Here is a 288,358-nt window from a genome sequence, read left to right as displayed (position 1 = left end):
CCCCGGCGTAGTCTTCATAGCGACGGTAGACCAGGTAACATTTGTAGCCCACCCTGTGTCCCTTCTGGCAACCTTGGGTAAGTGAAAACAAAAGGAGGTTATTTCAGCTGTCTTGTTTCTAACCTGTGAGGCTCGGAGCTCTGAAAGGTGGTGAACCTGTGACAGACTTGGGCAGTTACTGGTGCTTTAACCTTGGATTTTTCCTTTTCTTGGACAACAGCTATTTTTTTTTATGTTCGACGTCCTGCCCCTTGGCAAGGCTCAAACCAGTGAAATGTGTTACCCCCTCTGCCACCAAGGCAGTTGGAGGGCTGGTTGGGATATCTAATCTCGAACCAGTGCTGAGCGTTTCGACAGCCCCAGAACCGGTGTACTGACGATGTATGCTGCCTTGTCGAAAAATGCTGGCACGACTAGCAGTCCTAACCCTGCGCACCACCGCCACGTAGCACATGGTGACAGAACGCTGGCTCTCGGCCAGGGGAACCGGTTCCACGGCAGCACCAAGTCCTCGCAGGGCTAGAAGAAAGAACCGCTTAGGCCAGGGGCTGGGCTGGGCTGGGGCGGGATTACCGTGACCAACAAGAGAAACAACCAGTTCTGCCAAATGACGCATGCAGCAGTCGGCGCTGTGCATAACTGTAGTCCGCTGACTTCCGGTTTCTACTGCAGCGGTCATACCAGTTTCCGGTTTACTGGCGCGTGCTATTGACGACGGCATGTTTTTCGCGATGCCTGCAAGATTTACCGTGGGGAAATGTCGACCACGTGCACAGAACTGTCGACCAACGTCCACCTGCGCCTGCCAGCAAACGGCTGAAACGTTTCAAGTTGTACATGTCGAGTTACGTCCACCATTAGGAGGATGAGGATGGGCGTTTGTCGACAGTTGTGTGCACGTGGTCGACATTTATCCACGGTAAATCTGGCAGGCATCGCGAAAAACATGCCGTCGTCAATAGCACGCGCCAGTAAACAGGAAACCGGTATGACCGCTGCAGTAGAAACCGGAAGTCAGTGGAATACAATTGTGCACAGAGCCCATTACGCTTCAAATGAAAGTTGGATAGGAATCACATGTTGTTGTTTTTTTCCAGTACATACTTTATTTAATCGACGTTGACGTAGTTGAGATTAATTGAGATTAATCAAGGAACCCTTGTAAACTGCAGACCGATCACTCCACAGGAGAACAAGGCAGATCATCGCAGGTTATGTTAATTTTATAATGGACATTTGTGTGATGGTATCTAAACAAACCATCCGTCAACAGGGAAATGAAAGCCTCTCGTCTAAGGGACCAGTCTCTTGAAAGAGCACCAGCTGGCTGGCCGGCTGGTCACCAGATCTTGGAGCTTCTCAACTCCGAAAACGTTGGAGCAAATTTTTTCATTCGCCATCAATTTTCGTAAAACTGCCAATGTTCGAAATGCACGCGGCTGATTTCTCAGACGTTAATTTGATGACGAAATAGCAATATGCAAAATGCAAAATCCGAAAGCTACAAAGCTGATTTCTCGCCTCAAACCTGCTGGGAAAGCAGAGACGTGCACAGACGTGTATACTACAGTGACTTAAGTAAAGGTGGGTGAGGTGGCTCTCTAGCCTATGGAAGCATAATGCAAATGAGGCTGCCTTTTCGTGCTCCACTTTTGCATGTATTATTTCAGCCGATATGAAAATTCAAATGCAAGCATGAGATTTGCAGTTGAATTTCCATCCACGTTGTACGACTAATAATAATAACTTCACAAAGCACTTTAAAAAAAAAAAATCTTACAAAGAAATAAAACCAGACAAGGCAAAACTAAGAGTAAGACCAAATAAGATTACAAATTAAAAACAGTATAAATAAATAAAAACAAATATCAAACATTTGTTAAAGCTTTCATAAAAAGAAAAGCTTAAAGACGAGATCTAAAAGAAGCGAGAGACTTGGTTAGTCTTAGTTCGGGAGGAAGAGAGGTCCATAGTGTGGGGGCTCTAACAGCCAAAGCCTGATCACCCTTTGTAACAACCTGAGACTTTGGAATAACCAGCAGGGCGCCGTCTGCGGCTCTTAATGGTCGAGTGGGCATATACGAGGTCAATAAATCAGAAATGTATGTAGGAGCAAGACCATTTAAAGCATTAGAAGTGATCAATAACATTTTAAAATCAATTTGAAACAGGCTGTCAGTGTAGGGAGGGAGGCACAGGAGTGATAAGGCCTTGCCTCCTTGTTCCGGTAATGAGCCGAGCAGCGGTGTGTTGTACCAACTGCAGACAGTGGAGGGAGCTCTTGCTGTTACCAGGATAAAGTATGTTACAATAGTCAAGCCGAGAATAGATAAAAGCATGTACAACTTTTTGCAGATCGGCAGTTGATGAAAATGACCTAATTTTGGAGGTCAGTGAGCTGGAGAAAGCATGACTCAACAACATGTTTGATCAAAGCCAAGGTTAGCTTCAGATATCACCCCAAGATTCACAGCAGCCTGCTTAAGACTACCTGACAGACCACCAAGATTAGTAATGTAAACTACTAATAAGACACGTTAGCCCCTAGCTAACGGGTCTGACCCTTTAGCCGAGCGGTTAGTGATGTCGCCTTGTGGTGCAGTACACCCCGTATCGAATCCCGCACCGGGCAAGAAAATAACCGGTTACAATAACAAAAGGGCTGATGGAATTTTCGGGACAAAACAGAATGACCTCGGACTTCTCATTAAATTTGAGAAAAATTTCGAACATCCGGGATTTAATGTGAGGGAGGCAAGTTGTGAGATTTGCTAGGGCGCTAGGATCTGTGGGTTTTAGTGGCATGTATAACTGAGTGTCGTCGGCATAAAAATGGTGAGCACGTTGTGATTTTGAATGACCTGGCCAAGGGGAAGCATGTATATAGAAAAGAGAAGGGCGGCATCCGGGTAGCGTAGCGGTCTATTCCGTTGCCTACCAACACGGGGATCACCGGTGCGAATCCCCGTGTTACTTCCGGCTTGGTCGGACGTCCCTACAGACACAATTGGCCGTGTCTGCCGGTGGGAAGCCGGATGTGGTTATGTGTCCTTGTCGCTGCACTAGTGCCACCTCTGGTCGGTCGGGGGACCTGTGCAGGGGGGAGGGGGAACTGAGGGGAATAGCGTGATCCTCCCATGTGCTACATCCCCCGGGGGAAACTCCTCATTGTCAGGTGAAAAGAAGTGGCTGGTGACTCCACATGTGTCGGAGGAGGCATGTGGTAGTCTGCAGTCCTCCCTGGCTCAGTAGAGGGGGTGGAGCAGCAACCGGGACAGCTTGGAAGAGTAGGATAATTGGCCAAGTACAATTTGAGAGAAAAAAAGGGGGGGGGTCAAAAAAAGAAAAAAGAAAAAAGAGAAGGGGGTCAAGAACTGAGCCTTGAGGGACACCACCACTCAACTGAGCCATTGAGGAGGTAGAATTACCCAGAACAACAGAAAAAGTTCTGCTGGTGAGGTAAGAGTGTAATAAGCTAAGAGTTGAGCCCTTGATGCCAACCCAAGTCTCTAAGCGATGTAAGAGGATGTTGTGATCGACTGTGTCAAAGGCAGCACTTAAGTCTAAAAGACCTAAAATCAAGCAGTCGCCTCTGTCTGCAGTCAGCAGTAGGTCATTAGTGACCGTAACTAGAGCTGTCTCAGTACTATGAAGTGCTCTAAAACCAGACTGGAAACTTTTAAAAACACAAAATCAATTGAGATGAAATTACTCTCTCCAGAACCTTAGATAGAAAAGACAATTTGGACATTGGTTTGTAGTTACATCAGGACAGGGGATCTAAATTAGGTTTCTTCAGCAATGGGTGAATGATGGCATGCTTAAAACTCTGTAAAAGAACCAGAGGCCAGAGAATTATTAAGAATTTGCAGAATAACGGGGCTGATAGTTGAAAATATCTCCTTGAGCAGCTGAAGTGGAAATGATATCTAAGATGCAGGAGGAGGACTTCATATTGGAGACTATAGTCTCCAACACTGAATTTGTAACTGGGTGAAACTGGGGAAAAGAGACAGAATTAACACACGGAATGGAACGAATGCAGGAGCCTGGCTGGATCTATGACCTGATAGTCTTAACCTTAGTTGCAAGATATTTAGTATATATGCACATTCGCTGTTAAGGAAAAGCCATTTGACATTTCATTTTCAAAGTCATGTCCCGCTTTGTGATTAACTTAATTCAAACGTTAATGCAAATGTGAAATTGAAAATGCAATCCCACAATAGTATTTTTCCACTTTTGCATGCATTATTCGAGTCAATATGAAAATTCAAATGCAATAGTGCGATTTGCATTTGAATTTGCATGTACTGGTATGCACATCTGCTTTGTGGTTAACAAAATGTTAATTCAAATGTGAAACAGCCTGAGAAACCCTTTGCAATTGAATTCCCTACCTTAATGAAAATGCAATGCGATTTTCATGGTCTGCCGGCCTGTCAATCATTCTTTGAAGGCGGGACAATGTTTAATGCATCAACAGGAAATAGGTACAATGCATGTAATTTTGGATTTCCATCCTGTTCTCAGGGTCACGGGGACGCTGGAGCCTATCCCAGCAGTCATTGGGCAGCAGGCGGGGTGACACCCTGGACAGCCTGCCAGTCCATCACAGGGCCATTTTGGATTTTCCAGATCAAATTGAAAAAAAGCCTTTGATTCCATTTGGCATGAAGGACTTTTCTTCAAGTGGAAGAAGGTACATGACCTTACCAAATGGATGTACAAGCCCGTCCAGTGTGCTGTGAAAATAAGCAAATATTTCCCCTCCCTTTATTTTTGGTGGACATGTTTATCAATGGGCGGCACAGTGGCACAGTGGTTAGTGCGGTCGCCTCACAGCAAGAAGGTCCTGGGTTCGAGCCCCGGGGTAGTCCAGCCTTGGGGGTCGTCCTCTGTGTGGAGTTTGCATGTTCTCCCCGTGTCTGCGTGGATTTCCTCCAGGGGCTCCGGTTTCCTCCCACAGTCCGAAGACATGTAGGTGAGGTGGATCAGCCGAACTAAGTTGTCCCTAGGCGTGAATGTGTGGGCCCTGTGATGGCCTGGCGGCCTGTCCAGGGTGCCTCCCCGCCTGCCGCCCAGTGACTGCTGGGATAGACTCCAGCATCCCCGTGACCCTGAGTAGGATAAGCGGTTTGGATAACGGATGGAAATAGAAAACAATTTTACTTCCTCATCAGATGCTCATGACAGAACGGAGCTCGTCATGGAACATTCAGCTGAAAGTGACCCGCTAGTGTCGGCACGCTGAAGGGAAGCTCTTGACAGACTATCATGTGTGTGTTGCCGGGGGAAGACCAGCTGTGGAAATCCCCTTTCAGGCCATGGTCATGTAAGGGTGCAGGAGGGAAAGATGTAGCGGGGCTTTTTGGGGTACGCCAGCATACAGCCCACCGGAGAACGCCATGAGCCTAGCCTATCAGGTTTTGTTTGCTGTTATTATGTTTACCGGGTTTATGTGTGTGTGTGTTAGTTTGAGTGTATGTGCGTTTGTGTTTCTGATCTGATTCTTCCTCTCAGAAATAAACATTGATTCATATTTTGCAAGCAAAACATTGCCTCCGGCTTCACCGACTTGACCCTCATCCACCCCCGGAAGGCGGGGGGTGGACGCTGGCGGGTGCTGCTGGGAAACGGGGCTTGTTTTCGTTGAGCCGTGTTACGAAAGGAAGAGAAAAGAACCAAAACCACAACAGAATACGGCCCGTTTCTGCCGTCACGCTTCTCTGGACATGCTGAAAGCCGCTCACAGAGCACTGTGGTACCCGCCTACGTAGCCTCGACCGCACACACCACCCATCAACACCCCCACATGCACGAGCGCTTATGCACACCCAACGCGTTGACACTCACACTCTCACACGCACACACATTCATATACCAAGACACACACAGACACACACACACTACACACACATGTGCACACAAACAAGCACTATGTGCATGTGTGCGTGAGAGGGTTTGATAGTGTGTGTAAGTGTAGCTGGGAAGTATGTGGTGTAGCTGAGAATTATGGCCTCTCTTCAGGCCGTGTAGGCCATAACTCTCCTCGTGGGCTACACTGCCTGATGAAAGGCCGTGCATTATGAATTACGGCCTACACGGCCTCTCTTAAGGCCGTGTAGGCCGTAATTCTCAGCTACATTCTCTCACACATGGCGGCACGGTGGCGCAGTGGTTAGCGCGGTCGCCTCCCAGCACGAAGGTCTTGGGTTCGAGCCCCGGGGTAGTCCAACCTTGGTGGGTCGTCCCGGGTCGTCCTCTGTGTGGAGTTTGCATGTTCTCCCCGTCTCTGTGTGGGTTTCCTCCGGGGGCTCCGGTTTCCTCCCACAGTCCAAAGAGATGTAGGTCAGGTGGATCGGCCGTACTACATTGTCCCTAGGTGTGAATGTGTGTGTGTGTGTCGGGCCTGTGTGATGGTCTGGCGGCCTGTCCTGGGAGTCTCCCCGCCTGCTGGGACAGACTCCAGCATCCCCGCGACCCTGAGAGCAGGATCAGTGGTTCGGATAAAGGATGTATGGAGTCTCTCAACCATTGTTTAGCCCTGTGATGGCCTGGCGGCCTGTCCTGGGAGTCTCCCCGCCTGCTGCCCCTTGACTGCTGGGCTAGGCTCCCGCGACCCGGAGTAAGGATAAGCGGTTGGGATAGTGGATGGATGGATGTTTGCCGGGGTTTGGCAGTAGCGGCGTTATTCTAGTTTAACTACAGTTCTCAGCAGCGTGGCGGTGGTGTCGCCGTTGTCCGAACCGAACAGCTTTTCAGTCGCGACGCTCCTTTGTCGACCGAGTAGTTTAGTAGAGTCCACACACGCTAGGATTTCCCCGACATCTCAGAAGCTCGAGCGCAGCGGAGCTTTCTGCTGCGGTCTGAAGCAAAGCTGCCAAGGATCAGTAAGTGACGCCACTGCCATACATGGAAGGACCTGTATGTGTGGCTGACAGAAGCACTTCCATATGACCGTGACATCACGTACCGAACCTTGGGCTGATGCCTGCGGCTTGTCTGCTGTAGGGGAATGCTCACACACACACACACACACACACACACACACACACACACACACACAGACACACACTCCACACACTCCACATCTGCTTTTTGTTATTATGTGGAGCACATGTTCTTTAATTTGCTTCTTTGTTTCTGTTGCCAGACTGGTGTTGGTGCTGGGAGAGCAGCACACGGCTTTACTTTTAATAAACAACTGAACCGAACCGAAGACAGGAAGTTGAATCAGTTCATCTGGACACGAGGTTTACCGAGAGAAACCTTTCATCACTCATCTAGCGCCCCTTTTCCACTGCACGGTACCGGCTCAACCCCACGCCACTCCACTCTACTCGAGTAGAGTCCACTACTCTAGTCGACTAGAGTAGAGTGGGGTAGTAGTAGAGTCTACTACTCTACTCTAGTCGACTAGAGTAGAGTTCACTCTACTCGACTAGAGTGGAGTGGGGTAGAGTATCTAGTCGACTAGAGTAGAGTAGTAGACTCTACTCTACCCCACTCTAGTCGACTAGAGTAGACTCCACTCTACTCTAGTCGACTAGAGTGGGGATCTGTGCTGATTCTGCCCACCCGTTTCCGGGCTCTAGAGGTGTACAAGTCCTGCAGGGCAGGCAGGGGAGCGTCAACAGTTTCTTTTCCTGCTGTCCGTACTGTTGGCTGCAGTCTGTTCCTATCCTGTTGGGTTGCTGCTCTGGACCAGACCGTGGTGGTTGTGCACAGGACAGATTCAATGACTGCGGTGTAGAACTGGCTCAACAGCTCCTGTGGCATACCAAATTTCCTCAGTTACTGCACAAAGAACATCCTCTCCTGGGCCTTTTTGAGGATGGAGTTGATGTTGGTCCACTTCAGGTCTTTGGATATGGTAGTTCCCAGAAACTTGAAGGTCTCCACGGTTGACACAGGACTGTTGGATATTGTGAGGGGGAGCAGTGCTGAGGGTATCTCCTAAAGTCGAATCTCATCTCCAGTCTTGAGCACGTTCAGCTCCAAGTTGTTCTGACTTCACCAGAGCACCAGCCGCTCAACCTCTCCCCCGATACGCAGACTCGAGGCCAGCTTCAATCAGGCCAAAGAGGAAGCCTACAGGAGTGGAGCTAGGATCCTGTACAACCAAGCCAGAAATACACTCATGAAGGAGATCTGAGTGGCAAAAAGGTGCTCCTCTTAAAAGTTAAAAAACAGGTTTTCTGCCAATGACCCAGCATCAGTGTGGCGAGGTTTGAGGGATATTACCAACTCAGGAGACCATCCCCCCCACACTGCAGGGAACCATCAACCGGCTGACGATCTAAATGGGTTTTACTACAGGTTTGATAAGCACACTTTCACACCCCTCCCCCTCGCCAGCCACAACACACAACCAACTGCACCCCCTGCCAGCCCCTCTCCCCTCCCCACTGAAACCCCACTTGCACTCAGCATCAACAATTCTGTGTTTGAGGCCAACAAGTAAAACTAATTGCTAGACTGTTGGGTGGACTGTTCCTTTAATGCATTTAAAAGCTCGCTTTGCAAAGGTCAAACTATGGAAAACATTTTAAATGGCTGACATGTGAAATGCAAAGATGGAGAGTCATCTGTGTCTTGTTTGCGTACATGCCTGTGAGCATGCATGCATGCATGTGTGCATGCGTCCCCCTTCCAAAATCCTGTCCCTGTATTCAAATCAGGCCAAACCCATACTTGGCTGATTTCACAGCTTCTTTCGTGCTCTGCCTGGGGTGTTCTGCACTTTCAGGGCAGTTCTGAGTGTTGTGAGGCAGGTTGAGGCCACTGGCACTGACAGATCTGGAGAGACTTAAGACACACAGGTGCTCAGGGAGGACTGTCCGACCGGTCCAAAACTGCAGTAGTTCACATAGTTCCACAGAAGAACCTACAACAGTGTGATTCACACAAGAAAAAACACATCGTTTCATCCGCACTCATCTAAACACAGAGACAGAAAACACTTGGAGAAGAAATGCAAGGAGCGGGGAGTCAGCCCCTTATAGATATCTAAGATCTATATTAAATCATTTTGTGTGGTACAGCTTCGTAACGGAAGTAAAAAAAACTTACTGGGCTCTTGACTATAAGTCTTGACTCTGTTGATACGATTGAAAGGGTCCAGTTGTGACTGTTGACAGGATTCGCTTGTCTGATGCCCAGACCTTATGTTTACACGTTAACATTTAATATTCTTTAGCATATTACACAGGCCACCGCTGCGTCTGTAGAGTTGTCAGTTTACGTAAAAACACAGAAGTGAGTATTTGCCTTACCCCGTTCAAGAAAGCCGGTGACCTGGCGTGTTCCAAGTTATAATCGTCCTCCTCCTCATCAAACCGTGGAGCTTGTGGCGTCCAGGTGGTGTAGCGGTTTATTCTGTTGCCTACCAACACGGGGATCGTTGGTTCAAATCCCCCGTGTTGCCTCCAACTTGGTCGGGTGTCTCTACAGACACAATTGGCTGTGTCTGCAGGTGGGAAGCCGGATGTGGGTATGTGTCCTGTTCCCTACACTAGCGCCTCCTCTGGTCGGTCGGTGTGACTGTTTTTGTTTGCAAAATACGAGTTTGCCCACGGTCGTTTTAGGTAGGAGTGAGATGCCGGTCGTTCTAGTGTTGGGCAGTTTATGAGTGATCAATGTGTTTGTGTGGGTGTGTTGTGCGTTAAAAGTCCCAGTGCTATGGGGGGGGGGGCACAAACACCAACCTGATTATTCTGGGGGGAGGGTCGTGACTCGAAAAGGTTGAGAACCACTGACTAAGACATAATAATAATAATGTCAGAATAATGAATGTCCAATAATCCGCCCTGCCACAACAAATAAGTCACTCTCAGCCAACACGGGGGTATTTGTGCTGCCTGAGGAGGGCTAGAATGTGAAGAATCCAGATGGCCAATGGAACTACCCCTTTTCCCCCGACACTTCACTATCACCAGAAGTGAAGCGTCCTTGGAGGACACCAATTTGTGTTAGCTTGCCCGTCCCCTGACCATAGGGCTGCCCTGCAGACTGGGAGGTTGAGGTGAAATAAGTTCCCCTAGAGGGATTCTGACCAGAGATCAGATTGCCAGACTGTCCAGTATGTGTCATGCTGGACCCAGACTTGTGTGAACCACTGAGGTTGGGCTGACTTTGCCTCACCCTTGGACTGATAGCATTTCCACTGGCAATCTCTGAGAGGCCAAAGACACGCTTTGGCTTTTGAGGCTTAGATTCCTTTACCAGAGATGAGCTTGTGTGCCAGCTAGGCTTCTGCGCTGTAGCAGAGTTGTAGCTGCTCTGAGCAAAGATGGAGAAAGGTGGCAGGAAGGAGGTGGTCTAGTTGTCCTTCAAAAAGAAGTGTGATGTTCATCACACCTGTGAGTAAGACAAAGACATGGGGTAAGGGAATAGACATTAAGATAATGTATATCAAAGTTTCAAAAACCACATAATTCATATTTTTGTTTAGAAAAATACCATTACTGATGTTTAAGCCGTGCTGCAGCTTGAACGTAGACTGGGAACGTGTTTTCGTGCTCCTTCACCAACAGCTGCCTCACCTGTGCAAGGCAGCATGTATAAACAGATGAAATGCATGTCTACAGTCACCTTACACAAGTCGATGCTTTCGTCCTCCTACCCAAACATTCAGACCCCAGTGTTTAGACATACACTGGTTAAGTTTTGACACAGTAATTAACATTCATCACTAACTTCTCATAGGCTCTGAGCCTTGTTGATGCTTCCTTAACTGAATGTTTATGTGTTAAGACGGTACTTAAGCCTGGCATGGAAAAGTTCCCGCACAAATGAATTTAAAATGATTATAAAACACATCCAGAACAGAAGAGTTATAACCTGATAAAATGCGGCACAAGGGTCTTGCCCAGTCCACAGCTAGTCTCTTGTAGAAGGCAACAACAACCCTGCTCTGACATTCTCCATCCTGGTGGATGTCAGCTGTTACCCTGGAAGGAGGATCCAACTCTTTCTTGCGTAGAAGGTGCCTGGTGAACAGGGCAGCTGGTGCTCTTGGGTCGACAACACTTTTCCCGGCTAGAAACGGATTAGAATGATCGAATATTAAAAACCCCAAAAGGACTAAACATGCTGAGTCTGAACGATTGTAGGTGCATTCATAAGGATGCAAATATCAATACACCCCCCCCTTTAATTTTCTCCCCAATTGTACTTGGCCAATTACCCCGCACTTCCAAGCCGTTCTGGTCTCTGCTCCACCCCCTCTGCCGATCCGGGGAGGGCTGCAGACTACCACATGTCTCCTCCCATACATGTGGAGTCACCGGCCGCTTCTTTTCACCTGACAGTGAGGAGTTTCACCAGGGGGACATAGCGCGTGGGAGGATCACGCTATTCCCCCCAGTCCCCCCCCCAAACAGGCACCCAGACCGACCAGAGGAGGCGCTAGTGCAGCGACCAGAACACATACCCACATCCGGCTTCCCGCCCATACACACGGCCAATTGTGTCTCTAGGGACGAATCGACCAAGCCGGAGGTAACACATGGATTCGAACCGACGATCCCCGTGTTGGTAGGCAATGGAATAGACTGCCACGCCACCCAGATGCCCATCAATACATATTTTAATGTAAGTACCTACCGATATCATCTGCATTAAGATTTGCTCTTGTGCTGCCAACTGTGTCTTCATTCGCCAGTGGTCCAACAAAAGATGAGCTGTGTGACGCACTGCGGTAGCTCCCATAGGCTGGTCTCCAAAACTAAGTGTTTACAAGTTAGAAAATCTCCATTTGATGCATCTGTAATGCGGACAACATCAGGTTCACCAGGCTGCCATGACGACCTCCTGTTCAACCTCCTCCTCCCCGGAGCCGTTGTTCTGTATTGTCGTGGATAATGTGAAGTGAGTGATGGAATTATTACAGTACAAACTAATAAATCATTAGTTGGAGATTCTTACATTATCACAACTTTCCATGTGCATAACTAATAACTGAAGGGGCATAATGACACCACAGGTTTTGCCCTCTGACTAGGGCATTTTGCCGAACTCTGCTGTTATCTCAATTAGAACGGTAATGTTACAGTACGACAAGTAAATAAATTGTGAGCACTAGTAATTACATACCAATTGCTTCATAAAAAAATAGCCAGCCTCCACTGAGTGAATTTATCTTGGGAAACTCCTGGGGAAGAACTCCTGTAATCTATATTTGAAAGAGGTTTGGTTACTGCAAATAATTAGAATTCAAATAAATTGTTCTCTCAATGAGTTTTATATATATTGAGTAGAACTACCCTGGAATCTCCAACGTGTGTAAAAGAGGTTAAATGAGGTATTAATCAGGGTGTTGCAAGAGTCTGTCTTGAAACACAACTACCTACCTCTTCGTAGTTACTGTTGTCCGCAGTGAACACAGCTCTTCCAAGGCCTGCTTGCAAGAGTTGAACTGCATCCTTGGGTGTTTTATAAGTGTTCTCAGGCAATACGCACATTGTAAATTCCTGTTGTTTAACTGCAGGTATCACAACAGTCGACAATGGCCTTTTGCCTCTGTTGGGTCTCCCCCCGGAATAAAGCAGCAAATGACCTGTGATCCAGGAATCAATGACATCCATGTGTTCAAGTCATAACAATACATATGTTGAAATTAAATTCGTCATCTAATTTGAAAGTGACTTAAGTGTCTTTAAGTTCACAAACATTTAAATTTGAATAAGGTGTCAATTATAACTGGATAATTATGATACCATTCCATCAAAAGTCAATAAGCAACTATAATGTATCAATAAATTGGTTGTAAAACTTGCCCAACATTTGTTAAGCACTTCAAGTCTGCTTCTTAACTTAACTGAATAAACACAAAAGTCACCACATAGAGAATCAAATAACAAGGCAGTTATCTCTACATTTGCCTAAGCCCTGCACCTGACAGCGCACTCCATGGCGGTCTTTGCATTTCAAATAAAAACTCTAGCTAGCTAGCTAGCTAAGCACTCAAGCCTTGTAGGCGGTAGCCACCACCTAGCTTGCACTTATTGAAATCTACCTAATTTTGAGGGGCTCTAGGTACCCCTTTAGACATGTTTTAATGCTTAAACATACTCTGAGATTATTACTATATTGTTTAACATGGTTTACCCGTATATATATATATATATATATATATATATATATATATATATACACTACCGTTCAAAAGTTTGGGATCACCCAAACAATTTCGTGTTTTCCATGAAAAGTCACACTTATTCACCACCATATGTTGTGAAATGAATAGAAAATAGAGTCAAGACATTGACAAGGTTAGAAATAATGATTTGTATTTGAAATAAGATTTTTTTTACATCAAACTTTGCTTTCGTCAAAGAATCCTCCATTTGCAGCAATTACAGCATTGCAGACCTTTGGCATTCTAGCTGTTAATTTGTTGAGGTAATCTGGAGAAATTGCACCCCACGCTTCCAGAAGCAGCTCCCACAAGTTGGATTGGTTGGATGGGCACTTCTTTGAGCAGATTGAGTTTCTGGAGCATCACATTTGTGGGGTCAATTAAACGCTCAAAATGGCCAGAAAAAGAGAACTTTCATCTGAAACTCGACAGTCTATTCTTGTTCTTAGAAATGAAGGCTATTCCATGCGAGAAATTGCTAAGAAATTGAAGATTTCCTACACCGGTGTGTACTACTCCCTTCAGAGGACAGCACAAACAGGCTCTAACAGGTACTATTTAATGAAGATGCCAGTTGGGGACCTGTGAGGCGTCTGTTTCTCAAACTAGAGACTAATGTACTTATCTTCTTGCTCAGTTGTGCAACGCGGCCTCCCACTTCTTTTTCTACTCTGGTTAGAGCCTGTTTGTGCTGTCCTCTGAAGGGAGTAGTACACACCGGTGTAGGAAATCTTCAATTTCTTAGCAATTTCTCGCATGGAATAGCCTTCATTTCTAAGAACAAGAATAGACTGTCGAGTTTCAGATGAAAGTTCTCTTTTTCTGGCCATTTTGAGCGTTTAATTGACCCCACAAATGTGATGCTCCAGAAACTCAATCTGCTCAAAGAAGTGCCCATCCAACCAATCCAACTTGTGGGAGCTGCTTCTGGAAGCGTGGGGTGCAATTTCTCCAGATTACCTCAACAAATTAACAGCTAGAATGCCAAAGGTCTGCAATGCTGTAATTGCTGCAAATGGAGGATTCTTTGACGAAAGCAAAGTTTGATGTAAAAAAAATCTTATTTCAAATACAAATCATTAGTTCTAACCTTGTCAATGTCTTGACTCTATTTTCTATTCATTTCACAACATATGGTGGTGAATAAGTGTGACTTTTCATGGAAAACACAAAATTGTTTGGGTGATCCCAAACTTTTGAACGGTAGTGTATATATATATATATATATATATATATATATATATATATATATATATATATATATATATATATATATATAACTCTGAACAGGGGCTGGAAGCACATCTGTTCGTTCTCCCTCATTGAGGAATTCAGGATCTATGAATATGCAGATATCACAGGCCTCTCACCCCGCCCACCACTGCTGCTTGCTCTGGGTTGATTGGTGTACGAGCGGTGCGCATCACTGTAGCTAGCCAAACATCTGAGCGATTCAGCCATACATGTTTGAGCCTCAGTCAAACCCAGACTCAGATTCTGTTGTGCACCAAAATCGGCGACTAGAGCACATATCAGAATGGTAAGTGTATTTAGCATCTTTTATTTGTTTATGTTGTTTGTTAGCGTTGGCTGACACAGCACTGGTTGTGAAACATACAATAACATCTGCTACGATGAAAGTGTGTTCACAGTGTCACATTGTTGTTACATAATTAGAGGTCTAATCAAAGTTTGCAGAAAGATATATTCCATCTAGCTAACATTTTTATATTATGTGTAATATCTTTATCTCCATAGCCAACTAAGTTTGCCTGAGAACATACTCATTTGCAGAAGTCTAAAATTCAAAACACCCAGGATGTCAGGGCAAGGCGACCTGCACCGCACTTAAGTTTATGGTTCCAAGAGTTATGTTTGGGACCAATCCCGGGTAGCGAATTCAGGGGACAGCCGGGAACTGCCGCAGCCGGGACACGAACCCGAGACTCCCACACCACGGGCGACTACATTAACCAGTCGACTAAAGGGTCCGACCCGTTAGCCAAGGGCTAGCGAGTCTCGTCATCTATGGTTATTACACTACCCCCCTCTTTCGGGAAGTGCGTCAGCATATCAGCTCCCTCAAGCCTCTGGGCGCATGTGCTTCCAATGGCCTCACGGTCTCACCACTCCCACTTCTGACACCAATGTAGGAATTCAGGGGGCAGCCGGTAACCGCCGCAGCCGGGACGCGAACCTGGGACTCCCACACCACGGGAAACTACGTTAACCAGTCGACTAAAGGGTTCGACCCGTTAGCCAAGGGCTAGCGAGTCTAGTCATCCCTGGTCGTTACACCCGGAAAGCACCGGAGGAAGAAACTTCCTGCTACCAACTGCTCCCGACACCTTTAGTGGCACCGCTGGAGCAGGGGGGACCCATGTGAGCCCTGTCAGGATTAAGGTCCAGACTCGAAAAGAGGTTTACATTGCACACCCCATCATCGTTTGATATGGCTGAACTTTTAAACGTTAGCTAAATACACAGTTTACAGTTTTACTATTACCAAACAACTAGCAGCAGCTAGCAAAAATGCTAACATAGTCAATGCTATCTATAAGTCAACAAGGAATTATGTTACATGCAGAAAGCTTTCATTTGACTGTTGGTTGAGTAAAAGAAATATAACATACATACTGACTCCCACTCGCTGTCGCAGTCCCAGGATAAATAGTCGGCACAGCAACCCAGTGACTTTTGCATTAGGTTATGGAACCACTCCTCACTCAGATGAGCATTGCAGATACAGTCCCTCCAGGTTTGTAGGCATGTGAGCCTGATGTGAGCATAAATAAATTCCAACCATTTCAGCAGCATTGTGGGCTTTTTTCTTTTTTTTTTGGTAGTGGAAGGAAGCTCCAGGGTCCAGTTTACATCAAAAAACTGCAAACACTACCATGTTTGTGTCAAAACTGTAACAATGCTAGTGCAAACTCGCTCTCTGCACTGAGAAGTCGGCTCTGCGCAGGAGATTTCAGGTTTCTTTGGCTGCCCTGCATTTGCATGTTAGACAACGATTGGCTTTCGGATTTGTGACATACCAAATCTGGTTTGCCTTGGCTACGTTTGAATCTCAGATTTTAGGTAAGTGCACAGACAGCTCCTCCTCCAGTAGAAGAATCCCAGATAGCATCCGGATGTGGGCCACTTCAGGCAATGATGCGGCACTGATGGCCTTCTTCTGGCCCTGACAAAATGGATGTGAGCCTGAAGTGGCCCACATGTATAATAGCAAATATGACCCAGATATACCAAATCAAATGTGGGCCTTTTTTTTGGCAAGGATGCGGTGCTCTCTGCAACATGTAATCTGGATGTGACCCTGAAGTGGCCCGTGTGGTAAATGGTGAATATGGCCCAAATATCACAAAGCAAATATGGGCCACCTTTGGGAAATGTTCAGATTCAGATTCAGACAACTTTGTTTATCCCAGAAGGGCAATTCAGTTTTTACAATCTACCCAGACCATTCACAAACTCACAGACAAGGGACAATCATCATTATGTCAGAGACAATAGACAGATCAGTATATGGACAAGAGATGCAGACTGTCACCCTCGTGTGGCCCTGCATGCAGACTCACACGAGGACCAGGCGAAGGGCAAAAATTCATATAAGTGAAAAGAATAGAATAATAAATAAATAAATAAATGACACATTCTAAGATGCATTGCACGTTACATTCCCCCACTACAGTCAGTGAATGCACAGGCCCACAAGCCATGCGAAAAACAAACAAGGTATATACCAACTATTGTGGTTTAAAACGATATAAAACATTTATTTAAAATGACTAATCTCAGCATTTAACAGCCTGCTAGCAGAAGGAATGAAAGATCTAGAGTAGCGATTCGTTTTCCTAGGGGGCGCTTTATAGCGCCGGCCTGAGGGCATTACAGTGAATTCACTGGGCAGGACGTGGTCATATTGGCTAATAATTTCTTTTGCTTTCTGGGCCACACGTTTTTCCCAGAGGGAGCACAAGTCTCTCTGCTGGACTCTGATTATTTTGGAGCAGACCTTAACGATACTGTTTAGGCTATTCCTGTCCTTCACAGTCAACCCGTTAAGTCAACAAATGGAGGGAAAAGTTAAAAGACTTTCAGTAAATGACTGGTAAAAAAAACCCCAAGATGGTGTTATAGACATTAAAGGAGTCAAGCTTCCGCATTACGTAAATTCTTTGTTGTCCACGCTTGATAATTAAATCTATGTTCACATCGAACTTGAGTTGGGAGTCGAACACGGTTCCCAAGTACTTATAAGTGTCAACAATTAGAACATCCTCGCCATGTATAGTGCTAGCTTTGGGTATATCACTGTTCTTCCTAAAATCAATGATAAGTTCCTTAGTTTTTGACAAATTAAGGTCATGGAAGTTATCATCGCACGATTCGCACCAATCAACAAAGGCAGGTAGGGCACAACCATGATCTGACTCCAAGCCCTGAAGAAGAGACAAAAGTGCGGTATCGTCAAAGAATTTCACCAGGTAGCCACCCTCTTTAGAGGACTTGCAGCTGTCTGTATACAAAAATAAAAAGCAGGGGGGAAAGAACGCAACCCTGCGGTGAGCCCCTATTTGAGACCAGGACATTGGACATAACTCCATTAACTAAACACTGCTGGGTTCTGTCTGTTAAAAAGTTTAAAAGCAACATTAAAAGCTGACCAGGCAAATTAAAATAAGAAGCAAGCCGCTCGATCAAAATGTGAAGTTGCATCTTGTTAAGAGCCGAAGTCAGCAAATAAAAGTCTCACATGAGAATTGGATTTCTGACACATCCCACTCTGTGCCCTAGGTTTTGTTTTCTTTATGTCATGTCTGGCTATTGTCTGGTCTTATTTTGAAAGTCTCACCTCTCCTCTCTTTTCAGAAACTTCACTTCCTGCCCCAGTGTCTGTGTCCTCCTGTATGATTACTTTCCCCGCCCTGATTGGATTCATCTGTGCCTTGTGCTCCCTTTTCTCTGTGCCAGTTTGTTTTGTGCCTAGTGTCAACTCGTGCCAGCTTTTCTCTAGTGTTGGATTTCTTGTGTATATCTTTGCTCTGCCCCCAGACCTCGCTTTTGCCTAACCCTCTGTTTGGACTATTGTATTTGATTACCTTGCTTTGTCCCTGGACCTCGCCTTCGCCTACTCCTTTGGTATTGTTTGTTTGGATTACTGGACTGCCTTTTCTGTGTACCGAACCCTGCTTTTCAGTAAAGACTACTTTTGAACTCTGATCTCGTCTCTTGTGTCATGCTATTGAGTCCTCTGCCTAGTGTGTGTTACAATTTCTCCAGGTGCATATATACTTTGTCAAGGATAAAGAGTTTTGCATCCTCCACACCCTTGCCAGCTTGATAAGCAAACTGCAAGGGGTCTATTTGCCATCAACTAGGGAGACAACCTCATCTTTTAAAAATGTCTCAAAGTTTTTCATTGGAAGTGATGTAAGTGCAACAGGTCTGAATTCATTAAGTTCTCTGGAATTTTTTGATTTCGGAATAGGGATTATAGTGGAGGTTTTCCAGATTGAAGGTAACTGGCAACAGTTGGCACACATCTGAAAGAGTTTAGTGAAGACCTCACTGAGTTGGTCAGCACAGTCGTGCAGAGTGCGCCCACAGATGGCATCGGAGCCAGCAGCCTTCCTTATGTTAATTTCCTTACATATGGCCGTGACATGTTGAGATATCACTATTATTCTGAGGTACAAGGGCCTCCCTCAACATGGAAACATTGTGAGTAAAATCAGACCATTCAAAGTGAGAGAAAAAAGAATTAAAAGTGTTTGACAGATCAGCATCCTCCACTCCATTAACACTGATAAGCTGCTTGGTCTCACTTGCATATTGGTTAATGGAGGCCATTGATTTGATCTCTTGCCAGGCTGCTCTAAGGTCACCACTGCTATATCGCATTTCTAATTTTTTCCTATACTTCATTTTGGCCTTAGCTATTTCATTCCCCACTCCTCTGGAGACAGCCCTTTTCTCGAGAGGATCACTGGTGTAAAAGATCCTTTTCTTTTTATTAATAACCGATTTGAGCTCTTTAGTTATCCAAGGTTTGTTATTTGGGTAAGTGACAATCTTTTTAGTTGGGATAACTGAGTCAACACAGAATGTGATGTGAGACGAGATAGTGTCAGAAAGTTCATCAACATCACCACAAGCATCGTAAAAACATTGCCAGTCAGTGCAACCAAAACACCCCTGAAGAGAGGAGACGCTGTCCTCTGACCAAGTCCTTACTTGTTTCTCCCCACACTCAAGCCGCCTGAAGGAGGGTTTGTACATGGGCATGAGATACACACTGTCATGGTACGACGCACCAAAGGAAGGCGTGGGCAAGGACTTGTAAACGCCGCACGCTGAACCATTACACAGGTCTATCGTAGTGTTCTTCTGTGTGGTGGCACAAGTCACACCAGCTCCGCCGGTCTACTCCCCGGCACGTCAACTTCCGTCGAGGTCAAGAAAGCAGGCGCTCGCGGCTCTCGGAGCCGCCATGATATCCTTCCGCGCCATGACAGAAGACGCCCAGGGATGGCGTCATCACGCATACACGTGCGAAGAACCGCGTAAACGACCCCGGAGCCCACATACCGAGTCTCCGGCATAACCTTCACACACATGAGACGTTAAAGAATAAATTAAAACCATAGAAACAGCTGAAAACGGTTTGCTAGACTGCTTTCGGGTCGCACACTGACAGGCGCCCCGCAGCTCTTTCCCGACATTTTCACAAATATGTGGCACATGCGGCGTTGCTATGGCTGGGTTCTGGCCCAGATCTGGCAAACAGGAGCGGACCGCCCAGGCGCCATCGTTGCAGGCGGTGTGTGGGCCGGATGAAGTGTCGGTGTGGGACGGGTCCGGGCAAGGGCAGTTTTGCTATCTGGGATGTGAAAACGCCCTCTAGTGACAAACTTTGCGTATAGGTTCAAGCCAGCATAGTGAATTAAAGCCAATATTGATTAAGTTGTTGTTCTGTCAGTGGGAAAAGTAGAAGTAATGGTCTTCCCGTGAGTTTGGCAGCGTCCATGAGGTATAATACAATAATATAATACAACATAATATAATATAATACAATATATACAATATAATACAATAATATTGTAGCGAATTCGGGGGGACAACGCAACCACAGGAAGTGCCGCGGCCGGGAAGTGAACCTGTACCGCCCGCACCGCAGGAGACATCGCTAACCGCTCGACTAAAGGGTCAGACCCGCGGGCCAGCGTGTCTACTAATCCATGGACGGTACACTACCCCCCTCCTTCGGGAAGCGCGTCCCCGCGCTTAAGCATATCAGCTCCTTCACGCCTCAGGGCGCATACGCTTCCGATGGCCTTACGGTCGCTCCATCCCACTTCTGACACCAATGTAGCGAATTCGGGGGGACAACGCAACCACAGGAACTGCCGCGGCCGGGAAGCGAACCCGTATCGCCCGCACCGCAGGAGACATCGCTAACCGGAAGCGTATGCGCCCTGAGGCGTGAAGGAGCTGATATGCTTAAGCGCGGGGACGCGCTTCCCGAAGGAGGGGGGGGGTAGTGTACCGTGCATGGATAAGTAGACACGCTGGCCGCTGGCTTGCGGGTCTGACCCTTTAGTCGAGCAGTTAGCGATGCCTCCTGCGGTGCGGGCGATACAGGTTCGCTTCCCGGCCGCGGCAGCTCCTGTGGTTGCGCTGTCCCCCGAACTCGCTACAATATAATACAGTAATCCCTGGACATTCTCGCGCAGACAGCGACCAATGTGTTTGTATCGGGGTGTCGTGAATTAAATGTCCTAGTTTTATTGGGGGGGGGGGTCGCGAACACCAACCTGATTATTCTGTGGGGGTCGCAACTCGAAAATGTTGAGAACACTGGATTGGCTGACATAAAAAAGAGGTCTTGAAGTCAACTGTACCATGAACACGCACAGCACGCGCGTGGCAAATGTGCCCGGTAAAACATTCTTCTTGCTCACCTCACCGCTACAGGTTATTCTTACTTATATAGCAATTACCCCCCCTCCCCCTTTTCTCCCAGTTGTACTTGGCCAATTACTCCACTCTCCCGAGCCGTCCCGGTCTCTGCTCCACCACCTCTGCCGATCCGGGGAGGGCTGCAGACTACCACGTGCCTCCTCCGATACATGTGGAGTCGCCAGCCACTTCTTTTCACCTGACAGTGAGGAGTTTCACCAGGGGGACGTAGCGTGCGGGAGGATCACGCTGTTCCCCCCAGTCCCCCCCTCCCCCCGCGAACAGGCGCCCGACTGACCAGGGGAGGCGCTAGTGCAGCGACCAGGACACATACCCACTGTAACAGCCAGAGTCTGGTAAATGTGGTATTACTGCAATACTGAATAGCGCCGCAAGGCGGTGCCTCCTTTCAGTTTTGGTGTGTTGTACTAAGAGCTGAGAGTTGTACACACGGAGCCGCCATGTTACTTGCTCCGACCGACATCCAGAAAGAGGACTCTCACCAGTAACGAGTTGGTGCAGGTCACGCTACTATGTCCCACTGCTCAGGTATGGTTAGTGAATGTAGTGCCGTGGAGACCTGGCATGGTATGGTCGATGTTAAGTACGGTAGAATAAAGTTGCCGTCGTCGGGGGTCACCAGTGTAGAGGAGCTCAAGCACTTTCTCTTTCGGCTACACAACGTGCACCATTTATTCCTTCCACCATTACAACAACAAAAAACCCGCGCAGCGGAAGTGTGTCACTGCAAACCCGAACCGAGGAAACAGCAGCTGTAAACTAACGTTCCTACCAGCTCAATAAGGGGGATTATGTAGCCCCATAACCACTACACCGTGTGGAAATCCCACTTCGTTGTCTGTCGACCCTCTGAGCTGACCAGCTATCCCGGAGGCCCTGCTAATGCTGCCGGCCTTCTCCACCTACACCAGCTTCACCTTACACCACATCCGGCTTCCCACCCGCAGACACGGCCAGTTGTGTCTGTAGAGACGCCCGACCAAGCCGGAGGTAACACGGGGATTCGAACCTGCGATCCCCGTGTTGGTAGCCAACGGAATAGACCGCCACGCTACCCGGATGCCCACAGATCAATTACTTTTACTTGAGACGTCACATAACCCACCTGCTGGGCGGTCATCTCTGGGCGGTCCATCGTTCGCGACCTGCCTCACCCGGATAGGGAGGTACAGAAGGACCGCCCACTTGCACTCTGATTGGATAATGCTAATTATGTCAAACCTGTCAACTGACAGTGCCAAAATGCCAAATGCCAGTGTGTGTGTGTGTGTGTGTGTGTGTGTGTGTGTGTGTGTGTGTGTGTGTGTGTGTGTGTGTGTGTGTGTGTGTGTGTTTTTCAAAGGTGCACATTTTGCACAATTGAAGGCTCCCATTGCGTATGCGTGACAGTTTATTACAAGCTGAACCATTTTGTATGAATACAAAACTTAAAGCTTCAAACTCAAATTGTAAATTGTTCGGAAATTACAAAACTTTTAACTTCGACACATTTCTACAGCTACAATTTTTTGTTGTTGTATTTCTCCCCCCCCCCCTCCCCTCCATCCTTTCCCCCCCCCCCTCCTCCCCTCCATCCTTTTTCTCCCCAATCGTACCTGGCCAATCACCCCGCTCTCTGAGCCGTCCAGGTCGCTGCTCCACCCCCTCTGCCGATCCGGGGAGGGGGTGGAGCCTATGGATCCAGGCAACGGAATAGACCGCTACGCTGCCCAGACGCCCCGGACTTACAACCAAAACCCTTTCTACATGCTCAAAAACTCATGGCACTGATTTGACTCCACATTTAGAGCTCCGTTTCAAAACTACTGTAAACTACTAATAAGACACGTTAGCCTGTAGCTAGCTAACGGATCTGACCCTTTAGCCGAGCGGTTAGTGACGTCGCCTTGTGGTGCGGTACACCCCGTATCGAATCCCGCACCGGGCAAGAAAATAACCGGTTACACTACGCACAACATGAACAACACAGACCCCTAGAAAGAGAGTTACGTCAACTCCGTAGACGTCAGTGGGCCAATTATTTAACAGCAATGGCGGATCGTGGGAGCCCCGGATAGTTCCAAAACAGTGCGCATAGAATATGTGTCACGTTGGAATATATCTATATCTATATATGAATGTACAAATCTGAAAATGTTGGTTAGTAGTTACCAGAAATGGCGGCTAAGCAGTTCATTTAAACGACCCGCCAAGCTTCGTTTGGAACTATTCGGCGGCTACATGAACCACGTGGCCCTCTTGCGTTCTGACCCCTCAGTGACGCAACTCTCTCTTTCTAGGGCTCTGGAATAACGAACGGTAGAGGCTGGTTCCCATCGATGCAGAGAACGGTCAACTGAGCATGCGCAAGTACTCGTTGCCTCCGTTGTTTGGGTAGGTTAAGGTTAGGGTTAGGGCGGGGTTAGGGTTAAAGTTAGCCAATCAGACGCAGAGTAGGGCTGGGTCTTCCTAGAATCCTAGCGCCTGGAGGCTACGCGGGGCGTGTGGAGGCATGGTAGAGGCATTTCGCGCATGCTCAGCTGACCGTTCTCTACTCCATTTCTGTTCTCTGCGTCGTTGGGAAGTAGCCTCTACCAATAACAAACTCACACCAGGAAGTGACGTGGGGAAGACGACACCAGGAAGTGACGTGAGGAAGACGAGCGACTTGGTGATCTGCCGAAAGGCTGACGAGACTCGTGAGTCGACCTTTGAACACCAAACTATCAGCCTGCTGTTCAGCAACAACTTTGTTTAAAGTTATATTCTGTATTATGGAGTTTATTTCTGTCAGCACAGGCAGTAGTGAATCTGCAGTCCACAATGAACACCGAGTAGGAAACGGAGCAATCATTTGCCAATGTTATTTTGTCATCCTGAAATGTATTGCTGCTGCACAAACTGTCGAATGTTTTTTCCATTATGAAAATGGAGAGAAATGAGTGGAACAGACTTTTTTTTTAAAAAGTTATGTGCTGTAATAGGCGTTACTTTTCATTTAAAAACACTAAGTGAGGAAAGAACACGTCATGTCATGTTATTGCAGTTCCCTTGATGGCCGAATTCTGCTAATGTGGCGCCCTTACAAAAACTAGTGACTACCAGGCTCGAACAGGCAATCTGGCAGCTCTGGCAAAAGCCAGATGGGCCGAATCACTAGTGGGCCGCAAGGCCAGAAATGTGGGGAGACAAGTTTGACCTGCCGGCCGCGGCTCACTTGTTGGAACAGCCCATCTGGCTGGGGGTTACATGGTCCCTGTCATTCCCCGATCCGTCACGGAAATCCGATTGGTTCAACGCGCGCGCGAAAATGCGTCTACTTCCTGTCGGCAGTATGTTGAAGCAATTTACGGCTCGGTAGTATGTCGAAGCAATTTACGGCTCGGTAGTATGTCGAAACAATTTACGGCTCGGTAGTATGTCGAAGCAATTTACGGAACTTTCCGACAACAACAACGTTGTTCACAACGACAGCGGTGACCGGAAGTAGACGCATTTTCGCGCATGCGTTGAACAAATCGGGTTTCCGCAACGAATCGGGCAATGACGGTCCCTGTTGTCAGTGTACTGTAAGGCAAGTGCAGGAAGTGCACCTCGTCGGGGAGGACGAGGTCAAGGTGCACGAGGTCAAGCCGGAAATGGTCAAATCAAGAGAGAACGAGTGGAAACTAAAAGCTGGAAGTTCGAATGGAAAATAAAGCTAGCCTGACATGGATAATGGTCCCCAAAAAAAGTGAAAAGGTGGGGCGGAAAAAGCCAGAGGGAAGAAGAAGAAGACGAAGAAGAAGAAGAAAACAACAACTCGAGCCTGATGGAATAATCGACAGGGTTGGCAGAGAAGAGTGCCCTGACGAGTCGTCTTCTCGCTGCCCAAGGTAGGGCATGCTATGCTGTTGTATTCATTGCGTAAGGCCGCTCGCTGTGCTGTTTTTAAACGACGTCAAGGTGAGAGGGTTATTAAGGCTCAGCTGATTAGTCACTCTGGATCTGCTCCAATAGGGTGCAGGCATGCTGCCTGTCCCAGCCTGACAACAGCGCTGAATGAAACCCATTTAAATAGTGCCGGTAGCATGAAATCCTTACTGTTAAACCTGATGTGGGAATTACATCAGATCAGCTGCGAACACCATGTAGAATGATTGATTATAAATTATTGACCACAAAACAAAAAAAAAGACTACAAATTCCACCGGCCTTGGTCGTGTGACTAATAAAACAATCTAGTCTAATAAATACAGCGCTGTGCCAGATCACCATAAGGCTGGACCTACATTAAGGAAAGCTTTTGTCCGGTGTGAAAATTGCGTTTGGCTGTTTTGTTTCATGATGACAGCATTGTATTTTGTCATAGACGACATTCATGACATATTTGATTATGTCATATTTGTTTAATATAAGTCACGGATTGTAGCATACGTAATGCCGAGAGTTGACTAAAATCCTGAGTGTGCCACTTGGGACATTGACGTTTCCTCTAGATTATTTCTTGGTTATTTATTTATTATATTATTATATGAAATCCTGCAAGTACACCTGTTGTTAGGGTGCCAACTTGACATCTATTGCTTAGCCTATATGTTGTAAATAGCTTGATATTGCTTTATGTACCTCATAAGTGCGTATGTTGGGAGAGAAAGGGGGCCGGTCCTGATGAAAATTGCCAAGGCTGAATTTTGTTCCCAGTTAGACCCTGATGACTACCACTGTTTTATGTGTTATTTCTGCTTTCCTGAATATGACCAGCAAGGACTGCTGAGTGGTGCTTTTTGAGTGAGCGTTTTTGTTGTTTAAAATCCCTCCTGAGGAGGCACAAAGCCAAATGTCTTTTTTCAATTTGTACCCGTTATTTACATCCCTGAATGATAAATGGTCAGATTTCAGGCAGCAATTACACGTTGCACCTTTAAGGACAATGTTTACCTTTTATCTTTCTATGTCATTATCACATTATGACTAAAAGTCAAATTTATGAGTTTTTCCCCCCACAACTGTCCTTACTGGAATAAAAGAAGATTAAATGGTGTTTTGGTACCTTCTAGTCTTCCTATCTCCTTGCGGTTGTCCTTGCTGTACTGGTCCACCTCGTGGATGCTGTCCTCCAGCTCCCCGACTTTAACTTTGGTGTTGGTGAGGAGTTGTGGAGGAAAAACAAATAAAAATGAAGGTGAAGTTTTAACGGATAATTGTCAAAACTTATTTGATCTCTCCTGTCGAGTCTTTGAGACACGAGCTAGAGGGCCATGTCTGAGTTTAACGTAGACAGTCATTCCATATTTTTGCAATGTGCCGATAAAAACATAATGCTTTTGGCAGGAGCACTAAGGCCAGAGAATGTAAGGGTGTAGGGTGTACTGTTGCTGTACACACAGGACAAAGAGACACTGTCACAGGCCTGTGAGAGAGAACATCTACCGTTAAATCGAAAGGACGATTCCAAGGCCAAAAGAGAAATTTGCATGTAATAAAATGCTGTGTTACAAGGGGCCATCTCACCATCCAGCCGAGACAGACGGTCCAGCAACTGGCTGACTTTCACATCCAGGGTGTAGTGACCGACGTTCAGCTTGTGAATTGCCTGGTCCATGTTTCCTAGTCTGGATACTGGAGAAGAGAATCGAATGAGAGAAGAGAATATAAATCTTTTACCAAAATGCTACCTTGGATAAAAGATAACATCCACAGCTGTAAAAGCGAATGTAATATAGCAGAATTGAAGTCTAGGGTTCAGGTACACTATTTGTCTATGGAAGATCAACTAGTTTCCTACATTAATGAAGTTTATGATGACAGAACCAAATATTTCTCTGAACTAATATTCACCCATCGTCGCAACCGTAGATTTTTGTTTCAGACCATTGAGTGACTTACAAACTGAGTGACAGTCCTGTTTGAGTCTGACATAAAGTTTGATCCTAACAAAAGCACATCGCAAGGCTAGCCCGGTCCTGTTTTGATCAACTTAGGATTGTTCCTAGAAGATATGTTTTTAAGCTTTAACGACACTGAGGCTATCATACAGTACATGGTTTTATCCTTCTATGCCTAAACTACTGTAATGCCCTTTATACACGTCTCAATCAAAAATGTCAAGATCGGCTAAAGAGTGTCCAAAATTAGGGTACGAGATCATGTAACTCCTGTCTTATGCATTTTATCTTATCTTATACTCTGTGGCATTTTGAGCCACAGAGCCTTTTGCACCAAAGGCGATATCAGTAAAAACCCAGGACTTCAGTTCTGTGTGAAAGGAGTTTGTATTTAAGAATACTGAATGAGTCTGTTGTAGGGTTGTGGTAGTACCCAATAAGCCGCCGGTTCAGATGGGATCCCAGCTGAGATCTTAAAGGAAGGTGGACCAGAGCTCCTGTACCACATCCACGCCCTCCTCCTCAAGGTCTGGGAAAAAGAAGAACTTCCATCAGAGCTCAGGGATGCTCTAATAGTGACCAAATTCAAGAAAGGACAAGGTGGAATGTGGAAACTACAGGGGCATCTCACTCCTGTCAACTACAAGCAAAGTCCTCGCTCGCATCCTCACAAACTGACTGCTACCACTGACTGAGAAAGTATTCCCAGAATCTCAGTGTGGCTTCCGCCCACCCAGAGGTACAGCAGAAATGATATTTACAGCACGCCAACTCCAGGAAAAATGCCGTGAACAAAGGCAGCCTTTGTACATTCCTTTCATAGACCTGACAAAGGCCGTTGACCCAGAACACTGCCATGCTCTGTGGAGCATACTATCAAGATATGGCTGCCCTGACAAATACATCAGAATATTCAGGGTTCTACATGATGGCATGTCAGTCACAGTGCTCAGCAACAGCAGCTCTGAGTCACAGCCCTTCACTGTCGAAACAGGGGTCAAATAGGGATGCATCATTGCACCTATCCTGTTTGCCATCTTTATTGCTGCCATATGCCACATCATTGGTGAAGAGCTCCCATGGGGGATCCCAATCCTATACAGAACTGACGGCAGGCTCTTCAACCTTAATAGGTTCAAGGCCAAGAGCAAAGTCTGCAACACCACCATCATAGAGCTTCAGTATGCAGACGACAACACCATTGTAGCACACTCCGCAGGAGACCTCCAGGACATTCTGAATGCCTTTGCCAAAGTATTCAGAGCTCTGGGTCTAGCATTAAACATAAAGAAGACCCAGGTCCTACATCAACCTCCACCCACCAGCCATCTACCCAGCCCACCATAAAAGTGGACAACAAAATTCTTGAAAACGCTGATCACTTCCCCTACCTCGGCAGCATTCTCACCTCAAAAGCTGACATTGACTTTGAGGTCAAGCATCACCTGAGTTGTGCAAGTTGTGCTTACGCAAGACTCAGGAAAAGAGTCTTTGAAGATTGAGACCTAAAGGCCCAAACAAAACTCCTGGTCTACAGAGCTGTTGTTCTACCCACACTGCTGTATGGAGCAGAGTCACTGACCACCTAAAGCAGCCGCCTGAGAGCCCTGGAACAATACCACCAAAGATCCTCACGAAAGATCCTGAGGATCAGCTGGAAGGACAGATGCACCAACATCAGTGCTCTGGAAGAAGCCAATATGACAAGCATCACCACCGCAATAATACAGCACCAACTCCAATGGACAGGCCACATCATCCACATGTCCAACACACATCTCCCAAAACAGATCCTGTACCCCCAGCTGACAGAAGGTCTTCGAGCTCCTGGCGGGCAAAAGAAACAATTCAAGGACAATATCAAGACCAGTCTGAAGAAATTCAACATCACATCAAGCAACTGGGAACACACTGCACTGGATAGGCACCCCTGGAAGAAATCCGTGCAGGAAGGAGCTGCATGTCATGAAATGGAGCTCCACTGTGCTGCAGAGAAAAAGCGACGGCACGGCAAGCAGAGAGAGAAAAAGGCTCAACCACTGCCGCTTTCCCCTGTCCACACTGCACCAAAGTATGTGTAACGCGGATCGGCCTCTACAGCCATCTGAGGACCCACAAGAAGACAACCCTACTGAGAAGACAGTCATACTCACTTCAGGGACTGATGATGATGATATTGATGATGTGGTAGCACCCAATAAGTTGTATCATGTATCATTGGTGGTATCATGTATACGTAAGACTTACAGATGTAGTTGTACGTGTTCTCAAAGTCAGATATAGGACTGGTGGGCTCTGGTTCTGGCTCTGGGAGCTCATCTGGAACATCTCCTCTCACCTTCTTCACTTCCACTAAGGATCCCTTCCACAAACATATACACACACAAACACACACACACACACACACACACACACATGGAACAAAACACAATACCTTTATAATTCTCGGATATTATAACTGTCACGTTTAATTGAAGTGTCTTTAATCTCGGCTGTTCACAAATGATGACTTAGAGAAATCAAACCCGTGTCGACTTGGCATCCCAATAGGGGCTCCTGCTTTTCATGCTTAGTGTCTGTAATGTTAAAACTTGCAACATCCATTAACCTACATCTGTTTTTTGAAAAATCTGAAACGCACATTAAGGATGGGGAACTATGCAAGGAATTCAATTTTGTCTGGTTGGACCGTCATCCTGAGCCCAGCTACCGTTGCAGTTATACCCTTGTTATTCATAACACAGCTGCCTGTATATGTCATCAAGGATAATGGGTCAGTGCACACACACACACACACACACACACACACACACACACACACACACGCACACAAAGACTGACTGTAAGAGGATTATGAATTGGTTTAATGTCTCATCTAAGGACACAACAGTTTCTTGTCTTTCTCCAATAACTATCATCATTACTGGATGACAGCATCCGTCATGAAAGACAACGTAATGCATTCCATGCATTCCGGAGGAAACCAGTATCCTGCAAAACTAACAGAGCAGCTTTTCTGGTATTTTGATTTTACGGGCCTTCAGATGAATAAGCCAGAGCGTGGATCTGCTGCAGCCTTTACTGCTGCAGCCTATGGTGCTCACATACAAAGGCATGCACACATGCGTCCATGGACATAAACAAACAGAGAAAATGCGGACGTTAAAAACATTCGGTCCCAACCTGTGTCGGAGCAGCGCCGGCGAACCCTGCGGGAAGAGCCAGGCTCAGAGGAGACAGGCACCAAACGGAGACGAAGACGACTGCAAGTTCCATTTTCTCTTTCACTACTGACTCTCCTCAGTAGCAGACTCCTCTTCTGCTCCTGCTCTCTCTCTCTCTCTCCCTCCCTCCCTCCCTCTCCCTCTCTCTCCCTCTCTCTCTCCCCCCTTCGGTCGTCCTCTTTCTCTGACTTAACTTTTCCCCTCCACACAACTCGTCCTTCTCCCAGTCTCCAGGATCCAGATCACAGCGCAGAGCAATACACAGGAAAGAAGCAGAAGAGGGAAACACGATCAGTCATCTTCCACTAGAAATGAATGGAGGCCATTTGGCCGAGCTGGAAACACTTGGAATCCTGGAAAAGGGAAAAGAGAGAAGCCCGAAAACACTCACGGTGCCTTGTTGGGGAAAGATTGCCCTCCGGCCAAACAACAGGAAAGCTCTTTATCTCTGCTCCCACCTCTGACTTCCACTCTTTGTGTGAACACTGCAGTTTTACACAGGGGCCACCCACACACACACACACACACACACATATATACACACACACACACACACACGTACTCACGTGAACACATACACAAGTGCATACTGTAACCACACAAATCTTCATAAACATAAATCCATTCACTGGGTATGTTGGCTGGATGCGCCAGCCTCCTCCCGGGGACATAAATAGATGCCTGTTCGGCGAGGCATGGTCTATGGGGAACGTGCAACCAGGGGAAATATGAATGCTTAAGCCTGTTATGTGTCTGCAAGTGCAGCTGGACAGCCAGTAACAGGACGCAGACAGGACAGGAGGTATGCCAGTTAAAATGCCACAAGAATCCAGCAGTTTTTCCAGAGGAGGTGATTTAGGCAGGGCCCTGGGCTCTGGACACAGCTTAGCAACAGACTGGGTGGGGCTGGGGCTGGGGTTGGGGCTGGGGCCTGGGGCCTGGAGCCTTGAGCCGAGCCACCCCATTCAATAAATAACATTCAACAGTTTAGTATGTGGGCCTGGTTCACCAGCTGGGGTTTAAATACAGCTTGCACTTCTTTTCCCACACATGGGTTTCTTTAGTGTTTGGATTATGGTTCGTATTAACACTGACATGTACCGATAGAGCGAATGTGAATATCAACAGGGCTGCACTAATGCTATAACCTGAAAGTATTTTCACACCATTACATTGTGTGAGATGAGAGGAGCAGTCCCCCCCCCCCAAACTGTACCTGAATTTTCATTAAATATCCATGTTTTTACTGCCCTGGACCTGATCAAACAATGTTTTCATACATTTCTATACTTCCAACATACATAAAATACTGTGGACATGGACACTCTAAAATAATTTTAGCACAAGACAGGTCATTGTCTGGTAAGCCTATTTTCATTGTGAAGATAACATACTGCTTAATTTTCAATTTTAAGTGATGACACTGAGGCAAGGCACACTTATTTGTATGGCACATTTCAAAGGCAATGAAATTGCCTTACATAAGGCAACAAGAAATAAAGAATAAAATAAAGAGCTCAAACATAAATTAAAAGATTAAATTATAGAGGATTAAATTAGCCAGAACTGGTTAAAATATTAAAAAGCTGTTGTAAGGATGGACTGGCTGGGATGACAAGGAGCTCCGTCTTAGATAGGTTAAGCTGAAGGTGGTGTTCTTTCATCCATGCAGAGATATCAGCAAGGCATGGCGATATCCATGCCGAGACTGTGAGGTCATCTGGCGGGAATGATAGGAAGAGCTGGGTATCGTTAGCATAGCAACAGTATGAGAAATCATGAGAGTGGATGATTGCACCAAGTGAGGAGGCGTTTATTTAGAAGAGAAGGGGACCAAGCACTGACCCGTGAGTCACCCCTGTGGATAAGCTGATGAATAAGCTGTGTGGTTTGGACACTTCTTCCTTTCATTATTCATTGTGTTTGAGAAGTATAAATCACATTGCTTCTTTTCACGTTCCTGTTGCATACTAACACTTTCTCTAAAATTATGGCCATCCTAAATTTTTCCACCTTTTTCTGTTCAGTTCTGCATAAGTTTCACTCTTTTTATTTTGAATAGGGAAATCGAATTAATAGTGGTTTTTAACTTTGTATAAAAGCTGTCAGCAAGGTCATTTGTTGTAGATGGTGGCATTGAATGTGAGTTTTATAAAATGCTATAAAGTTTTCAGTGGTTGTTGAGTCAAAGCACTTTTTCTTAAAGTCTTTGATACATTATGTGGTGTAAACTGGACACATCGAAGCAACTTGATTGATTGGTTCATCAGGTGTTTCGGGTCTTAACGTCAGACACCCTCACCCAAACAGCCCAGCCGGGGGTGATCAAGCCCTGACTTGTGTCCAGGTAGCTCATTATGCCACGTGTCACCCCTCTTTACCCAGAACCACCGGGAAGCGGTGGCATCAAAGGTGTTCCTAATGGCTCTTTTTCTTTGCAGCCCACAAATCCCGAAGAGTCCCAGGACCCGGTGTAGAGACTGGCCTGCAAAGCTGCTGCAGCTCACTTCAACTGCCTCACAGTGGGCCTTCCACCCATTCATCTGACACTCACCTACCAGATGTGCATACCTGGCTCCCTTCCTTTCTTACGCCTCCTCCAGCCGGTCTTCCCAGGGGACAGTTGGCTCTAGCAAAACCACCTGCTTGGTTTCCATGGACATCAGGACCATGTCTGGCCTAAGTGTGGTAGTTGTGATGGTGTCTCGGAACCTCAGTTGTCTCCCTAGGTTGACCAGGAATTGCCAGTCCCTTGCTGTTGCAAGCAGTCCACCCTGGGCCTTTGGCTTGGGCCGAGGCTTCTCCCCTGCTCGAACAAAGGCAATGGTATGTTTTGTTGGGTGTTGCTGCTTGCTGTAGCTGATCCCAGTGCAAATGGTGTCTGTTACTGCCTGCAGAATTTGGTCATGGCGCCAATGATACCGCCCCTCTCCCAAGGCCTTTGGACAGCAGCTCAGGATGTGGCAGAGTTGGCAAGCAGGTGAGTCCGCCAGGCTGCAGCTGAACAGGTTGGAAGGGCTCAGGAGGACATCATATACTGACTAGACCAAAAATTTGAATCAGTGTGATTCCGCCTTCCAAAGTTCTGCCCAGGTTACCATTCAGCCGGTTATATGCTCCCACTTGATCCAAGGCCCCTTGCTTGCACATACCCACCATTCTGCTTCAGCAAGTTTCCCCCATCTCTGCGCGTTCCACCTCCTGAATCAGCTTTTGCCTGTCCTTTCCCCGGGCTTTACCGTAGCAAGGTCTTGAGTTGCTCCTGAGCCCAGCCTAACCAGTTGCAACAGTGCCCATCAAGATGCCGTGCCACAACCTTGCCTTAGCATATTCAACTGCCTCCAGTGCATGCCACTTCCTTCCTGTTCTGACCTCAATACCCGCAGAGGAGACCTTGGTGTCAACGGAATCTCAGTAGAGCAGGACTTTTCTGGCTGGGTTACCTTGAACTCTTCTGTCAGACTGCTGAGAGGACGCTGTAGCTTGGTGTTATGCCTGTAAAGGGTGATGCTGCTAAGGCTCTGTGGCAGGCTCAGCCACCTGCGCAGGAACTGGCTGATCTTCCTTTCAAAGCCCTCCACGGTGGTGATTGGGATTGGCCAGAGGAGTCAAGGCAGGATTTCATGTTGATATATCCAGGCATTGAATTTTCCAGGAAGCCCTGACTTGTCCACTGTGGAGGGCCAAGTGCTGAGGTCATCACTGGTTGCTTGGCACGCCACTGTGTCCTTCAGATTGCTGGTAAAGATCTTACCCAGGCTCTTATCTGGATTTTCAGTCACAGATGGAATTTGGGTGTCTCCCAAAGAGAAGCTGAACTGGTCGGTTGCTCTTCCTTTCCTGAGGAACAGAGACCTGGATTTTGTGGGCTTGAAGCTTATTCTTGTCCATGTAATGAACCGTTCAAGTCCTTGAAGGAGCCTCCTGCATCCAGGCACTGATGTTGTTGTTACTGTTAGGTTATCCATGAACGCTCTGGTTGGGGGTTGTCGGGTGCCAGATTTGGACCTCTGCACTCCACTTCCGCAGACTTCACAAGCATATTCATGGCCAGCGCAAACAGGGGCACAGCAATTGTGCAACCAGTGAGGATACCCTTTTCTAGCCAATACCACGCCGATGTTGAAGTCCCAGAGTACACCCTCAGGCTAAAGTTGTTGTAATAGTCCAGGATGAGGTTTTGGATATTCTCTTGGACCTGGTGTCTGATCAGGGCTAATTCTACCAGCTTGTGTGGGATCGATCTGTAGGCAAGGTCCATCCACAGCACTGCCAGGTCTCCCCTGCTTTCTTGCGCCTTTCTGATCATTTGGGTTACCACACGTGTGTGCTCTGTGCATCCTGGAACACCAGAGACTCCTCCCTTCTGCACCGAGGTGTCTATGTAGGAGTTCTTCGGGAGAAATCACGTGAGCCAATTGGCAACAATCTTGAAGCTCTTACATTCCACAATTTGCTTAGCATTAAAATGCGCATTGCACATTCACAATAAAATGCACAAAACAGGGACCAGCAATAGCTGTCTATAATCGACATAATCTCTGCTATGAGTCCACAAGTTCTTAACAAAGTCCAATGTATGCCCATGTTTGTAAAGCCATGAAGGTAAAAACATTGTTAAAATCTGTCATCAAAATATCTGAAGAATTATCAATATGTGGGCTGAAGTCTCCCACTGTAATTATTATATCATACTGTATCCGTTTTTTTCCCGTTATCCGAACCGCTTATCCTGCTCTCATGTTTGCGGGGATGCTGGAGCCTATTCCAGCAGTCACTGGACGGCAGGCGGGGAGACACCCTGGACAGGTCGCCAGGCCATCACAAAAGGCCAAATATCATACTGTAATTAAGAGTAAATAATAGATAAAAGCTCTGAGAACTCATCTAAAAACAAAGCTCTCCTTTTGGGAGGGGTTTAAACTACGACAACTAACACTGTGAGTACGCTGGCAGCACCTCCCCTTATCTGCCTCTTCTGGTCTCATGTGCAAAGGTAAAATTTGGTGGGGATGCTTTGGTTAACACAGCTTTGCCATTCCATTTGGAACAAGGTTCCAGTTAAAAACAGTCTAATTTGGCACATCCAGGTAGCGTAGTGATCTATTCCATTGCCTACCAACACGGGCACGAGGATCGGCGGTTCGAAACCCCGTGTTACCTCCGGCTTAGTCGGGCGTCCCAACAGACAATTGGCCGTGACTGCGAGTGGGAAGCCGGATGTGGGTATGTGTCCTGGTCGCTGCACTAGCGCCTCCTCTGGTCGGTCAGGGCGCCTGTTCGGGGCGGAGGGGGAACTGGGGGGGATAAACTCCTGTCAGGTGAAAAGAAACGGCTGGCGACTCCACATGTATGGGAGGAGGCGTGGTAGTCCGCAGCCCTCCACGGATCGGCAGAGGGGGTGGAGCAGCAACCGGGACAGCTCAGAGAGCGGGATGATTGGCCAGATACAATTGGGGAGAAAAAGGGGAAACCCCCTTCCCCCCCTACAAAAAAAAATCTAAATTCTTCCTCGCATATAAGATAATTTCCTGACAAATTAAAAATATGTCAATGATTGAATGTTTAAAAATGCCATGTTTACGTTTAAAGTGTAGCTGACTGATTCTTTCTAAAATTACAAAGGAATGTGAATTAAATTTCTGTGGTTTGATCTCCTTTTCTTTTTTTGTATTTGAGGGCAGAGGGTTACAATCTGGTCAGTCGAAAATGGTTTAGGAAACTAGTGTAAAGAAGACAAGGACAAAAGATACTGGTTGTCGTCATTCTGGACATTTGGTTGGTTCTCTTTCACCGTGAAGCCTCGACTTTAGGAGAGGGAGAACCCAGGGGGCGTCCTTTCGTCTCTTGAGATAATATCAATTTTTCTTCATAGCTCGTTTGTGATGTTCTTGAGAGGTGAGGTGGCAGTAGGTTGCAGAGACTGCTGAATGTTGTCAGCAAGGGGATAATACTGCCTTGTTAGGTTAACACCAGATGTAGGATGCTCTCATGCAAAAGTACAGCTCATTGAATTCCTTGAGTAACAACTTCAGCAGCGTGGAGATCTTTTCGATAACTCCAGCATCTGTTGCCCAAAAAAGGTTGGAACGGGAACACTGGAAGTGCTGCTCTTTAGTACTGGGACAGGCAGTAGCCAACAGGGCTAGGCAGGGGTATGGAGACAGCTGAAAGGCACAGCGGAGCCTCAGTTGCGCTTGGGGCTGATGAACATTGAGCTCTTTGTAGCATGGAGGTAGGTCTCAAGCTGGGGTTAAAGTCTAGCCCAGGTCTTCCACTTTCAAACCTGGCTGTGTGATAATATGAGGAAGGTAGGGTTTATCTAAGTGGCCTGAAGGGTTGTATAACTTCACAACAGTTTCCTTTGGGCTCCACAGCTGTTGTGCTGTGGCCCCAAACTGGCACAGCACATCCTTCCTTCTTCCTTTCCAATAGATATTTTGGGTTCAACAGAAGTGCCATGTGCCATTGTTGGGACTGATGTCATAGAAACCACCATAAAAACAATTCATGGGGAAAAAAAGAAAGCAGCTAGCGGAAAAACACTAATCTGGCTTTACAGAATGATGTAAATTGTAAATTGTTTCAAAAACAAGTAAAACTAAATCGTTGGAAAATTCAACTAAAGATGAAAAGCTTTGGATAAGCAATGAAACTTGTTGATGTGGTCAAACATTTTTGTCAAATAATACACTGTCAACATCTCAACATTAGATCTCGATAACATTACATTTATTACGTTGATATTAAGTACCGCTCATCCTGACTTCTTGCAAGTATCACCGGTATGTTGTTTCAGCTGCGGGCGGCACGGTGGCGCAGTGGTTAGTGTGGTCGCCTCACAGCAAGAAGGTCCTGGGTTCGAGCCCCGGGGTAGTCCAACCTTGGGGGTCGTCCTGGGTCGTCCTCTGTGTTGTTTGCATGTTCTCCCCATGTCTGTGTGGGTTTCCTCCGGGTGCTCGGGTTTCCTCCCACAGTCCAAAGACATGTAGGTCAGGTGAATCAGCCGTACTAAATTGTCCCTAGGTGTGATTGTTTGTGTGTGTTTGTGTTTGTGTGTTGGCCCTGTGATAGACCGGTGGCCTCTCCTGGGTGTCTCCCTGTTTGCCACCCATTGACTGCTGGGATAGGCTCCAGCATCCCGTGACCCTAATTGGGATAAGTAGCTTGGATAACGAAGTGATGGATATTTCAGTTGCACCAACAGGACATTTCAAGACCTTCATCAAAGCAGTCCTGCAGAATTAAAAATTCATGGTCCCGATCAGGAACACAACCGCATGATTCAGTTTGTATTTTATAGACTATTGTCTTTCATGTCACAAAAATTCAATCCATCCATCCATTATCCAAAGCGCTTATCCTGCTCCCAGGGTCGCGGGGATGCTGGAGTCTATCCCAGCAGTCATCGGGCGGCAGGTGGGGAGACACCCTGGACAGGCCGCCAGGCCATCACAGGGCCGACAGACCCACACACACACATTCATACCAAGGGACAATTGAGTACGGCTGATTCACCTGACCTACATGTCTTTGGACTGTGGGAGGAAACTGGAGCCCCCGCAGGAAACCCACACAGACACGGGGAGAACATGCAAACTCCACACAGAGGACGACCCGGGACGATCCCCAAGGTTGGACTACCCCGGGGCTCGAACCCAGGACCTTCTTGCTGTGAGGCGACCGCGCTAACCACTGCGCCACCCTGTTGTGTACAAGCTGGAACCCCACAGCCGTAAAAGATTCCGTCCTAAATACAAAAATGGCTTCGTGAAACCTTTGTTGTCCTCTCTCTCGGACATAGTGTGGCTTGTAATTTCTTAAATAATAAAAAAAAAAAAGCATTGAAAGGATTTTTAAAATTTATTTATTTACTCACTTCTAATCCGTGACCTCAAAATGCATGAGTTCGGTATATAGCATATGATACAATCAATGGATATACTTCTTACAAAAGTCAGTAAAATAGTAATCTTACGTGGGTATTTGCTCTACATAGCAAGTGGTACAAAGCACTTCATGCTTGTTTAAGAAAGACACGTTTTGTTCCAAGCTCTAAAGTTCCATTACAAACCTACACCGGCTTTACTCTAGCGCGAGGTCTACGATATAAAGGTAAGCGAAGGGTTGGGAGCGGCGAGGACGAGAGTTGAATCCTCAAACGATCTCCACAGACCTCTCGTCCCCCTTCAGCCAATCTGGATGGACCAGGACGGGCGGTAAGTGGACTACTCCCTATGCTCCGTGACATCACACAACCCTAATGTCAAAGCTTTACAGAACACAGTCAAGTACAAAGTAAACAACATCATTACGCCAGCTCTTCAAACTGGAGAAAACCGGACGAGGGCGTCTGTGAAGAACAAGGGTGGAAATTCTACGTACCTACTAGCCGAGGGGGTTTATTTCTAAGATCGGCACTTGTGCAACGTCAGTCTCACTAACAAGTAGTAGCATCTGGGGAAAACCCAGGCATTGCTGTATTTGAAGATAAAATTCTTACTTTGAAGCTGTGGTTATTTTTTGCATTTTATAAGGACAGGTTGTTAAGAAAGAAGTTTATGGGTTTAAAGATTCAACTCTGGTCAAATAAATAGGGGGAGGTTTTTCGGGGGGGAAACACAGGTGGTAGTACAGGATCTCCCTTAAAAAGCCACAGATGATAAATAACGGAAGTGTTCAACACAGCTATTCGCAGTTCTTCAAACTAAACACGGCGTTGTGAAGTTGTGACATCATGGTCCATTTAGAGTGATGACGGGGCTGAGTCACCCGCGGTGGAGATGGGACGTCATTTTGGTTACCAGTTGTCCAGGAAGTCGAATCCGGTCTTCAGAATGCTGCTGCTTGTGTTAAACTAACAGTAGTAAAGGGAGAAGGAAAGAGAAAGTGTTACATGTGGTTAGGCTGACATAAGATATTCACTACATATCTTAAACCACGTTCAACCATCACTCCTGCATTTGACAACATCCAACACATTACTAAGGGGACTAACCTAGAAAGAAAACCGTGTTTGTGTGCTTTCACTTACTTGGGAGAAGGCGGGGCTGGAGGAGTCCTCTTCATCCTTCTCCTTCTCCAAGCTAGCGGGGAGGGTGGAGGATTTGGACATCAAATTGGAAGAGAACATTTCATCCAACGTATTGCTAACTGACGGTAGGGTACTCTGCGCTCGCTCCCAGCCCCCCACTGCAGGCGAGACCACAGGGGCTGGGCTGGGTGTGATGGAGATGGCTGCCGGAGTGGCCGTCACTGCAACAGGGATCGGGGGTGGCGGTGCAGGGGGTTTTGGGGCTCGCAGCTTGGTGGACCTGCAAGGAGCTGGAGGATTGGGCTCTGTGGCCTCGGCCTCCTTGGTAGTGGTGGTGATTGATATATCCTGTTGGTGACAATTATCATTAACTGGTGAGAGAGTGAGAGAGAGAGGGGGAGAGAGAGAGAGAGAGAGAGAGAGAGAGAGAGAGAGAGAGAGAGAGAGCAAATGTTGACAGTGTTTACAGTGGCGAAATGTAAAAACACTGGAGCTTACCTGTCGGAGGTAGGAGGGGAGGGTCTTCTCTCCTTTCTCTAGCGACTTGATCTGGCTGGGGGTCAGGGACTGGAAGTCCGCCTTCTCTCCCTCCAGCCTGGACCTCTCGGCGCTAATCTTCCAGAAGGAGGAGGACTCCTCTACCCTACGACCCAGGCTGTCCCCGCCGGAAGCCTTCACAATCAAAGTCAGTCTTAGAGCTCGATTTAAGACGGCACAGTGTGCTTCCAACATCCAGTCCTGCATTCTGATCATTACCTGTTCCGTTTAAATCTATTTTAACAAACGATCAGCATCTGCGAGGCTTTTCCTACATTACTTCATACGATACTCAAAGCTATGTGCAACATTTTTGTAACGCAACAGCAAAATTTAGTACGGGAGGGTGGAGAAAACGGCAGTCTGCAGATTTGATACCCAACAGATTGCTGATGAACCACTCATTTGTTTACCCAACGAAACACGCTGACTACCAACCAAGTGCAGCGATACTTTGTAAATCCACATCAAACTAAAGGGACAGGAACTCTCCAGAATAAACAAAACAACGTGTGCGTCTTCATGCCCCGACCATACATTCAGCCCCCCTGCTGGGGGAGGCCCGGAGCATTGGATCTGACCGAAGCTTGCTTGGTACGGTTACCAAATGGCAGACGCTTTTGGGATGCCTTATTTGTGGGCGTCCCAGCTACACGCCAGTACAGATGTGTATGTGTAGGCACACTGTGTGTATCTGTGGTATTAATGAGTGAAACGTAGAAACGCTGGTTGCTGACAAGTGCAGCACGCCTCATCAGCAGAACTATACAGACTTCATTAAGCAGCAGCTTGACTGACGCAGCCGCACACCAAACGAAACGGGTTTAACCGGGAGGAGCGTGAGGAGCACCTTGGTGCCTGCTGGGTTCTTGCTAAACTGGCTGGCCTGAAGCGCCTTCGTGGTCTTGGAGTCAGCCTGGGCGGAGGAGGAGGAGGTGGAGGAGGAGGAGACGCCCTGGTCTGCAGGGCCCGACGCTACACTGAACTCCAGCTGGCTCTGAAAAGCACAAACACGTCGAGCTGCTAAAAGGGGGGAGGGGGAGGGGGGGTTTGGTTTTTTTAGCAAGCGTCAGCCTGCCCCACACCAGTTACCCCCCACCCCACCCCCCCAACCGGCTCGTTCAGATTCTGACTGACAGCTTGAATTTACATCTCACAAGCGGCCAGGAGGCCAGTTTCTTTCCACTTCCTGAGGTGGGGGGGGGAAGGGGTCCCGCAGCTCTGAGGTCAAAGGTTATGCGGAAAGGGGTTTACTTTGTCGCAGGTTACGTGTGTATTTAAAGGGGAAAGCTCGTTACCTTGGTCTCCCACGAGAAGGGGGCAGAATGTTCGTCTTGCCAGGTGATATCCTACACAGGGGGGGGCAAACACATACTGAGCAAGGCAGCCATGACGCTCAGCAACGCCTCTGTATATCAACGGTCCAACACACACACACACACACACACACACACACACACACACACACAACAACAACTACCTCGTCTCCGAAGTGCACCACTTTCTGGCCCGTCTGGAGCAGCAGCTTGGGGTAACACACCACCTCGTCCCGCTCCACCCTGTGCATGGCGTAGCGGGCTCGGATGTGCGGGTCCATCATCCAGCTGTCGATGGCGCTGTCCTGCTCGCCCGGCGTCATCTTCTCCCAGCCCGGCCCGTGCTTGGCCTTGATCTTCTCCCGCTCCAGCATGATTTTTTTCGCCATGGAGTTGATGGAGGAGAAATACTCCAGCTTCTTCTCCTCCAGCCTGTGGGCGTCGGGCCCCGCCATGGTCGCGGCGGCCATCTTTAGCTCGGCTCGGCTAAACAGCTGGAGGGGGGACGTCTCCGTTGTGTGTGTGTGGGGGGGGCGGGAGCGGAGGGGGCGGGGTGTGATAGGCCCGCAGTCGGAATGACGTCAGCATGTAAACACGGCAGGTTTAGTCGGTGCCTGTGTCGACAGCGACATCTACCGGTGGGGGGAATTATTACCACAGTCGCCAGCAAGGCTTTATGGAATGCTATTTTTGTCGATATTAGATAAATAAATAATACAGATACGAAATAAATCCTGAAGTTAATGAGACATATTTATTTTTTATATAAATATGACTCATATATCTATATTTACATCCATTGATATATCCATCCATCCATTTTCTCAACCACCTATCCTGCTCTCAGGGTTTCATTTAAAATACAGATATGAAATAAATCCTGAAGTTAATGAGGCATATTTATTTTTTATATAAATATAACTCAAAAATCTACATTTACATTTATTGATATATCCATCCATCCATTTTCTGAACCACTTATCCTACTCTCAGGATTTCATTTAAAATACAGATATGAAATAAATCCTGAAGTTAATGAGGCATATTTATTTTTTATATAAATATGACTCATATATCTACATTTACATTTATTGCTATATCCATCCATCCATTTTCTCAACCACTTATCCTGCTCTCAGGGTTTCATTTAGAATACAGATATGAAATAAATCCTGAAGTTAATGAGGCATATTTATTTTTTATATAAGTATGACTCATATATCTACATTTACATTTATTGATATATCCATCCATCCATTTTCTCAACCACTTATCCTGCTCTCAGGGTTTCATTTAAAATACAGATATGAAATAAATCCTGAAATAAACGAGTGAGGTAGTAAATGTAGAAATATATTTATATAAATATGACTCACTTATATATCTATATTTACATTTATGTATATATTTCCACATTTATTACCATCCATCCGTTGTCTTAAGCGCTTATCCTGCTCTCAGGGTGGCGAGGATGCTCGGGCCTATTCCAGCAGTCGTTGGGTGGCAGGCGGGGAGACACCCTGGAGAGACATTTATTACCTCTTTAATTCATTTCAGGATTTATTTCATATCTATATTTATGTATGTATGTATTTATTTATTTATTTAATATTGACAAAACCCTGTGATGGCCTGGTTGGCCTTCCAGGGAGTCTCCCCTCCTGCTGCCCAGTGACTGCTGGGATAGGCTCCAGCACCCCCGCCACCCTGAGAGCAGGATAAGCGGTTCAGATAATGGATGGATGGATAGCATCCCATACTATGGATTGTTTTAATCATTCAAAAGTCTCCGGACATAAATAAATGTGGAATTACAAAATAAAAGTCCCATGAAATAGATAAAAAGTGTAATTTTTGAAAATAAAAAAGTTATATTTCTTTATGTATTTGTTGACTCACTTATATATTTATATTTATATTTCAGGAAAAGGTGGCTTTAGATGGCTTTTCATCAGATCTGGCTCTAAGCACAGGAGTTTAATAAGTTTTACTCAAGATTTGATGTGCATGATTTTAGTAATGAAACTGCTATTTTAAAACACAGCCTACTGACCTCTAGTCAACCTGTCTCTTTCTTTTCTGTACAGAGTGTTGAGAATACTTTTGAACACTGTAAAGGTCGAACAAGCCCTGGCCCTGATAACACTGGTAGCCATCTGCTGTCCCACTGTGCTGTTCAAATAGGCCCTATTTTCAATTATGTATATTTAATATGTCACTCTGTCATCAAAAGGTCCCAATCTATGGAAACAATCTACAGTAGTTCCCATTGCAAAAAAGAGCCATCCTCAGACATTGAATGACTATAGGCCTGTAGTTTTAACCACTCTTGTTATATAGAGTCATTTGAAAAACTGATTAAAAGGAACTTCTGGGCAGGACGGAGCATCTTCTCAACCTGTTGCAGTTTGCATATCAAACCAACGGGGGGGGGGGGGTTCAGGTTGCAACCATAACTCTGCTTAACTTCATTCAGTCACTTAGAGGACAGTAAGAACCATGACAGACTTGTTCGTAGACTCCTCGTCATCCTTCAATACCATACGGCCTCACCTGCTTGCTTGTGCAGAAGCTTGTGGAACGTTTTGGATTGGGCACCAACATGGTTGGATGGATTTTGGTCCTCCTCACCAACAGATCTCAGAGAGTGAGAGTGAATGGGCACTTTTCTGGCTTGACTTCCACATCAGCTGGCTCCCCTCAGAGCTGTGTCCTCTCGCCTCTCCAATACGTCCTGTACACTAATGACTGCCGCAGTGAGTGCCACAATCATTCATTGTGATATTTGCAGTCATTGTGAGCCTGCTGAAGGAGAATGAAATGTCCCATGCTCCTGGCATAGACTATTTCTCCAAATGGTGTCAGGAAGCCTTTCTGGAATTAAACGTGACTAAGACCACAGACATGTGTATTGACTTTAGACATAATCCCTCCAACCCGGTCAGCACTAAGATTAATGGTCATGAGGTTGAAATTGTTGAGTCATACAAGTACTTGGGTACTATAAATGATAACAAGCTGAACTTTGATTGTAATACCAGTCTGCTATGCAACAAAAGCCAGCAGCGCCTTTTTTATGTGAGGAGGCTGGCTAAGTTGGGTGTCGACAGGTCCCTGATGACTTTGTTCTACAGATCTCTCATTGAGTCGGTAATTACCTCTTCTTTTATCGGCTGGTATGCCTCGCTCAACTTTAAAGAGAAAAACGGATTAACAGAGGTGATCAGGGTCTGCAGTAGTATCACAGGTACCCAACAGAAAAGTCTGTCTGGTTTATACCACAAGCGGATGTTAAGGAAAGCAGAACCCATCCTGTCTCACAGCACCCACCCCCGGCACCTAGAGTTTCAGACCGAGAGTTTCAGATCTAGAGTTTCAGATCTAGAGTTTCAGGTCTAGAGTTTCACACAAAGTTTCAGCTCTAGAATTTCAGCTCTAGAATCTCAGACCTAGAGGTTCAGACCTATAGTTTCAGCTCTAGAGTTTCAGACCTAGAATTTCAGCTCTAGAATTTCAGACCTAGAGTTTCAGACCGACAGTTTCAGACCGAGGGTTTCAGATCTAGAGTTTCACACCTTGCTTTCTGGTTTCTGCTTCAAATACCCAGTAGTCAAAACCAATAGATACCAACACTCCTTCATTCCCTCAGCCATGTCACTGCTAAACTCCACCAGTAAAAGGTAACACCAGCTCCACCTGGATAAACACTGTTAACACTGTTTACTGCTGCATTGCTTCTCGTTGGCTTTGTTCTTCTCAGTACATGTGGTATTTATTTGTATGCATTTGCCTCATGTGTTCTGTGGAGTGTTTGTGTGTTTGAATGTTGCCACTGATACACAATTGCCCCTCCAGGGACAAATAAAAACCTACTTTGACTTATATTTACATTTATTTATATATTTCTACATTTATTACCTCATTAATTTAGACAGATATGAAATAAATCCTGATGTTCATATATATATATATATAAAAATAAATACAGATATGAAATAAATCCTGATGTGTAGAGCGCGTTTTTTTCCGAAACCGTCAATGGTGTTGAGTTTTCGACTAATGAGGAGCGGAATATCAACATGGATACAGGAAAAAATATTTTAATGCATAGCAGTACAGGCCTGTTTCTCGCACGAAACAAGCCTGTACTGCTATGCATTAAAATATTTTTTCCTGTATCCGTGTTGATATATATATATATATATATATATATATATATACACATACACTATATATATTTATGTTCCCCGTTAAAAGGTCCAGGGGATGAGGGGAAGTAACAAAGAAAATAAAAGTGTCCCAGGGGAATAAGAAAGGAGGGGGGCGGAACCAGGTGTAAAAAAACAAACAAACAGATTCATTAACAAAAATTAACCCTAAGTCAAAATATAGACTAAAAAGGGCAACTAAGGAAGCTGGCTCTTAACTAGCAAAACAAACTCAGATCAGACCAAAATGAAAGAAACAAGAACACTAACATAGGTTTCACCCTACTTCTCAAGGAGTATAGAGTATTGACACAAGCGCTCGCTCTCTGGTCGACAACAATGACCCACTGGCACTGTTGGGTGTCTCGCTCCAAGGTATATACCCAGCTGATGAGGAATCGGGGTCACCTGGGCTCAATCAGCAGCTCCACAGGAGGCAGGGCATTACCTGGAGAGGGAAGATTACAGACACACGGCACTAGGGCCGTAACACCCCTTCCCATAAAAACAAACCTTAGGTTTGGATACAAGAGGGTAATTGTAAACAACACAGCACTGGGGCCGTAACACCCCCCCCCCCATAAATACAAACCGTAGGTTGGTATTCAAGACGGTAGTCCTCTTCGCTCAGTTTGAAGTTGGCTTCGTCCTTCTCCCTGAGCTGCTGCATCAGTCGGATGTTTTGCTCTTGCATGTCCTCAAATGCCTGATCCATCTCGCTGAGCAAGGCATCCTCCTCCTCCTCCTGCTTCACTATTGAAAGCGTCTTGTTTAGGATGTCGATCTGCTCCTCTACAAAGCGAATCTTCCTCAGGGCCTCTTCGTCAGCCATTTTCTTGCCTGCCCTTCGCTCCCTCTCTTCCAGGTCCTTCAGCCTCTGCCTCAGCTCCTCTGCCTCTGCCTTGGTCTTCTCAGCCGCCATGACCTGGACTTTGTCCCTCTGCTCCTTGGGTGCTGAGTGGTACATGTCAAGCAGCAGCTTCATTTCCCGCTGGGACTTCTGGGCTTCTTTGAGTTCTGTGCGGACAATCTTCAGCTGCTCCATCTCTTTCCTCTTTTGATTCCCCAGTTCCAAATGACGCTTCTCCACCTCAACCTGCATTGCATGGCACTGGCGTGTGAGGTCAGCGACGGCAGACTCGAGGTGTACAATTCTCACCCCCTGCTTCTGGGGCTGGTTTAGGTCCTCCCTATTCTCTCTCACCTGGGACACGACTGCCTGCCGACTGCGGTTCTGCCGCTTACGTTTTAAGGCCTCACAATTGGCAACCAAATGTCCAGACCTATGGCAGAAAAAAACACTGCTTCTCCACTTTAGGTTTTGGAGGAGGAGTACTGATGAAGCCTGGGTAACATGCAGGTTAGCATTTCGTGAGTCGCCACCACAGTGGGAGGAAATATTACGTGGCACAAGGATGTTTGTGTGAGAGCACGAATTCATCCGCCAACACCGCAGCCTGATGCGGCGTGGACACCTTCTGTTCATACTGCACCTCTAGCTGTTGCATTTTAATAGCCGTCTCTGACTCCCACTACTACTACTTTCGGCTGCTCCCGTTAGGGGGCGCCACAGCGGATCATCCGTTTCCATTTCTTCCTGTCTTCTGCGTCTTCTTCTGTCACCCCAGCCACCTGCATGTCCTCCCTCACCACATCCATAAACCTCCTCTTTGGCCTTCCTCTTCTCCTCTTCCCTGGCAGCTCCATATTCAGCATCCTTCTCCCAGTATACCCAGCATCTCTCCTCCACACATGTCCAAACCATCTCAATCTTACCTCTCTTGCTTTGTCTCCAAACCGTCCAACCTGAGCTGTCCCTCTAATATACTCGTTCCTAATCCTGTCCTTCTTCATCACTCCCAGTGAAAATCTTAGCATCTTCATCTCTGCCACCTCCACCTCCACCTCCTGTCTTTTCATCAGTACCACTGTCTCCAAACCATACAACATAGCTGGTCTCACAACCATCCTGTAAACCTTCCCTTTAACTCTTGCTGGTACCCTTGTGTTGCAAATAATTCCTGACGCTCATCTCCACCAACCCCATCCTGCCTGCACTCTCTTCTTCACCTCTCTACTGCACTCCCCGTTACTTTGGACAGTTGACCCCAAGTATTTAAACTCAAATGCCTTTGTCACCTCCACTCCTTGCATCTTCACCATTCCGCTGTCCTCCCTCTCATTCAGCATAGGTATTCTGTCTTGCTCCTACTCACTTTCATTCCTCTTCTTTCCAGTGCATACCTCCACCTCTCCAACTCTCCTCAACCTGCACCCTACTCTCGCTACAGATCACAATGTCATCCGCAAACATCATCGTCCATGGAGACTCCTGTCTGATCTTGTCCGTCAACCTGTCCATCACCATTGCAAACAAGAAAGGGCTCAGAGCCGATCCTTGATGTAATCCCACCTCCACCTTGAACCCATCTGTCATTCCAACCGCACACCTCACCATTGTCACACTTCCCTCATACGTATCCTGCACCACTCCTACATACTTCTCTGCAACTCCTGACTTCCTCATACAATACCACACCTCCTCTCTCGGCACCCTGTCATAAGCTTTCTCTAAATCTACAAAGACACAGTGCAACTCTTTCTGACCTTCTCTATACTTCTCAATCAACATTCTCAAAGCAAACATCGCATCTGTGGTGCTCTTTCGTGGCATGAAACCATACTGCTGCTCCTCAGTAATCGTCACCTCTCCTCTTAACCTAGCTTCTATTACTCTTTCCCAAATCTTCATGCTGTGGCTGATCAACTTTATACCTCTGTAGTTGCTACAGTTCTGCACATCGCCCTTGTTCTTGAAAATCGGTACCAATATGCTTCTTCTCCACTTCTCAGGTGTCCTCTCACTTTTCAAGATTGTGTTAAACAATCTAGTTAAAAACCCCACTGCCATCTCTCCTAAACATCTCCATGCCTCCACAGGTATGTCATCAGGACCAACTGCCTTTCCACTCTTCATCCTCTTCATAGCTGCCCTCACTTCCTCCTTGCTAATCCGCTGAACTTCCTGATTCACTATCCCCACATCATCCAACCTTCTCTCTCTCTCATTTTCTTCATTCATCAGCCCCTCACAGTACTCCTTCCACCTTCTTAGCACACTCTCATCGCTTGTCAGCCCATTTCCATCTCTATCCTTGATCGCCCTAACTTGCTGCACATCCTTTGCAGCTTGGTCCCTCTGTCTAGCCAATCGGTACTAGTCCTTTTCTCCTTCCTTAGTGTCTAATCTGTCATACAACTCACCATACGCCTTTTCCTTTGCCTTTGCCACCTCTCTCTTTGCTTTACGCTGCATCTCCTTGTACTCCTGTCTACTTTCTTCATCTCTCTGACTATCCCACTTCTTCTTTGCCAACCCTTTCCTCTGTATAATTTGCTGTACTTCCTCATTCCACCACCAAGTCTCCTTGTCTTCCTTCCTCTGTCCTGATGACACACCAAGTACCTTCCTAGCTGTCTCCCTCACTATTTCTGCAGTGGTTGTCCAGCCATCTGGCAACTCTTCACTTCCACCCAGTGCCTGTCTTAACTCCTGCCTGAACTCCACACAACAGTCTTCCTTCTTCAACTTCCACCATTTGATCTTCGGCTGTGTCTTCACTCGCTTCCTCTTCTTGGTCTCCAAAGTCATCCTACAGACCACCATCCGATGCTGCCTAGCTATGTTCTCCCCTGTCACCACCTTGCAGTCTTCAATCCCTTTTAGATGGCGCCTTCTACATAAGATGTAGTCCACCTGTGTGCACTTTCCTCCACTCTTGTACGTCACCCTGTTTTCCTCCCTCTTCTTGAAATATGTATTCACCACAGCCATTTCCATCCTTTTCGCAAAATCGACCACCATCTGTCCTTTCACATTTCTCCCCTTGACTCCATACCTTCCCATCACCTCCTCATCACCCCTGCCATCTCTTGGAACAGCTCAGTAACATTTTTATCTTTTATATGGGAGCGGAGAAACCGCTTCAAACCATCCACTGTGAGGTCATCTTTGTTGGTTAACATCTCCCTGAATACACCAGGTTTAGTTATCTTAAGTATGGTTCTTATGACCTCTGTCTCACTAAACCCTTCTTGCAACCCCTCATCGATCTGTTTACCCAGACTGCTATATGAGATGTCAGAACCTGCATCAGAGATCTGACCACCATGCACCTTAAACTCTCTGCGTGGAAACAGGGCAGTTATATCAGCCAACCTTACTGTTGTATCTCTACTTTACTACTGAAGTAAGCAGCTTATACAGAATTTAATCTGAATGACTTGGACGAAACATCGAATTTGCGGTCTCTTGCTGGGCACGCTTTATTAGAGAACGAACTCGCACGAGCGTAGCCACAATGCCCTCCCTCCCTGAGGGGCGTGGTAACCATCGACATGACATCCCCCCTTTTCTTGGCATTAAACTCTCATTAACCAAAAAGTACAGCTGGTGATTATACTCACATTAATATAGCTATTGCATGTTAAACCATATTACAGTAATTATCAGAACATCATTTGACACCTCGTAACAGTTAGCTGTTATAACAGATAACTTTTTTTTTATTTTAAGAAATCAAATCAGTGTATCTTCAAATTATTACCTGTAAATTATAAATCAGTGTATCCTTACAGTATTTTCAAATCAGAAACATTGTAGAAACTCTTGTTTTTCCAAACACATTAACTAGTGAGAATCACTCATCACTTTAAAACAGCCAGACAGTCTACTGGGTGTTGGCTTGATCCTTTGCGGCCTGTCTGGCACACCTGCCTGTACCTGTATGTCACAGTCATGCTCGGTTTGTGGACTCTGAGTATCAGTGGCGTGTGTGTGTTCTTCTGTTGCCTTTCTGATTTCTGTGTCCTCGGCTTCCTGTATTTCCCCCTTTTCTTGAAATGTCCCTTGTTTCAGTCTATTTCCTTCGTATCTCTTAACGAAGGTGGTGTTTCTCGAATATCGTGCTCCTGTTGGTGATTCCACTACCACTTTGTTTCCGGTCCTGCTGATGATCTTGTGCAGTGTTGCGTTGAATGTGGTGGAGAACTTGTCAGTTGTGTCCTGTCTCGGGGGAGAACAGTACCACCGACACTGACCTCTGACTGCTGTGCTCCTCTGAGTGTGTCTGCATGCAGCTGACCCTTACCCTTTTGCTCAGTGTCACGGTCACACACTTCCTGATCTGTGGTCACTTCCGTCAGTTCAGCTAGCTTTCCTCTCATCTTTCGGTTGAAAAGCAATTCAGCAGGGCTTTTACCTGTTGATGGATGGAGGATGCTCCTGTAGATTGTCACATATTTTCTCAGTTCTTTCTTCCAATCCAGTCCCTCTGATTGAGCAATCCGAATCCTCTTCAGCAGTGACGCGTTCTGACGCTCAACTTCTCCGTTGGCCTGAGCGAATGTCGGTGTGGTTTTGATGAGTGATGCCGTTTTCCTCGCAGTACAGTCTAAATTGATCAGATCTGAACTGAGGTCCATTGTCAGACTTGATTGTGACTGGCAGTCCATGTCGACTGAATATTGACTCCAGACTGTCTATGACCCTCTCTGATGTGGTGGTGGTGGTCATGACGTCATATTCGTAATACCGGCTGAAATAGTCTACTACCACTAACATGGAGTGGTTAGACGGGAGAGGCCCCAGTAGGTCAACTGCGACATCCCGCCAGGGTCCATCAGGTAGCGGTGTGGGTCTCAGCGGTTCAGGTGGGTCAGGTCTAGCCACTATCTGACATCTGTGGCAGGCTTTACAGTGTCTCTCCGCTGCCCTATCCATGCCAGGCCGCCACACTTTTGTCCTGAGATGCTGCTTTGTTCCCACGATACCCAGATGTCCTTCATGGGCTAGTGCAAGTGCCCGCAAGGCCTGTGGCAACACTATGCGTGTGCCTCTCAGAACAAGAGATCCCACTGTGCATAGCTCACTTGCAATGACAGCATACAGTTTGCACTTTTCAAAGTGTCCAGTCGCTATGGCTTCGCATACCTCCTGAAGTTCTGGGTCAGCGGCAGATGCTTCCCCCACTTCTCGGGTGGTGAGTGCTCTCGGCGTTGCGTTCACCGCCACAAACCTCACATACTCATCAGCTCCATGCTCATCCACAGTGGGGATTGGGAAGCGTTCCCTCACTATGGCCTCGTTGGCCCGTCTCATATCCAAGCAAAGTCGAACATAATTTCCGGGTTTTGGGACAATCACGACCGGATTCACCCATGGGGTGGGCCCATTCACTAGTTCAATAATGTCCAAATCCTCCATTTCCTTTATTCTGGACTCTACTGCCACCCGGAGGTTAAATGGAATTCGCCTGAGTGGCTGGGCGACTGGTTTGACCTCTGGGTTAATGTGTAGACTGACCTGTCTCGTTTTCAGTTTCCACTGAAACTCCACTGAATACTTCCGGGTACTGCTGCTGGAGTGTTTGCTTCATCTCTGTGACGGCAGCAATGTCGGCACCTATTCTCAGGACGCCCAGTCGCATCGCTGTTTCTTTTCCCTGCAGTGGTTCACCTTTTCCCCTGATTACAATGAACTCTGCACATTCAGTTTTGTTACCTATCGACACATCACATGTAAATGCACCCTTGACAGTTAACGGCTCACTGGAACAATATGAGTACAATTTCCTCACTGTCTTAGGGACATAGGAATGACACTTAATGCGTTCTGCTTTCAATTTTTCCCACACTTTCTCCCATCACATTGCTTGTTGCGCCAGAGTCAATGAGCATTTTCATATTCACTCCCCCCTCACAGAAGTTCAGTCGCTCTGACATGTGATTGTCATTAATGGCAAATGCAAAAACCTGTTCGTCAACATTGTTCACGTTTTGTTTCACTTTCTCTTTCTCGCCTTTAGTGCGGCATACCTTTGCAAAGTGATCCTTACCCTGACACTTGTAGCATGTCTGGCCGCGTGCTGGGCATTTTGGATCTCGGCCAATGTGATCAGAATTTCCACATCTATAGCACTTTCCGTCATTTTTATTGTCTCTGTTCGGTTTACCTTTTGTTCCGTGCTTTCCCTTTATGGTCAACTCTTGTGTACAGTCTCTGGGGTAGCTCCGGTCGATGTGCACGACCTGTTAGCCATTTGCTCCTCGATGCTCTCACAATGAGCAGCTAGTATGTCCAGTATTACTGCTAGCGTCAGCCCACGACCCTCTTCCAACAGCTTCCTGCGCACAAACTCCCATGTTCCCTTACTTAGAATAGCACCCCTTATTCGGTTACCAGAATCTCCCCCGTATCCACAGTCTCTCACAGCCTGTCTCAGGCGTGTAGCAAATTGCTGCACTGTCTCACCTGGGTTCTGGTGCATTTTTTGAAATGCGTGCCTTGCTAGCGCTGTGTTGACTTGGGCCACGAAGTATGCAGTCAAAGCCTCGACCGCCTTCTTGTAGTCCGTTGCATCACCAGTGTCTGGTAACGTTGAAAAAACGTGCTGAACGTCTGGTCCAGCTAGATGTAGTAACAGTGCACGTCTCCTTTGCTTTGTAGCTTCAGGTGAATCGTCATCCAAGATGAGCCCTTTTCCGTCAGCATATAGTAGCTCGAACGATGTTAGCCACCGCTTCCATCTGGAAGCTAACGTGGCTGGCTCTGTGTAGCATGCGAAATGTTGAATCCCGGATTTCTCCATACTAACTAGCTAAACTCGACTCTTTTAACTACCTAATGCATGTTAATCCTCGTCGCCAATGTTGTATCTATACTTTACTACTGAATTAAGCAGTTTATATAGAATTTAATCTCAATAACTTGGCCGACACATCCAATTTGCGGTCTCTTGCTGGGCGCCCTTTATTAGAGAACGAACTCGCACGAGCGTACCCACAATGCCCTTGCCACCCCGAGGGGCGTGGTAACCATAGACATGACACTTACCACCTGATCCGTGAAAGTGGAGGATGAGTTCACACGACCCAGGGGAGCACTCCCGGCACCGTTGAGGCTGGACTTGGCTGGCATCAGCATGGCGGGACCTCTGGCTGGTGCGGATTGGTGGGAATGTCTCTGTCCGTGGTGGTTGAATGCGTGTGGATGTCTCCGTCCATGGAGGATGGTGTGTGTGACTGTCTCTGTCCGTCGAGGATGGGTCTGTGTATGGTTCAGTTTCCATCAGGAGGGGTGTGGCCTGGCTAGCTTCAGCCACTCCGGTGTCGGGCTAGTATCGCCCCATTGATCATGTCCTCAAGGAGGAGGAGGTTAGCCATACCTTCATCTTCCATAGCGCCCAGCTTCTCACTTCTCACATAATTAACAATTAAGTCAGAGTTCTGGTTCAAATAGGTCTTTAACATCACAAGTCCCTTTGCCATCATCAAACGTGCTTGCAACGGCCTATAGCTGACTGGTTCTCAAACCTGAGAGTTTCTTCTGGATCTGGAATATCAGCATCCGCCGGGGGGTTACAGTTGACATCATGACTTCACACCTGTGGCTATGGCTCTCTGGATGACGCGTGTTGTAGCAGTCTTCCCTGAAGCTTTGGGCGCAGGATCTCGTCGTCACAGTTACTGCTTCCTCACCTGGGTGGTGCTAAATCCCTGACGGGCCCCCAATTGTTACCGGCTCCAGACCTAGGGGATATCCGGAGCGGCAGCAAATGATACACAGGCTAAATAGCACCGTGGATCTGTGAATCAAAAAGAGAGGCACGATGAAAATACTTTGTCACTCAAGCTCGCGCCAGTTCGTACTGATCCCCAGAAGCGCTGCAGCGCCACCTACTGACTTGGTGATGTAAACCCACATTGTATTTAATCTATAAAATAGGGGGGGGGGGTTATTCTAAACTTTTAATGAAGACGATTTCTCAATCCCTTACAAGAACAAACCATAAACACGTGTGGGCTGAGTGTTAATTAGCCTCCGCTACAGTCACTCGACCTCACAATTTCAAAAATCATGTCCACCGGTGACAAATTAGGGCAAGCTGGAAATAAAACACAATTAGCCTAACAAACAAACTTCCTCGGTTTCTGCCTGGTTGAAACTTCACCTATCTGTCTTCTCGGGCTCGGGGCGGCTTTGAAGGCTGAATTTCGGCGGCCTTGCAATTGTTTATACTAGGGCATGTTTTTTTGAAAAGCACAAGAAAGCGTACTTTTAGGCGACAACTCATCTACTGGTTGATCACCTTGTTAGCTAGCTAACAAACTAGCTAGCTAATGCTATGTAGCGTGGATGAGATTTTCAATAAAGTTGTTCTATAAACCTATTTCCATTAAAATGAAACGTCCCATGTTTGCTATTATATGTTTGATATGATGTTATCTGTATGCTGGGACATAAAGCTAGGGCAGGTAGCAAGTAGAAGCCATATTACAAAGCAATGGGTTTTTACATAGTGTAGCTTGCTGTGGGAGGGTTTAAATCCCAGCAGCAGTATTTTGCAGTGATAGGCTGGGAGGCTGTCCAGCTAATGGGTTCCTGTTTTTAGCCTTCTCAGTTCATGAAAAGTCCGCTTGATTAAAATAACAATATGTGACCCTTTTTTGGGGTCGCTAGCTACCTAGCTAACTTGTCATTGACGTCCAAAAACAAAACAAAACATAAAATAGCAAATACTGGACTTTTCATTTTCCATACTACATAAAGTGCTACTAACTAACACTTGTGGTGACCCACATCTATATAACAAGAGACATTCACCTAAGAGGACGGTGTACCTTTAAGGGAAGAGGCGAGGGGTCAAATAATGCACTTCCGCTTCCGGTTGACAGTTGAGTTCAGTGTCGTTGTCGAATGTATGACATGCTAAGTTGGAGCTAGTAAACTACCTCGACTACGTCTACTCTCACGTCTCCTGTCTCGTTGTTTTCTAACTCCACACACTATTATTTGTATAGCCCAATGTCACAAATTTGTCTCTGGGGGCTTTACAAGCAACACAACATCTTGTCCTAAGTAGGCAAAGAAACAGAATTTTTAGAGAATAAAAAAAGACATTCGCTACAGACTATTAAGACTACAAGAAGGCCCAAACAGTAGTAAGTAAAACAATCAAAAGCACAAAAAGTCATACTGGGGAAGAAACTGCTTGCTGAGCTATGGAGAAGGCAGAAATGTTAGCCAGGAATTTTGTTAAAATCCGCAGTTCAGATAATTTCAGCATATCAGCTCCCTCATGCTTCTGGGCGCACGCGCTTCCGATGGCCTCACGGTCTCACCATCCCGCTTCTGACACCAATGTAGCGAATTCAGGGTAGTCGCCTGTGGCGCGGGAGACCCGAGTTCGCGTCCCGGCTGCGACGGTTCCTGGCTGCCCCCTCCCCCCCCCACCAATTCGCTACAATACAGTAGAAGTTTGACTCGAAACCTATGTGCAGTGGGCAAACACAAATAGTTCAACAAACTATAAAAAACACGCTAAATAAAATTAAACCGTTTTGCACTTAGGTCAATATAAGAATCGAACAATCAACTTGTTAGTAAAAGACGTGATTTCGGGTGGATTACGCGTGAATTCAACTTATTTAACGCCCATTAGCAACTTTAATATCATCTGACACGATCATAAAACTTATGGTTTGGTATTTATTTTTAACACATTACTTAATATGGCTGCGTGGGGACCCTCCATATGAGATCAGTTGTGTAACCACGACTGTATGAGGGAACCAGCTTAACGGCACTTACTGACCACCTACATTCAGCCGGGCTCATGCACACATTCATATTTAGCATCGCAGTTTTATAAATACATTTTGTAGTCCTGGCTAAGCAAAACTTTTTTTTTTCATTCTTTATAGAACACATTTTCATATACAGCGGTTCAAACAAAGACACAGACAACAACAACAATAATAATAACTTAAACTAATATAGTGCTTTTCTAATACTCAAAGTCGCTTTACAATAAACGGGGTAAAACAAGACGACAGATAAACATAACACAGACATACAGGGGTGGACGGGAAGGGGGGGGGGTACGAGAGGGAGAAGCAGCAGCCACACATGACGCCAGCAGTACTCCCCAAATTGGACAGATACAAAAGGGCAAGAAAAACAAACATCATAAATCACATGAACCACAGATGAAGTCTGAAGAGGTGAGTCCCGACCAATGACCTGAATGTGGGCAGACCGCAGCAGTGTCCGATGCGTTTGCGGAGGGAGTTGGGGAGGGAGTTGAGGGAGGGGGCAGGTCAAGCATTCAGTCCTCAGCCTGCCCCAGACCAGGGGTGGGCGAGAGGACGGGAGGGGGGAGGGGCACGAGAAGGCAATGGAGAAAAGGTGTGTCTTGAGATGGGATTGGAAGAGTGGGAGGGATTCTGAGTCTCTAATGATTTGGGGGAGTGAGTTCCAGAGCCTGGGAGCTGCTCTGGAGAAGGCTCGGTCACCAAAGCCACGGAGGTTGGACCTGGGGGTAGAGAGAAGGGAGGCTGAGGTGGATCTGAGGAACTGAGAGGGTTGGTAGGGGGAGAGGAGGTCGGTGAGGTATGGGGGAGCCAGTTTGTGAAGGGCTTTATAAGTAAGAACCAGGATTTTGTAATTGGTCCAGTGGGAGATGGGTAGCCAGTGGAGGTCTTTAGGACTGGGGTGATGTGGTGCCAGGATTTGGTGAAAGTTAAAAGTTGAGCGGATGCGTTCTGGACCAATTGGAGTCTCTTGATAGAGCTCGCACTGATGCCATAGAGGAGTGAGTTGCAGTAATCAAGGCGGGAGGAGATGAAGGCATGGATCAGTATCTCAGCAGCAGGGCGTGTGAGAGAGGATCTTATTTTGGCAATGTTGTGAAGGTGGTAGAAGGAGGATTTGATCATTTGGCAGATATGTGGCTCAAGGGAGAGGGTGGGATCAAGGATCACACCAAGGTTGCGTTCCTGGGAGGAAGGGGAGACAGTAGTGCCATCAATTGTGAGTGCAATGCTGTTGATTTGGCTGAGAGTGGACTTGGAGCCAGTGAAGAGGAGTTCAGCTTTGTCACTTTTGAGTTTGAGAAGGTTTTGCTGCATCCAGACTTTAATTGCAGACAGACAGGAGTTGATGTGAGAGAGGGGTGGATTGTGAGGGGATTTGGTGCTGAGGTATATCTGGGTGTCATCAGCATAACAGTGAAAGTCCAAGTTGAAATGGCGGAGAAACTGACCAAGAGGGAGGATGTAGATGATGAAAACGAGTGGGCCGAGTGCAGTGTGACTGTGGATGAAACAGAGGAGTGGTTGTGAAGTGAGATGAAGTGTGACCTGTTGGAGAGGTAGGACTGGAGCCAGCTGAGTACGATGCTTCAATACCGACGTCTTTCAATCTGGTGAGCAGGATGTTGTGGCTCACAGTATCAAAGGCTGCACTCAGGTCGAGGAGGACGAGGATGTTCTTTAAGGAGTGCAGTTTCAGTGCTGTGGAGTGGGTGAAAACCGGACTGGAGGGGTTCGAGTAGGTTGTTGGACTGTAGGTAGGTTTGGAGTTGTGTGGCGACAATGCATTCCAGGGTTTTTGGGAGGAAGGGGAGGTTGGAGATTGGCCGGTAGTGGTTGAGGCAGGATGGATCAACACCGGGTTTCTTGAGAATTGGGGTGACAGCGGCAGTTTTTTAGGCAGAGGAGACAATTCCATGGGACAGTGAGGAATTGAAAAGGTTGGTGAAGTAGGGGCATAGGGCAGGGAGGCATTTCTTCAGTAGGGGGGTGACGAGGGGATTAAGGGAGCAGGTTGTGGATTTTGATGAGCTGATGAGTTCAGAGATAGTGGTAGGGGCAACTGCAACAAACCGGGGGAGGCGGCGATCAGGGGGAGGGGTAGGGAGGTCAAGAGGAATGGGGAGAAGAGGGGCCGGGGTAGGTGCTGCCGAGTCAGATGCAGGGGACAGTGATTTGTTGATAGCGGCGATTTTGTCTGCAAAAAATTTGAGAAATTAGTTGCATTGTTCAGAAGTAGAGTTGGAGAGGGCATTGGCATGGGGCTTGAGGACATTGTTCACGGTGGAGAAGAGGGTGTGGGGGTTACGTTTGGAATCATTAATGATGGTGGAAAAAATAGGCAGACTTGGTGGCAGTGAGGGCATCTTTGTAGGCAGAGAGGTGGAGGTTGTGGGCTTCTTGATGTACAGTGAGAGATGTTTTCTTGACGAGTTGTTCCAGTTGGCGGGCAATCTGTTTCATTGTGCGGAGCTCAGGTGTGAACCAGGGTGCAGAGGTGTTGAAGGAGACTGTTTTTGTTTTGAGAGGGGCAAGTGTGTTGAGGGAGGCAGACAGGGTGGCGTTGAGGTGATTGGTGAGATCATCAGGTGAGGTAGAGGCTGGTTCCAGGGGGAGAGCAGAGAAGAGCAGATCGGAGAGTTGGAGGGGGTCAATAGATTTAGTATTGCGGAATGTTATTTCTCTGAGGAGGTGTGGCCGAGGAGTTGGGGATGGAATAGTGAACTGGATGAGATTATGGTCTGACAGAGGAAATGGGGATGAATGGATGTTGTGTACTGGTAGATTGACCGAGCAGACCAGGTCAAGGATATGGCCTTTGACATGGGTGGGGAAAGTGACGTGCTGGGTGAGGTTGAAATTGTCCAATAGAGTGGTGAATTCTGGTGCAAACTTACAGGAGGGTAAATCAGTGTGGATGCTAAAATCACCAAGCAGTAGTAGGTGTGAGGAGAGAGATGAGGCTATTGTGAGGAGTTCAGAGAGGTCAGACAGGAAAGATGGATTTGGTGTGGGTGGCCGGTAGATTAGAATGACAGCCATTGAGCAGGTTTTAAAGGCAAGGAATTCAAATGATGAGACGGTGAGGGGTGAGAGCTCAGTGGTCCTGAAATTCCGACTGAATAAAATAGTAAGACCACCTCCACGACAGGAGGGACGGGGTCTGCAGATGTAGCCAAAACCAGGGGGGGATGCTTCGTTGAGGGAGAAAAAGTCGCCAGGTTGTTGCCAGGTTTCAGTGAGCAGGAGAAAGTCAATGAATTATCAGTGATTGTTTCATGTAGGATAAGGGCTTTGTTATTTAGTGATCGGGTGCTAAGGAGGGCAAGGTTGATGGAATGAGAGGGCAACGTAGTGGGGGCATGCTGGAGAGGTCTGAGGTTGTCCAGGTTAGCAGTGCGGGGAGGTCCAGTGGAAGGGGGTTGGTGGGAACATAGGGTTTGGATGTGGGCTATCGTATTGGGGTTAGTGGAAGGATGTAGATGGCGGATGTAGATTTTTTCTCATGAATATGGAATTTTCCAAGAATAATAACTAGTTGTGTGATACACAGCATGTTATTCCCAATCGTATCCTTACTAAAATATAGCATTACGTCAAGCATATCTATTTCAATATTCATCTTAAGTCTCTGTTTTAGAAAGTTGGCTACATAAATCCAGAACATTCTTGTATATATAAATAGATGGGTAATACTCTCTTTTTCTAGTCCACAAAAATCACACTTATAATCAATATCTAGTTTGAATCTTTCTAACACAAGCTTTACCGGATACATTTTACGCAATATCTTGAAAGACACTTCCTTAAACTCGTTGTTGATACAGTATTTATCACGAGCTGTCCATGCTTTCTGCCACCGTATGTCATTAAATAATGAGGGCCAAAAACATCTACAGTGGTGCTTGAAAGTTTGTGAAGCCTTTAGAATTGTCTACATTTCTGCATAAATATGACCTAAAACATCATCAGATTTTCACACAAGTCCTAAAAGTAGATAAAGAGAACCCAATTAAACAAACGAGACAAAAATATTATACTTGGTCATTTATTTATTGAGGAAAATGATCCAATATTACATATCAGTGAGTGGCAAAAGTATGTGAACCTTTGCTTTCAGTATCTGGTGTGACCCCCCCCCCCTCCTTGTGCAGCAATGACTGCAGCTAAACGTTTCTGGTAACTGTTGATCAGTCCTGCACGTCGGCTTGGAGGAATTTTAGCCCATTCCTCCGTACAGAACAGCTTCAACTCTGGTATGTTGGTGGGCTTCCTCACATGAACTGCTCGCTTCAGGTCCTTCCACAACATTTCGATTGGATTAAGGTCAGGAGTTTGACTTGGCCATTCCAAATCATTACCTTTATGCTTCTTTAACCATTCTTTGGTAGAAGGACTTGTGTGCTCAGGGTCGTTGTCTTGTTGCATGACCCACGTTCTCTTGAGATTCAGTTCATGGAGAGATGTCCTGACATGTTCCTTAAAAATTCGCTGGTATGAGCTTGCTTTTTTCCGATTAACCACACTGATGGAGACTACTCTAGCCTTCCATTTAAACTTGTACATAACGTATTTACATATTTAGGAATCAAAGTCACTCATACAATGGGGAGGTTATATAACCATAACTTTAAAACACTAATATAACGAACAAAACAAGCTTTTAAAAAGTGGTCAACGCTACCAATTTCATTAACAGGCCGCGTTAATATAGTTAAAATGGCAGTCTTACCCAGATTTCTCTATCTTTTTCAAATGATTCCCATATTCATACCTAAGACAACTTTTCAACAATTAGATAGATTAATTTCATCATTCATCTGGAACAATTCAAACCCCAGGGTGAAGAAAATATACTTGGAGGTCCCTAAGGAGACAGGGGGATTAGGTTTGCCTAACTTTATTTGTTACTACTGGGCTGCGAACATTGTAAAACTTTTCCATTGGGCATTTACATATGAGAATCAACAGGGTACAGATTGGGTTCACATGGAGCTCTTATCCAATCCTTTACCGATATTCACCTCTCCACTACCACATAATCCTAACATACAAATAACAAAGCCGGTGGTTAAAGCTTCACTTAGGATAGGGCTCCAGTTTAGGAGGCATTTTGGGTTAAAGCATGCTAGCGGTCTTTTTCCAGTAGCAAATAATCAATTCTTCTCGTCATCTGTGTTAGATAAGGCATTTCAACATTGGCACAGAAATAGACTGGTGTTTTCCTGTGATCTATTTAAAGATGGAACATTCGCCTCATTTGAAACACTTACCAAAGACCATCACATACCCACATCCCATTTTTTTAGATACCTTCAAATCCGTAGTTTTGCCAAGAAAGTGTTTCCCTCATTTCCGTATCTGCCACCCAGGAGCCAATTAGATGTTATTCTAGAGATGGATCCCTTTGGGGGAAAACGGGTCTCTATAATTTACACACTGATCCAGGGATTGAAACAGATATCCTGGGACAAAACAAAGACTGCATGGGGGAGAGAGCTGGGTGTAGAGCTTTCTGAGGAGGCATGGCGGGACAGCTTCACTCGTATACATACGTCCTCATTGTGTATACCACATGGCTTCATTCAGTTTCAGGTGCTTCACCGTCTTCACTACTCGGGGGACAAGCTTGCCAGAATCTTTCCCACCACACACCCTGGCTGTCCGAGGTGCAGCCATAGTCCAGCCTCGGTGGGACACATGTTCTGGGCATGCCCCTCCCTCAACAGTTATTGGGGACAGATATTTAATGTATTCTCACATATCTGTAAACAGACCATAAACCCCGATTTTCACACAGCCATCTTTGGCATACCGCCCCCTAACTGTAAGGTCACAACTTTGCAGGCAAATGCTAGTAATGCTAGTAATGAGGCAAATGCTCTAGCATTTGCCTCATTACTAGCATTACTAGCATGATATTTTAGGTCATATTTATGCAGAAATATAGAAAATTCTAAAGGCTTCACAAACTTTCAAGCACCACTAGCATTACTAGCACGCAGACTTATGCTATTTAACCGGAAGTGGAATAAAGCGCCATCGTTTTTGCAGTGGTTGAAGGAGGTGCTGTCCTTTCTACCTTTAGAAAAGCCCCGATATAAACTATGTAAAACCCACAAAAACTTCACTTTGCCCTGGAGTCCTTTCACAGACTTTATTGAAGGTTTTCCCTTTTATTGAATGTACTTTTTATGTACCTGGTTGTAACGACAATACTTATAGATATATGTGTACAACTTTATATTATCTTCAAAAATATGGTTATTATGTGGAATTGGAATAAGACATCCCTGCATAGTCCTTTTTTTTCTTTTTTTCTTTTTTGAGCCTTAGGGGGGAGGGGGGATTGCTACATGTTTCCTTTTGTTGTTGTTGTTGTTGTTGTTGGTGTGCTTTGTATACCTGTTCCAAAAAAACTTGAAAATTGGAAAATAAAGTGTTCAAAAAAATAAATTCGCTGGTATAATTCAGAATTCATTGTTCCATCAATGATGGCAAGCCGTCCTGGCCCAGATGCAGCGAAACAGCCCCAAACCATGACACCACCACCACCACCACCATGTTTCACAGATGGGATACGGTTCTTATGCTGGAATGCAGTGTTTTCCTTTCTCCAAACATAACGCTTCTCATTTAAACCAAAAAGTTATATTTTGGTCTCATCCGTCCACAAAACATGTTCCCAACAGCCTTCTGGCTTGTCCACGTGATCTTTAGCAAACTGCAGACGGGCACCACAGTTCTGGTTGGAGAGCAGTGGCTTTCTCCTTGCAGCCCTGCCATGCACACCATTTTTGTTCAGTGTTCTCCTGGTGGTGGACTCACGAACATTAACATTAGCCGATGTGAGAGAGGTCTTTAGTTGCTTAGAAGCTACCCTGGGCTCCTTTGTGACCTGGCCGACTATTACACGCCTTGCTCTTGGAGTGATCTTGATGGTCGACCACTCCTGGGGAGGGTGACAATGGTCTTGGATTTCCTCCATTTGTACACAGTCTGTCTGACTGGGGATTGGTGGAGTCCAGACTCTTTAGAGATGGTTTTGTAATTTTTTCCAGCCTGATGAGCATCAACAAGGCTTTTTCTGAGGTCCTCAGAAATCTCCTTTGTTCTTCCCATGATGCACTTCCACAAACATGTGTTGTGAAGACCAGACTTGGATAGACCCCTGTTCTTTAAATAAAACAGGTGCCCACTCACCCCTGATTGTCACCCCATTGGCTGAAAACGCCTGACTCTAACTTCACCTTCAAATTAACTGCTAATCCTGGAGGTTCACATACTTTTGCCACTCACAGATATGTAATTTGGGATCATTTTCCTCAATAAATAAATGACCAAGTATAATATTTTTTGTCTCATTTGTTTAACTGGGTTCTCTTTATCAACTTTTAGGACTTGTGTGACAATCTGATGAAGTTTTATGTCATGTTTATGCAGAAATATAGAAAATTCGGTAACACTTTAGTATGGGGAACATATTCTAAGTAAAAAAACTTAATTACTAGTGAATTAGTAATGATCAAGATGTCACTTTAGTATGGGGAACATATTCTAAGTAACAACAACTTAATTTACAGTAATTTAACAGTATGAACACTTGTAGTTTTGTGTGTTGTTATGTAAGAACAGAGCATATTCATTAAGTGTCAGTAAGGGAGAATAACTCTTCTTGTGGTACTACCACCTTATAAAGGCCACACTAAGCAAAGCATATTGAGATGGTACTACTAATAAGCAATAATTCTGAGGTTATAGAGGGAAAACTCATAGTTAATGGCTTACTGGTGGTATAATAAGGCCATGCAGAATAAGGCATTAATGAGTACGTCATAATGACCAATTGAGAGCCAATATGTTGCTAATTTGCATGCTAATAAGCACCTAATTAATGGTGACTATGTTCCCCATACTAAAGTGTTACCGATGATTCTAAAGGGTTCACAAACGTCCAAGCGCGGCTGTAGATGACGGGCCAGTGACGTCACTAAGCGTGTCCCTCTTGTTAAGAGCGCTTCTCGTTCAGTATGTTGGCTTCACCAATACGCATATCTTCCACACGATCTTCGAAATGAAAAGGCGGGTCTACCGCGCCGGAGTTTCGCTGACGTATAAGGACACTTCTGGTACAGCATCGAAAACAACAGTATTGAAGCGAATTCGGGGGGGGGGGGCAGTCTGGGAGACCGTCGCCACAGCCGAGACGCGAACCCGTGTCTCCCACTCCGCAAGCGACTACGTTAACCAGTCGACTAAAGCAGTGGTTCTCAACCTTCTTGGGGTCCTGGACCCCCCCTGCGTATTTTTGATCTACCCTGAGGACCCCTCCACCTGATCTTGGGGGAGGGGGGTTGCAATTTGATAGAAACAGTAGAAGCTGCATTTTAAATTGCATTATAGCATTTATTCACTCTTTGGGGCAAAAATAAGAGCTTTCAGTTGTAACTTAGATATAGTTAACACAACAGAGTTCTTATGCAGTAACTTTCAGATATATGTAACAAAACAGAATCTGTATTCAGTAACTTTCAGATATATGTAACAAAACAGAATATGTATTCAGTAACTTTCAGATATATGTAACAACACAGAATATGTATTCAGTAACTTTCAGATATATGTAACAAAACAGAATATGTATTCAGTAACTTTTAACAATGCAAACGGGAGCGAGATCTCTTATTAAAATACAATAAATTACACTTGTGAAACAGATGTAATTAGAGAAAAAAGTCCTGTTACCCTTTATAGTTTAGGTAGATAAAGGTCTCAGTCACATCTGAGTAAAATAATCCTATTTCTATAAATGTCATAGGATCTTTTTTTTAAAGATATTTTATTTTCACGGACCCCTTGCAATTACACCACGGACCACTAGGGGTCCGCGGACCCCCGGTTGAGAAACACTGGACTAAAGGGTCCGACCCGTCAATCAGCGGCCATCCATGCGCATTACAGTATACCCCTTTGGTTTTATAGGTATTTTGAATTCATCAGGAAATTCCCCATAAGACAGTAAATAACACATGTGATCAAGTGACTGGTCAGTGTTCCAACACCAAACCACGTGTGAGAGAAAGTAGTCCTGTTTTTATACTGGACGTCAGCGAGACATCGTTCCGTCCTCGCCCGCCCGTCTCTGAGTCACACCACGTGACGCGCCCGTCACGTGCTGGCGTGTCACGTGACTCGGCCAGTTCCTGCTAGCTAGCCCCGCCGCACACCGTCGGGCTCTTTGCTGTATCATGTAGCGACCCACCTCCGGACTCCGACGACAGATTGCGCAGGGGACAACATGGGATTTCCGCGCCAACCCGACCGCTCCGCGTCGCCCAGAACCCGCGTGAGCTCGAGCGTGTGGCTCGCCGCGTCATTGCTGCTGCTGTGCGCGCTGGCGTCCCGCGGACAGGGCTCGGACCTGTGGTATCGGGACCTCTGCAGGTAAGAACCGATCCCCGGGTAGGTTGTGCGCGCCTCGTCCGCGGTACCGTGTGTGTGTGTGTTGGGTTTTTTTTTTTTTACGCGGAACGGCACCCGAACAACGTGCTACGTTAAGGATAGCGGTGCCGGAATTGTTTGGTTCGGTTCCCCGGGTCTCCTCTCCCCTCCCCTCCGGTGTTGTTGACTAGCGCAGCGGCGGACGGCAGCAGCTAGCAAGCTGCCGTCCATCCAACCTGTCTGCCGTCCAGACGGTGACTGCTGACCAGTCAGCAAGCAGGAGGCTGCCAGGCTGCCAGGCTCAGCTTGAGCAAGCGCGTCAGTGTTGTGACTCATTTCCTTGTGTGGCCAACGGATGGTCGGACGGGTTGGTTGGCGTGTGGCGGGGATGCACACATGCAGCCAAGACTCGCAGGAAACTGGAAGTGGGCGACTCGTCAATTAAGGGGGGGGGGTGTTTCTGTCCCCAGAGCAGATTTTCAAGAAAAAAACAAACAAAATATTGTATTTAATATGTTTGCGGCACGGTGGCGCAGCGGTTAGCGCGGTCGCCTCCCAGCAAGAAGGTCCCGGGTTCGAGCCCTGGGGTAGTCCAACCTTGGGGGGTCGTCCCGGGTCGTCCCCTGTGTGGAGTTTGTTCCCCCCGTGTCTTGCGTGGGTTTCCTCCAGGTGCTCCCGTTTCCTCCCACAGTCCAAACACGTGCAGGTCAGGTGACTCGGCCCTACTCTAAACCAGTGTTTCTCAACCCAGTCCTCAAGGACCCCCTATCCTGCAGATTTTCATTGTAACCCTGCATAGGTAGCCCTGCTTGTACTTACTCGACCAATCATCTCGCAGCACTTAATTATGCAAGGTGTGCAACGTCTGACAAAATTCATTGCTGATTGGTTGAATAACTACGAACAGGTACACCTATTCAGGGTTGCAAAGAAAATCTGCAGGATAGGGGTTCCTTGAGGACTGGGTTGAGAAACACTGCTAAACTGGCCCTAGGTCTGTGTGGCGCTTTGGATAATGGATGGATGCAGGGGCGGATCTACAGGGTGGCAACAGGGGTGGCAGCTGCCACCTCTGGGACACAGTCTTGCCACCCCTTTGCCACCCCAGGAAAAAATCTCTAGATCCACCACTGGATGGATGGAGTGATTGTATTTGTTGGAGATGTGTTAGCTATGAAAAACCAAACCAGATTTGTGTCTCAGTGATGACATTTTAGTATGTCTGTGAATGTTCTCACTCATCCAGGTCATGGTTCCTCTGGACATTTTAATACTTTTTCAGTATGTTGAAAATCCAAAATGTGCCAGAATTTCACTGTATTGGGCTTGCCCCCAACCCAGACTTTTTAACTTCCCCCTCTATAATACAGTAATAAAAATGGTTAAACGCATTAAAGCTTTACTTTGACCGGGCAGTGTGTTTATTAGGCGTCGTCACCAAACATGTCACTAACTGAGTGTTTTATTTCAGAAATAAGAAACTTCACTTTACTCAACGTACATTCACTGTACATTGTATGCTAGCTAACAAGTTAGCTTAGCAAGTCTTAGACTGGGCCAACTTTTTCTCCAAAAGGGGAAAATTGTCATGACCATCACGTGTCATTGCATCACATTTTGCTGTTACAACGTTGAAAAAAAGCACCATAACATCACACTTACTTTGGAGGACGATCAAAGCTAAGATATTTGTTCCACACCACTCAATCGAGCTTTTGGAAGAAAAGAAGAAAATAAAACCAGATTTTAAAGAAATTTATTTTTTCCAAAGCCCCAAAGTGGCCCGAATTGAAGGATCACCCATATCTGGTGGGAGATGCACACATCCGGTAAAGACTCACAGGAAACTGTAAATCAAGAACTCCACAGCCCTGAAACACATTTCTCGTTTCGTATTGAAGACTTGCTACACATTTTCTCATGTTCTACTCCAACTGTGTCAGTGTAGTTATGCTCCGATGACTGTTGTGCCACATGGCCTTCTGCAGATGACGTGCCTTTAGCTGAATCTAAGCAACAGCACTGCTAACTCTGAACGCCTGTGAATATGCTAGCACTTTTCCCTAGCAAACAGCCTCCAAACGACGGCAACGCCAAGGGAGGGTGAAGGGGGGGGGCACTTAAAATTCAACTTGGGGTAGTAGTTCTTCAGTTTGGCTGGAGTCTTAAAGTATTCTCTTCTACTTTTTGTTGATTTATGTCAGTAATGTAACCTGCAAAGTTCTACCAGTTTCTAACCCCCCCTCCCCCCGTCTTCTATTTACTGACTTACCTATGTTTCTTTCTTTTCTAAATCCTAAACCCGACTTCCAGCCCTTTCCTGTTTCACTCGCTCTTACGGAGTGCGTCCCAGCTTTTAGATGGGGCTAGTGGGGTGGGGTGAGGGGGTGGGGTGAGTGAGGATAAGATCATATGTCACGTTCCTCTTATCATTTTTATATCATGTAAATCTGACACATATCATGCACTTGTTTTAAAATCTTTGTGTAAGTGTTGCTTTTTGTTTAAAATCCAGTGAAAATCCTTTTTGAGAGGAAACTGCATCTCGGTGATAACCGCCATTGTGCTACATTTGTCGTCTTGCAGTTTTAAATGGGAGGCCATTGACCAGGACAACAATGTAAAGTATACTCTGAAGCTCTGCGACTCTTCGCCGGAAACTAGCTGTGGGCCCAGCACTGCTGTCTGCGCCCGGAACCTGACGACACAGAAAGTCCGGTCTGTCGGTAAGTGCGGAAGAATTGTGCGTGTCGGGACAGAACAGAATACGGTCGCTGTCTTGCAGACTCGGCGGTAGAGGTTGGAAATCCCACAAAATTGACTGAAAAATTGAATCTACTGCCCAGGTCTCATCTTCCAGTGGGGCTGATAGGAAAGCATAGACTAGTGCCCGTCTCACCTCACAGAATAGCTGGGTACGTAGAGGACAATCCGACACACAGGACAAGAGAGCAGGGATCGAGCGCAACAACGACATGAATGAAGACGTGATGGAGCCCGTCGGTGCTATTTTAAAGGGTAAACCACGTTTGGTGGAGCTTGCAGTGTTGAAGGCAGTCGAGAACCCAGCAGGTGCAAGTAAACGCTTTCCGTCAGAAATGGCAGCCACATTTTGGCAGCGCAATAAACATCTTGCTGATATAGGGACAACTTCATAGTTGACAGGTATACGTTGTGCGGTGCTGAAAACCACTCTAGACTAGGTGGACTGTGTCCTCGCTTTTCTCTTCACTGTTTAAAAAAAAGTTGTCTTTATTTTCCATCACTGCTAGAAGTGAACCAGAATCACTGCGTTAGTGCCAAGATTAACTTCACACACACACACACACACATATATATATATATATATATATATATATATATATATATATATATATATATATACATATATATATATATATGTATAGTTTTTTTCTGGTTAGTTTCTTAGAAGTCTTGGCACCGTTAGCAGCCTGAAATGAAAGGATTAAACTTGGCTAACTAATCTTGTGCCCTATAAGAAAAAGGGGTTTGCACAAGGTGAAGCATCGTGATAAAGGAACTTTTAATATTTTTTTTAGCAGACACTAAGTAAGATGAAGATTTATTTTGCATGGCGTCTTAATTAATTTTATTTCACAGAATTTAGTTAAAAGCATCGGTTATTGGGCGTCCAGGTAGTGTAGTGGTCTATTCCGTTGCCTACCAACGGGTCGTTGGTTTGAATCCCCGTGTTACCCTCCGGCTTGGTCGGGCGTCCCTACAGACACAATTGGCCGTGTCTGCGGGTGGGAAGCCGGATGTGGGTGTGTGTCCTGGTCGCTGTACTAGCGCCTCCTCTGGTCGGTCGGGGCACCTGTCCGGGGGGGAGGGGAAACTGGGGGGAATAGCATGATCCTCCCACGCGCTACGTCCCCCTGGTGAAACTCCTCACTGTCAGGTGAAAAGAAATGGCTGGTGACTCCACATGTATGGGAGGAGGCATGTGGTAGTCTGCAGCCCTCCCCGGATCAGCAGAGGGGGGTGGAGCAGAGACCGGGACGGCTCGGAAGAGTGGGGTAATTGGCCAAGTTCAATTCGGTTTCTGATCAGTCTTGTTGCTAGTATGGTCTTGGTACTGTGTACGTGGTCTCTGATCAGTCTTGGTGTTAGTATGGTCTTGGTACTGTGTACGTGGTCTCTGATCAGTCTTGGTGTTAGTATGGTCTTGGTACTGTGTATGTGGTGTCTGATCAGTCTTGGTGTTAGTATGGTCTTGGTACTGTGTACGTGGTCTCTGATCAGTCTTGGTGTTAGTATGGTCTTGGTACTGTGTATGTGGTCTCTGATCAGTCTTGGTGTTAGTATGGTCTTGGTACTGTGTATGTGGTCTCTGATCAGTCTTGTTGCTAGTATGGTCTTGATACTGTGTATGTGGTCTCTGATCAGTCTTGTTGCTAGTATGGTCTTGGTACTGTGTATGTGGTGTCTGATCAGTCTTGGTGTTAGTATGGTCTTGGTACTGTGTATGTGGTCTCTGATCAGTCTTGTTGCTAGTATGGTCTTGGTACTGTGTATGTGGTCTCTGATCAGTCTTGGTGTTAGTATGGTCTTGGTACTCTGTACGTGGTCTCTGATCAGTCTTGGTGTTAGTATGGTCTTGGTACTGTGTACGTGGTCTCTGATCAGTCTTGGTGTTAGTATGGTCTTGGTACTCTGTATGTGGTCTCTGATCAGTCTTGGTGTTAGTATGGTCTTGGTACTGTGTATGTGGTCTCGGTGTTCACCTCAGTCTTTGACTAGAGGGGGTTCTGATCACCGGTTTACCGTACCGTTACTGTAAAAACTAATACCTAGCTAAAAAACGGGGCCATGAGTCAGCGCTTCTGTGGAGGAAGTGGTGGTACATGGAGCATTCTGGCAGGGCAGCAGCTGGCGTGACAAGTTGGCGCAGGCCAGACGTTGTTCGAGCCCCGGTCACTGATGACACCAAGTGTAGCTTTCGGTGTGATTTAACAGAAGGGCGCTCTGCTCGGTGCGGCGCGAGGCTGTTTCCCCCCGGCTCTGTTAATCCACTGGCCTCCGGGCTTCCCGTGGCCTCAGAGGGAGGGAGACTGACAGTCAGTCAGTCAGTTATTTCAGAACAACGCCACAAACTTGTCCCGCTGCCCGAGGTTGCGACCTTCCCTCAGAGACAAGCTAGTGAGAGGTGGCACCCCGTGTCATCTGACCCGGCAGTCCGCGTCTGCATGTCACAAATGCCTGATGGGCCTCAGCTGACTGGACTGGCTCCCTCACACCACGGCAGGGCCAGAATACTTAGTGGTGCATTATGGGAGGTTACTTTTAAGACTTTTCTGTGTTTTGCTGTTCAAAACCTTTATGAGAGCTTTAGTAAAACACTCGCGTCCCTATTTTGAGTGGCATGGAATATATTATTTTTTTGGATTTCCCCTCCCCCCCCTTTCTCTCCCCAATTGTACCCGTCCAATTACCCCACTCTTCCGAGCCGTCCCGGTCTCTGCTCCACCCCCTCTGCTGATCCAGGGAGGGCTGCAGACTACCACATGCCTCCTCCCATACATGTGGAGTCGCCAGCTGCTTCTTTTCACCTGATAGTGAGGAGTTTCACCAGGGGGACGTAGCACATGGAAGGCTCACGCAACCCCCCCCCCCCAGTTCCCCCCCTCCCCCCAAACAGGCGCCCCGAATGATCAGAGGAGGCGCTAGTGCAGCGAGCAGGACACGTACCCACATCCAGCTTCCCACCTGCAGACACGGCCAATTGTGTCTCTAGGGAGGCCCGACCAAGCCGGGGGTAACATGGGGATTTGAACCTGTGATCCCCATGTTGGTAGGCAACGGGCTAGGCCGCTATGCCACCCGGACGCCCAACATCTTTTTTTTTTTTTTACATTTTTTTGAATAATAACAAGAGAGTAGGTTCAGTAAACCAGTCTTGCAACTTCTAACACCCTCCTACACATTATAATTAAGTTCAGTCGTCCCATCTTCAGTTACAGGTGCCACAGCAAGGGGCTTATAATAATAAAAATAATAATAATAATAATGATAGTAATAATAATAATGATTGTAATAATAATATTGATAGTAATGATAGTAATAATAATAATGATTGTAATAATAATATTGATAGTAATAATAATGATAGTAATAATAATGATTGTAATAATAATATTGATAGTAATGATAGTAATAATAATAATGATAGTAATAATAATAATGATTGTAATAATAATATTGATAGTAATGATAGTAATAATAATAATGATAGTAATAACAACAACAACAACAATAATACATTTTATTTGTGGGCGTCTTTCAGAGCACTCAAGGACACCTTACAGAACACAGTGAAAACAAGCAGCACTGTACAAAACAAAGCAGGGTAGACAACAAAAAGTTAACACAACAGATAAGTATAAAATCATCATCTGCACAAAACTCAGTGCAGCGTGGATCAGACTGAGTATGCCAGTTTGAAAAGATGTGTTTTGAGATGGGGTGTGAAGGTTGAAAGAGAGTCAGTGTTGTGAAGGTCTTGTGGGAGAGAGGTCCATAGGTGGGGGGCAGAATGACTGAAGGCTCTAGACCCCATGGTAGTCAAGCGGGCCGATGGTGTCGTGAGTTGGAGAGCAGAAGAGCCTTCAGTCATTCTGGTGTTGTGAGTTGGAGAATGACTGAAGGCTCTAGACCCCATGGTAGTCAAGCGGGCCGATGGTGTCGTGAGTTGGAGAGCAGAAGAGCCTTCAGTTATTCTGGTGTTGTGAGTTGGAGAATGACTGAAGGCTCTAGACCCCATGGTAGTCAAGCGGGCCGATGGTGTGGTGAGTTGGAGAGCAGAAGAGCCTTCAGTTATTCTGGTGTTGTGAGTTGGAGAATGACTGAAGGCTCTAGACCCCATGGTAGTCAAGCGGGCCGATGGTGTGGTGAGTTGGAGAGCAGAAGAGCCTTCAGTCATTCTGGTGTTGTGAGTTGGAGAATGACTGAAGGCTCTAGTCCCCATGGTAGTCAAGCGGGCCGATGGTGTCGTGAGTTTGAGAGCAGAAGAGCCTTCAGTCATTCTGGTGTTGTGAGTTGGAGAATGACTGAAGGCTCTAGTCCCCATGGTAGTCAAGCGGGCCGATGGTGTCGTGAGTTGGAGAGCAGAAGAGGATCTGAGCGTGCGGGGAGGGCGTGTGGACATGAAGGAGTTCAGAAAGATATGAAGGAGCTAGGTTATTAAGGGCCTTAAAGGTGAGGAGCAGGATCTTGAAGTCAGTACGGTATTTAACAGGGAGCCAGAGGAGCTGCTGAAGAACAGGGGGATGTGATCTATGGAAGGATCAGTAAAGCCAGCTGTTAGTGGTTTTCTACTCATGACCCCTCACCTCCATTACCCACAATCTCTTAAGGTAGAACGGCTAGGATGTGTCGGTTGCGGTTTGTAAACACAACATTCAAAGTTGGCCCCTCCCCCCCGCCCCAGTGGCACCAGGAGGACACGCTCCCTGACTACAGTTGCCAGTCAAGTCCGTTTTATTTGTATAACCCAATTTCACAAACTACAAGTGTGCCTCAGGGGGCTTTACAGCAACACAGCATCCTGTCTTTAGACGTTCACATCGGATAAGGAACACCTCCCTAAAACCCTTTAACAGGGAGAACCCTCAGGGAGAGCCACAGAGGAGGGTCTCTCTCCCAGGATTTACATCATAAGTAAATCAGTAGAACACAAGCCAACAATACAGCCAGGACAACCAGAACACACCTCAGTGTACAGGCCAACTCCACGTCGCTCTTCATCGCCATCCTCTCCTTCAGTGCTCACCAGCAGGTGAAAGCCAACCCCAGATTCACTCTCACTTTGGAACGAGCTTCGTCTGCTCGGTGTGCCGCCTCGCTGTATCTGCGTCTTTTCGGCGCCGTGTCCGCCGTTGCTGTAGCTTCCTCTCGGATGCGCGCCTACAATCTCGTATCTGGCACCTGGTCACTACGTTTTTATAGAGTCCCGCTGCCCAAAGGTTAACGCCCAGACAGGGTCTCTGCAGACACAGACCCCGCCACACACCTCTAGCGGGTTACCAGTGGTGATTGAGAGGGATTATTTTTGTGTGAGGCTATATATTGAATTTTAGGAAGTTGTACTTTTAAGCATTAGTCCGCATGTCTTTATGCAGGCTCAATTTATTTATTTTTTCCCCCAATTGTACTTGGCCAACTACCCCACTCTTCTGAGCCGTCCCAGTCACTGCTCCACCCCCTCTGCCGATCCAGGGAGGGCTGCAGACTACCACATGCCTCCTCCCATACATGTGGAGTCACCAGCTGCTTCTTTTCACCTGACAGTGAGGAGTTTCACCAGGGGGACGTAGCATGAGGGAGGATCACGCTACTCCCCCCAGTGCCCCCCCCCGAACAGGCGCCCTGATCGACCAGAGGAGGCGCTAGTGCAGCGACCAGGATGCATGCCCACATCCGGCTTCCCACCTGTAGACACGGCCAATTGTGTCTGTAGGGATGCCCAACCAAGCCAGAGGTAACACAGGGATTCGAACCGGCGCTCCCCGTGTTGGTAGGCAACGGAATAGACCGCTATGCTGCCCGGATGCTCTTTGTGGGGATACCTGCAGTCAGTTGAGACTGAAGAGGTCACTAAACGAGTGATGAAACATTTCTCGCAGTAAACGCTGTGTCCAGATGAACTGATTCACCTCTCCATCAGTAGTCCTTGTCTTTCACTGAAGAGATTGGTGCATCTATTTACTTACTTGTCTTTCCTGAATTACTCAGTGAAGATGAAGCATCTTATTTGCGGTTGAGATCTAAGCAGACAGACAGCTGAGGGTCTGCACCTACCTGACTAGGGCCTTTCTTTGCTTGACTTAACGGTAGCTTCATCCAGTGCAGTAGCCGAGTCACTAAACCTCGAGTCCGATTTGAGTCTCAAGTCCCCGGTTTTCGAGTCCGAGTCCACGTCCGAATCCCCAAAGAAGAGGTCGAGTCCGAGTCAAGTCCCCATTACCTGAGTCCGAGTCATCAAGGTTGAGTCTGAGTCGAGTTCCAAGATGGGCTCCAGTGCTCCACTCTGACATACAAATAAAACAGGTCTAGGTGAAACAAAATGACACAGCTGTCACCACTTCAGAGGGAGTTTATTTACTTTGTGACACAACAGCCAAACAAACGCACTCGCAAGTATGTGCACACACACCAGTGTTGTAGTCGAGTCACTAAACCTCGAGTCCGAGTTGAGTCTTGAGTCCCCATTGTTCGAGTCCGAGTCATCAGTGCTCAAGTCCAAGTGGAGTTTCAGGACTCGAGTCGGACTCGAGTCCGGGTCCTGGACTCGAGTATTACAACACTGGCCTCATCTGTGGTGTTAGATGGTGGCAGGTTGTAACCGACGTCTAATTTCTGCCCTTGCCACCGGTCCAGTCACCGTTCCCCTAAGAAACAACAGCAAGAAAAAGAAAAAATGAGCAGTTGAAAATGTTTAAATTGAGCCATCCTCCCCTCCTTCCTCTTCCTCGCTGCTCATCTGATGTGTGGGGCTGGGTGTTAAGAGTGGCGAGCTGGCAGCACCCACTCATCGTGCATGATGACAGACTGGGTGGAGCGACGGAGGAAGACGGGTAGAAAGTGAAGCATGGTATGGACCGACGGTTCCTCGGAGAACATCTGCCCTGGTCTGTGCCGAGCCTCACCTGGCAGGCTGCTTCACTGAGACCAGTGTGTTCTCAGATGGAAAACACGTCACAAAAATGAAAGGGGGTGGGGGGGGGAGGACTTGAAGGAAAGCAAGAAGGCAAACAAGTGGGAGTTTGATCAAAGCAGGTCGAAGGGTGTATCAGCAGCCAACTGACGCATCACATGACATGTCAGTCACAAGGCGCACACCAGGGAACTGATAAGCATGGACACACACACACACACACACACACACACACACACACACACACACACGTCAGCCTCTTATGTAGCTCTCTTGGTTTGCTGTTGTTTTTTTCCTTTCACACACCAGGCATGCTGTCCTTGCTCTCTCTCTCTCTCTCTCTCTCTCTCTCTCTCTCTCTCTCTCTCTCTCTCTCTCTCTCTCTCTCTCTCTCTCTCTCAAATTCAAATGGCTTTATTGGCGTGATGTAGCAATATACATATTGCTAAAGCATAATAAAAACTGTCTCTCTCTCTTGCTCTATTTTGCTCTCTCGCTCGCTCTCTCTCTCTTGCTCTCACTCTCTTGCGCTCTCTTGCTGTCTCTCTCACTTCTTCTCTCTCTCTCTTGCTCTCTCACTCTCTTGTTCTGTCTCTCTCTCTCTCTCTCTCTCTCGCGCTGTCTCGCTCTCTCTCTTGCTCTGTCTCGCTCTCTCTCTTGCACTGTCTCGCTCTCTCTCTTGCTCTGTCTCGCTCTCTCTCTTGCACTGTCTCGCTCTCTCTCTTGCTCTGTCTCTCTTGCGCTGTCTTGCTCTCTCTCTTGCGCTGTCTTGCTCTCTCTCGCGCTGTCTTGCTCTCTCTCTTGCTCTGTCTCGCTCTCTCTCTTGCGCTGTCTCGCTCTCTCTCTTGCGCTGTCTTGCTCTCTCTCTTGCTCTGTCTCGCTCTCTCTCTTGCGCTGTCTCGCTCTGTCTCGCTCTCTCTCTTGCGCTGTCTCGCTCTATCTCGCTCTCTCTCTTGCTCTGTCTCGCTCTCTCTCTTGCTCTGTCTCGCTCTCTCTCTTGCTCTGTCTCGCTCTCTCTCTTGCGCTGTCTCGCTCTCTCTCTTGCACTGTCTCGCTCTCTCTCTTGCTCTGTCTCTCTTGCGCTGTCTTGCTCTCTCTCTTGCGCTGTCTTGCTCTCTCTCTTGCGCTGTCTTGCTCTCTCTCTTGCTCTGTCTCGCTCTCTCTCTTGCTCTGTCTCGCTCTCTCTCTTGCGCTGTCTCGCTCTCTCTCTTGCGCTGTCTTGCTCTCTCTCTTGCTCTGTCTCGCTCTCTCTCTTGCGCTGTCTCGCTCTATCTCGCTCTCTCTCTTGCTCTGTCTCGCTCTCTCTCTTGCTCTGTCTCGCTCTCTCTCTTGCTCTGTCTCGCTCTCTCTCTTGCGCTGTCTCGCTCTCTCTCTTGCTCTGTCTCGCTCTCTCTCTTGCGCTGTCTCGCTCTCTCTCTTGCGCTGTCTCGCTCTCTCTCTTGCTCTGTCTCGCTCTCTCTCTTGCGCTGTCTCGCTCTATCTCGCTCTCTCTCTTGCTCTCACTCTCTTGTTCTCTCACTCTCTCTTGCGCTGTCTCATTCTCTCTTGCGCTGTCTCGCTCTATCTCGCTCTGTCTCTTGCTCTCTCACTCTCTTGTTCTGTCTCACTCTCTCTTGCGCTGTCTCGTTCTCTCTCTTGCTCTGTCTTGCTTTCTCTCTTGCGCTGTCTCGCTCTATCTCGCTCTCTCTCTTGCTCTCTCACTCTCTTGTTCTGTCTCACTCTCTCTCTCGTGCTGTCTCGCTCTCTCTCTTGCTCTGTCTCGTTCTCTCTCTTGCGCTGTCTTGCTCTCTCTTGCTCTCTTACTCTCTTGTTCTGTCTCACTCTCTTGTTCTGTCTCACTCTCTTGCTCTTGCACTGTCTCGTTCTCTCTCTTGCTCTGTCTTGCTCTCTCTCTTGTGCTGTCTCGCTCTATCTCGCTCTATCTCGCTCTCTCTCTTGCTCTCTCACTCTGTTGTTCTGTCTCACTCTCTCTCTCTTGCGCTGTCTCGCTCTGTCTCGCTGTCTCGCTCTATCTCGCTCTCTCTCTTGCTCTCTCATTCTCTTGTTCTGTCTCACTCTCTCTCTCTTGCGCTGTCTTGCTCTCTCTCTTGCGTTGTCTCGCTCTGTCTCGCTCTCTCTTGCTCTATCTCGCTCTCTTGCTTTCACTCTCTCTCTTGCTCTATCTTGCTATCGCTCTCTCTCTGTTTCAGTTCAATTCAGTGATGTTTTATTGGCATGACTGTGTTAATTACAATGTTGCAAAAGCAAAACAGGTCACCAGAGTACTAAAAAAACAAAACAACAACAAAAAAAACAACAAAAAAATAGAAAAAGGAATACATAGATCAGGCAGAAGCATAGAGCAGCACTTGAACAGCAACTGACAGTGTTTTGGTCACTGACTGACCCTTAGGCTATGGCATTCTGACATGCAGGGTGTGACCTTTGACCCTCTCCTAAAATAAGTGGCCACTGCTCTTTCTCATCCAGGAGTAGAACAGTTGGAATCTGGTTTTCAAACGTCTCCTGGTATTTTTCTCTGTTGTTCTGGAATTTCTCCCAATTTAGCAGGAAGTGCGTCTCTGTCTCCGCCTCACCTGCCGTACAGGGACCACATATTCTTTGCTCTTCTGGCAGCCATGATGTGTTGTGTGTCTGCCCTTGTCAGTGGCTAGACTGTGGTCAGTGAGGCTGTACTTGGTCAGGATGTGTCTGTGCTGACTGTCTCTGACAGTGGACAGACAGTCAGCCAGTTTGTGTTCTCTTTTTAGGCCCCATAACGTCCTCATTTGTGCTGTAACTTGGTTTCTGTGTCCCAGCGTTCCAGATGTGAGTTGTTGCATTGTGCGATAACGTGGTTTCCTCTAATCTGTGGTTGTTAGCAGCGCTAGCGTGAAACTCATCTGTGTCAGTGGTTACGGGGTCAGTTAGTTTCACAACCAGCTGGCTGAAGGGACTCGTTCTTAGCTCTTGGATTCGGACTGCTTTAAACTGCAGTGTGTGGTGGGGACTTGGTTTAAGGTGCATCCAGAATTTAAGTGATCTGTTTGGATATTTATCATCAATGGGAAATGGCCTCGTCCTGCCCTGTATGCATTTGTTGGTGTTTTACTTTGTACGTTCAGCAGTTTTCGACAGAATTCTGCATTCAGGGCTTCTATTGGATGTTTGTCCCATCTAGTGTAGTCTTGCTGACTGAGTGGACCCCATACTTCACTTCCATCTACTGCAATGGGCAGGAGGACACTGTCAAAAGATTTTGGACCAGATTTGAATTGGGATGTCTGTTTTATAGAATTTTCTTTTTATTGCATAGAAAGCTCTTGGGGCTTTCTCTTTAAGGGCATTCACTGCCAGACCAAAGCTTCCCGAGGCACTGACCCTCAGTCCCACTGACCCTCAGTCCCACTGACCCTCAGTCACTGACCGTCAGTCCCACTGACCGTCAGTCCCACTGACCGTCAGTCCCACTGACCCTCAGTCCCACTGACCCTCAGTCCCACTGACCTTCAGTCCCACTGACCTTCAGTCACTGACCCTCAGTCCCACTGACCCTCAGTCCCACTGACCTTCAGTCACTGACCCTCAGTCCCACTGACCCTCAGTCCCACTGACCTTCAGTCACTGACCCTCAGTCCCACTGACCGTCAGTCCCACTGACCCTCAGTCCCACTGACCCTCAGTCCCACTGACCCTCAGTCCCACTGACCTTCAGTCACTGACCCTCAGTCCCACTGACCCTCAGTCCCACTGACCCTCAGTCACTGACCGTCAGGCCCAGGTCATCATAGTTTAACGTGTGCTCTAGGGCGGTGTTACCTAGAGTAAATAGGTGTCTATTTTCCTGACACCTGGGCTGCTTCTGGAAGATCATACTTTTTGTCTTTTTTAAGTTTACTGTCAGGGCCCTGTCTCTCTCTCTCTGTCTCTGTCTCTCTCTCTCTCTCTCTCTCTCTCTCTCTCTCTCTCTCTCTCTCTCTCTCTCTCTCTGTCTCTGTCTCTGTCTCTGTCTCTCTCTCTCTCTCTCTCTCTCTCTAACACTTACTTGCACAATAAATGACTTGGGGCTAGCAGGATGTTAATTGGCACGCTGCGTGCCTCATCCTAATGATGTGAATTAAATTAGGCCGTGTGTGGGGGTCCTTACATGTCCCCATAGAGATAGGCACATAGGCATTCCAGTGATAGGACATCCCTGGTTACAGAACACACACACACACACACACACACACACACACACTCAGAGTGTGTCTGGGAAGAACAGTGTACAGAGGGAGGTTGGTGAAATGTTTGCAGGACAATGGCGTCTATTCACCACGTCCATACATTTTAATGTCGAGAGCACAACTCCACACGTCCCCAAAGGCCTTTCACAGCCTGATAAGCGGCTAAAATTGATTAACAACCGTTCATGTAACTTGTAAAATACATCTCATTGCAACAACTTAAAGAATACGTAGTATTATTTTTTTTGACAATGGGAGCCAGGTTAGATAAAAAGAAATAAATCAAGTTGTCCAGCCAGATAAGACTGGATCCAATGGCATCTATTTGAAAATGTTATGGCCTCTTTGGACCTACTCAGGTTCTGGCTAGATAGGGATATTAGCATAGCGATAGACAACGTCTTGTGAGTACTATAAACAGTCACCCGGAAAAAACTGCAAAAAAGTCCACTGTGAATTTCTTTGGAGCAAGTATTAAAGCGGTGTACCACAAATGCCGACATATGCACTGATACTGGTGTTGGATATTGGGCCGATACAAGGGGTGTAAGAAAATATTGATCAACTCGAGTATGGCGCTATTAATACTGTATTGATTCTCAAAACCACTGTATGTATTTTTAATTGTTTACATGTAAAGGTTCGTGACAAACATTTTGTGCTGTGTGTAGCCCCACAGCCATTAGATAACACTGTTGTAATCTATCTTCAGCCATTTGACTCTTCCACTCCAACCCAACAGCGTAAACTGAGACAGGAAGTAGCAGAAGCACAAAGAACACGGGCCTATGAGAGCGAAATGTATCGCCTTTCTTACAGTATCACAATATATGGTGATATATTGAGTCATAACTCCTGTATCGTGATGCGTATCGTATCGCCAGGTTCTCACCAGTACACAGCCCTAGCCGATACAGGCTAAGATGGAGTGTCTGTATCTGAAATTTTATCCAAGACTATCCCGTATGAAAAGCCAAGAGTAACATTTCGTAAATAACAGCAAAACGACTGTATGTCTGGAACATTGAAAGCATTTGTTTATTTAATGATAGAAAAAAAACAGTTCCTGTAGAAACTATTTTGCCTATTGAACCCAAACTAACGGTGTAAGTCTGCACCGTTTGGCCAAAGTAATGGACTGGATCGATACTCGGTATCAGTCTATGTTTAAAGAGTTGTACTTGGAATCGATGTTGATATTAGTGCATCCCTAACTGGATGTTTAAAACTAGCAAGCTCTGCAGGCTCCGCAAGCTCTGCTGGGTCTGCAAGGTCTGCAGGCTCTGCAGGGTTTGCAAGGTCTGGTTTGTCTGCTGGGCAGCTGCCCTGTCTGCTGGTGGCTGTTCAGAAGCTGAAGTGCTCTGCTTGTGAACCCAGAGGGTCAGGAAGGCATTTTTCTAGCCTGCATGTTGGCTGTAGACCGCTGTCGGAGACAGACTGTCTCCATCAACATGCTTTATATCTCAGTGCGTCTCAGAGTCTCTCCTTTTCGGTCCGTCTTGGTCAGTTTAAAGGGACAGTTTATGTTTTTTTTTTCAACTAAATATTGAAAACATCAAGGCACCATTTAGACTCGTGCAGACAAAAAGTCCACAGATCGCCTCAGTTATAAGAAACTCACCGTTTGGCTGAATCTTCTCGTTGGGCACGGTTCAATGTGGGAGATTGTTTATAAGCCTTCAAAAACCTTTTTGAAAGATGGATATCTCATAACATAGTCAAGTCAGTTTTATTTGTATAGCCCAATATCACAAATTGCAAAGTGCCTCAAGGGGCTTTACAGCAACACAACATCCTGTGTATGTGTATATACACTATATGGACAAAAGTATTGGGACACCTGGCCATTACACCTGTAGGAGGTTTTATGACATCCCATTCTAAATCCGTAGACATTAGTATGGAGTTGGTCCCCTCTTTGCAGCTACGGTATAACAACTTCCACTCTTCTGGCAAGGCTTTCCACAAGATTTTGGAGTGCGTCTGTGGGAATTTTTGCCCATTCATCCAGAAGAGCATTTATGAGATCAAGCACTGATGTTGGACGAGAAGACCTGGCTCGCAATCTCCATTTCTACTTCATCCCAAAGGTGTTCGATGGGGTTGAGGTCGGGGTTCTGTGCGGGCCAGTCAAGTTCTTCCACACCAAACTCACCCAACCATGTCTTAATGGACCTTGCTTTGTGCAGTGGGGCACAGTCATGCTGGAACAGAAAAGGGCCCTCCCCAAACTGTTCCCACAAAGTTGGAAGCACAGAATTATCCAAAATGTCTTGGTATGCTGAAGCATTAAGATTTCCCTTCACTGGAACTAAGGGCCCTAGCCCAACCCCTGAAAAACAATCCCATACCATTACCCCTCCTCCACCAAACTTTACAGTTGGCACAATGCAGTCAGGCAGGTAACATTCTCCTGGCATCCGCCAAACCCAGACTCGTCCATCAGACTGCCAGACAGAGAAGTGTGATTTGTCACTCCACAGAACACGTTTCCACTGCTCCAGAGTCCAGTGGCGGCATGCTTTACACCACTCCATCCGACGCATGGCATTGTGCTTGGTGATGTAAGGCTTGCATGCAGCTGCTCGGCCATGGAAACCCATTCCATGAAGCTCCCGGCACACAGTTTTTGTGCTGATGTTAATGTCAGAGGAAGGTTGGAACTCTGCAGTTATTGAGTCAACAGAGCGGTTGGTGTCTTTTACACACTATGTGCCTCAGCACTCGGTGACCCCGCTGTGTGACTTTACGTGGTCAGCCACTTCATGGCTGAGTTGCTGTTGTTCCTAAATGCTTCCACTTTCAATAATACCACTTACCGTGAAATATCTAGCAAGGAAGAAATTTCACGAACTGACTTATTGCAAAAGTGGCATCCTATGACAGTACCACCCTTGAATTCACTGAGCTCTTCAGAACGACCCATTCTTTCACAAATGTTTGTAAATGCAGACTGCATGGCCAGCTGCTGGATTTTATACACCTGTGGCAATGGAGCTGAATGAAACACCTGAACTTAATGATTAAAAGGTGTGTCCCAATACTTTTGCCCATATAGTGTATCAGGAATCAGGAACAATTTGTCGTTTTTTTTCGTGTACTTGCGTACACAAAAGAAACAAAATTGCGTTTCCCACAGCAGTGCAACACAAAAGACAAAAACACATCCCAAAATGACACCACCAAAAACATACAAAAATAGAGAGAAAAAACAAAAAATAGAAACAGTTAACAACACAGTCCACTCTGTGAAACATAGTCCAAAAATTTCCCTGTCCAGGATGACTGTCGGAACTGCCGGTCTGCGTAGGCTAGCGGTTAGCTTAGCCTGCCCCGCTTCTGCGCCCTGTAAGACCGCCCTTGGTGTTTCCTCCTCAGGCACAGCTCTGGCAGGGCCGTGGTGCTTGGGCCCACCGGACGCAGCAGACCAAGCTCCCCCAGCCGATCCAACGCCAGCTCTCCCATCCAGATATCTTCAACACACCTCCCCAAACTCTACACCACGACACTAAAACGCAGTCAAGGCTAGGCGAGGAAACTGCCAGACCGCCCTCGGTGTTATCGGAACTGCCGGTCTGCATGGGCTAGCAGTTAGCTTAGCCTGCCCCGCTTCTGAGTCCTGTCAGACCACCCTTGGTGTTACCTCTTCGGTTGCAGGTCCAGGCAGGGCCGTGGTCCCTGGGCCCACAGGATGCAGCAGACCAAGCTCTCCCAGCCGGTCCAGCGCCAGCTCTCCCAGCCATCAAACGAAGACAAAACAAACTTAGATGTGGACAAAGACACTGCAAGCACGGTACTGGGTTAGGCCGCTGCAAACGTGAATTTGTGCCGCCATCTTTCATATATATATATCCATATATATATAGATATATATATATCACAGTTTGTAAGTTTAGTTGAAAAAATGGTGGCAAACTGTGATTTTTATCAAGGTAAACTTCATTGTGCGCCTCATTAACTGTGGTTTCATTGCTTCATGCGTGCAGCAGATAGTTTCTCCTCCGTGGGGCCGCCTGGCTTCAGGAGGTCCCGCTCCACCGTGGAAGTTTCCAGATGTTTGAGATACACTGCCGCTGTATTTGGTACCGATGGACACGTTGCAAACTGTCTCTCGTCTTTTTTAAATCACTTTTAAAAACCCAATTTTTTAAAAATTGCTTTTCGCTGAATTTATTTATATTTTATGGCATTTAGTTCGTTTTACTCTCTGTGTTTTATAATGTGTTATTTTTATGGCTTTAGTTTGATTTGATCTTTGTGTTTTAATGTGTTCTGTTTTTATTGTAGAGCACTTTCTGTGTCTTGAAAGGTGCTGTATAAATAGTTTATTACTGTTATTATTATTATTATTATTACTGTATCAACTGCAGCAAGTAGTCGTGAAACAGACTGGACTGGGCTGTGATGGAAAACGTACCCTGAATATAGGTGAAACAGGTGAAGTTTGGTTGGACTGTGGTGTAAGTGTGGTTTTAGAAGGTTTAACCTGCCGCCTGTGTGGACCTGCTGTGAAGCCCAGAGAGCATCTTGTCACAGTGTGTCTCGGTGTGTCTCAGTGTGTCTCGGTGTGTCTCGGTGTGTCTCAGTGTGTCTCGGTGTGTCTCAGTGTCTCAGTGTGTCTCGGAGTGTCTCGGTGTGTCTCGGTGTGTCTCGGTGTGTCTCAGTGTCTCGGTGTGTCTCGGTGTGTCTCGGTGTGTCTCGGTGTGTCTCAGTGTGTCGGTGTGTCTCAGTGTGTCGGTGTGTCTCGGTGTGTCTCGGTGTGTCGGTGTGTCTCGGTGTGTCTCGGTGTGTCTCGGTGTGTCTCAGTGTCTCGGTGTGTCTCGGTGTGTCTCGGTGTGTCTCAGTGTCTCGGTGTGTCTCAGTGTCTCAGTGTGTCTCGGTGTGTCTCGGTGTGTCGGTGTGTCTCGGTGTGTCTCGGTGTGTCTCGGTGTGTCTCTGTGTCTCGGGGTGTCTTGGTGTGTCTCTGTGTCTCTGTGTGTCTCGGTGTCTCGGTGTGTCTCGGTGTGTCTCGGTGTGTCTCGGTGTGTCTCAGTGTCTCGGTGTGTCTCAGTGTCTCAGTGTGTCTCGGTGTGTCTCGGTGTGTCGGTGTGTCTCGGTGTGTCTCGGTGTGTCTCGGTGTGTCTCTGTGTCTCGGGGTGTCTTGGTGTGTCTCTGTGTCTCTGTGTGTCTCGGTGTCTCGGTGTGTCTCAGTGTCTCGGTGTGTCTCGGTGTGTCTCAGTGTCTCGGTGTGTCTCAGTGTCTCAGTGTGTCTCGGTGTGTCGGTGTGTCTCGGTGTGTCTCGGTGTGTCTCGGTGTGTCTCTGTGTCTCGGGGTGTCTTGGTGTGTCTCTGTGTCTCTGTGTGTCTCGGTGTCTCGGTGTGTCTCAGTGTCTCGGTGTGTCTCAGTGTCTCGGTGTGTCTCAGTGTGTCTCAGTGTCTCGGTGTGTCTCAGTGTCTCGGTGTGTCTCGGTGTCTCTCGGTGTGTCTCGGTGTGTCTCGGTGTGTCTCGGTGTAGTGATGAGGCACGTTTCTTCTTCTATGATGCTAAATGATGCCTGACAACAGTTTCACGAGGGAGGTCTGAGTTCAAAGAAGTGAACCTTTCCTTTAAAGCCCCCCTTCCTCTTCCGCTCTCTCCCCCTTGCTCTTTCTCCTCCCCCGCTCTCTCCCCCTCTCTCCTCTCTTGCTTTCTCTCTCCTCCCCCCTCTCGCTCTCTGTCCCCCCTCTCTCTCCCCTCACTCGCTCTCTTCTCTCTCACTCTCCTTCCCCCTCTCTCTCCTCCCCCACTCTCTCCCCCCTCCTCTCTCTTTCTCTCTGTCTCCCCCCTCGCTCTCTCTCCCCGCCTCTCTCTCCTTCCTCTCTCTCGTTCTCCTTCCCCCCTCTCACTCTCTCGCTCTGCTCCCCCCTCTCTCCGCCCCCCCTCTCCTTCCCACCTCGCTCTCTCCTTCCCCCTCCTCTCTCTCTCTCTCCTCCCCCTTCCCCCCCTGTCCATCTGTCTCTGGCACACAAACTGAAATGAACACACAGGCTGACATTCTTGTCTTGTTAATCTCTGCATGGCACCATAGCAGACAGACTGGCAGAATCATTTTCTGACCCACCAACTTCCCCTCACCCCTGCCCTGTACCACACACACTGGGCAGACAGCATGGCCTAACCTCTCTTATGTAATGCCCTGACATAAACATTGGATGCATTCATCGTACGACAGCCCCCAGTGGAGACGTGGGAAAGCAGCGGAGGTCTGGACATGACTGACCCGTCTGGTTGTCTCAGGGTTGATACATGTTTCTCCTACCACAAAGAAACAACAAAACCTTAAGAAAAGTAGCCTATAATAGTGCAATCTTATTGAAGTTCAGAAGTTTTCATGGTGATTATTAAGGAAATAGGAAAAGTTCTGTTCTGGGGGCTTCTCAGATTTACACCACCATTTGTTCATAGCAGTTATTTGCAGGAAAATGGTTTTTTACTCCACACCAGTTAATCGGTGATCGCAGAAAGCGTCGTTCTCTCACTCGCACGTTGGACGAGACACGGTCTGCCATCACAGCTTGTCTTTACTGGGCTGTCACTCATACTGTTATTCTGCCCTGTGGCCGTCTAGGTGAGCTGTCACTGCAGAGACTGACCGACCACGTGCTGGACTACAATGGCGTAACACAATGTCCCGGCAGCAGCAACAACGTCCAGACCAGCATCAGCTTCCAGTGTGGGAAAACCATGGTGAGACTCTCGAGACTCGGCATCCACAAGCGGCGCTTATGTACGGGCCGAGCTTCAACATATGTCCTTTTCCGCACCGAAGTCCTTCCATATCTGTGACCGGTCTTTACTTGGGGGGGGGGGGTTGCAGAAGAGACACACCACTTGCTAGTCTTCATTCTCAAGAACGTGGGTTTGTTCGAGACGTTGTGTGCTTCTTTGACGGAAACAACAGCAAGTGTCTGCGTGTGGTTTCCTGAAAAAGAAACCGCACCGACTCCCCGGCTTCACAGCTGCAGTGCTGGAGAGGAGGGTGTCGCGTCAGGCTCGAAGGAGATGCCTTTCAGTGGAAACACATATGTAGCCGTGACACTGACGGTTAACTTCCCATCACAGAAGTCCGAGTTGGGTTGTGTGCGTTTGTGTGCGGCGGGTGAGGCGTCGAATCTCTTTTCCTGCCAGGTCACAAGGAGGGTTTCTGTCTCGACAGCTGACACACATTTGCACAGAAAGGAAACAAACGGTCGTGGTCAGCCGTTCCGGAGCTATTTTAAAACATGTGACTTTGTTTCTTTTTCAAATGGGAAACTGACACTGGCCACAGCCCAGCCTTTGAATCAGAACCGGAACCGCTTTATTCGTCGTTTCATTTTATGTGCGCAAGTGCATGAAATGAAACAACGCGTCGTTTCCCCCAGCCCACAGCAGTGCAACACGGACCCAAACACATATCCAAACTACAAGAACTACGAGTACACATCCATCCAAACTGACACACATATCCAAACTAAACAAAAAAATAATCACAGTCCAGGAGAATGAACACCATTCAGGATGACTCAGAACTGCCAGTCTGCATGGGCTAGCAGTTAGCCTAGCCTGTCCCACTTCCACGTCTCGTCAGACTGCCCTCGGTGTTAGCGGAGCTGCCGGCCTGCATGGGCTAGCAGTTAGCTTAGCCTACCCCGCTTCCACGTCTCGTCAGACTGCCCTCGGTGTTAGCGGAGCTGCCGGTCTGCATGGGCTAGCAGTTAGCCTAGCCTGCCCCACTTCCACGTCCTGTCAGACTGCCCTCGGTGTTAGCGGAGCTGCCGGTCTGCATGGGCTAGCAGTTAGCTTAGCCTGCCCCACTTCCGCATCCTGTCAGACCGCCCTCGGGGTTACTTCCTCGGGCACAGCTCTGGTCAGGGCCGTGGTCCCTGGGCCCACAGGACGCAGCAGACCAGGCTACCCCAGCCGATCCAACGCCAGCTGTCCCAGCCAGACACCTTCGACACACCTCTCCACACGACGACACTAAAAACACAGTCAAGGCTAGACAAGGCCGCCGCCAGACCGCCCTCGGTGTTAGCGGAGCTGCTGGTCTGCATGGGCTAGCAGTTAGCTTAGCCTGCCCCATTTCCACGTCTCGTCAGACTGCCCTCGGTGTTAGTGGAGCTGCCGGTCTGCATGGGCTAGCAGTTAGCTTAGCCTACCCCGCTTCCACGTCTCGTCAGACTGCCCTCGGTGTTAGCGGAGCTGCCGGTCTGCGTGGGCTAGCAGTTAGCTTAGCGTACCCCGCTTCCACGTCTCGTCAGACTGCCCTCGGTGTTAGTGGAGCTACCGGTCTGCATGGGCTAGCAGTTAGCCTAGCCTGCCCCGCTTCCACGTCCTGTCAGACTGCCCTCGGTGTTAGCGGAGCTGCCGGTCTGCATGGGCTAGCAGTTAGCCTAGCCTACCCCGCTTCCACGTCTCGTCAGACTGCCCTCGGTGTTAGCGGAGCTGCCGGTCTGCATGGGCTAGCAGTTAGCTTAGCCTGCCCCACTTCCGCATCCTGTCAGACCGCCCTCGGGGTTACCTCCTCGGGCACAGCTCTGGTCAGGGCCGTGGTCCCTGGGCCCACAGGACGCAGCAGACCAGGCTACCCCAGCCGATCCAACGCCAGCTGTCCCAGCCAGACACCTTCGACACACCTCTCCACACGACGACACTAAAAACACAGTCAAGGCTAGACAAGGCCGCCGCCAGACCGCCCTCGGTGTTAGCGGAGCTGCCGGTCTGCATGGGCTAGCAGTTAGCTTAGCCTGCCCCATTTCCACGTCTCGTCAGACTGCCCTCGGTGTTAGCGGAGCTGCCGGTCTGCATGGGCTAGCAGTTAGCTTAGCCTACCCCGCTTCCACGTCTCGTCAGACTGCCCTCGGTGTTAGCGGAGCTGCCGGTCTGCATGGGCTAGCAGTTAGCTTAGCCTACCCCGCTTCCACGTCTCGTCAGACTGCCCTCGGTGTTAGCGGAGCTGCCGGCCTGCATGGGCTAGCAGTTAGCTTAGCCTACCCCGCTTCCGCGTCCTGTCAGACCGCCCTCGGTGTTAGCGGAGCTGCCGGTCTGCATGGGCTAGCAGTTAGCCTAGCCTACCCCGCTTCCACGTCTCGTCAGACTGCCCTCGGTGTTAGCGGAGCTGCCGGTCTGCATGGGCTAGCAGTTAGCTTAGCCTGCCCCACTTCCGCATCCTGTCAGACCGCCCTCGGGGTTACTTCCTCGGGCACAGCTCTGGTCAGGGCCGTGGTCCCTGGGCCCACAGGACGCAGCAGACCAGGCTACCCCAGCCGATCCAACGCCAGCTGTCCCAGCCAGACACCTTTGACACACCTCTCCACACGACGACACTAAAAACACAGTCAAGGCTAGACAAGGCCGCCGCCAGACCGCCCTCGGTGTTAGCGGAGCTGCTGGCCTGCCTGGGCTAGCAGTTAGCTTAGCCTGCCCCATTTCCACGTCTCGTCAGACTGCCCTCGGTGTTAGCGGAGCTGCCGGTCTGCATGGGCTAGCAGTTAGCTTAGCCTGCCCCACTTCCGCGTCCTGTCAGACCGCCCTCGGTGTTACCTCTTCGGGCACAGCTCTGGTCAGGGCCGTGGTCCCTGGGCCCACAGGACGCAGCAGACCAGGCTACCCCAGCCGATCCAACGCCAGCTGTCCCAGCCAGACACCTTCGACACACCTCCCCGCACTCCACACGACGACACTAAAAACACAGTCAAGGCTAGACAAGGCCGCCGCCAGACTGCCCTCGGTGTTAGCGGAGCTGCTGGTCTGCATGGGCTAGCAGTTAGCTTAGCCTGCCCCACTTCTACGTCCTGTCAGACCGCCCTCGGTGTTACCTCTTCGGGCACAGCTCTGGTCAGGGCCGTGGTCCCTGGTCCCACAGGACGCAGAGGACCAAGCCCTCCCAGCCATCAAACAAACACAAACTTAGACGTGGACAGAGACACTGCATGGACGGTACTGGGTGAGGCCGCTGCGAACGTGAGCTCGCGCCGCCATCTTGAATGTGTCGTCTGACTTTATTTCCGTGTTGTGCTACGTCGCTGAAGTTGTGTGAGGATGTGGGCTTATCACCCACGCAGAACTCTGTTGATGTTACTGTTCATCTTACGTGGACCTAACCGTCTCTTTCATAAAATGTTGTTTTTCTACTTCAGGGGACCCCCGAATTCGTCACCGTGTCCCAGTGTGTGCATTACTTGGAGTGGAAGACCTACGCTGCCTGCAGGAAGGACACATTCAGACCACACAAAGAGGTAGGGGGGGGGGGACGGTTGGCGAGCGAGGTGACTCAGCGGGTGGGATGGGTTTCTCCCCAGTTTGTGTGTCTGTGAATTAACTATTTGTTTTTAGTCTTCTTTTTCTTGAAATGTCAAGTCAGTGAGTACCGAAAGGAACGTGTGAGGTTTTCTCGTCCTTTTTGTGACGAGGAACCAAACACGAAATGTTTTCCCCTGCGCTGGAGCCACGACCGTCACATGAGTTCCCAGAACAACATGGCCGACACGTTAGGCTCTAACGTGGAACAGTGGGAAGAATGCATGCGATGAAGATGTGCTTTAACCTCTTTCTACAGCAACAACCTGATGCGAGTCAATCGATCGGACATCGATTTCAAAAAGCGAAGAAAAACTTGCGTGCAAGCTTCGGATGTTACCCGGGAGGGTTTCCAGGCCGACACGGAGCCGCCTGCTCGCCACGCTGCACTGTACTGCTCATGGGTACTTTAAAGTGGACAGTAAGGTTTGACCCCTGTTTGTCCCTGGTCTGTCCCCCTCTGTGTTCAGGTGCCCTGCTACGTGTTTGGCTCGGATGGTAAAAAGCACGACCTGAATCCACTGATCAAGCTGACCGACGGCTACTTAGTGGACGATGCTGACGACAGCGTCGACTTCTACATCAACATCTGCCGCAGCCTCAGTCAGTACTCGGGGAGGGCGCCGGATAGATGCCTGGCTGTGTGTGCATGACTCGTTTATTGTGGTTTTCACTTCTCGAGTCCCTGTTCTGTCAGTCCGAAGACATGTAGGTCAGGTGGCCATACTAAATTGTCCCCAGGTGTGTGTCGACCCTGTGATGGTCTGGCGGCCTGTCCAGGGTGTCTCCCCGCCTGCCGCCCAATGACTGCTGGGATAGGCTCCAGCATCCCTGCAACCCTGAGCAGGAGTTTGGATAATGGATGATCCATATAGAGCAGGGGTGGCTAACCATGTGCCATGGAGAGCCATGTGTCTGCAGGTTTTCATCCTGGCCGGACTCCACACCAGCTGATTTCACTGATGAGCAACCCTTCAACCAACGAGGAAGAACGCATCAGTGACATCACCTGGTGTGGAGTCCGGCCGGAATGAAAACCTGCAGACACATGGCTCTCCATGGCACATGGTTAGCCACCCCTGATATAGATGCATGGCTGTCTCTCTCTCTCTCTCTCTCTGTCTGTCTGTCTCTCTCTCTCTCGCTCTCTCTCAGAGCAGGATACAATAAAAAATAATGCAACGAAGTAGCAACTTTTGAACTTCCTTGCTGACGAAGCTAAACTGTCTCTCCATCTCTGTATCTCTCTCTCTCTCTTTCTCTGTCTGTCTGTCTGTCTGTCTGTCTGTCTGTCTCTCTCTCTGTCTGTCTCTCTCTCTCTGTCTCTCTCTCTCTCTGTCTGTCTGTCTCTCTCTCTCTGTCTCACTGTCTGTCTGTCTGTCTCTCTCTGTCTCTCTCTCTGTCTGTCTCTCTCTGTATCTCTCTCTTTCTCTGTCTGTCTGTCTCTCTCTCTCTCTCTCTCTCTCTCTGTCTGTCTGTCTGTCTGTCTGTCTCTCTCTCTGTCTGTCTGTCTCTGTATCTCTCTCTTTCTCTGTCTGTCTGTCTCTCTCTCTGTCTGTCTGTCTCTGTATCTCTCTCTTTCTCTCTCTCTCTCTCTCTCTGTCTGTCTGTCTCTCTCTCTCACTCTCTCTGTCTCTCTGTCTGTCTGTCTCTCTCTCTCTCACTCTCTCTGTCTCACTGTCTGTCTGTCTGTCTCTCTCTGCTGGTGAAGTTAAACTGTCAGTGTGTATCAGCAGAAAGAACAAGCTAGAAGGAAACTGTGTGAGGAAATAGTCCCTGTGTTCACCGCTCTCGTGACGGCCAGAGTTTTAATGGCGTTTACAGTTCATAAAGTAATGAGCAGCATGGTTGTGTTGGTACCTCAGTGGTGTTATGATGACATCATCATGTGTTCAGTGATGAGGATGAATTCATTTTTAGTGACGGTTTCAGATAACGTTATTTCTGTCGGTCCGTTTCATTCGTTTAAAGTTGTGTTTTTAAAACTAAAAAAAAAAGGTCTCTCCTGTTCTTTCATTTTTTTCTGCCTCTCTCTTCTCGCCTCTTCTCTCCGTCAACTCGACTCATAGATCGCCCGGACAGCCCCTGCCCCGACGGCTCGGCCGCCTGTCTCACCACCAGCCAGGGGTCCTACGACATGGGCTCGCCCACCCAGCAGCTGGAGCTGGTGTCCAGCGACAGGTAGCGAGGCCACGGCACACAGCGCTTCCTCACTGGGAGTGAGCAACACAGGCCACACGCCCCTCCAGTTTACCGGAGGGTTGCTATGACAGCGGTGGTTCCTTTTATAGTGCAATAGAAATGAATTAAAGCTCAAATATAACTAATCATAACAGGAACACATCACGTTAAATAATTTACGTCAACAGTTGTCAGACACAGGTGTCTGTATAGCAGCCAGAGTCAAATGTATGATGCCGAGTGAACGACCCGTGGCAATGCCGCACAACTCCACGAGAAAGGGGAATGCTGGTGGCTCACATTACTTCACCTTTTGGTGGAAAAACTTTGGTCTGCAGCTTTTATATTCTCTGCTCTCCTCCCCTAGGTTGAGACTACAGTACAAGGTCGATGCTGGCTCGTCCACGCCAGACTTCTGCAATGGACATTCCCCCGCTGTCACCATTACCTTCATCTGCCCCTCCAGCAGACAGCAGGTGAGGCAGAAATACACACACACACACACAATGAAGAGGCCAGGAGTGTTCCATATTGAATATATATATATATATATATATATATATATATATATATTGGACTTTCCCCCCCTTTTCTCCCAATTTGAATTTGGCCAATTACCCCACTCTTCCGAGTTGTCCCGGTCGCTGCTCCACCCCCGCTGCCGATCCAGGGAGGGCTGTAGACTACCAGGTCTCCTCCGATACATGTGGAGTCACCAGCCGCTTCTTTTCACCTGACAGTGAGGAGTTTCAGCTGGGGGATGTAGCACGTGGGAGGATCATGCTAGCCCCCCCCGGACAAGTGCCCCAAAGGACCAGAGGAGGCGCTAGTGCAGCAACCAGGACACAAGCCCACATCTGGCTTCCCGTCTGCAGACATGGCCAATTGTGTCTGTAGGGACGCCCGACCAAGCTGGAGGTAACACGGGGATTCGAACCGACGATCTTCGAGTCGGTAGGCAACGGAATAGACCGCCACGCCACCCGGACGCCCCTCATATTGAAATTTCACCGAAATTCCACGTGTTGTCATTCCCACGTGTAAGGCACCCAGTATGTTTGTATGGAGTTGTTTGCATGCATCACAACGTTACCAAGGGCCCCCCTGACTACTGACGGCGTGGTAATTGCCCAGTACTACTTCATTTGGGAAATACTCTCCATTTGTTGCGCATGTTTCTGCTGATATAACTTCAGTCTGTGTTGAAGAATTGAATTTACTCACTTTAACCCAGCTGATGGAAATGGACTCAGTTATTCCAAACCCCAATTCCAATCAAGTTGGGACGTTGTGTAAAACGTGCATAAAAACAGGATACACTGATTCGCAAATCCTTTTCCACCTATGTTCAATTGAATACACTACAAAGACAAGATATTTAGTGTTCAAACTGGTAAACTTTATTGTTTTTTGCAAATATTCACTCATTTTGAATTTGATGCCTGCAACACGCTCCAAAGAAGCTGGGACATGGGCAACAAAAGACTGGGAAAGTTGAGGAATGCTCAAAAAACACCTGTTGGGAACATTCCACAGGTGAACAGGTTAACTGGAAACAGGGGAGTGTCCTGATTGGGTATAAAAGGAGCATCCCTGAAAGGCTCAGTCGTTCACAAGCAAGGATGGGGCGAGGTTCACCACTTTGTGAACAACTGTGTGAGCAAATAGTCCAACAGTTGAAGAACAACGTTTCTCAACGTACAGTTGCAAGGAATTTAGGGATTTCATCATCTCCAGTCCATAATATCATCACAACATGCAGAGAATCCGGAGAAATCTCTGCACGTAAGCGGCAAGGCCAAAAACCAACACTGAATGCCCGTGACCTTCGACCCCTCAGGCGGCACTGCATTAAAAACCGACATTCTGTAAAGGATATTACCACGTGGGCTCAGGGGCACTTGGGGAAACACAGTTCGTTGCTACATCTACAAGTGCAAGTTAAAACTCTACCATGCAAAGCCAAAGCCAGATATCAACACCACCCAGAAACACCACCGGCTTCTCTGGGCCCGAGCTCATCTGAGATGGACTGACGCAAAGTGGACAAGTGTGCTGTGGTCTGACGAGTCCACATTTCACATTGTTTTTGGAAATCATGGACGTCGTGTCCGCCGGGCTACAGAGGAAAAGGACCATCCAGATTGTTATCAGCACAAAGTCCAAAAGCCAGCATCTGTGATGGTATGGGGGTGTGTTAGTGCCCATGGCATCATGGGTAACTTGCACATCTGTGAAGGCACCATTAATGCTGAAAGGTCCATACAGGATTTGGAGCAACATATGCTGCCGTCCAAGCGACGTCTTTTCCAGGGACGTCCCTGCTTATTTCAGCAAGACAATGCCAAGCCACATCCTGCACGTGTTACACCAGCAGGGCTTCGTAGTAAAAGAGTGAGGGTACTGGACTGGCCTGCCTGCAGTCCAGACCTGTCTCCCATTGAACATGTGTGGCACATTATGAAGCGCAAGATACGACAACGGAGACCCCGGACTGTTGAGCAACTGAAGTCGTACATCAAGCAAGAATGGGAAAGAATTCCACCTACAAAGCTTCAACAAGTAGTGTCCTCAGTTCCCAAACGCTTATTGAGTGTTGTTAAAAGGAAAGGTGGTGTAACACAGTGGTGAACATGCCCCTGTCCCAGCTTCTTTGGAGCGTGTTGCAGGCATCAAATTCAAAATGAGTGAATATTTGCTAAAAAACAATAAAGTTTATCAGTTTGAACATTAAATATCTTGTCTTTGTAGTGTATTCAACTGAATATAGGTGGAAAAGGATTTGCAAATCATTGTATTCTGTTTTTATTTACGTTTTACACAACGTCCCAACTTTATTGGAATTGGGGTTTGTGTTATTATCTGGAGGTCCAATCTGCGATGCCGGAAGTCGGCCCCGGTCCCCGCCTTTGCCTCCCGCCCGGCCTGCATTGCACCCTACCCCAGTGCTCATCTGCGCGTGTGGTGGGTCCACAGGGTGGTGGCTCCATGTTGTTTTTGCAGGCTGGGCTCGACCGGGTCCCAGAGGGAGCTCGGAGTAGAGCCGCTGCTGCTTCGCGTGGAAAGGAGCCAGGTGAGGTGGTTCGGGGATCTGATTAGGATGCCTCCTGGGCGCCTTCCTTTGGAGGTTTTCTGGACATGGCCAACCGGGAAGAGATCCCGGGGTAGACCCAGAACTTGCTGGAGGGACTACATGTCCAATCTGGCCTGGTGATGCCTTGGGATCCCCCAGGAGGAGCTGGAGGGTGTGGCTGGGGAGAGGGACATCTGGAGCGCCCTACTTAGCTTGCCGCCACCGCGACCCGACCCCGGAGAAACGGCTGATGATGAATGGATATTATTAATTAGTTAATTAATTAATTATATATGTCGCCTGACTGATGATACCATCACTATTGTCAGAGGAGATTGGCTGAATAGAAAAGTAGATATTCAAGGCACAGTATTATTTATTTTGATTATATCTTTTTTTTTTTTGTTGCCCTGTGATGGGCTGGCGGCCTGTCCAGGGTGTCTCCCCGCCTGCTGCCCAATGACTGCTGGAATAGGCTCCAGCATCCACGCGACCCTGAAACCAGGATAAGCGGTTTGGATAACGGATGGATGGATGTTTCATATCACAAAAAAAAACAAGGACAAAGTGACATCCAAAAAGTTACCCAGTGCCTCTTTAATATGTCAGTAAACTTTTGAGATACCAGCAGAGTACATATATATATATATATATATATATATATATATATATATATATATATATATCCAGGTTATAAAAAGTCAGAAAGTTGATTGATCACATCTGTTCATTAATCTTGACCAGTGAGAGTACAGGTTGTTGGTATGTAACCTCACCTGTTACACTGGATACTTTATTACTCACTGTCATTCCGTCTCCTGTTACTGAGTAACAACTTCTTTTCTCAATATTGTTAACAAATCAATTCAGAGGTATTTGAAGTCAACCTCTGCATTTTGTTCATAGTTAGCAGATTGTGCTTGACTTGTGTCTTACATTGTGTATATGAGCAGATAAACTCGAACTGCTGTGCGGCGAGCTGATTTGGGACACGCACCTTGTCTCTCCTCAGGGCAGCAACCCCGTGATGACGGCCAAGGCTAACTGTCGTTATGAGGTGAAGTGGGTGACGGAGTACGCCTGCCACAGAGACTACCTGGAGAGCCACTCCTGCCTACTGACCAGCGAGCAGCACGACATCTCCATCGACCTCACACCTCTCATCCTGGCCTGTAAATACGCACACTTGCACACGGGCCACGTGTGCAACGTTGGCACGCCTGCTCACATGTTTTGGTTTAATTTAAAGGAAGTCTTTTAAGGGGTCACATTTAATGAAATTCTTGATTTTCTCAAGTTTATTTTCATTTACAGCCACGTTATTTCCGTGCTCTGCCTCTGACATGTGCATGGATGTCGTTGTCGCTTACCGTGGTTACTAGAGTCATCGTGTTTGTGTGTTTTCTTGGGGTGCAGCTTCGGACCACCCTTACTTCGCCGAGTTCAAGTCCAGCGACGGGCAACACAACTATATCTACTACCTGAACGTGTGTGGGAGTGCCAAGACGGAGGAGTGTGGCGATGAGACGGAATTTATATCAGTCTGCCAGGTGGGCAACGGAGACGTCAAGAAGATCGCAGGCCGATACCAGAACCAGACGCTCAGGTGGGGAAGCCTTTCGCCTGTTGGACTTGCAGAGTCTGTCTACAGGTCTTTCGTTCTGTTACAGCTCTTGCCATGTGGCGTCGTCGCCCTCCACTCCTGCCGTCTTTATTTGCTTTGATTCAAAATGAGTTTAACACCAGGACAACCGGTATTTCACGCCTACCTAAAACGACCATGGGTGGTCGAAATGACCGCCGGTTTTTAAACTCTATATTCTGTCAAGATAAATGCCAAGTTGAGATATGTCTGTTGGGAAGCGACCAACACCAAAATTAACAGTTTAGCAACTATAATACTGTTTTTTTTTTTTTCCGTCTGTTTTCTCCCCAATTGTATCCGGCCAATTACCCCACTCTTCCAAGCCGTCCCAGTCTCTGCTCCACCCCCTCTGCCGATCCGGGGAGGGCTGCAGACTACCACATGCCTCCTCCCATACATGTGGAGTCACTAGCCGCTTCTTTTCACCTGACAGTGAGGAGTTTCACCAGGGGGACGTAGTGCATGGGAGGATCACGCTATTCTCCCCAGTTTCCCCTCCCCACCGAACAGGTGCCCCAGCCGACCAGAGGAGGCGCCAGTGCAGCAACCAGAACACATACCCACCCGCAGACACGGCCAATAGGCTGTGCTCACTCAGTCCGCACACAGTCAAGGTTGTTTTAGTTGTTGGTCAGTCACCATGCTCACATCATCTGCTATGGTGGACTGTCCCTGTAGAGACACACAGCACTGCATGTTGCTCTGTGTTTCCCTAGTGTGTGATGTAGTTTTGTTTTAACTGTTTGGTAATGTGATTTGGTCTGGTTGGTGATGTGTTGTGTTCCTGAGGGGTATTAATAGAGCAGGTTTGGGGTCTCAGCTTCAGGACCAGTTGGGTAAGGGGGTTCCTGTTACTATTCAGCTCTTGGCATTGCAGGGCTTGGGGATGATACGAGAGGGGGCCACTTAGGTTTTAGATGTGTCCAAAAGTTCATTGCTCTTGTTTGTATTTTTAGTATTAGTGGGTATTGGCCTAATTCTGCCCTGCATGCATTGTTTGTAGCTTTCCTCTGGACATGTAGGAGGATCTTACTGAACTCTGCATGCAGGGCCTCAGTGGGGTGTTTATCCCACTGAGTAAAGTCTTGTTTTATAAGTGGACCCCACACGTCACTGCCATAGAGTGCAGTTGGTTCAATAACACACCCAATTAATTTTAGCCAAATTCTAACTGGTATTTCTGTTTGTATATTTTTTTTATGGCGTATAAAGCCCGGCATGCTGTCCCTCTCATCTCATGAACTGCTTCATTAAAATGTCCAGCTGAACTTAGTTTTAATCCTAGACGGGTGTAGTGTGTGCAGTACTCTACATGTTTTGTACCAATTGAGAATTTAGGTAGAACGTCCTGAGATCTGGATCTCTTTTGGAATATCATTATTTTGGTCTTTTTGGGGTTTACTGTCAGGGCCCAGGTCTGGCAGTAATGTTCTAGCAAATCCAGGCTCTGCTGTAGGCCACCTGCTATGGGGCACAGCAGAACCAGGTCATCTGCAAAGAGTAGGCATTTCACCTCCTGACTGTGGAGACTTACCCCGGGGACAGAGGACTTTTCTAGTAGTAGCCAGATCATTAATGTAGATGTTGAAGAGTGTGGGGCTGAGGGTACAGCCTTGACGGACACCTCGCCCTTGGGTAAAGAATTCTGTTCTTTTTCTCTTTTTTTTTTACCAATTTTTACACTGCACATATTGCCAGAATACATTGATTTAATAATATCACATGTTTTACCCCCTACACCACTCTCAATAACTTTCTAGAACAGTCCTGCATGCCAAATACAAGCCAAAGCTTTTTGGAAGTCAATAAAGCGGGATACATTTTTGTTTTATTTTGTGTTATACGTTTATCAATTAGGGTATGTAGGGTGTAAATATAGTCGGTTGTGCGGTGTTGTGGTATAAATCCAGTTTGGCTTTTGCTCAGGACACTGTGCTTGGTAAGGAAGTTCAGAAGTCTGGCGTTCATAATACTACAGAAAACCTGCCCCAGATTACTGTTCACACAGATGCCTCGGTAATTGTTAGGGTCAAACTTGTCTCCGCTTTTGTGGACTGGGGTTATAAGTCCATGATTCCAGATGTCAGGGAAACAGCCTACACTCAGAACCACACTGAATAGTTTTAATATAGCCAATTGGAATTTCTCGTTCATGTTTTTTAGCATTTCGTCCAAGAGGCCATCAGTTCCACAATCTTTGTTAGATGTGAGGTTCTGCAGGTTCTTCAGGAGTTCCTGCTCAGTAATTGGGGAGTCTAGTGGATTCTGGTTGTCTTTTGTAGCTAGCTCCAATTCAGTCAACTTCTCATGACCGTGGGGTTGCTCTGTGTTTACATCAATTTGAACAGTGTGGTATAGTGTTTTAAAGTGAGTTGTCCATACATCGCTGCTTTGTGTAGCTTATTCCTGGTGTTGGGGTTTGTTTAGGTGTTTCCAATGTTGCCAAAAGGTGTTTGTGTTGATTGCCTCCTCAATTAATGTCAGTTGCTGTTTATTGCGTTGTCGTTTTTTGAGTCTGAGTGTACGTCTCTCTCTGTCCTCTCTCCCTCTCCCCCTCCCCTCCAAAGGTATTCTGATGGAGACCTGACTCTGATCTACCCAGATGGTAGCGACTGCTCCTCGGGCTTCCAGAGAATGACCATCATTAACTTTGAATGCAGTGAGGATGCAGGTGACACAGAAGATACTAGGATAAGCAGGGAGAAAGAGAGCAAAGATATTTCTGAAGTTGTATTGAAGAAGATTTAGATGTTATTCATTCTTCATGGGTTGCAGCAAATCAAAATTGGGCTCAGAAAATTTTGCCCGTCGCTCTAATATACATTTTCTGCAGTGCAGGCTCCCAACAGCAAAACAATGAAACATCATACGCAGAAGAAACAGTTGTAGTAAATAGAGCTTCAAGGCAGATCATGCTGAAGATTCAGTCTGGTCTGTTCTCTTTTCTCCCATCTTTGCTTTGCTTCATTTTGGTTTTTCCTCCTACAGCCAACAATGGGCGAGGGGCTCCCGTGTTTGCAGGCGAGACAGACTGCACCTACTACTTTGACTGGAAGACAGCTTACGCTTGTGTCAAGGAGAAGGAGGACCTGCTGTGTCAGGTCGCTGACAAAAGGAAACTCTATGACCTCTCAACCCTCACACGATACCCCGGTGAGACTGTTATCTCAGATTAAGCGATCTGTCTTGCTTGTGAGAATTAACTCGATCTCAATTTTTGCTGGCACCAGCGTTGCTCCACTAACGCACATCTTGAACAGGATTTAGAAGGTGACATTCTGGGCGTCCGGGTGGCGTGGCGGTCTATTCCGTTGCCTACCAACGCAGGGATCACCAGTTCGAATCCCCGTGTTACCTCCGGCTTGGTCGGGCGTCCCTAGAGACACAATTGGCCGTGTCTGCGGGTAGGAAACCGGATGTGGGTATGTGTCCTGGTCGCTGCACTAGTGCCTCCTCTGGTCGGTCGGGGGTGCCTGTTCGGTGGGGAGGGGGGACTGGGGGGAATAGCGTTACGTCCCCCTGGTGAAACGCCTCACTGTAAGGTCAAAAGAAGCGGCTGGCGACTCCATGTGTATCGGAGGAAACGTGGTAGTCTGTAGTTTGAGCTTTCACACTAATCCTTCCATTTATTGTCCTTTAGTAGTTCAGGGGTGTGTAGTGCAGTGTAGAATAAGGCAGCCTTGTGTGCACATGCACCCTTAGTTGGGTATGGGAGCGAGACCAAATGAAACAAACAACGAGAAAAGAAAAGAATGTCTGCACACTGATTTGTCAGCTCCCCATTATGTGATACTGTGCAACATTCTGACCCATAAATTGGTCTTTATGTGATACTGTGTAACATTCTGACCCATAACTCGGTCTTTATGTGATACTGTGCAACATTCTGACCCATAACTCGGTCTTTATGTGATACTGTGCAACATTCTGACCCATAACTCGGTCTTTATGTGATACTGTGCAACATTCTGACCCATATCTCGGTCTTTATGTGATACTGTGCAACATTCTGACTCATAACTCAAGTCTTTATGTGATACTGTGCAACATTCTGACCCATAACTCAGTTGTTATGTGATACTGTGCAACATTCTGACCCATAACTCGGTCTTTATGTGATACTGTGCAAGATTCTGACCCATAACTCGGTCTTTATGTGATACTCTGCAAGATTCTGACCCATAACTCGGTCTTTATGTGATACTGTGCAACATTCTGACCCATAATTTGATCTTTATGTGATACTGTGCAACATTCTGACCCATAATTTGATCTTTATGTGATACTCTGCAACATTCTGACCCATAACTCGGTCTTTATGTGATACTGTGCAACATTCTGACCCATATCTCGGTCTTTATGTGATACTGTGCAACATTCTGACCCATAACTTGGTCTTTATGTGATACTGTGCAACATTCTGACTCATAACTCAAGTCTTTATGTGATACTGTGCAACATTCTGACCCATAACTCAGTTGTTATGTAATACTGTGCAACATTCTGACCCATAATTTGATCTTTATGTGATACTGTGCAACATTCTGACCCATAATTTGATCTTTATGTGATACTGTGCAACATTCTGACCCATAACTCGGTCTTTATGTGATACTGTGCAACATTCTGACCCATAACTCGGTCTTTATGTGATACTGTGCAACATTCTGACCCATAACTCGGTCTTTATGTGATACTCTGCAACATTCTGACCCATATCTCGGTCTTTGTGATACTGTGCAACATTCTGACCCATAACTTGGTCTTTATGTGATACTGTGCAACATTCTGACTCATAACTCAAGTCTTATGTGATACTGTGCAACATTCTGACCCATAACTCAGTTGTTATGTGATACTGTGCAAGATTCTGACCCATAACTCGGTCTTTATGTGATACTGTGCAAGATTCTGACCCATAACTCGGTCTTTATGTGATACTGTGCAACATTCTGACCCATAACTTGGTCTTTATGTGATACTGTGCAACATTCTGACCCATAACTTGGTCTTTATGTGATACTGTGCAACATTCTGACCCATAACTCGGTCTTTATGTGATACTGTGCAAGATTCTGACCCATAACTTGGTCTTTATGTGATACTGTGCAAGATTCTGACCCATAACTTGGTCTTTATGTGATACTGTGCAACATTCTGACTCATAACTTGGTCTTTATGTGATACTGTGTAAACACTCTGACCCATAACTCAGTCGTTGCCTGGCAAAAAACCCTAATTAGGGGCGAAATGTCGAGCAGAATTGAATAATGGGGAGCAAACAAATCAGTGTGCCGACATCCTTTTAGTTACTCATTAGTGGTGCGGTGGCCTTCAAAGTTCTTCTCTCTCTGGCCACAGGCCTTATGTATTGTTATTCTGGGCTAACTGGGCTAACTATTGTTATTCTGGGCTAACACTGGGAATGTTAAGTAAGCCTGTAGAGGCCTGCCAAATATGGGAACATGGATTTGTGAAATGTATTTTCTAGTCTGCACGGTTACGCATGTTTCAGTGTGGGTAAATGAAGTGGAGTAGTGCATTTGCCAGAATTCTTTGATTCTTTTGTGAGCTTCGGTATCCTGCTCAGCTAAGCCAGTGTGAGTTCAGTTTAACAGAGTGATGTACTCTAAGCCAGTCAGAGACCACTTTGGGAGAGTGTTCCGGAACCTGGCACAGGAGTTTGCTGAGTTATCGTTTTGTCTCACTCTCTTGCTCACTCACTCACTCACTCACTCACTCACTCACTCACTCACTCACTCACTCACTCGCTATCTCACTCAATCGTTCACTTGCTGTCTCATTCACTCTCACTTGCTCTCTCAATCACTCACTCACTCGCTCGCTCACTCACTTACTCACTCACTCACTCACCCACCCACCTGACTGTTGCTTGATATTTCCTAAATGGTGTTTTTCGCTCATCACAGAGTCTGAGGCGGCCCAGAACTGGGAGGCGGTAGATGCCAATACGCCAGAGTCAGACCAGCGTCGCTTCTACCTCAACGTCTGCCACAAAGTCATCCAGAGAGGAGCTGCCACGGGCTGCCCTGACGATGCCGCCATCTGTGCCGTGGGTAAGGAGGGACAGTATGTAGCAGAAGGATGGGAAGGTGGAACGGGAACAAAGACTTCAAGTCGTCTTCTAAACAGAATTGTTTGGAATATTATTATTATTATTTTTATTATTATTTTAAGAAAGTAAGACGTCAGGAGGGCAGTGGATTTGTGGTCTCTCTGGTGAATTGACAGAGCAGTGGGGATTTAGACATGGGTTATGGGATGTTCCCAGTCCAGTCATTTGTTTGTTCAGATTGTCGGGTTCATCATATGAGACAGTGATGATCCTTTGTTTAATGGCTACCTTTCTAATGTGTTTGTCGTGATGTGAAAATGCTTGCGGATATCGTCTTTGATCAAGCTGGTCAACTCTTCCTGCGTTAAGAGATGACCTCTGACACGTCACAGTGTTTCCACTTGGACTTTAGCCAGGATCGTTGGAGTCGATGGAAAAAAAAAGAAAACCCTCGCTGACGTGGTCGTTTCAGATCAGACAAGATATCTTAATGTTCTGAGGCGGTAAATACAACTCCTCAGAGGTCCCTTGATGATGTTAACGCCATCTAGAGAGCGTTTAATTCTGAAGTAAGCACCATGCTGTCTAGAGAGGCTCACCTCCTTATAGAGAGTCCAGCTCCCTCTCTGAGTGCCTCCTCTTAAATCATCGTCGTCCTCGTACGAGGAGCGAAGTGCGAATGGTAGAAAACACTGGTTCGCTTCATTTGTTGTCCTCGACAGCATGTTGACATTGATTTGTTTCTCCTCCCGTCTCTCAGACAAGGACCACAGAGCCACCAGTCTGGGGAAGTTCCTCTCCTCCCCCCTGAAAACCGAAGGAGGAGACGACATCAGGTTGATTTACACCAATGGCAGCGAGTGTTGGAAGAATGTCAAGATCAAAACCATCATCACCCTCAAATGCAAACCAGGTTTGAGCGTGTGTCTGTGTGTTTTGTCAGTCGAGAATCTGCTGAAACCTACACCCCCCCCCCTTTTTCTCCCCAATTGTATCCGGCCAGTTACCCCACTCTTCCAAGCCGTCCCGGTCTCTGCTCCACCCCCTCTGCTGAACCGGGGAGGTCTGCAGACTACCACATGCCTCCTCTGATACATGTGGAGTCGCCAGCTGCTTCTTTTCACCTGACAGTGAGGAGTTTCACCAGGGGGACGTAGCGCCTGGGAGGGTCACGCTATTCCCCCCAGTTCCCCCTCCCGCCCCGACCGACCAGAGGAGGCGCTAGTGCAGTGAACAGGACACATACCCACATCCGGCTTCCCACCCACAGACACGGCCAATCGTGTCTGTAGGGATGCTCGATCAAGCTGGAGGCAACACGGGGGTTCGAACCAGCGATCCCTGTGTTGGTAGGCAACGGAATACACCGCTACGCTACCGGGCCACCCCAAAACCTGAATTATTTTAGTTTTTTTTTTTTTCAGTCTTTTATTTCTATCCAAGTTACTGTCTTCTTCCTCGTGCTTTCTACCCATTTACCACTTCTCCCCCTGCTTTCCGCCCGTCCCGTATGTCGCCCCCTGCAGGGGATCTGGAGAGCGCTCCCATCATGCGGACCAAGTCTGACGGCTGTGTGTATGAGATTGAGTGGTACACCGCTGCAGCTTGCGTCCTGTCAAAAACCGAAGGCGACAAATGCAAAGTGGAGGACCGCCAGGCTGGTAGGTGTCACCCGGTCACACGCACACACACCACCACCACTTGTTGTTCATGACGGATTAACTGCCCCGCCTCACGCCGTCTCCCTCTCTCTCTGCTCCCCTTCCCATCTCCAGGCTTCTCCTTCGACTTATCGCCTCTCTCCAAACTCAACGGGGGCTTTTACAATTTGACCAGCGGCGTCTACGACTACTACATCAATGTGTGCGGTGCCGTCACGGCGGCTAAGTGTCCTCCGAACGCCGGGGCGTGCCAGGTCGACAGAAGGTGGGAAACGGCTGCGAGGGCACCCGTATAGATGTGCACGTACATACACACAAACACGGCAAACAAAATGTACACACACGGAGGCAAGACAGCCGCTGGGGCTCAAACACGCCTCTGCACAGACACACACACCATGTCCACCTCAAGGCCACCTTTCCTTTGTGTCTATTTTACATTTCACAAATGTCTGTGTGCTCCCATCTTGGAGGGACATAAACATTTAACACAGACTGCATGTTCCGTATATACTTGTATTGTTAGCATCACTCTCTTCACTTATTCTGCTTACGGTGTGGGAGGATGGCGGCACGAACTTACATTTGCGGCGGCCTCACCCAGTACCATCCATGTCTTTGCCCACGTCTGCGTCTCCCGGGGACCATGACCCTGCCTGGAGCAGTGCCCGAGGAGGTAACGCCGAGGGTGGTCTGACTGGACGCTGAAGCGGGGCAGGCTAAGCTAACTGCTAGCCCATGCAGACCAGCAGTTCCGATAACACCGAGGGCGGTTTGGCGGCGGCCTCACCTAGCCCTGACTTTGTTTTTAGTGATGTCGTGTGGAGTGCGGGGAGGTGCGTCGAAGGTGTCTGGCTGGGAGAGTCTGGTCTGCTGATGAGGAAACACAGAGGGCGGTGTGACAGGACACGGAAGCGGGGCAGGCTAAGCTAACTGCTAGCCCATACAGACCAGCAGTTCCGATAACACCGAGGGCGGTCTGGCGGCGGCCTCACCTAGCCTTGACTTTGTTTTTAGTGATGTCGTGTAGAGTGCGGGGAGGTGCGTCGAAGGTGTCTGGCTGGGAGAGTCTGGTCTGCTGATGAGGAAACACAGAGGGCGGTGTGACAGGACACGGAAGCGGGGCAGGCTAAGCTAACTGCTAGCCCATGCAGACCAGCAATTCCGATAACACCGAGGGCGGTTTGGCGGCGGCCTCACCTAGCCCTGACTTTGTTTTTAGTGATGTCGTGTGGAGTGCGGGGAGGTGCGTCGAAGGTGTCTGGCTGGGAGAGTCTGGTCTGCTGATGAGGAAACACAGAGGGCGGTGTGACAGGACGCGGAAGCGGGGCAGGCTAAGCTAACTGCTAGCCCATGCAGACCAGCAATTCCGATAACACCGAGGGCGGTTTGGCGGCGGCCTCACCTAGCCTTGACTTTGTTTTTAGTGATGTCGTGTGGAGTGCGGGGAGGTGCCTCGAAGGTGTCTGGCTGGGAGAGTCTGGTCTGCTGATGAGGAAACACAGAGGGCGGTGTGACAGGACGCGGAAGCGGGGCAGGCTAAGCTAACTGCTAGCCCATGCAGACCAGCAATTCCGATAACACCGAGGGCGGTTTGGCGGCGGCCTCACCTAGCCTTGACTTTGTTTTTAGTGATGTCGTGTGGATTGCGGGGAGGTGCGTCGAAGGTGTCTGGCTGGGAGAGTCTGGTCTGCTGATGAGGAAACACAGAGGGCGGTGTGACAGGACACGGAAGCGGGGCAGGCTAAGCTAACTGCTAGCCCATACAGACCAGCAGTTCCGATAACACCGAGGGCGGTTTGGCGGCGGCCTCACCTAGCCTTGACTTTGTTTTTAGTGATGTCGTGTGGAGTGCGGGGAGGTGCGTCGAAGGTGTCTGGCTGGGAGAGTCTGGTCTGCTGATGAGGAAACACAGAGGGCGGTGTGACAGGACGCGGAAGCGGGGCAGGCTAAGCTAACTGCTAGCCCATGTAGACCGGCGGTTCTGAAAGTCAACCTGGCTGGCGTTCTCTTGGACAGTGAAAACATCTTATTTTGATATGCTGGATGTATGTGTTGATTCCTGATTGGTCCAGTACACGTGTACTCTGGACAGAAAAAACAAGGCAGGCTGGCGTAGGAGAATAAACAAGTTAAAACCGGCTGGGGCCCATTTGTTAGAGGGTAATAGTCCTGGTATCACCTCGGGTTGTAAATGGTACCATGAGGGTGGAGCGACCTGAATGGAAATCTGTGTTGACCTCTGTGGTTTCCTCGCCACTAGTCGGGTTGTGTGCAGACTACTTGGAACTTTAAACTGGTGGATCTGTCCATACCTCGGGTTTTGATCGAACCAGTTCTCGATTGATGAGGATTTTGAGCTCTCATCACAAATACAAAGAGAAGATGTTACTGGGAGGAGACGAGGACTTCCCTTGATAATTATCAGTCAGCTGATGATGTCAGGAGTTTGCAGAAGTTTTGACTCATTATTAACCTTAAACGATGTCTTCGAAAAATTCTCCTTTGCATTACTATTAAAGAATTGGCGTGGGTGTCCGGGTGGCGTGGCGGTCTATACCACTGCCTACCAACACAGGGATCGCCGGTTCGAATCCCCGTGTTGCCTCCGGCTTGGTCGGGCATCCCGACCGACACAATTGGCTGTGTCTCCGCATGGGAAGCCGGATGTGGGTATGTGTCCTGGTCGCTGCACTAGCGCCTCCTCTGGTTGGTCGGGGGGGCGCCTGTTCAGGGGGTTGGAGGGGGAACTTGGGGGAATAGCGTGATCCTCCCACGCGCTACGTCCCCCTGGTGAAACTCCTCACTGTCAGGTGAAAAGAAGCGGCTGGCGATTCCACATGTATGGGAGGAGGCATGTGGTAGTCTGCAGCCCTCCCTGGATCGGCAGAGGGGGGGGAGCAGCGACTGGAACGGCTCAGAAGAGTGGGGTAATTGGCCAGATACAATTGGGGTGAAAAAGGGGCAACCTCCCCCCCAAAAAAACCCCTTTTTAGTGTATTGTAATCTTTGCAACACAAAATGGGTGGATGGGGTTTTGTATGTAAGTGACTGCTGGTTGTTCACGTGTGGCTGCAGAGGACTACACAGTGGTCACGGTGAACACATGAATAAGTAAAGAACAGGACTACACAGTGGTCACGATGAACACATGAATAAATAACAGGACTATACAGTGGTCATGGTGAACACATGAATAAATAAAAACAGGACTATACAGTGGTCATGATGAACACATTAATAAATAACAGGACTACACTGGCCATGGTGAACACATGAATAAGTAAAAACAGGACTATACAGTGGTCATGATGAACACATTAATAAATAACAGGACTACACTGGTCATGGTGAACACATGAATAAGTAAAAACAGGACTACACAGTGGTCACGATGAACACATTAATAAATAACAGGACTACACTGGTCATGGTGAACACATGAATAAGTAAAAAACGACTACGCAGTGGTCATGGTGAACACATGAATAAATAAAAACAGGACTACATAGTGGTCATGGTGAACACATGAATAAATAACAGGACTACGCAGTGGTCATGGTGAACACATGAATAATGAAAAAATAAAAGGAAATGACTGGACATGATCTCTTCTCTTTAGCCTGAACTCCTGGAGTTTAGGGGGGTCCAACTCACGTTTATCTTACTACAACGGGGTTATCCAGCTGACCTACAGCAATGGCTCCCAGTACAACAACAGAGGACACACCCTCCGCTCCACCCTCATCTCCTTCCTCTGCGACCGGGACGCCGGGGTGGGCAGACCTGAGTTCCAGGTGAGCTTCTCATTTCCTTCCTCGCCTTGACTCACCCGTTTCTCTCCCTCCCTTGTCAGCCAGCATATTGACCTCGCTGCCTTCGTTTAGGTGGAGGACAATTACACGTACAACTTCCTGTGGTACACGTCCTACGCCTGTCCCGAGCGGCCCCACGAGTGTGTGGTGACTGATCCCAAAACCTTGGAGCAGTATGACATCTCCAGGTAATGACAGACTGGCTTTGTGATAGGCTGCCTAAGAATCATGATAAGAATAATGTTTTTTTTGGATACCCCCCCCCCTTTTTCTCCCCAATTGTACCCGGCCAATCACCCCACTCTTCTGAGCCGTCCCGGTCTCTGCTCCGCCCCCTCTGCCGATCCGGGGAGGGCTGCAGACTACCACATGCCTCCTCCCATACATGTGGAGTCGCCAGCCGCTTCTTTTCCCCTGACAGTGAGGAGTTTCACCAGGGGGACGTAGCGCGTGGGAGGATCACGCTATTTCCCCCAGTTCCACCTCCCCCCCTGAACAGGCGCCCCGACCGACCAGAGGAGGCGCTAGTGCAGCGGCCGGGACACATACCCACATCCGGCTTCCCACCCGCAGACACGGCCAATCGTGTCTGTCGGGACGCCCGACCAAGCCGGAGGTAACACGGGGATTCGAACCGACGACCCCCGTGTTGGTAGGCAACGGAATAGACCGCCACACCACCTGCACGCCCACAATGTTGTTTTTTCTTCTTGAAAACCACAGTAATTCTCTAGTTACATCACTGTGCTCTCGTGAGCACACACTAGAAAGATGTCCAGTGGGTGAACAGGAGTGAGACTGATGAACGGGAGGGAGACTGATGATCGGGAGGGAGACTGATGAACGGGAGGGAGACTGAAGAACGGGAGGGAGACATGAGCGGGAGTGAGACTGATGAGCGGGAGTGAGACTGATGAACGGGAGGGAGACTGATGAACGGGAGGGAGACTGATGAGCGGGAGTGAGACTGATGAGCGGGAGGGAGACTGATGAACGGGAGTGAGACTGATGAACGGGAGGGAGACTGATGATCGGGAGGGAGACTGATGATCGGGAGGGAGACTGATGAACGGGAGGGAGACTGATGAACGGGAGGGAGACTGATGAACGGGAGGGAGACTGATGAACGGGAGGGAGACATGAGCGGGAGTGAGACTGATGAACGGGAGGGAGACTGATGAACGGGAGTGAGACTGATGAGCGGGAGTGAGACTGGTGAGCGGGAGTGAGACTGGTGAGCGGAAGTGAGACTGATGAACGGGAGTGAGACTGATAATCGGGAGGGAGACTGATGAGCGGGAGTGAGACTGATGAACGGGAGTGAGACTGATGAGCGGGAGTGAGACTGATGAGCGGGAGTGAGACTGATGAGCGGGAGTGAGACTGATGAGCGGGAGGGAGACTGATGAACGGGAGTGAGACTGATGAGCGGGAGTGAGACTGATGAACGGGAGTGAGACTGATGAACGGGAGTGAGACTGGTGAGCGGGAGTGAGACTGGTGAGCGGAAGTGAGACTGATGAACGGGAGTGAGACTGATAATCGGGAGGGAGACTGATGAGCGGGAGTGAGACTGATGAACGGGAGTGAGACTGATGAGCGGGAGTGAGACTGATGAACGGGAGGGAGACTGATGAACGGGAGTGAGACTGATGAGCGGGAGTGAGACTGGTGAGCGGGAGTGAGACTGATGAACGGGAGGGAGACTGATGAACGGGAGGGAGACTGATGAACGGGAGGGAGACATGAGCGGGAGTGAGACTGATGAACGGGAGGGAGACTGATGAGCGGGAGTGAGACTGATGAACGGGAGGGAGACTGATGAGCGGGAGTGAGACTGGTGAGCGGGAGGGAGACTGATGAACGGGAGTGAGACATGAGCGGGAGTGAGACTGATGAACGGGAGGGAGACTGATGAGCGGGAGTGAGACTGATGAACGGGAGGGAGACTGATGAGCGGGAGTGAGACTGATGAGCGGGAGTGAGACTGAAACTAGCCAACAGCATCCTGATGTCCTCATTCTTCCAGAAAGTACTGAACATTACTGGTCATCAGTCAAACTAAACTCCCCTCTCTCACAAAACCCCACCCAGCCACTCTTTTTCATGTCAGATCACAGAAGCTGGGGGTGCTCTGAGTACGGTTTCATGGGACCTTTAAACCAGGGATGTTTAAAGTCTCCTGCAGACTGAGAGGTTTTAGCAGTCCTGTAAGTTTACTGCAGGCCACACTGTGATACGGATCCAATAAACTTGGGTACGACATCAAGTGTGATGTATGTGGACTGTACGAGGACAACGCTATTGAATCGCAGGCTATGACGCAAGTCCATAAAAACGTCGCCGGCGTGCGTGCCGCGTCAGCGTGTCATCAACCTACGCCGCCGGTAGAGCACGTGACGCCAAGCAGGAATCGAGTCCTTTCTGCTCGTTTTACTCATTTTGTTGCTCGTTGTGTTGAATCCATGGCATGTGGGTCACAGATGCTAACAGTGGGTTTGTTTGTGTTCAGCGCCAGCAAAGATTGTGCGTGGTGTTGATCAGTGCGTCATTTCACGCTGCGTTTCTGTTGCTTGGCCAGTAGGCGTAGGCTGTAGCAGCAGTCACATTGTGAGACGGTCATCCTACATCCATGTCTGGACCTGTCCTCTAGTGCGACATAGGACCACTGATTTGGAGCCTTGACCAAAGGTGTCGCCACGTTTAGTCACCTTTCGTCTGAGACGGCCCACATCACACAGTGTGTAGGAGGCTTACAGGGTCGGTTCCCAGAACAGAAGGCCAGACCTCACAGTAGTGAGATGATGTAATAAAAGCTTAAAGACACTCCAGTTGTGACTGTGCGTTACAGTGAGTTAAGCATAATAATTACAGTCTGCCTGAAACAACATTTATGATGTAGCTCATATCCACAGAGAACGTTCCCCTCGCCATTTCATCGTTTCTTGCCGTTCCTACAACTCCCATGTTGCATTTCGTGAGCAGCATAATAATTACAGTCTGCCTGAAACAACATTTATGATGTAGCTCATATCCACAGAGAACGTTCCCCTCGCCGTTTCATCGTTTCTTGCCGTTCCTACAACTCCCATGTTGCATTTCGTGAGCAGCCACCTGCCTCGTGCGAGCCAGTAGGCTATGGACACAGAGGCTAGTACTTACCATGCAGCTGTGTGTGCGATGTCGATCAGGACAATGAAAGTGCGACTTCCATTTTCTGGCTTTTCGTTGTGTTTCACCGTGAGGAAGGATGAAGAGGTGGCGCTGTAGTTCAGTAAGATCAATAGCTGGGAAAAGTTAAAACTATACGTTCTTGTAGTTTTCCTCCCCAAAGGGAGGGTAAATGTTGTTCAGTTCTGGAAATGAAAAAAAACGAATGGTGGAATAGGTCAAAGGCCAGCTCCTGTGTCCATCCCAGTGCTGATGTCCTGTTTGCCTCGGTCTGTTTTACACTGGTGTGTGCTTTGTGTGAAGGTTGGCGTTCAGACATGCAGCCCTTACATGCACAGCTTTGATTTGAACCCCGACTCTTGCTCCAACCGACTCCTCTGTTTCTCCCTCTCTCTCTTGTCTTTTCCCCCTTTCTCGTATTTGCCTCCCCGTTCCAATTTCGCCGCCCTCCGCCGTGCCACCCTCCCACTTCCCCAGCCTGTCTCGCACCAGCTCCAGCAGGAACTGGCAGGTCATGGATCAGTCTGACCCCAACAGCCTCAGGAAGTACTACATCAACGTGTGCCGGCCCATCACTCCTGTAACAGGCTGCGACCGCCAGGCGTCAGTCTGCCAGATGAAGTACGAGTCACAGCAGGTCGGTATCCTGCTACTGTGGGAGGATGCGAGTGGGGTGGGGGGGGGTACACAAAGGGAAAAGCTGCTTCGTTAGATGTGTCCTACCATATGAAGTACCACGTGTAAATGTGCATGTGTGTGTGTTAAGGAAATGTATTTTCTGCCCCTGCCTGCTCAGGGTACCCTGACAGAAACGGTGTCAGTCAGCAACATGGGCACAGCAAAGCGAGGCCCGGTCATCGAGGGGCCCGACAGGCTGCTGCTGGAGTTCACCGACGGCTCGGCCTGCCTCTCGGATGGCTCGCAGCATGCCTACACTACACGCATCCACCTCGCCTGCTCCAGGGGCGCCGTGGTGAGTCAGCTGGCGTCTCAGAGAGATGGCACCACTAAAAGCTGCTGGAATCGAGTCTTACAGATAGTTATGGCTAGATGTCAGACGGGCTCAAAGCCCCCCCCCGCTGGGGTAGGAATACAAGAACGTAGCTAACTGATACGCGAGGTGCCAAAGTGTAGGTCAGAGCAAATATTTCCAATGTTACTAAAATACTGGTTTGTCTGTGTGCCCTGTTGTGAAGTCGTCCGGGCCGAGGTTCTTAACTTACCAGGACTGTACCGCCAGCTTCATGTGGGAGACCCAGGCTGCATGCGCCATCAGAACCGCCCAGAACGATGTGAGTTCCCCTGCAGGAGACCCCGCTGATGTTCACTCTCTCATTCTTTATCCTTCGCTCACGACGGAAAATATGAACGCGTTGTGCCGATATCGACGTTGGAAACCGAGACGCTAAAGTTGTTGGAAGCTTTTTCCAAGTATTCTAAGATCGCTCACAAGTTCCCAAGATGGTTTTTGTAAATGTCCTGGCTCGTGCTTCAGGGATCCATCCGCGTGTTCACTGGGGCTGTGTGTGTCTTTCAGAGCTGTTCTGTGATCGACCCAAACACTGGATTTGAGTTCAACCTCCAGCCTCTGGCCTCTGAGCAAGGATATAAAGCTGAGGGCAATGGCAAGATCTTCATGGTAGAACATGGACACACAACACACACAAAAGTAGACCCCCCCCCCCCACCAATACACATAAACACAAACACCAGTACATCACATGTACACACCAGGATATTGCAGTAAGAGAATACATGTGACAGCACTGTGTAATTATATTATACAAAAACGACTGAATATAAACTGCTAGTAAGGCAAGGGAAACGTATTTGTGTCGCACATTTCAGCTTTTCCTCGTTTGAGAGTGCTGAAAGAAGAGAAGTAATTGCTCTCACCGCCAGAAGGGGGAGACAAAACCTCTGCACTGCAGGTTTAATCAGCAAAGTAATCAGATTACATCGCTCTGTTGGACTAATGCAGATAGTTAAATTACCACTTAAAATCTTCAAAGGAATCTGTCACAGATAGAATTATAACAGTAACCATCCCCAGCACCGATACACACAGACACGCCCCGCCTTTAAACACACAAACGGTCGCCAATTCCGCAAGGATGCACACAGACACATACATGCAAACTCTCTCTCGTGCTCTCTCCCCCCTCCCCCAAATACACACATACTCAAGTGCACTCACACATCCACACATTAGTCATTATTCCCACAGAAAAAAATCAAGACCTCTGGTGTCTTGCACACAGCTGATTTTACTGACCCCCCCCCCCCAACCAACTCACACATGACTGGATTGTCTCCTCTTGCTCTTTTCTTGGCAGGTGAATATCTGTGAAGATGTACCAGCCTGTGGCAAAGGGGTGGCGGGTTGTGAGTTGGAAGGGGAGCAACCTGTAGGTCCGGTGGGGGTGCAAAAGTCCCTCCAGTACTCAACGGACGGCCTGCTCACACTAACATACAGGGGATACCTAGACAAACCCACAGGTAAAGTTGATTGGCCCGCTGGGTGGCTGCAAAGTTGACTGTATCATCTAGTCTGGAGTTAAAGATGAGTTTTACACAACGAGATATACAGAGATGTGGACAATGGACTTTAATACGATTAACAGCGAAGACATTTGACATCACCATTGATCTATTGATCTTTTTCTTTCCCTATCTCTCTGTCCCTCAGGGACCCGAGACATCTATGTCATTAGTTTTGTGTGTGATCCACACTCACACCCCGGCACTCTGAAACTGGTGAAAGAGGACCTGGGTTCATCCACACATACGACTCACAATGTCTTGTTCGAGTTCTCCACTGCTCTGGCCTGCAGCCCTGCCCCAGTGGCCTGCCAGGTTACCGGTAAGAACGTAGCACATGTGGAAGTAGACAAGTCTTCTGATTTTTTTTAGACCTTGAAAGGCTTAGTTTTATTCAGAGAATTCATTGGGAGCTGACATACAATCTACATATAATCAGCTAACCTATTTAAAAGAAAGCTCAAATTAAATCTAAATTTTGATTGAAAAATATTGAAAATCTTAATCAACATTGTTAATTTTAGGGAAAGCCAAATTATGTTAGCAACAATTATACCAGTGTGTACACAAATATTATAGTTTTACATTTCTTCTCTATTGTCAGAAATGTGACTTGTTATTGCTGGTAACAAACCTATCCAAATTAAATGTCTTGATGCATGCTCAATAATTCAGGCAAGGAAATCACAGAAAGTTGAATCAGTTCATCTGGGCACAGCATTTATTGTGAGAAACGTTTCAAGTGACCTCTTCAGTCTAAACTGACTGCAGGTATCCCCACCCTTATAAAAAAAACTAGCAGAGGTACCCGGCATTGCCCAGGGAAAATGTTCTCACCAAAACGATAATTTATGATATGATACAAGTGATAAACGAATGTCAAATAAACAAATGTTATTGCCGAAAATGATCAAATGTCATAATTTTCAATCCATTCATCAAGCTTCTTTGCCAGTGTGTGTATTAGTCACTCAGTGCTCAAGCACCTCAGGGTAAACCATGTTGCGTACCTTCAGGCTAGCATTGACAATGTTGGGTGTAGTGCCTCCCTTGACCACTGGAAGGATTTGCCTGAAGTCTCCACAAATTATCATTGGAATGCCTCTTTCGCAAATAAATCAAATTTTTTACCTGGTTTTTGAAATATTTTTCGAACTGTGCAATCCTTGGAAAGTGCTGATTGTAAAGATACCTTTCTTTTTGTTCTACGGTGAGTATTTCTGGAGTTTTAAGCGAACATACAAACATACACTCTCGCTTTATATATATCAATACAGTGGCATAACAACCGAAAACAACGATCAATTTTACGTGTATGCAAATAACCGTGACCATTAACAAGAGTTACAATGGCCATGTGTACTATTCACAGAGCATTTGGGAATGGCTGCAATCACAGCATTGTTAGGGCCCTGACACACCAGGATGTCAGACAATGTCGGGCCGTCGGTGAGCGTCTGTGACCCTAGTTTTTGCGGTGTGTCCTGCACTGTCGGCACTAGTCGGACCCCTGTCGGCAGCCTTTTGGCTGATTCAGCATATTGAATCGGCGGAGCCCGTCGGTGAAAGAGATCAATCTGATTGGCTGTTCATCTTAGCGAATCAGTGCAGAACGTACATGCTAGTTGGCTGTTCAGCTTAGCGAATTAGTGCTAAGCTAGCGAATCAGGGCGGTTGGCTGTACTCTTTGCGTTGTGTTCAGGTGCTACTTTTTGGCCCAGACAGCAGGCGACGTGAGGCGATGCAACAGTTGGCCTTCGTCACCGTTAGTCGGTTTGGTGTGTCTGGGCCCAAAGACGGTGACAGATGTACTCTTAGGTTCCTCCCCCTTGGTTCAGGGATGGTCATTCTCTCTTCACATAGATGGCCTCTTTGACTCCCTGTTCAAACCAGCGTTCCTCCCTATCAAGGATGTGCACATCCTCATCCCTGAAAGAGTGGCCACTGGCCTGTAGATGGTGTAGACTGCAGAGTCCTGGCCTGACGTGTTAGCTGTCCTGTGTTGTGCCATCCTCTTGGCCAGCGTCTGTTTAGTTTCCCTGATGTACAAGACACGACAATCCCCCTGACAATTAACAACGTACACTATGTTGCTCTGTTTGTGCCAGGGGACCAGATCCTTGGGGTGGACCAATTTCTGGCCCAGTGTGTTTTGGGTTTTTGAAAACAACTGAGATGCGGTGTTTGGAAAATATGTGTCTCAACTGTTTGGACACTCCCGTCACATACGGAATCACCACTGATTTAGGTTTAGACACCCATGCCTCTGTCTATAGTACTGCCCCCTGTATGTGAAGTATGTGGACTGAAGACAGCTTCAGGAGCAGACACACTTGGTCAGTGTTAAGGGTGGTCCTATTGCTAAGGGTGGGGTAATTTTGTAATTTCATACAGACTACCTCCACTGCTTCATCAACAGGAACACACAGGAAGAGAGACTTAACATCATAAGAGACCATTGTCTCATCCTCTCCATAATGATGTCCCTCACCGTATCCACAAAATCCATAGTGTTCTGAATGTGATGTTCATCACTGCCTACCAACGGGTTAAGAATAGATGCCAGAAACTTAGAGATGTTATAGGTCACTGAGTTAATCATACAAACAATAGGCCGTAATGGCACATCCTGTTTATGTATCTTGGGTAAACCATACAGACTAGGTGTAGCTTTCTCTGGGTATAATCGGTGGTACAAAATTCTGTCAATAGCATTGTCCTGTTTTTACAGCTTCAGACTGTCTATCACCTTTTTCTTGTAGCCACTGCCTGGATCTCGTTTCAGGGGCTCATAAGTATTTATGTCGCTAAGTCAGGTCACAACTTTCTCATGATAGTCTGTCTGGTTTAATACAACAGTGCATCCGTTTTTGTTTGCTGGAAGGATGATGATGTGACTGTCCTTACTGAGAGTCATGAGAGCTTTCCTCTCGTCTCTACTGGTGTTGGACGGAGGCGCCTTCGCATTGCTGAGGCAGGCGGAAACTTTCCTCTACAGTTGCTCTGCTTCCGGAGTCCGCCATGTTGTTTTTACGGATCACTGATTCCGTGGCTGTGATCAGTTCCACTAGCGAGATTTGCCTCGGTGTGACAGCAAAGTTCAGCCCCTTAGCAAGGATGTCAGGTAACACTTTAGTATGGGGAACGTAGTCACCATTAATTAGGTGCTTATTAGCATGCAAATTAGCAACATATTGGCTCTTACTTGGTCATTATTACGTACTCATTAATGCCTTATTCTGCATGGCCTTATTACACAACCAGTAAGCCATTAACTATGAGTTTTCCCTCTATAACCTCAGAAGTATTGCTTATTAGTAGTACCATCTCAATATGCGTTGCTTAGTATGGCCTTTATAAGGTGGTAGTACCACAAGAAGAGTTATTCTTCCTTACCAACACTTAATGAATATGCTCTGTTCTTACATAACAACACACAAAACTACAAGTGTTCATAGTGTTAAATTACTCTAAATTAAGTTTTTGTTACTTAGAATATGTTCCCCATACTAAAGTGTTACCGGATGTCAGTCTCCACACCTGGGTGAGTTGTCTGTCGGACAGGTTCTTCACCCACTTGTCCACATCGCCGACATGTGTTGGCGTCCATCTCTCTGTCTGCCATCGAGGGCGCCACCCGTTGTCTGCCGATGTCTCTGGCGTGCAGCAAGTAGGTCGAACTTCTTTTGCTGCCTGGTTTTCGACTTTCTGCGTTGTGCTAGACGAGCCTTCTCCATGTGGGAAGTGGTCTCATCTAACTGGAGTCGGGTTGGATCTGCTCCTCTTTGGCTTTCAAAGCGTCGATAGTAAAATTGGGTTGTCTAATCTGTTCGTTCAACAGCTGGCTCTGTGCCTTCTGGAGGATCTGGTTAGCTCGGTGGCCCTTGATGGAAGATTTCATTTGCAGGAACTTAGGTGTAATCCCGCTCCATCTGCACCCGAGGCTGAATCTCCGGTGGTTCCTGTCGTCTGCCATCTTACACGCCGTTTGCTTGTACTCACGTACAGATTTAAGGCAATCCTCGCCGAAACGAGTCATAATGTCTATCCTACAGTGCTGTGATGGCGACTATTGCCTAGTCCTCTGTGAATAGTACACATGACCATTGTAACTCCAGTTAATGGTCACGGTCATTTGCATATGAAACCGATCAACGGTTTCAGTAGTTATGGTGGGGGTACCTGCAGTCACTGTATTGTTTATGAGGGTGGGGACACCTGCAGTCACTGTATTGTTTATAAGGGTGGGGGTACCTGCAGTCACTGTATTGTTTATAAGGGTGGGGTACCTGCAGTCACTGTATTGTTTATAAGGGTGGGGGTACCTGCAGTCACTGTATTGTTTATAAGGGTGGGGTACCTGCAGTCACTGTATTGTTTATAAGGGTGGGGATACTTGCAGTCACTGTATTGTTTATAAGGGTGGGGGTACCTGCAGTCACTGTATTGTTTATAAGGGTGGGGGTACCTGCAGTCACTGTATTGTTTATGAGGGTGGGGACACCTGCAGTCACTGTATTGTTTATAAGGGTGGGGGTACCTGCAGTCACTGTATTGTTTATAAGGGTGGGGGTACCTGCAGTCAGGTGAGACTGAAGAGGTCACTGAGATAACGATGAAACGTTTCTCTCAATAAACGTTGTGTCCAGATGAACTGACTCAACTTTCTGTGATTTCCAAATTAACGTAAAAAAATATCGAGGTATTAAAAACAAAGAATCCACACTGGTTGTAGGAATAAATGTCTATTCTACTCTATTCTATGCTCAGATTCCCACGGTAATGAGTATGACCTGAGCCACCTGACGAGGGATGACGACGACAGCCCCTGGATTGCAGTTGATACCTCAGACCAGGCTAAAACACGTCGCTTCTACCTGAACGTGTGCAAGCCCCTGCCTCCTGGTCACGGCTGCCCCAGTGAGTTGACATGTACATGTGCACATGTGTTGGCTGTGTTTCCATCAGAGACGTGTCCTTCAAGGGGCGCCTGTTAGGTGGGGGTGACGTGTCAGAATTTTCCAACCAGCTACCGTCAGCCCAACAATTGGCATTTGGCGATTACCCGCCCCAGCCACCCCCCCCTTTTTTTTTTCTTCTCCCAGTTGTACTTGACCAATTACCCCACTCTACAGAGTCGTCCCGGTCTCTGCTCCACCCCCTCTGCCGATCCGGGGAGGGCTGCAGACTACCACATGCCTCCTCCCATACATGTGGAGTCGCCAGCCGCTTCTTTTCACCTGACAAGCGCTCACCTTCAACTCTCCTGCCATGATAAAAAAAAGTCTCTGGTGGAAACACAGCCTTACTCCCCCGCTCCACACACACATGCGCACACACAAGAGCAATGCCCTGATTTAGTGTGTCTCTGGCCTCCAGTGGGTCCGCTGGGTGCATGCGGCAGTATTGGCGGCACCAGTGTGAGTCTGGGTTACATCCAGTCCAGCCCGCAGATGGCAGGGGACGGCTCCATCAGCATTCTCTATCAGAACGGAGACCGGTGTGGTGCCACAACTCGCTACTCCACCCGCATCATCCTCCAGTGCGACGACAACCCGGTGAGTCATGCTGTCCATCATACACAAGCACCCGCTCTGTCCAACCAGTCACAGTTGTGCGTGACTGAACACCTTATTTCAAAATGTGTGAAACATTTAAAGACTTCTTTAATAAACAAGCAAAAAAACAACAAAACCAAACTACACAAAAGCAAGCTTGCAGAGGCTTCGAGTAGCTTATAATGATGGTATGAGAGTACTACTAGAAAGACCCAGATGGTGTTTGTCGGCTCAGTGACTCTGATAATGTAATCATCATGATTTTAACTAATATAAGATTCAGTGCCAGTCACTACCAATCCCGGCAGTGCTGGTGTAGCTGCCTCCTTATAAGACACTAATTTGTCTCTTTTATGTTATTTTATTGTGTTTACTCTGTGTATTGTCTAGGGTTTATCTTTTACCCATGGTTCTTATCTTTTATGGCTTTATTTTATTTATTTTTTAACCTTGTCTTCATCTATTATGGACCCTGAGTCTGCAATAAAGGTTTTTATTTTATAAGATACAATTTTTATAATATTTTTTTATTTTTCAATAGTTAATAATATAATTTAATAATTATATTTTTAATATTTTTATATTTTTCAATATTCAATAATATTTAATCATATAATATTGCTTAATTATAATATATTTCTTAGTGTTTATATTTTTCTATTTATTATTTTTTAATATTTAATAATATTATAATTTAATGATAACACATTTTTAATATTTCTATTTTGTATAATATTTTATTTTTTGATATTTAATAATATAATTTAATTATAATACATTTTTTAATATTTTTTATTTTTTATAATATTTTATAATATTTCTTTATTTTACTTTTATAAAGAGTTGTGTTGATAACACAGAAAGGCTAACCTTATCTGGGTTGGTTCATCTCTATGTTTGTATCGCTAAACCACCGGGAATTAAAACTTGCTTCACACTTGATAACATTTTCCCAACTGGAATTAAAAAAAAACTCCAAAAGAAAACATGTTTAACATGTGTATTTTGAACCTAACCCTTGCCCAACCAGAACATAGAAATAGTAAAAAAAAAAGTTTGTGCTGCCTGAGGCTTATTTCCTCATAGCCAGATGAGGGTTTAGGCATGAATGTTGGGCTTTAATTGCAATGATAATGTGATATGGGTGCTAACACATCCCACTATGTGTACAGGTCTTAGTACAGGTCTTACTTAAGTAGCAGGTGAACAAATTTGAAACTTCGGCGGGTCAGAAACCCAGCAGTGAGGACAAGCTCAGCAGAACAGCACCAGCAACAGCTTCATGTGTCCACCCCGTGTCAGCTTCTGCTTTCTCACACGGTTCTGTCCAAATGTCCGTCTGTCTTTCTGTCCAGGGTTCCCCTGTGTTTGATCGTCAAGACGGCTGTGAATATGTTTTCATCTGGAGGACCTCTGAGGCCTGCCCGGTTAGGAAAAGTCAAGGTAAGTTGGCGTGTGTGTGTGTGTTTGTGTGCGCACACCTGCGTGCATATTCATGACCAGAATAACTGAAAGAAAAGATGTGCGTGTCCATAAGAAATTTAAATGGAAATCACTTCCGCTTCCGGTGTGGGAAGATGGCGGTGCGAACTTGCATATGCGGCGGCCTCACCCAGCAACCGTCCATGCAGTGTCTTTGTCCACGTCGGCGTCTAAGTGTGTCTTGGTTTGATGGCTGGGAGAGCTGGTGCTGGATTGGCTGGGAGAGCCTGGTCTGCTGCATCCTGTAGGCCCAGGGACCACGGCCCTGCCTGGAGCTGTGCCCGAAGAGGAAACACAGAGGGCGGTCTGACAGGATGCGGAAGCGGGGCAGGCTAAGCTAACTGCTAGCTCATGCAGACCGGCAGTTCTGACAGTCATCCTGGCTGGTGTTCACTCTCCTGGACAGTGATTTATTTTGTTGCTTAGTTTAGATATGTGTGTTAGTTTGGGTAAATGTGTGTCTGTAGTTTTTGGATGTGTCGTTGTGTTTGTGTTGCACTGCTGTGCAACCATGTGTCGTGTCGTTACATGTGCACAAGTGCATGAAATGAAACGACAAAGCGGTTCTGATTCTGATTCTGAAATGCTTCTGTTTGTATACAAGAGCAAACTTCCTGTAAAGAAGTGGGCACCTCAGTGACCTCCCCTCCCCTCCCCCTTCCCTCTCCCCCTCCCCTCTCAGGCGAAGAGTGCCGAGTGCAGGACCCGCGGAGCGGCTATGAGTTTAACCTGAGCTCCCTGAAGGGGAGAGATTACCCCGTGAGGAGTGGCAAGTACATCTACCACCTCTCAGTTTGTGGGGGGCTCCAGCGCGGAGTCTGCACCAACAAGGAAACAGGAAGTGACCTGGTCTCTTGCTGCCAGGTGGACGGAAGCACTCACAAGATAGCAGGTGTGAAGAGAGGAAAAAAAGTCAACAAAAAAAAAAGTGGTGCTCACAGATGTTGTAAAAACTCAGCTCAACGATCTAACACTCAAATGCTCTATGTTTATGTCCGTATATGGGTCAGTGTCGATATTCAAAAACTGTTGTTTATTGTTTGTGTGTGTGTGTGTGTGTGTGTTTGTCCAGGTATGGCCTCCCAGACTCTAAGCTTTGTGGGTGACCAACTCATCCTGAACTACACCAATGGAGAGACCTGTCATAAAGTCTACAAGAGATCCACTGAGATCTACTTCTCCTGCCAACCAGATATGCACCCTGTGAGGGTCTCTCACACACACACACACACACACACACATACACACACACACACACACACACACACACACACACACACACACACACACACAGAGTTATACAATACTGTTGCAGTGTCTGATTTTATTTCAGTTTGAATTTTTGTCTTCATATCATCTACCACCTGTAGGGGGCTCCAGAGTTCATTAAGGAAACACTAGAGTGTACCTATCTGTTCAACTGGCGCAGCGCCCTGGCCTGTGTCCCTGTCACAACCTCCAGCTGCTCCTATAAGTGAGACATACTCTTCCTCTTTTGTAACACACTCTCCGTTCATTTAACTCATCTGCTCTCCTCTCCAACACACAATCCTTTCTCCAACACACAACTCTCTCCAACACACAATCCTTTCTCCAACACACAATCCTTTCTCCAACGCACAACTCTTTCTCCAGCACACAACTCTCTCCAACACACAATCCTTTCTCCAACACACAACTCTCTCCAACACACAATCCTTTCTCCAACACACAACTCTTTCTCCAGCACACAACTCTCTCCAACACACAATCCTTTCTCCAACACACAATCCTTTCTCCAACACACAACTCTTTCTCCAGCACACAGCTCTCTCCAACACACAATCCTTTCTCCAACACACAACTCTTTCTCCAGCACACAACTCTCTCCAACACACAATCCTTTCTCCAACACACAATCCTTTCTCCAACACACAACTCTTTCTCCAACACAATCCTTTTTCCAACACACAACGTTTTTTCCAACGCACAATTCTTTCTCCAACACACAATCCTTTCTCCAACACAATTCTTTCTCCAACGCATAATCCTTTCTCCAACACACAACTCTTTCTCCAACACACAACTCTCTCCAATACACAATCCTTTCTCCAACACAATCCTTTTTCCAACACACAACGTTTTTTCCAACGCACAATTCTTTCTCCAACACACAATCCTTTCTCCAACACAATTCTTTCTCCAACACACAACTCTTTCTCCAACACAATCCTTTCTCCAACACAACTCTTTCTCGAACACAATTCTTTCTCCAACACAATTCTTTCTCCAACACACAATCCTTTCTCCAACACAACTCTTTCTCCAACACACAATCCTTTCTCCAACACACAATCCTTTCTCCAACACAACTCTTTCTCCAACACACAACTCTTTCTCCAACACAATCCTTTCTCCAACACACAACTCTTTCTCCAACACAATCCTTTCTCCAACACACAATCCCTTTTCCAACACACAACTCTTTCTCCAACACAACTCTTTCTCCAACACACAATCCCTTTTCCAACACACAACTCTTTCTCCAACACAATCCTTTTTCCAACGCAACTCTTTCCCTCTCATCTTCCTTTCCCCTTCTCTTCCTTAAGCTACTTGTGTAATGATAACATGAACAAATTCACTACAAATAACTGTCAACGTGTCAGCTCTTGTGTTGCCCTGAATCACTGTTAAATCTGGGTATCCTGACGTCCGGATGGCGTAGTGGTCTATTCCGTTGCCTACCAACATGGGGCTCGGTGGTTTGAATCCCCGTGTTACCTCCGGCTCGGTCGGGCGTCCCCACCCTGGGAAGCCGGATGTGGGTATGTGTTTTGGTCGCTGCACTAGCGCCTCCTCTGGTCGGTCGGGGAGAGGGGGAACTGGGGGGAACAGCGTGATCCTCCCACGCGCTGCATCCCCCTGGTGAAACTCCTCACTGTCAGGTGAAAAGAGGCGGCTGGCGACTCCACATGTATGGGAGGAGGCATGTGGTAGTCTGCAGCCCTCCCCGGATCAGCAGAGGGGGTGGAGCAGAGACCAGGACGGCTCGGAAGAGTTGAGAGACTGGCTAAGTACAATTGGGGAGAAAAAGGGGGGGGGGGGTCTTGGTTACCTTACAAGTTAGCATGACAGGGACACACTGCAGAGACACATTTGCTGTGCTGGTAAAGAAAATGTTGACAACATGAGCTGCCACAGTGTGGGGACCTGGACAAACATCGCACAACAGTCTCACAAACCGCAAGAAATGCATCACGCTGACTGGTCTCTCTCTCTCTCTGTTCTCTTTTTGTCTCTCTTCTGTATCTGTCTTCCGTCCTTAGTGATGGCCGTGGGCACTCTTACGACCTTTCCTCCCTGGCCATGGACGGTCGGAATTGGGTGGTGGTGTCCTCTGCTGGTGACACCGAGAGACGCTTCTATATTAACGTTTGCAAGTCGCTGGTGCAGCAGGGAGGTGAGTGTGTGTGTGTGCCTGTGTGTCTCTTGGAGGAGTTTAATGGGACATTGCTGTTGGTGAGAAATGGGACGGAAGTGCTGCGTCCGGGTGGCACGGTGGTCTATTCCGTTGCCTACCAACACGGGGGTCGCCGGTTCGAATCTCCGGGGCATCTCCGGCTTGGTCGGGCGTCCCAACAGGCACATGGTCGTGTCTGCGGGTGGGAAGCCGGATGTGGATATGTGTCCCGGTTGCTGCACTAGCGCCTCCTCTGGTCGGACCGATCAGGGGGACGTAACTCCTCGCTGTCAGGTGAAAAGAAGCGGCTGGCGACTCCACATGTATGGGAGGAGGCATGTGGTGGTCTGCAGCCCTCCCCGGATCGGCAGAGGGGGGTGGAGCAGCGACCGGGACGGTTCAGAAGAGTGGGGTAATTGGCCGGGTACAACTGGGGAGAAAAAAGGAGGGGGAAATCCAGAAAAAAGGAAATATGCCATTACAGCACATCTGGTGTGGGGGAGACACTGAGCTTTACGGGAGCTGCTGAGTAAATGACAACCCGTATGTGGCTGCTCCTCCCTTCTTTGGCAGGTTCCTGGAAGTGTCCGTCGAGTGCGGCGTCCTGTCTGAAGGACGGCGACGTTTACGAGAGCTTAGGGGAGGCCAAGTCTGCCCCGAGTTGGGACAGGGACGTGCTGAAGCTGGAGTACACTAACGGACACCTGTGTCCGGACAACATCAGGAGGAAAAGCACCGTCATCCGCTTCCTGTGTGACAAAGACAAAGTGGTGAGCGATACACACACATACATACGTACACACTAAAAAAATAAAAAAATAAAAAAAAAGAAGGCGGCGCGGCGGCCCAGTGGTTAGCGCTGTTGCCTCACAGCAGGAAGGTCCTGGGTTCGAACCCCAGGCCGTCCCAGGTCCTTTCTGTGTGGAGTTTGCATGTTCTCCCCGTGTCTGCGTGGGTTTCCTCCGGGTGCTCCGGTTCCCTCCCACCATCAAAAAGACGTGCGTGTCAGGGTTAATACTCCTGCCTGTGCCCCTGAGCAAAAAGGCAGTGGAAAGAAGAACTGGAGTTTAGTGGTGTTTTCCCAACTCTGTCCAGGACACACGCCCCACCCTGATCTCTGCCATTGAAAACTGTGTGTACACCTTCCTCTGGTCCGCTGCCGCGGCCTGCCCTCTCAACAGCAGCCTCCATGATGACTGCAGGGTAACCAACCCTGCTACAGGTCGGTGTCTCACACACACACACACACACACACACACACACACACACACACACACACACACACACACACACACACACACACAGCACAGGGACTGTGAATTAGAATTGGCGGCACGGTGGTGCAGTGGTCAGTGCAGTCACCTCACAGCAAGAAGGTCCTGGGTTCGAGCCCCGGGGTAGTCCAACCTTGGGGGTCGTCCCGGGTCATCCTCTGCATGTTCTCCCCGTGTCTGCGTGGGTTTCCCCCACAGTCCAAAGACATGTAGGTCAGGTGAATCGGCCGTACTAAATTATCCCTAGGTGTGAATGTGTGTGTGGGCCCTGTGTGATGGCCTGGCGGCCTGTCCAGGGTGTCTCCCCGCCTGCCGCCCAATGACTGCTGGGATAGGCTCCAGCATCCCCGCCACCCTGAGAGCAGGATAAGTGGTTTGGATGGATGGACGGACACACAGTTTATTGTGGCAACTGCTAATTTGCAGCAGCTTCTTGTCATTCGAGTACCGGTCTGAGTTTGACTCTGCTACCACCATAGTGTGGTGGATGGAAGAGGCAGAGGCAGATTCGTAATAGTGGGTTTAAACTGTGTCCCGGGTGGGAACGCACTGATTGAATCTGAAAGCACATTAGTCATTGTTACTTTCCCTCGTAGCTCCGCCGCCACGGTTGCGTCTCAGCTATGTCAAATGTGCGTTGTGTCGTCTGTCCCAGGACATCTGTTCGACCTGAACCCCCTGCAAGTGACTGGAGGCTACACCATCTACGACCACGGCGACTACAGGAAGATGTTCCGCCTCAACGTGTGTGGGGAGATTGCCAAGGCTGGATGTAGCCCTGGGACCGGTAAGGGTGTTTATGTCTGTCTCTCTCCGTGTGTGCCGAGCTACTCCTCCTCTTCGTTCTTCCTCTTCTCTACGCTCCTCAGTTCCTACCTTGGCTTGCGGTAGTCGTAGTTTTCAAAAACAAATCACAGTCTAGACAAATGGGAGTTAAAACGACAAACCTGTAGAATGGAAAGAAGAAGAAGACCATTCATTTAGAGCACAGCCATACAGACGGCTCAGCCAGGACAGACACGGTGAATTAAGTAAAGATCATTACTTATTATAACATAATAACACCGTGGTGGCACCGGTTAACGCGGTCGCCTCACAGCAAGAGGGTCCTGGGTTCGAGCCCCGGGGTAGTCCATTCTTGGGGGTCGTCCCGGGTCGTCCTCTGTGTGGAGTTTGCATGTTCTACCCGTGTCTGCGTGGGTTTCCTCCGGGGACTCCGGTTTCCTCCCACAGTCCAAAGACATGTAGGTCAGGTGAATTGGCCGTACCAAATTGTCCCTAGGCCTGGCGGTCTGTCCAGGGTGTCTCCCCCGCCGGCCGCCCAGTGACTGCTGGGATAGGCTCCAGCATCCCCGCCACCCTGAGAGCAGGCTAAGCGGTGTGGATAATGGATGGATGGATAACGGGTGATTTAGCAGAGACGAATACATGTCAAGAAAGTCTGTGGCGCTTAGACTCAACTGGGAGGTTTTATAATCGAGGGGTATCAGCCCTGAGGGCACCATGATAAATACCCCCATGGAGTCCAGACTCCACACGCTGGTGGCCATGGCTGTTGAGCTCCTCTGAGATGATAGAGAGACAGATAAATAGATAGTTCCTCTTGCCATGCCTTGCTCAGGGGCACAGGCAGGAGTATTCACCCTAACATGCATGTCTTTTTGATGGCGGGGGGGAACCGGAGCACCTTGAGGAAACCCACCGCAGACACGGGGAGAACATGCAAACTCCACACAGAGATGATCTGGGACGGCCTGGGGTTCGAACCCAGGACCCTGTTGCTGTGAGGCTGATGAAGACATGGAACTTAGGTTGTGTGAGGATCAGGCGGTGATGGGGAGGTGGAGGGGCACGTAGAGCAGCAGCAGGAGTGGCTGGAGGTGGAGGGAGAAACATTTACTCATGCGAGGTTGTCAGAAGCCTTGCTGAAAACCACTTACTTCCTCCTCTGCTTCTTCAACTTCCTGTGTTTATGGAAATGCGTTGTGGATGGCTCGAGTTGCTCTCCGTTCTGGGTCCTCTTAGGATTTCTCACTGTTAGGAGTTATGACGGGTTCATAAAATCTCCTTCCCAGAAACATTGTCAGGGGCGTGTCTGCTCCCTGGTTATAGATTAGTCCCTGCTGAGGAGGCGCAGTGTTTAGATACACATGACTGATGGCACGGCCATTATGTGCGTCATCGCCTGTTTGTCATCTGTGATCCTTGAGAGAGAGAAAGAAAGACGGAGATTGTTGTCCTCAGCTCTGCGTGGTGAAATGGACGGACCGCCGCGTGTTTCATCCGATGCCGGCTTTTGTTAAGATGAGCGTTTGCGTAAAGTTTTCAAGGCTCTTTTCAAACCAGGCGACACAAGAGTGTTTATAATAAAAGTGCTTTTTGTGTGTTTCGCAAGGGGGACAGATGCTGCAAGACGAGATCAGTCTCCAGGAAGTCCTTTATCAACAACTTTATTATCCGCTCTTACTTATTACTGCTGTACTCTTTCCGAACATGGCAGTGATAGATTTATCGAGAACGGATCATTTGGGCGTCCCGGGTGGCGTGGCGGTCTATTCCACTGCCCCCCAACACGGGGATCGGCAGTTCGAATCCCCGTGTTACCTCCGGCTTGGTCGGGCATCCCTACAGAACACAGTTGGCCGTGTCTGCGGGTGGGAAGCTGGATGTGGGTGTGTGTCCTCCTGGTTGCTGCACTAGCGCCTCCTCTGGTCGGTCAGGGCGCCTGTTCGGGGGGGAAACTGGGGGGATAGCGTGATCCTCCCACGCGCTACGTCTCCCTGGGGAAACTCCTCACTGTCAGGTGAAAAGAAGCAGCTGGCGACTCCACATGTATGGGAGGAGGCATGCGGTAGTCTGCAGCCCTCCCCGGATCGGCAGAGGGGGGGGAGCAGAGACCAACCGGTACAGCTCGGAAGAGTGGGGTAATTGGCCGGGTACAATTGGAGAGAACCCCCCCCGCCCCCAAAAAAAAACAAAACAAGAATGGATAATTTACATGAAAGTATGTCATTATTTATTGCGTTGTATGAGTGTGTGTGCACATTGTTGTGTACATATTTGCCTGCTTGTCTGCTGTTGTGTTGATGTATTTGTGCGTATTCAAGCAAATGTTATGTGCCCCTGTGTTTCCCAAGGTGTTTGTATCAAGGACAGTAGCAGTGCAGTGAGTGCTGGTCAGGTCAGCAAGAAGCTATCCTACCTGGATCAGGTGCTGGAGCTGACCTACGAAGGAGGAGATGCCTGCACCGCTAACCCTGCCCTAAAACACAAGAGTGTCATCAGCTTCATCTGCAGGTACACTCTCCTCTCTGTCATCGTGTCATCTTGTTTAGTATTGTCCAGCCATCCATCCGTCCATTATCCAAGCCGCTTATCCCAATGGGGGTCGCGGGGATGCTGGAGCCTATCCCCGCAGTCATTGGGTGGCAGGTGGGGAGACACCCTGGACAGGCCGCCAGGCCATCACACAGGGCCCACACACACACACACATTCACACCTAGGGACAATTCAGTACGGCCAATTCACCTGACCTTCATGTCTTTGGACTGTGGGAGGAAACCGGAGCACCCGGAGGAAACCCACGCAGACATGGGGAGAACATGCAAACTCCACACAGAGGACGTCCCGGGACGACCCCCAAGGTTGGCCTACCCTGGGGCTCGAACCCAGGACCTTCTTGCTGTGAGGCGACTGTGCTAATTACCACTGTGCCACTGTGCCGCCTTTTTTAGTATTGTGGGGAACATAACCAAGTTAATTTAACCAAATCATTGCCAAGATATAGCTCAAATATTAGACCAATGTAAGGATATGTAGGCTGAGAACGGAATGTATGTGGAGTATCAGATTTCTTACTGTGTTGTGTGTGTCTCCAACACACACACACCTAAAGACGGTAGTAGCATAAAATTTGGGACTAAATGTGATGTTGCATGTTGTAGAGTAAGGTTTGATTCACATAAATTACTGAAACTGTGCAGTCTTTACTGTGACTATTATGGAGCAAAAATATCCAAGGCTTAATTTACATTTTTGTCAGCTTTCTGAAGGAGACTCCCAACGTCCAAGACAAAGCACACGAGTTGAGGAACAGTAAATCAAATCAATTTTATTTGTATAGCCCAATATCACAAATTACAAATTTGCCTCAGTGGGTTTAACAGCAACACGACATCCTGTCCTTAGACCCTCTCATCGGATGAGGAACAACTCCCTAAAAACCCTTTAACAGGGAGAAAAATCTAGGAAGAAACCTCAGGGAGAGCACCAGAGGAGGAATCTCTCTCCCAAGACGGACAGCGTGCAATGGATGTTGTGTTCACGCAATTTACATAATACAACATTGAAAGAGGATAACAGAATTATAATGGACATAAGATTCATGAAGAACATGATGCACAGCATGCCAAGCAGTGTCCACATGCCAACGGAGCAGTCCAGGACCCAAGCCACGCGACCAGCATCATCATGTAATAAAAGAAAAACTTATGTGAGGAGAGGAAGGGCAGGCAGCATCCAAATGATGACCACCATCACCATGGAGACCTGGGAGGAGAACCGACTGCACATGCATGCAAGAGAGACTCACATGACACCATTCAAATGCAGAAAAAGAGAAAGGAGAAGACGTCATTCAGAGAGAGAAAAGACATGTTAGAGAAGAGAACAGTTTGCAATAGTCATTAGCCATAATCAATTAAGTCATCAATTAGTCATAATGTATACTCTGTAATCTATACTCGATAATCTCGTCGGCAGAATAGCGGTTGGTAAATTCATTGAGACAGAAAATCGACCCGCCATCCAGTACAGGTTGACAAGCACTCAACTTAAAGGCAACTAATTGTAGGTTAAGGCAAAAAGATGAGTTTTAAGTTTGGATTTAAAGGACTCAACAGACTCTGATTGTCTGATGGCAGCAGGTAGGTTATTCCACAACAATGGAGCCCGATAGGAAAAGGCCCTGCCACCAGCTGACTTCTTTCTAACTTTGGGTACACACAGGAGCCCTGTATTTTGAGAACGAAGTGCTCGAGGTGGCATGTAAGGTTTAAGGAGATCAGACGGGTAGGATGGAGCAAGCCCATTTAGGATTTTATAAGTCAGCAGAAGCACCTTGTCTTCAGATCTAACATGGATAGGAAGCCAATGAAGGGAGGCAAGAGTTGGTGTAATATGGTCAAATTCCCTAGTTTTAGTTAGGATCCTAGCAGCAGCATTCTGAACCATCTGAAGACTTTTGGTACTAGAATGTGGCAGACCTGAGAACAGAACATTACAGTAATCAAGTCTGGATGAAACAAATGCATGTATTAGAGTCTCTGCGTCAGCCATGGAGAGAAAAGACCGAATTTTAGCTCTGTTACGTAAGTGAAAAAAGGCAGCCTTGGTGATTTCTTTCATGTGCTTATCAAAGGAAAGGCTGGGATCAAACGTAACACCAAGATTTTTGGCTGCCACACTTTGTGAAACCACAGAGTTGTCGATTGTTATCGTAGTAGTATATCGTAGTAGTATTGTTATTACAGACGTTTCTTTCTCCATTTCGTTCCTTCTTGCTTTCTTTCTTTTGCCTGTTTGACAATGTATTTTGACAAGGTTCGATTAAAAAAAAAAAAACAAGTTTATAAAGAAGTGTAACATCTGACATAACGTTTAGGCCGGACACCAGTGATATGCATTGATTTTAAACCTGCAGATTTGGCTATAGTGTCACTAATCACCCTGTGGTTGTCTTTCTGTACTGCAGGTCTCACAGCTCAAGCTCGACCCCCAGTGAGCCAGTCTTGGTGGACTCAGATGTTAACACCTGCACACACTTCTTCTCCTTCCACACTTCGCTTGTCTGCGAACAGCCTGTAAGTGAACTGACGTCAATATTACTCTGTTTATACAATTCACATACTTTTATTTTCCATTATTTAAGTATTGAAATACTTTTTACAAGAGACTATTGTTACAATCAACCCAGTAAAAGCTGATTCAATATGAATAGGCTACAAGCACATAGTATATTGCTATTTCTACTATTTCTATTCTAACTTCAGCCTATGTGTGTATGTGCAGAGTTTCTGCTGGAACATTGTTAGTGGAGGAGCTCAGAGTTTCTGCAGGAACCTGGTTAGTGAAGGAGCTCAGAGTTTCTCCAGGAACATGGGTAGTGGAGGAGCTCAGAGTTTCTGCATGAATATGGTTCGTGGAGGAGCTCAGAGTTTCTGCAGGACCATGGGTAGTGGAGGAGCTCAGAGTTTCTCCAGGAACATGGTTAGTGGAGGAGTTCAGGGTTTCTGCAGGAACATGGGTACTGGAGAAGCTCAGTGCAGTGCAGTGCTGTAAGCAGTGTCATGGCATGTGGTATAGTCCTACCAAATCTGACGATGTGAAGTATGATTACTGTAATTCACTGTACTGTACTGTAATTTGTGCCTTGCAGATGTCCCCAGCTGAAAATTGCGATTGATTTTGCCTCCTGAAAATTTCCCATCAACATTCTCATCAACCTTTCTCTGACATTACATAGGATCAAAATTGCCACCAACTTGGGGTGGCTAGATATAAGTCTTCAAATCACAATCGTGTATCATGTAGAGTCTTAACAGGTCCTGACATAACATATCACCTTTTTTATACAATTAACCAGGCCTGAACAATAGCCGTCATTCATTAAACATAACATTTGCCGAGAGAGGAACAGATTGTCTTTATTATTTATTTGTTCAGGACTGGTCTCATGTTGTTTTACTATAAAGACATGATGACTGTTTTCCAATGTTAGCAGAAGATGTTGGCCGAAGATGTTAGCAGAAAATGGTAGCAGAAGGTGTTAGCAGAAGATGTTGGCCGAAGATGTTAGCAGAAGATGTAGGCAGAAGATGTTAGCAGAAGATGTTGGCCGAAGATGTTAGCAGAAGATGTTAGCAGAAGATGTTAGCAGAAGATGTTGGCCGAAGATGTTAGCAGAAGATGTTAGCGGAAGATGTTGGCAGAAGATGTTGGCCGAAGTTGTTAGCAGAAGAAGTTATCAGAAGATGTTAGCCGAAGATGTTATCAGAAGATGTATCAGATGATGTTAGCAGAAGATGTTGGCCGAAGATGTTAGCAGAAGATGTTGGCAGAAGATGTTGGCAGAAGATGTTAGCAGAAGATGTTGGCTGAAGTTGTTAGCAGAAGATGTTGGCCGAAGTTGTTAGCAGAAGATGTTGGCCAAAGATGTTATCAGAAGATGTTGGCCGAAGTTGTTAGCAGAAGATGTTAGCAGAAGATGTTAGTAGAAGATGTTGGCCGAAGATGTTGGCCGAAGATGTTGGCCGAAGATGTTGGCCGAAGATGTTAGCAGAAGATGTTGGCCGAAGTTGTTAGCAGAAGATGTTGGCCGAAGATGTTAGCAGAAGATGTTGGCCGAAGTTGTTAGCAGAAGATGTTGGCCGAAGATGTTAGCGGAAGATGTTGGCAGAAGATGTTAGCGGAAGATGTTGGCAGAAGATGTTAGCGGAAGAGCTCGGGAGTTCAGCAGAGACACTGTGCCTTCTGCTTTTATCAGCTGTGGGAAACCCTGATGTGGTTAACAAACTGGAGCTGGAGGTTATGTCACAACAGCGTGTGCTATAAAGCTATGATATCACCAGCAGTACAGATTGTTACTGATTATTGGCACTAGCTAACTGACTAATTAGATTACGCAACAAGCTGCCCTCTGTCTGTACTGTCTGTACAGGGTGAGGGGGTGAATTGCAAAGACATCTCAAGCTACTCAGAGAGATGTAAAGCTATGGAGGGCAAGTTAATCGGCAGTATAATGTTATTATAGGTGCTGTGATTCCTTCCATTATAGGTGCTATGTTTAAACAGTGCTTTGTTACTTTTTTCAGGACCATCTCCAAGTTTGACAATATTGATTTGCTTCATCAGCCTATGTTCTTTGACTTTAAATGTTTGTCAGGCGCTCAACATCAGTGTTCCCAAGCACTTAAAAGAGGTGTGTGGGCGTCCCGGTGGCGTGGCGGTCTATTCCCTTGCCTACCAACACGGGGATTGCCGGTTTGAATCCCCGTGTTACCTCTGGCTTGGTAGTGACCGAAAGGGTGAGATTGTGGATATAAGCGGCTGAAATGAGTTTCCTCCATAGGGTGTCTGGGCTCAGCCTTTGAGATAGGGTGAGGAGCTTGGACATCCAGAGGGAACTCGGAGTAGAGCCACTGCTCCTTTGCGTCGAAAGGAGCCAGTTGAGGTGGTTCGGGCATCTGATTAGGATGCCTCCTGGGCCGCCCTCCTTTGGAGGTTTACTGGGCATGGCCAACTGGGAGGAGACCCCGGGGTAGACCTAGAACTCACTGGAGGGACTTCATGTCCAATCTGGCCTGGGAATGCCTTGGGATCCCCCAAGAGGAGCTGGAGGGCGTTGCTGGGGAGAGGGATGTCTAGAGTGCCCTACTTAGCTTGCTGCCACTGTGACCCGACCCCGGAGAAGCGACTGAGGATGAATGAATGAAAATGAATGAAGCTGAATTTAGCTATTTAATTAGTACTGTGTAATTGCCCTGCCATGTTTGCTTTTCATCCACAACAGCTCTTCAGATTGCCCTTTACTTCCGCATTTGGCTGTTATGGTGTTATATTATTAACTATGAAATCTGAAAGGCATATAATTTTTTTCCAGGAAGGCCTGAGTATTAACCATTAGAATAAGGGACTACAGAAGCGTCCATTTTGTGGAGTAGCTCCTGTCTGGAATATGACAGTGACAGTTGTATAGGATGTTTCTTTGCACTTCAATCTTTAGGATGGTGGCTTTAATAGCGTATCATGCCTGGGGCAACGATCTTTCAGTGTGCAGCATGTGTCTCTATAGGATACATTTACTCCAATCCAGAATGTGATAAAACCCCATAGTAACACTTCATTCTGAACATAGCAGTCCAATGACCACCAATATGATTACATATTGATTATTTTGATTAAGTTATTATGTATATGTTATCTAAAGTTACTATAATACATATATATTGTTATATTATTATATGTATTATATAATATAGATTATATATAATATATTATTATTACATTATTATAATATATAATTGTTATCTATATTTATTATTTATATATTGTTTATTATTTATGTTAAGTCATTATTGTGATTAAGTTATAGCTATTTGATCCTATAAGTGCACAGATGAATACCACAGTTTTCTGCTTTCCAGTGCAGTAGTCCCGTGTAACAGGATTCACAGTAACACATTCTTTCCTCTTTTAGGTGAAGTGCTCCATCCTTAATGGCTCTCACCTCATCGACCTGACTCCTCTAATTCACATCACCGGCTACTACACTGCCACAGGTTAGAGAGCCAGAGGCTGAAATCCCTGCACTAGTCTGTAATGCTTTTACTTCTCGTCCCACTTATCAATCATGTGGTTTTCCACTTGAAACAAACCGAGAATTACAAGAAATGTATTTAAAGAGTAATATGGTAATTTTAACTGTTGCACTACAACAGTGAATATCCCCACCTCACTGACATGCTTGCCTTTTACAGAAGCAGGTATGAGCCCTGTTCATTTTCTTGAGCGCCTGAAATACAGAGTATCGTCTTTCTGTGGCATTTACATGTATTCCGTACCAAGATTATGGGATGTCCAGCAAGATGGCTTCATGGATGGTAGCCTTGGTTCTGCTCGCTCTAGTACTTGTTCTGTTTTTGTTTATTTGTTTAGTTTCCGGCGCTCAATCACTGATCACATACAGCAGGGAAGAACTTTTAAGCCTCCAACTGCCCACTGGACAAGCTGAACAGACTTTTTTTTACCGACTTTAACTGAACGTTTTAATGAAAGTCTTGCTGAGCTTTTGGCTTTGTGCGGGCTCCGGCGGAGGCGCCGACGGTGTAAGTGAACCGGCATGCTTGTCAAACTGCGACAGCGGGGATTCCGAACTGCGTTCCCATCAATCCACCTGGTGAATGTCAGCTCTCTGGCCAATAAGATGGACGAACTCCTACTGTTGGAACGGAAAACAACTTTGACTTTTCCATATCTGCCACCCTGTGCCTCACTGACACCTGGCGTAGTGAGCATATACCAGACAGTACACTTCATCTGCTGCACTTCTAATTCCTACAGGCGGACCATGAAATGGAGCTATCGGGGGGGGGGGGGTGGGGGCGGCATATGCTTCTACATAAACGAAGGTTGGTATACGGATATCACAGGGTTGAAGAAATCATGCGGACCTCGCTTAGAGACCTTTTTCATGGACTGTCTACAACTAGTCTTGGCTGCTCCCGTTAGGGGGCGCCACAGCAGGTCATCCGTTTCCATCTCTTCCTGTCCTCTGCATCTTCCTCTGTCACACCAGCCACCTGCATGGCCTCCCTCACCACATCCATAAACCTCCTCTTTGGCCTTCCTCTTCTCCTCTTCCCTGGCAGCTCCATATTCAGCATCCTTCTCCCAGTATACCCAGCATCTCTCCTCCACACATGTCCAAACCATCTCAACCTTGCCTCTCTTGCTTTGTCTCCAAACCGTCCAACCTGAGCTGTCCCTCTAATATACTCGTTCCTAATCCTGTCCTTCTTCGTTACTCCCAGTGAAAATCTTATCATCTTCAACTCTGCTGCCTCCAGCTCTGTCTCCTGTTTTCATTGACCATAAACCATTTTATTCACCGTGGGATTTTTCATCATTTATTCTGGTTGGTTATTGTTTATTCTACCTGTGTTAAAGAAGTGTTAAAACACCTGGCTGATCGAATTACAAACATGGAGCGCAAATATCCAGACTCCCTACTCATTATCCTTGGGGATTTTGACTGAGCAAACCTCAGCCACGAACTGCCAAAATACAGACAGCATTTTAAATGTCCCACCAGAGACAAAAACACTGGATCATTGCTACACAATATTAAAGGACACCTATCACTCTGTCCCCCGTGCAGCCCTGGGACTCTGATCACCGTCTGATTCATCTTCTCCCAAGCTACAGGCAGAAACTAAAATCTGCAGAGCCAGTGGTTAAAACTGTGAGGAAATGGACCAGCGAGTCAACACTGGAGCTCCAGGCCTGCCTCGACTGCACTGATTTCAGGCAGCTTAGGCCAAAGAGGAAGCCTACAGGAGTGGAGATAGGATCCAGTACAACCAAGCCAGAAATACACTCACAAAGGAGATCAGAGTGGCAAAAAGGTGCTCCTCTGAAAAGTTAAAAAACAGGTTTTCTGCAAATGACCCAGCATCAGTGTGGAGAGGTTTGAGAGACATTACCAGCTACAGGAGACCATCCTCCCACACTGCAGGGAAACATCAACTGGCTGACGACCTAAATGGGTCTTACTGCAGGTTTGATAAGCGCACTTTCACACCCCTCACCCTCTCTGGCCACAACACGCAACCAACTACACCCCCTGCCAGCTCCTCACCAGGGACATACGCAAGGGTCCTGTTTGTGGACTTCAGCTCAGCGCTCAACACTCTCGTCCCAGATATCGTCCGCTCCAAAGTCACCCGGCTCACTGTACCAGCCCCCATCTGCCAGTGGATTAAAAACTTCCTGACAGACGGGGCAGCAGGTGAGGCTGAGGAAAATCACATCCAGCACCCGGATAATCAGCACTGGCGCCCCCCCCCCTCAACACAAATGACTGCACCGCAGGTGACCCGTCTGTTAAACCGCTGAAGTTTGAGGATGACACAACCATCATTGGCCTTATCCTGGATGGTGATGAGTCTGCATTTAGATGGGAGGTTGATCAGCTGGCCCTCTAGTGCGGCCATAACAACCTGGAGCTGAACCCACTCAAAACCGTGAAGATGACAGTGGACTTCAGGAGGAGTTCCCCAACACTGCCCCCCGCCCCCATACTGAATAGCAGGGTTTCTGTGGCGAAAACCTACAGATTTCTGGGTGCCACAATCCCCCAGGACTTAGGGTGGGCATCCAACATAGACACAATGCTCAGAAAGGCCCAGCAGAAGCTGTACCTTCTCCGCCAGCTCAGGAGATTCAACCTGCCTCAGGAACTGCTGATTCAGTTCTACACGGCAATAATCCAGTCTGTCCTCTGAACATCCATCACTGTCTGGTTTGGATCGGCCACCAAACAGGACAGGGACAGACTACAACAGACAGTTAGGTCTGCAGAATATTTCACTGGTGTTAACCTGCCCTTCATACAGGACTTATATACCTCCAGACTCAGGAAACGGGCAGGCAACATCACTGCAGACCCATCACACCCTGTTCCAACTCCTCCCCTCTGGTAGGCGCTACAGAGCACTGTACCTCAAAACAACCAGATATGAAAACAGTTTCTTTCCGCAGCCTGTCACTCGAATGAATGCTTAGCATCATCAAATAAATTCAACCATTTTGTATATACTGTACATGTTGTATATACTGTACTGTACATTGTATGTATACTGGTACACTCTGTCATGTCCATGTACCTCAGTCAGGCATGGATATAAGTAACCTGCTTAACATCTATTTCAGTATCTGTGATATGTTCACTGCATCATTGCACTTTATTGCCTTTTATTTCACCTGTATATTGTCAGTCCTTGTGTATATGTATATCTGATGTTTTTTGTGTTGTTGTGTTGTTATTCTGTGTTAAGTACACTGTGAGAGCCGCAAAACCGGAGTCAAATTCCATGTGTGCAACTTACATGGCCAATAAACCTGATTCTGATTCTGAAGATTAAGAGTTTTTATCATCTCTCCCCTGAACCATCTCTGGAAGACTAGATGAGCCGGGATCTGCCCTCCAGTGTTATTTGTCTCTGTCTGTTCTGTCCAGATGATGATGTGGATCCAAATGAAGGGTCTCCAGACTTCTACCTCAACATCTGCCAGCCTCTCAACCCCATACCTGGGGTGACATGTCCCCCTGGAGCTGCTGTTTGCATGGACCCTGATGATGGACCACCTATTGTGAGTTGAAGGCAAACACATACACACATTTCCACACACTCCTGCATTTGCTCAAAGGTATTCCCAGCAATGGAGCAGGGCCCTCCTCACGTTGCTAAAGTCCTCCCTCTCTCATCTATCTGTTTCACATGCTTTTCTCTTCTGTTCTCCTTTTTTCTCTCTTGTCTCTGACCAACTTCTGCTACTTTTCCTGGCCCTCTCATCCCATCTCTCCCGATCTCTGTTCTCTCTCTGTCTCTTCTCTTTCCCCCCTACCGTCTTTCCGTCGACCTTTTCAGGACATAGGGAAGTCGACCGCTGGTCTGCAGATCAACAGTGCAACCAACGAGGTGTCAATCACCTACACCAGCTTCACCCGCTGCTTGTCTGATCCCGCTCAGAACTATACCTCCACCATCATATTCACCTGCCAGCGAGGCCTGGAATTAGTAAGTATACATGTCGAAGAGTTGTGCTACCTTCACACTTGTTGGTGCTGGTTCAGAAGTGACACACAGACACACACATGCCTACATGTGTTCCTCGCCCTGCTCTCCCCCCCCCCCCCCCCCCCCATCAATTCACTGATGTTTTGACACATTACTGCCTCCAACTTTCATGCCAATAAAACTCAAGACCGAGGGGGCGTCCGGGTGGCGTGGCGGTCTATTCCATTGCGTAGCAACATGGGGCTCGCTGGTTCGAATCCCCGTGTTACCTCCGGCTTGGTCGGGCATCCCTACAGACACAATTGGCCGTGTCTGCGGATGGGAAGCTGGATGTGGGTATGTGTCCTGGTTGCTGCACTAGAGCCTCCGGTCGGGGCGCCTGTTCGGGAGGGGGGGACTGGGGGGGGGGATAGCGTGATCCTCCCACACGCTACGTCCCCCTGGCGAAACTCCTCACTGTCAGGTGAAAAGAAGCGGCTGATGACTCCACATGTATGGGAGGAGGCAAGTGGTAGTCTGCAGCCCTCCCTGGATTGGCAGAGGGGGTGGAGCAGAGACCAGGACAGCTCGAGAGGGTGGGAATTGGCTGGATGCAGTTGGGGAGAAAAGGGGGGGGGGGATTCAAGACTGAGAGAAGCATTTCTTATTTCACTTTAAATCCCTCCCTGATCTCGTGTCAGTGTGTGCATGTACAGTGCATCCGGAAGGTATTCCCACCCCTTCACTTTCCCCACATTTTGCTATGTTACAGCCTTATTCCAAAATGGATTAAATTCCTTTCTTTCCTCATCAATCTACACACAATACCCCATAATGACAAAGAGAAAAAGTTTTGTAGAAATTTTTGCAAATTTATTAAAAATAAAAAACTGAAATATTGCATGTACATAAGTATTCAAACCCTTTACTCAGTACTTGGTTGAGGCACCCTTGGCAGCGATTACAGCCTCAAGTCTTCTTGGGTATGAAGCTACAAGCTTGGCACACCTATATTTGGGGTATTTCTCCCATTCTTCTCTGCAGATCCTCTCGAGCTCTGTAAGGTTAGATGGGGAGCGTCGCTGCACAGCTATTTTCAGGTCTTTCCAGAGATGTTCAATGGGGTTCAAGTCTGGGCTCTGGCTGGGCCACTCCAGGACATTCACAGACTTGTCCCGAAGCCACTCCTTCTTTGTCTTGGCTGTGTGCTTAGGGTCATTGTCGTGTTGAAAGGTAAACCTTCACCCCAGTCTGAGGTCCTCAGCGCTCTGGAGCAGGTTTTCATCAAGGATCTCTCTGTACTTTGCTCCATTCATCTTTCCCTCGATCCTGACTAGTCTCCCAGTTCCTGCCGCTGGAGAACATCCCCACAGCATGATGCTGCCACCACCATGCTTCACTGTAGGGGTGGTATTAGAAAGGTGATGAGAGGTGCCTGGTTTCCTCCAGACGTGACGTTTGGCATTCAGGCCAAAGAGTTCAATCTTGGTTTCATCAGACCAGAGAATCTTGTTTCTCGTGGTCTGAGAGTCCTTTAGGTGCTTTCTGGCAAACTCCAAGCAGGCTGTCATGTGCCTTTTACTGAGCAGAGGCTTCCGTCTGGCCACTCAACCATAAAGGCCTGATTGGTGGAGTGCTGCAGAGATGGTTGTCCTTCTGGAAGGTTCTCCCATCTCCACAGAGGAACGCTGGAGCTCTTTCAGAGTGACCATCGGGTTCTTGGTCACCTCCCTGACCAAGGCCCTTCTCCCCCGATTGCTCAGTTTGGCTGGGCGGCCAGCTCTAGGAAGAGTCCTGGTGGATCCAAACTTCTTCCATTTACGAATGATGGAGACCACTGTGCTCTTCGGGACCTTCAAAGCTGCAGAAATTTTTTTGTACCCTTCCCCAGATCTGTGCCTCGATACAATCCTGTCTCGGAGGTCCACAGACAATTCCTTTGACTTCATGATTTGGTTTCTGCTCTGACATGCACTGTCAACAGTGGGACCTTATATAGACAGGTGTGTGCCTTTCCAAATCATGTCCAATCAATTGAATTTACCACATGTGGACTCCAATCAAGATGTAAAAACATCTCAAGGATGATCAGTGGAAACAGGATGAACCTGAGCTCAATTTTGAGAGTCATAGCAAAGGGTGTGAACACTTATGTACACGCAATATTTCAGTTTTTTATTTTTAATAAATTTGCAAAAATTTCCACAAACCTTTTTCACTTTGTCATTATGGGGTATTGTGTGTAGATTGATGAGAAAAAAAGGAATTTAATCCATTTTGGAATAAGGCTGTAACATAACAAAATGTGGGGAAAGTGAAGGGGTGTGAATACTTTCCGGATGCACTGTATGTGTTCCAGTGCTGGGGCTTGGGAGGATCTGGGTGACTTTGTATTCGGCTTCCATGCCCAGACATACCCTTACCACAGTCGGTGTCAGTAGTGCGGTAGCAGTCGGCTTTTTTGTGGTCAGATGCGGTTCAGCAACTTTTGCTGAAGTCCAAATCGGAATGAATAAGTACCCAAACCAAACCGGGGGAGGTTGTTAACAAGAACAGTTTGTCAACGTCTTTGTGTGGGTCTGTGTGTATGTTGAGTGTGTGTGTGTGTGTGTGTGTGTGTGTGTGTGTGTGTGTTCACATTAGTCATTCAGATCTTTGACAGGTATCTATCTCTCTGGTATTTTTTTTCTTCACTTTTCTGCACAGCACTAAAAGCCAGACCTGTAACTGCTGTCTCTCCCTCTGTGTGCAGGGCTCTCCTCAGATGATTCGCCAGCAGGACTGCCTCTTTGTGTTTGAGTGGGCTACCCCCGTTGTGTGTCCTGACACCACGCATACCACCGGCTGCCAACTCCATGACTCGCTGCTCCAGTTCACCTTTGACCTTTCGTCCCTTGCTGGAGAAGTCTCGGTGAGCTGCTTGCTCATTAATCGGGCCCAAGTTTAAACATGAACATTACATTTAACAAAGGTTTTAATGGCAGTCACCCTTCGTTAAGATGCTCAGAAGGGCATCCGGGTAGCGTGGCGGTCTATTCCATTGCCTACTAACATGGAGATCGCCAGTTCGAATCCCCGTGTTACCTTTCAGTCAACAGCTGATTACAGGCTGAGGTGGCTAAAAACACCTAACTTAGCATTGCAAGGTTGGCTAACAACAAACCAGCAGGCCGAATACCGTACTAGCAATGTTACACAAAATACAGTAATCCTCGAGTAAATAAACATTTCCATGTCGACATAACTATCACCCTTTGCCTTTGTTTACCCACAAGTAATGCTAGTGGTTAAAGCAAGGTCCAGCATTTGTTGTGGTGCACAGGTAATGCTAGCGTTAGCAATCAGAGCTAGTCCAATCAGTCAGCTAACATAGCTAGTTTTTAGTGTGGGAAGCTAACCAATAATATTGCCATAATACTCTAACGACAACGAATGACTAGACTCACTAGCCAATTGGCTAACAGGTTGGATCCTTTAGTCGACTGGTTAACATAACACCCGTGGCAACCCGGGTTCGCGTCCCGGCAGCGGCGGTTCCCGGCTGCCCCCTGAATTCACTACATTGGTGTCAGAAGTGGAATGGTGAGACCGTGAGGTCATCGGAAGCGCGTGGGCCCAGAGGCGTGAGGGAGCTGGTATGCTGAAGCACAGTGATGCGCTCCCCGAAGGAGGGGGGTAGTGTAATGACAACGAATGACTCGACTCGCTAGCCGATTGGCTAAAGGGTCGGACCCTTTAGTCGACTGGTTGATGTAGTCACCCGTGGTGCAGGAGACCCAGGTTTGCGTCTCGGTTGTGGCGGTCCCCGGTTGCCCCCTGAATTCGCTACAGTACTTTACTGTATGTAGTTAATAACGTCGAACCAACATGAGCCGACTAGGTGACCAAGATATCGCTCCGGATAAAGGATACTGCTTCTTCGAGAATGTTCAACATGGACTGGTTGCCGTTGTGTGTAATCCTAAATCGCGAAGGGAAAAGCAGGCCAAAGTTTACCCCTTGGCGATCTCGGAGCAGTTCATTGACCTCATCGAATGCCGCTCTCTTCTTAGCGACAGCAGCAGTGTAGTCCAGGAATAGCAGAAATCTTTGTGGCCATTGTAGGGAAGTGGACCCGCTTGTCTTGGGTGTTGCATAATGTCCTCCTTGACACCAAAATAGTGTACACAAACAATGAAGGGATGCGGCCTCTCTCCAGATTGGGGACGTGGCAGCAGGGAACAGTGTGCTCTGTCAACCAGCGGTCTTTCTTCTATTTGCAAAGCATCTTTGAACAGGCCAGCAAGGAAGTCAGTTGGACGTGGTCCCGCCACGCCTTCACATAGATCAGTAATTCTCAGATTGTTTCTGCGTGACCTCCCCTCTAAATCCTCACACTTGTCAGACAGGAAAAGCCACCTGTTTAGTGAGACTTGGTCGCTTGCGCTCCAGGGATGTAGTCTCATCCAACCAGTGATTTGCCCCCCTTTTCCAATTCTGCCACGGGCTAGACAGAGCCCCAGCATCGGCTCTGACTGACGCCAAGTCGCCATGCAGTTCGGTCCGATTCGATGCAGTTTCGGACCTCAGAGACATTGCCGAAGTTTCAACAAGCATTCTCTTCCAGCGATGTTGACTCAGATGTTGCATCAGCTCAAAGTGATCCAGTAGCGCTGAGAACAGCATTGTCCGGGGCAGTGGAGTTAGCTCGGTCGGTGTTCGCCATCATGATAGCACCCTGAACACGTGTAGTAGGCATAGTGTGTAGTTATAATATAGTACTCAAAAATACGTAGTAGTAAAAAAATATACTGCCAGAACAATTGTTTGTTCCCAACTGAACGAAATGGGTGATATAGATGCAAAAGCACCATTGTTTTATCAAATTATTGAACAGTTGGCAGGAAAATCTAAAACCTCCGCCGACCCTCTTGTCATGCCACCGGAAATCCCCGTGCGGTATAATATCTAAGCTAATTTTACAACTATTTCCTTTACTAAAGATGTATTGCATTTGGTATTTGGTATATTTCTCCAGAACCAGAACCACCACTTTCAGTAAGTGAAATAGATTACAGAGGCAACTAATTTCTGCTATAATACACTTTAATGCCGTACCCTTGAATCCACATGTGTAGGCTATTCACAGTGTGAGTGTTTTTTCCAGTTACCGTTGGTGATTGGAGAGATCGTGGATGGTGATCTGTGCGCCAATCAATAACCCGTCAATCACTCCTCACTTGTGTGGGGAAAAAAAAGCTCCACTTTAAATGCTTCTTTGCCTCCGTCGGGCAGCATACCACATGTATGTGCACGCTCGGTTTTTCTTGGTTTGGTCGACTTTTCCGATCAGACTGGCGACGAATCATTTGGAAGCCAGATTGTCTGATTGAAAACTAGCATCTGGAAATGTGTAGCGTTCTTGGTTGTTGAGCGGTGACTAAGATTTGCGTACGTTCGTTGTGATGTGCAGTTAACATAAGCTGACATACATTCTGACGTCATCCCTCTGAGACAGAGTGCACACAACCGTTAAATTATTTGAAATTTACAGTGGTGGTGCTTCACTAAAACCAATCACTGGGTAGGCTGTTTAGATGGAATACGACTGGTAAATATCTGTATGGAATGGTGGTCCAGAGAACTTTCTTAAACATCACTGTTGTGGTGAATACTAACCTGATTCAACGCTGCACTGTAGGTACCGGTCGGGTCAAAGAGCTACCGGATCAACGTCTGCAGTTCAGTGGCAGAGCCGGCTTGTAAGAAGAGTGCCGTGTGCAAGATATCCGATTCAGGGGCACCCACGTCCGCATCGTCATTTGGGATCAGTCAAGTGATGACCATGGACTACAAGGTTGAGGAGCAGGCGATACTGATGCAGTATGGAGGCGGGGACCCTTGTCCACCAGGTGATTCCAAAATCCTTTACCAGTGTCTTATTTCCTAATACGCAAGTTCAAGTTCATTTTCATGTGTATTAGAATGTAATGAAATTCTTGTGCTCTGGCTCTCACTGCCTTAACACAAGGAACACAAGGACACACCATTCCAAGAAAAAAAAAAAAAGACAACACTACAGACCTACATAGACTATGTACACAATGAATTCATACGTTATATACACAATCTACAGTACACTAACACAACAGTGTAAGGTGCATATGGGTGTGTTGGCTGTTCAGCAACTTGACTGCCTGCATAAAGAGACCATGACTGAGACGGGTGGTGGTGGGGGATTTGATGCTTCGGTAGCATTTTTTTAGGTGGAAGGAGCGAGAACAGAACATGAGCAGGTGGCTGGTGTCCTTCATGATGTTTTGAGCTTTCCTTTTGCAGCGAGTGGTGTAAACATTATGAAGTTGTGGTAGTTCCATGCCAGTGATTTTTGCTGCTGGCTTTACAGTCCTTTGCAGCAGTCTGCAGTCCTGAGCAGTCAGGTTGCCAGACCACACTGTGATACAGCCTGTCAAGATACTGTCGATGGTACTGCGATGAAAATTGAGACGCCTCTGAAAATACAGTCTCTGCTGTGCCTTCTTGAGGATGCAATTGGTGTTGAGAGACCATGTGAGGGTGTCTGTGATGTGTAAGCCGAGAAATCAAAAGTTGTCCACAATTTCAACGGATGAACCATTGATGGAATGTGATTCCCCTGATCTTTCTAAATGGAATAGAATGGAATACTGTTTATTAGTCATTTTGTACATATACACAAATGAAATTTACTTTCTGCATTTAACCCATCCTAGCTGTGTAGCTAGGAGCAGTGAGCAGCCGCCGTGCAGCACCCGGGGACCAACTCAATTATTTCTTCCTATTGCCTTGCTCAGGGGCACCGACAGGAGTATTAACCCTAACATGCATGTCTTTTTTGTTGAGTTAACAATGATTTCTTTTCTCTTATTGACCTTTAGAGGGAGGTTGTTGTCATGGCACCATATGGTTAAATATTCCACTTCCCTCCTATAGGCCCTCTCATCACTGTCACTTTTTAGTCCAAACACTGGTGTCGTCAGTGAATTTAATGATGCTGTTGTCTTCTTTGGCAACACAGTCGTGTGTAAACAGACTACAATAGGGGACTTAGACAGCAGCCCTGAGGCACGCCTGTTCTAAGAACTAATGTAGATGAGTAGGTTATAGCCTCACAGTCTGGAGCCTGCCTGTCACGAAATCAAATAGTCAATTACAGATGGAGTTCTCCAGATAGACCTCATAGTTTCAACACCAGTTTGTAGGGTACAAATGTATTAGAAGCAGAGCTGTAATCAATAAACAACATTCTGACATAGGTATTTTTCTTTTCATGGTGTACTAAAGCAGTGTGCAGAGCAAGTGAGATAGCGCCATCTACAGATCTGTTGGAACAGTAGGCAAACTGTAATGGGTCAAAGGTGGCAGGAATGTTACATTTTATTTATATATGATATAACCAGTCTTTCCTGGCACGTCATAATAACAGAGGTCAAATCAACAGGTCGGTAATCATTAAGACGAGACAGGTGTTTTCTTAGGTACAGACACCATGGTGGGTTTCTTAACACACAGTGGAACCACAGACAATGACAAGGACAGATTAAACATGTCAGTGAGATAGCTGAGTGTAACATGCCTTGAGGACATGGGAAGGGATGCCGTCTGGGCCAGCGGCTTTACGAGCCTTAACCCTTTTTAAAAGTTTTACTACGGGCATCTGGGTAGCGTAGTGGTCTATTCTCTGTATAGCCAATATATAGCCACACTGGCTTTAGATTAAGTTAAATGGTGTTTAGCGCTAGTTTTTACCTTTTGTTTTAACCTTCATTAAGTGCCAAGTAAAAAATGGTTCATGTCTTGCCTGAGATCAAGGACAGACCTGAACTGTAGACACCAGATCTGGTGTGGAAATTCTTAGCTCAAGTATGAAGATTCACATGTCTTGACTCACTACGTGCAAATTCATTTCCTTAAAGTGTAGTCAGTCTTGGAACCAGTGCTATGTTTTACATACTGTGTTCAAGGCTATTTCTAAAAGATAAATAAATAAAACTTGAGGCTATGATTTTGATATCAAAGACTTTCTGTCATTTTCAAGTATTGAAATCCTGTTTGTTTGTTGTGTGTGTGTGTGTGTGTGTGTGTGTGTGTGTGTGTGTGTGTGTGTGTGTGTGTGTGTGTGTGTGTGTGTGTGTGTGTGTGTACGTACTCTTTTACTCCAGTGACGGAGCATGAGGAGGTATGTGTGTTCCCCTTCACCTTCACACAGAAGGAGTATACAGAATGCACCACAGATGGAGGGACGGATGGCAGGAAGTGGTGTGCCACCACCTCCAACTACGATGTAGACAAGAAGTGGGGATACTGTGGCGGAGGTAATAAAATGTGTGTGCCTTGAATCAATCTCTCTCTCTCTCTGTGTCTCTCTCTCTGTTTCTGTCTGTCTCTCTCTCTGCTTCACTGATGGCGGCCCAGGGCCCAGAGGCTAGCCACAGTAGGAGTTCTGGCAATACACCATGTGTTTTTGCTTGTTTTTTTTTTCTTTCGTTTTTGCTGTTTGTCAAGTTAATCCTTTGCGTGACTACATATGACCAAAATACACTACTGGAAATTGGGAGAACTACGTATGGATTATACCCATACAACTACCCCCTATCTGATGAGATACAAACAAACAGCACCTAACTTGGAGGAGGCGACGTACCTGGCAGCACACACAATGTGGCAGCAGTCAATCAGAACCCTATCCCGACACAGGAGATGTCCTTTCAAACATCCATTACCGCAGAAAGAAGAACACTGCATTCAAAAGTGGGAAAATTAGAAAATACAAAGCAGCAAAATATGAACTCGGATCTGCAATAAGGAAAGCAAAAACATCTTATGCCAAAAAACTGTAGGACAGATTTGTCACAAACAACCCCAAGGCAATTTGGAAAAGTCTTCAGGAACTCACCGGCCCCCACTGATGCAGACCTTGGAACTACCAGACAGGTCGAACACTTTTTTTTTGCCCGGTTTGAGAGGCCGACTACAAGCATATGGCCATTCCCAACCTCTCACCTACCACCATCATTCACAACTAAAACAAATAGAGAAGGGTGTTTTGTGAGCTGGACTAAAACAAAGCAGCAGGCTCAGACCATTTAACCTCAGCCTTACTAACACACTGCTCAGACCAGCTGGCCCCAGTCTAAACAGATATCTATAACTTCTCACTCAGCCAACAAAAGTTTCCAGCTCCCTTCAAAAACTCCATTGTCATCCCCATTCACAAAACAGCAAAAATATCTGGCCTCAATGACTCCAGGCCTGTGGCCTTGACATCAGTAGCCATGAAGGCTTTTGAGCACATAGTCCTGGCACACATTAAATCAGTCACATCCCACCTGATGGACCCACTACAATTTGCATATTGCCCAAACCGGTCCACAGATGACGCAGTCAACCTGGCACTGTGCTTCAGCCTCTAACATCTAGAGTCCAAACGCACCTATGCAAGAATTCTGTTCATCGATTTCGGTTCTGCTTTAATCAACCCTGTCAATCTGTTCAGGAAACTTCAGGGCATGAAGAATAACACCTCACTGTGGCTCTGGATCCTGGATATTTTGGAGGAAAGGAGCCAAGTTGACAGATTCAACAACATCACTTCCCACCCACCCCCTCACCACCAGCATGGGGTTGCCATAGGGATGCATTCTGTCCCCATTGCTCTTCTCCCTCTTCACCAATGATTTCAGATCAACATTAAACTCCAGGATTTTGAACTACTCGGACGACACCACAATTTTAGGATTGAATCTCAAAAGACAATAAAAACAGCTACAGGCTGGAGGTAGAGAAGTCAAGTCAACTGGTGCAAGGAAAACGACCTGGTCCTGGACGAAAAAGAATACTGAAATGATCGTTGACTTCAGAACAAAACAGTTGATAAAAGCACCTATCCTCATCGACAGCCAACCAATTACTATAACTGACTCCTTCAAGTTCTTTGGCACACACATCAGCAATAACCTGAAATGGGACCTCAACGCCAACCATCAAATGCAAAAGCCCGAGACAAATGAAAAAACACTGTCAGGCAAGGTCTACTGGTCCAGTTTTACACAGCCATAATCTAGATCTAACACGCTAGCACCATTTCTTTTTATTCTGTCTCGATTATGTACTAAGCACCTCCATCGACACAATCAAGGAGCTTGGCCTTACACTGAAGCCCAGGAGAAGCAGTCAACATCCTGCTCAAACCTTAACTGATGTCGACTATGCAGACAATCTTGCCCTTCTCACTGACAACATTGAGGATGCTACCTCGCTGTTGCACAGTCTTGAACATGCAGCGAAAGAAGTAGGCCTCCACATCAACGCTAGGAAAAATGAATTCATCAGCTACAACCAAGAAGGAATCATCTCCTCATCAGATGGTCATAACATCAAATCTGTCTTGGAATTTATTTACTTGGGAAGCAACTTCGAATCCACCGAAAGAGATGTGCTGCTTCGAATTGGAAAGGCTTGGGGTGCCATTGAGGGACTTAATGTCATCTGGAAGTCCACGTTACCAGACAAACTGAAGCGGGAATTTTTTTGAGCAACAGTTGAGCCCGTTCTCACTTAAGAATCATCTTCTTGGGCCCTCACTAAACGGTTTGAATCCAAACTTGATGGGGCTTTCATCAGAATGCTGCAGGCTGCTCTGAACGTGTCCTGGAAGAAGCACCCTACAAAGAAGTGTCTCTATGGCCATATACCCGCCATCTCAAACACGATCCAAGAACGAAGGGTTCGATTTGCTGGAGGAGCAAGGAAGAACTCACAAGCGACACGCTGCTTTGGTCACCCAAACGTGGAAAGACATGTGTGGGAAGGCCTGCAAGAAATTACATCAATCAACTTGTCAACGACACAGGTTGTCCATCTGAGGGTCTTCCAGCTGCTATGCAGGATAGAGACGGATGGCGTGAGAGGGTCAGAGCCATCCGAGGATACTCGACCTAATGATGATGACGAATCTAGTACATCCTGTCACTGCGATTGCTGTCTGTTAAGGAAACGCATCGAAGAACACAATAAAGACAGAATTATCACCAGAGCATCAAGGATCATAGGCTGCAAATTCTCCACATTGGACTCCATATACACACAATGTACCATCTCACGAGCAATCAAGACAATCAATGACCCTCTCCACCCAGCTCACTAGTCGCTAGAAAGCAGGACAGACACCCTAACCGGAGCTTCTTCCCCAAAGCTGTACAGTTGATAGATACAGAAAAGTAGCTCTAATTTAACTGTATGTATGGTATGTGGAGCTGTGTACTGTATGTCTTTCTTTTTGCACCTATGTCCTTTATGTTTGCACTGGTGTTGTATGTGATGTATTGCTACAGCCATTCATCTGTACTGAGATGAATTCCACCAGCGTGACAGTGTGGTAATAAAAGAAACCTGACTGTAGTCAAGGTAACAGATATTTTTTTCAGGAAGTTGTTGATAAAAAATAAGGGTATGGAATTCTCTTCCAAGTTCGTAGAGATTTTTCAGTCAGCTGGAGTTGACATGGATCGGCGCGATGTTAACATAGACTGGCTTAACATGGTAACTTCGTAGGAGGGGGAGTGCCAATACTCTAAAATTCAGGGTTCAACTTATTTAAAGCTGAAACTTAGGGAAGCTGAAAAACTGTCTGGTGGAAACAGGCAAACAAAATCTGAAACTCTGATGATGTACATGGTGATTGTAAGGACCTCCGTGGGCAATAATGTGTAACACGCTAGTTTTAGAGCTAATGTTTGTTTTTTTAAATCAAACACACAACATCACAGACAAATGGTGCATTCTAACGCCACAAAGCACAAAACGACATGTAAAAGGCAGGCGACCTTTCAGCTATTACTGGAATTGAAGGCGTAGTTTATCCTAACTTGGAGAAAGCAGAAGGTACCTGTCTGTAGCTTTTCCTGTGCCCGGGATTTTAGAGAAAACCTTGACCGCCATGTAAGAAGTTTTAAAGTGAAAAGCTGACCTACCGCTCAGTACCTGGTGAGAAGTGTTTGAGAAATGTAAATCCACCGCTAGTTTTAGGTATGGAGAGTGCTGCATTTAAAAGGAATTTCATTCAAAATGCCGCAAGTTAGGAAGGACCAGTGACACAGTGTGGCCTATTTGACATTCGGAGAAGGTGTCATCATAGTTGCTGATGGTGTCCCGCACCGTCGGCACTAGTCGGACCCCTGTCAGCGGCTTTTCGGACTATTCAGCATGTTGGAGCTCAGCGGTGAGAGAGATCACTCTGATTGGCTGTTCAGCTTAGCGAGTCGGTGCAGAACGTACATGCTAGCTGGCTGTCAGCTGTAGTCTTTGCGGTGTGTTCAAGTACTGCTTTTTGGCCCAGACGGCAGGTGATGTGAGGCGACGCAGCAGTCGACCGTTGTCCCCGCTAGTCGGCTTGGTGTGTCTGGGCCCTTAGGGAAATGTGGTGGTATTAGTTACATACATGCACATAGTTATGTACACTACCGTTCAAAAGTTTGGGATCACCCAAACAATTTCGTGTTTTCCATGAAAAGTCACACTTATTCACCACCATATGTTGTGAAATGAATAGAAAATAGAGTCAAGACATTGACAAGGTTAGAAATAATGATTTTTATTTGAAATAAGATTTTTTTTACATCAAACTTTGCTTTCGTTAAAGAATCCTCCATTTGCAGCAATTACAGCATTGCAGACCTTTGGCATTCTAGCTGTTAATTTGTTGAGGTAATCTGGAGAAATTGCACCCCACGCTTCCAGAAGCAGCTCCCACAAGTTGGATTGGTTGGATGGGCACTTCTTTGAGCAGATTGAGTTTCTGGAGCATCACATTTGTGGGGTCAATTAAACGCTCAAAATGGCCAGAAAAAGAGAACTTTCATCTGAAACTCGACAGTCTATTCTTGTTCTTAGAAATGAAGGCTATTCCATGCGAGAAATTGCTAAGAAATTGAAGATTTCCTACACCGGTGTGTACTACTCCCTTCAGAGGACAGCACAAACAGGCTCTAACAGGTACTATTTAATGAAGATGCCAGTTGGGGACCTGTGAGGCGTCTGTTTCTCAAACTAGAGACTCTAATGTACTTATCTTCTTGCTCAGTTGTGCAACGCGGCCTCCCACTTCTTTTTCTACTCTGGTTAGAGCCTGTTTGTGCTGTCCTCTGAAGGGAGTAGTACACACCGGTGTAGGAAATCTTCAATTTCTTAGCAATTTCTCGCATGGAATAGCCTTCATTTCTAAGAACAAGAATAGACTGTCGAGTTTCAGATGAAAGTTCTCTTTTTCTGGCCATTTTGAGCGTTTAATTGACCCCACAAATGTGATGCTCCAGAAACTCAATCTGCTCAAAGAAGTGCCCATCCAACCAATCCAACTTGTGGGAGCTGCTTCTGGAAGCGTGGGGTGCAATTTCTCCAGATTACCTCAACAAATTAACAGCTAGAATGCCAAAGGTCTGCAATGCTGTAATTGCTGCAAATGGAGGATTCTTTGATGAAAGCAAAGTTTGATGTAAAAAAAATCTTATTTCAAATACAAATCATTATTTCTAACCTTGTCAATGTCTTGACTCTATTTTCTATTCATTTCACAACATATGGTGGTGAATAAGTGTGACTTTTCATGGAAAACACAAAATTGTTTGGGTGATCCCAAACTTTTGAACGGTAGTGTACATACATATACGTACTTAATAGTGTCTTAATAGTGTTCTTATTGCCTGTGTCCTGTTTGTCGTTCCTCGGCATCTACTCTGACTCCTCCAGTGACCGGTACACGTCAGTCCTCCATCATGTTTACCTGTGACCAGACCGCAGGACACGGTTCCCCCAAGCTGCTGTCAGAGACGGGGGGCTGCTCGGCCAGCTTCCAGTGGCGGACCAGCGCGGTGTGTCCACCCAGAAAGATGGAGTGTAAGCTGGTCAGCCAGCACCAGACCTTCGACCTGCGCACCCTCTCCTCCCTCACTGAGCCGTGGAAGTTCAGCCACAGTGGAGACTCGTAAGTCCGGCCCCGGTCTCATCGTCAATGTTCAATGTTCCAAGTCGTTTCTATCGCCGTGCTTTAATTTCCTGTTTATCTTCAGCTTTATCTATGCACGTCTCAGCGTTTGTTTCCCCTTTTGTGTTTGTTTTTTTTTACCCTTCTTCACTTTTGACTTACCTTTTCCTGGCCTAGTTATTGTCCCCGTTTCCCCTTTTGTCCTTACTTTGTCATTCCCCCTCACCTCTGCCTTCCAGTCTCTCGTCTTTTTTGGATAATAAAACTTAGATGCAGCGGAATAAAGCTGCAAAAGTTTCGTTTGTGTTTACAGACTGTGGGGGAATCATCTGAGAATCACATCTTAACAACTGTTCGCAAAACAGGCAAAAAATGGCCATCGCTGTCTTACTCTCTCGTCCCCCTACACATGTCTCCAGGTATTACATCAACCTATGCCAGGGTGTCCACTGTGAGCTGACAGATTGCCCAGAGGGGGCAACAATTTGCAGGCATACCGCAGCAGGAAAGACACAGGCCCTGGGCCGGGTCTACACCCAACAGATGAGCTACACAGGTGGGTCGGAAATCAGAATCATGTCAGTGTACTTTTTATTTGCTTCTGTGATAGGCCAGGGATCTTTCTAGGCTTTCCCTAGTCACACAAGTTATGAATAGATTTGTCACAGCACAGATGCTGGATTGTGCGTACGTGCGTGTGTGTGTGTGCTTGTTTGTTTGTTTTGGGGGGGGGGCATGTCTATGCAGGTTTTCATTCCAACCCAACAGGGATTTCACTCATTAGTTTTCCCCAGTCTGGTAGGTGTGCCAACTGCTGGGAAGATGGCGGCGCGAATTCGCATTTGCGGCGGCCTCACCCAGTACCGTCCATGCAGTGTCTTTGTCCAAGTCTGCGTCTAAGTTTTGTCCTCATTTGATGGCTGGGAGAGCGGGGCAGGCTAAGCTAACTGCTAGCCCATGCAGACCGGCAGTTCCGATAACACCGAGGGCGGTCTGGCGGCGGCCTCACCTGGCGTTGACTGTGGTGTTTTTGATGTCATCGTGAGGAGTGTGGGGAGGTGTGTTGTGGGTGTCTGGCTGGGAGAGCTGGCACCGGATTGGCTGGGAGAGCTTGGTCTGGTGGGCCCGGGGACCATGGCCCCTGCCCGGAGCTGTGCCCGAGGAGGAAATGCCTCGGGCGGTCTGACAGGATGCAGAAGCGGGGCAGGCTAAGCTAACTGCTAGCCCATGCAGACTGGCAGTTCTGACATTCATCCCGGCTGGCTTTCGTTCCCCTTGGACAGTGATTTTTGTTTAGTCTGGATATGTGTGTTAGTCTGGATATATGTGTTAGTTTAGATATGTGTGTTCTTGTCATGTTTGGATGTGTTGTTGTCTTTGTGTTGTACTGTTGTGGGCTGGGGGAAGCGGCATTTCGTTGCATTTCATGTACACAAGTGCATGAAGTGAAATGACAAAGTGTTGCTGGTTCCTGAACCGGTGACATCGGCTGATGTAATGATGGCTTTGAAAGCAAGCCCCCAGGCACCGCTCTCCTCCGGCGCATGTACCACCCATCAGACACATCGTGTCAGTCTGACAGGAGGATTTCCAGTATGGACTGAGTGATGCTGAACATGGTATGTATTGTAAAAAGCCTCCTGCTTATGCTTCTGTGTCCAGATGAAAGAATTGTGGTGAGCTACTCCATGGGGGATGCTGTGTGTGATAAAGGCCTGAGGGCGAAGACTACGATCAGACTCAACTGTGGCACCACTGTTGGACACCCCAAACTTATCAGGTAACAAGTCATTCAGTACGTTGGGACCCGTCCAAACACTTGGGTGACTTTATTTCCTCTTTGAATTTAACCTTTGTTTAATCAGGAAGGTCTCGTTGAGACAAGGAGTCTCATTTGCAAGAGTCCTGACCCAGACCGCTGCAGCACGCGGACATGTGGCTTGCACAAAACACACCCATCCGTCCATTATCCAGGCCGCTTATCCAGGTTTGGGTCGTGGGGATGCTGAAGCCTGTCCCAGCAGTCACTGGGCGGCGGGTAGGGAGAAACCCTGGACAGGCCGCCAGACCATCGCAGACCTCCGGGTCGCCGGGTGCTCCGGTTTTAACAGTCCGAAGCCATGTAGGTCAGGTGACTCGGCCGTACTAAACTGTCCCTAGGTGTGAATGTGTCGGCCCTGCACAAATACAGGGAACACGAAATAAGCATAAATAAATAAACAAGGCAATGCAGTTAGAACAGTATTAAAGACTAATGTGTGCAAGTGCAAGCAGAGTTCATCACCAGTAAACTGACGAGTTTCTTAGAGTCCTTTTGCAGTGAGTTCAAATATACAGACCAAGGAAACAAATAGACAACAGATGAATACTATCTTTTTAACAACTGGATGGCAGAGGGGACAAAGGAAGCCCTGTATGTCTTAGTCCTGATGCAGGGCATCCTCAACCGGCCACCCGAGGGTAACAGCTCAAACTCTGGCCGAAGGGGGTGACCTTGGCGCTCCAGAAGGGAAGTAGCCTTTCTGAACACCTTCCTGTTATAGAGGTCGGTAAGCTGGGCTTGGCTTCTCCCTGAGGTCTGAAATCAGTACGGACTGTGGGAACCCACAACCTCAAATAGTCCTTGAGATCGTAGCTGATGGCTGCCGAGATGATGGGAGGTGTAAACACGCGGGTAGGAAAACCAGGGACGGACTTGAAGATAAATGTGTACCAGTGAGTTGATCCTACACACGGTGACAAAAGACCGGTTAGCTAAGGGATACGGCAACGGTGGCGCAGTGGTTAGCGCTGTCGCCTCACAGCAAGGAGGTCCTGGGTTCGAGGGTTCGACCCCGGGGCGATGAACCTCAGAGCACAGTGAGTAGGGGGGCGTCCATACGGAGACCATCACCATCGTCACGTCGTGTTGGATTTTCCCCCACACTTGCACAACCTCTGGAGGAGTGTCTCTCGCTCCAGCGATTACACATTTCTGTCGTTTCTGATCGGATCGCTTTCTTCCATTCCCGCACCTGAGAAGAAAACGACCCCGGCCTGCCCGGCCTGTGCGCGGTCACGGCCCCGGGTGCTTTATCAATAGTCGATACGGCACACTCTCTCCAAGCACTCATTTACTCCGTGGCGCACAATGCCTAACTACCACAAATCAAAGCAGAACCTTCTGTTTGTCTTTAAAGTTAAAGTTTTTTCTCTGGTGACGGTTTGGTTTGGAGTCCCGTGAGACCCGTGAGACCCGTGCCGTCTTTCAGTCCGGTTCAGTCATGCACACGCTCACACACAGGAAATACACGTGCAAAGATGATGTGTGCCAGTGCATTAATGTACAGTAGAAGTTGTGAGTGCATGTGTACAGTACATGTGCAAACGGTCGTTAACATACGTGTGTGTACTTGTTTGCGCACAGCCCGTGTGTCCTGCTACTTTTAATGTGTATTTTTGTCTCCGTCTGTCTCTCTGTCAGCATGGACGAAGCCACATGTGAGTTCGTGATTGGCTGGGAGACTCGTGCGGCGTGTGCTGTCAAGCAACGTGAGGTGACCATGGTCAACGGGACCATCCAAGTCCCAGACACCGGGGTCATCCTTAGTCTGGGAGGTCTCTATTTTAGGTATAACACACACACACACACACACACACACACACACACACACACACACACACACACTTACTAGCTCTTTAATTTTGCTTTTTCTCTTATGCTTAACAAAGGTGTTAAATCTCTTAAATCTTTTTATTAACACTAGTCATTAAGGGGGCGTCCGGGTGGCGTGGCGGTCTATTCCGTTGCCTATCAACACGGGGCTCGTCAGTTCGAATCCCCGTGTTACCTCCGGCTTGCTCAGGTGTCCCTACAGACACAATTGGCCGTGTCTGCAGGTGGGAAGCCTGATGCGGGTATGTGTCCTTGTCGCTGCACTAGCGCCTCCTGTGGTTGGTTGAGGCGCCTGTTCGGGGGGGGGGGGACTAGGGGGAGAATAGTGTGATCCTCCCACGCACTACGTCCCCCTGGCGAAACTCCTCACTGTCAGGTGAAAAGAAGCGGCTGGTGACTCCATGTGTATGGGAGGAGGCATGTGGTACTCTGCAGCCCTCCCCGGATCAGCAGAGGTGGTGGAGCAGAGACCGGGATGATTGGCCGGGTACAATTGGGGGGGGGGGGAACCAATAGTCATTACAGGAGACATAAAGACCTTCTATATCTCTAACTTTCCACCTTTTCTAGCCATCACCAAGCTTCCGGAGACAACCGTCCCAATGGGGACAACTACGTCTACCACATCCAGCTCTCAGGCATCACTAACAGCTCCATGCCCAGCTGTGTTGGAGCCAACATCTGCCAGGTCAAACTCAACGGAAACTTTCAGCGCAAGATAGGCTCCTCCAGCAAAGCCAAGTACTACATTAAAGGTAATTTATTGCATAGTACAACCATGCCTACATTAAGATACTTCACACATTACTTTCAGCCGGGGCTACTGGTGCCCTCAAGGATAAGCAGGGGCTCATTTCATGAATGCTGTGACATGTAGATAGAGATGCGATAGATTTTTCTTGCTGCTTTTGGGGTGTTTCACCTAGAAGAAAGCCACACATGCAGGTCACAAAGCATGCTCAAGTACAATTGGGGAGAAAAAAAAAGGGGGGGGGTCTGTAGTTGTTGCACTTTCATTCGCGATTAGCAAGCAATGCATTTTCACGAAATGCCTTTTTGACAAGATAAATGCGATCTGCGAGTGGAAGTCCCAGAAGATCCCGTGAAACAAGCCTCAGGTGTTCCCCGGTCTGGATGAGAGGTTGAATGGGTATCACTCCCCCCTCCTTCAGGAGAGTTGAGGCAGTTGGCTCCAGCTGTTTTGAAGCTTTTCTGTAGCCTGTGTTAACATGTATTTCCCCTCTACACTGTTCTTTATGGTAACATGTATGTCCCCTCTACACTGTTCTTTACGGTAAAATAGCTCTCCCTTGACGGGGTGAAGCGTGCGTGTTAGTTGGCTCTTGTTCATGTGAGAGTATGGCGGCTGTTTTGTCCGTGTTGGTTATGGACTAAATAAAGTCTTTAAACTGAATCAACATCATGTTTATTAGGACTAACAGCCTGCATCAGCAGACCGTAGCTGTACTGAATGGACCAGCTGTGTGTAATCGTATGAATACATCCCATGCTAGTGTTCAAAAAGAGCACAAATGCTGAGGGAGTTTTCCCTGAATAGGTGAATGTTTAATAAATGTGCTCCCAGCATAAGCACAGGCTCCCAGCAGCTGGGCCGGATAAGAGACATGGCCACATAAATTAAATCTTTATTTAATACTAGCGGAGGTAAACGGTGTTGCCCGGGGAAAATGTTCTCACCAAAACAACCAACACCATCTGATATTGACGATATAATGGATGATGAAATATAGGATAATTTATGTTATGATACATGAGATAAACTAATCTCGAATAAACTGTTATTAACGAAAATTATCAAATGTGATAATTTTCAATCCATTCATCAAGCTTCTTTGCCAGTGTGTGTATTAGTCGCTCAGTGCTCAAGCGCCTCGGGGTAAACCACGTTGCGTGCCTTCAGACTAGCATTGACAATGTTAGGTGTAGTGCCTCCCTTGACCACTGGAAGGATTTGCCAGAAGTCTCCACAAAGCATCGTTGGAATGCCTCTTTCGCAAATAAATCAAATTTTTTTACCTGGTTTTTGAAATATTTTTCGAACTGTGCAATCCTTGGAAAGTGCTGATTGTAAAGATCCCTTTCTTTTTGTTCTACGGTGAGTATTTCTGGAGTTTTAAGTGAACATACAAACATACAATCTTGCTTTATACAAATATAGATGATTAATTTCTAACGTCTTTTTTCACATAATAATGTGAACTTTCTGGCCTATAAGGAGGCAATCTGGATGTGATGGTGCCCTCTGAGTCTGTATGTGGACGGGAGAAGACCAAGACGGTGTCATCCACAATCATGTTCCACTGTAACCCTTCAGCGGGGGAGGGCATCCCAGAATTCATGCTGGAGACAGACGGATGCCAATATCTGTTTATCTGGCACACCAACGCCGTCTGTGGACTAATGTGAGTTAATACTGTTGCACTTGTACACATAATCATTTAATGACACTGTGCATGGGTAATCCGGGTGGCGTGGCAGTCTATTTCGTTGCCTACCAACACAGGGATCGCCGTTCGAATCCCCGTGTTACCTCCGGCTTGGTCGGGTGTCCCTACAGACACAATTGGCCGTGTCTGCGGGTGTGAAGCCAGTTGTGGGTATGTGTCCTGCTCGCTGCACTAGCGCCTCCTGTGGTCGGTCAGGGCGCCTGTTCAGGGGGAGGGGGAACTGAGATGGAATAGCGTGATCCTTCCATGCGCCACATCCCCCCGGCGAAATTCCTCACTGTCAGGTGAAAAGAAGCGGCTGGTGACTCCACATGTGTCGGGGGAGGCATGTGGTAGTCTGCAGCCCTCCCCGAATCGGCAGAGGGGAGTAATTGGCTGGATGCTGTTGGGGAGAAAAGGGGAGGAGGAAAAACAATCCACAAAAAAAGACACTGTATATAAACAAGCATAAATCTCTTAATGGCCAAAATATGCAAAACTCCAAACATGCATAAACACACTGACACAACTGACCATTTGGAGGAGTCTTTGTCTTCGGAGGTTCCTGGTTCATAATCAAACCAAACAGGTACATTCACTGGTACCAGCTTGAAGTGTCATTCTAAAGGTCTTTTGTTGACAGTGAGACGTTGGATGACCGAGGGACGGACAACGTGGTTCCGGCTCTGTCGGCGAGGAGTCAGGCGGTCGGGGCGGTGCTCAGCATCTTGATAGTGGCTCTGACCATCTGTCTCCTGGTTCTGCTCCTACACAAGAGAGAGAGGAGGTGAGGTCACTCAAATAACAACCACAGCGTCTAATGACAGAACTATTTTCTTAATTTTTCAGATGTGTTGTAGATGGGATGTGGGGGGGCGGGGGGCTGCTTGCACATTAATTGTGACCAAATCTCTTCTGTCTTACCAGAGACCTGGTCATCCAGAAGATGACCGGCTGCTGCAGGAGAGGAAACCAAGTTTCATACAAGTACTCCAAGGTAGGCTGAAAGGTTAATGGGTCAGGGTTGAAGTGTGATGTAATGCGGTGCCATCTGATCCAAATCTGACCCGTGTACATCTGCTCCATCCCGCGAGACGCTTCGCCGCTCTGTTATCTGTCCATTATCTGCAACCGCTCTCCATCCCGGGATATTTAAGTGTTAGCATTAGCGCTGATAAGGGGAAAAAAATTTGCCATTCGACCTTTTTTTTTTTGGGATTTTTCCCTCTTTTATTCACCAATTGTACCTGGCCAATCATCCCACTCTTCCGAGCCGTCCCGGTCACTGCTCCACCCCCTCTGCCGATCCGGGGAGGACTGCAGACTACCACATGCCTCCTCCGATAAATGTGGAGTCACCAGCTGCTTCTTTTCACCTGACAGTGAGGAGTTTCACCAGGGGGACGTAGCGTGTGGGAGGATCATGCTATGACCCCCACTTCCCCCTCCCTCCCTGAACAGGTGCCCCGACCTACCAGAGGAGGCGCTAGTGCAGCGACCAGGACACATACCCACATCCGGCTTCCCACCCGCAGACACGGCCAACTGTGTTTGCAGGGACACCCGACCAAGCCGGAGGTAACACGGGGATTCAAACCAGTGATCCCCGTTTTGATAGGCAACAGAGTAGACCACCACGCCACCCGGACGCCCGCCAATCGTACTTTGCAGGCATTTTTGCTGTGCTTCATTTTTCCTTCCTGTGGCCTCAAACATTGGAAGCGTTAAAAACATGAGACTGGAAGAAAAGAGAAAAAAAGCATCTTTAGAAACAACCACTTACCGCTTCCTATTCTTTTAATCATACATTTATTTATCTATCGTAGAAGCAAGTCAGGTGGGCCCATGCATCATTCTGCTAGCGGGTCATTTAGTAGAAGGCAAATGTCTCAGTTGTGTAGCCTGGATCAAACACCGATCTTGGCAACTTGAAAATCAAGTGTATGGTAGTATTTTGGATTATATGTAGCAGTTGTATTGCGTGGGCTAGTAGACCAGCAAGAACTGCAGTGCAGCAGTCTGAGAGATGACCAGAGCGAAGACCAGGAATTAACCAAGCGTAGTGCTGATAGGTATGAGAGATGACCAGAGCGAAGACCAAGAACTAACCAAGCATAGTGCTGATAGGTATGAGAGATGACCAGAGCGAGGACCAGGAACTAACCAAGCATAGTGCTGATAGGTATGAGAGATGACCAGAGCGAAGACCAGGAATTAACCAAGCGTAGTGCTGATAGGTATGAGAGATGACCAGAGGGAGGACCAGGAACTAACCAAGCATAGTGCTGATAGGTAAGAGAGATGACCAGAGCGAGGGCCAGGAACTAACCAAGCATAGTGCTGATAGGTATGAGAGATGACCAGAGCGAGGACCAGGAATTAACCAAGCATAGTGCTGATAGGTATGAGAGATGACCAGAGCAAGGACCAGGAATTAACCAAGCATAGTGCTGATAGGTATGAGAGATGACCAGAGCAAGGACCAGGAACTAACCAAGCATAGTGCTGATAGGTATGAGAGATGACCAGAGCGAGGACCAGGAACTAACCAAGCATAGTGCTGATAGGTATGAGAGATGATAGTGCTGATAGGTATGAGAGATGACCAGAGCGAGGACCAGGAATTAACCAAGCATAGTGCTGATAGGTATGAGAGATGACCAGAGCAAGGACCAGGAACTAACCAAGCATAGTGCTGATAGGTATGAGAGATGACCAGAGCGAGGACCAGGAACTAACCAAGCATAGTGCTGATAGGTATGAGAGATGACCAGAGCGAGGACCAGGAACTAACCAAGCATAGTGCTGATAGGTATGAGAGATGACCAGAGCAAGGACCAGGAACTAACCAAGTGTAATGCTGATAGGTATGAGAGATCACCAGAGCAAGGACCAGGAACTAAGGATGGTCAGGTTTTTTTCAGTGTTGTACTGAGCAAAGTGGCCGGAACAGGAAACGGCCACTGTGTAGTCAGGAAAGGGGATCCAGTAAACGATGGTCACCCAGAGGTTCTTTGCAGATCTTGAGGGGATCATTATCGACGTGCCAAGCCTGCTGAGTATATTCCTGGGGATAAGAATTCGGAAGGGGTTTGACCGGCAGTTCAGTTTTTGGACAACTTGACACCGGGATGTCTGCATGGGTTGCAGACATCCCGGTGTCTTCTGGTGGAAATGACAGGTCAAACTGAGGGTCATTGGCTTAGAAATGATAAGAGAAACCGTGTGCAAAAATCACTGGGCCAAGTGAAGTGGTGTGGCGTGAAAAGGAACACCGAGCCGTTGAATCAAGCCGGCTGTAATCTGTGGGAGAGCAGACATCTGTCACACCTGGTATGACCTCCCTGTCAGGTACACTTGGATCTGCTTTAGTGCCGTGCTGACAGTGCCCAGGCCCATCAGTGTTGACTGAATGGAGTCCTTCAGTAACTGCAAGAAAGGCATTCAGTGGAGTGCTTGCTCTCAAACCCAGACTGATACGGATCGAGGTTGTTCTGGGAGAAAAAGGAAAAGAGCTGACTGCATGCTGCTCATTGTAGAGTTCTTGTAAGGAACTGGAGCAGTGAGACTGGCCAGTAGTTTTGGACCAATGTGGGTTCAAGTGATATTTATTGTTGTTGTTTTTGTCGGTATCTATTGTTCTTATGTATCTGAGCCCACCTGTGTCCCTTTTTCTTTGTGCTGAACTTCTGATTCTGAAGTTAATTCACCTGAGTGGAGTTTTGTACATGGAATGGCAGAACTTATTACATGAAAACATGAAGAGACTTGTGTAAATTTTGTAAGAGGTCAAACAAATCTGTAGTTTGTGTGAAAACAGGTAAATAATGCTTGTAGTATTTATCAAAATTAGTCTTTTAAATCATTTATGTCTTCATTTTGACATTCTTTTCACACAACCACTTGGTCAAGTCTGTATTCAGACTCACTGTCATTGTCTCTGTCTCTATCCCCCTCAGGTCAATACGGATGAAGAGGGGGGTGAGGAAGAAATGGAGTGGCTGATGGAGGAACTGGAGGCTCCTCCCTCATCCTCCACTTCCTTCTCCCATCATGGCCATAGTAACCACAGCAACGGTCACATCACCACCAAGCCGGTCAACACAGACGGCTTGCGCTCCTTCTCACTGGACGAGCAGGAAGACGATGACAGTGAGGATGAGGTGCTAAACGTCCCAGGGGTGCGTGTGGTCACGTCCTCTGGACCTCCCAAGAGCACCATCAAAGCCGCTGCTGCCTCCTCTCGCTTCTTGGGGCTCCGTAGTGCCTTCCTACAGGTATGTCCAGTTTCTCACCTACATAGTAGCTCTCTTATGCTCTTTGGTGTGTGTGTGTGACTTACATTATGGCATGCTTCTCTTACCAACCGAGTGGGTTTTATGGCGTCTGGCATGCTCCTCTTACCTGAGAAAAGTGGTCTGACTCCTCGATGCTCCTCTTCTGTGTCTGGGTTGTCGGAGTGAGTGTCACGCTGTGCTTCGGGAGTGAAGACTGCGTTGGAGGCGCACACGTGGCGCAGCGGGCTTCTTGTAATCGGCTGCCCGATAAAAATATGCCAGTAATGATAATATGAAACATGTGGAATAACTAAGCCGATCATCGGCCATACCGATAACCTGTCTTCTGTAACATGCTCTTTCCAGGAGGAGAGTGATGAAGACTTGGTCGGGCTCCTGGATGAGTCGGACAGGAAGAGGAGAAGCCAGGGAGCCGCGAAGCTGCGCGCCGCCGGCCACAACCACGTTAATGACACGGCAGCCAATCTGAAACGAGACGAAGATGACAGTGACGAGGACCTCCTTCGGGTGTGAGGTCACATGATGACTTCCTTACTCCCCCAGCCTCCCACCCCTGCCCTCACCGTCCAATCAGAACTCCTCTTTCTCTGTGAATGTCTCTATAGCAGCAACAGCAACCATAGAAGAAGAACAAAATGGCAACAAGTCGAAACATCTCCCCTTCTCTGGGACTTTTTACTGAACTGCACCCTCACTTGGCCTCCCGAGGAGATTCTTTTGTTTATGGTCCCCTAGCAACAGACTGTACCAAAATAAACCGGAGGTAACGTTAGCACACGGTTTGCTGATATTTGTTGATGGATGAACATTAAATAATCTGTTTGGTGGACCTGGGCGGCCAAGGTGTTAGCTTCTCTTGTTTCTAAAGGGAATGAGGACACCGTCTCTTTTGCTGTTTACAGTTGCTACAGTTGCAGCTCGCGCCCCCCCCCCCCCTCCGCCCCCCGAGAAGAAAGTGTGATGCCTTCCTGATGACAAACTCGGTTTGCATTTTCATCGATGAATCGTTTCTTTGCATTTGTCCACTATGTACTGACATGATGTTCTGAGTACGCATCATTTTCTAATGTGTGAAGTTCTGTGATATGGACGTTGTTTTCGTTTTCATGTGAGTTGCTGTCACATTGTTTTTTATGATTATTTAATGATTGTTTGAGTTGATTAGCGGTTTGTACCTCTGTTATGTTGACTGTGCAATGAGCAAACTCTGATGGCCTTAAGTATGGATGCTTTCATGGTTCATAAACAATGTAGGTTGAATGTGGTTGTGGAAAATGAGCTGTCGGTATCAGTCTCGGTGAGTTGTAAGGCTGTATTTGTTAAGAAGTACCTATCACTCCCTGTCCCACTCCAAGCAAAGCCATATCTGTGCAACAGCCACCACTCCGCCATGTGGGAGTTGTTTTTGTTTCTTTTTTCCATTTGCAGTCACAAATTGTCTATCACAGGCTCATTTTCCGAATCGAGTTTTGAGCTTTTAGAAACGACTCCCTAGTATGACTTGCTAAATCACTAGCGTGGAAAAGCCAACTTGTGTTTTTTATTTGTTTTGTAGAGCCGAAACTTCCCTTTTAAGCCAAGTGCAATGTGAAAATGGGACAGACCGACATAAGACGGTGCCATGAAGGTGTCTGGATCGCAGCCATTGCGTCCAACATGCCGCAAACTCCTGAAACCGATTTGGTTTTCCGGCTCAGCGGTCGAGCCGGTTGTTGAAGGTGCAGGGTGCCGAAGTATTTAAGACCGACTTCTTCTTCTTGAAACATAAACATTCTGTTAACGGAGACGTTCTTCTTTCCAAAATGTCAGGTTTTCAAGTGGCTAAAGCCTTCCTTCCTAGCGGAGTTTGGGGTTTACTGGCGGGATGCTTGGGCCTACATGGGATGAGCAATCACATTGTGTTCTTTGTTAGCAGAGAGATACTGGTGAAGCCTTGATCACTTAAGATAATGTGTTGTGTTGATCTGCTGGAACTCGCTAGCCTAGGTGACCTATTTATTGCAGTGTTTGCATTGATTGCATCATTGTGTAAGGTGTAGTCAGTGGTGGCATTTCACAGAATTGTGGTACAGTCCTCAGCATAAAGCTGTTACGACACAGTCCAGAGCCAGTTGTGTAAAACTGCTTCATATGATTTGTGTAGAACTGACCTGCCGCCAACATCGACCTCCACTGATTTAATCTCATTCACTTGTTCTGTTTTTGTTGTTGTTAAAGCCAAAGGTACTCAAGCCAGGAAACAGCAGCTTGCCATTCAGGGTACCCCCCCTTCCCCAATGTCCCCTCTTTGTCCTCCCCAATTGTATCTGGCCAATGACCCCGCTCTTTTTGGACCGTCCGGGCGCTGCTCCGCCCCCTCTCTGCCGATCCGGGGGCGCCCCAAGCCACCGGCTTCCCACCCGCAGACACGGCCAGTTGTGTCTGTGGCGACGCCCGAGCAAGCCGCCGGAGGCAACACGGGGATTCGAACCGGCGATCCCGTGTTGGTAGGCAACGGAATAGACCGCTCCGCCACCCGGACGACCCCATTCAGGGTATTTCTAAAGCTTTGTACACATGGTTTATCAAACGAGAGGGTTTTTTTCTAAATGGAGTGCACAAAAAGCTCGTTTTGCCCGCAGGGACGCCACAAAGTCGAGAGAGTTTAGTTTGTGCCACAGTTCTGAGACGTCGGTATCGTACTGCCCCTCTGGTGCACGTGTGCGGTCTCGCAGCTCGGATTTAGCTCGGCAGGTCTCGGGCGTCCTCGTCTCGGGTCGGGGGCTACCTGCGCAGCGGGGAGCGCGAGCGCTGCACGAGGGACTTCACCGTCGGCCTTAATGCTCGGGCTCGATGGTCGCGTGTAGGGGTGCAGAAAGAAGAGGATACTCGACCCGATGACGACGACGGAAAGAAATCCAAGACCACGTTTACCATCTCAGAACAACAGAGGTGGTTAATTGTTTATGTTAATGACCTCTTGGTTTTCGCAGCGCTCCGCTGTTGTACCAGTCCCCTGTAATCCAGGTCAAACGGTTCTTTCTTGCGCGAGGCGGTCTGGGAAGCACACTTTGGTCTACGTTGCGCCGCTGCCGCCTGTCAGGAGGCCGTGGGGTCCATCACTGCGCCCGGTCCGCAGCCTACATTCTGGGGCAAAACAACAAGCGCACACCTACCCCGTTAAACACGGAGCAGCCGGTGCTGATGGAGCACCGGCTGCTCGGACCCGAGTTTTACTGGTCATCTGGCGCTTCTGTTAAATCCCGTTCTTGTTTCTTTCCGCATCTAAACTTGATTTCGCTTCGTGTTTTGCACAGTCTGACTGCTTGTAGTTGTGGAAGATCACTGGCCTAGCCTGTAGCGAGCTTTGCTAGTTTGGACCGTGACGTTGGGGATGATGTGTTTCTAGTGTCACCGGTTATTTTCTTGCCCGGAGCGGGATTCGATACAAGGTGTACTGCACCACAAGGCGACGTCACTAACCGCTCGGCTAAAGGGTCAGACCTTCTAGTCCAGTGGTTCTCAACCTTTTTGGGGTGCTGCACCCCCTGCGTATTTTTGATCTACCCTGAGGACCCCTCCACCCGATCTTGGGGGAGGGGGGTTGCAATTTGATAGAAACAGTAGAAACTGCATTTTAAATTGCATTATAGCATTTATTCACTCTTTGGGGCAAAAATAAGAGCTTTCAGTTGTAACTTAGATATATGTAACAAAACAGAATTTTTATGCAGTAACTTTTAACAATGCAAACGGGAGCGAGATCTCTTGTTAAAATACAATAAATTACACTTGTGAAACAGATGTAATTAGAGAAAAAAGTCGTTACCCTTTATAGTTTAGGTAGATAAAGGTCTCAGTCACATTTGAGTAAAATAATCCTGTTTCTATAAATGTCATAGGATCTTTTTTTAAAGATATTTTATTTTCACGGACCCCTTGCAATTACACCACAGACCACTAGGGGTCCGCGGACCCCCGGTTGAGAAACACTGCTCTAGTCGAACGGCCAGTGGGTCTTATTAGTAGTTTACAGTCGTCACCCACTCCCGGAAGCGCGCCCTCGCGCTTTGTTCTTCCCGCGCTCCGAAGAGACTTCTGAGGATCTGCATACTTCCGGATCCCACCGCTGCCACCAATGTAACCGGTTATTTTGTTGCCCGGTGCGGGATTCGATGCGGGGTGTACTGCACCACAAGGCGACATCACTAACCGCTCGGCTAAAGGGTCAGACCTCCCTAGTCGATCGGCCAGTGGGTCTTATTAGTAGTTTACACTATGCCGCTAATGCTAATGCTAATGTTGGAGGCGGAGTTCGTCTTGCCACGAAGCCACGCCACGCCCCGCTCCACGCGAGCGTCGCACAAGGGCACCTCGTTTAACGTCTCGCTCCGAATCCCGGCTCGGGTCGTGCCTCGTGTTCTACGGTGCGAAGGGGAACTGATGACGTCACGTTGACCCGGTTTGAACCTTCGGCGCTTCCTCCGGTTGGACAGCGGGTTGTGGCTAGATGGGGGGGGGGTTGCTGCCGCCACGGGCGGAAGGGACGCAAAATCTCGCCGGGCACCCCCCCCCCCATCTAGCCACAACCCCTAGCTGACCTCCTGAGAGACATGGCGGCGAATTCGGAAGAGGCCCACGAAGGCTGTTTTCACGGCTTCCCTTCGCGTAGCAACGAAGTGCGCCCGGCGGGGTTTCGCCCCCCCCCGTCCGCGGCTGCGTCCCGCCCGGCCGCAACCGGCAGCGTGGCTGTTGTCGACATGACGTCCATCTGTGAAAATACGTGAGGCAACTAGGTAGTGACGCAGTCAGGTGATGCTTTAATGTCTGGAGGCGTAATTGTAAGTCGTGCTGGGAGCCTGTGTACTTTATTTTATGTTATTACACCATTCAGTAAATTCAGCCCTCTGCTGACAGCAGAACTGAGTGATTTTGAATCTCGGCCCATACTGGGGAAAGAAGCTCTGGACAGGTGTAATGGCATCTATCGATCTGTCTGTCTATCTGTCTATCTATCTATCTATCTATCTGTCTGTGTCTGTCTGTCTATCCATCTATCTGTCTGTGTCTATCTATCTATCTATCTGTCTGTGTCTGTCTGTCTATCCATCTATCTGTCTGTGTCTATCTATCTGTCTGTCTGTCTGTCTGTCTGTCTGTCTATCTATCTATCTATCTATCTATCTATCTATCTATCTATCTATCTATCTATCTATCTATCTATCTATCTATCTATCTGTCTGTCTGTCTGTCTGTCTGTCTGTCTATCCGTCTGTCTGTCTGTCTGTCTGTCTATCTGTCTGTCTGTCTGTCTGTCTGTCTATCCGTCTGTCTGTCTGTCTGTCTGTCTATCTGTCTGTCTGTCTGTCTGTCTGTCTGTCTATCTATCTATCTATCTATCTATCTATCTATCTATCTATCTGTCTGTCTGTCTGTCTGTCTGTCTGTCTGTGTACGGCACGTTGTGACAGAGACTCGGGCCTGCTGCTGCCTCTCGGGGGAGGTGGTTTGCCAACAGAAAAGCAGATGGCAAAGGAAATGCGGTTGTGTTTGGTGTGCGACTCCCACCACGCTCGTGTAGTGTTGTACTGTCTGTCTCTGCTGTATTAACGAGCACCCACGCATGCGCGGCTCATCCGCTTTCTACTCCACCTTCATTTGTATGTGGGGCTTCCTCCCCCCCCCCCTTCTTCACAAAGAAAGGCATGGATGGCCTTCTGTGGTACTGTCTGGTACGTGGGTGGCAGAGCTGAGCAGGAGAAGCAGAGCTGGGCTTCATCTGAGAAGATCCCCTTCCATGAACCTCCCCAGCAGCCTGTCTGGTTGAAGGGCCCGTGAGCAGGGGGGTCACGCCATGAATTGAAAGAAAGTCAAATGATACGAAGGGGGAACGTCCCTCCTGGCCCAGTGCAGTAGAACCTGGTGAAATGGCACACAGAGAAAAGAAGCATATGAGAACTTCTCTGATGGTTTGGTTTGGTACTGTTGGAGGTGGTCATTACCTTAGTTGGCGTGAGTTGTGTTCTCTCGCGCTTCACTGCTTATTTTTGCCTGTTTTCCTATTTAAAGAAAATGCAGATGTAAAAAATATTGCAGTATTTGAATAAACGAGATCAGCTGTTGATCATGGTTGTTTTTGTTTTTGGGACCCCCCCCCCGGGACCCCCCCCTTTCTCCCCAGTTGTATCCGGGGATGGAGCAGCGGCCGTCCGGGTCTCTGCTCCACCCCCCTCTGCCGATCCGTGGAGGGCTGCAGACTACCACATGCCTCCTCCCATACATGTGGCGTCACCAGCCGCTTCTTTTCACCTGACAGTGAGGAGTTTCACCAGGGGGGACGTGGCGCGTGGGAGGATCACGCTATTCCCCCCCAGTCGCCCCCCTCCCGGAACAGGCGCCCCGACCGACCAGAGGAGGCGCTAGTGCAGCGACCAGGACAACATACCCACATCCGGCTTCCCACCCGCAGACACGGCCAATTGTCTGGGGGGGGGGGGGGACGCCCGACGTGGGGATTCGAACAGGCGATCGATCATCAGGAATCAGGAACAAGTTATTGTCATGTCTTTAATGTACTTGCGTGCACAAAAGAAACGACATTTCGTTTCACCCAGCCCACAGCAGTGCGACACAAAAGATAAAATCCCACTTCCAAAAATGACTCCGCCAAAAACATACTGTAACGTGCATGGATAAGAAGACACGCTGGCCGCTGGCTGGCGGGTCGGACCCTTTAGTCTAGCGGTTAGCGATGTCTCCTGCGGTGCGGGCGATGCGGGTTCGCGTCCCGGCCGCGGCACTTCCTGTGGTTGCGTTGTCCCCCCCGAATTCGCTACAATACAAAAACAAGGGCAACACAGTTCACAAAAAAAAACCCCACTGTCCAAAGAGCGAACACCAGCCGCCGGGACTGCTGGTTTGCATGGGCTAGCAGTTAGCTTAGCCTGCCCCGCTGTCGAGGGCGCACCGCCGGCTCTCGGTGCGTCCTCTTCGGGCACAGCTCCAGGCAGGGCCGTGGTCCCCGGGCCCACCGGACACGGCAGACCAGGCTCCCTCTGCCGAGCCAACGCCAGCTCTCCCAGCTAAAGCATAATCAACGTCAAGGCGAGGCCGCCGCCAGGCCGCCCTGCTTCCGTGTCCCGTCAGACCGCCCTCGGTGCTTCCTTTTCGGGCGCAGCTCCAGGCAAGGCCGTGGTCCTTGCTTTGGCCTACCGGACGCGGCAGGCCATGCTCTCCCAGCCGATCCAACGCTAGCTCTCCCAGCCATTAAACGAAAAAAATAAAAAAATAATCTAAGACCAAACTAGAAACTTGCCAATCGACACAAACTTAGACGTAGACATGGACATGGACGTCGTCGGTACCGGGTGACGCCGCTGCAAACGTGAGTTCGCGCCGCCATCTTCCAAGGCCGTGGTTGTGTTAGTGGGAGGGAGGGAGGGAGGGTGGCGCAGCATCAGCCACACACGTTTCACAGCGGTTGGAGCGGGTTCCTGTGTCTCGCTCTTCAGTGACCCGGCTCCGGCATGTGACCGCTGGTCGGCAGTGTTCGGTTGAAGCCCGTTCCGTCCGTCACGTCACACGAACTCCCAGCGACGCCCGTCTCTGCCGAGGACCAAACACACCCGAGTCCTCAACCTTATAGACCGCAGTCCACCGCTCGAGATGGCTCACTGATTAAGAGAATCCGTCCTGTCCTGTTCAGAACTCAATAATTGGGAATTTTTCAACCATTCTAGTTCGGCGTCATCCCTCGCAACCTCTGACCTTTCACAGTTAAGAAAGGAATGCTAGAAACGTCACAACACTGCCTTTATTGGACTTTGGTATCGCTCCCCAACAAGATGAGATTTTCTATTTTCAGACTGACTTTGAGAAGCACTTGAAATGCTTTCTTTTTTGGGGGGTGGGGTGGGGGTTATGCCTAATTTGAAAACCAGACAGAGGATCAGGTTCGTATTCAGATCCACGTGTCTTTAACAGACTCAATTAAACTTGACTTGTGTCGGCCAATAAGCGTAGAGCTTAGAGATGTTACTGATTGACAGCACATGAATGAGACTGTGTGTAGCGGTGTGTGTGTGTGTGTGTGTGTGTGTGTGTATGAAAACCACCACCTGTGTGCATGTTAATATGTATCTTTGTGTCTTCATTTAGTCATCCACCCATATCCAGAAGTGTGTGTGTGTGTGTCTAGTTTGGCTTTCTGCTAGGTTCAGATGCATGATTTGTTTTTCCTGACGTCTGATTGACGTTAGCAAACCTGTTTTGATGCTCCACTGCTTATTCCACGGGGCAAGGTCAACTTGAACTGTATGCCTTTGCTTCATCTTGGCCTTTTAAAAACCCACTGAGGCATTACTGCACACACTACCGCTTAACATCCACCCCAGCGAGCCAAGCATCCTCATTCCTCATCCTCAACACCGGCATTGGCCCTTGGGTACATTTAAGCAACATTAAGCAGCGTTCTTGCACTCTGACAGCTGCTACTGTTACAGGTTTTTATACAGAAACCCGGCGTTTACACCACCTCAGGGACAGTGGTTAAACCAGACAGACCGCCAGTAGCTGCCCAGCACCAGCCGCATCATGACCACCTTCGATGACATCTTGGAGGAAGCGGGGAAGTTCGGCCGCTGCCAGAAGCGTATCTTTGCCTTGTTCTGCCTGGTCTCCATGCCCTGGGCTGGCGTCTACGTGGGCATAGTGTTCCAGGGCTTCACCCCAGAGCACTGGTGTCGGGACACTGCGGTGGCTGAGATGCGGCAAGACTGCGGCTGGAGTCGGGCCGATGCCCGCAGGCTGACCGTGCCACTGGTCAACAGCTCTGGGGTGCTGGTACACAGCACCTGCGACCGGTACGACCTGGACTGGAACAGCACTGGACTCGCCTGCCACTCCCAGGACCTGGACCTCAGCTACGCCCCCCTGATATCCTGCAGAGAAGGCTGGGAGTATGACTACGAGGGGAGGCAGTCGTTTGTCACGGAGGTAAGGACCCTCTTTGGTCTTCATTTATTCACTTTAGGACCCACAAAAGGGGTTCTGACAGATTGTGAAGTGAAACATCAGGCGATCATATAAAAAACATAGCAAAGTTGTGAGGCAAAGCAGAGAGATGTTTCTTTCTTATATTCTCAGTACCTTGACCACTTTTCAGTCCATTTTACAATATGGGCATTTATGTTTTTGTGTTGCAAATGACCATTTCTGTTCCTTTTGTCCATTTTTGGTTCTGACATACAATGCAACACAGAGAATTACTCACCTCCATGATTTTGATGCATGATTTACAATTTACCCACAAAACAACAGGGACCCTAATAGACTTCTTACAAAACCTTGTCACAAACCAATAGCAAAATAAAGAAACCTCTGGAACTTATTTGAATTATCAAAGGGTCTTGATGTATGCTCAATAAGGCAGGTAAGAAACTCAAAGAAGATTGAATCAGTTGAGCTGGATACAATGTTACAATCTATCAAGCTTATTTGGATACAATGTTACATTGTATCCAGATGAACGGGATACAACGTTACAATCTATCAAGCTTATCTGGATACAATGTTACATTGTATCCAGATGAGCTGGATACAACGTTACAATCTATCAAGCTTATTTGGATACAATGTTACATTGTATCCAGATGAGCTGGATACGTTACAATCTATCAAGCTTATTTGGATACAATGTTACATTGTATCCAGATGAGCGGGATACAACGTTACAATCTATCAAGCTTATCTGGATACAATGTTACATTGTATCCAGATGAGCTGGATACAATGTTACAATCTATCAAGCTTATTTGGATACAATGTTACATTGTATCCAGATGAGCGGGATACGTTACAATCTATCAAGCTTATCTGGATACAATGTTACATTGTATCCAGATGAGCTGATTCAACCTTCTTTGAAATATCAAAGAGTTTCTGTTCCTCTAAAATTGATTTTTTTTTGTCTTAAGACAGAAAGATCTTTAAAGAAAGACCTGAAAACTGTTTTGTGTGTGTGTGTCTTCTGTTGTTTTTTTGTTTGTGTTGTTTGCAGTTTGACCTGGTGTGTGCAGATGGGTGGCTTGTGGATATGTACCAGGCCACCCTCAACGTGGGCTTTCTAGTAGGAAGCATTGCTATTGGCTACCTGGCTGACAGGTGAGGCTAACATCAATTATTGTGATGACAGATTGAAAGATTTGGACTGAGTTCAGATGAATGACCCCGTGGAGAAGATCGTAACTCACATCAGATACATATTTCATTAAGTAAAGAATCTTCACTGAGCTTCCAAACACACTGAGACGTGATGCTTGTCTGCCATAAACCTAAATATTCAGAACCGTACAGCCAAAAGCCAATACTGAGGTAAATGAAGCTGACGTAAAAGATGATGAGTAAAAAAATAATGGTCTCCTTCTCAAGTTTCTCTTTCTTTTTGTTTCCAGGTTCGGAAGGAAGATGAGTTTCCTGATGTCCACCTTGCTGAATGGGATAACAGGGATCATGGTAGCTGTGGCTCCTAACTACGTCACTTTGCTAATATTCAGAACTCTGTACGGGTTTGGTGTCAAAGGAGGATGGGTGGCTGGATACGTTCTCAGTAAGTACTCCATTTTACTTTTTGAAAAACTAGACCTTGGCTCCATAGCCCTCTCACACTTTTAGTCTGAAAGGCTCTCGGCACTTGTGGAAGACTATCGATTAAACATGATTCTTTTTCCATCCTTTTGCTGAAAATTGGTTAACGAAGTCAACAAAATTGAAGAGGCAAAAGAAATCATTCCGATGATCGAAACTGGAGCGGCTGAAATGTAAAATATTCATTTGAAAAATGACAAAAGTCAAAATGACACTCTGCCACTCTTCTTTTCCTTCCCTCATATTCTGGTCTCTCTCTCTGTCTCTCTCTCTCTCTGTCTCTGTCTCTGTCTCTCTCTCTCTCTCTGTCTCTCTCTCTGTCTCTTTCTCTCTGTCTGTCTGTCTCTCTCTCTCTCTCTGTCTCTCTCTGTCTCTCTCTCTCTCTGTCTGTCTCTCTCTCTCTCTGTCCAGTCACAGAGTTAGTGGGAGTGGAGTACAGAAGGACGGTGGGAGTGATCTACCAGATGTTCTTCAGCGTGGGCATCCTCCTCCTCCCTCTCTTGGCCTACTTCATCACTGACTGGCGCTGGCTGCAGGTGGCCATCACTGTACCCTACATCCTCTTCTTGTCCTACTACTGGTGAGGAACAGCTCATCTTCATTATTTTCTTGGACAATAATGTCAAAAAAACTTTTTTTGGGGGGGGGGGCGTCGGGGATACAACAGAAGTAAAGTGGTGAGAAAGAGATTTTAACCGATTCCCCATCATCTTCCCTGATAAGCCCAACCAGCGAGGGTGATGAGGTGTTAGAGTAGAAACTGGATAGGGAAGCCAGATGTGGATGGGTATGTGTCCTGGTCGCTGCACTAGCGCCTCCTCTGCTTGGTCGGGGCGCCTGTTCAAGTAGGAGGGGGAACTGGGGGGAGTAGTGTGGTCCTCCCATGTGCTCCGTCCCCCCGGTGAAACTCCTCACTGTCAGGTGAAAAGAAGCGGCTGGCGACTCCACGTGTATGGGAGGAGGCATGTGGTAGTCTGCAGCCCTCCCCGGATCGGCAGAGGGGGTGGAGCAGCGACTGGGACGACTTGGAAGAATGAGGTAATTAACCAAGTACAACTGGGGAGAAAACGGGGGGGGGACCCCAAAAAACGAGTATTTCATAATGAGAATAAGTGTAAAGTTACTGTTCATATAGGACAAACTTGAAACAGAAACTGAAACTGAAGACAAGATGACAGCTTTGCCCTCAGGCCTAACTCATCCAATTAAAACCCATTTATCTCACGGGGCTTATTGTAAGAAGCTGCAAGTCTTACGTTAGGGGGTCTCCACCTGCAGGACAGACGTTATGTCAACAGACACGTCAGGGAGGTATGACAGGATCCATCCAGACTAACCCAAAAGGTTCAGTCCACTGGAGCAACTTTTACACGTTGTAAACTAGAAACCATGTGTAAATGTTGTATCCCCAACAAAGTCAGAGAAGTTCCTTTCTGAAATAAGACACAAAATGTACCTAAAATGTACGCAATAGTACACAAAATGTACACGATAGTACACCAAATGTACCCTTGTAACTCAGCTGTAGCCACATACGAGGGACATTTGCATATTCTGCAACAGTTTGGTAGATAGTACATGTTTAGATACTACATGTTGAGATAATACATGTTTAGCTATTACATGCTGAGATAATACATGTTTAGATAGTACATGCTTAGTTAGTACATGTTTAGATAGTACATTTTGAGATAATACATGTTGAGATAGTACATGTTGAGATAGTACATGTTGAGATAGTACATGCTTAGTTAGTACATGTTTAGATAGTACATTTTGAGATAATACATGTTGAGATAGTACATGTTGAGATAATACATGTTGAGATAATACATGTTTAGATAGGACAGTTTGAGATAATACATGTTGAGATAGTACATGTTGAGACAATACATGTTGAGATAATACATGTTGAGATAGTACATGTTTAGATACTACATGTTTAGATAGGACAGTTTGAGATAATACATGTTGAGATAGTACATGTTGAGATAATACATGTTGAGATAATACATGTTGAGATAGTACATGTTTAGATACTACATGTTTAGATAGGACAGTTTGAGATAATACATGTTGAGATAGTACATGTTGAGATAATACATGTTTAGATAGTACATGTTGAGATAGTACATGTTGAGATAATATATGTTTAGATAGTACATGTTGAGATAGTACATGTTGAGATGATACATGTTGAGATGATACATGTTGAGATAGTACATGTTGAGATGATACATGTTGAGATAATTCATGTTGAGATAATACATGTTGAGGTAGTACATGTTGAGATAGTACATGTTGAGATAGTACATGTTGAGCTAATACATGTGTTTTATGCATGTGGAAGCATCATTACACTCCCCTTGAGCTGTGCGCTCACTTGTCAACACAAATGGACACTCGTAGCCCTCTCGCACATTCTATGCAGAATACATCCATTTTTACAGGATGTGGAAAGTGTCTTATCATAAGCAGGGATGTGTAAAACATATTCCAGTATTTGTGTCAGAAACAGACTCTACTCAGATCAGATCCATACAACAGATGTTCAACACAAAGAGCTTGATCCTCGTCTGAAAATACTGTAAGATTGCAGGGCAAAACCCCAATGTCATTTTTTCCTATTATTGTTCCACAGACCTACACACACACACACACACACACACACACACATATGTATATGTATATATGTATATATAGCGTTTTTTTCCGAAACCGTCAATGGTGTTGAGTACTCAGTTAATGAGGAGCGGAACATCAACAGATTAATTTAATTTCATTTGTTGATTTATATATATAATATATATATATTTTTTAATTAAAAAATTTTTTTTACATTTCATTTTGTTCTGCTAGGGATGCATTGATGGAGTTATTGGTATTTCATGTTTGTGGTACATTGTGTACTGTATTTGATTTATACATTTCTTTGATTTAAAAATATATATCTATATATATTATGGTTTAAAAGACCTATGAAATTCTAAAAAAAAAAAATTTTTTTAAAATGGATCCCACAGGTTAATCCCAGAATCTCCGAGATGGCTCCTCTCACAGAACAACTCCTCTAAAGCTGTGGAGATCACCGAGGCCATCGCCAAGGAGAACAAGAAGACACTGTCGAAGAACATCGAGGTACCCGCTTTTAACGGACACTCACCTTTAACAGATGGAGGACAATAAGTTCAATATACTCCATTCTTTTATATTTCTGTGGTCACTGAGTCAAAGGTTTACTGCGTAATCCTGACCCTGTCCACCTGTAAACAGAGGACAACAGCTCATCACAACATGTCCACTAGGAAACAATTAGTCAGCCCAGTACACAATACTCATGTATTCTTCACTCATGTAGTCATGCTTTTTTGCAGGATAACTGAGGTATTTAGAGAACGGAGGTATTTAGAGAACGGAGGTATTTAGAGAACGGAGGTATTTAGAGAACGGAGGTATTTAGATGAGCAGTTGTTTGAGAGATTCTAATGTATTTTCTTGTTGTGGGCCGAGGCAGTTGATCGTTTTACTGCGAGCAGTACTTTTAATCGCTGTTTGATCCTGCAGACTCTGAGGGACGATAACTGTGGCTCCACAGCCGCCTCCTTCATGGACCTGATCAGAACGCCAAACATGAGGAAGCACACGTTCATCCTCAGCTTCAACTGGTGAGAGGTCTTGGTGCTGCAGCTGCAGCGAGCTCAGATCAGATCACGTAAACCTTCAATGTGGCAATAATTCACACCACGGTTGATAATGTGCAGATTCTTCCGGAAAGCAAACCACAAGATTTTAGTTGTTCTGGTAACTGTTTACCCATGATGCCATATTATGGCAGTGGCTGATATGGGCACGTTAGCCAACGCTGAATAACGAGTTCAGATGGACACGAAATTTATTTAAAAATGTCCCCAGTCCATATAGACCAGTGTTTCCCAACCCAGTCCTCAAGGAACCCCTATCCTGCAGATGTTCATTGTAACCCTCCATAGGTAGCCCTGCTTGTACTTACTCAACCAAACATCTCATAGCACTTAATTATGCAAGGTGTGCAACATCTGACATCATTCATTGCTGATTGGTCGAATAACTACAAACAGGTGCCTATTCAGGGTTGCAAAGAAAATCTGCAGGATAGAGGGTCCTTGAGGACTGGTTTGGGAAACACTTCTAGAGGATCCAGATTTAACATTTTGTCAACACAGACTGATATGATCAACTAGCCCTCATAAATAGCCGTAGTTTACAGCTAATTTTCTGTCTTGCTAATTATATCTGATTCTGGAACTTAATTTGTTAGTTATTGTATGTGATGTATGTAGCGGTTTTGGGGGACAGCCCGGGAACTGCCACAGCCGGGGCGCAAACCTGGATCTCCCACACCACGGGTGACATTGTTAACCAATCGACAAAAGGGTGCGACCCGTAGCCAAGGGCTAGCGAGTCTATTTATCCATGCATGGTACACTACCCCACGCCTTCGGGAAGCGCACCCCTGCACTTCAGCATGTCAGCTCCCTCGCACCTCAGGGCGCACGCACTTCCGATGGCCTCGCGGTCTCACCATCCCACTTCTGACACCAATGTAACCGTGCATATTTCCGCCCACTGCGGGGTTTGATCTGGGGTTGTACTGCACCACGAGGTGACATCGCTAACCACGACACTAAAGGGGGCCGACCTGTTAGTTATTGACCAGCCCACCCAACAACCCTGTCTGTTTTCTCCAGGTTCACAAGTGCTGTGGTGTACCAGGGTTTGATCATGAGGCTGGGCATCCTTGGAGGAAATGTCTACATAGACTTTCTGATCTCTGGCCTGGTGGAGTTCCCTGCAGCCTTCCTCATCCTCTTCACCATTGAGCGCATCGGCAGACGCCTGCCCTTTGCCACCGCCAATATCGTAGCTGGAGCCTCCTGCTTCATCACCGCTTTCATTCCTGAGAGTGAGTCAAAGGGGACACTTCGATTTTGCCAGTTTATGTTCAGCAGGGTGGCCTTTTTATGTTATTATTTTGTGTCTGTGGCTTCCATTAAAAGCCTTTTATATGGTTTCAAATCAATATCTACAGACCTCGTTGTGCACCGATGCGCTACACGCCTGTCGTATCAGCGACAGGCGTGGGTGCAAGTCCATCAGTACTGGGACGGCATCCAGGGCTTCACCTGTGCCCCCGTCCATAGGGTTAGTGGTTGTGTCAGGAAAGGCGTCCCACGTAAACTTCTGCCATAACAGTATGTGGATTGACAAGACCATACCAGATCGGTCGAGGCCCAGGATAACAATGACTGCCATTGGTGATGTGCCCTCACAGGGTACTGATGGAAACTATGGTGACCCCTGAGAAACAGGAAACAAGCTGAAAGAAGATTTACAGACCTCTGTCGGAAGATAATCACTTTTAAAGAAGTGAACAGTTTTCAGGGCTTGTGAAGCTGATGTATCCTGGATTTAAAGGCCAGCAGCTTAGAATCAAGCTGAATATTTCAACAAGTGATTTGCAGGATTGATATGTTTGTATTTTTTGAGAATGGAAAAGACTGCAACCCTACAGGCATAGATCAGATGGTAGGGATTCACCCGATCAGTAGTCGTCTGATAGTGATCTGCCGGTGGAGCATTGTGACACTTCCGCAGTATTAAATCCAGCCTCGCCTCTGTCTTCAGGTATGTTCTGGTTTAAGACGGCAGTGGCCTGCATCGGCAGGCTGGGCATCACCATGGCCTTTGAGATGGTGGTGTTTGTCAACACCGAGCTTTACCCTACCTTTGTCAGGTGAGCAGTGAAATGCAGTTCCAACACCAGTATTACATCGCTTCTTGTAAACCGACTCCAACTATTAATGGCCACTGTGGCGTAGTCCGAAGTGGATTCATTTCACGTACAGGTTTTCAGCTTCTTATACACGTTTCCTGAAACAATACTCAGTTTTTTTCAACAAAGCCTTAGAGTTTTAGAACAAAATGAAAAGTTCTCCTCAAGCATGTCCCCTTCCACCTAAATTACTTCTTCTCTTCAAATGGCACACACAAGTAATCAAATTTATGGACCTGACTAAACGTCAACTCCATAATTATGTGGGGGCTCAAAATTGTACCTCAGTAATTGTAAATCAATCGGTAACCATGTGCCTTTTTTAGACCAACGTTTCAATTTTTACCTTCAACAACGCGCTTCTTTACATAAATTACATGTGTGCAAATTCGACAATACTCTGTTTCACATTTTACTTTTCTGAATTTCAACAGAATTGGGTATAAACAAGTTTAAAGTTAATAAAATAAGATGGATAAGGAAAATTATTCTAAATTGTAATTTCCAACATTTTCACTAAAATAAGAGACGCGTGTTGGACGAAGATAAAGAATATTATAGGAGATAAGTAAATGGATCAACATCTGTGCTGCCTCGACATTTTCCTCTGGGCCGTATCGTAACCAAAGGCTTTCAATTTCCGCACAAGCGGTGTCATGCTATATCTGATTCCACCACTGGTGGGACTCCAGAGTGACAGAATACCTTGTAGGGAGCGTCGTTTCCTGTGTGCGAATAAAGCATCACATGTCATTCACTAAAACAGTAGAAAGATTACACAATGTTGCTATGAGGGCTGGAAACAGAAGTGTGTTACATGGGCTCTGGGTGGCGATGGCTTCTGGGTGGCGATGGATAAGGATGTCTACTGCCCTGTTTTATTTCAGATGGACAGATTAAATGCTACTTTGTCTACAAAGATGTATTTTTGTGGGGTCTGGCATCAAGTTCAATTATGCTCTAACAAAATAAAAAAATAAATTAAAAAAAGGCTGTATGTCCCAAAATAATTGCTGTCAGCATAGGACTACCATGCCTGGGACGTTAAATACATAAGGTTAGACTATTAAGGGCATTTGCTTGCATTGAATTTAAGGGTAGTGGTTATATCCTACCAGTTTCTGAATGGTACACAATACAGTTGTTTGCTTTCTTCTGTGTATGTAGGAACCTGGGGGTGTCAGTGTGTTCTACTCTGTGTGACGTCGGAGGCATCGTGGCTCCCTTCCTGCTCTACAGACTGGCTGTTATCTGGCTGGAGCTGCCCCTCATCATCTTCGGTGGGTTTAACCTTATTTCTGGGTGATAAGGTGACCAACGCAAACAGTGTAGGACAAAGTAAGATTATATGGGGCAATGCAGGAAAGATTTATAGGGTCCAGTCTTTTATGTCCTTGCCCAGTATTTGGCGCATGACAATATATAATATGCTTGCAGAACAAAAGTGAAGATAATTTTCTTGGTCTGAGTGATGGCAGATAACGAGAGTGGTGTCTGTTGATACTACATAGGTTAGAGCCTGCATGCACGGTGAAAACAAAAAAACAGTGAATGAAATGTCAGTAAAAATAGTCAGACTTAACAGGATAGCTTAAACATGTCCTGTCTTTATTTGTTCATATTGTCATATCAAGTAAATCTATATATTAAGTATAGGGCCAGAGATAGATATTGTGCTATTATAAAGCTAGTAATGAATTTGTTAGAGTATTTGTGCAGTTTGTTATTTTTGTTTGTGTTAGTTAGGTTCGGTTGGTGTTTTTATGTGAATGTCTATTTGTTGTGTAACTCTTTGGCCCAGCTTCGTTATTTAAAATGTTTAGGATGTGTCATGGGAGCCACAGTCCCCTCTACGCTGCTCTGTATGGGTTTGTCACTTGATCGTTCATTGATTTTGAATAGCATCTGTACTGGAACTGTTGTGCTTTGCAGAGTGGACCCAAGCGCAGACACAGACTTGAAGGTAAATAAAGAGATGGGTTTTTTAACAAAAGAAAGCAGGCAATAGTGGCAGAATAACAGTGGAGATGGCAGGTGAAAGCAGGCAGGTGGGCAGATAAGCAGGTGAGAGATGATCCAGGGCACAGGAGAGGAGACAGTGATTAGCGAAGGATAACATGAGAAAAACAGGTAAACAAAGCATGAGGAAATAATTTCTAAATCATCATAGACACTTGAAGTTATCCAAAGGAGTTGAATCAAGTGCAACTGGACTTGGTATATATCCGTGAAAACGTTTCGCCGCTCATCCAAGAGGCTTCCTCAGTTCGTGCCTTTCTAACTAGACCAAGCTAGTAACCATGACCTGGATGAATGAGAACATTCACAGACATGACACTTGAAGTGTTTCACTGTAGCTGAGGCAATGACCTGGCGATGAGTGGTTGAAGAGCCGGGGTAGATATACTGCAGGGGTTGATGGAAGACAGATGTGAACGAGTGGGGGGGGGGAATGCCACACCAAGCAGGAATACAGCTAGACATAGGGAAAACTGGGTGGCACGGACCCAGTAACCATGACAGTACCCACCCCCTCAACGGGTGCCTATAGGTAACCCGCCGGGCTTGTCAGGGGGCTCCTGCTGGAAGTCACGGATGAGAGAGGGGGTCTAAAATGAGCCGATGAGATACCTAGCAATGCTCCTCTGGACCATACCCCTCCCAGTCGACCAGATATTGGTAGCCCTGGCGACACACATCCGGCAGCTGCCGGACGGTAAAGGCCGGGTGATTGTTGATAATGTGGGGAGTGACAGAGGGCTGATGGAGACAGGCTTAAGTTGGGAAACGTGAGAGGTAAGGTAGGATGGATTCTCATGGAACAGGGCAACTAGAGTCCAACAATAGAAGGGCTTGATAAGGCTGCCAATTTCAAATGGGCCAATATAATAGGGGGGAAGGGGTTCCTAGATTCAGTCTTCAAAGGGATATCTTTAGAACAAAGACAAACCCTCTGGCCTGGCTGGTAGTGACGCACCGGATGTGGTTCACTTGGAGCAGAGAGGAGCGGGCACCCCTCCAAACCTTGCGGCAGTGGCAGAGATGGCTCTGGACAGAGGAGACAGTGATTTCCTCTTCCTGGGCTGAACAGAGGTGGTACGTAACCCAAGGAGCCTTCAAACAGAGACATCCCTGTGGCAGCGCAGGATAAGGAGCTGTGCTCATACTCAATCCAGGGCAGATGGGTGCTCCAGGAAGAGAGATTCTGGGTGGTAACACAACAGAGCACTGCCTCCAGGTCTTCATTGGCCCATTCCGTCTGGCCGTTGGTCTGGGGGAAGTACCCAGAGGTCAGACTCACTGAGGCTCCGAGGGCCTGACAGAAGGCCTTCCAGACTTGGAAGATGAATTGGGGGTCTCTGTTTGAAGGGATACTGTGAAGTTGGAACACATGGTGTACTAGGAGGAGGAGGCCCGCAGTCTCCAAAGCAGTAGGAAGTTTTGGCAGAGCCATGAAATGCACAGCCTTAGAGGACCTGTCAACAGTGGTAAGTATTGCAGAGTTCCCTTGGGAGGGTGGCAGTCTGACAACAAAGTCTATGGTGTCTTGATGGGTGCTCAATAATCCAAGTAAGGAAATTCAAGAAAGTTGAATCAATTCATCTGGACACAACGTTTAGTCTATGGTGATGTGAGACCATGGCCGACCTGGAATGGGTACTTTGTCCTTTCCCTGGGCGCACACAGTGCAAGTGGACACAAAGGCATGAGTGTATGTAGCCATAGTGTGGCTGATCCTCTGGTGACAGGCGAACTGAGAAGTGTGAGCCCACTGGAGGACCCAGGAATGGACTGACTTGGGTACAAAGAGACAATGAGGAGGGCCATTGCCTGGGTCTGGTTGGGCTCGCTGAGCCTGTTTTACAAGGGACTCTTATCTCCCAAGTAACCACAGCCACCACACATAATGAGGGAAGGATGGTGTCTGGGTTGGTAGAAGCCTCATCGGGAGACATGTTGGCAGGAGAGGGCATCAGGTTTGAGGTTTCTGGAACCTGGGTAGCAGGTGAGGGTGAAATTTAACTGCCAGAAATATAGCACCCACTGAGCTTCACAGGAGTATAGGCATTTGGCAGCCTGGATGTAGGACAGGTTTTATGGTTGGCCCAGATGATAAAAGGATGCTCAGCCCCCTCCAGCCAGTGTCTCCATTCCTCCAATGTAAGTTTCACTGCGAGCAGCTCACTGTTACCCCACATCGTAATTACACTCTGTGGGGGACAGCTGGCGGGAAAAAAAATGCACAAGGGTGGAGCTTTTGATCTGATGTCGCCCACTGGGAGAGAACGGCTCCAGCCCCAAACAATTGTCCAATTTGATTGACAGGGAAATTAACTCTTCTAGGCTGGTGGACTCATCCCTGGTAGCCAACTAATCTTTAACTGAGTCACTAAGTCTGTTCAAGAAAAATCTCTGGAGTGATTGATCATTCCAGCCGGACTCTGCCACTTAAGTCCTCAACTCGACGGAGTACTCAGCTACACTATGGAGTCCCTGACGTAGTAACAAGAGGTATTTGTGTCTCTGCCCCAGACTGGATGGCCAAAAACCTTCTTCATTTCTGAAACAGAGTTGGTATACGAGGGGCTTACAGAGGATGTGCTTTCCCAGACTGCTGATCCCCAGGATTTAGCACTACCCATAAGCAACCCCATCATATAAGCAATCTTGGACCTATCTGTGGGGTATGTTTGTGGCTGCTGCTCAAAAACAAGGGGGCACTGGATTAAAAAAGGACCTGTATGTCCTCGGGTCTACATCGTAACGTTCTGGTGCTGCCCTCTGGGCAGGTGAGGCAGAGAATTGGGTGGTTGTAGGGGGGGGGGTGCTGGAGGTAGCCTGGTGTTGTTGAGAGGGAGCTGAGCGGAGCTGGCTCTCGATCCAGGACACGCTAGCAGAGAGGCTCTTTAACATGTCCACCACATCATGTAGAACTCGGTTGTGCTGATCCACAAGGGTTCCCTGTGAGGCCGGGGCTTTGTGGAGGTCTTCTGTGGCTTGGTAGAGGTAATCTGAACCTGCTGTGTCCATGGTGGCCAGATAATTCTGTCGTGAGTTGCAGAGTGGACCCAAGTGCAGACACAGACGTTAAGGTGAATAACCTAAGGTGAATAAGGTGATTAAGGGTAAGGTTAATGAGATGGATTTATTAACAAAAGGAAGCAGGGAATTGTGGCAAAATAAGAGGGGAGATGGCTGGCAAAGGCAGGCAGCCAGCCAAATAAGCAGGTGAGAGATGATTCTGGGGACAGGGGAGGAGATGGTGATTAGCACAGGATAACATGAGAAAAACAGGTAAACAAAGCACGAGGAATAATCTCTAAATACTTGTCTGAATGACTACCGACCCATAGCACTCACCCCCCTTGCCATGAAGTGCTTTGAGAGACTGGTTCTGGCTCACATCAAAACATTATCCCCCCCACATTTGACCCACATCAGTTCGCCTACCATCCCAAAAGGTCTACTGAGCATAACATTGCCACTGCCCTGCACTTTGCTCTGACCCACCTTGAACTTAACAACACATACATCCGGATGCTGTTTATAGAGTACAGCTCTGCCTTCAACACTATCATCACCTCCAAACTAACCACCAAACTCCTCTCCCTTGGCCTCAACCCCTCCCTCTGTAACTGGACCCTGGACTTCCTGACCAACAGATCTCAGTCTGTTAGGTTAGGTGACCACACCTCCTCCACCCTGACCCTCAGCACAGGTGCCCCTCAAGGCTGTGTTCTGAACCCCCTCCTTTTCTCCCTCTTTACCCACGACTGCCTGCCAACTCACCCTTCAAATGTTATAGTTAAGTGTGCAGATGACATCACAGTCATTGGCCGTATCACCAACAATGACGAGACGGCCTACAGGGATGAGATTCAGCACCTCACATCATGGTGTACTACCAACAGTCTTGTCCTCAATGTGCAGAAGACGAAGGAGCTGATTGTGGACTTAAGGAGGTCTAGTAGCTGCAGCCACTCCCCCATACACATCAATGGGGTGGAAGTGGAGCGTGTTTCCAGCTTTAAATTGCTTGGAGTCCACATCAGCGAGGAACTTTCCTGGACATTAAACACCCAGGCCCTTGTGAAAAAGGCCCAACAATGCCTGCATTTCCTGAGGAGGCTGAGGAGCGCCCGTCTATCCCCCAAAATTCTCACCAACTTTTACCACTGCACCATAGAGAGCATCCTAACCATCTGCATCTCAGTGTGGTACGGCAGCTGCACCTCAGTAGACCAGAAAGCTCTGCAGCGGGTCGTCAAGGCGACCCAGCATATCACCGGTACCCAGCTCCCAGCCATAAAAGACATTTATCACAAACGCTGCCTTCGAAGGGGTCTGAGCATCAGCAGAGATCCCACCCACCCCAATCATGGACTGTTCTCCCCCCTGCGCTCTGGGAGGCGCTACAGGAGACTCAGAGCCCGCACTACCAGGCTCAAAAACAGCTTCTTTCCCCAAGCTGTTGCCCACCTGAACCTGGCCACCCACCGAATGTCTGTGGATATTTTGTACTCCAGCTCTTTTTTAACTTATTTTTAGCTTTTGGTCTTCATGTGTGTGTATCTTATACTGTGTTTGCTGTGTTTGCCTGTGTCTGTCTTGCACTGTTTGGTGAAGCCACAGCCCTCATTTCATTTTTAACATGTGCCTGCACATTGTTTTGAATGACAATAAATTGAATTGAATTGAATTGAATACTTAGAGAGGCCTGAAGAGCTTCACTACCAACTGTAGCTGTGGCAACGATCTGGCAAGGAGTGGGTGAAGAGCCGGGGTAGATATACTGCAGGAGTTGATGAACTTGATGGAAGACAGGTGTGGGTGGATGAGGGGGGGACAGGAAAGGAGTGCCACGCCCATGCCAAGCAGGAATACAGGGAGACATAGGGAAACCTGGGTGGCACGGACCCAGTAATCGGGACAGGAACTTGAAGAGAGAGCTGCTTGTCCTCTAAGACAGATGGAACAGTCACAAATGCTTTGTTGAAGTCAACACAATGGTGTGCTCTTTGTGCAGGGTCCCTGGCATTTCTGGCAGGCGGTTTAGTGTTGCTCCTTCCAGAAACCAGAGGAGTGCCACTACCAGACACCATCGATGACATCGAGTTCCCAAACAGGTAAGAGGCCCTGTTTCCACCTTTTGCTATAGACTGAAACGTATGTGTATGTCTTTGTGTAGGTGTATGTGTAACTGTAGCTACTTACATGTATCTTATTTCTGTCTTCTGCTTAGAGCCAAAGAAAACGCTGTGCTGAAGAACCAACAACTGGCCAACCTTTTATCCACCAGCAATATTACAACCAACAAAGTCCCAGCCGCTGTCTGACCTCTTCCGGTGCCCTTTGGGAAAACGTTACAACTAAAGTATTAATTTATGCTCTTTCCAGAGCCCTGTACATATGTTCTTTTAACGCAAGTAATTCCCCTTTACACTGGCCTCAATTCTGTGGTGAAGATCTCCTGTGAAATCCTTCATTTTGTTCCAAGCCAGAGTTGATCCATCTAGTTTAGATATGAACCCGCCCACACCTCTAACACCTACAGAAATAGTGTTGTAGACTAATCTGCTGTACTTATTTTTTTATACAAATATGCAGGGATGTGGTTGTCTGAAGTTCTAAAAAGCGTGTTTTTATTTGTCTGTAAGTCGATGTAGAGAAGAAGAACGAGAACCTTGTGCACTGTGGGACTTCTGTGTTATTCAGTCTTATAAATTATTAAAGACGTTTCCCCTAATAAAGCTTGCCATTTCTTTTTCTAAATTTACCATTCGTAGACATTTTTCTTGACCTCAAGCTTTTTGGTTGAAAAGCAATTAAAAGATGGAAGCGCGGGGTGTCTGGGAGGCGTAGCGGTCTATTCCGTTGCCTACAAACACGGGGATCGCCGGTTCGAATCCCCGCGTTACATCCGGCTGGGTCGGGCGCCCCTGCAGACACAACTGATCTCTAATCTGTGTTCACGAGCTCTCCCACACCAAACGACTCTTCCGCTCCTACCTACTTCCGGTCTGTACTACACCCAGCCAGTAGATGTCGCCATTAGCACATCCCTCTTCTTGGATTAATACTTTCATAACAAATGAAACTAAACTAATGCAGCACTGTGTTAAGCTTATTTCTACTTCGTATGTTGTCTTAATATAACAACGTGTAGCCTTGCGTTCCCCATCACGTATGAAGCATGAAACTCGAACGCTTCAACAACAGAACAAGTCAACCCTTGGTGGCTAGGGGTGGACTGGCCTGCCACCGAGACGGTGTCGGGAGTTTATTCCGCTCCCGTCAGACAGCTGTCTGTCCGTCTAGATCTAATATAGTCCTGGAAGGCTCTCTTCTAGACCGTGATGGTCTGGTCTCCGGTGCTGATTCACCAGCTTGCTGGCTTTCAGTCAGAACAGCAGGCCCGGTCCATGAATCTGCGTCTTCTCCCGGGATCCATGCTTTGACGAACGAGACGTGTCTCCTGATCTGTCTGCCGTCTCTTTCAAGGTCAACGGGAGGTCGCTTTCTGTCCACCCCTCGGTAAGGCTCCGACTCAAAACCGGTCGACGTCCGGGTGGTGCAGCGGTCTATTCCGTTGCGTAACAACAAGGGGATCGCCGGTTCGAATCCCCGTGTTGTCTCCGGCTTGGTCGGGCGTCCCTACAGATACAATTGGCCGTGTCTGCGGGTGGGAAGCCGGATGTTGGGTATGTGTCCTGATCGCTGCACTAGCGCCTCCTCTGGTCGGTCGGCGCGCCTGTTCGGGGTGAAGGGGAACTGGGGGGGAATAGCGTGATCCTCCCACGCGCCACGTCCCCCTGGTGAAACTCCTCAGTCAGGTGAAAAGAAGCGGCTGGCGACTCCACATGTATCGGGTAGTCTGCAGCCCTCCCCGGATCGGCAGAGGGGGTGGAGCAGCGACCGGACCAGGACGGCTCGGAAGAGCGGGGTAATTGGGCCAAGTACAATTTGGGAGAAAAAAAGGGGGGGGGGAGCCAAAAAAATAAAAAATAAAAAAGTGGTTGACAGCTTGTTGTGTTCCGGCTGTTGTAGTAGGACCAGGTCACCGTGCTGGATCGTGGTTTCGCTGGCACGTCCGCTGCTGTCAGCGTTCTGTCTTCCCTTTTCCTTTCGGACAGCTTCAGCGAGCCCAGCAGCGCTGTCCCGAGCCTCGCTTCCCTGTTGTGTGGTGGGCGGCAACTGAGGGGAGTTCGGTGCGGGTCTGGCGGCTGAAGAGAAGCTCTGCAGGACTCCGGAGAGTGGCGTGCCAGCAGACATGTGTAGCGCTCTTTACGCCAGTTTACGTTGTTTATGACTGTTTATGTTGCTGCTTGCTAATTTCACTAACTGCCAGTTTCCCAATTTTAGCTGCTTGGCGGTCTGCAACTTCCACCGATCTTGCAACGTCTCGCAAACTGGCGAGCGTGAGATCTTTCTCACGCAGCAATCGACGGCACGGTGCACGCGAGGCACACTCGTCTATCACCTGATCTCGAATAAACGCTCCCTTCCGGTCACCGGATTGACAGCATGCCGCCAGCTTCTTTAGTCTGCTTACGAACGCATCCATTGTTTCCCCTTGTTCATGCTCAGCCTGGCGATATTCATGGGTACCAAATACGTCACTTCCGAAATGCCCGCCGCCATATTTGTGCCCGAGGGACTCTGGCTCGCTGGGACCACGTTCTTTTGCGGGCTGAAATACTGCTTTAATTTCTTCAACTCAACATGGTCATCGTCGTCCTCACTCACCCGCCTTGTCCAATGTGGCGAATATAGACGTGTTCCAAGGGCGTAAGTTTGGTCTCAGTATTGGTAGGGACACTGCCAAGCGGTGCCCCCCCCCGCCTTTCCAACCCACACACTGAATTATGCTGAACAAGAAAACACTTTATTAAAAGTATATGACTTGATTGAGGGCCACTGTCACTCGCACTGACTATGTCCTAAAGAGCAAAGAAAACTTAAACTAGTCTGTTCATAACAATTCACGAGACAGGAAGACATGTTCACATTGATAGTAAGCCATGGTAGTGTCTCATCACGGAACCATTTCAAGACCTCACCTGAAGCCCTGGCGTTCCAGCTGTTGCTTCCTCGACCTGCACTACATCTGTACTGGATTTCTGAGTTTCCTGAATGTATTTCAAAAGAAGGCATCGATGAATAAAATGTAATCTTTATATACATTACACATATCAAACTTATAAGAAAGAAACATTTGGATAACATTTGAAGAATTACCTTGACACCCTTAATTATGAAAATCAAACATTTATTTTCAAAATAACCAGCATGATGATGAGATTCATAGGTTACAACTGCAAGGCATCCTAAAACAAAGAACCGCAATCATGTCATCTTTATTCCAAACAAAAATGCTAATAGACATTGTCAACACCTCACCTGAAACTCTGCTCCTGATTCATCATTTGTTGCTTCATGCTGCTGTTTTTCCTGTGTGCAGTGATTCATAGTTACTAGCAGTTATTCACTAGTTTAACCCTTGTAATTGCTAACTGTTAGCAATTATAAGACTAGAGGGGACACAGTTAGCGTTACTACTGTAAACTACTAATTAGACCCGTTAGCCCCTAGCTAGCTAACGGGTCTGACCCTTTAGTCGAGCGGTTAGTGATGTCGCCTTGTGGTGCAGTACACCTCGTATCGAATCCCGCACCGGGCAAGAAAATAACCGGTTACATTGTGGCAGCGGCGGGATCCGGAAGTGTGCAGATCCTCAGAAGTCTCTTCGGAGCGCGGGAAGAACAAAGCGCGAGGGCGCGCTTCCGGGGAGGGTGACGACTGTAAACTACTAATAAGACACGTTAGCCCCTAGCTAACGGGTCTGACCCTTTAGCCGAACGGTTAATGATGTCGCCTTGTGGTGCGGCACACCCCGTAACGAATCCCGCACCGGGCAAGAAAATAACCGGTTACACTACTACCCTCGAAATGTATTAGCTACCAGTTATTTTTTCCACAGTAGAAGACTGGTGATATTACGCTAGGCTAGCATGTTTGCATTTGTGTGGGACCGCATCCACGTGTCTTTAAATCGGCCGGCAAATATTACAGAACCCAGCCAGTTAGCTTCAATACTAGCCTTCATTACATTCACTACACTAACACCTTAATAACACTTTTCCATAGTAGAATGGGTCTTAACGTTAGGCTAGGAGGCTTGCATTTTGTGGGTAGTTAGCTAGCTAACAACAGCCTAGCAGCTAGTCTACTACTTACTCTCTGGGTGGTGAAAAAGCTTCGGATGTCTCTTCTCTTTTTCGGGGGCATTTTCTAGCTACAAAGCAGAAACACGGACAAAAATGTTGAGGCCAAACGAAATACTAATGTGAGGATTGACTTTCATGATTTCCTGGTGTATTTACATCAACCAAGTCTGCAACAGCCAGCCTGATATCTTACCGTCAGTCCAGCTACCTTGCAGCAACTCTTCCACACACAGCGCGTCTTCTTCTTCTTCTTCTTCTTCTTCTTCTTCTTCTTCTTCTTCTTCTTCTTCTTCTTCTTCTTCTTCTTCTTCTTCTTCTTCTTCTTCTTCGGGAGAGTGGGGACGAGGGGGGCTTCGATACGTTCATGTGCTGAGAACGTGATAACCCCTCAGCCAATCAAATGGCAGCATATCTAAACGCGTTGCCTTGCAGGTTACACTGAAGATTGCGATGAGAGGGCACGTCGGAAAAATAGTTCTCTCCATACTTTAATACGACGAACGAGTTTGCGAAAAAATATTATATTCAATGCATTATGTAAAAAAAAATCGTTATATTGAAATATATCAAAATATTGGTAGGGACAACTCTGCCTTTCCCAAACTTTGGTTGTGACATGTCCCTATGGTCCCTATGCAAACTTACGCCCGTGACGTGTTCCCTTGCTTACATGCGCCAAATGTGCGTGCGCAGACTGTGAGGCAAAAAGGGGCCACGAGTCTTGTGTTTGTAAACATTACTACTGTAACGTACACGGATAAGTAGACCCGTTAGCCCTTGGCTAAAGAGTCGAGTCGACTGGTTAACGTTATCGCCCGCGGCGCGGGAGACACGGGATCGCGTCCCGGCTATGGCGGTTCCCGAGTGCCTCCTACAATTCGCTGCATTGGTGTTAGAAGTGTGATGGTGCGACCGTGAGGTCATCAGAAGCGCGTGCGCCCAGAAGCGTGAGAGAGCTGATATGCTGAGCTTCCCGAAAGAGGGGGGGGGGTAGTGTAACGTGCACGGATGAGTAGACCCGTCAGCCCTTGGCTGAAGAGTCGGACCCTTTAGTCGACTGGTTGACGTTGTCGCCCACGGTGCAGAAGATACGGGTTCCCGTCCCGGCTGTGGCGACGGTTCCCTGTCCTCCTAATTCGCTGCACTACGTTCATTTCGCAGTGATGGTAAAAATAAGCATCTGCATTTTTATCGCATGCCGAAAGGGAAAACTCCAATCGAAAAACGAAGAAGACAGGCGTGGATTCACGCGATCAGTCGGGAGGACTGGAAGACGTGGTCAAAAGAGCAAATATCAAACGCGAAGATTTGCGGGGAACATTTCATATCTGGTATCATGGATCAGTTTCTTACACAAATAAGTATTGTGATTGAACATACCAGCTCTAAACGTGATACTGTCCTAGTAAAGCAACTGCCAAACCAAAGTTTGAGTTGTTAATGCCTAGCCTTCCTCACGTTTGACAGCGATTCCATCAGCTTTCTTGTGTCATGATGTTTGAGGTCATAATTTGACTCCAGCCATCTGATCTCATAACTGTACAAACAATGATGACGCCAACTCGGACTGTGAGGAATCTGGGTGTGATCCTGGACGACCAACTGTCGTTCGCTGCAATGTTGCATCGGTTGCTCGCTCCTGCAGATTTCTCCTCTATAACATCAGGAGGATTCGCCCATTCCTCACCGACGAGACGGCACAGGTGCTCATCCAGGCTCTGGTCATCACCCGGCTGGACTACGGCAACCCCCCCCCCCCTTGCTGGTGCCTCGGTGTCGGCCATCAGACCTCTGGAGCTTGTTCAGAAAGCTGCAGCTCGTCCGGTGTTCAACCGCCCTAAGTTCTCCCACACAACTCCCCTTCTCATGTCCCTACACCGGCTCCCAGGAGCTGCTCGCATCCAGTTTAAGACTCTGGTGCTGGCCTACAGGGCAGTGAAAGGAACAGCTCCTTCCCATCTCCAGGCCATGGTCAAGCCCTACACCCCCGCCCGACCACTTCGCTCTGCTGCCTCGGGACGCCTGGTTGCCCCGTCGCTCAGAGGCCCTTGCTGCCGATCGACCCGGTCCCGGCTCTTTTCTGTCCTGGCCCCACAGTGGTGGGATGAACTCCCCACTGATGTCAGGACAGCGGAGTCGCTGCCCATCTTTCAGCCCAGGCTGAAAACTCACCTCTTCAAGAACTACTACCCTGTTACTTGTTCTTAGCACCTATTGTATTCACTCATTTTTTTAAAAAAAAATCACTTTCTTGTGCTTTTACTTTAGCACTGGTTTTGCTCTTAGATGCTTGTTTAGATGCACTTATGACCTCTGATGACTAGTAGGTCTCCTGATTTCCTACGTTAAATGATGCACTTATTGTAAGTCGCTTTGGATAAAAGCGTCGGCTAAATGACTGGAATGTAATGTCATGTAATTCAGCTTCTGTTGAATACACACAATTAAACAGTACAAACAAGTAAACTATGAGGGCTTACCTTGGATTTGATGAAGCAAAACTTGTTTTCCTTCGGTAACGGATGGTAAAGGCAGTCTTGGACATGTCCACCAACAAAGTAATCGTATGCTTTTAAAGACTCGTATGCCTTCATTGGTTCTTTGGTAAATATACTTGGTGTGTCTATGAGGTGTTCAGTCACGTCCCTCCGGCCGATGTTTGGCAGCCTCGTGACATCACTTGTGCACTGAGCTTCAGCGAGCAGAAACGGATCGGGAAGATTTTCTCCAGTGCTGAGCGTAAGTTTCCACTCGTAATGCTTTCTGTCTTCCTTGCTTAGACCTTCAACATATTCTGAGATTTCAAGTTTTCAAATTTCTCTTTTTACTTTTAAGTTTTATACGCTTTCATCTGTGTCATCATAGATACGCACGTTGTTTCTGTTGTGGTTACACCGCCCCGAGCTGCCTCCCCGGCACGTTCAAGCCACTCCCCCAGCTCGGACGTGCCGGAAACATCCGAGCGCTCGGCTCGCGCTCTGAGGAGACGAGCGCTGCGCTGCACCAGGTGTTTGCCATCATCCATCAGGCACACCTGCGGTAATCAGGCAGCCCTCTGCCAGAAGCCTGCCAGAACGTCTCTCCGTGCTTCGACGTACTGAACCCTGTGGTAAAAGCTCTGGCAAGCCCTCCAGCGTTCCTTGCCCTCTTGCTATTCCCTTTGTTCCCAGTGTCTATATTCGTGTCTCTCTTTTTCCCCCTCCCAGGACTCTCCCTCCACGGCTCCCCGCGTCTCCTCCTCGCCCCCAGCGACCTTCACGTTTTCCCCCCGGACCTCTCCAGCGATCTCCCTCCGTGTCTCTCTACCTGGACCCCTCCCATTCGGACTTGACTTCCTGGATCTCGGACCCGGACTTCCTCGGACACCCCCTCGCTCTACGGATTCGGACTTTGGTAGCCAGGCGCACATCATCTCAACAACGCCCACCTGAGACTCACCTGTCATTATCCCCTGTGGCAGTTTTGTTTGTTTCTCTTCCCTGCATTAAATCGCCCTTCGGGTTATCCCGGTGCTCTGTCGTCTGTCTGTCCTTTTGGGTTTCGCTACACTGGCCTCTGGTCTTCGTTCGTGAAACGAAGCAGTTTCTAGGCGAAACTCCTCACTGTCAGGTGAAAAGAAGCGGCTGGTGACCTCACATGTATCGGAGGAGGTATGTGGTAGTCTGCAGCCCTCCCCGGATCGGCAGAGGGGGTGGAGCAGCGACCGGGACGGCTCGGAAGAGTGGGGTAATTGGCCAAGTGCAATCGGGGAGAAAAAGGGGGGGGGGCGGAATTGAGAGCGTGTTGCGCTGTACAGGCAAGAACTGCTCTTAAAGTCACACGAGGACCTGATTTTGGTCTTTAGTTACTTTAACGTTGCCCACTGTTGTCAAACACCACATTGTAGCGTTTGTTGTTTTTTTTTTTTCTGGTTTGCATACACAAAATTTATAGTTTATAAATAAATATAAACACACAAAAAAGTGATGTTGGGCTATACAAATAACTTGTCTTGACTTAATTGGCCCATTAGTTTGTTTGTCTTTTAAATCCAGTTTGACATTTGGATCTTTAGTACATATTGACAGCAAATGCTGCAGTGAACTGGATGGAAAAAAAGTTCTATTTCTTAGGAACAGTACGCTGTGATAGAGACACTGCATATAAACTACCTTGTGTAATCCTGATGTGCACAGAGGGCACATTTCCGTGTTTGTTTTGGCTCCGGCACAGCATAGTTTTCCGTCGAGATTGCTCAATTTCTCTTCAATCCTATTTAGTTTCATTAAATAGTAACATACAGCCACCTCAACGGTGTAGCTTGTGTATCATTCTAAAATGTGTGAGTCTGAACATCCAAACATTTCCCATCCAAGGTTGCTCTGCCTTTTGGACTTTTGCTCCTACCAACCACATGAGGGAAGGGGAGTGAATGATGGAAAGTCATTGAGGGGGAGTATTTCAATCAGCCTTATGATCTTGTCCTGTTCAAGACCCAAGAACAGACGACCCAGCCTTTTTGGACACAGCCTCAAATGACTCTGAATCAAACACAAATGGACTAGAACGGCACTTTATCACTCAGCCAAAGTTGGAAAATTCATTTACCTTAGACAGAAAGCAGTGAATCAGTACACACTTAATAATGACTACCTTTGACGACATACTGGTGGAGGCTGGGACGTTTGGGCACTGCCAGAGGCGTGTATTTGTTCTGCTTAGCCTGGTGTCATTGCCGTTTGCCGGCGTCTACGTCGGCATCGTGTTCCAGGGCTTCACCCCGGTGCACTGGTGTCAGGATGCTGCGGTTGCTGAGATGCGCCGGAACTGCGGCTGGAGTCCGGCCGACGCTCGCAGGCTGACCGTGCCGCTGGTCAACAGCTCCGGAGCGCTGGTCCATAGCACCTGTGACCGGTACGAGCTGGACTGGAACAGCACCGGACTCACCTGCCACAGAGAGAGACCGGACCTCAGCGGCGTGCCTGTCACCCCCTGCACAGTGAGTCCCTTCTGTCATGACCTTTGTCTTATTCAGTAGACACTGCAGGAATAGGATCTTCTGTCATGACCGTTGTCTTATTCAGTAGATACTGCAGGAATAGGATCTTCTATGATGACCTTTGTCTTATTCTGTAGATACTGCAGGAATAGGATCTCCTGTCATGACCTTTGTCTTATTCAGTAGATACTGCAGGAATAGGATCTTCTATGATGACCTTTGTCTTATTCAGTAGATACTGCAGGAATAGGATCTTCTGTCATGACCTTTGTCTTATTCAGTAGATACTGCAGGAATAGGATCTTCTATGATGACCTTTGTCTTATTCAGTAGATACTGCAGGAATAGGATCTTCTGTCATGACCTTTGTCTTATTCAGTAGATACTGCAGGAATATGATCTTCTATGATGACCTTTGTCTTATTCAGTAGATACTGCAGGAATAGGATCTTCTGTCATGACCTTTGTCTTATTCAGTAGATACTGCAGGAATAGGATCTTCTGTCATGACCTTTGTCTTATTCAGTAGATACTGCAGGAATAGGATCTTCTATGGTGACCTTTGTCTTATTCTGTAGATACTGCAGGAATAGGATCTTCTGTCATGACCTTTGTCTTATTCAGTAGATACTGCAGGAATAGGATCTTCTGTCATGACCTTTGTCTTATTCAGTAGACACTGCAGGAATAGGATCTTCTGTCATGACCTTTGTCTTAATCAGTAGACTCTGCAGGAATTGGATCTTCTGTCATGACCTTTGTCTTATTCAGTAGACACTGCAGGAATAGGATCTTCTGTCATGACCTTTGTCTTATTCAGTAGATACTGCAGGAATAGGATCTTCCGTCATGACCTTTGTCTTATTCAGTAGATACTGCAGGAATTGGATCTTCTGTCATGACCTTTGTCTTATTCAGTAGATACTGCAGGAATAGGATCTTCTGTCATGACCTTTGTCTTATTCAGTAGATACTGCAGGAATAGGATCTTCTGTCATGACCTTTGTCTTATTCAGTAGATACTGCAGGAATTGGATCTCCTGTCATGACCTTTGTCTTATTCAGTAGATACTGCAGGAATTGAATCTTCTCGTAATCATCGTGATTTGGTTCATTCATGAAGTTCCACTTTTCCAAGCAGAGCTCTCGTGGAAATGTGGCCTTAAGAGTAGATGGCTTTAGATTTCGTCAACAAACTAGATAGGGACACTTTAGAATGTTGATGCTTTTGCCACCTTCGTCCAATACAATGTTTTGCCTGTTGTCATAAAGCACAGCTGGGAATATGACTACGAAGGGAGGCAATCCTTTGTCACTGAGGTAAGACCGACTTCCACTGACTGTCCTAAATGCTGAAACTCTGCAATTAAATGTAGCAAAACGACCAAGTCCGTTTGTGCAAATGATAATCAACAGCTTCATGCATGTCTTTGTCGTGTGTGTTGCATAGGCCTGATCAACTTCTTCGTTGGTGTCATATGTTGTTACGGCTCAAACCCCGACACAACATACCAAACATACTAACTTGGGGAATAATAACGGCATTTGCTCTTAGAGTAAAACAAATGAGGCATGTAACATGCACTGCATAATCATCACTGCAAATGACTCAGTGTTTCTAGTACAATGTAGCACAATTCTAGTGCAATCTCAGGTCAGTGCTGCGTACTGACCTGAGATTTGAACCAATGACCAAATAAGCTCTCATGATGTATGATAATTATTTGAATCAGAGATTGCTGAGACACAGACGGTGATTGTCTAAAGTGAGTGAAATGATATACCAGTGAGTCATGCAGATCTTTATAGACCAACATCTGCAGATAACATCTGCCTCGCTGTCAGTTTGACCTGGTGTGTGCAGATGGTTGGCTGGTGGACATGTACCAGGCTACTCTTAATGTGGGCTTCCTGGTCGGGAGCATCGCCATCGGGTACCTGGCTGACAGGTAAGACCATGATTGCTTATCTGATCAATAAGTCTGGTATCTTGGCTGCTTAACCCGTCTGTTGTCTTCCGGGTCAAAATGACCCATAGCAGTGTGGAACAGCAGAGAAAAGACTCTAAATGACCTTTTTTCAACCTGGAATGTGATGACTTTTCCTACAGTGGCCTCAACATTAGAAAAAGTAAAACATTATTTTGCTTATATTTCCATGAAAGCTGTAGACCACTAGAGTACTAAGATTGTCTCAGGGTCATGTTTGACCCTAACACATTTCTGGGTGATGTGACCCAATATCAGAATCATGTTGCTTGCATGTACCCAGTGTGTTCTTTGTTGGTCTGCAGGTTTGGCAGAAAGATGACGTTCCTGGTCTCCAGCCTGTGCAATGGGATCACAGGGATTCTGGTGGCCGTGGCTCCTAACTACACCTCCACGCTGGTGTTCAGGACCCTTTATGGCTTCGGAGTCAAAGGAGGCTGGATGGCGGCATACGTGCTGAGTAATGACGACAGTTTATGTTTACTGAAGTTAAAATCCCCACTGACGGTCTGCAGGTATAATTGACTGACTGACCAGCTGAGCAAATGAACTACAAAATTCAAGTTTTTGGTAAGGCCAGGCGTCAGATAGAGGTGGACTGTCTCAGTATGAATCCATTTAATTATTAGACCGAGGGTGACACACTAACCCATAATTGTCCGTGATACTGAGGCCATAGAAAGGTATTTTTCATGGAAATACGTTTAGAAATGCAACATAATGACCGTTTCAGGCTCCATTTGACCTCAAAGCTGCTCGTGAATGGTCGGCTCCCGAAGCAACATCACGTATGCTGGCAGGGAGGACTGCTGGGTTTTTACTGTAGTCACCAGAAGCAACGTTAAAACAATGACTCTATTGGGAGTTTAAGGAGCAGTTTACATGCAGCTGATGACCAGTTATTACAAAAATAATATCATATTATAATAATATTCACAGAGGATTGGGGAATATTGATAACTATGATATAATAATATTGTGGCGATACACAGTTGAGGGTAGATTCGCCAGGGGCTGCTGCTCCTTTCAGGCGGACGTTCAGAGTGCTGACGCAGGCACTGCTTGGGGTTTCCGGGGTGGAGCCATGTTTATAGCAGCAGCCTAGCGGTTGGTCAGCTGGTTGCCAGGAGGGATTGTGCTGTATCGGTGTCGTTTTGTGTGGCGAGTAAACGGGATTGACTCGACTCGACCTCTCCGTCTCCTCATTCCTGCACTCCCACAACACTATTATTATTATTATTATTATTATTATTATTATTATTATTATTATTATTATAGGCTCCAGCATCCTCTGAGAGCAGGATAAGCGGTTTGGATGATGGATGGACGGATGGATTATTATATAATTAATAATATTGTAACGTGCATGGATAAGAAGACACGCTGGCCGTTGGCTCACGAGTGTTAGCCCTTAGTCTAGCGGTTAGCGATGCCTCCTGCGGTGCGGGCGATGCGGGTTCGCTTCCCGGCCGCGGCAGTTCCTGTGGTCACGTTGTCCCCCGAATTCGCTACAATATATTAATGTAATAAAATGTGGTTAAGCTACACTTGCATAGTTATGCGTAATTTTAATTGTCTGGGATTTTTCCCTTACTCCCTGAGACAATACCTACCACCTCCAAAAAGAATTAGGATCATAAGTGCTTTAGTTTTCGGTCCCGCTATCTACACTAACTAACACACACACACACACACACACACATCACGAAAATATATGAGTAGATATCATACAATATATAATATATTAGATTATATATATATATATATATAACATACGGGTATACTATGATTATACCATGTGTATAATCTATGTATCTGAAAATACATCATCCATCTCATGGGTCATTGTGCAACACTAGCAAAGTGAGTGCTGGTCCTTGGCACCAGCTTTGATACGGGGGTGGGTTTGAACATTCACTTGGCTCACATCATCTTGCATTTCTCAGGAGTTTCAAGACACTTGGCTGCTCATTGGACAGAATGGCTTCAGTACGGCTTCCTTTGTCCCTCTTGAGTTGAATTGTTAACTGGGAATTGTTTTTTCTTGCACGGTAAATGATTCGTCCATCTAATCCTGGATCACACTCCGGAAGACATTTTGGAAGACTTTTGGTCTTGGCCATGAACGCATATTTTTTATAAAGTACATCATTATACAAAGTCATCTAATTTAACAAGCAGGTGATGACGCTCTCCCAAGGCTGAAGTACAACTGCGTAGACTCGCAGTTCTGATGATTGGGCTGATGAAGGTCCCCAAAGCAACATTCACCACTCGATACCCGCATGAGGCTGCATTTCTGACATGGCTGCCAGCCCGCAGGGTTGTTCTGGACCTCATGGGCTTTTTGATTCTCCACCTCAGTTACAGAGATAGTCGGGGTGGAGTACAGACGGACGGTGGGAATCCTGTACCAGCTGCTCTTCAGCGTCGGCGTTCTCCTCCTCCCTCTTCTGGCCTACTTCATCACTGACTGGCGCTGGCTGCAGGTGGTCATCACAGCACCTTACTTCCTCTTCCTCGCTTACTACTGGTAGGGAACCTAGCGCTCTTCCTCCCTCATCCTCACCCTGTTCCTGTTTCTTCCTACATGGCAAAGTTTCGTTGACACATGCCCCGCCCCCCCGTGCCTCCTGCTTCATTTCTGTCCAGGCATCAGGACTCGACATTTGTGTCCACTGTAAAGTGAACCAAACTACAATACTATATACTATACTATACTATGCTATGCTATGCTATGCTATGCTATGCTATACTATACTATGTTATGCTATGCTATACTATACTATGCTATGCTATGCTATACTATGTTATGCTATGCTATGCTGTGCTATGCTATGCTATACTATACTATGCTATGCTATGCTACCATATGCTACCATCCGTGTGTGTTTTGTAAGCATTGCATGTGTGCGCCGTAAAGGCTTCAGGCGGTTTCGTCCCACAGGTTTATCCCAGAATCTCCAAGATGGCTCTTCTCTCAGAACAGCTCGTCCCGAGCCATGGAGATCACTGAAGCCATCGCCAAAGAGAACAACAAGAAACTCTCCAAAAACATTGAGGTTCATTTGCTGAACAGGCCCTCTCACAGGGTCAATAATGATCAGAAATGGTTGCCGCTGTTACATTTTTCCATTTTGTCATTCACACCAGGTGTAAACACATTTTATAAGTCTGTCTGGGTCATTGTTTCTTGCTTTCAGACCCTGACAAGTGATCACGCAGACTCCTCCACTGCTTCCTTCATGGACCTGATCAGAACTCCAAATATGAGGAAACACACTTTAATCCTCATGTTCAACTGGTGAGTCTCAACCACAGCACAGTTATTCACATGTGATGTCTGGGCCAGTTCATGAGACAGAAATCAGAACTGGGCTGTGGGGTTAAGATTTGTTAAAAGTACAACTCGTAATGACATGCGACGCCATGACTATGTGGAGTACTACAACAATCCCAACGCTCTGCTGACAACCAGACACATGACATATCTCACCATCAGGTCAACTTTGTGTGTTTGCTCGAGAAAAGGAAACAGCTGGAAGCCTCAGAAAGCGATGTGGCATTAGCTGGTTTTCTCGTTCTAGAGTAACAAAGCAAATAAGGTCTAGGAAGTCTGCCCAGAACAATGGACAGCCGCTACAGGCATCAACTGCAGATTGTACCTTTAAGGTGTTAAAGCTTAACAGGTAAAAATGTAGCTTAGTAGCCCGATTTGCCTCATTCACACCTTTCTCTTATCATTTATCACTTCAGGATTAAATGTTTTATTTAACTAATTATTTATCATTATTTAACTAAATTAATTAAATGTTTTATTTAATATTTGATTGGAAGATAATCCTAATAGGTATGAAAATTGCTTCAGAACGTTTTTCAATATTTACATTTTCAGGAATCAGGAATACTTTAACTGTCATTTCACTTCATATACCTGTGTACATGAAATGAAATGAAATATCGTTTCTCCTAGCCCACAGCAGTGCAACACAAAGACAAGAACACATATCCAAAACTACAAGAACACATATATCCAAACTAGAACACATATATATCCAAACTAGAACACATATCCAAAACTACAAGAACACATATATCCAAACTAGAACACATATATCCAAACTAGAACACATATATCAAAACTAAGAACACATATATATCCAAACTAAGAACACGTATATCCAAAGTAAGAACACATATATACCCAACTAAGAACACATATATCCAAACTAAGAACACATATATCCAAACTAAGAACAAAAATCCAAACTAGAACACATATATCCAAACTAAGAACACATATACTATATCCAAGCTAAGAACACATATATATATCCAAACTAAGAACACATATATATATCCAAACTAAGAACACATATATCCAAACTAAGAACAAAAATCCAAACTAGAACACATATATCAAAACTAAGGACACATATATCCAAACTAAGAACACATATACTATATCCAAACTAAGAACACATATACTATATCCAAACTAAGAACACATATATGCAAACTAAGAACACATATACACTACCGTTCAAAAGTTTGGGATCACCCAAACAATTTTGTGTTTTCCATGAAAAGTCACACTTATTCACCACCATATGTTGTGAAATGAATAGAAAATAGAGTCAAGACATTGACAAGGTTAGAAATAATGATTTGTGTTTGAAATAAGATTTTTTTTACATCAAACTTTGCTTTCGTCAAAGAATCCTCCATTTGCAGCAATTACAGCATTGCAGACCTTTGGCATTCTAGCTGTTAATTTGTTGAGGTAATCTGGAGAAATTGCACCCCACGCTTCCAGAAGCAGCTCCCACAAGTTGGATTGGTTGGATGGGCACTTCTTTGAGCAGATTGAGTTTCTGGAGCATCACATTTGTGGGGTCAATTAAACGCTCAAAATGGCCAGAAAAAGAGAACTTTCATCTGAAACTCGACAGTCTATTCTTGTTCTTAGAAATGAAGGCTATTCCATGCGAGAAATTGCTAAGAAATTGAAGATTTCCTACACCGGTGTGTACTACTCCCTTCAGAGGACAGCACAAACAGGCTCTAACCAGAATAGAAAAAGAAGTGGGAGGCCGCGTTGCAAAACTGAGCAAGAAGATAAGTACATTAGAGTCTCTAGTTTGAGAAACAGACGCCTCACAGGTCCCCAACTGGCATCTTCATTAAATAGTACCTGTTAGAGCCTGTTTGTGCTGTCCTCTGAAGGGAGTAGTACACACCGGTGTAGGAAATCTTCAATTTCTTAGCAATTTCTCGCATGGAATAGCCTTCATTTCTAAGAACAAGAATAGACTGTCGAGTTTCAGATGAAAGTTCTCTTTTTCTGGCCATTTTGAGCGTTTAATTGACCCCACAAATGTGATGCTCCAGAAACTCAATCTGCTCAAAGAAGTGCCCATCCAACCAATCCAACTTGTGGGAGCTGCTTCTGGAAGCGTGGGGTGCAATTTCTCCAGATTACCTCAACAAATTAACAGCTAGAATGCCAAAGGTCTGCAATGCTGTAATTGCTGCAAATGGAGGATTCTTTGACGAAAGCAAAGTTTGATGTAAAAAAAATCTTATTTCAAATACAAATCATTATTTCTAACCTTGTCAATGTCTTGACTCTATTTTCTATTCATTTCACAACATATGGTGGTGAATAAGTGTGACTTTTCATGGAAAACACGAAATTGTTTGGGTGATCCCAAACTTTTGAACGGTAGTGTATATCCAAACTAAGAACACATATATCCAAACTAAGAACAAAAATCCAAACTACAACACATATATCCAAAGTAAGAACACATATATATATCCAAACTAAGAACACATATATATATATCCAAACTAAGAAAAACATATATCCAAACTAAGAACAAAAATCCAAACTAGAACACATATATCCAAACTAAGAACACACATATCCAAACTAGAACACATACGTATATCCAAACTAGAACACATATATCCAAACTAGAACACATATATCCAAACTAAGAACACACATATCCAAACTAGAACACATACATATATCCAAACTATGAACACATATCCAAACTAGAACACATATATCCAAACTAGAACACATATATCCAAACTAAGAACACACATATCCAAACTAGAACACATACGTATATCCAAACTAGAACACACATATCCAAACTAGAACACAAATATCCAAACTAGAACACATATATCCAAACTAGAACACATATATCCAAACTAAGAACACACATATCGAAACTAGAACACATACATATATCCAAACTATGAACACATATCCAAACTAGAACACATACGTATATCCAAACTAGAACACATATATCCAAACTAAGAACAAAAATCCAAACTAGAACACATATATCCAAACTAAGAACACACATATCCAAACTAGAACACATACGTATATCCAAACTAGAACACACATATCCAAACTAGAACACATATATCCAAACTAGAACACATATATCCAAACTAGAACACATATATCCAAACTAAGAACACACATATCCAAACTAGAACACATACATATATCCAAACTATGAACACATATCCAAACTAGAACACATACGTATATCCAAACTAGAACACATATATCCAAACTAGAACACATATATCCAAACTAAGAACACACATATCCAAACTAGAACACATACATATATCCAAACTATGAACACATATATATATCCAAACTAAGAACACATATATATATATCCAAACTAAGAAGACATATATCCAAACTAAGAACACACATGTCCAAACTAGAACACATACGTATATCCAAACTAGAACACATATATCCAAACTAAGAACACATATACTATATCCAAACTAAGAACACATATACTATATCCAAACTAAGAACACATATATCCAAACTAAGAACACATATATATCCAAACTAAGAACACATATATCCAAACTAAGAACAAAAATCCAAACTACAACACATATATCCAAACTAAGAACACATATACTATATCCAAACTAAGAACACACATATATATCCAAACTAAGAACACATATATCCAAACTAGAACACATATATCCAAACTAGAACACATATACCCAAACTAAGAACACACATATCCAAACTAGAAAACATACATATATCCAAACTATGAACACATATCCAAAATAGAACACATATATCCAAACTAAGAACACACATATCCAAACTAGAACACATACATATATCCAAACTAGAACACACATATCCAAACTAGAACACATATATCCAAACTAGAACACATATATCCAAACTAGAACACATATATCCAAACTAAGAACACACATATCCAAACTAGAACACATACATATATCCAAACTATGAACACATATCCAAACTAGAACACATACGTATATCCAAACTAGAACACATATATCCAAACTAAGAACAAAAATCCAAACTAGAACACATATATCCAAACTAAGAACACATATATCCAAACTAAGAACACACATATCCAAACTAGAACACATACGTATATCCAAACTAGAACACACATATCCAAACTAGAACACATATATCCAAACTAGAACACATATATCCAAACTAAGAACACACATATCCAAACTAGAACACATACATATATCCAAACTATGAACACATATCCAAACCCCCTGACTTTCCCCACATTTTGTTATGTTACAGCCTTATTCCAAAATGGATTAAATTCCTTTTTTTTCTCATCAATCTACACACAATACCCCATAATGGCAACTTGAAAAAGGTTTTGTAGAAATGTTTTGCAAATTTATTAAAAATAAAAAACTGAAATATTGCATGTACATAAGTATTCACACCCTTTGCTATGACACTCAAAATTGAGCTCAGGCTCATCCTGTTCCCACTGATCATCCTTGAGATGTTTCTACATCTTGATTGGAGTCCACCTGTAGTAAATTCAATGGATTGGCCATGATTTGGAAAGGCACACACCTGTCTATATAAGGTCCCACTGTTGACAGTGCACGTCAGAGCAGAAACCAAGCCATGAAGTCAAAGGAATTGTCTGTGGACCTCCGAGACAGGATTGTATCGAGAAATGTGGTTGTACTGTAAATGTACTGGGTTCAGATTTCAGGGGAGCAGTGTAGTGTATGGAGATACACAGGAAAGCAAATGTTTTTATTTGCAGTAATATGTATTTTATGTTTGACCTCTGACCCTCGATGTCTATTGGTTGTGTATGGTGTATAAATGTACGCGCGCCACTCTGGTGCGCGCCCTTGGAAGAAGACAGAGCAAGAGGGTCCCTCATGTGTTTCCGGGCCTGCTTAACGCAGTCGTGTTGTAATGTTGCTATGGTCTAGTGAATAAAAGAGGAAGACCAAGATACACCTTGATCGCTGTATAATTCAGTTATCCTGTAGATACACGACAGGTTTTGGGGACGAGGATGGGATCTTCCTCTTTATTGTGATGTGCAGCGGGTTGCTCCCGTCTGGACCGGTAATGTTTGAACGATGTTAGCAGCTTAGCAGCTAGCATACGCGATGGCCCTGTATAGTCCAGATACACCAGGACTGCAGTTCCACCAAACGGCGGAAACCTTCGCCCATTATGAAGGAAGGCTTCTGCAGCTCTTGTCTGCTGACCAAATTGAGCAAGATAGGAGAAGAGCCGTGTTTTTGTCCGTGGTTGGACGGAAGACTTTAGCCTTGCTAAAGGACTTGATATCCCCGGAACAGTTCAGTGAAGTGGCTTTGGCAACCTTGCTACAGACGTTGCAGGGTTTTACACGCCAGAGAAGAAGGTCTTGGCGGGAAGATTTTGCTTTTAGAAGCCGTCGACAACAGTCTGGAGAGACTTTTGCTGATTACATTGCTAGCTTGAAAGGATTAGCTTCTACATGCCATTTTGGCGCAAGCGTGGAGGAGCGGCTCGAAGGTCAGCTCTTGCATGGGACATCTAACAAAGAGCTGCGCCGGAAGTTACCGAATGCCGCCATCGGCGAGGGATTAACGTGGCAAAAGATGGTGGAATTAACGAACAATTTCCAATGCAGGAATTCTGGAGTAGAAAGCAGGCAGAAGGGACAGTCATCTGTGCATATGCGAGCGGATCATGTTGGAGTGCGGAGACACCGAGAGCCCAGGACTGCGCGGAACCAGAGGGAGGTCAGCGACAGCCAGCAGGACCACTACAGGGGCCTCGGGGAAGGACACGGACCGGGGAGCTGCCGCTTCAAAGACTTCCGGTGTCGCGGATGTGGAAAGAACGGACATCTGGAGCGAGCCTGTCGGAACCAGCGCACCGACGCCAGCAGGGACCAAGGGAGGCGGTCTGCTGGACATTCGTCTGCCCGCCCGCCTCGGACCAAAGGCGGCCCAGAGGTGAACTTTGTGGACCGGGCAGACGTTAGGATGTTAGGATGTACATGGAGGTAGATACCGGGGCAGCCATGTCAGCTATCTCAGAGAGCTGTACAAATCCAAACTGGAAGGGTCCAAACTGCATTCATGTGACGTGACGTTGAGAACATACACAGACCAACCGTTAGCTTTGTGGGGGTAACATCCTAGTGAATGTGCAATGTGGGAAGCAGCATTTACAGCTGCCTTGCTAGTGGCCCGTGGAAAAGCACCGGCACTGATGGGGCGGGATTGGATTCGAGTGCTCAGCTTAGATTGGTCAAAAGTGAATCACGGTGCCGCAATTGACCCAGTGGAGCAAGTGTGCTCAGAGCACAGAGCAGTTTTCAGCGCAGAGCTGGGCCGTGCAAAAGGCCTCACTGCATCCTTGCGTGTATCACCGGATGCTGTACCAAGATTTTGCAAAGCGAGGCCAGCGCCTTATGCACTGCGTGAAGCCGTGGATAACAAGTTAACCGAACTCGGACAACAGGGAATTATCTCTCCTGTGCAGCATAGTGAATGGGCTGCGCCGCTAGTGTGCATACCGAAAAAAGATGGATCAGTGCGCATTGGCGGAGATTATAAGGTGACGGTAAATCAGTGGCTTGATGTAGATCAGTACCCACTTCCAAAGCCGCAGGATTTATTCTCCACTTTAGCAGGTGGAAAGCATTTCACTAAACTTGACCTGACGCAGGCCTACACTCAGCTCGACATGGATGAGAAAATAAGCCGTTTCTCACCATCAATACCAACCCAGTCACATGGACTTTCATGATGGCATCACGTTAATTAATCTATCGTGATACCATCACGATTATGACCTGATTTACGTGATGTGGTCATGAGCTGATAGAACCCTAACCCCAACCCTAACCTTCGTGACCACATCACGTAAATCAGGTCATAATCGTGATGGTATCACGATCGAAAGTCTGTGCGACTGGGTAGATCAATATACACAGAGGTCTCTATGTATGCAACCGCTTGCCATATGGGGTCGCTAGCGCACCCGCTATTTTCCAGCACACTATGGATGCAGTATTACAAGGGCTTGATGGCGTGGTATGCTACTTAGAGGATATGTTGATAACAGGAACAGATACCACCGCACATCTGTGCAATCTTAAGCAAGTGTTACAGAGACTGGAAGAACATGGGCTGAGGCTTAACAAAGAGAAATGGGCCTTCTTTCAGAACAGTGTGGCCTACCTCGGGCATGTCATTGATGCCGAGGGTGTGCGCCCAATTAAATAGAAAACTGGGGCTATTGACAAAGCTCCTGTGCCGAAAAATGTGACAGAATTGGGGTCGTACTTAGCCATGCTCCATTACTATGGCAAAGTTATACCAAACCTGTCCAGCGAGATTAAGCCTATGACTGAGTTCCTACATAAAGATAAAGAGTGGGATTGGACAGGAAAATGTCAAGAGGCGTTTGAGTGTACTACACAGCTTGTAGCCGCGCCAGTGCTTACACATTAGGATCCTAAACTGCCTGTAATTTGGGCATGTGATGCTTTGCCTTACGGCATAGGTGCTGTGATTTCACACCAGTTTCCAGACAGCAGTGAGAAACCTATAGCCTACGTGTCTAGGACACTCACTAAAACAGAAGTCACCTATTCTCAGATAGAGAAGGAAGCACTTAGTATCATCTTTGGGGTGACCAAGTTTAATGACGATCTGTATGGACGAAGGTTTACTCTGCTTACAGACCACAAACCACTCCTAAAGATACTAGGGCCCCAGACTGGAGTGCCTACATTGGCAGCAGCTAGGCTGCAGAGGTGGTCATTAATTTTAGCAGCATACCAGTATGACATACGTTACAAGCCATCCTTACAACATGCAAATGCGGACGCATTATTGCAGTTACCACTACAGACTCAAGAGGCAGACTCAGATTATAGCTCTGTGTTTAGGGTCTCATTCTTGGATAAAGTGCCAGTGTCCTCACAAGAGATTGCAAAACAGACAAAGACTGATGCAGTACTACAGAGAGTGAAGCACTTCACATTGAATGGTTGGCCAAAGCATTTGAATGAAGATGAGTTAAGGCCATACTTCATAAGAAACACTGAACTGACTGTTGAATCTGACCGTGTGATGTGGGGTTTCCGAGTAATCATACCAGGGGTGTTAAGACCACAGATGTTACGTGAATTGCATGAAAATCACCAGGGAATGGTAAAGATGAAGGCATTAGCCCGTAGTCACTTTTGGTGGCCAAGCCTTGATTCTAACAGAGTCACTGGTAAGCAGTTGCCAGACATGCCAGTTAAACAGACACCAACCTGCCACAGCTCCTGTTCACAATTGGAGCTGGCCTAGCCGTCCTTGGCAGAGGATACACACAGATTATGCTCAGAAGGGAACGTTCAACTTCCTAGTGGTCACTGATAGCTATCTACATTGGCCAGAAGTAGCTTTGATGAGTAGCGCTACATCTAAAAAGACCATAGAAGTTTTGAGGGGATACTTTGCCACTTGGGGTCTTCCAGACGAACTTGTGTCGGATAATGGACCCCAATTTGTATCTGCTGAGTTTGAAACATTCCTGAAAACAATGGGGTGAAACACATTAAGAGTTCTCCTCACCACCCAGCTTGTAATGGGGCTGCAGAGCGTTTGGTGCAGAACCTGAAAACAGCTCTTGAAAAGGGAAAGAGTAGCAGTATGACGTTGCAGCACTGCATACACAATTTCCTATTCTGTTATAGGAGGACACCACAGTCTACTACAGGGAAAACACCTGCAGAATTGTTTCTCAGACGTCAATTCAAAACCCGGTTGTCTCTCACCAAACCTAATTTCCCAGAGTCCATGCAACAGAGACAGGACAGTCAACAGTCCAAGCAAGCAGATAAGTTGGCACAAGTCAGACACTTCCCACCAAAACAGAGGGTGTTGGTTGGTTCGAAACCACAGGGGAGGGGAAGGTGTTAAATGGGTGCCTGGGTGCATTGTAAAGGCACTTAGTGCTGTCACATATCTTGTGAAAGTGTATGGAAAGGTATACAAGAGACATGTCAATCAAATGATCAATACTGAGGTTGAGAACTGTAATGTGTCAGATGAATCTGATGATGATCTGAGGGTTGTTCCAGATGTACCACATGCATGTGTAGCGACGCCTGTAGACGTTCCAGAATCCACTGAGAGGGTTCTGCAGCAAGGATCCAGTGATACTGCTCCCTCCTCAGTTGCATAGGGTGTCCAGAGGCCGCAGCGGCATGTGAAGCCGCCTGATAGGTTAAATCTGTGGGAACCCAGTTGTTGTTATAACAATGTCATGTTGAAAAGTTGTAAAAAAGAAATGTGGTTGTACTGTAAATGTACTGGGTTCAGATTTCAGGGGAGCAGTGTAGTGTATGCAGATACACAGGAAAGCAAATGTTTTTATTTGCAGTAATATGTATTTTATGTTTGACCTCTGACCCTCGATGTCTATTGGTTGTGTATGTTGTATAAATGTACGCGCGCCACTCTGGTGCACCCCCTCCTTGGAAGAAGACGGAGCACGAGGGTCACTCCTGTGATTTCGTGCCTGCTTAACGCCGTCGTTTTGTAATGTTTCTACGGTCTAGCAAATAAAAGAGGAAGACCAAGATACACCTTGATGGTTGTATTGTTCAGTTATCCGGTAGATACGCGACACCTACCACACCGGTTCTGGGTGAGGCCGCTGCAAACGTGAGTCTGAGCCGCCATCTTCCCACACCGGAAGCGGAAAGTTGAGGAAGATATTTGAGAAAGGTGTTCTTCAAAATTCACCTCAATGGAAACCTCGTGTCTTATTATATCAAAATCAACCTTCTTTGATTTTCTTGACCTGGATTATTGAGCATGCATCAAGACGTCTTATTATATGTATATTTCTTCTAGGTTCACCAGTGCTGTTGTCTACCAAGGCCTCATCATGCGAGTAGGAATAGCAGGAGGAAACGTCTACATAGACTTTCTGATCTCTGGCCTGGTGGAGTTCCCTGCGGCCTTCCTCATCCTCTTCACCATCGAGCGCATTGGCCGACGCTTGCCCTTCGCTGTCGCTAATATCGTAGCTGGGGTCTCCTGCTTTATCACCGCCCTTCTACCTGACAGTAAGGAGACTGGTCAAATGCTCATTTTACATTAGAAATGGATCCTGTTGCATTGAATTTCTTTTGATTGCGTCATCATTTTGGTGGAAAATCAAAAGTATATCATACCGCTGCTGACTAATTATTTTGAATACTGTTATTTTTGTCTTGTACTCAAACAGTGGGAATAGAGCTGATAACACTGTTCCCCATTGTATCCCCATTTTCCCTTGGGGTAACAGTGGACAATGTGGGCAATACTCAAATCCACTTATTGTGTGCCATTTGTGAATATGTAAATATGTCACACCTTTTTTAATCAAAGGTAGTGTAACGACCACGGATGAATAGACCTGCTAGCCCTCGGCTAACGGGTCGGACCCTTTAGTCGTCTGGTTAACGTAGTCGCCCGTGGTGCGGGAGAAACGGATGCGGCGCCCCCTCCCCCTCCTCCGAATTCGCTACATTGGTGTCAGAAGTGGGATGGTGAGACCATGAGGCCATCGGAAGTGCGTGCGCCCAGAGGCGCGAGGAAGCTCGTATGCTGAAGATCGGGGACGTGCTTCCTGAAAGAGGAGGGTAGAAAACAGCTCCTTCACGCCTCTGGGCGCACACACTTCCGATGGCCTCAAGGTCTCTACAGCCTACTTCTGACACCAATGTAGCGAGTTCAGGGGGCAGTCCTGGAACCGCCGCAGCCGGGACGCGAACCCGGGTCTCCCGCACCACGGGCGACTACGTTAACCAGTCGACTAAAGGGTCCGACCCGTTAGCCAAGGGCTAGCGAGTCCACTTATCCGTGGTGGTTACAGTATTATTATTGATTTTTATTGCAGCAGAGGTTATTGCATCAGTTAATGTTGTGTGATCTTTGCCATAAACCCCATTTGTTTGTGACAATGGTGCAGCGAAGCAAGCTAAACAAACGGTGGGTCATCCAGACAATTTATGTTTCAACCTAACAGACTGTCGGCAATTTTGCTTTTTTGTACATGCTGCAGATATTGCTTAATAATTCTTCTATTCTTTTCAGGTATGTTCTGGTTGAAAACAGTAGTTGCATGCATCGGCAGGCTGGGTATCACCATGACATTTGAGATGGTGGTGTTCGTCAACACAGAACTCTACCCCACATTTGTCAGGTAGCAAATTCCGCTTCTCTCTGGCTAGCTCACACGACGGGTAGAAAATGACCCATATCAGATTTTGTTTGCCTACACGTGACACGGGCCTTATTTTGTTCTCGGATACTTATCTTATCCGTGGCCATGCGACCACAGGGAGGACTTTCAGATTGGAATTGGCGTGTCTCTTTTTAAACACTGTGTGAGTGCAGATTACTGTCATTATCACTCACTGATGACATCCGTTCACTCAATCAAAAGCGGGGCCAGAAACAGTGGCAGAAGTCACTAGTGAGATGGGGAGATTCAAAATGTGATTGACAATTGGAGAAATGCTTCCAGTCAAGTGAAGCTCGAGGAAATATGTGGCAATCATGTTGGGCTGCCCCACAAATATTACATTTTTCCCCCGACTGAGTGGTCCCTAGTCCAACCTTCCAAGCAGAACCAACCGAAGAAGAAATTACAACCTGACTTTTACAGCCTGAATTTGTCATTTGGCTGTTGTTTTACTTAAAGAGTGACTGATTCTTGGACCATTTTAGTGAGTTTGCTGTCATCTACAGGTTCAAAAGCACGTAAAGGTTAAAAACATGGCAGGCTGGTTTTGGTACTCTGCGGTGTTAGCATAGCAGGATGAACAGAGCTGCAGATAATATGATTAATATGGATCTGTCGGATGTAGGTGTACCAGCACACCTATCAGCAGTAACAGACAGACAGACAGAGCCAGCACTAACCGTTGTCAATAGTACTGTCAGTGCTGCTTCATTCATTCATTCATTCATTCATTCATTCATTCATTCATTCATTCATTCATTCATTCATTCATTATCTTTACTCAGGGTCGCGGGGATGCTGGAGCCTATCCCAGCAGTCATTGAGCGGCAGGCGGGGAGACACCCTGGCCAGGCCGCCAGACCATCACAGGGCTAAATAGTGTGCTAGAGAGTGTAGCTGAGAATTATGGCCTACACACCCTCTCTTAAGGCTGCGTAGGCCATAATTCATAATACATGGCCTCTCACCAGGCAGTGTAGGCCACGACGTGACTTATGGCCTACACTGCCTGGTGAGAGGCTGTGTAGACCATAATTCTCAGCTGCACACTATTTAGCCCTGTGATGGCCTGGCGGCCCGTCCAGGGTGTCAGTGCTGGTTCTTTGTTACACCTTCATCAGACAGAGCCATTATTAATGTTATTATCTGCAGCTGTGTTTATTCTGCTATGCTTACACCACAGCATGCCAAGACCAGCCTGCCATGTTTTTAAACTTTTTGTGGTTTTCAGCAAACTCACTTAAATGGTCTAGGATTTAGTTACTCTTTAAGGCTGTAGTCAGTGTTGTAATGACCACGGTTGAATAGACTCGCTACCCCTTGGCTAACGGGGCGGACCCTTACAGTCGACTGGTTAACGTAGTCGCCCGTGGTGTGGGAGACCCGGGTTCGCGTCCCGGCTGCGGCGGTTCCCGGCTTCCCCCTGAATTCGCTACATTGGTGTCAGAAGTGGGATGTAGAGACCGTGAGACCATGGGAAGCGCGTGCGCCCAGAGGCGTGAGGGAGCTGGTATGCTGAAGCGCGGTTCCCGAAGGGGGGGGGGTAGCGTAAAGAGCATGAATGAGTAGACTCGCTAGCCCTTGGTTAACGGGTTGGGCCCTTTAGTCGACTGGTTAACGTAGCCACCCGTGGTGCGGGGGACTCGGGTTGGCGTCCGGGCTGCGGCGGTTCCGGGGCCGCCTCCTAAATTCGCTACGATATTAAACGTATATAGTCGGTGATAACCATGTGCCATGGAGATCCATGCAGGTGGGTTTTCTTTCCGACCCAACACGAAACCAGCTGGTTTCACTGTCAAGCCCTTTTCTCTTCTTGTGTTACTCGGTAAAATCAGCTGAGGTGGTGTCAGCATGGGAAGAAAACCAAGCCACATACGCGTAGCCTCCCATGGCGCGTGACCGAGCATCACTCTCTGAACTGTTTCTGGCTGTAGGAACCTGGGCGTGTCAGTGTGTTCTACTCTGTGTGACGTCGGAGGCATCGTGGCTCCCTTCCTGCTCTACAGACTGGCTGTCATCTGGCTGGAGCTGCCCCTCATCATCTTCGGTGGGTTGCCGACAGGATTGTCAGTATCAGCTGTAAACTTAACATGTAAATGATTACCTGTAAGGTTTGCCGTCCAACTGCTGAAGAACATCACACTGAGAGACGTAGACAAGGAAACTGTAAAGCGTTTTGAATATATTTTTTTTCCACCTGACTTGATTCACTCCATTTCTGAGGTTTTTGAACTCGTTAACGTGTATGACGTTGCTGTGTGCGGTGTCCATACAGGATTTATAGCGCTCATAGCTGGAGGTTTGGTTTTGTTACTGCCCGAAACCAAAGGAGTTGCTCTCCCCGAGACCATCGATGATATAGAGTTCCCTAACAGGTAAGACTTTGCACAATATGGATTTACATTTAAAAATTGTCATATTAATCAGGAGAAATAAAATGCATAATAGTAAAATGCAATGTTTTGTATTGATGTCTTGGCGCGTGCTCAATAATGTTTATTGACAGATACGTTTCTTCATCATCGAAGTCAGCGTTTCCCAACCCAGTCCTCAAGGACCCCCTATCCTGCAGATTTTCATTGTAACCCTGCACAGGTAGCCCTGCTTGTACTTACTCAACCAATCATCTAACAGCACTTGATTATGCAAGGTGTGCAACATCTGACATTAGTCATTGCTGATTGGTTGAGTAACTACAAACAGGTGCCTATTCAGGGTTGCAAAGAAAATCTGCAGGATAGGGGGTCCTCGAGGACTGGGTTGGGAAACACTGGTGTAAGTGACCTCTTCAGTCTCGACCGGCTGCAGGTGTCCCCACCCTTATAAACAATACAGTGACTGCAGGTACCCCCACCCTTGTTTGTAAGGGTGGGGGTACCTGCAGTCACTGGATTGTTTATAAGGGTGGGGACACCTGCAGCCGGTCGAGACTGACGAGGTCACTTATGCCCCTTTTCCACTGCACGGTACCGGCTCGACTCAATTCAACTCTACTCGCTTTTTTTGGTTGTTTTTTTGTTTTCCATTGGGCAAAAGTTCGGGATACTACCTGGTACCAGGTACTTTTTTGGTACCACCTCCGTCGAGGTTCCAAGTGAGCTGAGCCGATACTAAAAGGTGACATGAAAATACCACTGTAAACAAAGAAACAAACAAATAAATAAATAAAGTAAAATATAAATAAATATATGTATATTTATTTATATTGTGATGGCCTGTCCGGCCTGTCCAGGGTGTCTCCCTGCCTGCCGCCCAGTGACTGCTGGGATAGGCTCCAGCATCGCCGCCACCCTGAGAGCAGGATACGCGGTTTGGATAACGGATGGAGAGATGGAAATATAAATAAAATCTTAAAAAAAACCTAGTCAACACGCCCACAAATGACCCTTGGGGCTTTGCCCTGAGGGGGTACTATCTGCAGTGGAAAACGAAATCCCAACAAGTAAAGCCAGTACAGTCGACTAGAGTAGAGTCGACTAGAGTAGAGTTGACTAGAGTAGACTTGACCACAGTCGACTAGAGTGGAGTCAACTAGAGTACAGTCGATTAGAGTAGAGTTGACTAGAGTAGAGTCGACTAGAGTAGAGCTGACTAAAGTCGACTAGAGTAGAGTCGACTAGAGTAGACTCGACTACAGTCGACTAGAGTAGAGTCAACTAGAGTACAGTCGATAGAGTAGTTGACTAGAGTAGAGTTGACTAGAGTCGACAAGAGTAGAGCTGACTAAAGTCGACTAGAGTAGACTAGAGTAGAGTCGATTAGAGTAGTTGACTAGAGCACAGTTGACTAGAGTAGAGTCGACTACAGTAGAGTTGACTAGAGTTGACTAGACTACACTAAAGTCGACTAGAGTAGAGTTGACTAGAGTACAATTGCCTTGAGTACAGTCGACTTGAGTAGAATCGACCACAGTAGAGTTGACTAGAGTACAGTTGACTAAAGTCGACTAGAGTAGAGTTGACTAGAGTACAATTGCCTTGAGTACAGTCGACTTGAGTAGGTTCGACCACAGCAGAGTTGACTAGAGTAGTTGACTAAAGTCAACTAGAGTAGAGTTGACTAGAGTACAGTTGACTTGAGTAGAGTCGACTAGAGTAGAGTCGACTACATTAGTGTCGACTAGAATACAGTCGACTAGAATAGAGTTGACTAGAGTAGAGTGGGGTTGAGCCGGTACCGTGCAGTGGAACAGGAGCGTTAGATGAGTGATGTAAGGTTTCTCTCAGTAGACCTTGTGTCCACATGAACTGCTTCACCTTCCGATGTTTCCTTATCTGGATTAGTGAGCATGCGCCCAGACCTCTTTAACGAAGAGTTTAGTCCAGCATCACTTCATGTTCTCTTACTTCACCCGTGTTTCTATGCCCGATGAAGAGCTCTGCAGCTCAGATAAGTGTGATTATTTCACCTGTGTTTCTACACCTGGTGAAGAGCTCTGCAGCTCTGATAAGTGTGATTATTTCACCCGTGTTTCTACACCTGGTGAAGAGCCTCACCTGTATTTCTACACCCGGTGAAGAGCTCTGAAGCTCAGATAAGTGTGATTATTTCACCTGTGTTTCTACACCTGGTGAAGAGCTTCACCTATGTTTCTACACCCGGTGAAGAGCTCTGCAGCTCAGATAAGTGTGATTATTTCACCTGTGTTTCTACGCCCGGTGAAGAGCTCTGCAGCTCAGATAAGTGTGATTATTTCACCTGTGTTTCTACACCCGACGAAGAGCTCTGCAGCTCTGATAAGTGTGATTATTTCACCTGTGTTTCTACGCTCGGTGAAGAGCTTCACCTGTGTTTCTACACCCGACGAAGAGCTCTGCAGCTCTGATAAGTGTGATTGTTTCATCTGTGTTTCTACGCCCGGTGAAGAGCTCTGCAGCTCAGATAAGTGTGATTATTTCACCTGTGTTTCGGTGAAGAGCTCTGCAGCTCAGATAAGTGATTATTTCACCTGTGTTTCTACGCTCGGTGAAGAGCTCTGCAGCTCAGATAAGTGTGATTATTTCACCTGTGTTTCTACGCTCGGTGAAGAGCTTCACCTGTGTTTCTACACCCGACGAAGAGCTCTGCAGCTCTGATAAGTGTGATTATTTCACCTGTGTTTCTACGCCTGGTGAAGAGCTTCACCTGTGTTTCTACACCCGACGAAGAGCTCTGCAGCCCTGATAAGTGTGATTGTTTCACCTGTGTTTCTACACCTGGTGAAGAGCTCTGCAGCTTTGATAAGTGTGATTATTTCACCTGTTTTTTTTACACCCGGCGAAGAGCTTCACCTGTGTTTCTACACCTGGTGAAGAGCTCTGCCGCTCTGATAAGTGTGATTGTTTCACCTGTGTTTATACACCCGACGAAGAGCTCTGCAGCTCTGATAAGTGTGATTATTTCACCTGTGTTTCTACACCTGGTGAAAAGCTTCACCTGTGTTTCTACACCCGGTGAAGAGCTCTGCCGCTCTGATAAGTGTGATTCCTGCACGTGGCCATCATGCAGATGTGGGACGAGTGAATTCCAGATGTTTCTTTTGCAGACATAAGGAGGACCCACTGAAGAGCCAACACCAGACCAAGCTCTTACAGTCCGACGTGACGAGCACAGCAGAGCAAACCACCGTGTGAGTCTCCGACGTGGCCTCCGCTGTGTGTGTGTGTGTGTGTGTGTGTGTGTGTGTGTGTGTGTGTGTGTAGACAGTTTGTGTGACGCTACCCAACGTTGTTCATCGTGACATCATCTCTAATGACCACCTTAAAATGTACGAGCAGGTTTTTGATACCTTTTGTATAAAGTGTGATTTCCTCCCTCCTCGTGTCCTGAGTTTTGTTTTGTCCACCTTGAAAGGACACACGTGGGCTGTTTATCACCGTTTTCGCTGGCCCGGGGACAGTAAAGGATACGGCCCACACAAATGAGGAACAACACAGTCGTGACGTCAGATTACACACTGAGCATAACTGTACACGTGGGTTTTATGACACATTTAAAAGTCATTACAAATCACCGCCTGTCGCAACACCTGTCGGGCGTTTCCACGGTAACACGGGGAACTGCCGGCGCCGCGTCCTCATTGGGTTTTCATGGTCGTTTCAATCCATCTGACGAATTGGGAGACGCGAGTGTAGACGCCGGGCTTCATGGCGTTGGCGCAGCCCAGACCCCAGGACGTCACCCCCTGCAGGGCGAACCTGTTCTGGGTTTTGCAAACCAGGGGGCCGCCGCTGTCCCCCTGCAGGGTGGGATACAAACACACATGAACACTTCCACCACACTTCCACCGGACACTGTCTGCAAGCTCGGAGTCTCACAGGACACTGTCCGCAAGCTCGGAGTCTCACAGGACACTGTCTACAAGCTCGGAGTCTCACAGGACACTGTCTGCAAGCTCGGAGTCTCACCAGACACTGTCTGCAAGCTCGGAGTCTCACAGGACACTGTCCGCAAGCTCGGAGTCTCACAGGACACTGTCTACAAGCTCGGAGTCTCACAGGACACTGTCTGCAAGCTCGGAGTCTCACCAGACACTGTCTGCAAGCTCGGAGTCTCACAGGACACTGTCCAGAAGCTCGGAGTCTCACAGGACACTGTCCGCAAGCTCGGAGTCTCACAGGACACTGTCCAGAAGCTCGGAGTCTCACAGGACACTGTCCACAAGCTCGGAGTCTCACAGGACACTGTCCGCAAGCTCGGAGTCTCACCGGACACTGTCTGCAAGCTCGGAGTCTCACCAGACACTGTCTGCAAGCTCGGAGTCTCACTGGACACTGTCTGCAAGCTCGGTGTCTCACCAGACACTGTCTGCAAGCTCGGAGTCTCATCAGACACTGGCTGCAAGCTCGGAGTCTCACCAGACACTGTCTGCAAGCTCGGTGTCTCACTGGACACTGTCTGCAAGCTCGGAGTCTCACAGGACACTGTCCGCAAGCTCGGAGTCTCACCGGACACTGTCTGCAAGCTCGGAGTCTCACCGGACACTGTCTGCAAGCTCGGAGTCTCACCAGACACTGTCCGCAAGCTCGGAGTCTCACTGGACACTGTCTGCAAGCTCGGTGTCTCACCAGACACTGTCTGCAAGCTCGGAGTCTCATCAGACACTGGCTGCAAGCTCAGTGTCTCACCGGACACTGTCTGCAAGCTCGGTGTCTCACCAGACACTGTCTGCAAGCTCGGAGTCTCATCGGACACTGTCTGCAAGCTCAGAGTCTCACCAGACACTGTCTACAAGCTCGGAGTCTCACCAGACACTGTCTGCAAGCTTAGAGTCTCACCAGACACTGTCTGCAAGCTCGGAGTCTCACCAGACACTTTCTGCAAGCTCGGAGTCTCACCAGACACTGTCTGCAAGCTCGGTGTCTCACCGGACATTGTCTGCAAGCTCGGAGTCTCATCGGACACTGTCTGCAAGCTCAGAGTCTCACCAGACACTGTCTAAAAGGCTCGGAGTCTCACCGGACATTGTCTGCAAGCTCGGAGTCTCATCGGACACTGTCTGCAAGCTCAGAGTCTCACCAGACACTGTCTACAAGCTCGGAGTCTCACCAGACATTGTCTGCAAGCTCAGAGTCTCACCAGACATTGTCTGCAAGCTCAGAGTCTGCAAGCTCAGTCTGCAAGCCCAGAGTCTCACCAGACATTGTCTGCAAGCCCAGAGTCTCACCAGACATTGTCTGCAAGCTCAGAGTCTCACCAGACACTGTCTACAAGCTCAGAGTCTCATCGGACACTGTCTGCAAGCTCGGTGTCTCACCAGACACTGTCTGCAAGCTCGGTGTCTCACTGGACACTGTCTGCAAGCTCGGTGTCTCACTGGACACTGTCTACAAGCTCGGAGTCTCACCAGACACTGTCTACAAGCTCGGAGTCTCACCGTACACTGTCTACAAGCTCGGAGTCTCATCGGACACTGTCTGCAAGCTCGGAGTCTTCGCTAAATGCCCAAACTGAATGTGATCATGCCCGCACACATTTATTTTAATATGTTTTTTGCACCAAAATAACATTTGCTAATAATCACTTCTGCCATTTTTTCTTCTTGGTGGCCTGGTGTGTGTACACACACACACACACACACACACACACACACACACACACACACACACACACACACACACACACACAGATTCTTGTATTCCTATGTTTGTGAGGATTCCTCATTGACTATATTCATTCCCTAACCCTAACCATAAGAACTGCATCCATCCATCCATTATCTGAGCCGCTTATCCTGCTCTCAGGCTCGCAAGGATGCTGGAGCCTATCTCAGCAGTGATTGGGCGGCAGGCGGGGAGACACCCTGGACAGGTCTACAGGCCATCACACGCCCGATTCACCTGACCTACATGTCTTTGGACTGTGGGAGGAAACCGGAGCCCCCGGAGGAAACCCACGCAGACACGGGGAGAACATGCAAACTCCACACAGAGGACGACCCGGGACGACCCCCAAGTTTGGACTACCCCGGGGCTCGAACCCAGGACCTTCTTGCTGTGAGGCGACTGCGCGAACCACTGCGCCACCGTGCCGCCCGAGAACTACATGCTTAATCGTAACCTTAACCTAATCCTAGGTCTAAACCCAAGTTCTAACCCTAAAATAGAACCTGAAAGGAATGAGGACCAGCCAAAACCAACATGTACCCTGGTCCTGCTGAATGACTGGAAGCTAAGCAGGTGTGGGCTCGGCTAGTACTTGGATGGGAGACCTCCCGGGAAAACTGAGTTGCTGCTGGAAGTGGTTTTGAGACGTTAAACTGAGGTCCTGACTCACGGTGGTCATTAAAGCTTGAATGGCACTGGGGATCCGGGTAGTGTAGCGGTCTATTCCGTTGCCTATACCAACACGGGGATCGCCGATTCGAATCCCCGTATTACCTCTGGCTTAGCCGGACATCCCTACAGAAACACATTGGCCGTGTCTGCGGGTGGGAAGCCGGATGTGGGTATGTGTCCTTGTCGCTGCACTAGCGTCTCCTCTGGTCGGTCGGGGGACTTGGGGGAGTAGCGTGATCCTCCCACATGCTACGTCCCCCTGGTGAAACTCCTCACTGTCAGGTGAAAAGAAGCGGCTGGCGACTCCACATGTATCGGAGGAGACATGTGGTAGTCTGCAGCCCTCCCCGGATCGGCAGAGGGGGGTGGAGCAGCGACCAGGACGGCTCCTGAAGAGTGGGGTAATTGGCCAGATACAATTTGGGAGAAAAAGGCGGGGGGGGGGGGTCCCATGGCACTGGCAAAACTCCCAACCTGGCTCTCTCCATCTGGCCTCCTAATCATCCCCCATGTAATTGGCTCAATGACTCCTCCCTCTGCACCTCAAGGTGACGTGTGGTGAGCGTTCTGGCACAACATGGCTGCCGTGCATCACCAGGAGGCGCTACCGTGGATGTATCATAGTGGAACCACGGGTGCTACACATTGGTGGTGGTTGCAGTGAGTTACTCCCTTCACTGTGGAGCGCGTTGGCTGTCTAGGTAAAGTGCTATGTAAATGTCATCCATCAAATGTCCTCACTATGCAAAAATGTCCTCACCATGCAAAAATGTCCTCACTATGCAAAAATGTCTTCACTATGCAAAAATGTCTTCACTATGCAAAAATGTCTTCACTATGCAAAAATTTCCTCACCATGCAAAAATGTCTTCACTATGCAAAAATGTCCTCACCATGCAAAAATGTCTTCACTATGCAAAAATTTCCTCACCATGCAAAAATGTCTTCACTATGCAAAAATTTCCTCACCATGCAAAAATGTCTTCACTATGCAAAAATTTCCTCACTATGCAAAAATGTCTTCACTATGCAAAAATGTCCTCAGTCTGACGGTTAAAAAGGGAGCTTGGTCCTCACAAAGACGGAAGTACAAGAACGCACAGACAGACAGACAGACAGGGCGTGTCTTCCTACCTGGCAGCTGTCCGTTCCTCCTTCGATGTTCCCTGCGCACATCTCGTGGTCTTTAACTCGCCCATTCAGGTAGGAAGGACGGTTACAGATCTTGTTCTCGATCACGGGGAAGCCGGTTTCCTTCAGCACGCCGTCTCCGCCCGTGCCTGGAGCACAGAAACAGTCCAGCTATCTGTCCCCATCCTCCACCTCCTCCTCCGCATTTACCTCCTCCATGTCCCCATCCTCCTCCTCCTCCATATTTACCTCCCCCATATTCCCATCCTCCTCCTCCTCTATATTTACCTCCCCCATCCTCCACCTCCTCCTCCTCCTCCTCTATATTTACCTCCCCCATGTCCCCATCCTCCTCCTCCTCCATATTTACCTCCCCGATATTCCCATCCTCCTCCTCCTCCTCCTCATTTATCTCCTCCATGTCCCCATCCCCCATATTCCCACCCTCCTCCTCCTCTATATTTACCTCCCCCATATTCTCATCCTCCTCCTCCGCATGTACCTCCTCCATGTCCCCATCCCCCTTCTTCTCTTCCTCCTCCACATCTCCCTCCTCCATGTTCCCATCCTCCACCTTCTCCTCCTCCTCCTCATTTATCTCCTCCATGTCCCCATCCCCCCTTCTCCTCTCCCTCCTCGATGTTCCCATCCTCCTCCTCCTCCATATTTACCTCCCCCATATTCCCACCCTCCTCCTCCTCTATATTTACCTCCCCCATATTCCCATCCTCCACCTTCTCCTCCTCCTCCACGTCCCCATCCCCCCTTCTCCTCTTCCTCCTCCATGTTCCCATCCTCCACCTCCTCCTCGTTTATCTCCTCCATGTCCCCATCCCCCTTCTCCACATCTCCTTCCTCCATGTTCCCATCCTCCTCCATATTTACCTCCCCCATATTCCCATCCTCCTCCTCCTCTATATTTACCTCCCCCATATTCCCATCCTCCACTTTGTCCTCCTCCTCCACATTTACCTCCTCCATTACCCTATCCTTCTCCTCCTCATTTATCTCCTCCATCCCCCCTTCTCCTCCTCCTCCTCCTCCACATCTCCCTCCTCCATGTTCCCATCCTCCTCCTCCTCCTCCTCCTCCATATTTACCTCCCCCATAGTCCCATCCTCGACATTTACCTCCTACATGTCCCCATCCTCCTTTCTCCTCCTTCTCCTCCACATCTCCCTCCTCCATGTTCCCATCCTCCTCCTCCTCAACATTTACCTCCTCCATGTCCCCATCCTCCTCCTCCTCCTCCTCTATATTTACCTCCCCCATATTCCCATCCTCCTCCTCCTCATTTATCTCCTCTATGTCCCCATCCCCCATATTCCCACCCTCCTCCTCCTCTATATTTACCTCCCCCATATTCCCACCCTCCTCCTCCTCTATATTTACCTCCCCCATATTCCCATCCTCCACCTTCTCCTCCTCCTCCTCCTCCACGTCCCCATCCCCCCTTCTCCTCTTCCTCCTCCACATCTCCCTCCTCCATGTTCCCATCATCCACCTCCTCCTCATTTATCTCCTCCATGTCCCCATCCCCCTTCTCCACATCTCCTTCCTCCATGTTCCCATCCTCCTCCTCCTCCTCCTCCTCCTCCATATTTACCTCCCCCATATTCCCATCCTCCTCCTCCTCTATATTTAGCTCCCCCATATTCCCATCCTCCACTTTGTCCTCCTCCTCCACATTTACCTCCTCCATGTCCCCATCCTTCCCCTTCACATCTACCTCCCCCATGTCCCCATCCTCCCTTCTCCTCCTCCTCCTCCTCCTTCAGATCTACCTCCCCCATGTCCCCATCCTCCACCTTCTCCTCCTCCGCCACATTTACCTCCTCCATGTCAGTATTACATGATCATGATCATCTGTGTTATCCGGATCGGTGGCTTCATAGCAACCGCACAGTAGCAGTTAATCCCATTTCTGCCTTGGGCCTAATAAAGTGCTATCTTACCGCAGGAGAAGTTCAAATAAATACACATAAATAAACAGAATGTGAAGTTCAGAGAGTCAGTTTAGAGAGTTAATATCACCCCCAGTATCAGCTCCACACAATCCATCCTTCATCTTTGAAAAGTCATGTTCAACTATAGCGTGGTGGGTGGGTGTCACACTGCCCTATCCCAACCACAGGACAGGTACATTTACACAAATATATATACACACACACACACACACACACACACACACACACACACACACACACACACACACACACACACACACACACACGTGTCTTTGGGAGGAAACCCACGCAGACAGGGGGAGAACATGCAAATTCCACACAGAGGACGACCCCCAACGTTGGACTACCCCGGGGTTCGAACCCAGGACCTTCTTGCTGCGAGGCGACCGCGCTAACCGCTGCGCCACCGTGCCGCCAGGACTGACGTGTTTCCTTGAAAGGAAGCCATGCAAGTCAGCGTTCCAGTAAAACCCAACATATATATTGCTGGTGTGCAGTGAGTCTTAATGACCGGGCCAAGAGCCAGAACCGAGTCGGTACTTTAGGCTGCATTACGCAGGCGGACAGGTTTTTTGCTGTTTTCCATACCTATACACACTACACACACTCCCCCTCTCAGTTTTACACACAACCTGCCACGCAGACACACTTGGGTACCTTGAGTGTCTCCCCAGCCGGTAACATGGCACTCTGTTCCACTGGGAACCACATAGTTCTCCTCTGGCAGACATACTGGCAGAACCTTGTCATTAATCAGTGCAGGGCTGAAAATACACACGCCTCATATCAGAGAACCGTTAGCATGAAACACACATGATGGGCTTCTATCTCCCACCTGTTCCGTACAAGTGTAACTCTTCTACTTCATGCACCCGTACTAGTAGTAACAGTAGCAGTAGTAGTAGTAACAGTAGCAGTAGTAGTAGTAACAGTAGCAGTAGTAGTAGTAGTAGTAGTAGTGGTAGTAGTAGTAGTAACAGTAGCAGTAGTCGTAGTAACAGTAGCAGTAGCAGTAGTAACAGTAGCAGTAGTAGTAGTAGTAACAGTAACAGTAGCAGTAGTAACAGTAGCAGTAGTAGTAGTAGTAACAATAGTAGTAGTAGTAGTAGTAACAGTAGCAGTAGTAACAGTAGCAGTAGTAGTAGTAGTAACAGCAGTAGTAGTAGTAACAGCAGTAGTAGTAGTAGTAACAGTAGCAGTAGTAGTGGTAGTAGTAGTAGTAACAGCAGCAGTAGCAGTAGTAGTAATAGTAGTAGTAACAGTAGCAGTAGTAACAGTAGTAGCAGTAGTAACAGCAGCAGTAGTAGTAGTTATAGTAACAGTAGCAGTAGAAGTAGTAGTAGTAGTAACAGTAGCAGTAGCAGTAGTAACAGTAGCAGAAGTAGTAGTAACAGTAGCAGTATTAGTAGTAGTAACAGTAGCAGTAGTGGTAGTAGTAGTAACAGTAGCAGTAGTAGTAGTAGTAGTAACAGTAGCAGTAGTAGTAGTAGTAACAGTAGCAGTAGTAACAGTAGTAGTAACAGTAGTAGTAACAGTAGCAGTAGTAGTAGTAGTAACAGCAGTAGTAGCAGTAGTAGTAGCAGTAGTAACAGTAGCAGTAGTAGTAGTAGCAGTAACAGTAGCAGTTGTAGTAGTAGTAACAGTAGCAGTAGCAGCAGTAGTAGTAGTAGCAGTAGCAGTAGCAGCAGCAGCAGTAGTAGTAGTAGCAGTAGCAGTAGCAGCAGTAGTAGTAGTAGTAGTAACAGTAGCAGTAGTAGCAGTAGCAGCAGTAGTAGTAGTAGCGGTAGCAGTAGCAGCAGTAGTAGTAGTAGCAGTAGTAACAGTAGCAGTAGTAGCAGTAGTAACAGTAACAGTAGTAGTAGTAGTAGTAGTAGCAGTAGTAACAGTAGCAGTAGTAGCAGTAGTAACAGTAGCAGTAGTAGTAGTAACAGCAGCAGTAGCAGTAGCAGTAGTAGTAGTAGTAGTAGTAGCAGTAGCAGCAGCAGTAGTAACAGTAGCAGTAGTAGCAGTAGCAGCAGCAGCAGTAGCAGTAGTAGTAGTAGTAGTAGTAGCAGTAGCAGTAGCAGTAGTAGTAGTAGTAGCAGTAGTAACAGTAGTAGTGGTGATGATGGCTGGTGGTGGTGCTGGTGGTGATATAGTTGCACATTCCTCTTGCTAGCAGGAAGTGAAAGTAGTACTTGTGGTTAGAGCATTAGCTGTATTCTTGTTCTTGTTCTCGGGCTTAATCTTTCTAAGCTAGCAAAACCTGAGTCCTCACGTCTCCAGCTTGAGGAGTGCCATGTCGGCTCCATTTGGCTCCAGAATCAGACTGGCCAGCGCCCTCTCCTGTTTGGATGCCTCATTGGCGTTCTCTGTGTAGATCCCCAGCAACACCTTGTAGGCTGCCGGCCTCCTTGACCTTCCAATGCATGCACAGACACACACCCAGGTTACTGTATTTATCCAGGGTGAAGATAGGTATGTTATCGTTGTGTTTGACAATGGCTGCCCGGTAGGACAAGGGTGCTGTTCTGCCACTGACCTCTCCAGGCAGTGTTTAGCCGTGAGGACCCACTGTGGCGCAATCAGGGTTCCCCCGCAGAAATGGATTCCGGAGCTGGTGGAGGCATGGCGAGGTATGGACACAGATAGATACAGTCAAAGGCGAGACGAGAGTTACAGACTCAACCATGGATATTCACAACACTGATGCTGATATTACACCCAACAGACGTGTCACATTACCGATGACAACACATTACTGAGTGTTATCATATAGAGGGACACAACCCAGCCACCGAGGACGCACAAGCCAGGGGATCCTTAGTGCCGGTCCCAAGCCCGGGTAAATGGGGAGGGTTGCGTCAGGAAGGGCATCCGGCGTAAAATCTTTGCCAAATCAAATATGTGGATCATAGATCAGATTTGGAGACAAAGCAAGAGAGACAAGATGGAGATGGTGTGGACATGTGTGGAGGAGAGACGCTGGGTATACTGGGAGAAGGATGCTGAATATGGAGCTGCCAGGGAAGAGGAGAAGAGGAAGGCCAAAGAGGAGGTTTATGGATGTGGTGAGGGAGGACATGCAGGGGGCTGGTGTGACAGAGGAAGATGCAGAGGACAGGACGAGATGGAAACGGATCATCCGCTATGGCGCCCCCTAACGGGAGCAGCTGAAAGTAATAGTAGTAGATCATATAGAAGGAGACCTCCAGCATAATGGCAGTGGACCGACAGCAATGCACTACTCAATTCTCAATCTTTTAGTTTAAATCATTAATAGAGGAGACAAGATGGATGTTGGATAGATGATAGATAGATGGATGGATGGACGGATGGACGGATGGATGGATGGATGGATGAAGTAATTCAGTCACTGGGGGAAAAATAGATAACCACCACATAAACACAAACGGATGTGTGTATTGTGAAGAATAATATTGACTACTGTCACCCCACTTACTTGGTCCTGAGGCTGATTTGCCACGGCCAGGAGAAGGGTTTTGACACACAGCCTCCTACAATACGGCCGAAACAGCGTCTTGGTTTGTGGGCTGGTACGCCACATTTCAGTCCCACTACAAATAAGAACACAAATCTCAACAGCTGACTCACAACAGTGTTAAACCTAGAGAATACACTTCCATAGGGCACAGAAAGTTACAGGGTGATATAGGACAGCTTTGTCTCTTTGACGGCTCTGGATTACAGACGCTGGTCGTGCATATTGGACCTGAGCATATTCTGCAGACACACCAGCCAGCTTTAATCACTCACACACTGGCTACCAAATCACCTGCAACTTTGATCCGAGACCATTAAAGGCAACTATCAGCTTAGCGTCCATAGGCCCATACGCTGCTTTCTGGAGAATTAGGATATTTGCAGATGATTTTACATGGACTCCTTGATTTCCTTGCTGGCAGAATAATCAATAGAATATTTACATTTTAGAGGAGAAAAAATAAACAACATGTTGAGGCTTGCAATGATACTATATATATATATATATATATATATATATATATATATATATATATATATGCCACTTTTTAGTATATGAAGATAAATGGTATATGAATGAAGAGCTAAAATGTACACTAAGATTAGCATACAAGCCGAGTACATTCACATACCGCAGTCTGGGATCTGACAGTAGTCCCATTTCTTGTCCCGGTCCGTGGTGTAACACCAAGGTCCGTTCACGTCACCGTCGGGGTTTCTGCAGCTCTGAGTATGTGTCAGGAGAATGAACGAATCAGCTCACAGCCAAGTCAGAAGCATCATCATTTCGCTTTTTTCTTATATCTTTGTTTTACTTTTCTCCCCCTTTTCTCCCCAATTATACCTGGCTAACTACCCCAGTCTTCCGAGCCGTCTCGGTCGCTGCTCCGCCCCCTCTGCCGATCCGGGGAGGGCTGCAGACTACCACATGCCTCCTCCCATACATATGGAGTCACCAGCCGCTTCTTTTCACCTGACAGTGAGGAGTTTCACCAGGGGGACGTAGCACGTGAGAGCATCACGTTATTCCCCCCCCCCCCAAATGGGTGACCCGACCAACCAGAGGAGGCGCTATGCAGCGATCAAGATACTCATACCCGGCTTGCCATCCGCAGACACGGCCAATTGTGTCTGTAGGGACGCCCGACCAAGTCGGAGGTAACACGGGCATTCGAACCAGCGATTCCCCGTGTTGGTAGGCAACAGAATAGGCCGCCACGCTACCCGGATGTCCCATCATCATTTTATTAATTACAATGTCAGGGTTTTTGTTAATAATTGGATTGACTGATATTCCTTACAATAAGTGGAATGGTGTGTGATAACGCTGGCTACCCGGCGGCAGTAAAATCTCTTACATTGCCTTCTAAGCCACTGTTCGGGTGGGTCTCAGGGGTGAAGCTTGGGTGTTCGTGGGGACTCTGAGCACTCCAGGCCTGGCAGGTGACCCCCCGCGAGGTGATGGAGGTAGGACCACGGTACAGAGATCCACTACCCATCTTACAGTCTAACACGGAGAGACAGAGAGAACACTGGATATGTCCGTATGTCTGTAGTTATATATGTATGTATGTATGTATGTATGTATGTCTGTCTGTCTGTCTGTCTGTCTGTCTGTCTGTCTGTCTGTAGTTATATATGTATGTATGTACGTATGTATGTATGTATGTCTGTCTGTCTGTCTGTCTGCCTGTCTGTCTGTCTGTAGTTATATATGTATGTATGTCTGTCTGTCTGTCTGTCTGTAGTTATATATGTATGTCTGTCTGTCTGTAGTTATATATGTATGTCTGTCTGTCTGTCTGTAGTTATATATGTATGTCTGTCTGTCTGTCTGTCTGTAGTTATATATGTATTATATGTATGTCTGTCTGTCTGTAGTTATATATGTCTGTCTGTCTGTCTGTCTGTCTGTCTGTCTGTAGTTATATATGTATGTATGTCTGTCTGTCTGTCTGTCTGTAGTTATATATGTATGTCTGTCTGTCTGTAGTTATATATGTATGTCTGTCTGTCTGTCTGTAGTTATATATGTATGTCTGTCTGTCTGTCTGTCTGTAGTTATATATGTATTATATGTATGTCTGTCTGTCTGTAGTTATATATGTCTGTCTGTCTGTCTGTCTGTCTGTCTGTAGTTATATATGTATGTATGTCTGTCTGTCTGTCTGTAGTTATATATGTACGTATGTCTGTCTGTCTGTCTGTCTGTCTGTCTGTCTGTAGTTATATATGTATGTCTGTCTGTCTGTACTTATATATATATATATATATATATATATATATATATATATATATATATATGTATGTATGTATGTATGTATGTATGTATGTATGTATGTATGTATGTATGTATGTGTGTATGTATGTATGTATGTATGTATGTATGTGTGTATGTATGTGTGTGTGTGTGTGTATGTATGTATGTATGTATGTATGTATGTATGTATGTATGCATGCATGCATGCATGTATGTGTTACGGCCCTAGTGCCGCGTGTCTGTAATCTTCCCTCTCCAGGTAATGCCCCGCCTCCTGTGGAACTGCTGATTGAGCCCAGGTGACCCCGATTCCTCATCACCTGGGTATATACCTTGGAGAGAGACACCCAACAGTGCCAGTGGGCCATTGGTGTCAACCAGAGAGCGAGCTCTTGCGTCAATACTCTAGACTCCTTGAGAAGGAGGGTGAAACCTGTTGGTGTTCTTGGTTCTTGTGGTTTGGTTGGATCTGAGTTTGTTTTGTTAAAGCCTGGTTAGTTAAGAGCCAGCGTCTCTAGTTGCCTGTTTATTCTATAGTTTGACTAAAGGTTCGTTTTGTTAATACATCTGGTTCCGCCTCCCACCTCTCTTATTCCCCCGGGACTCTTCTATTTTCTTTGTTACTACCCCTCATCCCCTGGACCTTTACCGGGGAACATAACCGTATGTATGCATGCATGCATGTATGTATTCATATACGTCTGCATGCATGTATGTATATATGTCTGTCTGTATGTATGCATGTATATATTTATTAACGTATGTATGCATGTATGTACTTGTCAATGTATGTACTTATTTATCTACGTATGTATGTACAAAGAAGGGCAAAGACACTTCATAATGTAACATGTTACAAAACACAAATCCATCTTTCTCAACTCTATCAAACATAAACTACAAAACCCCGGTGTAAAAAATGTATTTCACTAAAATACGTGTATTTTGTATTTCAAATGCTAATAAAAGACATGGCATCTACAGGAGGGTTTCCGTGCGACGTCATCACAGAGGTGCGTGCGCAACTAGGGGGCAGAAAGCAGCTACAGTGAAGAGATTTGAACCAAGATACAGCTCCGATACTGCAGAGACGACGCACACTTGTTGTGCAATAAACTGCACAAACCGCCAAAAGGACGAGTGGAAAATGTTCAACATTTTCATTGTTGTTGAACCGCTTCGGCAGCTCTCTAAAGATTACGCCTCTCATAATCTTCAGAGAGCTGCCAAAGCGGTTTAGCCCCCTGGCTGCACACGCACCCGTAACGTTTGTAAACAGGAAACCCCATTATAGTGTTCGAAGTTCTCCAAAGACCGGTTCTGCAGAGTACGGACGCTTAAAATCAGTCTGGGTTCTGAACGAAGACAAAGATGACTACTGATTGTGTGAAAGGTTTTCCTGAAAAGATGTAAGTCTACACCCTTTCAGCCAGCAGAGTTCAGAGCTGTCGTCCCCCATCAGGTGAGCGTGGTAAGGTTTGATAATGGGACAGTGCATGACGTAGTTTAACACAGCACTGAAGAACACAGCTGATTATTCACTCAACCATTCAATAGAACCCCTCTTATTGACTCATTCATTCAATAGAACCCCTCTTATTGACTCATCCATTCAATAGAACCCCTCTTATTGAATCATCCATTCAATAGAACCCCTCTTATTGAATCGTCCATTCAATAGAACCCCTCTTATTGAATCATCCATTCACTAGAACCCCTCTTATTGACTCATCCATTCAATATAACCCCTCTTATTGACTCATCCATTCAATAGAACCCCTCTTATTGAATCATCCATTCAATAGAACCCCTCTTATTGAATCATCCATTCCATATAACCCCTCTTATTGAATCATCCATTCAACAGAACCCCTCTTATTGAATCGTCCATTCAATATAACCCCTCTTATTGAATCATCCATTCAATATAACCCCTCTTATTGACTCATTCATTCAATAGAACCCCTCTTATTGACTCGTCCATTCAATAGAACCCCTCTTATTGAATCGTCCATTCAATAGAACCCCTCTTATTGAATCGTCCATTCAATATAACCCCTCTTATTGAATCATCCATTCAATATAACCCCTCTTATTGACTCATCCATTCAATAGAACCCCTCTTATTGAATCATCCATTCAATAGAACCCCTCTTATTGACTCATCCATTCAATATAACCCCTCTTATTGACTCATTAATTCAATAGAACCCCTCTTATTGACTCATCCATTCGACAGAACCCCTCTTATTGACTCATCCATTCAACAGAACCCCTCTTATTGACTCATCCATTCAACAGAACCCCTCTTATTGACTCATCCATTCCATATAACCCCTCTTATTGAATCATCCATTCAATAGAACCCCTCTTATTGACTCATCCATTCAATATAACCCCTCTTATTGACTCATCCATTCAATAGAACCCCTCTTATTGACTCATCCATTCAATAGAACCCCTCTTATTGACTCATCCATTCAATAGAACCCCTCTTATTGACTCATCCATTCAATAGAACCCCTCTTATTGACTCATTAATTCAATAGAACCCCTCTTATTGACTCATCCATTCAATAGAACCCCTCTTATTGACTCATCCATTCAATAGAACCCCTCTTATTGACTCATCCATTCCATATAACCCCTCTTATTGAAGCACGCGCACCACAAAAGGCTGCTGAATGCAGCCCACATCGGAATGGTCTACATCTAGAGAAAAGACCACCCTTCTTTTTGAGTATTTTCAAATACAAAATACTGCTCCCAGAAGTAACGTGTTACAAATTACATTCAATCTTTTTTCAGAATGATCAAACACGAATTACAACGTACTCAAAAGTAATGAAAATACTCAGTTCAAATACTTTTAATTGAAATAGAGCCCATCTCAGTGTAAGTATGTATGTATATGTAGTACGCTTGGATGAATGGATGGAAAAATTACAAATGTAAGTAGATAAATGAATAACGTCATAGTTAGATTAAGGGATAAATCACCTTTCCCTGATGGGGCTTGGGTGCCCTGTGGATTGGGAGGTACGCTGGGTTTGGTGGCACACTTCTCCACATTGCAAAACTCCCAGCGGACACTGGGATCGGTGGTGTAACACCAGGGAGCTCTGTCCCCGTCTGGGTTCCTACACAGGTTCCTCCTCAGGTCACTGCCACAGAGAGAGTAGAAAAAGCCTTATATCGCAGAGCATTTAACTTTCAAGCTGGGGCCACATTCTGCAGGGTCCCCTTGTGGTTGGTTAATCTGATGAGCACATGCCATGTGATTAACAGCCATGTAATTAATTTTGTGATTATGTGGTATAACGTGGACTCACGAAGATGGGTAGTTCTGTGGGGTCTTTATGTGTTTGTGAGGTGTCGTGGAGCTCCAGGATTGGCATTTCTTCCCACTGATGGTCTCTGAGGTCACGCCACGATAGCTTGATCCATTCCCCTCATAACAGTCTTCCTCCTCAGTGGGGATAACTGGCTCATCTACAGCCACAGAGAGGAAATAAAAGTGATACATATAGGAGGGTTTCCGTGCAACGTCATCACAGAGATGTGTGCACAACTAGGGGGCAGAAAGCAGCTACAGCGCAGAGATTTTAACCAAGATAGAGCTCAGATACAGCAGAGAATTAATTCTCATCTCATCTCCTCTCCTCTCCTCTCATCTCATCTCACCTCACCTCACCTCACCTCATCTCATCTCATCTCATTATCAGCTGCTTCTCCGGGATCGGGTCGCGGTGGCAGCAAGCTAAGTAGGGCACTCCAGGCGTCCTTCTCCCCAGCAACGCCCTCCAGCTCCTCCTGGAAGGACTACACATCCAAGCTACAATGTCCAATCTGACCTGGGAACCCCTAGGCGCTCCCAGGTCAGATTGGACATGTAGCCCTTCCAGCGAGTTCTGGGTCTACTTTGGGGTCTCCTCCCAGTTGGACGTGCCTGGAAAGCTTCCAAAGGAAGGCGCCCAGGAGGCATCCTAATCAGATGCCCGAACCACCTCAACTGGCTTCTTTCGACGTGAAGGAGCAGCGGCTCTACTCCGAGCTCCCTCCGGATGTCCGAGCTCCTCACCCTATCTCTAAGGCTGAGCCCAGACACCCTACAGAGGAAACTCATTTCAGCCGCTTGTATCCGCTATCTTACCCTTTCAGTCACTACCCAAGGCTCAGGACCATAGGTGAGGGTTGGAACGAAGACTGACTGGTAAATTGAGAGCTCTGCTCTCTGGCTCAGCTCCCTTTTCAACACAATGGTCCAGTACAACGTCCGCATTACTGCTGATGCTGCACCAATCCACCGGTCAATCTCAATTCATTCTTCAAAGGATTAATGTATATATCACCATTGTCGTCATCATCATCATCATCATCATCATCACCAGTTATCATAATACCTGGTCTGGGTGAATCCCCACAGCTTGGCACCTCGCAGTACTCCCAACGTGTGTCAGGGTCAGTTGTGTAACACCACGGCATCTTCTCATTGTCTGGGTTACGGCAATGGTTGTTATCTAGGTCTCTGACAGACAGAACCAGAATGGCACAGAATCAGGTAGTCCGTTATTTAGAGAACCAAACAGACAGAGCTCGACGAACAAAAAGACAGATAGATGACCGACATACAAAAATACCGAAGAGCACCGATAAAACAATATGACACCATACTGATGAGGGGTGCATTTCTCCCCCCTCCATCTAACCTTAATCTTAATAAGGACAAACAATGCACTGTAGACCCCTTCATTTCTGACAAAACAATCTTTTGCTGCACGGTCTTACTTGCAGGGGTAGTTTTCAGGAGTACGGCTGTGTTTGTGTGGAACCTGGGACGACCAGCGCTGGCATGTTTTACCAGAGACTGTCGCAGAAACTGTTCCCCTGTAGGCGGTGCCGTCACCTGTGGCACAGGTCAGCTCCGGCACAATGGTGGGTGGCTCCGATGCTAAGATGTAGGGCGGACAAAAGATAGATGGTTAAAAGCATAAAGGCAGAAGCAGGTGTTGTATAAGAGGGGCTCAGGTATTTCCAAATAACTGCTGATCATAGCGGATCACCTCAGACTTCCCCAGCTGCCAGGGGAAACAAGAATACGGTGGCATAGATGCAAAAGTCAACTACGGTGACTTGGTTGATAACAAAACGATACACGATACTTGTCTTTTTTAATTCCCCAATTGTACTTGGCCAATTAGCCTATGGTATGGAGTGGAGCAGCGACCAGGACGGTCGCTGCTCCACTCCACGCTTCAAGAATATGATGAAAAGGGGGTGGGGGTGTTAAAGGTGATAGGCGTCTTTGCGCCCGTTCAGATGGTGGCTTTTACTAGCATACAAAGAAAAAGAGTGCGAGCACATAGCTTCTCCTCCATTTCGAAGGACCCACTTGGTCATGTGACATGGAGACCAGCTCCAAAGGGATTGAACAGAATGACGACATAGGCACAAGACACCCGAACTGCTTCGGGCACAAGTTGCAATATTTGAAAATGTCCAGCTTGGATTGCTCGGTGGAGAAGAAACATCACCTAAACAGACAAAGGATCAAGAGGAGGACTAACAGCAGCGGGGTATCGAGCAGAAGGACCACCGTTTGGAGCTGCTGGTCGTTAAACACCAGGGTCTGGGTTCTCCATCAGGGTTCCTACAGTAGTTCTCCTCCAGAAACTTATCTGGAAGACTGGAGAGAGAGAGAGAGCGAGAGAGAGAGAGAGAGAGAGAGAGAGAGAGAGAGAGAGAGGGAGAGGGAGAGGGAGAGCGAGAGAGAGAGAGTCAAACTGAGAAGGCCACAGATGTTGATGGAGATGCAGCGATAGAGCTAGAAAAAGAGACATCACAACAATGGTTAGGAGGAAGGAAGTTAAAAGGGGAGCTTTAGTTTTTGATCGTTGCATGATCCATACAAAAACAAACCAAAACCAAAACAAACAAAACCCAACAAATTCCTTGAGGGTGGACTTTGAGAGGAGGTCATTGGTGTTAATGGCGTCTTACACGCTGGGGATGTAGCCGTGGTGGTGTGGTTTCTGGGAGTCCCAGCGCTGGCAGGTGTAGCCATCCTCTGTGATGGAGACTTTGCCTCTGTAATCCTCCCCACTGCAGTAGATACACTCCTCTGGAGGGCAACAAGTGCAGATGTCATAACGCCTGTCTGTCTGTATATCCATCTATCCATTTTATGAAGCCAGCATAGTACACGGTGAGGTTCTTGCATCTACTGGAGATGGTGGTGTGAACTGATAGCTCACTATGCTTATCCATTTAACTATCTAACCATCACTGCACTCAGTCCATCTGCTTTGGCGCCTTACCGCTGCAGTCTGGTATACTGCAGGACTCCCAGCGCGTGTCAGGGTCCGTGGTATAACACCAGGGCCCGTTGCTGTCTGCATCTGGGTTTCTGCAGAAGTTAGAATCCAGGTCGTCCCTGGGGTGGGTCTGGGGAGTGATGCTGCAGCAAACACACCACAACAAGTTTAATGATGTAACAGGCTATATGATATGCTGTGCTGTGTGTTGCGTCGCAATGCAATGCAATGTCTTAAGCGATATGATACGATATAATACAAGACAATACGATACAATATTATGATATGATATAACATTAAGATATGATATGATATACGACATTAAGATATGATACGATATGATATGATATAGGATATGATTTTTGATATGATACGATATAATATGATATGATACGATACGATACAATACGATATGATATATGATACGATATGGTATATGATATGATACGATATGATACGACATATATATATATATATATATATATATATATATATATATATATCATACGATACAATACGATATATATATACATGATATATTTACGATATGATTCAATATGACATGATACGATACAATACGATAGGATACGATATAATATAATGCGATATGATATGATACGATATATGATATGATACAATATGATATGATATATATATGATATGATATATGATATGATACAATATGATATGATATATGATATGATGCGATATGATATATGATATGATACAATATGATATGATACGATACAATACGATATGATATGATATATGATATGATGCAGTATGATAGGATATTAAGATATGATACGATATATGACAAATGATATGATACGATAATATATGATATGACATGATATATGATACATATGATATATGATATGATACGACATATGATACGATATGATATTATATGATATATATATATATGATATATATATACAATACGATATAGTGATATGATACGATATGATTCAATATGACATGATACGATACGATATGATACGATACGATATGATATGATATGATATGATATGATATGATACATGATACGACATGATACGATATTGCAGCGAATTTGGGGAGCAGTCCGGGAACCACCACAGCCGGGACGCGAACCCGTGTCTCCCGCTCCGCAAACGCAGTGGCGCCCCCAGAAATTTTTCATAGGGGGGGGGGGGTCCAAATGGGGCCCCTAAAAATCTTGGGGTGGCACACCAAAACCAAAAGCCATGACTGAATTTGGGGAATTCTATGATGCTGTTGTAGTATACTGTATAGGCTAATTGAAAACTGTCAACATGAGAGTTAAGAAACATATACATTATTGATTTAAATGAACAGCACCTAATGTAAAATATCAGATAGAAGCATATTATGCATAATCAGAAGCATATTCTGCATATGCGACTCGTGGCTGGGGGGGCCAGCGGGGGGGGCCAGGGATAATATCAGGGTGGCAGTGGCCACCCCTTGGGGGCGCCACTGCGCAAGCGACCATGTTAACCAGTCGACTAAAGGGTCCGGCCCGTTAGTCAAGGGCCAACGTGTCTACTTATCCATACACGTTACATTACCCCCCCTCCTTCGGGAAGCACGTCCCCGCACTTAAGCACATCAGCTCCTTCACGCCTCTGGGCGCATGCGCTTCCGATGGCCTTACGGTCCCACCATCCCACATCGGACACGAATTCGGGGGGCAACCACAGGAACTGCCGCGGCCGAGACGCGAACCCGTATCACCCACACCGCAGGAGACATCGCCAAGGACCAACGCGTCTACTTATCCATGCATGTTACAATATGATATGATATGATACGATACAATATGATATGATACGATATGATACGATACGATACGATATGATACGATATGATACGATATGATATATGATATGATACATGATACAATATGATATGATACGATATGATATGATACGATACGATACGATATGATACGATATGATACGATATGATATATGATATGATACGATACAATACGATATGATACGATACAATATGATATGATACGATATGATATGATACGATACGATATGATACAATATGATATGATACGATACGATATGATATGATACGATACAATATGATATGATACGATATGATACGATACGATACGATACGATACGATATGATACGATATGATATATGATATGATACGATACAATATGATATGATACGATATGATATGATACGATACGATATGATACGATACAATATGATATGATACGATATGATATGATACGATACGATATGATACAATATGATACGATATGATATATGATATGATACGATACAATACGATATGATACGATATGATACGATACAATATGATATGATATGATATGATATGATACGATATGATACGATATGATATATGATACGATATGATACGATACGATATGATATATGATACGATACAATACGATATGATACGATATGATATGATACGATACGATATGATACGATATATGATATGATACATGACACGATATGATATGATACGATATGATATGATACATGATACGATATGATACGATACGATATATATGATACGATATGATATGATACGATATATGATATCGTACGACATGATACATGATACGATATGATATGATACGATATATGATATGATACATGATACGATATGATATGATACGATATATGATACAATATGATACGATACGATATGATACGATATGACACGATATGATATATGATATGATACGATATATGATACGATATATGATATCGTACAATATGATACGACATGATACGACATGATACGATATGATACGATATGATATGATACGATATATGATATGATACATGATACGATATGATACGATATGATATGATACATGATACGATATGATACGATACGATATATGATATCGTACAATATGATACGACATGATACGACATGATACGATATGATATGATACATGATACGACATGATACGATATGATACGATATGATACGATATATGATACGATATGATATGATATATGATACATGATACGACATGATACGATATGATATGATATATGATACGACATGATATGATATGATACGATATGATATGATACATGATACGACATGATACGATATGACACGACATGATACGATATATGATACGATATGATATGATGCATGATACGACATGATACGATATGACACGACATGATACGATATATGATACGATATGATATGATACGATATGATATATGATACATGATACGACATGATACGACATGATACGATACATGATACGATATGATACATGATACGACATGATATGATGATATGATATGATACGATATGATACGATATGATATATGATACATGATACGGCATGATACGATATGATATGATACGATATGATATATGATACATGATACGGCATGATACGATATGATACGATATGATACATGATACGATATGATATGATACATGATATGATGATATGATATGATATGATATGATATAATACATACTTGGGCCTGTGTGGGAATTTTGCCTCCCACCTCTGGCATGTCTTTCCGGATTTCGTTTTGGACTTTGTTCCTCTGTAGTCTAACCCTAGCCCATTCACACATTCTTGCAAGAATCCTGGACAAGACAAACAGGTAAGGGTGGTTATGCAATACTCATCAAAACAATCCCATTTCCAGTGAGAACCGAAGATGGTGGTCGTGTTGAGCATGAATCCTGCCGGCTAAACAAATAAAATGTCTGTAGGTCTGTTGCGCACTTCTGAGTTGGTTATTCATCTAATCACAGGAAAGCCAGATTCTAAGCCCGGCCTCCTGCGAAAGCTGCCCTGACTCCGGATTTTAACCTCTTGAGTCTGTTTGCAGATACAGTCCAAACATCACTGCTGTTTTTCTACAGGTTAAATATTAATGACAATTTGATACAGGCCAAACAATATCACACGTAATTGGAAGTGGGGCGGTTTGTACACACACGTGCGCGCGCGCACACACGTGGCAGTTCTAGACTGAGGACATGAAAGGCACCGATGAACTCAAATAAAGGGAAAAAAATGAATATTGCACTTTTAAGGCGTTCCCTAGAATGATGATGATGATGATCTTCTGGAGGGCAGAAGACGAGGAAGACCTGCCTTTGTTTTCATACAGGGTGATACTCGCCCTGCGTAGAACGGACTCTGTTTTCGAGTTGTGCGGCGACGTCCAGCACTCCTGGTCCTTCTCTATGTACATGAAGGACCTGGAAGACAGGGACAGTCAGTCAGGGCTCAGGGGGTCAGGGGGTCAGGGGGTGGCCGGTGGGACGTGTGCAGGTCTCGGACGTGTAAACTTACTTGCAGGTGAAGGCTGTCTCGGCGTTGCATTTGAGGGCGCACTGAGCCGCGTCGCTCAGCATGTACTCCCTCTTCTGCAGCGACAGGATCCACGCGCCCTCCGTCTTGGCATAGCCGTCCAGTGCACGGCCTCGGGCTGCAAGCAGGGGTGTCACACAGTTTAGGGCAATTTCACAAAATACTTTTGATCGGGGTGGGGTGGGGTGGGGTAGGGTAGGGGGGTTCTTACGTCGACAAATCTCACAAATCCAAAAACCCAGTTTTTGGGGTTTTTGCAGCGATCTATTAGTTGTAAGGACGCCGGCTTGATACCAACAGGACGTGAACACACAAACGGGAGTTCAGCAGCGTGTGTTTGTCTTTGTTTTCCAGTAAGGAGCAGCGGAGCTAACGTGTCCCGGAAGCTGCGCGCTGAAGCGCGGCAAACAAGCTGGGCGGTTGCGCCACCGGACGACGCACCGACGTCTGAGTCATCCACATGCAGCTTGGAAACACTGCGTTTAGGTCCGCCTTGAGATGCTGGGCGCACGCGCTCCGGGCTGCCTAAAGCAGCAGCCAGGGACCAGCAGGTCCACAGCCAACAGGTCCACAGCCAACAGGCCCACAGCCAACAGGCCCACAGCCAGCAGGTCCACAGCCAGCAGGCCCACAGCCAGGAATCAGGAACATTTAGCTGTCGTTTCATGCACTTGTGTACATGAAATGAAACAAAACATGGTTTCCCCCAGCCCGCAGCGGTGCAACACAACGACAAAAACACACATATCCAACATATCTATCAATCAATCTATCAATCAATCAATCAATCAATCAATCAATCAATCAATCAATCAATCAATCAATCAATCAATCAATCAATAAGTGGTGATACACAATGGAGGATAGAGCCACCAGGGGCTGCTGCTCCTTTCAGGCGGACATTCAGAGTGATGACGTAGGCACTGGTTGGGGTTTCCGGGGTGGAGCCATGTTTATAGCAGCAGCCTAGCGGTTGGTCAGCTGGTTGCCAGGGGAGATTGTGCTGTACCGTTGTGTTGTTTTGTGTGGCGAGTAAACGGGATGGACTGGACTCGATCTCTCCGTCTCCTCCTCCCTGCACTCCCACATTGGTGACCCCGCACGTTGACGACGAACATGTCGACCCAAAGCGATGACGACACCGCTCCGGTTCCGAGGGATGCTAACGGTATGGCTCATGTTAGCGCTAGCATCTCAGCAGCGACGGGGAAGTTGCCCGATGTTTGGCGGCACCGTCCCCGCCCGGCCATGGTTTCAGCACATTGAGGCCCAGTTCGAGCTGGGAGGAATAACGCGGGACGATACGAGGTGTTTCCATGTGGTGGCGGCGTTGGATGCCCGGACCACGGCCCGAGCTATGGGGCTACTGGAAGCCCCCCGGCTGTGGGGAAATATGGCGCACTCGAGGCTTCCTTTTGCAGCTCTTCCAGCTGTCGGAGATGGAGAAGGCGGGTCGCCTGCTGTCACTCAACGGACTCGGCGATAGCAAACCTTCCGAGCTGCTGGAGAAGATGTTGGCCCTTTTGGGCTCGGCGGACCCCTCCTTCATTTTCACCCATATGTTTCTGCGGCAGCTCCCAGCGCCTGTGCGCACAGCACCAGCCAGCTCCCCCCTCTCCTCCACCAAAGACTACCGCGCTCTGGGTGCGGGAGCGGACAGGATTCCCCCCCCCCCCAACCGACAGCAGTTCGTTCATGCGGTGCTCCCCACCCAGACCTCGCCCCCGCCGCTGGAGGACGCAGCGGGCACCGCGGCTGCGGTGGCTGCCCGCCGCCAGCGTGACAGCGGGTTGTGTTATTACCACAACAGGTTTGGTGCCAGGGCCAAGCAGTGTTGCCCGCCATGCAGCTTCAGCGTCCAGGGAAACGCCAGGGCCGGCGCTCAGTAGCGGCTATGAGCGCCGGCGAGAACAGCAGGCTGTTGTTTATCAAGGACTCCTTATCTGGCCGGAGGTTGCTGGTCGATTCGGGTGCCCAGCGTAGCATCCTGCCTGCATCGGCCGCAGACACCATGGCCCCGGCAGACGAGGCCCCCCGATGGATGCCGCGAACGGCACGCCCATACGTACCTAGGGCACCAGGTATGGCCGCGGTGTCGGTTCCCCTCCTGGGCGCGGACTTCCTGTGCGCCTTCAGGCTGTTGGTGGATGTTACGAACTGTCGCTTGATCGATGCTGTCTCTTTCGCTACATACCCGTGCACACTGGGAGGAGCAGGGACGCTCGGCCTGTCAAACATGCTCTCCGCCGGAGACACGTATCAACGACTGCTCGCAGAGTTCCCTGACCTCACCACACCCACGTTCTCGTCAGCGGTGGCCAAGCACGGCGTGGAGCACCATATTGCCACCGACGGCCCCCCGGTCTACGCACGTGCTCGGCGCCTCGACTCTGCTAAGCTCGCGATCGCTAGGGAGGAGTTTGCCACCATGGAACGCCTCGGCATCGTGCGCCGCTCGGACAGCCCGTGGGCCTCCCCCCTGCACATGGTTTCTAAGGTTGACGGCGGTTGGCGCCCCTGCGGCGATTTTCGTCGTCTGAGCAGCGCCAAAACCCCCGACCGGTACCCCGTTCCGCACATACAGGACTTCTCCACCCATCTGGCGGGGGCCACCAAATTTTCCAAAGTAGATTTGGTGCGGGGCTACCACCAGGTACCGGTCCACCCTTGGGACGTGCCCAAGACAGCGGTCATCACGCCATTTGGACTCTTCGAGTTCCTGCGGATGCCCTTCGGCCTCAAGGGGGCAGCGCAGACGTTCCAGCGGCTGATGGACTCTGTGCTACGGGACATGCCGTTCTTGTTTGTTTACTTGGATGACATTCTCGTGGCCAGCGCGTCCGCGGAGGAGCACCTGACGCACCTCCGGCAGTTGCTCGAGCGGCTCAGTGCGCATGGACTCATAGTCAACCCAGCTAAGTGCCAGCTCAGCCTGTCGTCCATCGACTTCCTCGGCCACCGCGTCTCCCCGCAGGGACGCCGTCGCCAGTTTTCCACGCCCCCGCACTGTGAAGTCCCTGCAGGAGTTCCTGGGCATGGTGAACTTTTATAACAGGTTCACCGCACACTGCATGCGGCCCTTGTACGAGGCCCTGCGGGGCAAGGAAGCCGAGGGCGAGGTAGACTGGTCCCCGGGGATGGACGAAGCTTTCGACGACGCCAAGGCTGGCCATGGCTTAGGCAGCCCGGCCAGAGAAAGCACCCGCGGTACGGCCGACACCCCCCCGGCTCTCAAAAAATAAACTTTATCCACTCAGCTCTTCTGCCCTCTGAGGTTGGGAGCCGATGTAGCCATTTGTGCGGGTTATTACAGCCAAGAACAGCTAGCGACAGGGTTGCCAGGTCTTTGTGATAAAACCAGTCCAATGGCCAATCAAAACTAGCCCAAAACTAGCCCCAAAACAGCCCAATACCAGAAGTCCAATGTGCTTCTCCGTTTTGCTGTGGGTTTGGAGATCACCATGACGCGCTCGAATCTGCAGTACCGACAGAAAGCTTTGGGTTCATCTCCGGCCACACCTTCTATCCAATCCTTCAGGCCGTTTTCACTTTCCCACTCCTTATTGTATCTCTTCCCATATTTTGCCCACTTACCGGGTGTCATCTCTTTCTTCCCGGATTGATAGCTAGGTAGCGTAGCTTTCGTTAGCTCAACAAGTCACTGTGAGAGCGGGAGTCAGGCAGGAGCGCGGGCTCACTCTGTGTGCCAGCCAGAGAGGGGCGTGACCCATGGCCACGTGTGTAAGTGCTGATCTGGAGTCAGTTTGGCTTGTTTCTCACTAATGGTTAAGATCAGGATTTGAGTACGTCATCCAAAGGAGCTGAATCAAGTGCAACTGGACTTGGTATATATCCGTGAAGACGTTTCGCCTCTCATCCAAGAGGCTTCCTCAGAAAGGCGCGAACTAGACCAAGCTAGACCAAGCTAGCTAACTTGGTCTAGACCAAGTTAGCTAGCTTGGTCTTTCTGCTAGCTTGGTCTTTCTGCCTAGACCAAGCTTGGTCTAGGCAAGCTAGCTTGGTCTAGGCAGAAAGGCACGAACTGAGGAAGCCTCTTGGATGAGAGGCGAAACGTCTTCACGGATATATACCAAGTCCAGTTGCACTTGATTCAACTCCTTTGGACAACCAGGACCTGGATGAATGAGAACATTCACAGACAGATGTGAGTACGATTGTATCAGCGCTATAGTTGTGTAAATTGCTGAATTTGAAATGTGTTTAAAATTTAGCCCATTTTTAAATTATTTTATTTAAATATACAATTAATGTAATTTGCATGCAAAACCTCAACCCGCAGGCAAAAAAAAAAAAAAAACAGCCCGCGGCAACATCTTGAAAGTAACCCAATTCCGCGGGAAAACCGCGGACCTGGCAACACTGGCTAGCGGTACCCGCAAAAAATGCCGACCTTTATAGCCAGGTCGGCAGGTGGGCGGAGCTATTCAACCGAAGGCGGGATTATTATAATGATTTTCCTTCCGTGACGTAAAGGGCGGAAGGATATTTGAACGGCTTGCTGGGTCTGAACTTTTTTCCATTTTTCAATTTGGCTGCCCGCAACAAAACGACTGGGTAGTTTTACTCCAAAGTTTGTGTGTTAGTAGGCCCAGCAGAGACGCACATGTATATGCAAAAACACTGAACAAGTGAGTTTTGCATAATAGGCCCCCTATAAAAGGTGAGTAGGAGTCGGGTCACTGACAAGAAGTCTTCTGAACCACGTCTGCTCGTGAGGTCAACGCTCCTGTTGCCTTACATCAAATATTTGATGTCCAGTTAAAAAAATGTAAAAAAATTTTTTGGTAACACTTTAGTATGGGGAACATAAACAAACTTAATTACTAGTGAATTAGTAATGATCAAGATGTCACTTTAGTATGGGGAACATATTCTAAGTAACAGAAACTTAATTTACAGTAATGTAACACTATGAACACTTGTAGTGTTGTGTGTTGTTATGTAAGAACAGAGCATATTTATTAAGTGATAGTAAGGGAGAATAACTCCTCTTGTGGTACTACCACCTTATAAAGGCCATACTAAGCAAAGCATATTGAGATGGTACTACTAATAAGCAATTCTGAGGTTATAGAGGGAAAACTCATAGTTAATGGCTTACTGGTTGTATAATAAGGCCATGCAGAATAAGGCATTAATGAGTACGTAATAATGACCAAGTAAGAGCCAATATGTTGCTAATTTGCATGCTAATAAGCACCTAATTAATGGTGACTACGTTCCCCATACTAAAGTGTTACCAATTTTTTTTTAAATTACTTATTTTGAGGGATTTTAACTTTTTTTTAAACTGTAAAGTACAATTTTAATTCCCAATATGACAAAAAAGGGGCTTATAATGTTTTCCTCCCTTTCCTTTAACTACAGATCTGAGCCGCTGTGCCGGTGAAGCGTTCAGACACACAAACCAACAGCTCACCACTTCACAATGTTCAGCCATCTGCCGTGAAAGGCTCGTAGACCGTCTACAGAAAGTACCTTGAACAAAAGTTCATCATCGTCGTCCTACCTACAGCTTTGCATCCAAACTGCACGTAGAACCGAACAGAATAAGTGGGGATCTTGCTTAAAAGCCTAAACGCTGTGCTGACACTTTGCAAGCGTGGTCCGGCCTCCGAGAGGCGTGCAGCCAAGACAATCTGCACACACACAACACAGGTGTAAATATCAGCTGTGAATCCCCTCACCAAGTCAAGTCGATTTGTGTAGTTACGAGGGCTCAAACCCTCACATAGTGAGAAGCAATTAGATGAAGGGAACAACGCAGGGTGGCCGTGGGCGCCCCTGGATGTTGACGAGGAAGAAGCGCAGAAAGGAAGCCTCTTCAGGGGAAGGATCCTTCTTCCAGTATATGGATAGTTGCGCAAAAGGAGCCAAACCGGGGCAATGTGCACGACGCGGTTAGAAGATGTAGAAATAAAACAGCTCACGAAAAGCGCACTTACTCGGGGAGGCCGCAGCAACACAGCAAAGAGCACACCACATTTCAAAGTGTGGGGAACACTTCCAAACGTCACCCTCCACACTGTAAAACATGACCTGCTCGGAGACAGAGGCACAACTCAGAGTTCAGTAAAATGCTGTTCATTTTCTCGTTTTCTCTTATTAATATACCGGTTTATGACAGGTCGTGCCTTCATGACGTCAGCAATAGCCACGATGTCAAGGGTATTTGAGGTGTTATTTCCTGCAGATGTGTCTTACCAGTGAGGATGAAGAGCTGCAGGAGGAAAGTCGCTTTGTACGGGTCCATGGCGAGGCCCTGACTAGCAGCTCACAGTCATCACGGATAGAGGTCTGCTGTTCCAGTATCGGGGTCCTGTCAGTTAGACAAACAAGTGCCATCTTATTCATAAGTCAATCATTGACCTAGCAAGGGCAGCTAAGGAGCAAGGGGCAAAAACCTTCAGTTTATCTGCGGTGAGTTTTGGAACGCAGAGGGACGCGTCTCAATAGTGTGCAATCACGCCCGTCGCTTCAGTCCTGATTCTGATTCGTTCCACGGTGATGACCCGGGCTGGGAGAGTGCAACACGTATTGTGTGGTACTGCGTGTAAGTGAGACCTTTGTTGTTTTAATCCCCACGTTGTTCCCCTTCTGCAACAATGTATCCATGTGGGGGGGGGGGACGCTCTCTCGACCCTATTGAAACGCACCCGCAGTTCCGATTTGCAGCCCTGGCGCTCTCTTCAGGAATTAAGAACAACTTAGTGTCGTTTCTTTTATGTGCTTGCCTACACAAAAGAAACGAAATCCCCGTTTCCTCTCCCCCCCCCCCCAGCCCACAGCAGTGCGACACACAAAAGACAAAAACACACCGCCCAAATTTCCCAAAAACGACACCACCAAAAACATACAAAAAAAAAGAAAGAAGGAAAGTTAACGATACAGTCCCCAAATTCCACTGCCCAGGAGCTCGAGCGCCAGCCAGGATGACTGTCGGAACCGCCGGTCTGCCTGGGCTAGCAGTTAGCTTAGCCTGCCCCGCTTCCGCGTCCTGTCAGACCGCCCTCGGGGTTACCTCCTCGCCCTCGGGGTTCCCTCCTCGGACGCAGCTCCGGCAGGGCCGTGGTGCCTGGGCCCACCGGACGCAGCAGACCAGGCTCCCTCAGCCGATCCAACGCCAGCTCTCCCAGCCAGACACCTTCGACACACCTCCCCGCACTCCACACCACGACACTAAAACACCGTCAACGCCAGACGAGGCCGCTGCCAGACCGCCCTCGGGGATATCGGAACCGCCGGTCTGCATGGGCTAGCAGTTAGCTTAGCCTGCCCCGCTTCCGCACCCTGTCAGACCGCACTTGGTGTTACCTCTTTGGGTACAGTTCCGGTCAGGGCCGTGGTCCCTGGGCCCACAGGACGCAGCAGACCAAGCTCTCCCAGCCGATCCAGCACCAGCTCTCCCAGCCGATCCAGCACCAACTCTCCCAGCCATCAAAGGAAGCCAAAACCAACTTAGACGCAGACGTGGACAAAGACCCTGCACGGACGGTACCGGGTGAGGCCGGTGCAAATGTAAGTTCGCGCCGCCATCTTCCTACACCGCTCTTTCTGGTTATTACCCATTTTAGGAAAAGATCTAGGAAACCTGACATGACTTTTCACCCCTTTGATATCATGTGACCCCTTGTGTGTTTCTCATCAACACGCTAATCAATTCTCCACCTCTGCCACCTCACCGTAGCCCACACACAGTCACAGCAGTCTGCAAGCCCTGCAGGAGGCGACTGATGCAGTTTGATCACAGTAACGTTGTAAAACAGTGAGGGGCATCTTTCCCTCTCTGAGGTATCACAGTCCCGTGTCAGATGACCTCACGTTCCTGAACTATGCTCTCGCTCTGTCTGGTGAAGCCTCTGTGTGATCTAGATTTGGGTGAGATCAATATGTGTTCTTAATCTTCAACCAAAACAGGCCAGCATGTCCTTCACTGCAAACATAGGTATCATTACAACACAACATATGTTACACAGCTACCATAGCTGCTGCAAAGCAGAGGGGTACTAATGGTCAGAGCCGCCAGTGAATTAAGGATAAGTAGGTCAGGTTGGTTTTTATTCATCGTCTGCATGAAGACGTTGGTGGAAAAAAATAAATAAAAAACCGGATAAACTCAGGTCTAATTCATTCTGTTTTAATTCCTTTATTTTTGGGACAAGTTATAAATGAGTTATTTCACTATTTCAAGGATATTTGTCACGGACCGGCAAAAGTGTGAACTGTGTTTGTAGGAAATGGCCTGCAGATGGCGATATTGATCACCAACGCTGTACTCATGAAAGCGGTTGCTGGAGTTGCACCACATTTTTAAGTTATGAACTTCATCTGTATTCAACTATTTGCTTAAAAAGTCTAAAAAATATATATGAAGGTGATGGCAATGTATGAGGTCCACTGAGTGTTGGTATCATTTTCATAAGGTCGAGATGGCTTCGGAGGTTCACTTATGTGGATTCATTTCGTTTTGTTTCTGTGCGTTAGGTGTGACGGGTTCAGACACGCCTTTCTGTCTCTTACGTCACATGTGTGAGAAGTGTTTTATGTTTTCTGTCTCTTATCTCACATGTGTGAGAAGTGTTTTATGTTTTCTGTCTCTTATCTCACATGTGTGAGAAGTGTTTTCTGTCTCTTATCTCACATGTGTGAGAAGTGTTTTATGTCTCTTACCTCACATGTGTGAGAAGTGTTTTATGTTTTCTGTCTCTTACCTCACATGTGTGAGAAGTGTTTCATGTTTTCTGTCTCTTATCTCACATGTGTGAGAAGTGTTTTCTGTCTCTTAGCTCACATGTGTGAGAAGTGTTTTCTGTCTCTTATCTCACATGTGTGAGAACTGTTTTATGTTTTCTGTCTCTTAGCTCACATGTGTGAGAAGTGTTTTCTGTCTCTTACCTCACATGTGTGAGAAGTGTTTTCTGTCTCTTACCTCACATGTGTGAGAAGTGTTTTCTGTCTCTTAGCTCACATGTGTGAGAAGTGTTTTCTGTCTCTTATCTCACATGTGTGAGAAGTGTTTTATGTTTTCTGTCTCTTATCTCACATGTGTGAGAAGTGTTTTCTGTCTCTTACCTCACATGTGTGAGAAGTGTTTTATGTTTTCTGTCTCTTACCTCACATGTGTGAGAAGTGTTTCATGTTTTCTGTCTCTTATCTCACATGTGTGAGAAGTGTTTTCTGTCTCTTAGCTCACATGTGTGAGAAGTGTTTTCTGTCTCTTATCTCACATGTGTGAGAACTGTTTTATGTTTTCTGTCTCTTAGCTCACATGTGTGAGAAGTGTTTTCTGTCTCTTACCTCACATGTGTGAGAAGTGTTTTCTGTCTCTTAGCTCACATGTGTGAGAAGTGTTTTCTGTCTCTTATCTCACATGTGTGAGAACTGTTTTATGTTTTCTGTCTCTTATCTCACATGTGTGAGAAGTGTTTTCTGTCTCTTATCTCACATGTGTGAGAAGTGTTTTATGTCTCTTACCTCACATGTGTGACAAGTGTTTCATGTTTTCTGTCTCTTATCTCACATGTGTGAGAAGTGTTTTATGTTTTCTGTCTCTTATCTCACATGTGTGAGAAGTGTTTTATGTTTTCTGTCTCTTATCTCACATGTGTGAGAAGTGTTTTATGTTTTCTGTCTCTTATCTCACATGTGTGAGAAGTGTTTTATGTTTTCTGTCTCTTACCTCACATGTGTGAGAAGTGTTTCATGTTTTCTGTCTCTTATCTCACATGTGTGAGAAGTGTTTTCTGTTCTCTGTCTCTTATCTCACATGTGTGAGAAGTGTTTTATGTTTTCTGTCTCTTATCTCACATGTGTGAGAAGTGTTTTATGTTTTCTGTCTCTTATCTCACATGTGTGAGAAGTGTTTTCTGTCTCTTATCTCACATGTGTGAGAAGTGTTTTATGTTTTCTGTCTCTTATCTCACATGTGTGAGAAGTGTTTTATGTCTCTTATCTCACATGTGTGAGAAGTGTTTCATGTTTTCTGTCTCTTATCTCACATGTGTGAGAAGTGTTTCATGTTTTCTGTCTCTTATCTCACATGTGTGAGAAGTGTTTTATGTCTCTTATCTCACATGTGTGAGAAGTGTTTCATGTTTTCTGTCTCTTACCTCACATGTGTGACAAGTGTTTCATGTTTTCTGTCTCTTATCTCACATGTGTGACAAGTGTTTTCTTTCTCTTATATCACATGTGTGACAAGTGTTTTCTGTCTCTTATCTCACATGTGTGACAAGTGTTTTCTGTCTCTTATCTCACATGTGTGACAAGTGTTTTCTTTCTCTTATCTCACATGTGTGAGAAGTGTTTTCTGTCTCTTATCTCACATGTGTGACAAGTGTTTTCTGTCTCTTACCTCACATGTGTGAGAAGTGTTTTATGTTTTCTGTCTCTTATCTCACATGTGTGACAAGTGTTTTCTGTCTCTTACGTCACATGTGTGAGAAGTGTTTTCTGTCTCTTACCTCACATGTGTGAGAAGTGTTTTCTGTCTCTTACCTCACATGTGTGAGAAGTGTTTTATGTTTTCTGTCTCTTATCTCACATGTGTGAGAAGTGTTTTATGTTTTCTGTCTCTTATCTCACATGTGTGAGAAGTGTTTTCTGTCTCTTATCTCACATGTGTGAGAAGTGTTTTAGGTTTTCTGTCTCTTACCTCACATGTGTGAGAAGTGTTTTCTGTCTCTTATCTCACATGTGTGAGAAGTGTTTTCTGTCTCTTACCTCACATGTGTGAGAAGTGTTTTATGTTTTCTGTCTCTTATCTCACATGTGTGAGAAGTGTTTTCTGTCTCTTATCTCACATGTGTGAGAAGTGTTTTCTGTCTCTTATCTCACATGTGTGAGAAGTGTTTTATGTTTTCTGTCTCTTATCTCACATGTGTGAGAAGTGTTTTCTGTCTCTTACCTCACATGTGTGAGAAGTGTTTTATGTTTTCTGTCTCTTACCTCACATGTGTGAGAAGTGTTTCATGTTTTCTGTCTCTTATCTCACATGTGTGAGAAGTGTTTTCTGTCTCTTAGCTCACATGTGTGAGAAGTGTTTTCTGTCTCTTATCTCACATGTGTGAGAACTGTTTTATGTTTTCTGTCTCTTAGCTCACATGTGTGAGAAGTGTTTTCTGTCTCTTACCTCACATGTGTGAGAAGTGTTTTCTGTCTCTTATCTCACATGTGTGAGAAGTGTTTTATGTCTCTTACCTCACATGTGTGACAAGTGTTTCATGTTTTCTGTCTCTTATCTCACATGTGTGAGAAGTGTTTTATGTCTCTTATCTCACATGTGTGAGAAGTGTTTTATGTTTTCTGTCTCTTATCTCACATGTGTGAGAAGTGTTTTATGTTTTCTGTCTCTTACCTCACATGTGTGAGAAGTGTTTCATGTTTTCTGTCTCTTATCTCACATGTGTGAGAAGTGTTTTCTGTTTTCTGTCTCTTATCTCACATGTGTGAGAAGTGTTTTATGTTTTCTGTCTCTTATCTCACATGTGTGAGAAGTGTTTCATGTTTTCTGTCTCTTATCTCACATGTGTGAGAAGTGTTTTATGTCTCTTATCTCACATGTGTGAGAAGTGTTTCATGTTTTCTGTCTCTTACCTCACATGTGTGACAAGTGTTTCATGTTTTCTGTCTCTTATCTCACATGTGTGACAAGTGTTTTCTTTCTCTTATATCACATGTGTGACAAGTGTTTTCTGTCTCTTATCTCACATGTGTGACAAGTGTTTTCTGTCTCTTATCTCACATGTGTGACAAGTGTTTTCTTTCTCTTATCTCACATGTGTGACAAGTGTTTTCTGTCTCTTACCTCACATGTGTGAGAAGTGTTTTATGTTTTCTGTCTCTTATCTCACATGTGTGACAAGTGTTTTCTGTCTCTTACGTCACATGTGTGAGAAGTGTTTTCTGTCTCTTACCTCACATGTGTGAGAAGTGTTTTATGTTTTCTGTCTCTTACCTCACATGTGTGAGAAGTGTTTTATGTTTTCTGTCTCTTATCTCACATGTGTGAGAAGTGTTTCATGTTTTCTGTCTCTTATCTCACATGTGTGAGAAGTGTTTTCTGTCTCTTACCTCACATGTGTGAGAAGTTTTTTATGTTTTCTGTCTCTTATCTCACATGTGTAAGAAATGTTTTATGTTTTCTGTCTCTTATCTCACATGTGTGAGAAGTGTTTTCTGTCTCTTACCTCACATGTGTAAGAAATGTTTTATGTTTTCTGTCTCTTATCTCACATGTGTGAGAAGTGTTTTCTGTCTCTTACCTCACATGTGTAAGAAATGTTTTATGTTTTCTGTCTCTTATCTCACATGTGTGAGAAGTGTTTTATGTCTCTTACCTCACATGTGTGAGAAGTGTTTCATGTTTTCTGTCTCTTATCTCACATGTGTGAGAAGTGTTTCATGTTTTCTATCTCTTATCTCACATGTGTGAGAAGTGTTTTCTGTCTTTTATCTCACATGTGTGAGAAGTGTTTTCTGTCTCTTATCTCACATGTGTGAGAAGTGTTTTCTGTCTCTTATCTCACATGTGTGAGAAGTGTTTTATGTTTTCTGTCTCTTATCTCACATGTGTGAGAAGTGTTTTATGTTTTCTGTCTCTTATCTCACATGTGTGAGAAGTGTTTTATGTTTTCTGTCTCTTATCTCACATGTGTGAGAAGTGTTTCATGTTTTCTGTCTCTTATCTCACATGTGTGAGAAGTGTTTTCTGTCTCTTATCTCACATGTGTGACAAGTGTTTTCTGTCTCTTATCTCACATGTGTGAGAAGTGTTTTATGTTTTCTGTCTCTTATCTCACATGTGTGAGAAGTGTTTTCTGTCTCTTATCTCACATGTGTGAGAAGTGTTTTCTGTCTCTTATCTCACATGTGTGAGAAGTGTTTTATGTTTTCTGTCTCTTATCTCACATGTGTGAGAAGTGTTTTATGTTTTCTGTCTCTTATCTCACATGTGTGAGAAGTGTTTTCTGTCTCTTATCTCACATGTGTGAGAAGTGTTTTATGTTTTCTGTCTCTTATCTCACATGTGTGAGAAGTGTTTTATGTTTTCTGTCTCTTATCTCACATGTGTGAGAAGTGTTTTATGTTTTCTGTCTCTTATCTCACATGTGTGAGAAGTGTTTTATGTGTCTTATCTCACATGTGTGAGAAGTGTTTTCTGTCTCTTATCTCACATGTGTGAGAAGTGTTTTATGTTTTCTGTCTCTTATCTCACATGTGTGAGAAGTGTTTTCTGTCTCTTATCTCACATGTGTGAGAAGTGTTTTATGTCTCTTACCTCACATGTGTGAGAAGTGTTTCATGTTTTCTGTCTCTTATCTCACATGTGTGAGAAGTGTTTTCTGTCTCTTTTCTCACATGTGTGAGAAGTGTTTTCTGTCTCTTATCTCACATGTGTGAGAAGTGTTTTATGTTTTCTGTCTCTTATCTCACATGTGTGAGAAGTGTTTTATGTTTTCTGTCTCTTATCTCACATGTGTGAGAAGTGTTTTCTGTCTCTTATCTCACATGTGTGAGAAGTGTTTTATGTTTTCTGTCTCTTATCTCACATGTGTGAGAAGTGTTTTATGTTTTCTGTCTCTTACCTCACATGTGTGAGAAGTGTTTTCTGTCTCTTATCTCACATGTGTGAGAAGTGTTTTATGTTTTCTGTCTCTTATCTCACATGTGTGAGAAGTGTTTTATGTTTTCTGTCTCTTATCTCACATGTGTGAGAAGTGTTTTATGTTTTCTGTCTCTTACCTCACATGTGTGAGAAGTGTTTTCTGTCTCTTATCTCACATGTGTGAGAAGTGTTTCATGTTTTCTGTCTCTTACCTCACATGTGTGAGAAGTGTTTTCTGTCTCTTACCTCACATGTGTGAGAAGTGTTTCATGTTTTCTGTCTCTCATCTCACATGTGTGACAAGTGTTTTCTTTCTCTTATCTCACATGTGTGACAAGTGTTTTCTGTCTCTTATCTCACATGTGTGACAAGTGTTTTCTCTCTCTTATCTCACATGTGTGAGAAGTGTTTTCTGTCTCTTATCTCACATGTGTGAGAAGTGTTTTATGTTTTCTGTCTCTTATCTCACATGTGTGAGAAGTGTTCCATGTTTTCTGTCTCTTATCTCACATGTGTGAGAAGTGTTTTCTGTCTCTTATCTCACATGTGTGAGAAGTGTTTTCTGTCTCTTACCTCACATGTGTGAGAAGTGTTTCATGTTTTCTGTCTCTTATCTCACATGTGTGAGAAGTGTTTCATGTTTTCTGTCTCTTACCTCACATGTGTGACAAGTGTTTCATGTTTTCTGTCTCTTATCTCACATGTGTGACAAGTGTTTCATGTTTTCTGTCTCTTATCTCACATGTGTGACAAGTGTTTTCTGTCTCTTATCTCACATGTGTGAGAAGTGTTTCATGTTTTCTTTCTCTTATCTCACATGTGTGACAAGTGTTTCATGTTTTCTGTCTCTTACCTCACATGTTTGACAAGTGTTTTCGTTCTCTTATCTCACATGTGTGACAAGTGTTTTCTTTCTCTTATCTCACATGTGTGAGAAGTGTTTTCTGTCTCTTATCTCACATGTGTGAGAAGTGTTTTCTGTCTCTTATCTCACATGTGTGAGAAGTGTTTTATGTTTTCTGTCTCTTATCTCACATGTGTGAGAAGTGTTTTATGTTTTATGTCTCTTATCTCACATGCGTGAGAAGTGTTTAATGTTTTCTGTCTCTTATCTCACATGTGTGAGAAGTGTTTTATGTTTTATGTCTCTTATCTCACATGTGTGAGAAGTGTTTTATGTTTTATGTCTCTTATCTCACATGTGTGAGAAGTGTTTTATGTTTTATGTCTCTTATCTCACATGCGTGAGAAGTGTTTAATGTTTTCTGTCTCTTATCTCACATGTGTGAGAAGTGTTTTATGTTTTATGTCTCTTATCTCACATGTGTGAGAAGTGTTTCATGTTTTATGTCTCTTATCTCACATGTGTGAGAAGTGTTTTATGTCTCTTATCTCACATGTGTGAGAAGTGTTTTCTGTCTCTTATCTCACATGTGTGAGAAGTGTTTTATGTTTTCTGTCTCTTATCTCACATGTGTGAGAAGTGTTTTATGTTTTATGTCTCTTATCTCACATGTGTGAGAAGTGTTTTCTGTCTCTTATCTCACATGTGTGAGAAGTGTTTTCTGTCTCTTATCTCACATGTGTGAGAAGTGTTTCATGTTTTCTGTCTCTTATCTCACATGTGTGAGAAGTGTTTTATGTCTCTTATCTCACATGTGTGAGAAGTGTTTTATGTTTTCTGTCTCTTATCTCACATCTGTGAGAAGTGTTTTATGTCTCTTATCTCACATGTGTGAGAAGTGTTTTATGTTTTCTGTCTCTTATCTCACATGTGTGAGAAGTGTTTTCTGTCTCTTACCTCACATGTGTGAGAAGTGTTTTATGTTTTCTGTCTCTTATCTCACATGTGTGAGAAGTGTTTTCTGTCTCTTATCTCACATGTGTGAGAAGTGTTTTCTTTCTCTTATCTCACATGTGTGAGAAGTGTTTTCTGTCTCTTACCTCACATGTGTGAGAAGTGTTTTCTGTCTCTTACCTCACATGTGTGAGAAGTGTTTTCTGTCTCTTATCTCACATGTGTGAGAAGTGTTTTCTGTCTCTTATCTCACATGCGTGAGAAGTGTTTTATGTTTTATGTCTCTTATCTCACATGTATGAGAAGTGTTTTATGTTTTCTGTCTCTTATCTCACATGTGTGAGAAGTGTTTTCTGTCTCTTACCTCACATGTGTGAGAAGTGTTTTATGTTTTCTGTCTCTTATCTCACATGTGTGAGAAGTGTTTTATGTCTCTTATCTCACATGTGTGAGAAGTGTTTTCTGTCTCTTATCTCACATGTGTGAGAAGTGTTTTCTGTCTCTTATCTCACATGTGTGAGAAGTGTTTTCTGTCTCTTATCTCACATGTGTGAGAAGTGTTTTCTGTCTCTTATCTCACATGTGTGAGAAGTGTTTTCTGTCTCTTATCTCACATGTGTGAGAAGTGTTTTCTGTCTCTTATCTCACATGTGTGAGAAGTGTTTTCTGTCTCTTATCTCACATGTGTGAGAAGTGTTTTCTGTCTCTTATCTCACATGTGTGAGAAGTGTTTCATGTTTTCTGTCTCTTACCTCACATGTGTGACAAGTGTTTCATGTTTTCTGTCTCTTATCTCACATGTGTGACAAGTGTTTTCTGTCTCTTATCTCACATGTGTGAGAAGTGTTTCATGTTTTCTTTCTCTTATCTCACATGTGTGACAAGTGTTTCATGTTTTCTGTCTCTTACCTCACATGTGTGACAAGTGTTTTCGTTCTCATATCTCACATGTGTGACAAGTGTTTTCTTTCTCTTATCTCACATGTGTGAGAAGTGTTTTCTGTCTCTTATCTCACATGTGTGACAAGTGTTTTCTGTCTCTTATCTCACATGTGTGACAAGTGTTTTCTTTCTCTTATCTCACATGTGTGAGAAGTGTTTTCTGTCTCTTATCTCACATGTGTGAGAAGTGTTTTCTGTCTCTTATCTCACATGTGTGAGAAGTGTTTAATGTTTTCTGTCTCTTATCTCACATGTGTGAGAAGTGTTTTATGTTTTATGTCTCTTATCTCACATGCGTGAGAAGTGTTTAATGTTTTCTGTCTCTTATCTCACATGTGTGAGAAGTGTTTTATGTTTTATGTCTCTTATCTCACATGTGTGAGAAGTGTTTAATGTTTTCTGTCTCTTATCTCACATGTGTGAGAAGTGTTTTATGTTTTATGTCTCTTATCTCACATGTGTGAGAAGTGTTTCATGTTTTATGTCTCTTATCTCACATGTGTGAGAAGTGTTTTCTGTCTCTTATCTCACATGTGTGAGAAGTGTTTTATGTTTTCTGTCTCTTATCTCACATGTGTGAGAAGTGTTTTCTGTCTCTTATCTCACATGTGTGAGAAGTGTTTTATGTTTTCTGTCTCTTATCTCACATGTGTGAGAAGTGTTTTATGTTTTATGTCTCTTATCTCACATGTGTGAGAAGTGTTTTCTGTCTCTTATCTCACATGTGTGAGAAGTGTTTTCTGTCTCTTATCTCACATGTGTGAGAAGTGTTTTATGTTTTCTGTCTCTTATCTCACATGTGTGAGAAGTGTTTTCTGTCTCTTACCTCACATGTGTGAGAAGTGTTTTATGTTTTCTGTCTCTTATCTCACATGTGTGAGAATTGTTTTCTGTCTCTTATCTCACATGTGTGAGAAGTGTTTTCTTTCTCATATCTCACATGTGTGAGAAGTGTTTTCTGTCTCTTACCTCACATGTGTGAGAAGTGTTTTCTGTCTCTTACCTCACATGTGTGAGAAGTGTTTTCTGTCTCTTATCTCACATGCGTGAGAAGTGTTTTATGTTTTATGTCTCTTATCTCACATGTATGAGAAGTGTTTTATGTTTTCTGTCTCTTATCTCACATGTGTGAGAAGTGTTTTCTGTCTCTTACCTCACATGTGTGAGAAGTGTTTTCTGTTTTCTGTCTCTTATCTCACATGTGTGAGAAGTGTTTTATGTCTCTTATCTCACATGTGTGAGAAGTGTTTTCTGTCTCTTATCTCACATGTGTGAGAAGTGTTTTCTGTCTCTTATCTCACATGTGTGAGAAGTGTTTTCTGTCTCTTACCTCACATGTGTGAGAAGTGTTTTATGTTTTCTGTCTCTTACCTCACATGTGTGAGAAGTGTTTTATGTCTCTTACGTCACATGTGTGAGAAGTGTTTTATGTTTTCTGTCTCTTATCTCACATGTGTGACAAGTGTTTTCTTTCTCTTATATCACATGTGTGACAAGTGTTTTCTGTCTCTTATCTCACATGTGTGACAAGTGTTTTCTTTCTCTTATCTCACATGTGTGAGAAGTGTTTTATGTCTCTTACCTCACATGTGTGAGAAGTGTTTTATGTTTTCTGTCTCTTACCTCACATGTGTGAGAAGTGTTTCATGTTTTCTGTCTCTTATCTCACATGTGTGAGAAGTGTTTTCTGTTTTCTGTCTCTTATCTCACATGTGTGAGAAGTGTTTTCTGTCTCTTATCTCACATGTGTGAGAAGTGTTTCATGTTTTCTGTCTCTTATCTCACATGTGTGAGAAGTGTTTTCTGTCTTTTATCTCACATGTGTGAGAAGTGTTTCATGTTTTCTGTCTCTTATCTCACATGTGTGAGAAGTGTTTCATGTTTTCTGTCTCTTATCTCACATGTGTGAGAAGTGTTTCATGTTTTCTGTCTCTTATCTCACATGTGTGAGAAGTGTTTTATGTCTCTTATCTCACATGTGTGAGAAGTGTTTTCTGTCTCTTATCTCACATGTGTGAGAAGTGTTTTATGTTTTCTGTCTCTTATCTCACATGTGTGAGAAGTGTTTTCTGTCTCTTATCTCACATGTGTGAGAAGTGTTTTATGTCTCTTACCTCACATGTGTGAGAAGTGTTTCATGTTTTCTGTCTCTTATCTCACATGTGTGAGAAGTGTTTTCTGTCTCTTTTCTCACATGTGTGAGAAGTGTTTTCTGTCTCTTATCTCACATGTGTGAGAAGTGTTTTATGTTTTCTGTCTCTTATCTCACATGTGTGAGAAGTGTTTTATGTTTTCTGTCTCTTATCTCACATGTGTGAGAAGTGTTTTCTGTCTCTTATCTCACATGTGTGAGAAGTGTTTTATGTTTTCTGTCTCTTATCTCACATGTGTGAGAAGTGTTTTATGTTTTCTGTCTTTTACCTCACATGTGTGAGAAGTGTTTTATGTCTCTTATCTCACATCTGTGAGAAGTGTTTTATGTCTCTTACCTCACATGTGTGAGAAGTGTTTCATGTTTTCTGTCTCTTATCTCACAAGTGTGAGAAGTGTTTTCTGTCTCTTACCTTACATGTGTGAGAAGTGTTTTATGTTTTCTGTCTCTTATCTCACATGTGCGAGAAGTGTTTTCTGTCTCTTATCTCACATGTGTGAGAAGTGTTTTATGTTTTCTGTCTCTTATCTCACATGTGTGAGAAGTGTTTTATGTTTTCTGTCTCTTATCTCACATGTGTGAGAAGTGTTCCATGTTTTCTGTCTCTTATCTCACATGTGTGAGAAGTGTTTTATGTTTTCTGTCTCTTACCTCACATGTGTGAGAAGTGTTTTCTGTCTCTTATCTCACATGTGTGAGAAGTGTTTCATGTTTTCTGTCTCTTACCTCACATGTGTGAGAAGTGTTTCATGTTTTCTGTCTCTTATCTCACATGTGTGACAAGTGTTTTCTTTCTCTTATCTCACATGTGTGACAAGTGTTTTCTGTCTCTTATCTCACATGTGTGACAAGTGTTTTCTCTCTCTTATCTCACATGTGTGAGAAGTGTTTTCTGTCTCTTATCTCACATGTGTGAGAAGTGTTTTATGTTTTCTGTCTCTTATCTCACATGTGTGAGAAGTGTTCCATGTTTTCTGTCTCTTATCTCACATGTGTGAGAAGTGTTTTCTGTCTCTTATCTCACATGTGTGAGAAGTGTTTTCTGTCTCTTACCTCACATGTGTGAGAAGTGTTTCATGTTTTCTGTCTCTTATCTCACATGTATGAGAAGTGTTTCATGTTTTCTGTCTCTTACCTCACATGTGTGACAAGTGTTTCATGTTTTCTGTCTCTTATCTCACATGTGTGACAAGTGTTTCATGTTTTCTGTCTCTTATCTCACATGTGTGACAAGTGTTTTCTGTCTCTTATCTCACATGTGTGACAAGTGTTTCATGTTTTCTGTCTCTTACCTCACATGTGTGACAAGTGTTTTCGTTCTCTTATCTCACATGTGTGACAAGTGTTTTCTTTCTCTTATCTCACATGTGTGAGAAGTGTTTTCTGTCTCTTATCTCACATGTGTGAGAAGTGTTTTCTGTCTCTTATCTCACATGTGTGAGAAGTGTTTTCTTTCTCTTATCTCACATGTGTGAGAAGTGTTTTCTGTCTCTTACCTCACATGTGTGAGAAGTGTTTTCTGTCTCTTACCTCACATGTGTGAGAAGTGTTTTCTGTCTCTTATCTCACATGCGTGAGAAGTGTTTTATGTTTTATGTCTCTTATCTCACATGTATGAGAAGTGTTTTATGTTTTCTGTCTCTTATCTCACATGTGTGAGAAGTGTTTTCTGTCTCTTATCTCACATGTGTGAGAAGTGTTTTCTGTTTTCTGTCTCTTATCTCACATGTGTGAGAAGTGTTTTATGTCTCTTATCTCACATGTGTGAGAAGTGTTTTCTGTCTCTTATCTCACATGTGTGAGAAGTGTTTTCTGTCTCTTATCTCACATGTGTGAGAAGTGTTTTCTGTCTCTTATCTCACATGTGTGAGAAGTGTTTTCTGTCTCTTACCTCACATGTGTGAGAAGTGTTTTATGTTTTCTGTCTCTTATCTCACATGTGTGAGAAGTGTTTTCTGTCTCTTATCTCACATGTGTGAGAAGTGTTTTATGTTTTATGTCTCTTATCTCACATGTGTGAGAAGTGTTTTCTGTCTCTTATCTCACATGTGTGAGAAGTGTTTTCTGTCTCTTATCTCACATGTGTGAGAAGTGTTTTATGTTTTCTGTCTCTTATCTCACATGTGTGAGAAGTGTTTTCTGTCTCTTACCTCACATGTGTGAGAAGTGTTTTATGTTTTCTGTCTCTTATCTCACATGTGTGAGAAGTGTTTTCTGTCTCTTACCTCACATGTGTGAGAAGTGTTTTCTGTCTCTTACCTCACATGTGTGAGAAGTGTTTTCTGTCTCTTACCTCACATGTGTGAGAAGTGTTTTCTGTCTCTTATCTCACATGCGTGAGAAGTGTTTTATGTTTTATGTCTCTTATCTCACATGTATGAGAAGTGTTTTATGTTTTCTGTCTCTTATCTCACATGTGTGAGAAGTGTTTTCTGTCTCTTACCTCACATGTGTGAGAAGTGTTTTCTGTTTTCTGTCTCTTATCTCACATGTGTGAGAAGTGTTTTATGTCTCTTATCTCACATGTGTGAGAAGTGTTTTCTGTCTCTTATCTCACATGTGTGAGAAGTGTTTTCTGTCTCTTATCTCACATGTGTGAGAAGTGTTTTCTGTCTCTTATCTCACATGTGTGAGAAGTGTTTTCTGTCTCTTACCTCACATGTGTGAGAAGTGTTTTATGTTTTCTGTCTCTTACCTCACATGTGTGAGAAGTGTTTTATGTTTTCAGTCTCTTATCTCACATGTGTGACAAGTGTTTTCTTTCTCTTATATCACATGTGTGACAAGTGTTTTCTGTCTCTTATCTCACATGTGTGACAAGTGTTTTCTTTCTCATATCTCACATGTGTGAGAAGTGTTTTATGTCTCTTACCTCACATGTGTGAGAAGTGTTTTATGTTTTCTGTCTCTTACCTCACATGTGTGAGAAGTGTTTCATGTTTTCTGTCTCTTATCTCACATGTGTGAGAAGTGTTTTCTGTTTTCTGTCTCTTATCTCACATGTGTGAGAAGTGTTTTATGTTTTCTGTCTCTTATCTCACATGTGTGAGAAGTGTTTCATGTTTTCTGTCTCTTATCTCACATGTGTGAGAAGTGTTTTCTGTCTTTTATCTCACATGTGTGAGAAGTGTTTCATGTTTTCTGTCTCTTACCTCACATGTGTGACAAGTGTTTCATGTTTTCTGTCTCTTATCTCACATGTGTGACAAGTGTTTTCTTTCTCTTATATCACATGTGTGACAAGTGTTTTCTGTCTCTTATCTCACATGTGTGACAAGTGTTTTCTTTCTCTTATCTCACATGTGTGAGAAGTGTTTTCTGTCTCTTATCTCACATGTGTGACAAGTGTTTTCTGTCTCTTACCTCACATGTTTGAGAAGTGTTTTATGTTTTCTGTCTCTTATCTCACATGTGTGACAAGTGTTTTCTGTCTCTTACGTCACATGTGTGAGAAGTGTTTTCTGTCTCTTACCTCACATGTGTGAGAAGTTTTTTATGTTTTCTGTCTCTTATCTCACATGTGTAAGAAATGTTTTATGTTTTCTGTCTCTTATCTCACATGTGTGAGAAGTGTTTTCTGTCTCTTACCTCACATGTGTAAGAAATGTTTTATGTTTTCTGTCTCTTATCTCACATGTGTGAGAAGTGTTTTATGTCTCTTACCTCACATGTGTGAGAAGTGTTTCATGTTTTCTGTCTCTTATCTCACATGTGTGAGAAGTGTTTTATGTTTTCTGTCTCTTATCTCACATGTGTGAGAAGTGTTTTCTGTCTTTTATCTCACATGTGTGAGAAGTGTTTCATGTTTTCTGTCTCTTATCTCACATGTGTGAGAAGTGTTTCATGTTTTCTGTCTCTTATCTCACATGTGTGAGAAGTGTTTTCTGTCTTTTATCTCACATGTGTGAGAAGTGTTTTCTGTCTCTTATCTCACATGTGTGAGAAGTGTTTTCTGTCTCTTATCTCACATGTGTGAGAAGTGTTTTATGTTTTCTGTCTCTTATCTCACATGTGTGAGAAGTGTTTTATGTTTTCTGTCTCTTATCTCACATGTGTGAGAAGTGTTTTATGTTTTCTGTCTCTTATCTCACATGTGTGAGAAGTGTTTCATGTTTTCTGTCTCTTATCTCACATGTGTGAGAAGTGTTTTCTGTCTCTTATCTCACATGTGTGACAAGTGTTTTCTGTCTCTTATCTCACATGTGTGAGAAGTGTTTTATGTTTTCTGTCTCTTATCTCTCATGTGTGAGAAGTGTTTTCTGTCTCTTATCTCACATGTGTGAGAAGTGTTTTTTGTCTCTTATCTCACATGTGTGAGAAGTGTTTTATGTTTTCTGTCTCTTATCTCACATGTGTGAGAAGTGTTTTATGTTTTCTGTCTCTTATCTCACATGTGTGAGAAGTGTTTTCTGTCTCTTATATCACATGTGTGAGAAGTGTTTTATGTTTTCTGTCTCTTATCTCACATGTGTGAGAAGTGTTTTATGTTTTCTGTCTCTTATCTCACATGTGTGAGAAGTGTTTTATGTTTTCTGTCTCTTATCTCACATGTGTGAGAAGTGTTTTATGTCTCTTATCTCACATGTGTGAGAAGTGTTTTCTGTCTCTTATCTCACATGTGTGAGAAGTGTTTTATGTTTTCTGTCTCTTATCTCACATGTGTGAGAAGTGTTTTCTGTCTCTTATCTCACATGTGTGAGAAGTGTTTTATGTCTCTTACCTCACATGTGTGAGAAGTGTTTCATGTTTTCTGTCTCTTATCTCACATGTGTGAGAAGTGTTTTCTGTCTCTTTTCTCACATGTGTGAGAAGTGTTTTCTGTCTCTTATCTCACATGTGTGAGAAGTGTTTTATGTTTTCTGTCTCTTATCTCACATGTGTGAGAAGTGTTTTATGTTTTCTGTCTCTTATCTCACATGTGTGAGAAGTGTTTTCTGTCTCTTATCTCACATGTGTGAGAAGTGTTTTATGTTTTCTGTCTCTTATCTCACATGTGTGAGAAGTGTTTTATGTTTTCTGTCTTTTACCTCACATGTGTGAGAAGTGTTTTATGTCTCTTATCTCACATCTGTGAGAAGTGTTTTATGTCTCTTACCTCACATGTGTGAGAAGTGTTTCATGTTTTCTGTCTCTTATCTCACAAGTGTGAGAAGTGTTTTCTGTCTCTTACCTTACATGTGTGAGAAGTGTTTTATGTTTTCTGTCTCTTATCTCACATGTGTGAGAAGTGTTTTCTGTCTCTTATCTCACATGTGTGAGAAGTGTTTTATGTTTTCTGTCTCTTATCTCACATGTGTGAGAAGTGTTTTATGTTTTCTGTCTCTTATCTCACATGTGTGAGAAGTGTTCCATGTTTTCTGTCTCTTATCTCACATGTGTGAGAAGTGTTTTATGTTTTCTGTCTCTTACCTCACATGTGTGAGAAGTGTTTTCTGTCTCTTATCTCACATGTGTGAGAAGTGTTTCATGTTTTCTGTCTCTTACCTCACATGTGTGAGAAGTGTTTTCTTTCTCTTATCTCACATGTGTGAGAAGTGTTTTATGTTTTCTGTCTCTTATCTCACATGTGTGAGAAGTGTTCCATGTTTTCTGTCTCTTATCTCACATGTGTGAGAAGTGTTTTATGTTTTCTGTCTCTTACCTCACATGTGTGAGAAGTGTTTTCTGTCTCTTATCTCACATGTGTGAGAAGTGTTTCATGTTTTCTGTCTCTTATCTCACATGTGTGACAAGTGTTTTCTTTCTCTTATCTCACATGTGTGACAAGTGTTTTCTGTCTCTTATCTCACATGTGTGACAAGTGTTTTCTCTCTCTTATCTCACATGTGTGAGAAGGGTTTTCTGTCTCTTATCTCACATGTGTGAGAAGTGTTTTATGTTTTCTGTCTCTTATCTCACATGTGTGAGAAGTGTTCCATGTTTTCTGTCTCTTATCTCACATGTGTGAGAAGTGTTTTCTGTCTCTTATCTCACATGTGTGAGAAGTGTTTTCTGTCTCTTACCTCACATGTGTGAGAAGTGTTTCATGTTTTCTGTCTCTTATCTCACATGTATGAGAAGTGTTTCATGTTTTCTGTCTCTTACCTCACATGTGTGACAAGTGTTTCATGTTTTCTGTCTCTTATCTCACATGTGTGACAAGTGTTTCATGTTTTCTGTCTCTTATCTCACATGTGTGACAAGTGTTTTCTGTCTCTTATCTCACATGTGTGAGAAGTGTTTCATGTTTTCTTTCTCTTATCTCACATGTGTGACAAGTGTTTCATGTTTTCTGTCTCTTACCTCACATGTGTGACAAGTGTTTTCGTTCTCTTATCTCACATGTGTGACAAGTGTTTTCTTTCTCTTATCTCACATGTGTGAGAAGTGTTTTCTGTCTCTTATCTCACATGTGTGAGAAGTGTTTTCTGTCTCTTATCTCACATGTGTGAGAAGTGTTTTCTTTCTCTTATCTCACATGTGTGAGAAGTGTTTTCTGTCTCTTACCTCACATGTGTGAGAAGTGTTTTCTGTCTCTTACCTCACATGTGTGAGAAGTGTTTTATGTTTTCTGTCTCTTATCTCACATGTGTGAGAAGTGTTCCATGTTTTCTGTCTCTTATCTCACATGTGTGAGAAGTGTTTTATGTTTTCTGTCTCTTACCTCACATGTGTGAGAAGTGTTTTCTGTCTCTTATCTCACATGTGTGAGAAGTGTTTCATGTTTTCTGTCTCTTACCTCACATGTGTGAGAAGTGTTTCATGTTTTCTGTCTCTTATCTCACATGTGTGACAAGTGTTTTCTTTCTCTTATCTCACATGTGTGACAAGTGTTTTCTGTCTCTTATCTCACATGTGTGACAAGTGTTTTCTGTCTCTTATCTCACATGTGTGAGAAGTGTTTTCTGTCTCTTATCTCACATGTGTGAGAAGTGTTTTATGTTTTCTGTCTCTTATCTCACATGTGTGAGAAGTGTTCCATGTTTTCTGTCTCTTATCTCACATGTGTGAGAAGTGTTTTCTGTCTCTTATCTCACATGTGTGAGAAGTGTTTTCTGTCTCTTATCTCACATGTGTGAGAAGTGTTTTCTGTCTCTTACCTCACATGTGTGAGAAGTGTTTTATGTTTTCTGTCTCTTACCTCACATGTGTGAGAAGTGTTTTATGTTTTCTGTCTCTTATCTCACATGTGTGACAAGTGTTTTCGTTCTCTTATCTCACATGTGTGACAAGTGTTTTCTTTCTCTTATATCACATGTGTGACAAGTGTTTTCTGTCTCTTATCTCACATGTGTGACAAGTGTTTTCTTTCTCTTATCTCACATGTGTGAGAAGTGTTTTATGTCTCTTACCTCACATGTGTGAGAAGTGTTTTATGTTTTCTGTCTCTTACCTCACATGTGTGAGAAGTGTTTCATGTTTTCTGTCTCTTATCTCACATGTGTGAGAAGTGTTTTCTGTTTTCTGTCTCTTATCTCACATGTGTGAGAAGTGTTTTATGTTTTCTGTCTCTTATCTCACATGTGTGAGAAGTGTTTCATGTTTTCTGTCTCTTATCTCACATGTGTGAGAAGTGTTTTCTGTCTCTTATCTCACATGTGTGAGAAGTGTTTCATGTTTTCTGTCTCTTACCTCACATGTGTGAGAAGTGTTTTCTGTCTCTTATCTCACATGTGTGACAAGTGTTTCATGTTTTCTGTCTCTTACCTCACATGTGTGACAAGTGTTTTCTTTCTCTTATATCACATGTGTGACAAGTGTTTTCTGTCTCTTATCTCACATGTGTGACAAGTGTTTTCTTTCTCTTATCTCACATGTGTGAGAAGTGTTTTCTGTCTCTTATCTCACATGTGTGACAAGTGTTTTCTGTCTCTTACCTCACATGTTTGAGAAGTGTTTTATGTTTTCTGTCTCTTATCTCACATGTGTGACAAGTGTTTTCTGTCTCTTACGTCACATGTGTGAGAAGTGTTTTCTGTCTCTTACCTCACATGTGTGAGAAGTTTTTTATGTTTTCTGTCTCTTATCTCACATGTGTAAGAAATGTTTTATGTTTTCTGTCTCTTATCTCACATGTGTGAGAAGTGTTTTATGTTTTCTGTCTCTTACCTCACATGTGTGAGAAGTGTTTCATGTTTTCTGTCTCTTATCTCACATGTGTGAGAAGTGTTTTATGTTTTCTGTCTCTTATCTCACATGTGTGAGAAGTGTTTTCTGTCTTTTATCTCACATGTGTGAGAAGTGTTTCATGTTTTCTGTCTCTTATCTCACATGTGTGAGAAGTGTTTCATGTTTTCTGTCTCTTATCTCACATGTGTGAGAAGTGTTTTCTGTCTTTTATCTCACATGTGTGAGAAGTGTTTTCTGTCTCTTATCTCACATGTGTGAGAAGTGTTTTCTGTCTCTTATCTCACATGTGTGAGAAGTGTTTTATGTTTTCTGTCTCTTATCTCACATGTGTGAGAAGTGTTTTATGTTTTCTGTCTCTTATCTCACATGTGTGAGAAGTGTTTCATGTTTTCTGTCTCTTATCTCACATGTGTGAGAAGTGTTTTCTGTCTCTTATCTCACATGTGTGACAAGTGTTTTCTGTCTCTTATCTCACATGTGTGAGAAGTGTTTTATGTTTTCTGTCTCTTATCTCTCATGTGTGAGAAGTGTTTTCTGTCTCTTATCTCACATGTGTGAGAAGTGTTTTTTGTCTCTTATCTCACATGTGTGAGAAGTGTTTTATGTTTTCTGTCTCTTATCTCACATGTGTGAGAAGTGTTTTATGTTTTCTGTCTCTTATCTCACATGTGTGAGAAGTGTTTTCTGTCTCTTATATCACATGTGTGAGAAGTGTTTTATGTTTTCTGTCTCTTATCTCACATGTGTGAGAAGTGTTTTATGTTTTCTGTCTCTTATCTCACATGTGTGAGAAGTGTTTTATGTTTTCTGTCTCTTATCTCACATGTGTGAGAAGTGTTTTATGTCTCTTATCTCACATGTGTGAGAAGTGTTTTCTGTCTCTTATCTCACATGTGTGAGAAGTGTTTTATGTTTTCTGTCTCTTATCTCACATGTGTGAGAAGTGTTTTCTGTCTCTTATCTCACATGTGTGAGAAGTGTTTTATGTCTCTTACCTCACATGTGTGAGAAGTGTTTCATGTTTTCTGTCTCTTATCTCACATGTGTGAGAAGTGTTTTCTGTCTCTTTTCTCACATGTGTGAGAAGTGTTTTCTGTCTCTTATCTCACATGTGTGAGAAGTGTTTTATGTTTTCTGTCTCTTATCTCACATGTGTGAGAAGTGTTTTATGTTTTCTGTCTCTTATCTCACATGTGTGAGAAGTGTTTTCTGTCTCTTATCTCACATGTGTGAGAAGTGTTTTATGTTTTCTGTCTCTTATCTCACATGTGTGAGAAGTGTTTTATGTTTTCTGTCTTTTACCTCACATGTGTGAGAAGTGTTTTATGTCTCTTATCTCACATCTGTGAGAAGTGTTTTATGTCTCTTACCTCACATGTGTGAGAAGTGTTTCATGTTTTCTGTCTCTTATCTCACAAGTGTGAGAAGTGTTTTCTGTCTCTTACCTTACATGTGTGAGAAGTGTTTTATGTTTTCTGTCTCTTATCTCACATGTGTGAGAAGTGTTTTCTGTCTCTTATCTCACATGTGTGAGAAGTGTTTTATGTTTTCTGTCTCTTATCTCACATGTGTGAGAAGTGTTTTATGTTTTCTGTCTCTTATCTCACATGTGTGAGAAGTGTTCCATGTTTTCTGTCTCTTATCTCACATGTGTGAGAAGTGTTTTATGTTTTCTGTCTCTTACCTCACATGTGTGAGAAGTGTTTTCTGTCTCTTATCTCACATGTGTGAGAAGTGTTTCATGTTTTCTGTCTCTTACCTCACATGTGTGAGAAGTGTTTCATGTTTTCTGTCTCTTATCTCACATGTGTGACAAGTGTTTTCTTTCTCTTATCTCACATGTGTGACAAGTGTTTTCTGTCTCTTATCTCACATGTGTGACAAGTGTTTTCTCTCTCTTATCTCACATGTGTGAGAAGTGTTTTCTGTCTCTTATCTCACATGTGTGAGAAGTGTTTTATGTTTTCTGTCTCTTATCTCACATGTGTGAGAAGTGTTCCATGTTTTCTGTCTCTTATCTCACATGTGTGAGAAGTGTTTTCTGTCTCTTATCTCACATGTGTGAGAAGTGTTTTCTGTCTCTTACCTCACATGTGTGAGAAGTGTTTCATGTTTTCTGTCTCTTATCTCACATGTATGAGAAGTGTTTCATGTTTTCTGTCTCTTACCTCACATGTGTGACAAGTGTTTCATGTTTTCTGTCTCTTATCTCACATGTGTGACAAGTGTTTCATGTTTTCTGTCTCTTATCTCACATGTGTGACAAGTGTTTTCTGTCTCTTATCTCACATGTGTGAGAAGTGTTTCATGTTTTCTTTCTCTTATCTCACATGTGTGACAAGTGTTTCATGTTTTCTGTCTCTTACCTCACATGTGTGACAAGTGTTTTCGTTCTCTTATCTCACATGTGTGACAAGTGTTTTCTTTCTCTTATCTCACATGTGTGAGAAGTGTTTTCTGTCTCTTATCTCACATGTGTGAGAAGTGTTTTCTGTCTCTTATCTCACATGTGTGAGAAGTGTTTTCTTTCTCTTATCTCACATGTGTGAGAAGTGTTTTCTGTCTCTTACCTCACATGTGTGAGAAGTGTTTTCTGTCTCTTACCTCACATGTGTGAGAAGTGTTTTCTGTCTCTTATCTCACATGCGTGAGAAGTGTTTTATGTTTTATGTCTCTTATCTCACATGTATGAGAAGTGTTTTATGTTTTCTGTCTCTTATCTCACATGTGTGAGAAGTGTTTTCTGTCTCTTATCTCACATGTGTGAGAAGTGTTTTCTGTTTTCTGTCTCTTATCTCACATGTGTGAGAAGTGTTTTATGTCTCTTATCTCACATGTGTGAGAAGTGTTTTCTGTCTCTTATCTCACATGTGTGAGAAGTGTTTTCTGTCTCTTATCTCACATGTGTGAGAAGTGTTTTCTGTCTCTTACCTCACATGTGTGAGAAGTGTTTTATGTTTTCTGTCTCTTACCTCACATGTGTGAGAAGTGTTTTATGTTTTCTGTCTCTTATCTCACATGTGTGACAAGTGTTTTCGTTCTCTTATCTCACATGTGTGACAAGTGTTTTCTTTCTCTTATATCACATGTGTGACAAGTGTTTTCTGTCTCTTATCTCACATGTGTGACAAGTGTTTTCTTTCTCTTATCTCACATGTGTGAGAAGTGTTTTATGTCTCTTACCTCACATGTGTGAGAAGTGTTTTATGTTTTCTGTCTCTTACCTCACATGTGTGAGAAGTGTTTCATGTTTTCTGTCTCTTATCTCACATGTGTGAGAAGTGTTTTCTGTTTTCTGTCTCTTATCTCACATGTGTGAGAAGTGTTTTATGTTTTCTGTCTCTTATCTCACATGTGTGAGAAGTGTTTCATGTTTTCTGTCTCTTATCTCACATGTGTGAGAAGTGTTTTCTGTCTCTTATCTCACATGTGTGAGAAGTGTTTCATGTTTTCTGTCTCTTACCTCACATGTGTGAGAAGTGTTTTCTGTCTCTTATCTCACATGTGTGACAAGTGTTTCATGTTTTCTGTCTCTTACCTCACATGTGTGACAAGTGTTTCATGTTTTCTGTCTCTTATATCACATGTGTGACAAGTGTTTTCTTTCTCTTATATCACATGTGTGACAAGTGTTTTCTGTCTCTTATCTCACATGTGTGACAAGTGTTTTCTTTCTCTTATCTCACATGTGTGAGAAGTGTTTTCTGTCTCTTATCTCACATGTGTGACAAGTGTTTTCTGTCTCTTACCTCACATGTTTGAGAAGTGTTTTATGTTTTCTGTCTCTTATCTCACATGTGTGACAAGTGTTTTCTGTCTCTGACGTCACATGTGTGAGAAGTGTTTTCTGTCTCTTACCTCACATGTGTGAGAAGTTTTTTATGTTTTCTGTCTCTTATCTCACATGTGTAAGAAATGTTTTATGTTTTCTGTCTCTTATCTCACATGTGTGAGAAGTGTTTTCTGTCTCTTATCTCACATGTGTGAGAAGTGTTTTCTGTTTTCTGTCTCTTATCTCACATGTGTGAGAAGTGTTTTATGTCTCTTATCTCACATGTGTGAGAAGTGTTTTCTGTCTCTTATCTCACATGTGTGAGAAGTGTTTTCTGTCTCTTATCTCACATGTGTGAGAAGTGTTTTCTGTCTCTTATCTCACATGTGTGAGAAGTGTTTTCTGTCTCTTACCTCACATGTGTGAGAAGTGTTTTATGTTTTCTGTCTCTTACCTCACATGTGTGAGAAGTGTTTTATGTTTTCTGTCTCTTATCTCACATGTGTGACAAGTGTTTTCTTTCTCTTATATCACATGTGTGACAAGTGTTTTCTGTCTCTTATCTCACATGTGTGACAAGTGTTTTCTTTCTCTTATCTCACATGTGTGAGAAGTGTTTTATGTCTCTTACCTCACATGTGTGAGAAGTGTTTTATGTTTTCTGTCTCTTACCTCACATGTGTGAGAAGTGTTTCATGTTTTCTGTCTCTTATCTCACATGTGTGAGAAGTGTTTTCTGTTTTCTGTCTCTTATCTCACATGTGTGAGAAGTGTTTTATGTTTTCTGTCTCTTATCTCACATGTGTGAGAAGTGTTTCATGTTTTCTGTCTCTTATCTCACATGTGTGAGAAGTGTTTTCTGTCTCTTATCTCACATGTGTGAGAAGTGTTTCATGTTTTCTGTCTCTTACCTCACATGTGTGACAAGTGTTTCATGTTTTCTGTCTCTTACCTCACATGTGTGACAAGTGTTTCATGTTTTCTGTCTCTTATATCACATGTGTGACAAGTGTTTTCTTTCTCTTATATCACATGTGTGACAAGTGTTTTCTGTCTCTTATCTCACATGTGTGACAAGTGTTTTCTTTCTCTTATCTCACATGTGTGAGAAGTGTTTTCTGTCTCTTATCTCACATGTGTGACAAGTGTTTTCTGTCTCTTACCTCACATGTTTGAGAAGTGTTTTATGTTTTCTGTCTCTTATCTCACATGTGTGACAAGTGTTTTCTGTCTCTTACGTCACATGTGTGAGAAGTGTTTTCTGTCTCTTACCTCACATGTGTGAGAAGTTTTTTATGTTTTCTGTCTCTTATCTCACATGTGTAAGAAATGTTTTATGTTTTCTGTCTCTTATCTCACATGTGTGAGAAGTGTTTTATGTCTCTTACCTCACATGTGTGAGAAGTGTTTCATGTTTTCTGTCTCTTATCTCACATGTGTGAGAAGTGTTTTATGTTTTCTGTCTCTTATCTCACATGTGTGAGAAGTGTTTTCTGTCTTTTATCTCACATGTGTGAGAAGTGTTTCATGTTTTCTGTCTCTTATCTCACATGTGTGAGAAGTGTTTCATGTTTTCTGTCTCTTATCTCACATGTGTGAGAAGTGTTTTCTGTCTTTTATCTCACATGTGTGAGAAGTGTTTTCTGTCTCTTATCTCACATGTGTGAGAAGTGTTTTCTGTCTCTTATCTCACATGTGTGAGAAGTGTTTTATGTTTTCTGTCTCTTATCTCACATGTGTGAGAAGTGTTTTATGTTTTCTGTCTCTTATCTCACATGTGTGAGAAGTGTTTTATGTTTTCTGTCTCTTATCTCACATGTGTGAGAAGTGTTTCATGTTTTCTGTCTCTTATCTCACATGTGTGAGAAGTGTTTTCTGTCTCTTATCTCACATGTGTGACAAGTGTTTTCTGTCTCTTATCTCACATGTGTGAGAAGTGTTTTATGTTTTCTGTCTCTTATCTCTCATGTGTGAGAAGTGTTTTCTGTCTCTTATCTCACATGTGTGAGAAGTGTTTTCTGTCTCTTATCTCACATGTGTGAGAAGTGTTTTATGTTTTATGTCTCTTATCTCACATGTGTGAGAAGTGTTTTATGTTTTCTGTCTCTTATCTCACATGTGTGAGAAGTGTTTTCTGTCTCTTATATCACATGTGTGAGAAGTGTTTTATGTTTTCTGTCTCTTATCTCACATGTGTGAGAAGTGTTTTATGTTTTCTGTCTCTTATCTCACATGTGTGAGAAGTGTTTTATGTTTTCTGTCTCTTATCTCACATGTGTGAGAAGTGTTTTATGTCTCTTATCTCACATGTGTGAGAAGTGTTTTCTGTCTCTTATCTCACATGTGTGAGAAGTGTTTTATGTTTTCTGTCTCTTATCTCACATGTGTGAGAAGTGTTTTCTGTCTCTTATCTCACATGTGTGAGAAGTGTTTTATGTCTCTTACCTCACATGTGTGAGAAGTGTTTCATGTTTTCTGTCTCTTATCTCACATGTGTGAGAAGTGTTTTCTGTCTCTTTTCTCACATGTGTGAGAAGTGTTTTCTGTCTCTTATCTCACATGTGTGAGAAGTGTTTTATGTTTTCTGTCTCTTATCTCACATGTGTGAGAAGTGTTTTATGTTTTCTGTCTCTTATCTCACATGTGTGAGAAGTGTTTTCTGTCTCTTATCTCACATGTGTGAGAAGTGTTTTATGTTTTCTGTCTCTTATCTCACATGTGTGAGAAGTGTTTTATGTTTTCTGTCTCTTACCTCACATGTGTGAGAAGTGTTTTATGTCTCTTATCTCACATCTGTGAGAAGTGTTTTATGTCTCTTACCTCACATGTGTGAGAAGTGTTTCATGTTTTCTGTCTCTTATCTCACAAGTGTGAGAAGTGTTTTCTGTCTCTTACCTTACATGTGTGAGAAGTGTTTTATGTTTTCTGTCTCTTATCTCACATGTGTGAGAAGTGTTTTCTGTCTCTTATCTCACATGTGTGAGAAGTGTTTTATGTTTTCTGTCTCTTATCTCACATGTGTGAGAAGTGTTTTATGTTTTCTGTCTCTTATCTCACATGTGTGAGAAGTGTTCCATGTTTTCTGTCTCTTATCTCACATGTGTGAGAAGTGTTTTATGTTTTCTGTCTCTTACCTCACATGTGTGAGAAGTGTTTTCTGTCTCTTATCTCACATGTGTGAGAAGTGTTTTATGTTTTCTGTCTCTTACCTCACATGTGTGAGAAGTGTTTCATGTTTTCTGTCTCTTATCTCACATGTGTGACAAGTGTTTTCTTTCTCTTATCTCACATGTGTGACAAGTGTTTTCTGTCTCTTATCTCACATGTGTGACAAGTGTTTTCTCTCTCTTATCTCACATGTGTGAGAAGTGTTTTCTGTCTCTTATCTCACATGTGTGAGAAGTGTTTTATGTTTTCTGTCTCTTATCTCACATGTGTGAGAAGTGTTCCATGTTTTCTGTCTCTTATCTCACATGTGTGAGAAGTGTTTTCTGTCTCTTATCTCACATGTGTGAGAAGTGTTTTCTGTCTCTTATCTCACATGTGTGACAAGTGTTTTCTGTCTCTTATCTCACATGTGTGACAAGTGTTTTCTCTCTCTTATCTCACATGTGTGAGAAGTGTTTTCTGTCTCTTATCTCACATGTGTGAGAAGTGTTTTATGTTTTCTGTCTCTTATCTCACATGTGTGAGAAGTGTTCCATGTTTTCTGTCTCTTATCTCACATGTGTGAGAAGTGTTTTCTGTCTCTTACCTCACATGTGTGAGAAGTGTTTCATGTTTTCTGTCTCTTACCTCACATGTGTGACAAGTGTTTCATGTTTTCTGTCTCTTATCTCACATGTGTGACAAGTGTTTCATGTTTTCTGTCTCTTATCTCACATGTGTGACAAGTGTTTTCTGTCTCTTATCTCACATGTGTGAGAAGTGTTTCATGTTTTCTTTCTCTTATCTCACATGTGTGAGAAGTGTTTCATGTTTTCTTTCTCTTATCTCACATGTGTGACAAGTGTTTTCGTTCTCTTATCTCACATGTGTGACAAGTGTTTTCTTTCTCTTATCTCACATGTGTGAGAAGTGTTTTCTGTCTCTTATCTCACATGTGTGAGAAGTGTTTTCTGTCTCTTATCTCACATGTGTGAGAAGTGTTTAATGTTTTCTGTCTCTTATCTCACATGTGTGAGAAGTGTTTTATGTTTTATGTCTCTTATCTCACATGCGTGAGAAGTGTTTAATGTTTTCTGTCTCTTATCTCACATGTGTGAGAAGTGTTTTATGTTTTATGTCTCTTATCTCACATGTGTGAGAAGTGTTTTATGTTTTATGTCTCTTATCTCACATGTGTGAGAAGTGTTTTATGTTTTATGTCTCTTATCTCACATGCGTGAGAAGTGTTTAATGTTTTCTGTCTCTTATCTCACATGTGTGAGAAGTGTTTTATGTTTTATGTCTCTTATCTCACATGTGTGAGAAGTGTTTCATGTTTTATGTCTCTTATCTCACATGTGTGAGAAGTGTTTTATGTCTCTTATCTCACATGTGTGAGAAGTGTTTTCTGTCTCTTATCTCACATGTGTGAGAAGTGTTTTATGTTTTCTGTCTCTTATCTCACATGTGTGAGAAGTGTTTTCTGTCTCTTATCTCACATGTGTGAGAAGTGTTTTATGTTTTCTGTCTCTTATCTCACATGTGTGAGAAGTGTTTTATGTTTTATGTCTCTTATCTCACATGTGTGAGAAGTGTTTTCTGTCTCTTATCTCACATGTGTGAGAAGTGTTTTCTGTCTCTTATCTCACATGTGTGAGAAGTGTTTTATGTTTTCTGTCTCTTATCTCACATGTGTGAGAAGTGTTTTATGTCTCTTATCTCACATGTGTGAGAAGTGTTTTCTGTCTCTTATCTCACATGTGTGAGAAGTGTTTTATGTTTTCTGTCTCTTATCTCACATGTGTGAGAAGTGTTTTCTGTCTCTTATCTCACATGTGTGAGAAGTGTTTTATGTTTTCTGTCTCTTATCTCACATGTGTGAGAAGTGTTTTCTGTCTCTTACCTCACATGTGTGAGAAGTGTTTTATGTTTTATGTCTCTTATCTCACATGTGTGAGAAGTGTTTTCTGTCTCTTATCTCACATGTGTGAGAAGTGTTTTCTGTCTCTTATCTCACATGTGTGAGAAGTGTTTTATGTTTTCTGTCTCTTATCTCACATGTGTGAGAAGTGTTTTCTGTCTCTTACCTCACATGTGTGAGAAGTGTTTTATGTTTTCTGTCTCTTATCTCACATGTGTGAGAAGTGTTTTCTGTCTCTTATCTCACATGTGTGAGAAGTGTTTTCTTTCTCTTATCTCACATGTGTGAGAAGTGTTTTCTGTCTCTTACCTCACATGTGTGAGAAGTGTTTTCTGTCTCTTACCTCACATGTGTGAGAAGTGTTTTCTGTCTCTTATCTCACATGTGTGAGAAGTGTTTTCTGTCTCTTATCTCACATGCGTGAGAAGTGTTTTATGTTTTATGTCTCTTATCTCACATGTGTGAGAAGTGTTTTATGTTTTCTGTCTCTTATCTCACATGTGTGAGAAGTGTTTTCTGTCTCTTACCTCACATGTGTGAGAAGTGTTTTATGTTTTCTGTCTCTTATCTCACATGTGTGAGAAGTGTTTTATGTCTCTTATCTCACATGTGTGAGAAGTGTTTTCTGTCTCTTATCTCACATGTGTGAGAAGTGTTTTCTGTCTCTTATCTCACATGTGTGAGAAGTGTTTTCTGTCTCTTATCTCACATGTGTGAGAAGTGTTTTCTGTCTCTTATCTCACATGTGTGAGAAGTGTTTTATGTCTCTTATCTCACATGTGTGAGAAGTGTTTTATGTCTCTTATCTCACATGTGTGAGAAGTGTTTTCTGTCTCTTATCTCACATGTGTGAGAAGTGTTTTCTGTCTCTTATCTCACATGTGTGAGAAGTGTTTTCTGTCTCTTATCTCACATGTGTGAGAAGTGTTTTCTGTCTCTTATCTCACATGTGTGAGAAGTGTTTTCTGTCTCTTACCTCACATGTGTGAGAACTGTTTTATGTTTTCTGTCTCTTATCTCACATGTGTGAGAAGTGTTATCTGTCTCTTATCTCACATGCGTGAGAAGTGTTTTATGTTTTCTGTCTCTTATCTCACATGCGTGAGAAGTGTTTTATGTTTTCTGTCTCTTATCTCACATGTGTGAGAAGTGTTTTATGTTTTCTGTCTCTTATCTCACATGTGTGAGACGTGTTTTCTGTTTCTTACCTCACATGTGTGAGAAGTGTTTTATGTTTTCTGTCTCTTATCTCACATGTGTGAGAAGTGTTTTCTGTCTCTTATCTCACATGTGTGAGAAGTGTTTTATGTTTTCTGTCTCTTACCTCACATGTGTGAGAAGTGTTTTATGTTTTCTGTCTCTTATCTCACATGTGTGAGAAGTGTTTTTTGTCTCTTACCTCACATGTGTGAGAAGTGTTTTATGTTTTCTGTCTTTTACCTCACATGTTTGAGAAGTGTTTTATGTTTTCTGTCTCTTATCTCACATGTGTGAGAAGTGTTTTATGTTTTCTGTCTCTTACCTCACATGTGTGAGAAGTGTTTTATGTTTTCTGTCTCTTATCTCACGTGTGAGAAGTGTTTTATGTCTCTTATCTCACATGTGTGAGAAGTGTTTTATGTCTCTTATCTCACATGTGTGAGAAGTGTTTTATGTTTTCTGTCTCTTATCTCACATGTGTGAGAAGTGTTTTCTGTCTCTTATCTCACATGTGTGAGAAGTGTTTTATGTTTTCTGTCTCTTATCTCACATGTGTGAGAAGTGTTTTATGTTTTCTGTCTCTTATCTCACATGTGTGAGAAGTGTTTTATGTCTCTTATCTCACATGTGTGAGAAGTGTTTTATGTTTTATGTCTCTTATCTCACATGTGTGAGAAGTGTTTTCTGTCCCTTATCTCACATGTGTGACAAGTGTTTTCTGTCTCTTATCTCACATGTGTGAGAAGTGTTTTCTGTCCCTTATCTCACATGTGTGAGAAGTGTTTTCTGTCTCTTATCTCACATGTGTGAGAAGTGTTTTATGTTTTCTGTCTCTTACCTCACATGTGTGAGAAGTGTTTTATGTTTTCTGTCTCTTATCTCACATGTGTGAGAAGTGTTTTTTGTCTCTTACCTCACATGTGTGAGAAGTGTTTTATGTTTTCTGTCTTTTACCTCACATGTTTGAGAAGTGTTTTATGTTTTCTGTCTCTTATCTCACATGTGTGAGAAGTGTTTTATGTTTTCTGTCTCTTACCTCACATGTGTGAGAAGTGTTTTATGTTTTCTGTCTCTTATCTCACATGTGTGAGAAGTGTTTTATGTCTCTTATCTCACATGTGTGAGAAGTGTTTTATGTCTCTTATCTCACATGTGTGAGAAGTGTTTTATGTTTTCTGTCTCTTATCTCACATGTGTGAGAAGTGTTTTATGTTTTCTGTCTCTTATCTCACATGTGTGAGACGTGTTTTCTGTTTCTTACCTCACATGTGTGAGAAGTGTTTTATGTTTTCTGTCTCTTATCTCACATGTGTGAGAAGTGTTTTCTGTCTCTTATCTCACATGTGTGAGAAGTGTTTTATGTTTTCTGTCTCTTACCTCACATGTGTGAGAAGTGTTTTATGTTTTCTGTCTCTTATCTCACATGTGTGAGAAGTGTTTTTTGTCTCTTACCTCACATGTGTGAGAAGTGTTTTATGTTTTCTGTCTTTTACCTCACATGTTTGAGAAGTGTTTTATGTTTTCTGTCTCTTATCTCACATGTGTGAGAAGTGTTTTATGTTTTCTGTCTCTTACCTCACATGTGTGAGAAGTGTTTTATGTTTTCTGTCTCTTATCTCACGTGTGAGAAGTGTTTTATGTCTCTTATCTCACATGTGTGAGAAGTGTTTTATGTCTCTTATCTCACATGTGTGAGAAGTGTTTTATGTTTTCTGTCTCTTATCTCACATGTGTGAGAAGTGTTTTCTGTCTCTTATCTCACATGTGTGAGAAGTGTTTTATGTTTTCTGTCTCTTATCTCACATGTGTGAGAAGTGTTTTATGTTTTCTGTCTCTTATCTCACATGTGTGAGAAGTGTTTTATGTCTCTTATCTCACATGTGTGAGAAGTGTTTTATGTTTTATGTCTCTTATCTCACATGTGTGAGAAGTGTTTTCTGTCCCTTATCTCACATGTGTGACAAGTGTTTTCTGTCTCTTATCTCACATGTGTGAGAAGTGTTTTCTGTCCCTTATCTCACATGTGTGAGAAGTGTTTTCTGTCTCTTATCTCACATGTGTGAGAAGTGTTTTATGTTTTCTGTCTCTTACCTCACATGTGTGAGAAGTGTTTTATGTTTTCTGTCTCTTATCTCACATGTGTGAGAAGTGTTTTTTGTCTCTTACCTCACATGTGTGAGAAGTGTTTTATGTTTTCTGTCTTTTACCTCACATGTTTGAGAAGTGTTTTATGTTTTCTGTCTCTTATCTCACATGTGTGAGAAGTGTTTTATGTTTTCTGTCTCTTACCTCACATGTGTGAGAAGTGTTTTATGTTTTCTGTCTCTTATCTCACATGTGTGAGAAGTGTTTTATGTCTCTTATCTCACATGTGTGAGAAGTGTTTTATGTCTCTTATCTCACATGTGTGAGAAGTGTTTTATGTTTTCTGTCTCTTATCTCACATGTGTGAGAAGTGTTTTATGTTTTCTGTCTCTTATCTCACATGTGTGAGAAGTGTTTTCTGTCTCTTACGTCACATGTGTGAGAAGTGTTTTCTGTTTTCTGTCTCTTATCTCACATGTGTGAGAAGTGTTTTATGTTTTCTGTCTCTTATCTCACATGTGTGAGAAGTGTTTTATGTCTCTTATCTCACATGTGTGAGAAGTGTTTTATGTTTTATGTCTCTTATCTCACATGTGTGAGAAGTGTTTTTTGTCCCTTATCTCACATGTGTGACAAGTGTTTTCTGTCTCTTATCTCACATGTGTGAGAAGTGTTTCATGTTTTATGTCTCTTATCTCACATGTGTGAGAAGTGTTTTCTGTCCCTTATCTCACATGTGTGAGAAGTGTTTTATGTCTCTTATCTCACATGTGTGGGAAGTGTTTTATGTTTACTGCTTTTTTAAAACCTTAGCAAGCAGGTTTATTTACACAGCACATTTGGTACACAAGGCAGCTCAGTGTGCTTTACACAAATAAAAACGGAAAAGGAACAACCACATAAAACACAGTAAACAAATAGGAGCGATCATATATAGAAATATAATTAAGAGTACAAAGTACATAAAGTGTACTTTGAATAGTAACTAAAAAAGACTAATATAATTAAAAGAGGGCACCATAAAAAGAAAATACAAAGTACAAAAGAAAGTGTTTAGATTTTATGTATTAATGAATCAGCGACGGACTACGCTGGCTACATGAAGGAGAGGAAGACTCAGTAATGATGGAAATGACCCCTGGAAACGAGGCGGTGCAGGCGAGAGACCACTTCCTGCTGGCAGGATGAAAGGCAAAGGGACGTTTTCAACACTTTTGGTGACAAGTGCTTCGCTCCGCATCCTTATGGCTCGTTGACACGTTCACCCCAGCGCGGCAGGTGTATTTCCACATATTGATCCCCTGCACTACATTTCTCTTTCCTCCCGCCTCGTTCTTCACGACCCAATGCTAACGTGGCAAACTGCAAAACATCTTCCTCCTTTTCTCTCTAGAGCTCATTTTGAAGATAGCTGCGATTATTTGTCGGGTGATTTGTGTGTGTCGAGATGCGGTGCAAATCCTCACGCCGGCTTTGTTCTGCCGACGCGGTTTTGATGCCGAGCAGGACTTTGGAGCATAATAGATCAATCTCTGGGTACTGACACTTGTGTAAATGTCATTAGTCCCTTCAGAGAGCCGAAAAACGTCACAAAACCATTTCAAATTGAATATTTCTCCAAGCATTGTGTTTGGTTAGTATTTATTTCTAAAGAGTCACGCGGGTCTCGCCTTGATTGAATTCAAAATCCTTGAAGTCTGAAATGAGGTTGAAATGCAACAATGCAAAGCGGAGGGAGCGCAACAACGGAGGTGCACAGCAGCCATTTTACTCCACCTACCCAGCGCCATTCTCCCGAGGGCCGCCGTGAGACGCCCGACAAGAATCCATTTGTATGAAACTCCGCATTTTGATTAAAATGAAATGTCTGAATGACCCACTAAAAGATAGTACGCCGTGGTTTTGTTCTCCAGCCCCCCTCCCCCCCCCCAAGTTGAAGGTCGCCCGGCTTGTGGGTAACGAGGCGGGGAACTACAATAGTATTTCACACAACGGTGGCAGCCGAGTGGTTGGGGCTGTGTGGCATCCAAGGCTCACCGCTGAATCAATATCCCATTTCAGGACCTCAATTTAGAAACCCCCCCCCCCTCCTTTTTTTTAAAACCGGAAAGAATGGCCGCCCTTTGTGACGGTATCACTCAAGGTTTCCCGTCACTTCTCTTTGTGAGACCAAAGACGAGATCTGTCTTCTCCCCAACCGTCTGCGGCGCATGCTCCAGGTGGGCGCATGATAGGTGCTCTAACCGTAGGCGCTAACGGTTGGTGTGTCATCTGCGCGGTCATGCAGATTGTCGGGGGTCAACGGGTGACCCCCAGGCACACGGGAGGGGGGCGTCTGGCCTCCTGGGAGCACTCGTTTCAAGGGAAATGTTCATCTCTTCCAGGTCCGCTCTCTTTGTTTTGCAGCCCCCATGCTCGCTGGAGGAGGTGGAAGGAGATAAAGACGTAGCGGGATCACCCGTTTGCGCTCTCTCTCTCTCTCTCTCTCTCTCTCTCTCTCTCTCTCTCTCCTCTCTCTCTCTCTCTCTCTCTCCTCTCGCTCTCTCGCTCTCTCTCTCTCTCTCTCTCTCTCTCTCTCTCTCTCTCTCTCTCTCTCTCTCTCTCTCTCTCTCCTCTCTCTCTCTCCTCTCTCTCTCTCTCTCTCTCTCTCTCTCATCGCTCTCTCTCTCTCTCTCTCTCTCTCTCTCTCTCGCTCTCGCTCTCTCTCTCTCTCTCTCTCTCTCTCTCTCTCTCTCTCTCTCTCTCTCTCTCTCTCTCTCTCGCTCTCTCTCTCTCTCTCTCTCTCTCTCTCTCTCTCTCTCTCTCTCTCTCTCTCTCTCTCTCTCTCTTCTCTCTCTCTCTCTCTTGCTCTCTCTCTCTCTCTCTCTCTCTCCTCTCTCTCTCTCTCGCTCTCTCTCTCTCTCTCTCTCTCTCTCTCTCTCTCTCTCTCTCTCTCTCTCTCTCTCTCTCTCTCTCTCTCTCTCTCTCTCTCCTCGCTCTCTCTCTCTCTCTCTCTCTCTCTCTCTCTCTCTCTCTCTCTCTCTCTCTCGCTCTCTCTCTCTCTCTCTCTCTCTCTCCTCTCTCTCTCTCTCTCTCTCTCTCTCTCTCTCTCTCTCTCTCCCTCTCTCTCTCTCTCTCTCTCTCTCTCTCTCTCTCTCTCTCTCTCTCTCTCTCTCGCTCTCTCTCTCTCCTCTCTCTCTCTCTCTCTCTCTCTCTCTCTCTCCTCTCTCTCTCTCCTCTCTCGCTCTCTCCCCCCCTTCTCTCCCACTCTCCATCCACCCCCTTTTCTCGCTTTTTTAAACGTAGCCAAAAGTGCCGGTGCTTTGTGCGTTTTCAAGTATAATTTGTTGGGTGGGGAGGCGCTGGGAATTTGACATATGGTGTAAATTGTATGACGGTGTAAATTACAATGATACACTGACCGGCACTTTTTCTAAAGTTTACTTTTTAATGTTTTTTTTTATCATAGACAGGAGTACATTTTTCCTTTGATTAACGCATAGCTAAAAGTGAATTGACCTTGGCTGGATTCTTTCACTGCACTATGGCTTTCACACTTGTGTATGAAACACAAAGCTCTGCAAAACCCACATAAGCCGGTGCAGCACAGAAAGCTCCTTTGCCCTGGGTAAACATGGACTTCACAACTGTTCCAGACAGCTGCGAAAAATCTGGTTTCTCCGGGTGAAACCTTGACTTGAACTTCCAACACCCTCCCCCCCTCCTCCCATGTTACTCTCGCTTTACTTCTTTAACTCTGCGCAGCACCTTGGTCAACATAATGTCACCTTACCCAAAATGAAAATAAATATATTTATTTTGATATACTACATTAATCCCCATGGGGAGCTCCTCAGCCCCGTGATGGACTAGCGGCCGGTCCAGGGTGTCTCCCCGCCTGCCGTCCAATGACTGCTGGGATAGGCTCCGGCATCCTGCGACCCGAAATTCGGATAAGCGGCTTTGAGAATGGATGGATGGGAAACTCCTCTCGGCATTTAAGCCGTCCTAGCTGTGTAGCTAGGAGCAGTGGGCAGCCGCCGTGCAGCACCCAGGGACCAACTCCAGTTCATCTTGCCCTGCCTCGCTCAGTATAGCCTAACCCTAACCCTAACCCTAACCCTAACCCTAACCCTAACATGCATGTCTTTTTGATGGTGGGGGAAACCGGAGCACCCAGATGAAACCCACTGCAGACACGGGAGGAACATGCAAAACCCACACAGAGGACGACCTAGGATGGCCTGGGGTTTGAACCCAGGACCTTCTTGCTGTGAGAAGCAAGAAGGTCCTTCTTGGCAGGTCCTTCTTGTTTCAGAAGCTTGATAAAGCGCATGTGGGGGTCACCCCTAAAGGTGACCTATTATACCCATTTCCTACAAGTTAGCACAGTTCCCTGGGGTCGGGGTCTTACTGAAATGTCTGTGACATGCTTTGCTTAAAATACCATAAGGACCAAACACCGCAGCACCCTTCTGACCCTGTCTGAACAGCCCTGCTCAGAACGGCCCGTTTGAGTGCCCGCTCCTTTAAATGATAATGAGCCACTGCTCACCCCGCCCACCTCTTCCGAGGGCGGTGCCGATGCAGGTAAAGCTTCATGCTACCATGGCAACTGTTGCGCGTGAGCCCCGGGAGAAACATGGCTGCCGGAGAAAACATAGCGGCACAACCACTTTTGAACCAGAGTCAGACCCTGAGCAAGAAGAGGCTTCCCAACAAGTTCAGGAATCAAGACTACAACAGGACGTTTCTGAGTAGTTAGTCATTAACTTTATGTCACTTCGACATTTATTTTTGTATGTTTGTACGCCGGCTAAGGCCATACAGGCTGGCTGGCTGGCTGCGGTGGCTGTGTCGCGGACAACCCACCGCCAGTGACTCGAGTGGGTATATAGTGTGTTTGTACAGGTTATCAAAAGCCAGCTTTCTGGCATTTAAATACATTCAAATAAAGGAAACATCACTAAGGTCTTCCCGTTGCACCAGCAAAACTCAAGCTCAAACGTCGTCGGTAATGGCCAACAATGTCTTCTCGACAACGGCAGTCAAGTCAAGCCAACGTTATTTGTATAGCTCAATATCGCAAATTCCACATTGCCTCTGGGGTCTTTACAGCAACACAACATCCTGTCCTCAGGTCCTCACATCGTATGAGGAAAAACTCCCTAAAAACCCTTTAACGGGGGGGTGGGGGGTAGGAAGACACCTCTGGAAGAGCAACAGAAGAGGGATCTCTCTCCCAAGACAGACAGACGTGCAGTGGATGTTGTGTGTGCAGAATAAAACACAATTTACAGAACACAACACTGAAAGAGGATGTCAGAATTATGAAATATATGAAGAATATGATGAGTAGAAGCCCCTGGAACAGCCACCATCATCAGGTAGGCAGGAGGACAGACTACACATGCACATAATGGAGACTCACGTCACACCATTCACACACACGGGAGAGGAGACAAGAGAGGACATTACTCACACCTCGCAGAGAGACAGACGGATATAACATTGAAATGGGGTAAGAAAATTATAAGGATTTATATAAAAAAAATCTGATGAGGAGGATGCCAAGCAGCGTCCAGTTGGCAACCGTCATCACCATGGAGACCTGGAAGGAGGTCAGACTACACATCACGCCATCCACATACACAGGGGAAGAGAAAGGGAAAGACATCATTCAGAGAGAGATAAAATACATATGAGAGAAGAGAACTGTTGCAGTAGTCAATCTATACTCTATAACAGGGGTGGGCAGTTTCGTCCAGAAAGGGTTTTTGTTCCAACCAAGCAGTTACACACCTGTGTCTCCTAATCCGGTTCCTCAGCAAAGACTCTGCTGATTGATTAGTGGGATCAGCTGTGTAACTGCTTGGTTGGGACAAAAACCTCCACCCACACCGGCCCTTTCTGGATAAGACTGCCCACCCCTGCTCTATAATCTCGTCATCAGAACAGTGCTTGGTAAATTGAGACAAAAACCCGACCCGCCATGCAGCACAGGTCGTGCAGTAGTTAAGTTAAAGGCAACTAATTTTAGGCTAAGGCAAAAATATGAGTTTTAAGTGTGGATTTAAAGGACTCAACAGACTCTGATTGTCTGATGGCAGCAGGCAGGTTATTCCACCACAATGGAGCCCGATAGGAAAAGGCCCTGCTACCACCAGCTGACTTCTCTTTAACTCTGGGTGCACACAGGAGCCCTGTATTTTGAGAGCGGGGACCTCGAGATGGCATGTAAGGTTTAAGGAGATCAGACAGGTAGGGTGGGGCAAGCCCATTTAGGATTGTATAAGTCAGCAGAAGCACCTTGTATTCTGATCTAACATGGATAGGAAGCCAATGAAGGGAGGCAAGAATTGGTGTAATATGGTCAAATTTCCTAGTTTTAGTTAGGATTCTAGCAGCAGCATTCTGAACCATCTGAAGACTTTTGGTACTAGCATGGGGCAGACCTGAGAACAGAACATTACAGTAATCAAGTCTGGATGAAACAAATGCATGTATTAGAGTCTCTGCGTCAGACATGGACAGGAAGACTGAATTTTAGCTCTGTTACGTAAGTGAAAAAGGCAGTCTTGGTGATTTCTTTAATGTGCTTACCAAAGGAAAGGCTGGGATCAAACGTAACACCAAGATTTTTGGCTGCCACACTTTGTGAAACCACAGAGTTGTCGATTGTTATCGTTACTTGATCAAATGGTGTCTGTGTCTAACACGGCCAACGACCAGCATCTTGGTTTTTTTTTTCAGAATTTAAAAGCAGGAAATTTAGTGACATCCAAATTTTCCCAGCAGCCAAGCAGGCCTCTGAATTAATCATTTGAGTATGCTGATCAGCCCTTATAGGCACACAGAGTTGAGTATCATCAGCACAGCAATGGAAATGTATTCCATGACAGCATATAATTTGGCCAAGAGGTGAAATATGAAGAGAGAAAAGTAGAGGGCCAAGAACCAAGCCCTGAGGTACGCCATATTTAATGCCAAAGAAATTCAATGTAATATTATTATAGCAGACACAATGTGTTCTTCCAGATAACTACAGTGGTTTGACAGACTGGGGTCCTGTCAAAGGTGGATTGGAGTGAATGGGCCACGCCTATTGTCCCAGTGATGAAGAACTCGTCTAACACAAAGCCAGGAAAACCAAGCTACATGGCAGTGCAGGTGGTTTGTCACGTTTACCACGGCTGACTTCAGAGATAACTACAAAAATGGATTCAGCAGAGGTATTTCACACAACAATAGTTGAACAATTGCAAGTGACAAACCGCCTCATTGAAAGAGAAACACACAGTGACCCCATGTTGTCAAAAGTGTATGACATCACGGTAAGGGGATGATGGGCAGCGCATGGTAACACACTGTTCCCAGCTTTCTCAGCGAGGAAGGAGAAGTTGTCGGTGTGTCGGGGAACACTAATGTGTGGTTCACGAGTTGTGATTCCTCCCAAGCTACGCACCAGAGTACTGGAGGAACTGCACAAGGGGCACCTGGGTACCGTGAAGATGAAGAGCCCCTTGCCTGTGCCTGTGTTTGGTGGCCAGGAATCGATAAACAGATTGAGGACTTGACCAAGAACTGCTCTGGATGTCAAACGATCCAGAACACACCACCACAAGCCCCTTTACATCCATGGGAATGGCCCTCATCACCACGGCAATGAGTGCACATCGACTTTGCAGGACCATTCACGGACTCTATCTTTTTAATTGCCATCGATGCACAATCCAAATGGCCAGAGGTCATCAAAATGAAGATAAGCACATCAGAAAAGTCCATTACAATTCTGGGGACCATGTTCGCGAGGAGCGGCATACCAGAACAAACCTGCACAGACAATGGACGACAAGATGGCTGCTTTTTAGTAAATTTATCTACAGTATCAATGAGAAATCTGGGATTATGTTTATTAACATTGATTAAGCGAGAGAGATACGCTGCTTTTGCAGCAGGTAAAGCTCACATGTATTTCAATAGACACTTATGCCAGGATAGGTAAGAAACGTCCAATTTTAATTTTCGCCATTTATGTTCGTTCCAGTCTCCCGCAGGCCCAATTAAGAGCACGTGTCTCGTCATTAAACCAGGGTGTAGGCCCCTTTAGTCACCTAGCTGTGGTAGTGAGAGGTGCAACTGAATCGAGGAGACTAGGGCCACATTTAAGTCACAAGTGAGAGGTTCATTTCTCTACCGTGAAAGGAGCCAAGGCTTCAGGCAGCTGCTGGCCAAATGCAGCTACAGTGGACGGACTAATGTGGTGTTACATATGTGCTGACATGAACAGGAGAGGCCAACGATGCTTCAAATTCAATGACAAAATGATCTGACACAGCAGCTGTGGTTGGCGACGCAGTCATACCAGAAACAGCTATTCCTTTAGATAGAACCAAATCAAGGGTTTTTGTGCACACTCAATAACCCAGGTAAGGAAATCACAGAAAGGTGAGTCAGTTCATCTGGACACAACCTTGTGCCCAGATGAACTGATTCAAGTGTGTCACCACTGCAGTGAGTCGACCCAAACAAACTGAGCAAACCCAAAAGTATCAGCAAGCGCCGGAAAGGCTTTACTTAGTGGATCACGAGCCTTAGTTACATGAATATTGAAATCGTCAGGAGTTAGAATCTCATCACAATGAGTAACAAGACCTGAGACAACGTCTCCAAATTCTATAAGAAATAATGAGTAATGGCCAGAAGGTCAATAGACAACCACCATGCGGACTGAGCAGTCTGTCTGTGTTGAGGGAAATGGACTTAGAATAAGAGCCTCAAAAGATTGAAATTTAGATTCAAGTTTAGAAGTTAAATTGACAATAGACGTAAATACTAAGGTGACCCCCCCCCACTTGTGTATTT

General features: G+C 45.9%; 7 protein-coding genes and 1 pseudogene across 8 annotated transcripts in view; 4 read left to right on the top strand and 4 right to left on the bottom strand.

Moving 5' to 3' along the window:
* Positions 1–18,365, top strand: part of selenol (selenoprotein L) — a 42,271-nt gene extending 23,906 nt beyond the window's left edge. The window contains exon 10 of the mRNA XM_056294799.1: positions 18,023–18,365. Within this exon, the coding sequence (XP_056150774.1) occupies positions 18,023–18,064 (42 nt within the window). The 3' untranslated portion in view covers positions 18,065–18,365. The remainder of the gene's footprint in view (positions 1–18,022) is intronic.
* clec11a (C-type lectin domain containing 11A) overlaps positions 1–30,304 on the bottom strand; it is a 31,343-nt gene extending 1,039 nt beyond the window's left edge. Inside the window, exons 1-5 of the mRNA XM_056294800.1 lie at positions 30,163–30,304; positions 29,227–29,341; positions 26,606–26,713; positions 26,145–26,228; positions 1–72 (exon numbers count right to left, since the gene is read on the bottom strand). The exon at positions 1–72 is cut by the window's left edge and continues 1,039 nt beyond it. Coding sequence (XP_056150775.1) covers positions 1–72; positions 26,145–26,228; positions 26,606–26,713; positions 29,227–29,341; positions 30,163–30,255 — 472 coding nt within the window. The 5' untranslated portion in view covers positions 30,256–30,304. The remainder of the gene's footprint in view (positions 73–26,144; positions 26,229–26,605; positions 26,714–29,226; positions 29,342–30,162) is intronic.
* Positions 30,305–32,791: 2,487 nt separating this feature from the next.
* LOC130125488 (uncharacterized) lies at positions 32,792–34,686 on the bottom strand (annotated as a pseudogene).
* A 3,379-nt stretch (positions 34,687–38,065) lies between these two features.
* Positions 38,066–41,589, bottom strand: c15h1orf198 (chromosome 15 C1orf198 homolog). Of its 2 annotated transcripts, XM_056294728.1 has the most exons (6): positions 41,255–41,589; positions 41,073–41,123; positions 40,625–40,771; positions 39,736–39,909; positions 39,238–39,585; positions 38,066–39,060 (listed from the first exon to the last, which is right to left on the bottom strand). In XM_056294728.1, exons 1-6 carry the CDS (start codon positions 41,558–41,560, stop codon positions 39,004–39,006), a joined length of 1,083 nt encoding a protein of 360 aa, XP_056150703.1. In that variant the 5' UTR covers positions 41,561–41,589; the 3' UTR covers positions 38,066–39,003. The 2 variants fall into 2 exon arrangements, with proteins under 2 accessions (XP_056150703.1, XP_056150704.1); XM_056294729.1 differs by lacking the exon at positions 40,625–40,771.
* Positions 41,590–64,636: 23,047 nt separating this feature from the next.
* On the top strand, positions 64,637–168,214 carry igf2r (insulin-like growth factor 2 receptor). The gene is made up of 51 exons (XM_056294635.1): positions 64,637–65,395; positions 67,979–68,118; positions 85,857–85,975; positions 89,410–89,508; positions 90,040–90,172; positions 91,639–91,750; positions 92,118–92,226; positions 95,836–95,995; positions 96,240–96,429; positions 99,036–99,139; positions 99,457–99,621; positions 102,399–102,545; positions 103,305–103,457; positions 104,071–104,205; positions 104,320–104,470; positions 107,828–108,002; positions 108,093–108,208; positions 111,669–111,828; positions 111,988–112,164; positions 112,388–112,483; positions 112,729–112,830; positions 113,528–113,690; positions 113,881–114,054; positions 118,503–118,652; positions 119,112–119,290; positions 120,646–120,733; positions 121,455–121,664; positions 121,845–121,975; positions 122,143–122,246; positions 124,081–124,214; positions 124,788–124,984; positions 125,310–125,436; positions 126,144–126,275; positions 128,626–128,785; positions 131,242–131,350; positions 134,746–134,827; positions 138,286–138,419; positions 138,698–138,847; positions 141,579–141,737; positions 144,507–144,717; positions 147,007–147,159; positions 152,591–152,825; positions 153,245–153,381; positions 154,488–154,605; positions 156,289–156,435; positions 157,051–157,235; positions 158,717–158,903; positions 159,571–159,714; positions 159,855–159,924; positions 162,887–163,204; positions 163,571–168,214. Exons 1-51 carry the CDS (start codon positions 65,250–65,252, stop codon positions 163,736–163,738), a joined length of 7,545 nt encoding a protein of 2,514 aa, XP_056150610.1. The 5' UTR covers positions 64,637–65,249; the 3' UTR covers positions 163,739–168,214.
* Positions 168,215–171,796: 3,582 nt separating this feature from the next.
* Positions 171,797–187,398, top strand: LOC130125398 (solute carrier family 22 member 2-like). The gene is made up of 11 exons (XM_056294960.1): positions 171,797–172,198; positions 173,262–173,365; positions 173,656–173,810; positions 174,260–174,428; positions 176,872–176,986; positions 177,413–177,513; positions 178,576–178,790; positions 179,513–179,621; positions 180,828–180,940; positions 186,688–186,787; positions 186,904–187,398. Exons 1-11 carry the CDS (start codon positions 171,797–171,799, stop codon positions 186,995–186,997), a joined length of 1,677 nt encoding a protein of 558 aa, XP_056150935.1. The 3' UTR covers positions 186,998–187,398.
* An 8,114-nt stretch (positions 187,399–195,512) lies between these two features.
* LOC130125396 (solute carrier family 22 member 2-like) lies at positions 195,513–218,230 on the top strand. The gene is made up of 12 exons (XM_056294958.1): positions 195,513–195,866; positions 197,139–197,186; positions 197,712–197,815; positions 198,160–198,314; positions 200,219–200,387; positions 200,802–200,916; positions 201,058–201,158; positions 211,109–211,323; positions 212,336–212,444; positions 214,421–214,533; positions 214,762–214,861; positions 218,011–218,230. Exons 1-12 carry the CDS (start codon positions 195,513–195,515, stop codon positions 218,096–218,098), a joined length of 1,671 nt encoding a protein of 556 aa, XP_056150933.1. The 3' UTR covers positions 218,099–218,230.
* A 198-nt stretch (positions 218,231–218,428) lies between these two features.
* Positions 218,429–247,101, bottom strand: plg (plasminogen). Its single transcript, XM_056294820.1, has 19 exons — positions 246,987–247,101; positions 240,744–240,879; positions 240,543–240,649; positions 239,911–240,025; positions 236,401–236,540; positions 236,084–236,204; positions 235,651–235,769; positions 234,872–235,034; positions 234,487–234,611; positions 233,416–233,575; positions 233,084–233,247; positions 229,182–229,330; positions 228,456–228,549; positions 227,783–227,897; positions 226,862–226,936; positions 226,598–226,738; positions 224,998–225,104; positions 222,377–222,522; positions 218,429–218,703 (listed from the first exon to the last, which is right to left on the bottom strand). The coding sequence occupies exons 1-19, from the start codon at positions 247,033–247,035 to the stop codon at positions 218,542–218,544; spliced, it is 2,388 nt and encodes a 795-aa protein (XP_056150795.1). The 5' UTR covers positions 247,036–247,101; the 3' UTR covers positions 218,429–218,541.
* Between the last annotated feature and the right edge of the window lie 41,257 nt (positions 247,102–288,358).

The sequence above is a fragment of the Lampris incognitus genome, chromosome 15 (assembly GCF_029633865.1).
Source record: "Lampris incognitus isolate fLamInc1 chromosome 15, fLamInc1.hap2, whole genome shotgun sequence".
NCBI classification, from domain to species: domain Eukaryota; kingdom Metazoa; phylum Chordata; class Actinopteri; order Lampriformes; family Lampridae; genus Lampris; species Lampris incognitus.
This window is presented reverse-complemented; position numbering and strand designations above follow the sequence as displayed.

Coding starts and splice junctions, on each gene's coding strand:
- c15h1orf198 (XM_056294728.1), bottom strand. CDS start 41,560: ATGGCCGCCGCGACCATGGCGGGGCCCGACGCCCACAGGCTGGAGGAG. Junction 39,586..39,735: donor TCCCCTCCTACCTCCGACAG/GTAAGCTCCAGT, acceptor TGTCACCAACAG/GATATATCAATCACCACCAC. Junction 39,061..39,237: donor CCAGCCCCGCCTTCTCCCAA/GTAAGTGAAAGC, acceptor TACTACTGTTAG/TTTAACACAAGCAGCAGCAT.
- igf2r (XM_056294635.1), top strand. CDS start 65,250: ATGGGATTTCCGCGCCAACCCGACCGCTCCGCGTCGCCCAGAACCCGC. Junction 124,215..124,787: donor GTCGCTGGTGCAGCAGGGAG/GTGAGTGTGTGT, acceptor CTTCTTTGGCAG/GTTCCTGGAAGTGTCCGTCG. Junction 128,786..131,241: donor GTCATCAGCTTCATCTGCAG/GTACACTCTCCT, acceptor TCTGTACTGCAG/GTCTCACAGCTCAAGCTCGA.
- LOC130125398 (XM_056294960.1), top strand. CDS start 171,797: ATGACCACCTTCGATGACATCTTGGAGGAAGCGGGGAAGTTCGGCCGC. Junction 173,366..173,655: donor ATTGGCTACCTGGCTGACAG/GTGAGGCTAACA, acceptor TTTTGTTTCCAG/GTTCGGAAGGAAGATGAGTT. Junction 179,622..180,827: donor CTTTACCCTACCTTTGTCAG/GTGAGCAGTGAA, acceptor CTGTGTATGTAG/GAACCTGGGGGTGTCAGTGT.
- LOC130125396 (XM_056294958.1), top strand. CDS start 195,513: ATGACTACCTTTGACGACATACTGGTGGAGGCTGGGACGTTTGGGCAC. Junction 195,867..197,138: donor TGCCTGTCACCCCCTGCACA/GTGAGTCCCTTC, acceptor GTTGTCATAAAG/CACAGCTGGGAATATGACTA. Junction 212,445..214,420: donor CTCTACCCCACATTTGTCAG/GTAGCAAATTCC, acceptor TTCTGGCTGTAG/GAACCTGGGCGTGTCAGTGT.
- plg (XM_056294820.1), bottom strand. CDS start 247,035: ATGGACCCGTACAAAGCGACTTTCCTCCTGCAGCTCTTCATCCTCACT. Junction 233,248..233,415: donor CCACAGAACTACCCATCTTC/GTGAGTCCACGT, acceptor TCTCTGTGGCAG/TGACCTGAGGAGGAACCTGT. Junction 228,550..229,181: donor ACAGTGGCTTAGAAGGCAAT/GTAAGAGATTTT, acceptor ACACATACTCAG/AGCTGCAGAAACCCCGACGG.